The sequence below is a fragment of the Dromiciops gliroides genome, chromosome 5 (assembly GCF_019393635.1).
Source record: "Dromiciops gliroides isolate mDroGli1 chromosome 5, mDroGli1.pri, whole genome shotgun sequence".
Taxonomy (NCBI): domain Eukaryota; kingdom Metazoa; phylum Chordata; class Mammalia; order Microbiotheria; family Microbiotheriidae; genus Dromiciops; species Dromiciops gliroides.
Window position 1 is genome coordinate 209,850,246 of NC_057865.1, and position 243,793 is coordinate 210,094,038.

The following is a 243,793-nucleotide window of genomic DNA, read 5'->3' on the forward strand; positions in this document are numbered from 1 at the left end:
CAGAGAAGTGAGGATCCAGGGAGAAGACATATATATGCAAACACAACAAATCAGAAAGCAGGATGTGTGCTGCTCTTTAGATAAACTAGAAACCAAGAAGAATCAGGTGTATTATTTTTAGATACATTAAGAAGAAAGATATCTGCCAATCTCTCTGAGCTGGTCAAGACTAATTTTAGCAGTTGCAGGCATCTCTGAGTTCAACTAATGTTCACTTCCAAAGGATCATTGGTATGTTAAGCTGCTCTAGGTTTCAGAAGTCCTCCTGAGCGGTTAATTGTTGTGCTACTACATTGTCTGGTTCACCTCTGAGAAAGTGAAGCATATTTAAGAGTAGTACAGGCTTTACAGAGCTCATAGCCACACAAATTAATAAACATTTATTAAGCACCTACTAAATACCAGGGGCTGTGCAACAGGCAAAAAACAGCCCTTCTCCTAAAGGAGTTTACAGTCTAATGGGGGAGACAACATGCAAACAAATATATACAAAGCAAACTATATACAGGTGACAAAGTATAATGTAGACTCCATGTTTCCAGAGCTGAAACCCAGCAAGCAAACTGCACCCTGAGCTTGGCAGGACAGTAATCCTTTTTAGTCACCCTCTGGATGATCTCACCCTCTGGGCTAGTCACACAATTCACCAGGTGTTCTCTGATCAAAGACAAACACTAGACAAAGCCAGAATGTCCTGAAGTGAATAAAACATCACATGCTTACTGCTCCCTCATTGTCAGGACTACAGCTCACTGGCCAACCACTAAGGGTGGGGCCCCAGCACATATGTCTTTAGCTTCACCTTGCTTGCAAGCCTTTTTCCTCACATAGAAATAAAACTTTCTAATTCCTGACTCACTTGTCTCTGGCCTATTCTGTGCCGCTCTGGCCATACACAGATTAGAGACAGGTTCTGAAAAAAGTCCAGTTGACAGGATAAAGTAGGAAATAATTAACAAGATGAAGGCATTAGTATTAAAAGGAGTTGGGAAGGGGCAGCTAGATGGCTTGAAGTGGATAGAGCACCGGCCCTGGAGTCAGGAGTACCTGAGTTCAAATCTGGCCTCAGACATTTTACATCACCAACAGAGATAATATAAATATTTTTGTGCATATGGCTCCTTTTCCTCCTTTAATCTCTGGGGTATAGACTTAGGAACTCTTTGGGTGCATACTTCTGTTGAAGTACATTTTTGGGAAATCATAACTAACTCCATTTTGTGCTATATTTGCTATTATATTTCTTCTTTTTCTGTGTGATACTGAATATCTCCCTTCCTCCAATCACATTATAATAACAAAAGAAAACTCCAAGGACCTTGAATAGTTCTTGGAACTCTCTTCATGTAGTAGTGTGAGAGATGAAGGAGAGCAGTGTACTTTTCTCAGAAAAAACACATCCTGTTATTGCTTCAATATCCTGTTATTGTTATTGCTTTTGTACTTAACTTTCATCCTGTTATAGCTTAACCTCAGAAACACCTGACTCATGATGAGTTCATGATAAGAGTACCCTTCATGCCATTTTCTGATTGGATTAGATGTTGATCGTAGATGTACATTGCACCTACCATATTCAGGTATGAGCTGTCTCTCAAGAAAGAAAATAAACTGTTGGGGGCAGCTAGGTGGCGAAGTAGATAAAACACAGGCCCTTGGATTCAGGAGGACCTGAGTTCAAATTTGACCTCAGACAATTGACACTCCTAAGAATCCCAAGCTTTCTTTTCCAGTTCACCTTAGGAATTTATAAGATACTTAGCCCTCACAAAGGTAATCTCACTCTCAGAATTTTTATTAATTTTGAGGTTGACACTATCTTTGTGTGTGTATATAATACATGTATGTGTGTAATGTTATGGCCCTGGGTACCGCATTTGAATGACCCTGGGTACCCCAGAAGTTTTGTGGGGTAAATCAAAAGAACCTTCTCCTTGAGAAACTAAACCAAAGGACAGTCACACCTAACCAGTCTCCCCCACCCCTTGGGGAGATAAGATTGGGTGTGGCTGTTGCCTTTATGGCATGAGAAGAAGAGAGATGGCTTGAGAGATCCAGAGCACCCCTCACCCAACTTTCCCCAGCCACCACCAGTAGGGGATGGTCATCCTCCAATAGGAGAAATTTCCACAGTCAGACCATCACCTCATTGAACCACCATCAGATACAGTAGGAAATAATTAACAAAATGAAGGTATTAGTATTAAAAGGAATTGGGAAAAACATGTCAAAGATGATATTTTAATTGGTTCTTAAAGGAAGTCAGAAGTCAGAGTTGTGGAGGGAAAATATTCCAGTCTTGGAGGACAGCCAGAGAATTTGTTATGCACATAACTTATTCATCTATTCCCTATTGCTTAGTGGGAGGGATATGGAGAAAACGAATGATGCTGTGAGGAAGAGGTGAATTGCTAGAGAGTTGTAGTCCTTGAGAGATAACCTGTGGGGGCAGCTAGATGGCACAGTGGATAGAGCACTGGCCCTGGATTCAGGAGGACCTGAGTTCAAATCCAACCTCAGACACTTAACACTTACTAGCTGTGTGACCCTGGGCAAGTCACTTAATCCCAATTGCCTCACTAAAAAAAAAAAAAAGAAAGAAAAGAAAAGAGAGATAACGTGTGGTGAAAGAGCACTGTGTGTGGAGAAATAGAGAGATTTAGGGATGAGTGAATGGAGAATCCTGAGAGAGTCATTGGAGAAGAAATTTCCAGGAAAAGAGAGGTAGAATGTAAGAGAAATCTCGAGCAACCTTTTCAGGAAAGGACAGAGAGAGACAGGCAGTGTGAAAGGCCTGAATGTAGGAAGATTAACTGCTGGAAAGGAAAGCAAGAGAAGAAAAGGGAGTAAGAGTTCAGCCAAGCTCTGCTGTGAGGAAAGAAGAAGGCCAGCACATTTTAACTTCAAGCTTGTTATCTGATAGCTTTCCAGTATAGTTGTAGAGGTCCTTAGATAAAGGAGGAGACAGATTTGGTTTTGCATGGGTTTGTGGTGATGATTATAAATCTATGGTTGATTTGATCTGCCCTAAAAATCTACTAGCCAGTTTACTTTTCTGTAATAAAGCTTACCTCCCAGGGCTGTGAGGATCACATGATTGTGAATATAAATGATTGTCTGTGTAAAGTATAGAGCAAAATGTTATGGGAAATAATAGTTTATTTGGGTGATGGGCAGCTCAACATTTCTAACCCTGGAGGCCATTTCTCCCCCTGGCACCACCGGGGTGTGGCCACACCTGGTCTTCTTTCCCCAAGGGGGCAGCTCAGAATTGAGGGGTATTCAAGTCTTTCTGACTATCCCTACAACAGTCAAGGTTGTATGGAAAGAATCATGGATTCATTATTCACACAGCAAACCTGTTCATTTTACTTCTGAATCAAGCTGAAACAGCAGTGTCCTCTGGAACTAAGCTCACAGTCTGGTGAGTGGGCTGAGCCCTGGGCAGGGGAGAGACTACAGGGGTCTATGCTGGTGCTAAGGCAGAACTTGGATTTTATACCCCTACCAGGTGGTAGGCTCTATTATAAGTGGCCCAGGTGGGGGAAGGGCTCATCAGAGCTAACAACTACAACACACAAAGCTGGTTGATTAACAAGTTGGTCTGGGGTCATCTAGGATCAGGAAACAGGCCAGGTGAGTGAAGAACCTGATTCTCCTTAAATCATACCACATGTGACTTCTTAAGCTTGGGATACTGCAGCCTGGAAACAGTGCCCCACTTGAAGGAGCTAAAAGTCTAGTAAAAGAAAGGCAAGATGAGCCGACAGAGAAAGGTGAGGACCATAGAAAGTTTCTTCAGTAACAAGGAAGACCAAGGGGCACCCTCAGAGGAAGATGTCAACATCAGGGCCCCTATATCTAAAGCTTCCAAGAAAAATATTAATTGGTCTCAGGCCATAGAGGTACTCAAAAAGGACTTTGAAGATAAAATTAGAGAGGTAGAGGAAAAAATGGAAAGAGAAATGAGGGTGATACAGGAAAGACATGAGAAAAAAGTCAACAGCTTGAAAAGTCAAATGGAAAAGGAAGTACAAAAGCTCTCTGATGAAAATAATTGCCTAAGAATTAGGATTGAACAAATGGAAACTAGTGACTTTATGAGAAACCAAGACACAATAAAGAAAATCCAAATGAATAAAAAAACAGAGGGCAATGTGAAATATCTTCTGGGAAAAACTGCTGACCTGGAAAATAGGTCCAGGAGAGATAATTTGAAAATTATTGGTCTACCTGAAAACCATGATCAAGGAAAGAGCTTAGACACCATCTTCCAAGATATTCTCAGGGAAAATTGCCCTGAAATTCTAGAAGTAGAAGCTAAAATAGAAATTGAAAGAATCCACTGATAACCTCCAGAAAGAGATCCCCAAAAGAAAACTCATAGGAATATGATAGCCAAATTCCAGAGCTCTCAGGTCAAGGAGAAAATATTGCAAGCTGCCAAAAAGAAAGAATTCAAGTACTGTGGAGCCCCAGTCAGGATATCACAAGCAGCTTCTATGTTAAATGACCAGAGGGTATGGAATATGATATATTCCAAAGGGCAAAGGAAATGGGATTACAACCAAGAATCACCTACCCAGCAAAACTGAGTTTAATCTTTCAGAGGAAAAAATGGAACTTTAATGAAAAAGAAGACTTTCAGATATTTGTGATGAAAAGACCTGTACTGAATGGCAAATTTGACTTTCAAATACAAGACCCTAGAGAACCATAAAAAAAATTGGAGCTGGGGGACACACCTGGGGTCATACAGTGGGCGACTCTCTTGTGTCTGAGGCCAGGTTTTGGCTGGTATCCCCCTGGGTCCAGGGGTGATGATTTGTCCACTGTCAATTAGCTAGATGATAACATCTTTAGGGTTAAATTGAGGGGTTAAGGGAATTCATTGGGGGAGGGGGAAGGGCAGAGGTGAAAGAAATCCTACATGAAAGAAACAGGAAAAGGCTTATGGAGTAGGGGAAGAAATGGGAGAGGAGCAGGGCAGTAAATGAATTTTATACTCATCAGAAAAGGCTCAAAGACCTTAAACTCATCAGAGTTGCCTCAAGGAGGGACTAACAGACACCCAACTGGATGGAGTAATCTATTTAATCTGGACAGTAAATGAGCCTAACACATCAAATTGGCTCAAAGACCTCAATCTCATTAGAATTGGCTCAAGGAGGGAATAATGTACACACTCAATTGGGTGGAGTCATCTCTCTAACCCTGCAGGAAAATAGGAGGGGAAAGGGATAAAGAGAGAGGGGCAAAAGAAGGAAGGGCAGAGTTGGGGAGGGGACAGACAGAAGCAAATCCCTTTTGAAGAGTGATAGGATGAAAGAAGATGGATAATAGAATAAGTATCATGGGGAAGAGAATAGGATGGAAGGGAAACAGTTAACAATAGTAATCATGAAAAAGAGAAAAGGGGGGAAATTGTATAAAAAATATGTATAGCAACTCTTGGTGGAGGCTAAGAATTGAGAATCAAGGGAATGTCCATCAATTGAGGAATGATGGAAAAAGCTGTGTTATATGATTGTAGTGGAATGGACTTGTGCTACAGGAAATGACAAACGGGATGATCCCCGAAAAAAAACCTTGAAAGACTAATGAACATCAATGTATAGTAAAGTGAGCAGAGCTGAGAGGACATTGTGCATAGTGACAGCAGTATTGTTCAATGAGTAATTGTGAATGACTTAACAGCATTGCAATGATCGAAGACAATCCCAAGGAACTAATGAGGAAGCTTACTGTGCACCCCTATAGAAAGAACTGATAAAAATAAAGTCTTTCAGGTCTTTCAGGTACTGGTAATCAGCTAGGAAATTTTCCTACAAAATTAGCTTAACACAACTTTAAATAGCTTTGCCAATAATCAAATCAAACAAAAATGAGAGTTCTCAAAACATGCCTAAGGAAATTCAGAATCTTTTAGAGATTTTACAATTATTTTATAGATGGCTGTATGATATTGTGGGGAAATGGAGTCAAAAGTAGCCAACCTCAGCTCTTGCCAATGACCATTCCCTCAGTCTTTCCCAAGGCAGTGCACAACCTGGACTTCTGTCTATCTCCCCTTTGGTGAAAGTCCAGTGCCTGCTTTTGTGTGTATTCCTCTCATGGATGAAGGCAATTAATATCTCAAATGGTACATTCCCATAATCCAAGTCCCATGTGGATTTAACAACTGAGGATAATTATAACAGAAAAAAAAATGTGAATTTGCTTTGAGTCTAACATACACTATGCAATAATTCCAAATAACTTTTTTAAGCTTAGTAAAAATAATACTTCTAGAATTAATTTACACTTGTCATGGCAATCAATTTACCAAGGAAATACTTTATATAATTTGATCAAATAATCAGTTGGAAAAAACAATTTAGAATATGGGAGAATAATACTTCTAGACTTAATATTGTATTATAAAATCAAGGCCATCTTGCATTGATTCAAAAATAGAAAGCAGGTAAAGATGAACAGAATTAAAAATCAAAATAGAAAATCCACAAAAATGAAGTGTTAACATGATCTTTCTTATCCCACTTTGATTAACCAGACTAAAGTTAGAGAAAAGCAGGCACTTAGGTACTTAGCAAGTAGAAGAAATCCAATTGAAAATTTAAAGGGACAGGCACATAAAATCAATGAAAATAGAAACTTACAAACATAAAATTTCTTATCCAAAGTGAAGATCAGAAGGGGGTTCAGCAATCCCTTTGTGGTCACAAACTGTGTAAATGCATTATCGCCTTAAATTAGAAGCTTTAGCACCATTCTTTGGGCATTAAGCATTTATTAAAGCATACTAGGCATTAATAAAAGGAGAACAGGTGGAGTTCAGAAAGTTAAGAAAAGGCCTATCTAGCCTAGAGTTCCAGCCTGGTCTGGCTCTTCCTCAAGTCCTTCACCAGGAGCCTGCTTCAACCACGAACTGCCCCAACAAACTGAGTGTGGAAGCTTTTTATAAGTCTGGAGCAGAGGTGGTCCTTACATACTGCTTCAAGCTGATTGGTTAGCATCATCCAAATCCATTGGTTCGAAGTCCTTAGCTTCTGAGAACAATACCTTCTTAAGGGCTGGCCAGGTGTGGTTACAATCTAATTAACTTTAAGTAGGCTAATCAGAAAAGTCAATCACTCTCACTTAATTCAATCACTTTAGATTACTCTCCAGGTGGGGCCTTTGAGTATCTGCCAAATCCCATTATTTTCTCACAAAGGTTTATATGATTGTTCTGATGAGAACATATTCAGTATATGACACATGAGAGAAAGGTAATAGAATTACTTTCAAGTATTCCCATAGTCAAGAAATATTTTGTAAAATATATCCATTCACCACAGTTCTATGTTTTAATTGATAAATTGTTGATGGATAGAGATTATGTGTTAATTAATGTTACTAATTATTATTATGTAACTTATTGGCTAATTATAATTATTTTATGCTAGCATTTAGAAATCATTTCATTTTATATTCTGAGTCTACAAACTTAATCCACATTTTTTGCTGTCATCATTATCCTCAGTTGTTAAATACATATGAGACTTGCATTAAGGGAATTTACAATTTGAGACATTACCTTTATTCTGAGTTATCAGATCTGAACAGCCAAGATGCCAGACATCCATGAGAGGAATACAAACAAGAGCAGGCACTGAACTGTCACAGAAGGGGAGACACTCAGGAAGTCCAGGTATTGCACTGCTTTGGGAAAGGCTGAGAGAACAGCCATTGGCAAGAGCTGAGGTTGGATTCTCTTGGTTTAATACACACACACACACACACACACACACACACACACACACACACACACACACACACACACACACACATACACACACACACACACACACACACACACACACACCACCAGACGGCCAGGCTATGCCATTTCATTCTATGTCTGACTTCCATTCCCCCTCCTATATGCCTGATGACATAGACATCTCAATTCCATGCATCTGATTAAGCCTAACTCAGTCTCCCCTCCACATATTGCACTGGTTGCAATGAGCCTTGTTGGAAACTTTTACTCTTTTATGGTAACCCCCATAATTATCCCAGGTGTCAGGATAAACATGATGTTAAATTTGGCCATGGCATCTGGTACCAATAGTATTAGATTCTTTTTTTTTTGGTGGGGCATTGAGGGTTAAGTGATTTGCCCAGGATCACACAGGTAGTGCCAAGTATCTGAGGCCAGATTTGAACTCAGGTCCTTCTGAATCTGGGACCGGTGCTTTATCCACTATGCCACCTAGCTGCCCAAATGGTATTAGATTCTTTAATTTCTCATAATGTCCTGAGGATAAGTAGGCAGATGATGCAAAAAGTAATGAAACAAAGATGAAAATTCTATTCTTAATTGTCTTGTATTAAAGAAGGGTATAGGAGTATAACTTATGGACTCCTTTGTGGGTGTCTTGGGAAAGTTTTTAACATCTCAAGTTTGTTTCAAGAGAAGTAGAGGAGGGTAACTTATAGAATGTTTTTTTATACCTGGAGAAAAATTAAGGTCAAGTGGATATACATGTAATTTGGAAAGGTTTATGTGTATCCCTTCAGTATGATGTTACAGTGTTAGATAAAGCTTTGAACAGCATGGGGCATTTGTGACATCTCTCACTAGAATAGCTTTTCACTTCTGATGCAGGATCCTGGGGTTCCTGGTGTTAAGGGCTAAAATTCTAGCTAGTCTGTCTAAAATATCCAATGAGTGGTTGCCAATAAATTATAAGCTTTAGCAAGAGTTAGACTTTTAAGCATTTATTAAGGAAAACAAGAATTTGGTAAAGAGAGAGAAAGGCCTAGATTCCTATCTATTAAAGGGAGAGCACATTTCTAGCTCCACTCTCCACCAGAGTCCAAAGGAAAAAGAGAGCGCGAGACAGAGCGCTAGTCCCTTCCTTCTTCCTCTCACTAGCCAACGTCACTTCCTGACGCCAAAGAAAAGACTCCTGGTCTTGCCCTCAAAGACCTTCGCTTCATGGGTGGAATTCTTCTACAGTAAGTCTGCAGCAGGTGGCATCATTCCAATCGTTACACTGGATTCTCTCTCTTGGTTTGCCCCCTTTCTCCCTATAGTAATACTGGTTCTTGTCTTTTTAATTTTTGGAACCTCTCAGTAGTTTGTTTCATCTAGGCTCAAGGCTTTCAACCTTATGGTAATATACCCCTTCACTCTCTGGACCAGGCCTGCCAGGATTTCTACTCCTTCCACTAGGACCTAGGGCCAGCTCCGCAACCATATTCAGCTTGAAGCAGTTACAGAAGAAGAGATCTTCGCCCTGTTTTTCCTTCGCTAAATGCAGTAGCATTTAGTAGGGATGCTCTGGCTCTGAGGGGGTTGGTTGGGGATTGTTTTTTCCCTGGAGGAGCAGGATAGTTGATTAATTTATAGCATGAGCTTAGTTGGGAAACAGTAGTATTTGCTATTAAGATCTGTTTAATAAGAGATGTTAACAGGACAAATAATTTGAAACCAGAGAAGTGAATCCACTGGAGAAGTGCCCTGGAGATAAGACATCTTCTAGACTGCCCCAAGGAAAGTGGTTCCAGAGACCTGACAGCTACATCTGAGATCCATGGCGAAGTGAATGGACATTGGGGGGTGGTGTGTGTTACTAAAACCACAAGTATGACAGCAGAAGACTGAGGGGAACCCAATGGTCAAAAACAAAGAGGAGGGATTGTAGGAAAATATGGGGCCCCCCTCAAAAGCTGATTGAAATCGTCTGGGGAATGTCTGGGAGGTGAATTTCAGCTGGGAGAAAGGTGCTTACTAATGGCTCCTTTCCTCCCCCTTCCCAGCAATCAGGAGGATCACATGATGAAAGAGAGCCAGGGCTGGTCACATGGGGAGGAGTTCAGAGGGCTGCCCCTTTGACTATATTGTATTCCAATTGTCTAGCATTTGTCACCAGTGTCTTGGTGAGAAGATTGTAACTGAGGAAGAAAGGAGGAGTTTAGAGGGCTGCCCCCTTTGACTAAGAAGGGAGGATTTTGGAGGACTGCCCCTTTGACTATACTGCATTCCAAATGGCCAGTGTTTGGCACCAGTGTCTTGGCAAGAAGATTGTAATTGATGAAGAAGGGCAGAGCCAGCCCAATAAGAGATAAAAGAGCTTCCCAGTCCCACGATCACCAACATTTCCATTAGGGAACTGGCCCATTCTCATTTGAATGTATAAATAAAGGCCTTTGATACTTGTCCAACACTAAATCCCAGCAATTTTTAAATGGGGTTTCTCACAATTTATTTCTCACATGCTTATAACTGAATTTTGTCTTATTTTAAATGAAATATGTCTTCTAATAAGATGTGTGGGTTTTTAAAGTTTGTTTATTTTGAGATATTTCATTAAGACAATGTTTAAAAATTTGGATCTGAATATTTGTTAATTGCATGATCTTAAAGCAAGTTATTTTAGTTTATCAATCTGTAATGTGGATATTTGATAATTATACAGTATTCTTTGGGGCTTATAAATTGTTATTAGATGCAACTGTTAAAAATATGTCAAATACTTGAAACTGTTTAGAAATGCAGTATTTCAGTAAATTCACAAAGAAGTGATCTCAAAGTCTGGGTTCAAGTCCCCCCTCCCCCATACTCCCTATCTAAGTATAATGAGTGTTTGACTCTAAGAAAAATAATTTGTCTTGTAGGTGTTAATAGCAAGAACAAATATTAAAATTCTGAAAACTGGAGGTTTCCCTAATATGCCAGAGACACTTGTTCCATTTAGCAGTGGTGCTGTTTCATAGTTTTTCTCAATAGCTCTGTTAAGCAGTTGCTATTGAAATAATTACACACATTAATAATGGTGTGGTAGTTAAAAAATAACTGTTTTAACTTTGTTAAACTTTTACTGTTTTCTTCAAGCTTCATAGGTATTTCAAGTTTTCATACCCCTAGAAATTCAAATATTATAATGGCTTTGTATGTTTAATAACTTTTAATTGATAGATGCTTAAGTTTTATTTCAAAATAGGATATTCAACTGGAATTTGTTTTACTATCTGGTTTTTGTTAAAACATTTATGCTGTTTTCATCTTTTCCTTTTCCTTAATATTCTGTTTCATTGCCAGGATTGCAAACTTCCATAGCATTAATCTAATTTTTAAATGTTGTCCTCACTATATTAATGGTATTTTTAGGCAAAAAAAATTGTGAATTATCAGGGCCAACCTTAATGAGGTATTGTCTATTTTTTGCTGAAAGATATGATTACTGTTACAGTTAATTTTTTTATTTCATTTTTCTTTATTCTGTTAACTATTTCCCAATTGCATTTGGGGGGGGAGGGGGCGCAATGAGGGTTAAGTTACTTGCCCAGGGTCACACAGCTAGTAAGTGTCAAGTATCTGAGGCTGGATTTGAACTGAGGTACTCCTGAATCCGGGGCTGGTGCTTTATCCACTGCACCACCTAGCTGCCCCCTACAATTAAGATGCACCTCCCCACCTTCTAGGCTGTGACTTTTACCACATATACAGAACTCTATTTAATTCTCTCCCCATGATTATATCCAGCTCTCCCTCTTTCTGAAAAGCTCTCTACTTTCCCCCATATCCTGACAGCCCCTGTCTTAATCTGCTCTTCTCCACCCCTGGAAATCCCATCCTGTTAACTCTTCTGACATTGGACAGGTTCTTAGTGCCTCTCAAATCCAGATTCCCTTGTACCCTCTAAACCTCTTCCTTGAGTCTCACAGTATTTCTTTCCAGAGGCAGTTGAGGACATTAAGCTTCTTGTTAAGGACTACCTATCTGGTCTTTTAGTTCCCTGCACTAGGTTCTGACCCTTCCTCTTTGTGAGCTCATGTAACTGCTTGTCCAAGACCTGAGCAGTGAATGTTCCTGTGATTCCTAGAACACCTATGGTCCCTAATCCCTATATTCTCCGGAATATAATTCCCATGATTCTACTATTTTCACCTTTGATTTCTCTAGTGCCTTTTTCAGTGGGTCTTTTGGTGTGAATTGCTAGTTTTTACTTTTTACTTTACCTTTACCTGGTGTAATGATTGGAATGACGCCACCTGCTGGAGACTTGCTGGAGAAGAGCTCCACCCATGAGGTGAAGGTCTTTGAGGGCAAGACCATGCATCTTTTCTTTGGTGTCAGGAAGTGACGTTTGCTTGTGGGAGGAAGAGGGGGGAGCCTGGTGCTCTGGCGCTCTTTCCTGTGGACTCTGGTGGAGAGTGGAGCTAGAAATGCACTCTCCCTTTAATAGATAGATGAATGTAGGCCTTTCTCTCTCTCTTTACCAAATTCTTATTCTCCTTAATAAATGCTTAAAAGCCTAACTCTTGCTAAAGCTTATAATTTATTGGATGGGGTTTGCATCCACCCGAGTGCATGGGGCCCTTCCAATCCCATCCTATGTCTCTGTGTCTTTTTTCCTTAACATCTTACCTGTAGCAGCACCGAATCTGTTCTAGCAGCGCCCCGGATCTGAAGCTGTCAACTGGAGCCGGAACAAGGACCTGTGCTGACCTTCATCATTGTCAGAGGAATTGCCAGCAGGTAAGACTTTGCCCCCTATTCCTAGGGCATTTAATTGAGTGGCAGGGAAAGCACATTGGAAGTCAAATATTATGGGATAGTTAGTATATAGAGATGTTGAGTTATATACCTCTATTCTCCTTCACATGTTGAAGCAGAGAGGAGCAAAGATTTCTCGAGCCCAGCTTTATAAATTCCTGGAACATGTACTCAGAGTTTGTCCATGGTTCCCTCAGGAAGGGATGGTGGATGTGGAATGCTGGGAACAAGTTGGTAAGAATCTTAGGAGATACTATCAGAAAGAGCGGGATCTGTGCACACCCCTGCAGATACCTTTTCCTTGGGAATTAGTTAGGGATTCCCTGAATTCCATTCATTCTATAGAACTAAAAGAAAGTGATCAGCCAGAGAAAAAGGAAAACAAAGAACTGAATAACATTTTGTTGAGTTCCCCCATCTGCCCCTCCCCTGAATACCCCAAGGCTGTATCCTTTTCTACCTCGGGAACTACTGCCAGTGCCAAATTACACTCCTTTTAAAATTCAGGAGGAAGAAAAACTACCTCCAAATTATCAAACAGAATTAGACTATGAGGAGGGCAAATGTGAGGGAAAAAAAACCTTAATGCCTAACAAAGGAGTCCAGCACGGAACCCTCCACCTCCCATAGACCCTATGCAAATTGCTCTAGCCTTCATGTCATTATTCCAGAATTTCTCAGGCACCCCTCAGAATGAAAAGCGAAGCCTAACACCTCTCCAACAGGCAAAAATGGACCCAAATTATGAAGGAGAATTTGGCACTCTCACTTTTCCAATTGTTACTACCTTGAGGGTGTCACAAAGGCACCCCTCCCTCTGGACGATTGGCAGCATATCGCCCATTCTTGTCTCTTGGGGGGGTAACTATTTAATTTGGAAAACAGAACATCTAGAACTCACCTGAACCAAAGTAAGGAAACACCTAAATGCACCTTTTCCTATTACTCTTAATATGCTGGTAGGAGAAGGCAAATATGTTGATGTTAATATGCAACTATGATATGAGGATTTTGTATATATGCTTATTAGTAACCTTGGTCTCGTGGTCTGGAGAAGACTCCTAGCCTCAAAAGGATCTGAAGAATTTAGTAAAGTAACACAGAAGCCAGAGGAACCGTATCTGGATTTTGTAGCCCGTTTACAACAGGCTATTGACTGAACTATTCAAAATCAAGAGGTAGCTGACATTCTCATCAAGCAGCTCGCCTTTAGTAATGCTAACTAGGTCTGCAAAAATGCACTCAGACCATATAAACACAATCCTGATTTGGAGACTTATATTAGAATCTTCAGGGACATAGGCCCCTTCCATATCCAAGGAGCTGCAATAGCAGCTGCCATTCAAGTACAAAAAAATCAAGAAGGGTGCTTTAAATGTGGGGAGTCAGGACATTTCGCTAGGAACTGTCCCACAAAAAAGGACATTCAACCCAAATCCCAATCACCATCTAGACCTAAAACTGTGTGTCCCAGCTGTAAAAGAGGGAGACACTGGGCAAATGAATGCAGATCCAAGACTGATACTGAGGGGAATCCGATTTTGGAGAACTTGAAAAGGGGCCCCTCCCAGGCCCTGTAAAAGATAATGGGGGGGGGGGCTAGGTGGCACAGTGGATAAAGCACCAGCCCTGGATTCAGGAGTATCTGAGTTCAAATCCGGCCTCAGACACTTGACACTTACTAGCTGTGTGACCCTGGGCAAGTCACTTAACCCCCATTGCCCCGCAAAAAAAAAGATAATGGGAAAGGTTCCTCTTTTGACTCTCGTACTCTCCCTACACAAAGTGACACCACAAAGTGCAGGGATTGATCTGTCCTCAACAAAATTGATATGCCTCTCCCCAGGAGAAAATCCTATTAAGATTCCAACAGGTACTAGTGGCCCCCTTCCGGTTGGTCATTTTGGCCTTCTTAGAGGCAGAAGCTCCAGCAGCCTTCAAGGCCTTATGATCGTTCCTGGTGTCATTGATGCTGATTTTACTGGAGAGATTATGGTCATTGCCTATGCTTTCACTCACCAAGTAACCCTGATGCCTGGGGCTCATTTTGCTCAAATTTTAATAATTCCTTACCTGCCCCTAGGGAAATCCATACAATCATGTTCGTGATACACAGGGATTTGGATCCACTGGAATATATTGGACCTCCAAGATTACACCACAAAGGCCAATGCTTACCCTATCAGTTCAGGGAAAATCTATGGAAGGGCTGATTGATACCGGAGCAGATATTTCAGTGATTTCACAAGGTTCATGGCCTTTACAATGGCCTACAAAGCCAACGCATACCTTACTAGAGGGGGTGGGTTCTGTTGCCACGCCTAGACAAAGCTCTGCATTCTTGCTTTGGCAACGCTCCAATCACACTGTGACTTTCTAGCCCTATGTACTGGAGCATATCCCTTTAAATCTTTGGGGAAGGGATGTGTTGTCACAAATACCTTTAACTATGCACTCCAGGGAATCCCCAGACCTGCCTTTTTAGGTGGGCCACTGATAACAAAGGCCTCTCATGTAAAAACAGCAGATAAGATAACCTGGCTTGTACAACAGTTAGTTTTGGAGCACTTGTCTCTTGATCATATTGTTCCCTCTAATTCTCCTTGGAATGCTCCCATATTTGCTATAAAAAAGAAATCAAGGAAATGGAGACTTCTTCAGGATCTAAGGGCAGTTAATGCAGTTATGGAACCCATGGGCCCCATACAACCTGGTATGCCCAACCCTTCAGCAATTCCTGCTAATTTCCATATTGCCATTCTAGATCTAAAAGATTATTTTTTTAACCATCCCACTCCATCCTGTTGACCAAAAATACTTTGCATTCAGTGTTCCCTCTCTGAATCAACAAGCGCCTTTAAAATGTTATCAATGGAAATTCCTACCCCAAGGGATGGCAAACAGTCCCACCTTGTGTCAGAAATATGTTGCAGAAGCCTTACAACAAGTTAGGTTTAAATTCTCCTGTGCTTATATTCTACACTATATGGATGACATTCTCTTAGCCCATTCTTCTATGGAGATTCTGTCTGAGCTCCTTTCATATGCCATCTCCTACCTATAAAACTGGGGATTAATGACAGCCCCGGAAAAAATACAAAGAGCAAATCCCTACCTTTATTTAGGGGCAAAGATTGAAGGATCGAAAAGAATTCCTCAAAAACTTTCCTTCCGCAAAGATCATTTGAAAACACAATGATTTTCAGAAATTATTGGGGGACATAAATTGGATTCAACCCTATCTGAAACTACCAACAGCAAACTTAAGGCCTCTGGGGGAGCCCAGACCCCACTTCCGCCCGCTCTATGACGGCAGAGACTGAAAAAGCTCTTAAAATAGTAGAAAATGCTATCTCACAAGCACAGCTTACACGCATTCAAAATCTGGACAAGCTAAATCTTATTATCCTACCCACTCCTTCCATCCCAAATGCCGTTTTATATGATGAGGGGCCAATTGAATGGATCCACCTCACCTCCTCCCCTCCAAAATCTATTATCCCATACCCTGACCTTATTACTACACTCATTTCTAAAGGGAGAAAAAGAGCCAGACAGTTAATTGGCCAAGACCCTCTGTTCATTACCGTACCACTCACTAAAGAGCAGATAGACATTCTGTTCCAATTCTTAAACTGGCAAATCGCACTCGCAGACTCTACTGCGCAATTTTGCTACTCCCCACCTCAAGACAAACTGCTGATATTAGCCACTCATTATCCCTTGGTTTTTCCTAAAACATTGCAGAATGAACCTATAGAGGGAGCCCTCACTGTATTTTTAGATGGCTTGAAGTCAGGAAAAGCAGCTATTGTTTCACTTGACAATACTGCCACAGTTCTGACCTCTTTCTCTTCCCCACAAAAGGTAGAACTTTTCGCACTTATACAAGCACTAAAGCTTTACCCAGACAATACCCTTAACATCTACGTTGATAGTAAATATGTGTATTATGTGGCAAACCATATTGAAACTGCCTTAATTAAATCTAACCTTCCCCCCAAACTATATCATCTTTTTTTAGAGCTCCAACTTTTAATCAGGGACCATCCTTCTATTTTTCTGGGACACATAAGAGCACATTCAGGACTGCCTGGTCCTTTAACTGAAGGAAATGACAGAGCAGAGCAGCTTACTCAAAATACTTCCAAACTTGAGGCATTTTTATCTGTAAAAAGAAACTGCTCAGACAAATACAAACAGGCATTACAGTCTCATTTGATGATCTATATCATCAAAACTCAAATGCCCTGCGAAAGCAGTTTGGCTTATCCAGGGAGCATGCATGTCATATAGTTAATTAAGTCCTGTCCCACCTGTCCTGCTACATTACTGTCCCCACCTTCCTTTGCCATTAATCCTAAGGGCCTGAAACCAAACCATTTATGGCACATGGATGTTACTCACGTCCCCTCATTTGGACGTGCATCCTTCATTTATGTCTCTGTGGATGAATTCTCCACCTTACTGTTTGCCTGTGCCCATACAGGAGAGGCTGTAAAGGATGTGATTTCATACCTGTTCCAGGCCTTTGCTTATACGGGTATGCCCAAAGTAATAAAGACAGATAATAGCCCTGCTTACACATCCAAAGCCTTTGAACAGTTCTGTTCCACCTTTAAAATTTGTCACAAGAGGGGTATACCATATAATCCACAGGGACAAGGGATAGTTGAAAGAGCTCACCTTTCTTTAAAGAATCAAATTAAAAGACTTAAGGATTTATCTTTTGGGACATATCTTACACCCAATAGGAAAATTTCTTTCTCCCTGTTTGTTTTGAACTTTTTGAATTTAGATTCCTCAGGGATGTCTCCATATGAGAAACATGCCCAAGCCACTATTATTCCATCTCAATATGTAATTTGGAAAGATGTGATGACTAATAAGTGGCAGCCAGAAGCTCCTGTTCTCTTTTAGGGGCACGGATCTGTTTGTGTTTTCCCTACAGACTCTGTATCCCCTATCTGGGTCCCTGATAGTCTGTTGTTACGAAATCCATCACAATTATATGTGTGTGTGTGTGTGTGTGTGTATATCTCATAAGGAGATATGTGGAGTTCACCTCTTGATCTACGGCACAGATAGAATAATGCCAAGGGTAGAACATCAGGCCCTTTCAAATGGGTTTCAGTACATAATTTGCCAATCATGCTCTTAAGCTCTTTATTCATGCATTCAACTTGGCCTGAGCTTTGAGGGTGGTAAGGAGTATGAAATCTAGGAGTTACTCCCAAGAAAGAATAAATCTGGGAGAGAATAGAATCTGTAAAATGTGTACCTCTATCAGAGTCAGTGCATGCTTGTGGCCCAAAGCGGGGAACAATCTCTTTAAGGAGAGCTCTAGCCACAAAGCCAGTAGTTGCTCATGGGGCATGAAAAGCCTCCACCCATCGAGTGAGCTGATCAGCAATAACAAGGCAAAATTTATATTGTCCTGCTTTGGGCATAGAAATAAAGTCAATTTGTAGATGTTCAAAAGGTGTATATGCCCTCCATATGCTTTAGCATGGAAGGTATGTTGATTGTAAGATTGACACGTGGAGCAGCCCGATCAGATTCAAGATGCTGTGTTAGTTATACCTGGTGCTAACCAAGTCCTTCTAACTGAGTCCACAATGCCTTGTGTGCCAAAATGGCCTTTCTTGTGAATAGAGAGGCATACCTGGTGATAGAATTTCTGGGGGAGAAGTGGTTTTCCCTCTGAAGACATCCAGACTCCATTGATCTGTTTAGCCTTGAATCTCTTTTCCCACCTTTCTACTTCAGAATCATCATAAGTTAAGTGGAGAAAAACATCCTCAGAAGGTGAGATGTTAAATACATGTTCGGGGCTTCTAAAGCAGCAAGCTCAGCTGCTGAATCAGCTTGTGTATAAGTAAAAATGAATGTTCTACAGTTAAAGGCTCCATAGACACCGTGCAAGGGGTTAATTCTGCCACTCTTTTGGGCCTTACCTGAGACTCCTACCACATTTAAAGATCCAATAGCATTGCATCCAGGGTCTGGTTTACACACTAAGACAGACTTAGAGGCTCCTGTATCTAACAGACAATCATAATATGTGTCCCCAACTTTGAGGGTCACATGGGGTTCGTTACTCTGGGGAGGTGAATGGATTGGTACAAGAGGGTTCAAAAATTCAGGATCTGGAAAAGTAAAGCTTTCTGTATTTTCCACTCCTCCCCTGGACACCATCAGTCCTGTGTTTCCCTCTGAGGGATTTTAGAGTTACCCCAATTCTGATTCTGTCTTTCTGTACCTCCCTGATCGGGTCTATGATTATACTGATACTGGTTGTAATAAGGCCTGTAATTATCTTGGTTGTTTCCTGTCTGGTAAAAATTTCCATAATTATTCTGGTTTCTCCTGAAAAAAAATTCCAGACCCTCAGTTACTGCCCATCTGAGTTCTTGCTTTCTAATTCTACATTCTCTCAATGAGTGTCCTTGTTTTTCACAGTACTGACACACCTTAGGGGTATTGTACTGACCTTTAAATGCCTGACCTGAAAGTGCTGGTGCCAGAATGCTTTGCTTAACCGTATTGTCTTCATTCTCCTCAAAGATATAGGTGGCAATTTCTTTAGGCCTTTCAACAGCCATATCTTTCCAGCCTGGACACTGTGTCATAAAAAATTTACAGATTTCTGGCAAGGATTGATAGACAAATGTATTATGCACAATAGAGGAGTCTTTTGAGTCTAGTAGGTCTAGTCTTGTAATTGCCTATGTGAGGGCCAAAATTTGATATATGGAGCGTTATTTGGGTGACTCGCCTTAATATTGGGGTCCCAGAAATATGAGGGACCCTTTTAGGTTTAACCTCCCCTCTGAACTGCCTTTTTTAGATATTTCTCCCAGGCCAATAAGAAAGGAGCTTCTAAGCTTTAGTTCACAAAAGGATCAGATTTTATTACTTGTGAATTAATTAAACAACAAAAGTGAAACTAATAAAAATCAAAGATAAGGAAATAGGAAAATAGAAATATAGAGAAATGCTCTTAACTCTAAACTTAGCCTATTAGGTTTTTCCATAATTAAACTCACCAAACACCTGAACAGCCCGCCAGTCTAAGGTTGCTCGTGCACCACCCGGACTGCAGTCGCCACACCAAGAGCATGAACATGCACCACCAGCACAAGGGCCCAGCAGGAAAAAGACTGAGTTCTGGAAAACACCTAGCATTCTGGAAGCAGCCTGCTTCCCTTCAGCGAGCATTCAATCTCTCCTCCCCCAAAAGGGGAGGTCCTTCAAAAGCTGCCTTTCTGAGCTCAGTAGCATATGTAACCTCAGGGTGGGCCAGGTGTGCTCCCTCCCAAATGAGTTGGCTAAAAACGGGAATATTAACCTTTACCACAAATAATTTTTACCACATCCCCCCCCCTTTGTTTCTTTGGAAAACCCATATGTAGAAGTATGTGTATTGGAGATATTTAGATATCCAAATCAAAAGTGTTCTAAATTCACTCAGAGAAATGTCAGTTTAGAGGTTACATAGGATTTCTATGCTATTACATCTACATTTTGAAATTAATGGTATGGGTTTATTTTCATAGAGATTTTCATGCTTTTGAGATTGTGTTTTATACTTAGCTTTTTTAAAAAAGAGAATATTTGTAAAAGCTTTTTATAGTCATGTGATCAAGCTTATATTTTGTAATACTCTTATTAATATTAAGTTCATATTCATTTAGATTTCTCTATTTTGAATTTCATTGTCTTTTATTCTTCCATGTGTATTTTCTTCTATTCATTCATCTATCTCTATTTTGAAACAATGCAAGATGGTTTTGATTTCATAATACAATGTTAATTCTGGGAGTATTGTGTGCTCCCATATTCTGAGTTGTTTGTCTTTGTTATTTTTTTTCTCTCAACTGATTATTTGATTGAACTCTATAAAGCATTTCCCTGGCAAATTGGTTGCCATGGCAAGTGGAAATTGATTCTAAAAGTATTATTTTTGATAAGCATATTCCAAGAAAAAGAGGGGAACATTTGTAAAAGTTTTCTTTTAAAAAAAAGTTTTCTTTAAGATTGTGTTGTTTTAACTTGTATTTAAATATGGTCTGATTTTTTTTACAAAGTAATTGTAAACAAAAAGAGGTATTATTTGAAGTTATTGCATAATTGTATATTATATTCTGAGTCAAGATACATTCACACTTTTGCGATCATTACTATCCTCAATTTTTAAATCCATATGAGACTTGGGTTATGGCAATATATCATTTAAGACATTAATTGCCTTCATTCTGAGTTATCAGATGCCAGTTGGCCAAGCTGTCATCCAATCACAAGAGAAATACATGCAAGAGCAGACATTCAACTGTCACACGAGGGGAGATATGCATGAAGTCAAGGTACAGCCGAGGGAATGGCTTTTGACAAGTGTTGAGGTTGGTTTCTCTTGGTTTAATTTTTTCCCCACAATATTGTACAGATGGCTAGAAGTTTTCATCCCACCCATTTCATTCTACACCTGGCTTCTATGCCCCCTTCTATATGCCTGATGCCATGGACATCTCAATCCCATGCATCTGATTAAGTCTGACTCAGTTTCCTCCAATATATTCGGTGGCATGGACATATATGACTCCAGTCATATCCCATCATTTCTCTCTTCTTTTATGGTAACTCCCTTAATAATCTCAGGTGTCATGATAAATACAGTTTTATAATTTAAATTTCTAAATGTAGGTTCTAATCTGTCCCCCCAATTTTGGTTTTGGGGGAAACTGACTAAAATCACTGATAAATGAGTTTAAGTTTTTAAGGGTTTATTGAAAGATAGTAAAAGAAAGAGAAAGATTGAGAACAGAATTCCTAGAACCTGGCAGTCCTATCTTTCCTCAACTCCTCTGTGAAGTCCTCTGCCGCCACCGTGATGTCAGGAACCAAAAAGGGCAAGCTCCCTGCTTCCCTTCCTCTCCTCCTTCCTGTCTACTCCCAGAAATGGGAGGTTCTTCATGCTGATTGGTTGACTGGGCTGGAAGGTGGTCCAAGTTCAAAGTTCTTAGCTTCTGAGAACCATGCTTTCTTAAGTACTCTTAAGTACCAGCCAGATGTGCTTACAATCTAGTTAACTAGGAGTCAATAAACCAGTCAGCCACCTTATCCAATTCAATGAGTTTAAATCTCCAGGTGGGTCCCTGAGTATCTGCTAAATCCATTATTTTAACACACAGTGTTGGATTTGGCCTTGACAATCTGTTACCAATTATATTAGATTCTTTAATTTCTCATAATGGCATGAGGATAATTAGGCAGATGATGCAAAAAGTGATGAAACAAAGATAAAAATTATTTTTTAATTAATATCACAGCAATTGTCTTATCAATTTACCCTCCACAAGGTGGGGAATATAGTAATATTAAGTTTTAGAGAATGTTTCAATTTTTGTTTTATGATATGTTTCATGTATAACAACTAAGATTCTGAATTCCCTTAGACATGTTTTTGAGAACTCTCATTGTTTGATCTGATTATTGACAAAGCTATTTTAAAGTTGTGTTAAGCTCAATTTTGTAGGAAATTTTCCTGACTGGTTACTAGCATCCACACATCAACCCCTGAAAAGACTTCCATTCCACGACTACACCCAGAGGATCCCAAGAATCATCTGAGAAAAGACTTTCAAAGGCTTTAAATGAACAGCTTTGTTTTGTTGATTTTTATTCCTTTCTGTTGTTATGTACACCATTTGTAATATCTATTCTCTGCAGAGGACCTCCCTCTGCAGGCTAGTGTCAAAGGGTCAGTTCATGAGGGACTGCCCCTCTGGACAAAACTTTTCTCTCTCCTTTTTCTATATTATTAACACATTGTTTGCTAGCTTAGGGTATTATATTCTGTTATTTTTGACTGTTTCATCAAGGAAACACCCCATGCCTTTTGAAGGAACAAAGGGGGGGACTGTAACAATTGGAATGACTTACAGTTACCCAACCAGAAGATCAGAAGATGGAGTGTCAGCTTTCCTCTTCGCGGTCAGCCAAACTGTAAGGGGCTAAAATTCTAGCTATACTATCTAAAATCTAATGAGTGAGGGGGCAGCTAGGTGGCAAAGTGGATAGAGCACCAGCCCTGGATTCAGGAGAACCTAAGTTCAGTGTGACCCTGGGCAAGTCACTTAACCCTCATTGCCCTGCAAAAAGAAAAAAGAAAAAAAATCTAATGAGTGGTCGCCAATAAATTCTAAGCTTTAGCAAGAGTATTTAAGTGTTTAAGTATTTATTACAGAGCATTAGGATCAGAGAGAAAAGTAAAAATCTAAGTATTTCTAATGATGATGATGACTCCATCATCCGACCCACCATGGCAAGGTCAGGAACCAAAAGAGCCAGAATACCTCCTCCAGCATCCGCTTCCTACTTCGTGTCCTCCCAGAAATGGGAGGCTCCTCAAGTTGATTGACTGGTAGCCTTGATAGACAGTACCCACGAGCAAACGTCACTTCCTGACGCTAAGGACCTTGACTGCATGGCTTGCCCTCAGAGGCCTTCTCCTCATGCCAGAGCTTTTCTACAGTAAGTCTTCAGTAGGTGGCATCATTCCAATCATTCCATATTACTCCTCCCAATTGGGTGTGAATGTTATTCCCTCCTTGAGCCCACTCTGATGAGATTAAGGTCTTTGAGCTAATTCTGTGTTCTAAATTTTTTTCCTCCCTCCTCAACCCTCCCTAGGAAATCAAGTAATTCAATATGTCATACTTGTGCAGTAATGCAGAACATCTTCACCTTCCTTGAAAGTGTTTTGCTTTTTACTGCTCTCTCCCCCAATCTGCCCTTCTTTCCTTCCCGTCTTCTAACCCCTGCCCCCCTTATCTCCCTCCCCTCCCTCAGGGCAAAAACATATTACTATACCTACTTGAGTATGTATGTTAGTGCCTCTTTGAGCCAATTCTGATGATATTAAGGTTCACTCCCCAACTCCTTCCCCCTCTTTCTCTCGCCTTCATAAGCTTTTTTCTTATTTCCTTCATGTGAACTACCTCTACCCAGACCATCTCTCTCCTTTCCCCTCCCCCAATCTATTCCTTCTACACCTCAACCCTATTTTAAAGATGTCATCATGGGTTAGTTAGGTGGCACAGTGGACAAAGCACCAGCCCTGGACCCAGGAGACCCCAAGCCCAAATCCGGCCCCAGACATAAGACAGCCCATCCTGTTTGCCTCACAAAGAACAAAACATAAATGCTTTACAGATATCATCCCTTCATATTCAGTTCAGACCTGTGTCTTCTGTGAATTCCTTACTGAGATAATTCTTATGAGTTCGAAGAATTATCTTCCCATGTAGGAATGTAAATAGTTTGATCTTTTAATATCCCTCATGAAATCTTTTTTCCTGTTTACCTTTTTTTTAAAACAATTGTTTGTTTGTTTTTTAAGTCAGGCAATTGGGGTTAAGTGACTTTTCCAAGGTCACACAGCTAGTAAGTGTTAAGTGTCTGAGGCCGGATTTGAACTCAGGTACTACTGACTCCAGGGCCAGTGCTCTATCCACTGAGCCACCTAGCTTCCCTCTGTTTATCTTTTAATGCTTCTCCAGCGTCTTATTTGAAAGTCAAATTTTCTATTCAGTTGTAATGATTGGAATGATACCACCTACTGGAGACTTGCTGTGGGAAAGCTCCACCATGAGGAAAATGCCTCAGAGACATTGTGGCTTTTCCTTGGCGTCAGGAAATAATGTTTGCTTATGGGTGCTATCTATCAAGGCTACCAGCCAATCAACTTGAGGAGCCTCCTATTTTCTGGGAGGAGACAGGAAGGAGGAAAGGGAGCCTGCACGGAGAGCTCTTGGGCTTTTTGGGTTCCTGACTTGATGGTGGTGGCGGCAGAGGACTTCTCAGGAAATTTGAGGAAAGATAGGAATGCCAGGCTGTTGGAATTCTGTTCTCAATCTTTTTCTTTCTATTTTCCAATAAACCCTTAAAAACCTAAACTCGTTTTATCAGTGATTTTAGTCAGTTTCCCCCAAAACTGGGGGAACAGATTAGAATCCACATTTAGAATATTAAATTACACAGTTTGGCTGACCATGAAGAGCAAAACCGAACGTTCATCTTCTGATCTTCTGATTGGGTAAGATTTCCCCTCCCCTGTCCCTTTCAATTGGAAAGTACTATCAAGTATAGGCTGTTTTAAATTTCAAATGGATCTTTCAAACATCCTAAGTACCCCTTTTCTAGCTTTACCTTCACTAATCAGAGATGTTGGCCAGTTTGAATTTGAATATATTTTTATTACTTTTTTTGGTTTTGTGGGGCTTTGTGGTGTGGTATGGAGAATTTGACATGCCCTAGATAATATTAGAATAAAGATGATTCCCCGGGATTCCCCTTTAGGAAAGCTACTTATGGATTGGAATGAAGGAAAACTTAGACTAAATAGAACCATGACCAGAGGAGGGCTTATCAGACTGTGTTTTATGTGGCATGAGGAATTACAGGAAGAATGGCCCAAATATGGGTCATTTGATCCCAAAATATTGAAGCATTTGCAAAGAACCCTAAGTAGATGTCTACCTGAACATTTGCGTTATTGGAAAATCTGGGCCAGAGCAAGCGAAAATTATCATACTAAAAATATAAGACGAAGAAAATCCAGACCCCAAACTGACAAGCCTAAGCTTGTAGACATGGCCTCCCAAACCGCCAAACCCGAGATTGAATGCAAGGCCGTTCAAACTGAAATTCCAAATGACCCAACTCTTATTCCCTCGCCCTCTACTTCCTCCATGCCAAAGAAAGAAAGAAAGAAAGAAAGAAATGATTCCCCTGTAGAGGAGACAGAGAAAGTAAGAATTTTTCCCCTTCAAGAGATCCTCACCCATGGTCAAAAAGGTACTATATGTAAGCTCAGACAATACACACCTTTTACACCCAAGGATTTGGCTTTATGGGGACAAAGCACTCCTAAATTTGATGAAGATCCCACAGCAGTTATCAGGCAGTTTAGAGCAATTTTTAGAGCATATCAGCCCACTTGGAATGATGTTACTGACCTTATGGAAATAATATTGTCCCCAGGAGAAAGAGCAGATATAGTAGCTGCATCAAACAGCCTGGAAGCCACGGGAAAGGTTGATATTGGGTGGCCTATTCAAGACCCTGACTGGGACCCCAATAACCCTAAGCATTTTGATATGTTGAAAGATGCAAGGGAAACATTGCTGAAGGCAATGGAATCCTGTATTAGAAAGACTGATAACTGGCAAAATTTATAGATACAGTTCAGGGACCTGATGAGAGACCTAATAAATTTTATGACAGGCTGTGTAAGTATGCCAGGCAATATGCTAGACTAGACCCATTAGACAGTAGAGATGCTCATATTATCTGCTCTCATTTTGTAAACCAGTCCTTACCAGAAATTCAGAAATATTTTAAAAAGCAATGTCCTGGGTGGAATAGTTTGAGTCCTAACAGACTTAAAGAAATAGCAACATATATTTACGAAGGAAATGAGAGAGAAGAAAGGAACAGACAGGACATTTTAGCTCCAGTACAGGAAACAACAGGGCAGAGAAACTGGAAAATTGAAAATCGTTATCAACCCCCTAAATTTTGCGAGTACTGCAAAAAACAAGGACACTTCTTGAGGGAATGTAGAACTAGAAAACAAGACCTTAAGAGGACAATGACCGAGAGCCTTGAGGAATTCTTTGGGGGAAATCAAAATAATTTTGGAAACTTTTATCAGAAAGGAAACAACCGGAGTAATTATAACCCTTATTACAGGCAGAATCAAAATGGATATAAATCTTTTCAGGGGGATACAAAGAGACAGTATCAGAATAACCGTAGACCCTATCAGGGAGGAACAGAAGGACAGAACCAGAATCAGGGTAACCGTGGACTCCCTCAAAGGGGGGCACAGGATTGACAAGAGGAAGGGGAGGAATGGAACATAGATAATGAAAGCAACATATTCCCAGATCCGGATTTTTTGAATGCACTTGTGCCAGTCCATTCACCTCCCCAGAGTAATGAACCTCATGTGACCCTCAAAGTAGTGGACACGTATTATGACTGTTTGCTAGACACAGGAGCTTCTAAATCAGTTTTAGTAAGCAAACCAGATTCTGGGTGTAGACCTGTAGAATTTTTGAATGTAGTAGGAGTCGCAGGAAAGAGCCAGAGAGTGGCAAAATTGAATCCTCGCATGGTATCTATGGGGCCCTTAACAGTGGAACATTCGTTCTTACTCATGCCTGATGCCCCTGTAAATTTATTAGGTCGTGATCTCCTTTGCAAGCTTAGAGCAACCATATCTTGTGCTCCAGATGGGGCTGTCTCCCTACAATTGCCAGAGGATACTGTTCATTTATTACCAATTTTACTTACAGAAGCTCAAGGAACAGTAGGGGAAGTATCCAAAATTCCCTCCGACATTCCTGAGTCTTTATGGGCCTCATCCCCTAATGAGGTGGGGCTCCTTAAGTCTGCCATGCCTGTTACCTTTAAAGTTAAGGGGGGACCACCCCCCTCCATTCCACAGTATCCATTGTCTAGGGAAGCAATAGAAGGGATCACCCCTATAATTGAGGCTTTGAAAAGCCAGGGTATTATTATTCCATGTCATCACTCTCCATGCAATACTCCCATTTTGCCAGTTAAAAAAGCCAAGCCTGGGCCAGATGGTAAACCTGTTTATCGTTTTGTGCAAGATCTTAGAGCAATTAATAATTATGTTATCCCTAGACATGCTATAGTGGCTTCCCCTTCTACCATAATTTCTTCCATTCCCTGTGAATCTACATGCTTCACAGTGGTAGACCTCTGCTCTGCCTTTTTCTCCATACCAGTACATGAGGACTTTGAATATTTATTTGCTTTTACCTGGAAAAATAGACAGTGGACCTGGACTAGACTCCCACAGGGATTTGTAGACAGTCCCACATTATTTTCCCAAATTTTACAGCAGGATCTGGCCTCCATTACCTTTAAAGGCTCCACACTAGTACAATATGTTGATGACTTACTTTTAGCCTCCCCTAATGCTGAAATTTGTCAAGAAGATAGCTGTCACTTACTACTAGAGCTGCACAAGAGAGGCCACAAAGTGTCCAAGTCAAAGGTACAATGGTTTTTGCCCCAGGTGGAATATTTAGGATTTATTCTGGCTGCTGGAACTCGCTCTGTCTCTTCTAAGCGAGTCCAGGCCATTCAACAACTTTCTGCCCCCTCTACTAAGAAGCAATTAAGAGCCATTCTGGGAGCAGCTGGGTACTGTAGACAATGGATACCCTCTTTTGGTGAAATTACTAAACCTCTCATAGATCTAACAAAAAGTTCTGTCCCAGACATTTTACAGTTGGATCCCCAGCATCTCTCAGCCATAAAAGAATTAAAACAGGCCTTGTTATCAGCACCTGCCCTAGAACTACCAGATTATAGTAAGCCTTTCACTCTCTTTGTGCATGAACAAAGGGGGGTGACTTCTGGAGTTCTGACTCAATCACTGGGGCCTAACCAATGCCCTATACCCTACTATTCAACTCAGCTGGACCCTGTAGCGGCTGGAGCGCCACCTTGCCTTAGAGCAGTGGTGGCCACAGCCCTTTTGGTAGAAAAAGCCTCTGATTTGGTCCTAGGTAACCCTCTAACTGTGCAATGCCCTCACGAAGTGGAGGCTCTCTTACTACGTCACAGGACACAAGCCTTTTCAGATCAAAGGCTGGCTAAGTATGAAATAATCTTGTTAGGTAATGAAAATATCACTTTAAAACGCTGCACAGTTCTTAATCCAGCAACACTACTCCCTAACTTACCATTCTCGTGGAACCGTTGCATGACTGTGCTTCTTTAGTTGATATGGCTGAAAAACCCCGTGATGATCTTTTTGATACACCTTTAGAAAATCCTGATCTTGTCCTCTATACAGATGGTTCCTCATTTATGAGAGAGGGAACCTGTTTTACTGGAGCTGCTGTAGTTTCTGATTATGACACCCTCTGGGCAGCTTCTCTGCCTTCCCATTTTAGTGCACAGGCTGCTGAACTTGTGGCTCTTACACAGGCCTGTAATATAGCCAAAGATAAGAGTGCCACCATTTTTACTGACTCGAAATATGGCTTTGGCATATGCCACTTTATTGGTATGATTTGGCGTCAACGAGGCTTCCTAACATCCTCGGGCAAGGCTATTGCCAATGGGGACCTTATCAAGGACCTCTTAGATGCCCTGAAACTGCCTTCTTCCCTAGCCGTTGTACATTGCCCTGCCCACACAGGGAATAGTGATCCTGTTTCAAAGGGAAATGCACGAGCCGATTCTGCAGCCAAGCTTGCTGCATTAGAAGCTCCTGAACATGTATTTAACCTTTCACCTTCTGAGGATATTCCTTCCAACCTAACCTATGACGATTCTGAAGTAGAAAAGTGGAAAAAGAAATTTAAGGCAAAACAGATCAACGGCATCTGGGTGTCTCCGGAAGGTAAGCTATTTCTTCCCCGGAAATTCTACCACCAGGTATGCCTCTCTGTTCACAGAAAAGGCCATTTTGGTACACAAGGCATTGTAGACTCTATTAAGAGAACCTGGATAGCACCAGGTGTGACTAATACAGCATCTCGAATCTGCTCGGGTTGCTCCACATGTCAGTCTTATAATCAGTATGCTTTTAAGGCCAAAGTTTATGGAGGGCATCCTCTAGCATATACACCTTTTGAGCTCTTACAAATTGATTATATTACGATGCCAAAAGCAGGACATTATAAATTTTGCCTTGTTATAGTTGATCAGCTCACTTGGTTGGTGGAGGCATTTCCCAGCCCCCGAGCCACAGCTGCCTTTGTTGCCAAAATTCTTCTTAAAGAGATAGTACCTCGTTTTGGCCCACCAGCCCACATCGATTCTGACAAAGGCACACATTTCACTGATTCGATTTTATCCCAAATCTACTCTTTTTTGGGAGCGACTCCAAAATTCCACACGCCCTACCATTCACAAAGTTCAGGCCAAGTTGAATAAAGAACTTAAGAGTATGATTGGCAAATTATGTATTGAAACCCATTTGAAATGGCCTGATGTTCTACCATTGGCATTATTCTATCTACGAAGTAGACCAAGAGGAGAACTTCATATATCTCCTTATGAAATGCTTTTTGGTCACCCTCCTATCCAAGCTAAAACTTTTTCCCCAGTTTATACATCACTGGTGGGAGTTGATACTTCTGTTGCCTCCTATATACAGGAATTACAAACCAGGCTACGTGAACTCCATGAGGCAGGAGCTGTGGTCCAGGCAGGCCCATTAGACTTTTCATTGCATAACTTCAACCCAGGAGATAAAATATATGTAAAGAATTTTCAGAGAACCAGTGGAACCCAACCTGCCTGGGAAGGACCTTTTCAGGTATTATTGACAACTCCTACTGCCATTAAAATTGGTGAAAAAGACTCATGGATTCATTGCTCTCATGTAAAGCCTGCACCATTCATAGGTGAAGAGATTTCAGATAGACCTGAGGTAGACCTAAAGAGCTAAAAACCCTAACGATAGCAACTGTTAAAGAGCAAAGAGAGTTCAGAGGAAATAGGCAGTTCCCATTTAATAATCCCACTGATCAGTTAAATGCTTTGGGACTCAGTCTTCGTAAAGTATCAGGAGACGGAAATTGCCTTTTTAGGGCTTTAGCAGACCAGATAGAAGGTCACTGTAGAAATCATCTCAGACATAGACAAGAAGCTGCTTCTTACATGATTAACCATAGACAAGAGTTTGAGTCTTTTAGAGTAAATGACTCCCCTTTTGAAGAATATGTTGATGAATTAAAGAAATTTGGAAAGTGGGGAGGAAATGATACAATTGTAGCATTTGCTAAGCAGCATCAGCTGAATGTGGTAGTTCATCAGTTATATCAGCCTTTATTGAAAATCAGTGGCACAGACAAAACTGATGCTAGAGAACTCCACATTTTCTACCATAAAGAACATTATGATAGCATTAGAAAGATCAATGATAATTCAGAAACCCCTGCCACTTTGGCATGCAGAGAATTGGGGAACCAGTTAAAACAATGTGGCATACCCCAAATTCTAGCAGCTTAAATACCTTAAAATTTAACAAGCATTTCCTTCTACAGGCAAAGCACTGAAGCACATGGCCTGGTTTTCTGGCCCACCTCAATTTCCCCCACCCTTTCCCTACCCTATACCTATTTTTTTTAATCCTTTTTGTTTTTTGTTTTGACTTTTGAAAGTCACTGAAAAGACCTGGAATTCACCACACCTTTAAGTTCTTTAAGAGCACAAAAGGGTGCTTAGTGAATCTTTTGCTTTTTATTTTTGGTTTTTGGTTTTGCTTTGTTTTTTGACTTTTGTTTCTTTTGCTTTTCTTTAAAACTAAATTTTGTAAACTAATTGACTTTTCAAAGACATTTTAAGTATATGCTGTGGGTGAGGCCATCGGGCCTCAGAAACTACCAGAATTCTTTTTTTTACTCTCTCTTTTTGAGAGAACCATGAGTTCTAATGAGTTTTTTTTTCTTTTTCTCCTTTCTCTTTTATGTTGTTCTGTTTAACTAAAAAAGACCAGGAAGGGTTATTGAACCCTATTGCTTGATACCTCACTGAAAACATTGAATATTGAATCTTGCCAATTGAAGTCTTATTTCTTTTTGATAAATTAATCACCACTTTAAGTATCTGTTACTGTTATGCTAGAGAATTCATGTATAAGATGATGTGGTTTACTTGCTAAAAGAAGATTATGTAATAATGTCTAATATAATCAGCTATTTACATTCATTTATTATTTATATGTCATTATACTCTGGGTATGGTTTGGAATTATTGTATATATCACTAATATATTCTTAGTTATGCAGCATAGCATGCATTTTTACCATCATACTGTCTTTGGTGAAATTAATGAGATTTCGGAAGTATGGAAATTTATCATTTCAGAGACTAACTTGCTGTGAACTCTGATGCAGGCCCTGGAGAGAATATATGTGCAACAAAAGGAGAGACAGGTATACGTAAGTCCATGGTTTGCTTATGATGGTGACTATGTAGAGCACAATTACTAGGCACAGTCCAGTATTCATCCTCTCTCCCTCCTAATTTAACCTAATTTAACTGAATCTTTTTTATCTCACTCAGTTGAACTCACCTGTGGCCTAGCACAATCACTGGCTGTCTCGGAACCATGAGATATGGTATGATAACTTTTCCATAACATTTTCAGGTATCATGAACACATACTAAATTTGACTTTGATCCAGACACATGGTGGTAAAAAGTGTTACCGATTGCATAACTACCTCAACTCTTTATTAAAAGTCTAAGGATATAAAGGAGGGAATGTAATGGAATTTATTAATTTGATCATTGACAATGCTATGCTAAGGTTTAGTAAAAATACAGCAATTCAAACAGTTAAAGAAGATAATCCAGCTTTCCAGACCAGAGTCCAGAATCCAGTTTTCCAGACCAGAATCCAGTTTCCTCCTGATGACATCTTACCACTTCAAGAAGACAACTCAGAGACTTTATATGAACTGTTTTGCTTTATTAGTTTTTACTATCTCCTTTCTGTTATTATATGCCATCTGTAACATGTACTCTATGCAGAGGCTCTCCCTTTGCAAGACTAATGTCAAAGTGTCGGTTCATGAGGACAAAAAAAAAAAATCGCCACTCTGGACAAAACTTTCCTCTCTTCCTTTTCTATATTGTTGTTCACATATTATTAGTTAGCAATAGTTATTATATTCTTTTTACTGTTCCGTCAAGGAAACATTTTGTTTCTTGAGGAACAAAAGGGGGGACTGTAATGATTGGAATGATGCCACCTACTGGAGACTTGCTGTGGGAAAGTTCCACCATGAGGAAAATGCCTCAGAGACATTGTGGCTTTTCCTTGGCGTCAGGAAATGACGTTTGCTCATGGGTGCTGTCTATCAAGGCTACCAGCCAATCAACTTGAGGAGTCTCCTATTTTCTGGGAGGAGAGAGGAAGGAGGAAAGGGAGCCTGCACGGAGAGCTCTTGGGCTTTTTGGGTTCCTGACTTGATGGTGGTGGCGGCAGAGGACTTCTCAGGAAATTTGAGGAAAGATAGGAATGCCAGGCTGTTGGAATTCTGTTCTCAATCTTTTTCTTTCTATTTTCCAATAAACCCTTAAAAACCTAAACTCGTTTTATCAGTGATTTTAGTCAGTTTCCCCCAAAACTGGGGGAACAGATTAGAATCCACATTTAGAATCTTAAATTACACATAGTTCAGGTCTTTTCATCACAAATGCCTGGAGTCCTCTTTTTCATTGAAGTCCCACTTTTTCCTCTGAACATGGTATACCCCAACCCCCTCCTCCTTGCTGTCTCCTGTTAGTACAACCCCACACTGATACCACCCCTCCCTCTTCAGTGGTTTCACAACTACCTGCCCCCTCCTTCCATGGGTGGGGTGGAGTGGTTTCACAACCACCTGCACCCTTTCCCCCTCCCCTTCCCCCAGCCCTGGGACCTAGATGAGCATGCTTCCATACCCTCATCAGGAGCTCAACACGAGTACCAGGATGGAACAGGATTGGATGTTAGATTGTGAGCCCACCTGGTGCATGAGGGGACTGCCCCCTCAAACTTCTAAAAAATCCCAACTCCTGAGCTCATTGGCACACTCCTCATTCCTTGCCCATTCTCATGAGAATGAAATAAATCTGTCTCTGCTTGATTTGTTGGTCTCCTCGAATTATTTAGGTAAACTGAGGAAATTGTCCCATACATGGGCAACAGAACTTCCAGATGGTGCCTTTTTCCATATCTAGTGCTAGTTCATGGGCCCTTTGTGATCTCTTTCTGTCCTGTTATTTACTGCCCTGATGCTTTGTTTCAGCTCCTTTCCCATAATCAGGTGCTAGGATACTCCCCATCCCTGCCATCACTACTACACTTTACTCCTGGCAAGTTTCCACCCAAGTGTTTCCTGACCTTTCTGGGAAGACAAATGTCTTCCTAGCTGCCCTGTGCTAGAAAAGTGACTCACTGTGACTTTTTCTTGTTCCCATTCAGAATTTGATCTGACATATTTTCTAAGTTTTTGTGGAGGAGGTGTGCTGGGAAGCTTAGGTAAAAATGCTTCCTCTCACTGTGCCTTCTTGACTCTGCCCTATCCTGATAGCCTTTTCTCAGTTTTCATACATCCTGACTGACCCTATTACATTTGACACTGTTAACCACCCTCCCCTCCTAGATACCCTCTTCTCTAATTTTTTATTACTCTCTACTAGTTCTCCCCTCACTTCTTTCTCAGTTTCCTTTGCTAGCTCATCATCTGTCAGAAAAGCAGTTCTATTATCAGCACCCTCTTTGTTCAGGATAGATTCTGGGAAGAAATGAACACTCATTAGTCAGTCCACATTTAACAAACCAAAGTTTACTTTTCCCTAACACAGAAAGGATATACAAAAAATATACAGTAAAACGTCAGCTTTGGTAGGTGTGACCTCTGTCAGTGTCTCTTAGAAACACATCCTATTAGCAGGCCATTAACTATGATGGCTTGTGTAGTTTTACTCACCAAATCTAAAAAGTCTAAATTCTATATGAATGGTACATTTTTTTCTTTTCTTTTACATATAAGGTATTTTATTTTTTCCATTACATGTAAAGATAGTTCTCAACTTTTGTTTATACAAGCTTTACAATTTCAGATTTTTCTCCCTCCCCCCTCCCCGAGACAGCAGGTAATCTGATATAGGTTATATCTATATATCTATATACATATACATATAGATATCTATACACACACACATATATATATACACATAATAACATTAATCCTATTTCTGCATTAGTCCTGTTATAAGAGAAAAAAATCAGAGCAATGATGAAAAACCTCAAAATAGAAAAAAAAAACAACAGCACCAAAAACAAAAGAAATAGTATAGTTCATTCAGCATCTATACTCTGCAGTTCTTCTTTTTTTTTTCCTTGGATTTGGAGATCTTCTATCATGAGTTCCCTGGAACTCTTCTGTACTATTGCATTGGTGAGAAGAATCTAGTCCATCACAGTAGATCAACACTCAATGTTGATGATACTGTGTACAATGTTCTTCTGGTTCTGCTCATCTCACTCATCATCAGCTCACGCAAGACCCTCCAGGTTTCTCTGAACTCCTCCTGCTCATCATTTCTTACAGCACAATAGTATTCCATTGTATTCATATACCACAACTTGTCCAGCCATTCCCCAATTGATGGGCACCCTCTCAACTTCCAATTCCTTTCCACCACATAAAGAGCAGCTATAAATATTTTTGTATATGTGGGTCCCTTTCCCCTTTCCATGATTTCTTTGGGGAAAAGACCTAAAAGTGGTATTGCTGGGTCAAAGGGTATGCACAGCTTTATAGCCCTTTGGGCATAATTCCAAATTGCTCTCCAGAATGGTTGGATCAGTTCACAGCTCCACCAACAATGGATTAGTGTTCCAATTTTCCCACAGCTTCTCCAACATTTATTATTTTCCTTTTTTGTCATTTTAACCAATCTGATAGGTGTCAGGTGGTACCTCAGAGTTGTTTTAATTTGCATCGCTCTAATCATTAGAGATTTAGAGCATTTTTTCATATGGGAATAGATAGCTTTGGTTTCTTCATCAGAAAACTGCCTGTTCATATCCTTTGACCATTTCTCAATTGGGGAATGACTTGGATTCTTATAAATTTAATTTAGTTACCTATATATTTTAGAGATGAGGCCTTTATTAGAAGTACTGGCCTCAAAAATTGTTTCCCAGCTTTTTGCCTCCCTTCTAATTTTGGATGCATTGCTTCTGTTTGTACAAAAATTTTTTAATTTAATATAATCAAAATCATCCATTTTGCATTTTATAATATACTCTATCTCTTGTTTGGTCATAAACTGTTTTCCTTTCCAAAGATCTGATAGGTAGACTATTCCTTTCTCTCCTAATTTACCTATGGTATCATGAATGGTACATTTTATGACCCCAAGATAACCAGGAAGCTGCTTCAGGGAAACCAGGGCCAATCAGATCCAGAGGGAAGCTGTGTCTTATTTTACCAAAAGCCTCCCCATGTGAGAGGAAAAAAGCTGATTCCAGGAACCAGTGGTCCTATCACATACCATCCCTTGGCAGCAAGGTCCTAAGGATCTTCTAGAAACAAGACATCATTTCTACCTATAACACACTATGCATGTGTAAAATTGATTTAACATTATATATGTTGGGATTGATGGTACACTAATAAAACAGAGTCATAAATTTAAGTTCTGATTAAGTGACATAATCAACAAAACTAACATCATTAACAAGTGTTTTATTAGTTGTTTATTTGATTTGGGACACATATATCATTAGTATCCCACTGGATACTCCAACTGGTCTTTGTGTTTCTTTTCTTTCTTTTTTTTTTTAGTGAGTCAATTGGGGTTAAGTGACTTGCCCAAGGTCACACAGCTAGTAAGTGTCAAGCGTCTAAGGCCAGATTTGAACTCAGGTATTCCTGAGTCCAGGGCTGGTGCTCTATCCACTGTGCCACCTAGCTGCCCCTGTGTTTCCTTTTTATTCTTCAGGGGTTTCAAAACTAAGATCTTTTCTACTACTCTTTGGAGAATAGATGCTCCTTCTAAGATCCAAATCATATATAGAAACTGATGATTGCCCATTCTGTATCATTTGTAAGGCAAACTTTCATCTTTAGTTAGTCCTTCAACAATTCTATCTATAATTTTCTCTACTATTTGTTTTCATATACCTCGCAATTATAATATTATTTTGGTAATATGTTATAAGGTAAGTACTCATGTCAATTTTATCTAGAGTTTGTCTACACAAATTATGTCATAAAACTGGACTATTATCTTCTTGTGGCAATGTACAAAAATGTATATACTCTACTCCATGCTACACGAAGGAAAATTGCTTCTGACTTTCAAGCCATTTGTACTGCAAAGAACCTATTCCTTAAATCAATAATTAAAAAAAAAATCAAGGTTAAACATTTCTTTAAAGTTTGCCAATCATTTCTGAAATATTAGGAAGGGCTTCCTTAATAGGTTCAGTCTTGTCATTAAGTTTCCATCAGCCATTCTTCACTGGCTTTTATTCACTGTCCAAACCAGATAGTTATGTGTTAGTTTATCTGGCTAATTATACTTTGTTGTTCCAAATCTTTCAGGATTGCAGCAATTTCCTTGTTTCTTCCTTTGAATCTCTACTAAGAAGTATTCATAATTCATTTTCTGTCAGTCAAGATTACTAGATCTCATAAGGCTATTCCTACCCATAATCTGACATTAATTTTTGGTTTCTGCCAAAAATTAATTTGCTCTTAAAAAATTAAGAGCAAAGTTTTTATTCAATACATTGATGTCAATTATTGCTTTTCCCGAGTTTGGAAAAGCAACTAACTACTCTATAGATTTCCCCAGGCCAATCCACAATTTTTAATTTTCTATGTACAAACTCCAAAATCATTTATTTAATATGACTTTGGGTTATTTTTTCCTTAGTGTATCTGGTATTATGGTTAGTTGTGAGCCGGTATCTAATAGAACCAATATATCTTGTTATTGACCCTTGTGCTAAATTAATAGTTCTAGTTAAGGGATGATTATCCTCCTGTCAGAACTTAACAAGGGACTCTTAAATCCCTAAAGCAAATTTAGGTCTTGGTCTGTCAGGTACTAGTTATAGCTTGGTTGATCCACACTCAAGGTTGTAGATGTCTAAAATTTTCTGAAACTTTCTACAATACTTTTGTAAATCCTGAGATTTTTGGCCAATAGTGGAGATTCTGATAGCTGGCAAAGATATCAAATGTCTTCTATTTGAGTGAAAAATCACTAGCTCTATATATCTGCTGTTGAGGAATCAAAATTGAATTGTATTTTAATTTTTTCTTTTAAGAACACTTTTATATACTTTTCATTGCTTTTAAATCAAGTTTCAAGTCTATAGTTTGTCAGAGTAAACTATCTTTAATTATTTTAAAATGTTCTCTTTTCTGACTGATCAACTCATGCTGAGCTTTGCAAATTACAATTGCACTTTTCAATAAATATTAATTTTCTTTCATTCACTTTCACATTGATTCTACTTTTTCCCTCCAACATTGCTACTCTCTCAATACTGCACTGCTCTTGCTTCCAAATCATATACCATCCATCTTCCAAACTAGTTTCATTTTTATTCCATTTCATCTTTCTTGCAACTTAGCACACTGTTCTTATGTATTTTAAATTCATTGAAGAACTATACTTTTCCCTGATCAGAGTTGAAACAGCAAGATTTACAGATAATTTCTCATTGTGTCAAATAAAAAGCTTCTAATTTTGGCTTATTAAGATATTATAAATGCATGGTTATTTTAGTTCTTTTTTAGGTGACAGCTTCTAATTTACCTAGGCAATTAAATTCTGCTCAGTAATTCACTAAAGACTACAGTGGTTATGTAAACCACTGGGGTCAAATTCAAATAGAAATGGTTGCTAAATTTTAAGTAAGGATCCCTGCCTCTGCATATTAACTTAGGAAACCACAAAATAACATTATCTATGTTCTATTGTATTTTCACTTATGTTGTTCAATATTTGTTTTGTTAACTTTCCCAATTGCATTTTAGTCTTGTTGCTTCACTCAGAAGTGATGCCTGCAGTGTATTTGGCACATCTGCTGTAAACTACAGTGGGGAAAACTTTACTGCATTTACAAAAAAAAGAAACAAACAAATGAGTGGGATGGGAAATACACCCACCGACTGGATAATGAGACTCGAGGAGAAAGGAGGTCAAAGCACTGATTTTATTTCTTTCAAAAGAAAGGTGCACCACACTCACTGGGGCAACCAGGTGGTGTGACACATAGAGATAAAGGACCAAGCAGTTTTTATACCCTTTACAGACATCTATTTTAAACAGGATGTGGTAATTAGGTTGAAACTATATGTTCAGCAATAAATCTTTCTCCTAGGTCAGAGTGTTCCGACCTTAGGGGTCCAGCCATAGGTTATTTTGCAACTTATCCTACATTTCCTGTTTCAGCAAACATTCTGTCATGTCTGCATAATGTCTTTGTGCAGACCCTAGTATGAGGCAACTTTCAAGCTGATATGCCTATATTTAGCAGGGAGATAGTAACTTCCTGTTCTTTTTGAGCTCTAGAAAGAGAGAAGGGGCTTCTAAAACCTTGAGATCTGATCACTAGGCTGAGAGGGGCATTTCCCTCTCAGTAGAGGGGCATTTCTCTCTCACAAACAAAAAAAAACCAAGTCTTTTGTGGCTTGAGAGACCAGATTTGCTGCTTAGAGGCCAGATTTGTTTAATGCTTAACTCAGGATGTCGAGGTTATACTGACCCCAGAAACCTTCCAGAGGAGGAGGAAATTGCTACATGGAATGTAATTTCTCTTGTTATATATCTCAAGTAAAACTGTATGTTTTATCTGGAAACTGCCAAACAGCAGCTGTTTCCTCATGCCTTTGTTTGAACAAAAATATTATGTAAAACATACAGAGGTTCAAGTTTTTCAGATCTGATTTTGTCCACAACCAACACTGCTCTTCTAAAATGAAATTTTACATTTTCCCAAATTATTTTATTTATTTATTTACTTAAACTTGTCTTCCTTTCCAAGATGGAGAGTAGTTAACACTAGGTGGTCCTTAAGCACCAGATAAAGGTCCAGAAATTTATACTGCAAAACTTTTTTTTCTACTCTCAATTTTTGGAGTAGTTGGAGACAAAACTTATAAAGTAGTTCTATTTAAGATTGAGCATCCTCTAGGCCCCCTAATAAAGTAATAAAATCACTCTCCCGGAGAGTGACAGAGGGACCTAGCTAGGTGCTTTGTATGCAAATTTCACAAAGCTGTTTTTAACAATTGTAAGGAGACCCCTAAACCCCACTAGAATATTTCAGCAGATAGGAAAACATTCAAACCATACCCCATCATAATTTGGAAATATACATTGAACAGATTACACTTTAGTCAATCATTTTGATGTCTTTTTAGTTCCTAATAGCATAAATTTCTACAAATGGAGACAGGATCTCCTTCCCTCTCATTTGTTTCTCTGAATTCCCAACTTGGCCAGAATTAGGAAGAGAGTCAGTCAGTTAATAAACATTTATTAAGCTGCTACTATGTGCCAGACACTGTGCTAAGCACTGGGGATACAAAGAAAAACAAAAGGGGGTGGGGGGGACAGTACCCCTGGGGCATTATAAAGCCCTGCAGCTGGTAGAAGATTATGAAATAGTTGCCTTGGGCCCCATCAAGGAGAGGATTTGGGAGGATGTCCCTGATGCTGCCCAACCCCCAACTACCTCCACCTTCTCCAATCTGAGAGAGGGGCCCTGAGAGATGAGAGAATGGGGTACTTAGAAGGTGTGATTTTCAAAGTTGATGTGATCATGCAGAAAGATCAGTTTCTAGACCCAATGATGAAGTTCAGGACAGCAACCAAGTAGGAAATGAAGTAGCTGCCTGGGCCTCTTCTATGATTAGAAGGTCAAGGGCAGCTAGGTGGCATGGGCAGCTAGGTGGCACAGTAGATAGAGCACCAGCCCTGGATCCAGGAGGACCTGAGTTCAAATCTGGCCTCAGACACTTGATACTTACTAGCTGTGTGACCTTGGGCAAGTCACTTAACCCTCATTGCCCTGCAAAAAAATAAATAAAAACAACAACAACAAAAAACCCCAAAACAAAAACAGAAGGTCAAAGAAGATCCTCTCAGGATCTCAGAGCTTTCATTATGGCTCCAAATTCCATTTTCAGGAAACATTACAAGTATATTCCATCATTATTACCAAATATATGGTGTGCTTAATAGGGTCAACAGTATATTAATAAGACTTAACATTCATATCAATATATTCCATTGAGAGGAATGCCTAATGTTCAGATCTCATGATTTCCACTGACCGCCCCCTCTCCCAGGGGCCCCTATCTCTAAAGATGTTCGGCTCCTCTTGGCCAGAATAACAGGAAGAGTCACTCAAGCATTTCAACCTTGTTTTATAGTTGTAAAATTTACCTCCAGCTATGTTGAGAAATCAGAGGTTTGACTGGTTAAAGAATAAAGGAATGACCTATTGTTGAGACCCTAGGTTTCAAGGGGGTCCTGCTCTGAAAGAGAAGTGTGTCGCTGACCATCTGGTTTCAATCTAACTGCCACATCTTAACCACTGTAATTGTTGGAAAGAAGGTATAAAAACTGCTTGACTTTCTGCCGGCTTGACTGGCTGTGCCAATGAATGTGCACCTTCTTTTGAAAGAATAAACGAGTTCTATGCTTTGGCCTCCTTTCTTCTTGAGTCCCCATTATTGAGTCAGTGGGTGCATTCCCTGGACCACTCACTATCAAACTTTGACAAATCAATAATAAAAACACCAAACACTCTAGAAAAAAGCCACCAACCTAATTCATAAAGGTGCTGTTAAATATATCTCTTAAGATTTCCTCTCTGTGTGGAATTATCCAAGCTGGAATTTTGATAAGTCTCCATCAATCAGCACTATTCTCATGTAAATACAGGATGCTTGAATTTCCAAATGAAAAGAATACACAAGTCTATCCTAATCACAAGCCAGGAGCAAACTGGGACAGCTGATGGCTTTTTTTATGGTTCTGTCTATGGGAATTTATAAATTACATCTAAACTTTGATTGGTGATAGATTAAGTTTATGATAAAAAGAAACTATCAACTAAAGCTAAGGACATTAGCAGGTGATTGTTCATCAGACTCAGGAAAAACACATCATTAGTAGTTCTTTACCAAATCTAAGGCACACACACTCAAGTGCTTATGTTGTAACAGAAGGACAACTTCCATAACAATGCAATCACAAAATGGAGGCCTAAAACAGACAGTTACTTATCTTAAATTAACATAGTTAACCCCACTTTATACACACATCACTCCCTTTGAAAGTCTTAGAATCTGGGCCACTTGATGGGTGATGACATATTTTTGCAGTTCTTAGCAAAGTAGTGATAATGCAGCAAGGACACTTCTGGTGAAGTCAACAATTGTTCCTGCATCAGGGTCATCTGGAGTCAAGTGGCTGAAAGGTCATAAACCTCTTGTATGCAAACTAAGTTGAGAGAGGTTTTTCTTTCACTCAGTATTTTCTGGTCCTCTTACCAAAACCTTCCTCTCCTTGGGGGCCTCATCATAGGGAGGATATAAAATATCTGTCCCTTTAGAATCCTCTTAGAAGCTCTACCCCCTTCTTTCTCAGGGGCTATGAAATACTACCTCTCCCCTTTTTCTAGTGATTCAGATTTGCCACCAAATAGGTAGGCTAAGGCAGTGGTGTCAAACTCAAATAGGAAGGAGGAAAGCACTGAATAAGAATCTCTGTAGGTATATATTCATTTAGAAAACCGCATATCAACACTATCTAGATTTTATTATATTTCTTTTATTGGATATTTTAATCTCATTCAGGCCAAATATAACTCTGTGTTTTATATAATCCCTATGATGGGGATTCCCATTTCAAGAGTTCCTCAAGCAAAGGCTGCAAGACCAGTATATAACTGAGGGGGTTCTTTCAGAGGGGAAACAAGACATTCCATGTGAATGGCTCAGGTGATGGCTGGAGAAGCTGCCAATCAGAAAAGTCAGGCTAATAATCAGTAAGGGATTAAGAAAGCAAAATTCAGGAGTACTAGGGAGCTACTGTCTTTGCCTCCTCCAGACTCAACCTATAATTAGTCTGCCTTACTAGGTAAAAAAGTATGCTTTTTAAAAAGTATCATACCTGTAGCAGCTACAAAGTTTCCAAGGTCATTTCCTTCTTTCTTTATGGAAAAGGGGTTGATCAAGGGCTCAACCCCCTCCTTACACTATGACATTCTTCTATTCTTCAACCTCCTGACAGTCATTAAGATTCCCTTCTGTTTCTTTAGATTCTTCTTGCTTTTTAAAATATTTCTAACAGCATTTTCAAGAACACTTCATTTTTCTTTATAAATTGAAGAGACACTCTGGTGTGCCAGAGCTGCCCCAAACCACTGGTGAGAGACAGTTGTTAAATTTTCAGTGTGTGAATTTATGCCTTGGAATTAGTAAACTACTGTAACCCAGAGCCCATTTGTATGGGACTCTTCATTGATGGAGATCAGTGAGGGGCAGGATGTGTTGGGGGGGATTGAGACTTGGATGGGGTGGGGGAGCTAGCTCACCCAAAGAACTGGAGGCTCATCATGAATCTTGTGAAATAAAAAGATTTATTAGGAAAGAGGAATATATGCCCTGGACAGAATCACCATGGAGCCTGTCCCCCTAGGCAAAAGAAGACCTGGTCTTTTTGTATGTTTACAAGACAAAGAAACGGGAGGGAATTACAAAGCAACTGGATTCCAAATGCAAAACTGAAAAGGGTCAAACAACTGGAAGGGGATTTTTGAATAATGGGGCAACAGTAAGATATGCAGCACTCATCCATATCTTGCATGTGATCTTGAAGACCTTGGTATTGCTTATAAATGCCCCAAGGTCATGCTTGGCCACACCTTATTCTTGAGATGGGAGGCAGAGCTGCTTTTCCCTTGGGAGTGTTTAAGGATTTCTTGGAGGTTGGGGTCCCTTATCCCACAACAGATGGAGTTGACAAGAGCAGCAGACTGGAGAGCTCCTCTCTCTTGAGTCTCTGGTTACTACATTCATTTTAGGCACTTCTGGTTTCCATCTTCAAGAGAACATAGGTGATGCCAGCCCAACTTTAGGCTGTTGAAGGGAAAACTAGATTTTGGGAAGAAGCCAACAGTCTGTTATACTAGAGACATTCTTGAACTTTTCCTTTGTGTGAGATCTAGGATTCTCTCTCTTGATAGAGTTGAATTACCTCAATCCCAGTGGGAGAGCTCCTTCACTCTGTATTGTCTGGCATATATTCTCCTATGTATACTTTTTCTGATTTGTTTTGCTGTCACCCTGGATTTTTTTTTTTTACTACTTCCTATATGTGTTCACTGTGGAACTAGTATTTGGTGGAAAGAGAGTCAAGCCTTGGATGTAAAGCTTGGGTCCTCCTTTCTCTATTGGGAAGCAGTGATCAGAAGTTTAGCTTGAACCTGAAAATGATATCCTCTAGACTAATAATATTTAAGGAAGCAGATAGAAAAAATTCTAGCCCCATGTAATGATTGGAATGACGCCACCTACTAGAGACTTGCTGTGGGAAAGCTCCACCATGAGGAAAATGCCTCAGAGGCATTGTGGCTTTTCCTTGGCGTCAGGAAATGATGTTTGCTCATGGGTGCTGTCTATCAAGGCTACCAGCCAATCAACTTGAGGAGCCTCCTATGGTCTGGGAGGAGACAGGAAGGAGGAAAGGGAGCCTGGGCAGAGAGCGCGGGCCCTTTTGGTTTCCTGACTTGATGGTGGTGGCGGCAGAGGACTTCACAGGAAATTTGAGGAAAGATAGGAATGCCAGGCTGTTAGAATTCTGTTCTCAATCTTTTTCTTTCTATTTTCCAATAAACCCTTAAAAACCTAAACTCATTTTATCAGTGATTTTTAGTCAGTTTCCCCCAAACTGGGGGAACAGATTAGAATCCACATTTAGAATCACCCATAACCCATCTCTGAGGAGAACAGAGTGGCTAAGCTTCTGACTCTGATGGAGGAGGCTAAAAGGGTTAACAGATAACCTATCAACTGTAGCTAAAAGGGGCTAGCAGATTACCAAAGATTTGTGTTCTTATCAACAGTACTGTAACCTAGAGGGGTCGTTCCTATCAACCCTCACCATCAACAGAGACTGTAACTAGGGGCCATTAACCATTAATAGCCATTAATACTCCTAGATGACAGGACACTTAGAAACCAGGTCTTAAGTAAAGAGATATCACAAACACAGAGACCCTCTGGCTTTGACAAGTTTAAAGATGTCTTTAGGAACATGTGCAGAGAAGGCCAAATGTGTCCTTAGGTTCACCTTATGACATGTAACCCCCAAAAACACACCTCCAAGAAAAAAGGTACCCGCCTCAGGTTGTCTTAGGACCCCAGGAAGTTCAAATTAGGATAAGAGCTCCCATGTACCTCCTTAAGAAGGAGATTAAGATAATGAGGAGATAACCTACTTTTTCTTACTATAAATATAACCATTTTTCCTCTCCCTATTCAAGACACCTCCATGGTCCTCTCCCTGTGGTCATCACAGTATTTCAATAAAACTTGGGAAACTGAGTCACTGAGTCTAGAAATTCTTTGGGACATCTCATGATCAATTTGATCAATTAAACCCATCCCTATTACTACATCAACCCTAACTTCCTGCTTCTGCTACTGGTAGAAAATAAAGTCTTCCTTGGAGAAGGTGGGGGAAGAAGAGGCTAGAGATGTCTTTTCTATCATCCTTCAAGCCATACAATGGGACAGAGCTTCACTACTCTATAAGAAACAGCGTGTGGTTTATTGTTTTGCTGATTATCTGACTCTAGATTTAAGAAAGTGATGAAAAAAATATGAAAGATATAGATTAAACTTAAAAGTATGTCTGTTGTTATCTCCAGAGAGCTGAATATTGGGCATTTATTAGCTCATCTCTGGTTAGCCTTGCTACCTCAGTTTGAAAAGTATTCCTTTCTACCACCTGACACCTATCAGATTGGGTAAAATGACAAAAAAGGAAAATAATAAATGTTGGAGAAGCTGTGGGAAAATTGGAACACTAATCCATTGTTGGTGGAGCTGTGAACTGATCCAACCATTCTGGAGAGCAATTTGGAATTATGCCCAAAGGGCGATAAAGCTGTGCATACCCTTTGACCCAGCAATACCACTTTTGGGTCTTTTTCCCAAAGAAATCATGGGAAGGGGAAAGGGACCCACATGCACAAAAATATTTATAGCTGCTCTTTATGTGGTGGCAAGGAATTGGAAGTTGAGAGGGTGCCCATCAATTGGGGAATGGCTGGACAAGTTGTGGTATATGAATACAATGGAATACTATTGTGCTGTAAGAAATGATGAGCAGGAGGAGTTCAGAGAAACCTGGAGGGTCTTGCGTGAGCTGATGATGAGTGAGATGAGCAGAACCAGAAGAACATTGTACACAGTATCATCAACATTGAGTGTTGATCTACTGTGATGGACTAGATTCTTCTCACCAATGCAATGGCACAGAAGAGTTCCAGGGAACTTGTGATGGAAGAGGATCTCCAAATCCAAGGAAAAAAAAAAAGAACTGCAGAGTATAGATGCTGAATGAACCATACTATTTCTTTTGTTTTTGATGCTGTTGTTTTTTTCTATTTTGAGGTTTTTCATCATTGCTCTGATTTTTTCTCTTATAACATGACTAATGCAGAAATATGTTTAATGTTATTATGTGTATATATATGTATATCTATATGTATATGTATATAGATATATAGATATAACCTATATCAGATTACCTGCTGTCTCGGGGAGGGGGGAGGGAGGGGAGGGAGGGAGAAAAATCTGAAATTGTAAAGCTTGTGTAAACAAAAGTTGAGAACTATCTTTACATGTAACGGAAAAAAATAAAATACTTTATTAATTAAAAAAAAAGAAAAGTACTCCTTTTAATTATTTCCTTTTTTAGTGTCTTCATGTAGTTTTTAGTTTGCTTAGTGTCCGGCACTATTTTGGTGGTAGTCATTTCTATGTTTCTTTGATTCTGCTCCCTTGTCTCTAAGTTCATAACTCTTAACTGTGGCTCCAAGAAACTGTAGCATACACAAGTGGTAGCCTCGTAAAACTGTCTCAGATGGGCTAAACTACATCAAAGGTAACCAACAGCCCTCAAACCCATTAGTGAGTTAAGGGGATCTCTACCCCAAGCATGTGAAGAGCTCCCTTGTCAGAATGGATGAATGAGAACAATTTGTTCCACAGCCCTCAAACACCTTCTCCTCGTGGTGGAGCTTTCCTACAGTAGCTCTCCAACAGGTGGCGCCATTCCATTCATTACACTATGCATATTTTTATTTGCTTAATCATTCTTTTATTGTTGGACATTTAAGCTATAGATGCTGCTTAGGTAGTAGAGAACATCTTCCCTTTCAAGAACATTGAACAACATGGGAAAAAAAACCAAAGGTAAACCAACTCTAAACCCATATCATCCTCTGATAAATGTATCCAGAATTACCAGTTTTGCTGTCACCAGTTTAGTTGTAGTCTAGGACTTTCCTTGAGCTGTAGCTCCTCCCACCTGGTCAAATCCTGGCTCTGTTGCTCACCACTTGTGTGAGTAATTTCACTTCTCTGGGACTTACTTTTATCATCTGTAAAATGAATGGGTTGAACTACTGACTTCTCAGATCTCTTCCTACTCTAAATCTATTATCTCATGATAAAGTTTCCTACATTCTTCTCTTATCCTGGGCCCTGATCTCCAATGGCTTTCCTCATCTGCTTCTCATCTGTGTTCTCAGAAATTCATTTTTCCTCTCTCAACTCTCTGAACTCCTTTGAACTCTGAGTTTTTTCACCTTCAGGAATCTGGTTCCCTATCTTTCCTCTTTTTAATATTGTGATTGACAGATGGCAAAGAGATGAAGGGGCTGCAGAAGATCTGATGCTAACACTGTTGGGATCACAGCAAGAAATATATTTATATAAACATAGGTTTGGGGGTCCTACTGCTCTCAGTTGGACAGCTGATTATGTCAAGGTATTAGGTTTATAAAAGGAATCCAATGGTGCTTTGCACTAAGCTTTACACACCTCTGGGCTCCCAGGACCAAAAAAAACCCAAACAAACCTGAATGACTCGAATATAGGGTCAATCTGAGGTGTGATATCCCAGTTTACACAGAGACTAACTTTTGTGGACTTGTTAGCTCTCTCTTCATGAGTGCCATGCCAGCACCAAATTGATAATTCATACTATAATATTCTATGAATGTTGAACACCTGCCATGTTGAAGTTCACATACAATTTAATGAGTTGCATACATTTTTTATTCTTATGATCATTGTGCATTATATATTCTAACTTACAACATCCTATGAAATCACAACATGTTAATTTTCTCTGCCTTGTGAATTTATTATCCAGAATGACAAGAAACATAACTTCTCAGGCAAATAAACCCCTCATCCATGACTAAATGTGTTAAGGGCTAAAATTCTAGCTAAACTGTCTAAAATATTTAATGAGTGGTCGCCAATAAATTATAAGCTTTAGCAAGAGTTAGATTTTTAAGCGTTTATTAAGGAGAATAAGAATTCGGTAAAGAGAGAGGGAAAGGCCTAGATTCCTATCTATTAAAGGGAGAGTGCATTTCTGGCTCTGCTCTCCACCAGAGTCCAGAGGAAAAAAAAAAGAGACCGAGCGCCAGTCTCTTCCTTCCTCCTCCCACAAGCAAACATCACTTCCTGACGCCAAAGAAAAGACTCCTGGTCTTGCCCTCAAAGACCTTCGCTTCATGGGCGGAACTCTTCTACAGTAAGTCTCCAGCAGGTGGCGTCATTCCAATCGTTACAAATGTGTCCCTTTTTTGTTCGAGGATGTACCAACAGTTCAAGGAGATTGCATTGAAACTAATGTGTGTGTGTGTGTGTGTGTGTGTGTGTGTGTGTGTGTATCCTGTAGGGCATTTCTCTTGCCTCTCCCTGATCCTGATTTCACTTCTTGATTAAAATAAGCAGAAGAGCAATAAATAAAGGAACATGGAAACATATGGTTATTTCACAATGTGATATAGAGTCAACCAAAATGATTTTGAACTTAACTTTTAAAAATATCTAAAATATTACCTTCATAAGAGAGATAGTACTTTCAATACTTCATTATTATTAAATCTAAAAGAAACTGTAATAGAGGACTGGTTAGTAAGGGTGGTGCTTGGCTAATGAAATCTCCCAGGGCTAGAGGCTGGGGAATGTGCTTATAGAAAAGCATATACTAGCTACTTAATGAAAGGGCCCTGAGACATGCACCCTAAAGGGAAGATATCTGGGGGGGTACAAAGGCCAGCCTTAGGAGACCTAGATTTCTCCTTTCCCCAGAGGAAGACAATGTCTGTTAAATCAAAAGTGATCTTTATTAGATAGGGAAGATTCTCATGGACATAGGAGCAGACAGCCTAATGCTGAAACAACTGAATTGGAAAAGCAAGAACATGGTTTTATGCTATTTTCAGACAAAGAAGGGTGGGGGGATGGGCTGGTCCAAGGAGGAAAGGGAGCATATTATAGATGGAGAGCTCTAAGCATGAGGGGAGGACGGCGGCCAGAAAGCTGTGGGATAAAGAATTCCAGGAATGGAGGCACTGACATAATCCAAGGCTTCAATATAAACAACAAGATAAACAGAATGTCAGATGTGTCAGGATGGCTCCAAGAATCCAAGGCTAGCTGATAGCTTATCTCCAGAGACTGCTCAAGGCTAGCTTGAGCTAAGCCAGCTGCAGGGTCACTGACTGCAGTTCCAGCTGGGTTTCACTCTTGGTCACTGCAAAAGATCATTGGTTTGTCAAGCCATTCTGTATATTTATTGGTCAAATCAGTCCCATAAAACTCCCTTCACTTACCTTGATAATTGGGAGTGCAAGCAAATCAAGGTAGGTAGCATATCCATTTTCTCTGCCCTGTTCCCTGGTTTGGAGCATATAAAGATATGCTGAAACTGGTTCTAGTCTGCTTATTGCATGGTGAAGAGGAATCTTTTTTGATTGGTTGTGGATTTGGAACTGAGTAGTCTTTTAAAGGCACTAGTCAGCCAAACCAAGTCTTTTGGTTCTTGTTCATCCTTGCCTGGCTGGTATTTGAGAAGGTGAATAAAGTTGCTGTGGGCCTCCAAGTAGGGTAGGAATCTTAGGCTCTCCCTAATCTGGAGCTTGTTTGAAAACTGAGAAAGCATCTGTTTCTGTTGTATCTTGAAAACTACAAAATTTACTGAGAACTGATTCCCCACCCAGTCCCCTTTTCCCAGACAAATGAATTGCCTGGGGCTGACCAATCTTTGTCATCTCCAGACTCTTGATTGCTTATGGATCTCCTCCAAACAGAATCAGAAAGAGACATGCACAGAAAAGGCCAAATTTGTCCCCAGATTCACCTTATGACGTGTAAACCCCCAAAACACACCTCCACTGAAAAAGGTACCCACCTCGGGGGTTGGCTTAGGACCCCAGGAACTCCAAATTAGGATAAGCCCTCCCTTGTAACATCCCTAGGTGGAGAATATTATAATGAGAAGGACAGGCCCTCCCCTGTACCTCCCCAAGGTGGACATTATTATAATGAGACTGTTAATCCATTTATCCATACTATAAATATAACTGTCTTTCCTTTCACTATTCGAGAGATACCCTTCCAATATTCTGGTTCTCTCCCTGTGGTCACTCACAGTATTGCAATAAAACTTGGGAAACTGAGTCATTGAGTCTTGTAATTCTTTTGGGACGACTCACAATCAATTGGACCCCCAAATTCCAGCCCACATCAAGTCCTTTATCTTGCACTGGGTTAGCAATCCTCTTTGCCACTCAAAGTAGAATTGTCATAAAGGTAATTTACACAGAGAGGCAGTTAGAGTGATTATAGCTTGATTTTATTTTTGTCAATTTTTAAGAAATGTGTTCAAACTTTAGTTGAGAATTGATCTCCAATATTAGATAGTTTAAATCCAGGTTTTACGAACCCCAAAATCAAGGTTAATCAAGTTCTTTTTAAATTTGGGGAACTATCTGGCTTCTCAGCCTTCAGTGTTTATCGCCATGGAAAAATGAGTTTATTGATAAATCTAGTTTATTGATAATAATTGATAACATTAGGCTTCAGATAAATTGAGAATTTTACCATTTGGGAATAGTTCCAGTTGTAATTGAATGTATTTATTTTATTTTAAGTGAAATAAGTCTTCTAATAAGATGTGTGGGGTCTAAAGTCATGGTTTATTTTTCATTAAGACAAAGTATTTTTGGATATGGAAATTTGTTAATTGCATGATCTTAAAGCAAGTTACTTTAGTTTATCAATCTGTAATGTGGATATGTGATCATTATAGAGTATTCTTTTGGGTGTAACAATTGGAATGACGGCACCTGCTGGATACTTACTGTAGAAGAGTTCTGCCCATGAAGTGAAGGTCTTTGAGGGCAAGACCAGGAGTCTTTTCTTTGGGAGGAAGTGACGCGGACTAGTGGGAGGAGGAAGGAAGAGACTGGCGCTGACTCTGGGGCTTTTTTTCCTGAGGACGCTGGCGGAGAAGGGAGCTAGAAATGTGCTCTCCCTTTAATAGATAGGAATCTAGGCCTTTTTCTCTCTCTTTACCAAACTCTTATTCTCCTTAATAAATGCTTAAAAGTCTAACTCTTGCTAAAGCTTATAATTTATTGGCGACCACTCATTAGATATTTTAGACAGACTAGCTAGAATTTTAACCCTTAACATGGGCTTATAAATTGTTATAAGTGCAACTGTTAAAAGAATGTCAAATACTTGAAACTTTGTTTAGAAATGCAGTATTACTGTGAATTCACAAAAAAGGTGACCTCAAAGTCTGGGTTCAAGTTTTCTCTCTCTGGGATATGCCCTGGGAAAAATAACTTGGCTTCTAGGTGTTAATAGCAAGAACATATTTTAAAATTCTGAAAACTGGAGGTTTTCCTAATATACCAAAAAAACTTGTTCCATTTAGCACTGGTGCTGTTTCATAGCTTTTCTCAACAACTCTGTTATTGTTATTAACACCAGACTTTGAAATAATTACACACATTAATAGGGTGTGGTACTTAGAACTTTGTTTTAACTTTGCTAAACTTTTACTGTTTTCTTCCTTCAAGCTTCACAGGTATTTCAAGTTTTCATACCCCTAGCAATTCAAATATTATGATGGCCTTGCATGTTTAATAACTTTTAATTGATAGATCTTAAGTTTTATTTCAAAATAGAATATTCAAGTGGAATTTGTTTTACTATCTGTTTTTTGTTAAAACATTTATGCTGTTTTAACCTTTTCCTTTCCCTTAATATTCTATTTCATTGCCAGGATTGTGAATTTCCATAGCATTCATCTACTTTTTAAATGTTGTCCTTACTATATTAATGGCATTTTTAGACAAAAAAAAAGTGTGAATTATCAGAGCCAACCTTAATGAGGTATTGTCTATTTTTTGCTGAAAGATATGATTACTGTTACAATTTCTAATGAAAATGTAAAAAGATGTGCCTCCCCACCTTCTAGGCCATGACTTTTACCAGATATATAGAACTCTATTTAATTCTCTCCCCATAATGATATACAGCTCTCTCCCTCTTTCTGAAAAGCTCTCTACTTTCTCCCATACCCTGACAGCTCTTGTCTTCCTGGAAGAAGTCCCATCCTCCTATCCTCCTCATGGGTGTTTAACTCTTCTGAAATTGGAAAGGTTTTTAGTGTCTCTCCAATTCAGATTCAGTTGGATCCCTCTAAACCTCTTCCTTGAATCTCACTCTATCCCCTTTCCAAAGGCAATTAGGAGCATTAGGCTTCTTAGTGAGTGGGATGGGAAGTACACCCACTGACCCCTGTAATCGAGACTCGAGGAGAAAGGAGGCCAAAGCACTGATTTTATTTCTTTGCAAAGAAAGGTGTACCACACTCACTGGGACAACCAGGAGGTGTGACACACTGAGATTAGGAAACCAAGCAGTTTTTATACTCTTTATAGACATCTATTTTAAGCAAAATGCGGTAATTAGGTTAAAACTATATGTTTCATCATAACACACAATGTAATCGATCTCTTTCCAGACTAGCCTTTTTAAGAGACCTAGTTTTGATTCAATAATAATTTCATAATAATATTATCTTCCTATCCAAAACACTCTTCCCCAAAAAAATCCTTAGCCCACATCACAAGGAGTATATTGTGAGTAGGGGAAATATGTCTTTTGTATTCTTTTTAAATAAACTCTCTTGAGGTTAATCGGTTGTATCACATGTTTAATTATATCTGGGCACGCTGAAACATGCTTTGAGAACATTTGGACTAATTCTGTCAATTCTGTTTATTTATATTATCTATATTTGTAGAATTTAATACCATTAAAAAATAACTAAGCACTGGTCATTTGTTATTAAAGAGATAAATAATTGCATGAAACACTATGACAATAAATAAGCAAATGTATAGAAAGATGGTGTCTTGAAATGTTTTTAATATTTATAATCTTTACAACATAGCATAGTTTGAATATACATGTAATCTAGGTTTTTAATTTTAGAATTATATACATTTTAATGTTTTTTTAAAGGAATACTTTTCTAATAATGTTAATAAAAATGAATCATATTGTGGAAGCTAGGTGGTTCAGTGGACAAAGCATCAGCCCTGGATTCAGGAGGATCTGAGTTCAAATGGGGACTCAGACACTTGACACTTACTAGCTGTGTGACCCTGGACAAATCACTTAACCCTCATTGCCCCGCAAAAAAAAAATATTCATATTTTCTTACACTTTAAGGTAAGCAAAGAACTCTAGAAATTAAAAAGAAAAATTTATTGGCAGTAAAGTCATATTTTTCCTAGATAAGGCACAAAGGAGTTTCAGTCACTAAGCCACTGACTCTCTGGGGCTCTTAGAAGCTCTGCTTCTGAGACAATATGACATAGTTAATAAAGAACTACACTTGGATTCAGAAAGACTTGGATTTATAACCTATCTTAGACACTTAATAGCTGTGTGACTATGAAAGATATCCTTTTGAAAACATGGGTATCTCATTTGTAAAATATGGGGGTTGGACTTGATGGTTTCTAGGGACCGAAGATTCTGTGAGCATAGGAAGATATGCTTGTCCTTGGCGTATGGAAGTGGCAATAAAAATGGGCATCATGGTCATCAGCTACACAGACATTTTCTCTAATAAGAACAGAGTAGATATGATGAAATATTGGAAAGCCAAATGTCCTCATGACAAACAACAGAAGAATGACTAAAAAAAGCTTTGGAATATTTACACTGTGAAAAACTCATAACTAGGAAAAATGACAAATAATTAGCAAATATGTGAAATGATACACAACATACAGTGTTGAGCGAAAATAGCAGAACATCAAATATTGAGCATATATCAGTCTCAACTTATGTAAAACATATATTTATGTTAACAAAGATTGGAAAATAAATCAGTAATAGAAATAGTTCAATACTAAGTTCTTTTTTGGGATGTTATATATAATTTAAAAATCACATCTATATGTGTACACATATATGCATGTTGAGAATGAGGCCATAGAATCATCAGGGTGGTATAATATATTGAGCACCTCTTTTAGAGCCAGGAAGATCTGGGTTCAAGTCCTGTCTTTGATACATACTAATTATTTAATCACAGGTGGGTCACTTCACCTTAGTGCTCCACACACTTCTTCAACATTCTAAGATACAGAGAAATGTATCTTTGGTGGGGGGGAAGGAAGAGGGAATATACACACTAGAAATTCCTTATGCTGTTGAAATCACAAGTCTTAGTTTTCCATTATTAACTATAAGAATGCTCTGTAAATTTCCCAGATGGCTAACTCTGACATAAATGTGCTGTATACTTTTGGCCATATGCTTTGACCCTCCACTAAAGTCCTGCTCCATTTCTTAATTGTGTTGTGGCCATAATCCTGGGTTCTGCTATACCAGCATAATACAAGCTCAAAAAACTTTGAGTTTGGGCCTGGTATAGAAGCAGTATGATGGTAATCCTAGGACCAGCCTAGCCAAGTTCAGAGAAGTTCCTTAACCAAAAGTTAACAGCAGTGAGATTCATGTTTCAACAAAAAATTTGTTTTAAGACTGCACATCTACAGAGTACCTTGACCCTAATGTAGCACTTGTCATTTATTCACCAGTGAGGGGAGTGAAGACACCCAACCTCCAAGTACAATTTGGGGGAAATAACCCTGGAGGCAGTGTTACTTATATATGCACAGAGGCAAACCTAGATGAGGTAATTGACAAAGGCATATTGAGGATCTCACTCTAATTTGTGCAGAATAAGTGACTCAAATTAATGATTGAGGTGAGGTTGAAGGTGAATGGTACAAGATGTTCTAGTAGGAAAATTCTTCATGCTTAACCAATAAAACCTGTTCTTTTGTGTATTTCTTTGCTGTCTGTGCAGCTTTTTTCAAAGGATACAGGTTAAAGGATGCAAATATCCACAACTGTTAATCATATTTTTCTTAATGTCTATAACTTCCTGGTAGTATGAGGCATAAGATTAATTAATCAATTAACTCCACTTTATATCATGATTATTGTCAAATTTTGTGAGCTGGGCCTGCCTGTGCTGTAAAATAATATAATTTAAGGGAAATGTTTTGCTGCAAATAATTGAGAAACAGAGGAAGGGGTGTGAGAGGCAGTTCCCCATCTGGAGTTCCTCTGTTTTTCCTTGCCACTCCTGATTCCTATTAGACACAGCCATTACTTGCTGATGTAAAATATTCCATTAATCAATACTATGAAATTTATATTGATTATCCATTGTTTGTATCTAACTTTAACTTATTAGAAATAAGATTTGTGAATCAAGTTCAGCCTTGATTGTATAGCCCTAGTCAGATTAATGCAAACTAGCTCCTATTAGCAAAATTTCTAAGAGTTTAACTTCCCTTTTCTTATGAGCCAAATCCACAAAACCTCTAATCTGTGAGCTTTTGCAGACCATAGGGAGAGATGAGTCAATCTGGTGATAAGATATTTGTCTAACATGGGACTTTCCAGGGGATGTTAGTCAACTCTGATATTTTGTTTTTTCTGTGCCCTGAATTATGGAAATTCCCTCCCTAAGTCAGGCCAAGCATAGCCCAGCTTCTATCTCTGGGCCAGGCCAATCACAGTCTCAGATGTAATTTGCATCACTGGACTATTTTTGTGCCCTATATAACCTCTGCATTATCAACCATATAAAAGAGCTCCTCTGATTGCCAGGCACCATCCTAGCTACTGAGGAGCCTTGGGTTTCATTTATTGGTACCTGCTAGCCATGTTGATGAATCAGTTGGACCTCTGTGACTCAGTTTCTCATTATCACAGATTTTTATTGCAACAATACCTATATATTAACCAATCAGAAAGAAGGAATGTTTTCTCTTTGGTAACTGCACTAGTTTTCCAATTCCTAATTCTCTCCCTATTTTGGAAACAACCTAAAATTTGTAAACTTCTCTCTTATCAGAAAACTTCAAAAACAATTGATTTGTTCCTCATTATTGACTATAAGAATGCTTTGAAAACTGAGGGAAAGATTTTTCAGCAAGTATCTCTAATAAAAGTCTCATTTCTCAACTATATATAATCAAGTCAAATTTATAAGAATACAAGTCATTCCCCAACCGATAAAAGGTCAAAGGATATAAACAGATAGTTGTCAGGCAAAGAAATCAAGGCTATCTATAGTCATATGAAAAAATATTCTAAATCACTACTAATTAGAGAAATGTACCTATCAGAGTGGCTAATATGACAGAAAAGAAAAATGTTGGATGTTGAAGGGGATGTGGGAAAACTGGGACACTAATGCACTGTTAGTAGAGTTGTAAACTTATCCAACCATTCTGGATAACAATTTGGAACTATCCCCAAAGGGATATAAAACTGTGCATAACCTTTGATCCAGCAAAAACATCCAAAAAAAGGAAAAAGGACCTATCTGTACACAAATACTTATGGTAGCTCTTTTTGTGGTGGTTAAGAATTAGAAATCAAAGGAATGCCCATCATCAATTGGGGAATGGCTAAATAAGCTGTGGTATATAATTGCAATGGACTATTATTATGCTACAAGAAATGACAAGCCGAATGATTTCAGAAAAACCTAGAAAGACTTACATGAACTGATGTATAGTGAAGTGAACAGAACCAGGAAAACTTTGTGCACAGTAACCGCAATATTGTTTGATAAAGAACTGTGGAATGTCTTAGCTATTCTCTGGAGTACAATGATCTAAGACAATCACAAAGGACTAATGATGAAGCATACTATACTCCAGAGAAAGAATTAATATTTTGTCATGAAAACTTCTAAATTGCAGGGTTAGACAAAGAAAAACCAAAGTCTCCAAGCTGCAGAAAGTAGGTTTATTAAGAAAGGGCCTATCTCACAAGAAAGTCGGTCTCAGGTCTAGAACCCAAAGGCCCCAAGCCTCAGGATCCACAGGTATTTATATGCAATAAGCTCCTTGTGACTAATAAAATCTAATGTGTGTGTCCTTAACTGCAGCCCCCACCCCCCCCAAGTGTGTGTGGGGGAAACTATATAGGATTTACTTATATATTAGAAACTTCAGCGACAGTGTTTGGGCCTTAAGCACTTATTAAAGTATATTAGAAGTTAGTAAAGATAGAACACATGGAGTTCAGAAAGATAGCCAAAGCTTATCTACCCTAGGGTTCAGAATTGACTTCTTCTTCTTCTTCCCTCAGCCACCAACCCGAGGTTCTGGAAGGAAAGAGGCCAGAACCAGAAAGCCAGCCTCCCTTCCTACTTCCTGTCTCCCTCCCCAGGAAGGGGAGGTCCTTCTAGCTGATTGGTTGAGGGTGTCATAGTCCACAGACTCTGAGAACAACACCCCACGGCAGGGCCAGCCAGGTGTAGTCTCAATTTAATCAACCTTAAGTAGGTTCTCAGTCAGTCTCACCCAATTTAATCAATTCCACATCAGTCCTCAGGTGGGGCCCCTGAACGTCTGCCAAATCCCATTATTTTCTCACATTCACTCACAGTATAATTCACACAACACAATCCAAATGGGGCATGTACAATAAGTTTTTTCATGCAATGAGTCATCCAACTTGCTAACCCCTTGGATTTGGGTTTGTCCATCTTGTGGCATAAGCAAATGCCACTAGTTGGATATCTAATGGCAGCTGGAGGACTCAATCCATTTCTGTCAGATGACTTCTCTTCTAAGCTTTGATTGGTCTATTCTAGCTACAGAGTTACTATTTTTTGTATTTGACCTTTAAGCTGATTGGTGGATGCCTAACTACAATTAGAATTGAGTTGATGATGAGCTGATGGACTCTGAGTTACCCAAAACCAGATTACTATACAGCATGTATGTTCTATGAATATCTTACTTCCTTATTATAACCTTAAACCACTAAAGAATACCTAAACATGTTAAATCACAGTTCTTACCTGTTCTTAGTGATTATTACCATAGCTAAATCACTTAAATCTAAAGGGTAGGGAAAATCTCACTCACAATTCACTGAACACAGACTGAAGCATGCTACTTTTCACTTTCTTTCATTTTTTTTCTTTTGAGTCTTGTACAAAATTACTAATATGGAAATGTTTTACATAATTGCATATGTATAATCTATATGTGCTTGTTTACCATCTCAGGAAGAGAGGGATAGAATTTGGAACTCAAAACTGGCCCTGGAGTCAGGAGTACCTGAGTTCAAATCCAACCTCAGACACTTAACACTTAATAGCTGTGTGACCCTGGGCAAGTCACTTAACCCTAATTGCCTCACTTTAAAAAAAAAAAAGAATAAACTCACAGATGACATTCTTGGTTTCTGAGAAGCTTTGGATCTCATTTATTGGCAATTAATAGCTCTGCTAATAAATTGATCATGCTCAGAACTTTTTGCTTCCATTTATTTATTTATTTATTTTTTAGTGAGGCAATTGGGGTTAAGTGACTTGCCCAGGGTCACACAGCTAATACGTGTTAAGTGTCTGAGGCCGGATTTGAACTCAGGTACTCCTGACTCCAGGGTCGGTGCTCTATCCACTGTGCCACCTAGCTGCCCCCGCTTCCATTTATTTTTATTGCAGAATTCAATTGCAGCAATGGTACTTAAAGAGATATAATATATAATCACTTCAAATCACACACACACACAAATTAATTCTTAACACACAAATTCTTAACCTTTAGAACCTGAGGAATGGCAAAGCACAAGATTTGTCTTAGCCATCTTGTTTTAGTCTTGTTTTAGCCATCACCATTCCTATGATGTACTACATCAACTTTGTTGAGTTATGAATTTTATCCCCACCCTGCTTGAAGATGTGCACTGACTCAGGGAAGCATTAGGTTAGGAAGGCAGAGTGATATCACCATGCCATAGTGGAAGAAAGTAGTAGAATTGGAGTCATAAAACCTGGGTTCTATTCCCAGATCTAGTGTTTACTCCTTTTATCTTGTAGGGGGCTAAAATTCTAGCTAGTCTGTCTAAAATATCTCATGAATGGTCGCCAATTAATTAAAAGCTTTAGCAAGACTTTAGACTTTGTGGTAAAAAAATGAAAGTTTTTAACTGTTGGTTAGCAAAAACTGAAGGACCACCCTTGTGGGGAGGAGACCGAGATGAATGGCCGTGCATCTGCTAAGCACTCCACTTCTGGGGTGCGAGCTTAAAAGGCAAGGAGAGAATGGAAGTGAGGTCTTTTTTCCCTGCTCTCCTCGTCCGCTGGTTGTGCTGTACACAGACGCCGATTCAGGTTCAACTCGGCCTGGTTCTCCATAACAGCACGTGCTTGACACAGTTCTCAACCTCAGAGGTGGCCTTGGGTTTTTGGTGAGTCCTATGCGAGTTTGAATATAGACTAAGCTTAGATCTAAGACTGTTTGTATTTCTACTTTCCTATCTCTCTAATCAACATCATCTTGTAATTTCCAAACAATAAAAGCTCTAACTAGAGATCAGAGGCTTCTTCCACTTACTGGTCTGGGAGATAAATAAGGGAAAGGTTAAAAGGGAGTTTAATGCTCTTGTATCCAATTTTAAATCTCACAACTTTTAAGCATTTATTAAGGAGAATAAGAATTTGGTGAAGAGAGAGAGAAAGGCCTAGATTCAGTTGTCTATCTCAGGGAGCCAATGTATCCAGCTCCTCTCCCCACTGAGGTCCTCCAGAAAGAGACCAAGAGAGCAAGCCTCGCTTCTTTTATAGACAGTACCTGTGAGCAAACATTACTTCCTGACACCAAGGAAAACCACATGGCTTGCCCTCAGACGCCTTCTCCTCATGGCAGAGCTTTCCTACAGTAGTTCTCTAGCAGGTGGTGTCATTCCAACCACTACAATCTAGGTTTCAATTTCTCTTTGTAAAATTAAGGAATTGCTCTGTAAAATTTATCTGGACATTTTTAATAGACTAAATTCTAAGACATTTGGTGTCTAGTTCTGACTCTGCCATAAATGTGCTGTAAAGCTTTTGGCCATATACTTTTACCCTCCACTAAAGTCCTACTCCAAATCCTAATTGTTGTGTGACCATAACCCTAGGTTTTGCTACAGCAGCAGAACAAAAGCTTGAAAGTCTTTGAGTTTTGGCCTGGTATAGAAACAGTATGATGGCAATTCTATGACCAGCTAGCCAAGTTCAAAGAAGTTCCTCAAGAGAAAGTTGGTAGGGGGTGGCTAAATAGCACAGTGGATAGAGCACTGGCCCTGGATTCAGGAGTACCTGAGTTCAAATCCGACCTCGGACACTTGACACTTACTAGCTGTGTGACCCTGGGCAAGTCACTTAACCCCCATTGCCCTGCAAAAAAAAAAAAAAAGAGAAAGTTGGTAAGCTGAATTTTTCAATGATAGCTATGCTAATCTGTACAGGAGTTGTGACCTGTTTCAGTGCTACTTAAACTTTTACCACTTGTGACCCCTTTTCACTCAAAAAATTTTTTATATGACCCCAGGTTTATAAAATAGGTGTACATAACCTTTTACTGTTGCCAAATTTTTTGTAACCCCTACAATCAGTTATGTGACCCCATATGTGGTTGTGACCCACAGATTAAGAAACATTGACCTATACCAATTAAGTCATGAATCCTTAAAATGTTGAAGTACTTAGTATGGTCTTTGGTAAGTTACATAGCCTCTCTGGATCTCAGGTCCTTCATTTATAAAAGAAGAGGATTGCAGCAGAGCCAGGACAGTGGAGTGAAACCAGTAAGCTGCCTGAGCTCTCCCAAATTTCCCTCAGAAATAATGTTAAATTAAGTCTCTCAACAGATTCTGAAGCTCCAAAACTTGCAAGAAAATAAAAACAACAACAACAACAACAAAACAGAGTGAAACAATCTTCCAAATTAAGATAACCTAGAAGATCTTCAGGAAAGGTCTGTTTCATCTGGGTAAAAAAGTGTCTGAGCAAGCCAGCAAAATGCTCTTAGTCACAGCACAGATCAGCAGCTGATGATCCATGGTTCTAGTTCAACAAGCTGGTGGCACAGAAGGCCAGTTGTGAGGCCTCCAGCCCCAATACAGAAGACAATCTACCAGTTAGGGCATAGGTTTCCCAACAAGCCCAACTAGTCTGGGCCACTCCAGTGCAGTAATCAAGCTGCAAGCTGCTGATGCCTCAGAGGAGAAAGCTGGTGACTCAGCCCCTGGCCCCCAGCAAAAGAACCTTGGGACAGTGTACACTGTACATCCAGAGCAGGTCTCAACCTTTAATGGCACAAAAGAAGCTAAAATAAAATAAAAATATGAAGAAGAAACAAAAAAGAACAATCACCATTGACAATTATTATGGTGACAGGAAGAATCAAAACATAAACTCAGAGGAGGACAACAATTATAAAATGCCTACATGTGAAGCCTTAAAGGGGAAGAAGAATTGGTCTTGAGACCAAAAAGCCCTCTTGGAAGAGTTCAAAAAGGATTTTATAAACCAAATAAGAGAGGTAGAAGAAAAACTGGGAAAAGAAATGAGAGTTATGAAAGAGAAAGTCAATGCCTTAAAAAAAGAAAATAATGCCTTAAAAATACAATTGGAGGGGCAGCGAGGTGGCACAGTGGATAAAGCACTGGCCCTGGATTCAGTAAGACCTGAATTCAAATCTGGCCTCAGACACTTGACACTTACTAGCTGTGTGACTGATCCTGGGCAAGTCACTTTACCCCCATTGCCCAGCAAAAAGAGAGAGAGAGAAATAATAAGCAGATGGATTTCAGAAAAACCTGGAAAGACTTACATGAATTGATACTGAATGAAATGAGCAGAGCCAAGAGAACATTGTACACAGTATCAACAAACTTTTGTGATGATCAAATGTGACAGCTTTAACTCTTCTCAACAATAAAATGATCCAAGACAATGCCAAAAGACTTATGGTGGAAAATGCTCTCCACATTCAGAAAAAGAACTATGGAGTCTGATTGCAGATTGAAGCATACTATTTTCACTTTTGTTGTTGTTTTTTTGTTATTGTTCTTGTTCATTCTTTCTTGTGTTTTTTTTAACTTTTGTTCTGATTCTTCTCTTACAACATGACTAATGTGAAATGTTTAAATATGTTGTAATGTATAACCTATACCAGATTGCTTGCTGACTTTGGGAAGGGGGAGGTAAGGGAGTGTGAGAGAAAATTTTGGAGCTCAAAAAATACCTTTACATGTAATTGGGAAAAAATAAAAATAAAATTTTAAAAAAGAAGAGGATTGTGTTGTGATATCTCTAAAATTTCTTGTCATTTCTACAGCTGCAATCCATAATCTAGTATTTTTCCACATGGTGCTAAAGGAGAAACTGGTCAAAAACCAGAACAAGGAAAAGACAACCTATATAAAAATGTGAAAAAGGTATTCCTTCAATGAAAGGTTCATTGTCCCCACTAGTTACGTGTTATAAATATGTTATTTTAAAACATACTTTGTTTAGGATATTTGGGGAAATAAGAGGGAAAAGAAAAATAGGGTTCTTTATCTTAAAATCTGATACATGAACACCTGCCAGGAGAATGCTCATCAAGAAAGAGCCTCAAGGAGGCATACAAGAAAGAGGAAATAGTAAAATCCAAGCTAAAGCCAGAAAAGGAACACAGGATAAACTAAGAATGACTTGAGTCAAAGAAAAAAGATTAATATTAATACTATACTTTGTGATTTAGGCTCACGTCTGCCAGCAAGTATTCATTAGTTTATCTGATCAATATCCATTCCAAGACATTTCTAGCTTGGAGAGATGTTAAAACTTGCACAATCCCTTATACCCTCTCACATTACTCTATGCTTGAAGAATATTTCAGGTAACATTTATATGAATGTTGAACAAAGTGTCATAGGAGAAATACCTCCTTTTTTATTTTATGTGGTTGGTAATTGTTGCTAAATTAGAGATGCTAAAAAACCTAGGTTTTATTATGCTTAAGCATAGGTGCATGTTGAGAGCTCCTGACACAATTACCTCCAAAACAGCAATAAAACAAGCCCTGGAGCTGCAAAACCCACAAAAAGATGGGCTGGCATTATTTTCCAGATTAAAGGGAGCTGTGCTGGGCTGCAAATAGAGTCCAACCCCACTATCTTGCTGACACATGCCCCAGACATGCTGCACAACAGGAACTTACCCCTGAGCCTCTGAATCAGCTATAGCACCAGTGTCTTCTGGAACTAAGCTTACAGTCAGGTGAGAAGGCTGAACAGCTGGCCTTGGGGGTGGGGGGGAGGAATACCAGGGTGTCTGTGGGACCTAAGGAGGGATTCAACTATCCCACCCCAGCAGGGAACCAGGAAGAAATCCTGAGTGGCAGGAGGCCCACGTAGGGGAGGAGAACAGGCTTGTTGGAGCTAAAAACCACAGCACACATAGTTCTGCTGGCTGGTTAATTAGCAAGTTGGTTTGAGGTTATCTTCCGACCAGAGAACAGGCCAGGTGAGAGAAAAACCTGCCCTCCCTCAAACCAAAACACCTGGGACCCTCTGAAGATTGGGATAGTGTAGCTTGGAAGTAGGGCACAATGTAAGAGGGAATTAAAAGTCAAATAAAAGACGGCAAGATGAGCAAGCAAAGAAAGTTGAAAATTATAGAATGTCTCTTTAGCAACAAAGATCAAGGTGCACCCTCAGAAGAGGATAGCAACCTCAGGGCCCCTATATCCAAAGCTTCCAAGAAAAATATGAATTGGTCTCAGGTCATGGAAGTACTCAAAAGAGATTTTGAAGAGAAAGTAGGAGAGATAGAAGGAAGATTTAAAGAGGTGGAGGAAAGAATGGAAAGAGAAATGAGAGCCATGCAGGAGAGCCATGGGAAAAAAGTCAACAGCTTGAAAAGCCAAATGGAAAAGGAGATACAAAAGCTCTCTGAAGAAAATTGTTGCCTAAGAACTAGGATTGAACAATTGGAAGCTAGTGATTTTATGAGAAACCAAGACACAGTAAAGCAAATCCAAATGAATAAAAAAAAATAGAGGGCAATATGAAATATCTCCTTGGAAAAACAGCTGACCTGGAAAATAGATCAAGGAGAGATAATTTGGAAATCACTGGACTACCTGAAAACCATGACCAAAATAAGAATTTAGACAGCATCTTCCAAGAGATTGCCAGGGAAAATTGCCCTAATATTCTGGAAGCAGAAGGCAAAATAGAAATTGAAATACTCCACTGATCACCTCCTGAAAGAAATCCCAAAAGGAAAACTTCCAGGAATATTATAGTCAAATTCCAGAGCTCCCAGGTCAAGGGGAAAATATTGCAAGCAGCTAGGAAAAAGGAATTCAAATGCTGTGGAGCTCCAATAAGGCTAAAACAAGATCTAGAAGCATGTATATTAAAGGTCTGGAGGGCATGGCATATGATATTCCAGAGGGCAAAGAAACTGGGACTACAGACAAGAATCATGTACCCAGAAGAACTGATTATAATCTTTCAGAGGAAAAAATGGGACTTCAATAAAAAAGAGGACTTTCAGGCATGTGTGCTGAAAAGGCCTGAACTGAATAGAAAATTTGTCTTTCAAATACAAGACCCTGGAGAAACATAAAAAGGTAAACAAAAAAGAAATCATAAGGGGTATTAAACAATTAAACTGTTTACATTCCTACATGGGAAGATAATACTTCTAACTTATAAGAACTCTCTCAGTATTAGGATAGGTGAAAGGAATACACTTAGATGGAGGACACAGGTCCGAAATGAATATGAATGGATGTTATTTGTAAAGCATTTATTTTTCATTTATCCTTGTTCTTTGTGGGGCAGACAGGGTGGGGTGTCTTATGTCTGGGGCTGGATTTGGGCTTGGGGCCTCCTGGGTGCAGGGCTGGTGCTTTGTCCACTGTGCCACCTAGCTAACCCATGATGACATCTTTAAAATAGGGTTGAGGGGTAGGAGGAATGTACTGGGGGAGGGGGAAGGGGAGAGGTAGACTGGGGAGAGATGGCTCACATGAAGGAAACAAGAAAAAAGCTCATAGAGGGGAGGGGAAGAGGGAGAAGGAGTGTGGGAGTGAATAAACCTTAATATCATCAGAATAGGCTCAAAGAGGGACTAACATACATACTCAAGTGGGTATAGTAATATATCTTTGCCCTGAGGGAAAGGGGGAAGGGGGAAGGAGGTAAGGAGTGCAGGGGGAGAGAAGAGGAGAAGGAGGGAAGGGCAGATTAGAGGAGGGAGAAGTAAAAAGCAAAACACTGGAGGAAGGTGAAGGTGTTCTGCATAACTGCACATGTATGACTTATATTGAATTGCTTGATTTCATAGGGAGGGTTGAGGAGGGAAGGAAGAAAAATTTAGAATATAGAATTAACTCAAAGACCTTCATCTCACTAAAGTGGGCTCAAGGAAGGAATAACATTTACACCCAACTGGGAGGAATAATCTGTTTAACCCTACAAGAAAGAAGGAGGGGAAGAGAATAAGGAGAGAAGGGTGAAAAAAGGGAGGGCAGAGCAAGGGAGGGGGCAGTCAGAAGTAAAACACTCTTAAGGAGGAATAGGGTAAAAGAAGATAGAAAATTGTGTAAATATCATAGGAAGGGAATATGATGGAGGGAAATAGTTATGATGATTGACTATAATGGAAAAATGTATGGTACCTACTTTGCTGGGCTATTGGGAAGAAAATTCTTTGTCAAGTTTAAGGTACTATATAAAAGTTATGATGAACAGGATGCTATCAGAAAAACCTGGAAAAACCTACACAAACTGAAGCAGAGTGAAATGTACTGTATACAAAATAACAGCAATAGTGTAAAATGATCTGCTGGGAAGCATGTGGTTATTTTCAGCAAGGCAATGATCTAATCTCACTCTGAAGGACTTATAAAAATTGCAGTCCATCTACAGAGAAAGAACTGATGGTATCTGAAAACAGATTGAAACGCATTTTTTTTTTTTTACAATTTCTTAATCTGAAGTTTTGTTTTTATCTGTTTTCTCTCACAACCTAGCTAATGTGGGGATGTTTTCTGTGACTACTTATGTATAATTTATATTGAATTGCTTGAGTTCTTGAAGGTGGGGATGGGAAAGAAGGGAGGAATAGAAGTTGGAATACAAAAGTTTTTTTTTTTAATTGATGTAAAAATTTGGTTTTACATGTATTTTGGAAAATAAAATTCTAAACAGAGGAGGGGGAAGCATAAATTCATGTCTCAGACAAGAAAAAAAAGAAATAAATCTGAACCCAGATTAAGAACCTAACGTCTCCTTATAGAGAAAATTATATCAGAGACAGAGAAATAATTATTTTACATATTGCAATCTTGTACATTCTTTTTAAGACATAAAAGTTAAAGACAGATTCATAATCCCATTTTCATTTCAGTGTCATAAAAGTTGAACAAACTTATTTATGCAGAATCATAAAATCTCTACATTCTTTAAGGAAACAAACCTAAACATACTCTATAGGTAAAGTGAGTCAGGTTATAGCTTAAACTATAGAAGGTTCACAAATAAGTTGATTAAGGGAGAAGGGTTTTACATATTGTCAAGGAGGGCAGGACAGTTGAAATTCTTCTTCTGGCATCTTATCTAAGGAATATTCAAGGATTTTTTTCTTTTTTAGCAGCGCAATTAGGGTTAAGTGACTTGCCCAGGGTCACACGGTTAGTGTCAAGTATCTGAGACCGGATTTGAACTCAGGTCCTCCTGACACAGGGCTGGTGCTTTATCCACTGTGCCACCTAGCTTCCCCATATTCAAGGCTTTAAGTAAATTTCCACATGTCATGGGACAGGTTTGCCCGCTCAATAACTAGGAGAAATGGCCTTGACTTTCCTGAATAATAAAAATTAATGAAAGGAAATCAAGAATCAAAAATTCTCATAACCAAAAGAAAGATATCTTAAAATACAGTCTGGGTTAACATTTCAGAATTGAGTAAGCAGACAGAGCTAAGATGGCAGAGAAAAAGCAGGTTATTGCCTGAGCTTTCCCCAAAACTTCTCTGAACACCTTTAAATAATGCCATAAAACAATTTCTAGAGCATTAGAACCCATAAAAGGATGGGGCGAAATAATTTTTCAACCAAAAACAATTTAGAAGATCAGCAGGAAAGGTCTGTCCCGCCCAGGTGAGAGTAGAGCCACAGGTCTTGCCAGCACAGACTGAGCCCCTGCCAGCAAGGTTTGGGAGCCACTGACAGATCTCCACTTTAACTAAGAATTAAAAGTAAAGAAATAGGCTGGGGGAAATGAGCAGACAACAGAAAGAATTTTGGCCATAGAAAGTTACTATGATGACAAGGAAGATCAAAACACACCCTTGGAAGAAGTTAGAAAAGTCAAAGTTCCTACACCCAAAGGCTGCAAGAAAAATATGAATTGGTTTCAGGCCATATAAGGGCTCAAAAAGGACTTTGAAAATCAAGTGAGAGAGGCAGAGTAAAAACTGGAAGAGAAATGAGAGTGATGCAAGAAAATAATGAAAAAAGAAACAACACAATTCCAAAGGACTTATGATGGAAAATGCTCTCCACATCCAGAAAAAGTAACTGTGGGATCTGAATGCAGATTGAACCATACTATTTTTACTTTTGTTATTGTTGTTTTTTCTTTTCTGAAATTTTTCTTCTTTCACAGCATGACTAATGCAGAAATATGTTTAATGTGATTGTACATATATAGCCTATATAAGATTGCCTTCTGTCTTGGGAAGGGGGAGGGAAAAGAGGAAGGGAGAAAAGTTTGGAACTCAAAATGTTATAAAAATAAATGTTGAAAACTATCTTTACATGTAACTGGAAAAAATATTATTAAAATTGGGTGAGGGGCAGCCAGGTGGTGCAATAGATAAAGCACCAGCCCTGGATTCAGGAGTACCTGAGTTCAAATTCGGCCTCAGACACTTGACACTTACTAGCTGTGTGACCCTGGGCAAGTCACTTAACCCCTATTGCCTGCAAAAAAAAAAAGATTGGGTGAGGGGGGGAGAGTCAACAGCTTGTTAAAGGACATAGACACACATACACAAAACAATACTGAACAAAATAACACCTTTAAAAACAGACTAGGCCAAATGGTAAAAGAGCTTCCCTCCAATGAGGGGAAGAATGCCTTGAAAAGCAAAATTGGCCAAATGGAAATAAAGGCATAAAAATTCACTGAAGAAGAAAACTCATTAAAAAGTAGAATTGGCCAAATTAGAAAGGAGGTACAAAAGCTCACTGAAGAAAATAATTCCTTAAAAAGTAGAATTGAGCAAATGGGAGTTAGTGACTTTATGAAAAATCAAAAAAACAATAAAACAAAATGAAAAGAATGAAAAAATAGAAGGCAATGTGAAATATCTCGTTGGAAAAATAACTTACCTAGAAAATATATTGATGAGAAATAATTTTAAAATTATTGGATTACTTGAAAGCCATGATCAAAAAAGAGCCTAGATATGTCGTTCAAGAAATTATCAAGTAAAACTGCCCTTATATCTTAGAACCAGAAGGTAAAATAGAAATCGAAAGAATCCACTGATCACCTCCTGAAAGAGATCCCAAAATGAAAATTCCCAGGAAGATTATAGCCAAATTCCAGAACTCCCAGGTTAAGGAGAAAATATTGGCAGTAGCCAAAAAGAAACAATTCGAATACTATGGGGCCACAGTCAGGATAACACCAGACTGAGCAGCTTCTATATTTAAGAATCAGAGGGCTTGGAACATGATATTCTGGAGAGCAAAAGATCTAGAATTATAATAAAGAATCACCTACCCAGGAAAACTGAGTATAATCCTTTAAGGAAGAAAGGATATTCAATTAAATAGAAGACTTTCAAGCATTTTTTACCACCACCACCCCCTTTTTTTTTTAACTTTGTAACAAACATTTATTTTATTTTCCAGTTACATGTAAGAGAAGCTTTCAACATTCATTTTCATAAGATTTGGAATTCCAAATTTTCCCTTCCTATTTTCTTGCAGGGTTAGATAGATTACTCCACCCAATTGAGTGTGTATGTTATTCCCTCTTTGAGGCAATTCTGATGAGACTGAGGTCTTTGAACCAATTCTGATGAGTGTTAGGCTCATTTACCGCCCAGATTAAATAGATTACTCTACCCAATTGGGTCAGTTGCTTTTCCAATGAGATATTTTATATTTTCATCTATTCTTTCATTCATTTGATTTTGTTTTATAGTTTCTTGGTATCTCATGGAGTCATTAGTTTCTACTTGCCCAATTCTAATTTTTAAGGAATTACTTTCTTCAGTGAGATTTTGTACTTCCTTTTCCATCTGGCCAATTCAGCTTTTTAAGGAGTTCTTCAGTGAATTTTTGTACCTCTTTTTCCATTTCCATTTTCTATTTCCAACTCTGCTTTTTCAGGTGGCCTTCTTTTCTTTTTCTTTTTTTTTTTTCTGGTGGGGCAATGAGGGTTAAGTAACTTGCCCAGGGTCACACAGCTAGTAAGTGTCAAGTGTCTAAAGTCAAATTTGAACTCAGGTCCTTCTGAATTCAGGGCCAGTTCTTGATCCACTGTGCCACCTAGCTGCCCCCAGGTGGCCTTCTTTTCAATAGATTTTGTGCTTTTACTATTTGGCTTATCTTGTTTTCAAGGGTTTTGTTTTTTTTTCTTTCGGTATTTTTGGTACCTCTTTTACTGAGCTGTTGACTTTTTTCATGATTTTCTTGTATCACTCTCACTTCTCCTCCTAATTTTCTTCTGTCTTAGTTGATTTTTTAAATTTTTTTTGAGTTTCTTCCAGGAATTCTTTTGGTACCTGAGGCCAATTAACATTTTTCTTTGAGGCTTTGCATGTAGCTGTTTTGACATAGTTGTTTTCTTCTGAGCTTGTGTTTTGATCTTTCCTGTCACTATAGTAATTGTCTATGATTGGGTTCTTTTTTTCTGGTTGTTTGTTTATTTTCCCAGCCTATTCCTTGACATTTAACTTCATTTTAAAAGTAGGTTTTGCTCCCATGGTTGAAAGGGCACTGTCCCAAGCTTAAGGTTTTTCATGCTGCTCTTTCCAGAGCCTATTCTAGAGTCTGTAAGTTTTCAATTCTTTCAAGGTAGTATGATGCATGGAGAGGTGTGGTCATTGCTCTCTTGGCCTGTGCTCTTGTCTGTGAGCATTCTTTTCTCCCTTGGAACTATGACACGAGTTCTTGTTCCTGCTAGAGCTCCTACTTGTGTCCATGGGCTGAGAGGTCCATAAAGCACTGTTTCCAATTCATTCACCCCCAAGACTTGATGCTGACTTGGCAGGGTAGGGTATATACCAGAACAGGCTCCACTTTCACCCTAGTGAGATAGACCTTTTCTGACAATCTTCTAAGTTGTCTAAGCTGGAAAGCTGTTTCACCCCATCCTCATGTTGGTTCTTCCACTCCAGAATTCATTTTGAGGAATTATTTTTAAATTGTTTGGATGGAAATTTGGGATAACTCATGCAGAGCTCCTTCTTTTATTTCATAATTTTGACTCCCCCTCTTCTCAATGTTTATTCTTGATGATTTTTAAAAACATTTGATTCAGGGGATAGCTAGGTGGCACAATAGATAAAGCACTGGCCCTGAATTCAGGAGGATCTGAGTTCAAATCCAGCCTCAGACACTTGACATTTACTAGCTGTGTGACCCTGGGCAAGTCACTTAACCCTCATTGCCCCTCAGGAAAAAAAAACACCACCATCAAAAACAAACAAACAAAAAATTTTTGATTCAGTGTCCCATTGATATGTTAAAAATCATACATCTTGAAAGATTCAAAATAGAGATAATATTGTGACATTCTAAAACTGGTTTCCATAGGATTCCATAAAGAATTTCACCTACCTGCTGGATCTGGTCACTTGAGGCCAATAACTTTGGACATTGACTGGAAAGGAAATAGTAAATAATTTTTTCTATTTTCAAACAACATACTGATTATGGCAAGTCTAGGAGCCTCCTAATTGAGATACATATTATTTAAAAGTATTCAACTGTGAGATTTAAAATTGTATACAAGAGCATTAAACTCCCCTTTAACCTTTCCCTTATTTATCTCCCAGACCAGTAAGTGAAAGAAGCCTCTGATCTTTAGTTAGAGCTTTTATTGTTTGGGAATTACAAGGTGATGTTGATTAGAGAGATAGGAAAGTAGAAATACAAACAACTAGTCTTAGATCTAAGTTTAGTCTATATTCGTATAGAACTCACCAAAAACCCAAGGCCACCTCTGAGGTTGAGAACCGCGTCAAGCATGTATTGTTACGGAGAACCGGGCCGATCACCAAGGACCACACTAATGAACTTGAGTCAGTGTGTGTGTGTACCGAGCGAGCCAGCGAGCGAGAGCAAGAGCAAAAGACCGAAAGCGCCAAAAAAGACCTCACTTCGTTCTCTCCTTGCCTTTTAAGCCAACACCCCGGAAGTGGAGTGCTTAGCAGATGCACAGGCAGCTTATCACAGTCTCCTCCCTAAAAGGGTGGTCCTTCAAAAACTGGCATCCTAACCGACTGTTAAAAGCTTTCACTTTTTACCACACACCATAACTATCCACATAGGAAAAACTAAGTTGTTATGGCATGTCCAGACTATGTTGTTCATTTGGATAGACAAACTTTAGATTTGGACCATCATCAGAATACATACATATATACATACATACATACATACATACATACACACACACACACACACACACATACACACATACATACATATCTTAGACAGACATTGTAAAAAGACAATGGAGTGGGCCAAGAATTGAATAGGAGTGAGAATAGATTATATGACTTCTGGGAAATGGAACAGTGCTTTAATGACATCAACTTTTTTTTTTTTTCTGAAACAAAAGCCCCCAGAGAACTTTAATATTTTTCTGGTAATGTAGTAAGCATATGAATGACAGAATACCCATAGTCTTTGAAGAATTAAAGTTGAAGGTCATAACAAGTACAAAGGAGAGGTATGGATAAATATATTGTGGCATATTATCAACAAAGAATTATACATGAAAAGGAGTAGAAAAGATAACAACAAAGAGATATATTACTGGAAAAAGAAGATAGACTATTCTTGTAACAAGAGAAAGAGATAAAAGGAGACTCTGTTTACTCTGTTGATACTCATTAAATGTCAACAGATGCAGAGGAAGGCCTCTGAATACTGAGTGGACTCTCTTTCAAGCATATTCAAAAGGACAAGAAATAGAGTTTGCACAGGATGAGGAAGTTATGAATAGTTGTGAATTTCACATGAAATTACAGATTCGTCAAGATATTGAGGTATTGAAGATTCCCCTATATAAAAAGACAGGATAATAGGGAAGGGACATTAGTATGTGATTTGCTCTGCATATTAGTCATAACATAACTGCTTTTGGCTTTTCACTAAGTTCAGGGGATAGTCACTTATATGACTCTCTCTACTAAGTTCCCAAGCCTCCTTATCCCACTGGGGATTTAAAGAAGGTTCAGGTGGTGGCTATGCCTTTAAATAGCCAGAGTTTTCCCAGAAGCATACCCAGTTTGCTAACAACCTCTGAAGGGATTAAAAGCTTTGGCAGTCTACCAAAAAGATTCAGTCTTTGATTTGGTTCATTGTAATTTATAAATGGATATGATATACAAATTAAGTATCATGGACATGTTGACACATATATATAACTGACTTATTCAACAATAGTCAAAATGCAATGAAGAGGAGATGTGGAAGAGGTTTAAAATGTTCTCAGGGAGCTTAGCTTCTCTTTCACACAGGCATACACACACGTACAAGCACACACATGCACAAAAAGTCATTAAATTACTATGCTTAACCTCTGTTGGCCTCAGTTTCCTCATCTAAAAACAAGGAGTTTTTAGTGATAGCTCTACTAGGTATATACATGCTGCCCCTCTCCAAAGAGATCAGACAGGGAAAATAGCCATATATACAAAAACATCTATAGCAGCTTTTTTTTTTCGGTAGTAGTAGTAGTATGGAACTGGAAACAAAAGAGGTGCCTATCAATTGAGGAATGAGTGTAACACTCTATTACATTCTTATTATGACATGACTATAATGGAATATTATTAGAAGAAATGACAAAAGAACAGATCAAAGAAGCATTCGGATACTTGTTTGAATTAATGAAGAGTACAGTGAGCAGACTCTAGAGAACTACTCATACAATGGTCACAAAATTGTATAGAAAAACAACTTTGAGGGGGAAGCTAGATGGCACAGTGGATAAAGCACTGGCCCTGGATTCAGGAGGACCTGAATTCAAATCCAGCCTCAGACACTTGACACATACTAGCTGTGTGACCTTGGGCAAGCCACTTGACCCTCATTGCCCCACAAAACAACAACAACAACAACAACAACAAAAGAGAAAAACAACTTTGAAAAATTTAAGAACTTAGATGCACACAATAACCAATCACAACAGAAAACTGATGATGTTGGGGCAGCTAGGTGGCACAGTGGATAGAGCACCGGCCCTGGAGTCGGGAGTACCAGAGTTCAAATCCGGTCTCAGACACTTGACAACTTGCTAGCTGTGTGACCCTGGGCAAGTCACTTAACCCCAATTGCCTCACTTAAAAAAATTAAAAAAAAAAAACTGATGATGAGACATGTCTCATTGGACTATGGGTACAGAACGAGACATCTATCTTCAAAAATGACCATTACAGGAGGTGACTAGGTGGCACAGTGGCTAAAGCACCGGCCCTGGATTCAGGAGTACCTGAGTTCAAATCCAGCCTCAGACACTTGACATTTACCAGCCATGTGACCCTGGGCAAGTCACTTAACCCCCATTGTCCCACCAAAAAAAAAATGACCGTTACAACACACATTTATTTTGCTTGACTATTTTTTATTGGTTGCAAGGAAGGGCATTTATTTTTGGTAGACATGTTAGTATGGAGATACAAGATAGTAATGGTAATATAATAAAAGGAAAAAAGAACATAAAAGATTTTTCAAAATACACAGAAGAAGGGGCAGCTAGGTGGCTCAGTGGATAAAGCACTGGCCCTGGATTCAGGAGTACCTGAGTTCAAATGTGGCCTCAGACACTTGACACTTACTAGCTGTGTGACCCTGGGCAAGTCGCTTAACCCCCATTGTCCTGCAAAAACAAAAAACAAAACAAAATACACAGAAGAAAGCAGAAGGAATATAGAAGAAGACATAGATAAGCAGGGCAATGTTAGTATTTCCATATTAAATTATGTATACCTATATAATATAAAGCTATGTTGATTTTTGATAATTTATATACAATACTCTTTTTCTGACCTTTTTACATGGTAATGTTTGCATTTGTTGATGATTTTCTCATGCATAATATTTATTTTAGATGAAGGGCTGATAACTTAGATGACTTCCAAGATTCCTTTCAACTTTAGATATATCATCCTATTAGCAAAACCTATGATTACCTTCTCAAGTGAGTGGAGACAGGCTTAAGTGCTACAGGAGAAAGGAAAGATTAGCGTAAACTGCAGTGCTTGGACAAGGCAAGACTCCAGTTTGCTTAACAAAGAAATACAGATGAGTCTGGGAAGTGGATTTGAGCATGGCATACAGAGATAATGAGATAAATTTTAGCTAGAAGTAGGTTGTTTAGTGTCATGTAATAGAGAGGAATATATTTGGATTAGTAAATTGAGGTCAGCTTATGAAAGGATTTGAATTCTATGGTGAGGAATTTAGACTTTATTTATAGTTAGTGAGTTTATGAAAGGTTTCTGAACACCAGAGTGATTATTTTTTTAAAAAAGGAAGGTCTGTTTTAGAATCTAGTAGCAATGTGAAGAAACATTTGGAGTTAAGAATCCCAAGAGAACAAAAGACCAGGTTGGAGGCCATTACAATAACTCAGATTTGAGTTGATTAAGGATTGAACTAGGGTCATGACAATGGGAATTTAAAAGAAGGGATAGGTGTATGAAATATTTCCTTTTCTTTTCTTTTCTTTTGTGGGACAATGAAAGTTAAGCGGCTTGCCCAGGGTCATAGAGCTAGTAAGCATCAAGTGTCTAAGGCCTGATTTGAACTCAGGTCCTCCTGAATCCAGGGCCAGTGCTCTATCTGCTGTGTCACCTAGCTGCCCCCAGTGTATGAGATATTTCAAAGGAAAAATTGACAAGAGCTGGTTGATAATAAGAGATCTCTAATTCTTTTTTTTTTTTTTTTGCAGGGCGATGAGGATTGAGTGACTTGACAAGGGTCACACAACTAGTAAGTGTCAAGTGTCTGAGGCTGGATTTGAACTCAGGTCCTCCCAAATCCAGGGCCGGCCCTTAATCCACAGCACCATTTAGCTACCCCCCAGAGATCTCTAATTCTTGTTGAGGAGTATATACTGTCTTGTTTGTTGTGAAGTTTAAGGAAGTCACATCCAGCTAATATTTATGCTTGTTGTCCTGAGGTAACAATAAATGTGGTTATGTGTAATTGTTACTGTAAGTCTAAGCAGAGGTGAGGCTTGCTTAAAGGAGCTGTAGGATTTAGCAATGGAGCATATAAGTGGCACAGTGCTCAGCCTGAAATCAAAAAGACTCATCTTCCTGAGTTCAAATCTGTCCTCAGACACTTACTAGCTGTATGACCCTGGGCAAGTCACTTAACCCTGTTTGCCTCAGTTCCTCATCTATAAAAAGAGCTGCTGAAAGAAATGACAAACCTCTACACTATCTTTGCCAAGAAAACCCCAAATGGCATCATGAACAATTGGATACAACTGAATAATAACTACAAAGCATTTGTCAAGCTAATTCTCGAGTTGTATGTTGTATCAAACTAATGGAATATATTGATATATGTTAGCTAATGCATGTGTTTAATGAGAAATAATTGTGGAAACAGCTAGGTCAAAAGGACATGTGGAGGGGCAGCTAGGTGGCACAGTAGATAGAGTACCAGCCCTGGAGTCAGGAGGACCTGAGTTCAAATCCAGCCTCAGACACTTAACACTTACTAGCTGTGTGACCCTGGGCAAGTCACTTAACCCCAATTGCCCTACCAAAAAAAAAAAAAAAAGGACATGTGGAAGTTACTAGCACCAATAAAAAAGATGGGAGTTAAATTCCAATATTCCTATATCTGTGATCTCATTGATGTGAGAAGTTCCAAGCCATATATACTTCACCAACCTCTATGACTATTGTTGATGTTTTCCCATAAATCCACCATAGATGATTTACCCAACACTCTTTTCTTAATAGTGTGATTATACCAATGGAGCATGAATGTTATCCATTAATTCAAATTTACAAATTGCATAAAAGGTTCTTAATGTAGACTGTGTTCTAGAAACTGTCTACCAAATAAGTTACGAGCTAGCCCACATATGCAGGAAATGCTATTATTTTGGGCTGCTTATGGAGGGGGTGATGCAAGGGGAAAGGATTTTGAAGGACTGCTTCATACTGAAAAGTATTGAAAATTATAAAAGACCTTATTCAGAAACACAGATGGCATAGTGTTCTGAATTCTGCTTCCCCTGCCTTGCTGATATGGGCAATAAAATTTTTTGAGATTTGTAATTAAGAACAACAAAAAGGTACATAACTGGTCAAAGGCTAAAAGAAATAGAAGAGTGGAACCAAATCCTCTGAAATTCATTCCTCCTCAGAGCATTTCCCACTCCACTGCACAGGACTTCATACCTAACCTGGTACTCTTTCCAACCCTTTTCAGCTTGTATTTGTGTTATTTTCACCCATTAGATTGTGAGCTCTTTGAGGGTAGAGATTGTCTTATACTTTTCTGTGTTTCTCCAGCGCTTAGAACAGTTCCTGGCTCATAGAAGATTCTTACTAAATATTTATTGTGTGAGGGCCAAAATTTGATATATGGAGCATTATTAGGGTGACTCGCCTTAATATTGGGGTCCCGGAAATACAAGGGACTCTTTTAGGTTTAATCTCCTCTTTGAACTTTCCTTTTTATATATTCCTCCCAGGCCAATAAGAAAAGGGGCCTCTGAGCTTTAGTTCATAAAGGATCAGGTTTTATTACTTGGGAACTAATTAAACCACAAAGGTGAAACCAATTAAGGAAATAAGGAAGTAGAAATACAGATAGATACTCTTAACTCTAAGCTTAGCCTATGCAATCCCAGAGCATTCCCAATTAAGCTAGTTCAAAGGAATTTAGGATTTTCCTTAATAAAACTCACCAAACCCTGGTCAGTTTACAGTTACTCAGCAGTCGCCTGAAACAGAGCAAAACATGTGCCTCCAAAAGGTCCCTGAATGCCACCAGACTGATTGCCAGACTGAAAGAGCACGAACTTTGGAAAACGCCCCTCCTACCGGAAGTTCCCTCCCTTCCAGTTGAGTTTTCCTCCCCCAAAAGGGGAGGTACTTCAAAAGCTGCTCAGTAGCATGTGCAATCTCAGGGTGGGCCAGGTGTGGACCCTCCCAAATGATTCAGCTAAAACTTTCGATATTAATCTTTACCACAAATAATTTTTACCACATTCCCCGCTTTGTTTCATTGAAAAGCTCGAATGGGTTTGCTCAATGAAACAGCCAAAAATAACAATATAATATCCTATGCTAACTAACAATATATTAATATCAATATAGAAAGGGGAGAGAGGAAAGTTTTGTCCAGAGAGGTGGTCCCTCATGAACGTGACGTTTTGACATTGGTCTTGCAAAGGGAGGGCCTCTGCAGAGAGTACATGTTACAGATGGTGTATATAATAACAGAAGGAGAAAACAAAACCAACAAAACAAAACTGTTCATATAAAGTCTCTGAGTTCTCTTGTCTTCTTGGAGTGGTAAGATGTCATCAGGAGAAAACTGGACTCTGGTCTGGAAAGCTGGATTCTCTTCTTTAACTGTTTGAACTGCTGGATTTTTACTAAACCTTAGCATAGCATTGTCAATGATCAAATTAGTACATTCCATTACATTCCCCTCCTTTATATAATAGAGGGTTGAGGTAGTTATGCAATCTATATAACACTTCTTACCACCATGTGTCTGAATCAAAGCCAAATTTAGTAATGTGTTCATGACACCTGAAAATGTTATGGAAAGGTTATCATACCATATCTCATGGCCTTGAGACATCCAGTAATTGTGCTAGGCCACAGGTGGATGGATTCTGACTGCCATCAGACTGAGTGAAAGAAAAAGAAAACAAGTTAAGTTAAACTTGGTTATTTTAGGAGGGAGAGAGGACAAAACTGGATTGTGTCTAGCAATTGTGCTCTACATAGTCGCCATCATAAGCAAACCATGGACTTACGTGTACCTGTCTCTCCTCTTTATATTCTCTCCAGGGCCTGCATTAAATCTCACAGTAAGAGCAGTTAGTCTCTGAAATGATAAGTTTCCATAATTCATAAATCTTATATTAATTTTACCAAAGACAGTATGATGGTAAAAATGCGTGTTATGCTGTATAACCGAGGATATACTAGTAATATATATATAACAATTCTAAACCATACACAGAGTATAATGACATATAAATTATAAATGAATGTAAATAGCTGATAATATCAGGCATTATTACAATTGTCCAATATCTGTTTTACATATATTTAAAATTGATCCCTCAATGTCCTCAAAATTGTTTTACCTTTGCACTAAACTTTTTTTTAAAGGCTCTTGAGCTGGTCCATCTGCTCTTTCCTTTTAAATTTATTTATAGTACTCCTCCCCATGACCAGCTACAATGTCCTTTTTTTTTTTTGTCTTTTGTTTTTTTTTGTGGGGCAATGAGGGTTAAGTGACTTGCCCAAGGTCACACAGATAGTAAGTGTCAAGTGTCTGAGGCCAGATTTGAACTCAGGTCCTCCTGAACCCAGGGCCATTACTTGGTCCACTTTGCCACCTAGCTGCCCCCTTACAATGTCCTTTTTTTTTTTCAGGGCAATAGGGGTTAAGTGATTTGCCCAGGGTCACACAGCTAGTAACTGTTAAGTGTCTGAGGCTGGATTTGAACTCAGGTACTCCTGAATCCAGGGCCAGTGCTTTATCCACTGTGCCACCTAGCTGCCCCCTTAGGATGTTCTTTTAAGTCTTGAAGTAATTTAGGGGGAAATCTGGATTTATCTATCTACTAGATGAAGTCTATGAAACTTCAAATAAGAGAATTGTGCATTTTGTAGATACATAGTAAAAAAGTGAATTGATCCTGTAAAATTTTCCTATTGATCCTTTTTACAATTATTTGCTTTTGTCGTTTAATTGCTTGAGTCCTGGTTCTCTGCCTCTGAACATGGCTCATGAGTTCTGTAATGGGTTAAGTTGAAAAATCCAGCTTTCCTGCTAATCACTGATCTATTCTTTCCTCAAAGAATGTAACTGACTTTGGGAATGTGTATGAACACCAGGGAGTCAATTCTGATATCTTTATACCACCAAGGTACCCTTCAAGGATGGCTTGTTTGCTGTCCAAATATCTAGCCTGCTATCTCACACCTGGACTCAGACAAAGAGCACTTTTTAGTCCCATGCAAAAAGGCGGGGGGGGGGGGGGAGGGGGAAGGGATCATTGTTAACTTCTATTACTAAACTTCCAACAAATCATATGTCCCTCAGTTTTATAAGCATTCAAGTTGCCCTCAGTCCCATAATGTCATCCATCCTGTTCTATACTCTCCAAAACCAATTAAAGAAAGGGGAACTGTCTTCAGAGTTGTCTTGGATCATTATATTGCAAAGAGTCGTTGAGATAATCATCTTACAGTATTATTGTTACTTTGTATACAATACACTTCACTTTGCATCAGCTTAAGTAAGTCTTTCCAGGTTTTTCTGAGAGCATCTGGTTCATCATTTCTTATAGCACAATAGTATTCCATCATAATCACATACCACAACTTGTTCAACCATTCTCCAATTGATGGGCATCTCTTCAATTTCCTGTTCTTTGCCACCAAAAAAAGAACTGCTATAAATATTTTTATACATACTGGTTATTTTCCTTTTTGTTTTTTTAATCTCTTTTTGAATATAGTATTATTATTGCTAGGTCAAAGGGTATGCATGGGTTTATAGCCCTTTGGGCATAGTTCCAAATTACTTTTCAGAATGGTTGAGTCTGTTCACAACTACACCTACAGCATCTCATTCTTCCCACATCTCCTCCAATATTGGTCATTTTCCTTTTCTGTCTTATTAGCCAATCTAATAGGTATGAGGTAATACCTCAGAATTGTTTTAGTTTGCATTTCTCCAATAATGATTAGAGCATTTTTTTCATTTGGCTATAGATAGCTTTGATTATTCATCTGAAAACTGTTCATAACTTTTCATTACTTATCAAGTGGGTCATGGCTCCTATTTCTATAAATTTGATTCAGTTCTCTATGTGTTTGAGAAATGAGGCCTTTTAAGAGAAACTTGCTACAAATTTTTTTTTCACAGTTTTGATTAACTGTGTTTCCCTCCATCCTTGTTCAACCATTTATTCTATTCTCTTTCTCCTTACACCCTGTCCCTCTTCAAAAATGTTTTGTTTCTGACTCCCACCTACCTCAATCTGCCCTCCTTTCTACCCCACCTCCTTCTCTTGTCCTCTTGCCCTCCTACTTTCCTGTAGGGTAAGATAGATTTCTATACCCAATTGAGTATGTATGTTATTCCCTTTTTGAGACAATTCTGATGAGAATAAGGTTCACTCACCACCCTACCCCCCAAGTGAAGGGGTAGCCCTTCACTGTACAAGATTTTTCTTGCCTCTTTTATGTGAGATAATTTGCCCCATCCTACTTTTTTTCCCTTTCCGTTTCTCCCAGTGCATTCCTTTCACCCCTTAATTTTTTTTTGTGGGGCAATGAGGATTAAGTATATTGCCCAGGGTCACACAGCTAGCTAGTGTCAAGCGTCTGAGGCCAGATTTGAACTCAGGTCCTCCTGAATCCAGGGCTGGCCCTTAATCCACTGTGCCACCTAGCTGCCCCCTCTCACCCCTTAATTTAAATATATATATATATATATATATATAAAATCCCCTCATATTCAATTCATGCCTGTGCCCTCTGTCTATATATACTCCTTCTAACTGGCCTAATAATGAGAAAGTTCTTAGGAGTTAACAAGTATCACCTTCCCCTGTAGGAATGTAAAGAGTTTAACCTTATTAAATCCCTTATGATTTCTCTTTTCTGTTTATCTTTTTGTGCTTCTTTTGAGTCTTGTATTTGAAAGTCAAATTTTCTATTCAGCAATGATCTTTTCATTAAAAATACTTGAAAGTCAGTATAAGGTTACTTAGAAGTAATTGCTCCGGGGCAGCTAGGTGGCGCAGTGGATAAAGCACTAGCCTTGCATTGAGGAGGACCTGAGTTCAAATCTGGCCTCAGACACTTGACAATTACTAGCTATGTGACCCTGGGCAAGTCACTTAACCCTCATTGCCTTGCAAAAACAAAACAAACAACAACAACAAGAAGTAATTGCTCCATGACACTTCTGAGGTGGAGCTAAGATGGCAGAAGAAAGGCAGTGAGCTCTCAAACGCATGACACAAATGCTCCAAAAAACATTCAAATAATGCCATAGGACAATGCCTGGAGCAGCAAAACCCACAGAAGAATGTGCTGAAATCATCTTCCAACCAAGGACAGCTTGGAAGGTTAGAAGGAGGGAGCTGCTGTGCTGAGACAGGAGTGGAACCCAACTCCACAGTCACCCTGACACAGATCCAGTCCCAAGAAGGCCTGTCCAGAGAAGGAGAACCCCCAGGGCCTCTAAATCAGCTACAACACCAGTGTCATGTGGAACTAAGCTCACAGTCTGGTGAGAGGGCTGAGCCCTTGGCAGGGGGGAGATAACAGGGCTCTCTGCTGGTGCTGAGGCAGAACTTGGGGTTTTCACCCCTGCTGGGAACCAGGAGGTTGGCTTGAGTAGCAGTGGTCCAGGTGGGGGAGGGGCACAGGCTCCTCAGAGCTGACAACCACAACACACAAAGCTGGTTGATTAGCAAGTTGTTCTGGGGTCATCTACAGACCAGGGAATAGGCTGGGTGAATGAAGAACCTGACCCTCCTTAAATCATACCACCTGGGACTTCTTAAGCTTGGGATACTGCAGCCTGGAAACAGTGCCCCACTTTAAGGAGCTAAAAGTCAAGTAAAAGAAAGGCAAGATGAGCAGACAGAGAAAGGTGAGGACCATAGAAAGTTTCTTCAGTAACAAGGAAGACCAAGGGGTACCCTCAGAGGAAGATGTCAACATCAGGGCCCCTATATCTAAAGCTTCCAAGAAAAACATGAATTGGTCTCAGGCCATAGAGGTGCTCAAAAAGAACTTTGAAGATAAAGTTAGAGAGGTAGAGGAAAAAATGGAAAGAGAAATGAGGGTGATGCAGGAAAGACATGAGAAAAAAGTCAACAGCCTGAAAAGTCAAATTGGCCAAATGGAAAAGGAGGTACAAAAGCTCTCTGATGAAAATAATTGCCTAAGAATTAGGATTGAACAAATGGAAGCCAGTGACTTTATGAGAAACCAAGACACAATAAAGCAAATCCAAATGAATAAAAAAATAGAGGGCAATGTGAAATATTTTCTTGGAAAAACTGCTGACCTGGAAAATAGGTCCAGGAGAGATAATTTGAAAATTATTGGTCTACCTGAAAACCATGATCAAGGAAAGAGCTTAGACATCATCTTCCAAGAAATTGTCAGGGAAAATTGCCCTGATCGTCTAGAAGAAGAAGCCAAAATAGAAATTAAAAGAATCCACTGATCAATTCCAGAAAGAAATCCCAAAAGGAAAACTCCTAGGAGTATTATAGCCAAATTCCAGAACTCTTAGGTCAAGGAGAAAATATTGCAAGCTGTCAAAAAGAAAGAATTCAAGTACTGTGGAGCCCCAGTCAGGATAGCACAAGATCTAGCAGCTTCTCCATTAAAGGACTGGAGGGCATGGAATATAATATTCCAGAGGGCAAAGGAATTGGGATTACAACCAAGGATCACATATCCAGCAAAACTGAGCACAATATTTCAGAGGAAAAATGGGACTTCAATGAAAAAGAGGACTTTCAGGTATTCATGATGAAAAGACCTGAACTGAATGGCAAATTTGACTTTCAAATACAAAATCCTAGAGAACCATAAAAAACTGAAGTTGGGGGATACACCTGGGGTTGTGCAGTGGGTGAATGTCTTGTGTCTGAGGCCAGGTTTTGGCTGGAATCCCCTGGGTCCAGGGTGGATGCTTTATCCACTGTGTCACCTAGCTGCCCCATGATGACATCTTTAGGGTTAAATTGAGGGGTGAGGGGAATGCACTGGGGGAGGGGGAAGGGCAGAGGTAGCATGGGATGAAATCCCACATGAAAGAAACAGGAAAGGGCTTATGGAGTGGGGGGAGAGATGGGGGAGGAGCAGGGTAGTAAATGAATTTTACATTCATCAGAAAAGGCTCAAAGACTTTAAACTCAACAGAGTTGCCTAAAGGAGGAATTCACACACACACCCAATGTGGTGGGGTAATCTATTTAATCTAGGCAGTAAATAAACCTAACACTCATCAGAACTGGCTCAAGGAGGAAATAACATACACACTCAATTGGGTGGAGTAATCTCTCTAATCCTGCAGGAAAATAGGAGGGGAAGGAACAGACAGAAGCAAATCCCTTTTGAAGAGGGATAGGGTAAAAGAAGAAACCTTTTGACATCCTGTCCTGTATTAGAATGTAAATGATTTATTCTCAGGAAGTCCCTTTTGATTGTTTACTTGTTTTAAACTTTTTATTTTGCTCTTGATTTCCTTTCAGCTCCATTTTTTCCCATCAAGAATGTGTGAAAGTTCTCTATTTCATTGAAAATTCAGTTTCTTCCTTTTAAGATTTATATTGGGGGGGCAGCTAGATGGCGCAGTGGACAAAGCACTGGTCCTGGATTCAGGAGAACCTGAGTTCAAATCCGACTTCAGACACTTGACACTTACTAGCTGTGTGACCCTGGGCAAGTCACTTAACCCTCATTGCCCGCCCCCCCCCCAAATAAAAAATGATTTATATTAGGTTTTGCTGGATAAAGTTATTTTTGGTTGTATACTTTTATCTTTTTCCTTTTGAAAGATCTCATTCCATGTTCTCCACTTTTTTATAATTATAGCTACAAAATCTTGTGCAATCCTGACTGGCTTTTCCATATTTGAATTCTATTTTTATTTCTGCTTGTAAAGTCTGGGAGCTCCAGAGTTTGTCAGTAACATTCTTGAAAGCTTTAATTTTGGGATTTTCTCCAGGAAAGCAATGTATTCTTCATGTTTTTGTATTGCTTTATTGTTGTAATATCTTTGCAATTTTCTTTTTATGATTTCTTTAAATATGATCTCCAAATAACAAGTTCTCAGAGTAGAAGAAAACAGTACAGCTCAGCTCTATCTTACCATTAAACAACCCAATTACCAAACAACTAATCCCTTAAACAAGTAGTAAATGTGAATGTATCCCCAAAGGGATGAAAATGAAAAATTTCCATCTGAGAAAAAAACATCAATGGTAAGAAATTCCCTCAGGGACAAAAATGAAAGATTTAGTGGCTTAAAAGTTTCAGCAGTTGGAAAAAAGCTTCAGGGCTAAGATTTTTTAAAAATGAAACAAAACAAAACCACTTCACTGTGAAGAAGAAGAAGAAAACTCCTGTACTAATTGCCCATTGCTTTTAGAAAAAAAAATTAAAAGGTAGGGGATGAGGTGGACTTTTTCAATTTAGCAAGTTGTAGAAGAAAAATAATCTTAATGAGTGAAATATAGATATACACATATATCAACATATTTAATTATATATTCATATAATTCCTAGTCCTTCTTCCCCTCAAGGAGAAGGCCTCAACTAACACTAGAAGAGGGCAACATCGTATGTTAACTAAGGAAAAGATTTCCTCTTCCTTTTCTTCTCTTCCAAAAGAAGGGGCCAATCACAGGAAAAGAGTACTTTGTTGTAAGTCTGGATAAAGGAAAAGGCAAGGGACAAAACCTCAACCTGCAGAAATGAAGAGTCTGACTTAAAGAAAGATACTGAGGTCAAAGGAAAGATTTTGGACAGGATTTGACTTCCCAGAGTAGGGAAGACCTGGAGCTCAACTTTTAAGGCCTCAGAAAAAAAAAAAAGTGAGCCAACAAAAAATAAATACACAAATCAAGTACTTTTCGTGATGCCAGGGATAACCAAGGCAAAAAAATCTTATACACAAAAACCATTAGAATTCTTCAAATTAATTATACAAGAGTTAATTTTTAAATTATATATATATATATATATATATATACATTTTTTTTCTGTTACTGAGACTAATGAAGAGAAATTGACTATCACCTGGGAAAGTGTCCAGAATAATTTCACTATCCTTCCTTTAGGCTATCTGAATTCTCCCTTATACTACCTCAGTCTGGTGGCAAGGAATCTGAAAGAGAAGATCCTTCCTGAGGACATTAATGTAGTGGTGTACATTGATGACATAATATTGATCAGACCAGATAATACCAGAGTGCTAGAGGCCCTACATCAGATGCTGCCCCACATGAGGGACAAAGAGTGAGAAATCAACCTTAAGAAATTCCAGGGTAGGGACAGCTAGGGGGTGCAGTGGATAGAGCACTGGCCCTGAATTCAGCAGTACCTGAGTTCAAATCCAGCCTCAGACACTTGACACTTACTAGCTGTGTGACCTTGGGCAAGTCACTTAACCCTCATTGCCCAACCAAAAAAAAAAAAGAAAGAAAGAAATTCCAGGGTCTAGTCCACTCAATCAGATTTTTGGGAATCTAGCAAATGGGAAAAGCCAGACAATAACCAACTGATGCTCATTTGTGCAAAGAATTAAAATGAAGTTCAGAGGCTTAGAACCCACAATCATCACCTTAGTATCATAATGGCCCCTATATACCAAATCAACTTCTTTTAAATGGGGACCAGAAGAAGATACAGCCCTGTAAGACATAAAGTAAGTCATCAAACCACCCTGGGCCCTTGAGACTCTATAGGGCTCATGTTTTTGGAGGACTATCCATAAAGACCAGCCCAAGTGGAGCTTTTGGCAGGTCTCTGATCCCAGTCTCAACACCTTGCCTCTTCTGATAGCCCAGTGGGCCCCCAACCATGAGGACATGCTTTCTGTGGGATGTCTTTTTCCTAGTTCACCAATGGCTCTTCTCACTACAAGAAAGGCATGTGCAACTGAAATTTGCATGCCATTTATTCAGTAGTAGGATATAACCCTCTAGGACCCTGGACATTTTTCCCATTGGACTGGGTTTTCAATTCCATGACTAGTGCATGAAAGCCTTGAGAAAAGTCTTGTTATTCTGGTTTCAGGATTATATAATTTCCTTCTAACTAAGGATAAGGAAGCTACTTCTGCCCAATAGGGCTTCTCATGCCAATCAAAGTTCTCATTTATCTTTCATGGTGTTCAACTTGTTCCCAGTTGGCAAATTTGTCCTCTTCACCCATTTCAAGACAAAGGGAATTGCACCTACTATACAATAAATATAAATAATTATACCCCTGACTATCAGAGTTGGCTGTCTCACCTCCAAGACACCTCCATGTCTACAAACAGTTGTCCCCCAGGAAGGAGAAAGGTTCACTAGTCCAGTGGTTCTTGTCTAGGTTTTTTGGTGTTGGTTTTTTTTAGTGAGGCAATTAGGATTAAGTGACTTGCCCAGGGTCACACAGCTAGTAAGTGTTAAGTGTCTGAGGTTGGATTTGAACTCAGGTACTCCTGAATCCAGGGCTGGTGCTCTATTCACTGCACCACCTAGCTGCCCCTATTTTTTATTTTAATAAACATTTTTCTTTAAAGTTTTGAGTTCCAAATTCTTTCTCTCCTTCCCTCCTTCCCTTCCCCCTTCCCTGAGGTGATAAGCAATCACATATGGGTTATACATGTGTAGCTATATAAAACATTACCATATTAGTCATTTTGTATAAGAAAACTTGCTTAAAAGAAAAAGATGAAAGTGAAAAATATCATGCTTCAGTCTGTGTTCAATCAATATCAGTTCTCTCTTTGGAGGGAGATGGTATGCTTCATCATTAGTCCTTTGTGATTGTCTTAGATCATTGTATTTCTGAGAATAGTTAAGTAATTCACAGCTCTTCATCAAACAATATTGCCATCACTGTGCACATTGTTCTCCAGGTTTCACTCTGTCCCAACAATTTCAAAGTCCGATGAAGAAAAAGAAATAGCAAAGTCTCCCAGCCATAGAAAATAGGTTTATTGAGAGAGGGATCCTGTCTCACAATAAAGCCGGTCTCAGGTCTAGGACCCGAAGATGCCAAGCTTCAAGCTAAGCAGGGTTTTATACCCCTTCAGGGCTGTAAAGTATTTATACATTTTTAGGTCAACTCCTCACATTGCAGCCTAATAGGATAATACACTCGGTAAAGAAATGAAATATTTAGACATGGTCACTGGGCCCAAGTCCTGGACATGGTCTTTAGTGACAGGAAAATGGTCAAAGTCTTGCCTGGAAGTCTGCCAACTTGGGGTTCTTCTAATTGCAGAAGTCTAATGCATATCATATTAAATGCTGATAGGGTCTTTCAACTTAGAAGATAATATTCTTAGTACTTTGGTTGGACATTTAACTACAATGAAAGGAGATAGTCAAGAAAAAAGTTCACAATAGACACAATTTCGGCCACTAAAGAATACTCAGAGCACACTGAATCACAATCTCTAAGGGTTGGGGAAAATCTCACTAACAATTCACTTCATCAGTTCATATAAGTCTTTCCAGGCCTTTCTGAAATCTTCCTTTACAACCACATACCACACCTTGTTTAGCCATTCCCCAACTGATTGGCATTCCATTGATTTTCGATTTTTAGCCATCCCAAAAAGAGCTGCTATAAATATTTTTATACAAATAGGTCTTTTTATCTATTTTTGGATGTCTTTGGGATATAGACCTAGCAGTTGTATTGTTGGATCAAAGGGTATGCACCATTTTATAGCCCTTTGGGGATAGTTCCAAATTGCTCTCCAGAATGGTTGGATCTGATCTAGTCTTCAGGAGGACTTAGCTAATAAGAATGGACTGCTTTTGGACATAGTTATATTGGACACTCTCTGGCCCTTCCTTGTTCTGTCTTCAGTGTAGTCTTGGTCTTGGCTTTTCCCCAGATGGTTCAAATTCATGGAAAGGGATTGAAGGATGAAGGGGTGGTATAACTGTAATATCCTTGCTTCCTAATAATATTGTGAAAGAAAAAATGGTTCTGAATAATTATGGGAAGTTAATTCCTAGCTGATACAGCAATTTTGAGTCCCCTCAGAAAAAAGGGATTAGCACCTTAACAAAAGTCTCTAGAAGGGAAGAGATTTGACATTGTCATTGCTCCTGTGAAGCTACCAGGGAGAGAATTCCTCTCTAGTGAGCTGGGGAACATTGAGGGGATGGTGATAGGTTGCATGTATGAAGATAATAACTTGTTAGCTATCTTGCTACACAGCTGATGACCAGTGAGGAGGATTGGATGCTAGATGTTTAATTGCTTATACTGTAGCCTTAATATTCCGTTCTTTCTCCTACTCATTGTCATCATTTTATGTCAAGGGATCCATTATGAACTGCCTCCAGTGTCACCCACCTCATAAAACAGGTCTGGGGTTCAGTCTTTCCAAAGTGGAGAGGCAAATCATAGAATTTCTGGTCTTTATTCTTCTCCAAATCCAATTGCCCTGGTACAGTACCATTTCAAGTGATGTGGTTCTGTTTCTATTTTTCTTAAGCTAAGCTCCTCTTCTAGGCTTCTCATTCCCCACAGATCCTTTATTTAATAATGACCCAAAATCCATTAAAGTGGGGGAAGATCTTCTAGAAAATGTATACTTAAGACTTTGCCATCAAGGGTATGGGTCATGGTAAGATAAATATCTTCCCAGTTGCCAAGTGCATAAAAGATCAGACAACAATGGATCAGTGCCCTTCAGACTAGATAAACATCCCACTGTGGCACAATAAAGATACCCAGCAGACCCTGGTGACCAGAAATGTTTCCACATAGAAATGAGGGGGGGTTGTGGCTGCCTGAACTTGTGCTATATCCTTGCTGAGTATACTTCCTATGCTATATCTAAGTCTCTTTTTTTTTTTTAGCTGTTAGATGACTTATGGATATGTTATGTTGCTCCAATTCTGTACCTAAAGTCCAGATTGGCCTCAACCTACAATATCTCATTCCTAGCATCTGGAATAGATTCTAATAAATGACCGACTGAAGTCAGATCCAGGGAGTGTCTAGTGTATATGAGGAGAATGGAGGCTGTGACAAAAAGAGATGGCCAGATGCCCAAGTACACCTGAGTATCCTGTGGTTGGATTGGGATATGAAAAATGAATTAGATATAATGCAGGGACAGCTAGGTGGCCCACCGTATAGAGTGCTGGGGTTGGAGTCAGGAAGACTCATCTTCCTGAGATCAAATCTGGCCTCAGACATTTACTAGCTATATGACCCTGAGCAAGTTACTTAAACACTAGTTTCCTCATCTTTAAAATGAGCTGGAGAAGGAAATGGAAAACCACTCAAGAATCTTTACCAAAAAATTTCTAAATGAGGGTGGTGGGGAGGAGAGGAAAACCAAGATGGCAGAGTAAAGGCAGGGAATTGCTAAGCTCTCCCAAATTCTCCTCAAAATGACATTAAAATAACAACCACAAAATGAATTCTGTAGCAGCAGAACCAACAAAATGACAGGGTTAAACAATTTTCCAGTCCAAGATAACTTAGAAGGTTGACAGAAAAGATCTGTCTCACTGTGATGAGAGTGTAACACAGTCCAGAGTAGGCTGTTCCCAGCAAGCCATCTGTGAGGCTCTGGGTTCCTGCACTGGGCAGCCAATGGTGGCTCTGAATAAGCCAGCAGCAGACATTGGGGGTGACTGAATCATTAGCACTGGCTTCCAGAGCTCCCAGCTCAGAGAAAGTAACGGAGTCAGACAACTGGTCAGAAGGAAATTACAAAAAACTCTTTTCTGGCACTGGGTGAAGGATTCTGTTACATGGTCCATACACAGTTCTGGGTGGCAATCCCAGAGTAAGTAGAAGTACTAGCAGGAGCAGGGACCCTAATCATAGTTTAAGGGTACAAAAGAATGCTAGTATTAGCTCATAAATCAGAGCACAGGCCAGGAAAGTATTAAACACATATCTCCTTAGATCATACCACCTTGGAAGAACTGAAACTTACAGACATCCAAAACTAGCTCTGAATACATCAACATGAAAAGCCTGAAACTTGGGACAGTATCCTCCACCCCACCTCCATTTAAGGAGCAGAACCCAACTTTAACATAAAGGTAAAAGTCAAGAAAAAGGATGGGAAAATGAGCAAATATCAAAAAAGAACCTAGCAATAGAAAGTTACTATGCTGACAGGGAAGATCAAAACACAAACTCAGAAGAAGACAATGAAATCAAAGCAACTACATGCTGCTTTGATGTGAACTGGCCTCAGGCCCTGGAAAAGCCTGGAAGGATTTTAAAAAACAAGTAAGAGAGGTAGAGGGAAAATTGGGAAGAAATGAGAGTGATGCAAGAAAATCATGAAAAAATGGTCAACAACTTGGTAAAGGAGGCACAAAAAAATTTTAAAGAAAATAACACCTTACAAAACAGAACAGGCCAAATGGTAAATAGAGATGCACCATGGATACAAACATATTTATAGCAGCTCTCTTTGTGGTGGCAAAGAATTGGAAATTGAGGGGATGTCCATCAATTGGGGAATGGCCGAACAAATTGTAGAATATGAATTTAATGGAATACTATTTTGCTATAAGAAATGATGATCAGGCAGATTTCAGAAAAACCTGGAAAGAAGTAAGTGGATTGATGATGAGTGAGATGAGCAGAAGCAGGAGAACATTGTATATAGTAACAGCAATGTTGTGTGATGATTAGCTGTGATAGACTTTACTTTTCTCAGCAATACAATAATCCAAGACAATTCCAAAGGATTCATGATGGAAAATGCTCTGCACAAGCAGAAATAATTGTGGAATCTGAATGTAGATTGAACCATGCTATTTTTACTTTTTTTTTCTTTCTTGAGGTTTTTCTCTTTTGTTCTGATTCTTCTTTCACAACATGGCTAGTGTGGAAATATGTTTAATGCAAATGTTCATATATAACCTATATCAGATTGCTTGCCATCTTGGAGAGGGGGAAGTGAAGGAAGAGAGGGAGAAAATTTTGGAACTCAAAGTCTTATAAAAACAAATGTTGAAGGAGAAGCTAGGTGGTGCGGTGGATAGAGCACCAGCCCTGGAGTCAAGAGGACCTGAGTTCAAATCCGACCTCAGACACTTGAAACTTACTAGCTGTGTGACCCTGGGCAAGTCACTTAACCCCAATTGCCTCACAAAACAAACAAACCAAAAGAAAAACAAATGTTGAAAACTATCTTTAATGTAACTGGAAAAAATAAAACACTATTAAGATAAAAATAAATAAACAAGGCAATAAACAAACAAACGAATGAATGAATGAATGAATGAATTTTAGGCCAAAAAAAAAGGTGCAAAAATCTACTAAAAAAAAGAACATCTTAAAAGGCAGAGTTTGACCAAATGGAAAAAGAGGTACAAAAACTCATTGAATAAAAGAACTCCTTAAAAAGTAGAATTGGCCAAATGGAAAAGGAAAGGATTGTGGACTACCTAAAGAATTATTGGATTACCTAAAAGAGGGTAGTCATCACCTTTCAAGAAATTATCAAGAAAAACTGCCCTGATATCCTAGAACCAGAGGGCAAAATAGAAATTGAAAGAATAATAAAATAGAGAAAAAAGGAAATCAATTAATTGGTCATACAATTAAAAAGAACTAGAAAAAGAACAAATTTTAAATTCCCAGTTAAACACCAAATTGGGAAATCTAAAAATCAAAAGAGAGAAGAACAAAACTGAAAGTAAGAAAACCATTGAACTAATAAAAGTAGGAGCTGGTTTTATTTTTTAAAAAACAATAAAATAGATAAATCATTGGTTAATTTAATTTTTTTTTTGCAGGGCAATGGGGGTTAAGTGACTTGCCCAGGGTCACACAGCTAGTAAGTGTCAAGTGTCTGAGGCCGGATTTGAACTCAGGGTACTCCTGAATCCAGGGCCGGTGCTTTATCCACTGTGCCACCTAGCCACCCCAGTTAATTTAATTTTTAAAAAAAAGAAACAAAATTGCCAGTATAAAAAATGGAAACAGTGAATTCAGCACCAATGAAGATGAAATTAAAGCTACTATTTATTAGGAGCTACTTAGCTCAATTGTATGCCAATAAACATAACAATCTAAGTGAAATAGATGAATATTTACAAAAATATAAATTGTCCAGATTAATAGAAGAGGAAATAGAATACTTAAATAAAGCTATCACAGAAAAAAGATATTGAACAAGTCATAAATGATTTCCCTAAGAAAATATACCCAAGACCAGATTGATTCACAAGTGAATTCTACCAAATGTAGAAAGAACAATAAATTTGAATACTATAAAAACTATATGGGGAAATAAGCAAAGAAAGAATCCTACCAAACTCCTTTTATGAAACAAATATGGTGCTGATACCTAAACCAGGAAGAGCAAAAATGCCGGAGTCAAAAATGAGAAGAGCAGGGGTCTCAAGTCATCCACAAGAGACAAAGTTTAATCACAGAGTGCTCAATATATATACACAGAGAGATAAAATGGAGCTGGTCAGTGTATCCATGCCAGTGGAACACACTTAAACAATGTTAGCAAAATTTCAGCATATAAAATAAACCCATATAAATTGTCAACATTTCTATATATTACTAACAAAGCCCAGCAGCAAGAGATAGAAAGAAAAATTCCATTTAAAATCACTGCAGGGAAAGAGAGTCAGACAGACAGACAGACCTCCATGGGCCACTGAGCTTTAGTATGTTTCTTCAAAGCACAACCCAATCCTTGACTAGATTGGGGAGCATGGGAATAGAGATAAGTCAAGGCTAGTTCTTGGAAAAGGCAAATACTGACATCCCCACAATGCCCAGCTATACAGTAAACACTATTTCCTTCTGTATTACTGAATGGAATGGAATCTAGGCCCTAGAAATTTGTTCTGTATTTTTTCAGAACTGATAAAAATAATTCAAGAAAACTAGACAGGTCTGGTGGGGGAGGGGGAAAGGAAAGAAGACAACAACTGTTCAATATAGTTTTAAAGCTAGGAAGAAAATAAATCCTATGAAATTCTTGTATATAAAATATAATAACTCTAGACAATATAAAATACTTGGGAGTGACAAACTCATGAACTATATGAACATAATTACAAAACACTTTTCACAGAAATAAAACCAGAGCTCAGCAACTGAAAAATATCAATTGCTCATGTGTAGGCTGAATCAATATAATAAAAATGACAATCCAGGAGCCAAGATGGTAGAGGAAAGGCAGTGAATTCCTGTAGTTCTCCCCACGATCCCTCCAAATACCTTCAAATAATGCCATGAAACAATTCCTGAAGCAGCAGAACCCACAAAAGGAAGGGGTGAGATCATTTTCCAGCCCAAAATGGCTTAGATGGTCGGCAGGAAAGATCTGTCATTCCCAGGTGAGAGTGGGATCTGTACCACACCACACAGCCCCAGCCCCAGAGGAGCTTTGGAATTGGCTGCAGCAGCAGCTACTTCTGGAACTCAGCCCATAGACAGTGAGGGAGTCAAGCGGTTGGCCAGGGGAAGATTACAGAGATCTCTTTGCTGACACTAAGGCAGGACTCTTGTTTTGCCTGAGGTAGGACCCAGGTCGCAGTCTTGAGTGGCAGCCCAGGTAGGGGAAGGGCACAGGAATGCCAGAACCTGCAGCCACGGTGGAATAGGATTCGCTTCCAGGTCAGAGGGCAAGCAGGCCTGTGGTTGCTTGCAGACCAGAGCATAGACCAGGAGAGTGGTAAAAGTGCCTCTCCTTAAATTGTACCACTTAGGATCTCCTGAAGCTTGGGACAGTGTGCCCTGGAAGCAGTGCCCCACTTTATTTATTTAGAATTTTTCCAAGTTACATGTATAAACAAATTACTGGAATATTATTTTCTAGAACTAGAAAAAATAAGAACGAAATTCATGTAGAAAAAAAGTTGAGAATATCATGGGAATCAATAAAAAAATGGGAAGAAAGGTGGCTTAGCAATACCATATCTCCAATTATATTGCAAAGTGATAATCATCAAGCTTTTGGGTCAAGAACTCAGTATCTGACAAAAAAAACACTGGGAAAACTGTAAAACTGTTTGTCATAAAGTAGGTATATACCCACATCTTACACCATATACCAAGATAAGTTCAAAATGGGTATGCAATTTGTAGAGCATGGAATTATTCATCCATCAAGATCTATGGATAGGGAAAGAATTGATCACCAAACAAGAGATAGAGACTATTATAAGATGTAAAATGGATGATTTTGATCATATTAAATTACAATTTTTTTTGCACAAGCAAAACCAATGCTGCCAAGATTAGAAGGAAAGCAGAAAGTTGGGGAATTTTTTTTTACAAGAAATGTCTTTGATAAAGGCCTCATTTCCCAAATTTATAAAGAACTGAATCAAATTTACAAATACAAATACAAGTCATTCCCAAATTGATAAATGGGCAAAGATATGAACAAGGAGTTTTCAGATGAAGAAATCAAAACTATTTATAGTCATATAAAAATGGTTTAAATTACTATTTTTTTTGTTTTTGTTTTTTTTTTAGTGAGGCAATTGGGGTTAAGTGACTTGCCCAGGGTCACAGAGCTAGTAAGTATTAAGTTTCTGAGGCCGGATTTGAACTCAGGTACTCCTGAATCCAGGGCCGGTACTCTATCCACTGCGCCATCTAACTGCCCCCTTAAATTACTATTGATTAGAGAAATGCAAATTAAAACAACTTTGAGGTACCACCTTATACCTATCAGATTGGCTAATATGACAGAAAAGGAAAATGATAAATGGTAGAGGGAAAATTGGGACACTAATGCATTGCTGGTGGAGTTGTGAACTGAACCAACCATTTTAGAGAGCAATTTGGTACTATTCCTAAAGGGTCATAAAACTCTGTGTGTGTGTGTGTGTGTGTGTGTGTATAGCATGATTACACATATACAACCTATATCAGAGTGCTTGCCATTTCAGGGAGGGACAAAAGGCAGGAGAGAGAGAATTTGGAACTCAAAAAAAGTTTTAAAAATTAATGTTAAAAATTGTCTTTGCCAAAATTACAGTATCCTGGAAACTAGGGGATGAGCAGAGTTTCAAGAAAGAAGATATTTTGATCAGTATCAAATACTTTAGAGTGGTCAAAGAAGACAAACACTGTGGGGGAAAAAAGATGGACAGTATTTTCAGTAGAGTGGTGGGAAAGGAAGCTAGAATGAAGGGTATTTAGGAAGAAAATAATGATGAGAAATGGAAGCAGTGGAGTTTAGAAGACTGTTTTTAAGAAGCTTAATGGTAAAGAAGAGAGAGGTAACAGAGAAAATGGCAAGAGTTAAATCTTTTTTTTCTTTTGTTTTAGGATAGTGGAGAAATTGATAGGCTCATATATTTAGAGCTGAAAATTACCTTAGATGTCTCCTAGTTAAAACTTTACAAGTGGAACAGATTCTAGAGGTCATTTAATCCAATTCCCTTATGTTAAAAATTAGCAAATTGGGGCAGGTAGGTGGCACAGTGGATAGAGCACCGGCCCTGGAGTCAGGAGTACCTGGGTTCAAATCCGGCCTCAGACACTTAACACTTACTAGCTGTGTGACCCTGGGCAAGTCACTTAACCCTAATTGCCTCACAAAAAACAAAAACAAAAAATTAGCAAATTGAAGTCCAAAAGTGTTAAATGCCGGGGATGGCTAGGTGGCACAGTGGATAAAGCACCGGCCCTGGAGTCAGGAGTACCTGAGTTCAAATCCAGCCTCAGACACTTGACACTTACTAGCTGTGTGACCCTGGGCAAGTCACTTAACCCCCATTGCCCCGCGCAAAAAAAAAAAAGTGTTAAATGATTTGTCCTACTGATAGTAATTCTGAGACAGGATTTGAACCCAGGTGTACCCTAACACTGGGACCAGCACTTTATCCAGATATGTCAGTCAAATGGTCAGTCTATAATGCTCTTGAGTGTTGCCTAAACCAGATAAAAATGTAATTGGGAATTATTTAGCAAAAATGAATAAAAATACAATAAGACATTAAAAATGTAATTGTAAAAAAATTATATGTAATTGGATTTTTTTTTAAAGAACCTTCCCCTCCCCTACAATGAGGTGATAAAGAATCAGACACAACTAAAAATGAATGAACAACAAACTGGGATTCTTAAACTTCTTTTGTGACATGGACCTCTAATTAAGCCTTCTCAGAATAATTTTTACAATGCAATCCTCTCCCCATTATATCTATCTGAACGACACTATAATATTGGGCAGTAACAATGTCTGAGCCCTTTACTTCTTCAAGTCAAGGATCTTTTTTATTGCTTCTCCTGCCTCAAGGTGGAGGACTCTGTGGGTGAGGAAACAATGCTACTTAGTAAATTTCCTTATTTCTCTATTAAGTCTAGTCTAAAATATCAAATTTGGGAACTCTCTTATTTGAGTTTATCCTCAAGGTAAATAGCAAGACTGATGCTACCCAGGAAATCTCCCTTCTCTGACTAGAAGGCTAGATTCTTGGATCGTACTACTGTTATGGGAGAAATAATTTCCCAACTGGGTATTTACCACAATGCAAAACTTATGGAGGAAAAACCCTGTTTTATTAGTTTGCACAAGCATAGGTTTAAGTCTCAGAGAAAACCTGAACAATGATGAGGATTCCAAGGCTTCCTATAGGAAAAATTATGCCAGAGAACAGAGAAAGAATTCATTTACACTTGTACATTCCTCTTAGGCCATAAAAGTTAAAGAGAAAATAGATCCATAATCCCATACTTCCTTCAATGTCATAAAGGTTGAATAAATGTAGAGTCATAATGTCATACATCCCCTAAGGAAACAAACTTTGTCAAAATTTTTTTTTTAGTGAGGTAATTGGGGTTAAGTGACTTGCCCAGGGTCACACAACTAGTAAGTGTTAAGTGTCTGAGAGGCCAAATTTGAACTCAGGTACTCCTGACTCCATGGCCGGTGCTCTATCCACTGGGCCACCTAGCTGCCCCTAAACTTTATCAAAATTTGCCAGTGGTAAACTAAATCAGATTACAGATCAAATTACATTCAGGTGATCCACTGATTGATGAGGAGAATTTACATGGCAAGGAGTCAGGGATGGTTGAGATTCTTCCTCAGGCTTCTTATCTAAGGAATATTTAAAGGTTCTTAAGTAAATTTTCATATCCCCTTGGACAGATTTTGGTCAGATGAGGTTAATATTAACAAAAAAGATGATGGAGGAATGACCCTGAGTCCCCATGATAAAAGGAAAATAATAAATTCCCTTACCATTACTTATGAAGTCACAATCTTTCCTCTATACAGGAGGTTGGAGTTAAGAAACATTGTCCACAGGGGCAGCTAGGTGGAGCAGTGGATAGAGCACCGGCCCTGGAGTCAGGGAGTACCTGAGTTCAAATCTGGCCCCAGACACTTAACACTTACTAGCTGTGTGACCCTGGGCAAGTCACTTAACCCCCCAACTGCCTCACTTAAAAAAAAAAACAAAAAAGAAAGAAACATTGTCCACAAACTTCCACTTTAGGCAAACATGTCTGCTTCTGCAGAAAGTTTATCAATGCCTAGCTAGGCATTGCCATTCCTAGTTAGTGTAAATCAAGGCAAATGTTTTCTTTTTTTTCCATAAAAGTATTTTATTATTTTCCAGTTACATGTAGAGATAGTTTGCAACATTTGTTTTTACAAGATTTCTAGTTTCAATTTTTTCTCCCTCCCTCCCCTCCCTTTACCCTCCCCAAGACAGCAAGCAATCTGATATAGGTACAATCACAATCACAATATGTACAATCACAGCAAATGCTTTCTTTTTTTTTTTTTTTTTGGTGAGGCAATTGGGGTTAAGTGACTTGCCCAGGGTCACACAGCTAGTAAGTGTGTAAAGTGTCTGAGGCTGGATTTGAACTCAGGTCCTCCTGAATCCAGGGCCGGTGCTCTATCCACTGTGCCACCTAGCTGCCCCAGCAAATGCTTTCTTAATGGAATTTAGATTTCTCTTTCCCCAAAGGGGAAGACCAGAGAATGCAAAGGCCAGTTCTTGAAATTTAAATCTCCTTCTTCCTAAAAGGGAAAGAAACAAGAGAAAAACAATGCCAATAAAATTAAAAGAAAGGTTTTATTAAGCAGGGAAGAAAATCTAACATGATCATGGGTACTATCAGTTGATTGTGAGGGGTTTTATACAGTTTAAACAAAGGCAGGTAAGTAATTTGGAGGAAAAGGTAGGCTTAGAAAGGCCCACTCCCAAAGGGAGGGGTGTGTGTGTATGTGTATGCATGTGTATAATTACATAAGTGGAGGATGTGGCCTTTGATACACAAATCAGAAGGCATTCTTGGTGATTGGCAGTTCAGTTCAAGGCTTGATTTTGAGACACCTTCATAAGGAGACCTCTATTTTAAAATTTTAATTTAATTTAAAATAATAAACATTTTTATTTGTAGTTTTGAGTTCCAATTTTTGTCCCTCCTTCCCTCCCTTCCTCACTCTCTGAGGCAGTAAGCAATCAGATATGGGTTATGTAAAACATTACCATATTAGTCATTTTGTACAAAAAAAAAACTTGAATAAAAGGAAAAAAATGAAAGTGAAAAATATCAGTTCTTTCTTTGGAATTGGATAGTATGTTTCATCAATAGTCCTTTGGGATTGTCTTGGATCATTGTATTGCTGAGAATAGTTAAGTTATTCACAATTCTTCATCAAACAATATTGCTGTCTCTGTGCACAATGTTCTCTTGGTTCTGCTCACTTCACTATACATCAGTTCATTCAAGTCTTTCCAGGCTTTTGGAAATCACCCTGCTTGTCATTTCTTATATAGCACAATAATATTCCATCACCATCATATTCCACATTTTGTTTAGCCATTCCCCATTTGATGGGTATTTCTTTGATTTCTAATTCTTGGCCACCACAAAAAGAGTTGCTATAAATATTTTTGTACAAATAGGCCTTTTTCTCTTTTGGGGGATGTGATAAGGAGATCTCTTTTTAAAAAAAAGGATTATTCCAAAGTTAGGGAATCACTGAAGATAAGGTCAGATAAGGCTTTGGTTGGCTTCAGAATTACTGATTCCCTGTATGTCCAGCTAGGTTTACTCTCAGTCACTTAAAGTATTGTTGGTGTGTTAGCCCATTATGCCAGTCCTCATACAGTTGTTCTGGTTACTTGGACAATTGGGGGACTCAAGCAAATCAAGTTATCCTTTTTCATAGCAAGAAAGTCCATTTTAAGTTGCACAGGTAAATAGAAATGTCTCTGCCATGTGCTTATTACCACATATCTCCATCAACTACTCCAGGGAAGACACCCTGTATATATAACATTTGGCAATGATGATCCCCTACCTCCCTACTGAAAGGTTTGGCCTTACAAGGTGTCAAATCCTTACACTGCTCCCTTAAAGCACAGCATATGGGTCCCAGAGTGACAGAAGCAAAATCACCTTTCAATTTTCCCCATTATATATGTAAATAGTCAACTCTAATATAGGTTGTTTTGGCTTATCAGCTTTCCTAACCTCTTTTAAAAATCTACATGTCAAAATGGGGATTGATTTAGTTGATTACTCCAAGCCAAGTGCTAAATACATCCCTTAATACCTAAACCAGATAAGAACACATCTCATTTGATTACTAAGCTTATGTAACATTTACTATGGCAGTAAGCAACTTAAGCAAACCCTAAAAATCTCCATGCAGTCAATTATAGACTCTAGACTAAGTGCAAAAAGTTCTTAATCAATTAGCCCTAGACATCTCCATGGAGTCAATCTATGTGCAAAAAGTCTTTTTGAAAGCTTTTGGATGAACTGGAGTAATATTACAAAGGAAGTCTGTTCAGATTGGTTGGATGATTTAGTCATATTCTATGGTGTTGTTCAGTCCTTTCAGTTATGTCTGACTCTTCATGATCCTATCTGGAGTTTTCTTAGCAAAGATAGTAAAGTGGTTTGCTGCTTTCTACTCCAGTTCATTATATTGATGAGGAAACTGAGGAAAATGTGGTGAAGTGACATGCCTAGGGTCTGTGAGTGAGATTTTCCCCACCCCTTAGATATAAGAGATTTCATATAGTTAAAAGTTATTTAATTATGATAATAATCAGCATATTAACTTATAAATTGTGATTTATTACATTTAGATATTTTAATTAGTAGATTAAGTTTCTTTTCTTACTACTTAATAATGTCAAATGATACTTTCCAATCTCAAGCATTAAGTAATATCAGAAAGTATTTTAGAAACCACTGGGTATTATGCTTGACAAAAGAGGATCATGCAGCTCACTTGTGATATACTTGATTAGAAGTGATCATGCAGCTTATGACCTTGTTGCCACAAGAATGATGATACTAGTAATTGGAAAATGTTGACATTTGTCATGTAGGCAGTTTTCAATATTTCCTAAGAAGATGCTTTAATTTTAGATACTGTTTAATTACAACTGTACAGAAGCATGGTGAAAGCTTCCAGCTAAAGCTGTGTTGAAACATAGTAAATGTTACATAAATGTTAGCTATTGTTTGTTTTTGTTTTCATAAGATTTTTAGTTCTCAATTTTTCTCCCTTCAATCTCCCCTCCCCAAGACGGAAAGCAATCTGATATAGGTTATATATGTACAATCACATTAAACATATTTCTGCATTAGTTGTATTGTGAAAGAAGAATCAGAACAAAAGGAAAAAAACCTCAAAAAAAAAAAGTAGAAACAGTATGGTCAATCTGTATTCAGATTCCACAGTTCTTTTTTTCTGGTTGTGGAGAACATTTTCCATCATGAGTCCTTTGGAATTGTCTTGGATCATTGTATTGCTGAGAAGTGCTAAGTCTATTGCAATGTTCTCCTGGTTTTGCTCATCTCACTCAGCATCAGTATACTTAAGTTTTTCCAGGTTTTTTTGAAATCTGCCTGCTCATCATTTCTTATAGCTGTGATGAAATAATGGGATTTAGCAGATACTCAAGGACCCACCTGGAGATTAATTGAGACTGATTGAATCAAGTGAGAGTGATTGACTGCTGATTAAGCCTACTTCAAGTTAATTGGATTGTAATCACACCTGGCTAGCCCTTAAGAAGGTATTGTTCTCAGAAACTAGACTGTGAACTCAACTTGAGAACAACTTCAAAGCCTATGTATCTGGCTTGGAATGGAATGGAAAACCAATCACCTTGAAGCAGTGTGTAAGGACTGCATCTGTTCCAGAACTATAAAAAAGCTTCCACAGTAAGCTTAGAAAGAGTTCCTGATTAAAGCAGGCTCCTGGTGGAGGACTTCAGGAAGAACCCATCCAGGCTGGAACTCTAGGCTAGGTAGGACTTCTTTTTCATAACCTTCTGAACTCTTTGTAAATATCTGTATGCTTTAATACATGTTTAATGCCCAAAGACTGGTACTGACGCTTTTTAATTTTTGGCGACCACAATTAAGATTTTAAACATCACATAGCACAATAGTATTCCATTACATTCATATACCACAACTTGTTTAGCCATTCCCCAATTGATGGGCATTCCCTCGATTTCCAATTCTCTGCCACCCCAAAGAGACCTGCTAGAAATATTTTTGTACATGTGGGTCCTTTTCCCTTTCTTATGATCTCTTTGGGATACACACCTAATAGTGGTGTTGCTGGATCAAAGGGTATGCACAGTCCCATAGCCCTTTGGGCATAGTTCCAAATTGCTCTCCAGAATGGTTGCATCAGTTCACAACTCCACCAACAATGAATTAGTGTTCCAATTTTCCCACAGCTTCTCCAATATTTATTATTTTCCTTGTTTGTCATATTAGCCAATCTGATATGTGTCAGGTGGTACCTCAGAGTTGTTTTAATTCACATTTCTCTAATCAGTGGTGATTTAGAGCATCTTTTCATATAGCAATAGATAGTTTTGATTTCTTCATCAGAAAACTGCCTGTTCATATCCTTTGACCATTTCACAATTGGGGAATGACTTACATTCTTATAAATTTGATTTAGTTCCCTATATATTTTAGAAATGAGGCCTTTATCAGAAACTATGTCTGTAAAAATAGTCTCCCAGCTTTCTACTTCCCTTCTAATTTTGGCTGCATTGCTTCTGTTTGTACAAAATCTTTCTAATTTAATATAACCAAAATCATCCATTTTGCATTTCATAATATTCTCTCTCTCTTGTTTGGTCATAAATTCTTCTCCTCTCCATACATCTGAAAGGTAACTATTCCTTCCTCTCCTAATTTACCTATGGTATCATCTTTTATGTGTGACTCGTGCCCATTTTGACCTGGGATTAGCCATATTTTTTTTTTAAAGCAAAAAAAATAATAAAGTAAGAAAAATATACTTCAATTTTCACTCAGAGTTCATCGGTTCTCTTTCTGGAGGTTGGTAGCATTTTTTCATCACCAATCCTTTGGAATTTTCTTGGATCATTGTATTGATCAAAGTAGCTAATTCTTTCACAGTTAATCATCATTAATCATTATTGCTGTTATTGTGAACAATAATCTAGCTCTTCTCACTTCACTTTGCATTGGTTCATATTGTTATTGCCTTGTTTTTCTGAAACCATCTCCTTCATCATTTCTTATAGTACAATAGTATTGTAACACATTCATATATCATAACTTGTGCAACCATTCCCCAACTGATGGGCATCTCCTTGATTTCTAATTCTTTAACACCACAAAAAAAAAAAGGCTGCTATAAATTGCAACACTGTGCAATGATCAAATGTGATAGACTTAACTCTTCTCAGCAATACAATGATGAAATATTTTACATATAAGTACTTTTCCTTTTTCTTTGATTTCTTTAGTATATAGACTTTGTAGCAATATTCCTCAGATAAAGGTTAAGTATAGTTTAATAACTTTGGGGGCATAGTTCCAAATTGTTCTCCAGAATGTTGGACTACTTCATAATTCCACCAAAAGTACATTAGTGGGGGACAGCTAGGTGGCACAGTGGATAAAGTACTGTCCCTGGATACAGGAGGACTTGAGTTCAAATTCGACCTCAGATACTTGACACTTACTAGGTGTGTAACCTTGGGCAAGTCACTTAACCCTCATTGCCCTGCAAAAAAAAAAAAAAAAGTACATTAGTATACCTATTTTACCACAACTCCTTCGATATTTGTCATTTCATTTTTGCCACTCTGATGGGTAACTGAGCTATTTTAATTTGTATTTCTCTAATTATTAGTGATTTAGAAGGGTTGTTGTTTTTTTTTGCCCAGGGTCACACAACTAGTTAAGTGTCAAGTGTCTGAGGCTGGATTTGAACTCAGGTCCTCCTGAATCCAAGGCCAGTGCTTTATCCACTGTACCACCTAGCTGCCCCTAGAACTTTTTTTTTTTTAGGGGGCAATGGGGGTTAAGTGACTTGCCCAGAGTCACACAGCTAGTAAGTGTCAAGTGTCTGAGGCCGGCACCACCTAGCCGGCCTCCCCCCCCCAACTTTTTAATGTAACTATTGATACCTCTGATTTCTTCTCCTGAAAACTACCTAATTATATCTTTTGATCATTTATCAAGTGGAGAATGATTTGTTCTTATAAATTTGGCTCAGATCCCTATATATTTGAGAAATAAGACTTTTATCTGAGAAACTCACTGCAATGATTTCCCTGTTTCCTGGTGTTTTTTTCTAATTTTTACTGCTTTAGTTTTGTTTATGCAAAACCTTTTTAACTTTATGTACTCAAAATGATCCATTTGACTTCCTGTGAACCTCTCTGTCTTTTGTTTGATTATGAACTCTTCCCTTAACAATAGGTCTGACAGGTAATTTCTTCCATGCTCCACTAATTTGCTTATGATATCACCCTCTGTATCTAAATCATGTACTCATTCAATTTCTTTTTCCAAGATAGGGTTATGTAAGCCCTTTATTTCCTGGTTGTTAATTTGGGGCATTTTATATTTTTTGTATACATTTATCAATTGCATTTAGATTTTCAACTTTATTGGCATGTAATTTGACAAAATAGTTCCTAATTCTTTTTATTTCTTCTTTGTTTGTTGTGTATTCACTTTTGTTAGTTTTGATATTAGAAGTTTGTTTTTCTTTTTTCATTCAAGTTAGCTAATGGTGTATGAGTTTTGTTATGTATTTTTTTTTAAACCTCCTAATTTTATTTATTAATTCAATGGTCTTTGGCTTTTAACTTTGTTAATTACTTCATTAATTTTTACTATTTCTATTTTGGTATGTATATTAATTGGGAGGTTTTAATTAATTGGTTTCCTAAATTTTTAGTTGCAAACATAATTTGTTGATCTGTTCTTTTATTGAGGCATTTTAAAGATATAAATTTTACCCTAGGTACTGCTTTGGCTACAATCCCAAAATTTTAGTCTGTAGCCTCTTCATTGTCATTAAATTTAATAAAATTATTGATTATTTCTAGAATTCAGGTGTAAGCAATACCCCCTTGGGCTTGTTCCTAGTTGGAGATTCCAGCAGGCTGCTGCTGCAATCTCTACAGTATCCTCTTCGGTCTAGAATTCAGGCTGAGCTGGAGAAATGCAACTAAATTCCTGCTCTTTTCCTGCTTGCTTTTAAATTTTTTCCTAGTTCAGCACAGAACTTTGGGTCTATAACCACTGTTCACCTTTGAATATTGCCCTTAAGTTCAGATCTCCTCCTCAGTCTGTCCCAGATCTATCACTTGGAACTCATTAGCAAGAGAAAGAGATGCCATTTGCCACCTGTTCCTACATCCTTGTGAAGTCCAGAATCCCCTTGTGATCTCTTGCCCTTGGTTGCAGCCCCAGTTTTATTTTAGTTCCTGTGTTTCTGAATGTTCTTCTAGTATGCCCCAGATCATCTCTCCATGGCCAATGTCCACAGACATCTTTGTCTTTTTCCTTTTGCTAACTTAGCCTGGAAAAATGACTCCCTGTGACTTTTTCCTTGAGTTTCCCTCAGAACTCTGGTACAGTTTTTAGATCTTTGTGAAGGAATTGTACCGGAGAAGCTAAGCTATACTTCTTGTTACTTTGGAATTTTGCCCCTACCTCCAAATACCATACTTTAAAGTAACATAGTACTTTAAATGTTCTTTGACTAGGACTTATCACCTCCCTAGAAATCTAACTTTTCTCTTTCCCTCCCTACATAGTATGCTATAAAGGAGACTGTTTAACCAATCTATCTTGAAAAAAGAGTTAAGAAAATGTATAAACTTTTAACAAGGTCGCCACTTTCTCCACCTTATTTAATCATTCTGAACTTTTGATTGATATTCATTTATTTGTTCAACAAGAGATCATTGAGTACATTTTTTTCCAGAGCAGTTTGATAAGTGGGGGAAGAGACAGAGTTTATATTTAAAAACATCCTGCTCTCATGAAGCTTACAATCTAGAAGAGAAGCAAGATAAACACATCAATCCACTATTGTATGGAGATATTCATCAATATTTCTCCCAAGATTGATATTCCTATGGATATACAACTTACATGGACAGCAAACACCTTACATTTGAATATATGTTATGTACAGAGGAGCATGCTAGACTCCTTTAAGTGTAGATGAATCCTCACCCCTTTCCCCTGCACTCCTAGTTTTATAGAAATATGTCAATAGCTTCATAATTTTTGTAGCCAAGATTTATGATAGGGAAAGTTAAGTGCATTTTGGGGATCTTTTCACTTTCTTAGCTTGTAATCTTTACTCAGAAAAACTAGGAAAATATACATATGCTACTATCCAATATACTGTATTAGACAGAAGCAAGTACACATTTCACAGTATTGAAGGAGAAATGGTTTATTAAATAATAAAGGAAAACAGAAAAATGACCCCAAATAGAAGTGGGGGAAAAACACAGAAATATTCTTTGAAGCTGTCCTAACAATAGTCCAAACATCTATATAAATTTCCAGCCCAAATGTGAGTTGTTCACCCTCTGTTGTTCCCATTTGCTCCCAATAGCTATAATCAGGTACTGTTCTCAGTCTTGGAATTTCCTGCAATTCGTCATAGGTACTGTCTACTTCTGGCTCCTCCTGTAGTAGTACCTCATTGTTTTGAGCTGGTCTGACTGTATTTCCTCTCATCAAGAGCTGCAGGTATAGGATACAATCTTAACACATAAAGAAAGAAAATGCCAATGCCGGTGGTGTTTTGATGGGGAGTAGGGGGTGAAACTACACTGTTATCTTTTGATTGGGCAAGTTCAAAAAATTCTGGAGAGAAAACTTTGTTATTGAGCATAATCCCTACTACTGTGATGGAAAACCTCGGGTTAGTTCTTCTTTTGTCAAATCTGCTATGACACAAGACTAGTTCCTCTTTTTAGCTCCAATCTTCCTCCCAAGCAGGTTTATTCAGCACTTGGCTCAACGTGGTCTAGAGAAGAGCAGGGAACTGTAAATCCCAACAAACATCTCAAATCAATATAGCTGCCCATTATTAGTTAAACCTTACCCCAGTTTCTTGCCCCAAATTCATCATTGTCATTTTGAAAGACAATGCAAATTTTGCACTCTCTTCACTCTCCAAGTTTCCATACCATTTAACTGGTTTATGTAACAATAATTTTCCTGGAAATGCAAGGAGTCTGAGCAGGACAGCTTTTTGGTGAGGGTCACCATTCCTCTGCTTCAGCAAAACAAATCATTCAGGACTTTTTCTTTAAACAACCAAGTCTGTCAGGAGTTGCCATTCTCCCATATCATCTTTTCCTGACTAGAAGCATTCTTCTCCATAAACCCTACCTACCTTTCCAAGAGCTATTACTTCCTACAATATTTTGATTATTTTCCTCCCTCCCCTCACTGATTTCTTTTTAAATTATTCTTACTGATATCTGATCACACAAAAGTTTGCTCAAGAAGCAGAACTATATTTTACAACTTCATAAGGGTTCTCATTATCAACTTAAGGGTCAAATATTTTGGGTAACTTGCTCCTAAGGGAATACACTTCCTACTGGTTCAATTTATCTCTAGTTAGCTTTGTTAAGTAATAAAGTGGTTGAAAAGATTATCCAAATCACCTAAGAAAGCCAATAATTTCTGTTACCAGCCTAACCTAAAGTAGGCTTGAAGCATTCATTTTGAGAGGGAGAATGGAAGAAAATAACATTCATTTGGGAGGGGGAGAAGGAAGAATGGGGAAAGAAGATATTAGAGAAATGGAAATAGAAGAGCAGAGGTCAGTTAAAGACATGAAAAAGGTTTGGAGGGGGTTGGGGGTTCTTGGGGGGGTTGATTAAGATTTTTTCAGAAAGGCAACCAAGATAGGGGCAAGACAGGAAGCACTGGGGCAGAAAGAGAACCCAGGGAACACCTGAACTAATGTTGGGAGCATGAACAGGTGCTATCTGAGCTGTCACCTATTCCCCAGTACCAAGTTACAGACCCAGGATGGAGAAGAGTGGCCCAACTAAGCCCTGTGTGACTTTGAGTTGAGGAGCAGAGCCACAACTCAGGACTCAGGACCAGGAACATTACAGCATCCTGGGACAGAAACAGAATCAAGAAAGAGCACCAGGACAGGAAACACCAGGAAAGAAAGATATCCCTGTGGAGCCCTAACTAGCACTGGGAACAGAAATATGTGCCATCTGGCAGCTTTGTCACTCATTACCCCATTCTGGGTCACAGATCTAGGGTGGAGAAGAGTGACTGCAACTAAGCAGGAAGGGGTGGGGAGTCCTAGCTGATTACTGGAGCACAAAACAAATTCTGAAATTTAGCTGTGTGGTTCTGATCCAGTAGCAGAGCTTCAAATCAGTTGTAATCTTTAGGCCAGCACATAAGCATAAAGTGGAATAACCAGGGCAGGAGACCATTACCAAAGGGGAGCTAGCAGTTCAAATATTCTGAACCTGCAGAACTTCCCAGTAGGCTAACAGTGACTGAGTACAGCAATAGTCTACTAAAGCACAACCACACACAAGCCAACAGAGTTTGGCTCAGAAACAAACCCAACATATTTGACCCTTAAGTTAATAATGAGAACCCTTATGAAGTTGTAAAATATAGGTTCTGCTTCTTGAGCAATCTGGCTCAGAAACAAAAGAATTCAGACCAGAAGGGCAGTGAATAGATCTCTCACTGGATCTCTGGAAGAACTGAAAACTTGAAGGACCTCAGACTAAGCTGTGAAAGCAACAAAAGTTTAGGTCAGATATCCTTTCCAGAATTGAGCAGAGCTCAACACTCACATGAAGTCCAAGGTCTAGAAGTAAACTGAAAGAATGTGCAAACAAACAAATAACCCTAAACCATAAAGAGCTACTATGATGATAGGAAAACTCCAGACACAAACACAGTAGACAATGACTTGAAAATATCTAAGCAAAGCCTCAAAAATAAAAATACAAATTTGGCACAAGACCAACAAGAAGAGTTACAACAATAGTTAAAGAAAAAGATTTTTTAAAAGAGCAAAAACAGAATTTAAAAGTCAAATAAGAACTGTAGAAGAAAAAATGGAGAAAGAAATCAAAGCTATTACAGAGAGTTGTGAAAAGAGAATTAGAAAGGGAATTTTGGGAAGATGGTGGAATAAAGCAGAAAACTACCTGGCTCTCCCCAGCTTTTCCAACAAATAACTTAAAATAATGCCTCGAAGTAAATTTTAAGAGTTGTTGAAATAATTAAAAGTTGGGACAAAGCAGTTTTCCAGGTTAAGACAACTTAAGAAGTTAGGGAGGGCAGCTAGGTGGCACAGTGGACAAAGCACTGGCCTTGGATTCAGGAGGACCTGAGTTCAAATCCAGCCTCAGACACTTGACACTCAACTAGCTGTGTGATCTTGGGCAAGTCACTTAACCCTCATTGCCCTGCAAAAAAAAAAAAAAAAGAAGTTAGGAATGATCTGACCTTCAAGGATGGTGGTCTGGCCTGATCGACATGAAGATACTTCTGAATAAACAAACAGCAAGCCTTAACTTTCCTCCTACCCTGGACAGTGTGGGAATTGGGCAGCTGATCAGTGGAAGATTATGGAGGCCAGATGAGGTCCCACACTGTGACTGCAGGTGAGGAGGAGCAAGCACACACTGTGGAAGGTAGTAGGAGAGGGGTTTCTGTTGTGGTCAACAGCTACTTGCTGGTTGTGATCACTCACAGTGATGTAGGAGGTAAAGAAGGGGTTAACAGACAAACCTAAGACCCAAGGTCTAATTTAGATCTGAGCTCCAAGAGGTATTCAGACCCCAGTTCTGAAAGGGATTAACGGATAACTTAAGACTTGGACCCTTATCAAAGTCAGGGCCTAGGTTCTTGTTAACTGGTACCTGGAGGTCTGGCTCCTATTAATTACCCTCATTAATCACCACTCATAACAAAAACATAAAGAGGCAGGCCATAGAGACCTTAACTACAACAAAAACATAGAGATAGGTTATTGAAATCCTAATTGAGAAATGTTAATACCCAGAAATTAGGCCTGAGGATGAAAAACACAGGGACACTCTGACCTTGACAAGTTGAGGTAACACGCAAAAGACCAAATTTGTCCCCAGTTCACCTTATGACAAGTAAACCCCCAAAACACACCTCCATGGAAAAAGGTACCTGCCTCAGGGGTTGGTTTAATGCCCCAGGAACTCCAAATTAGGGTAGGCCCTCCCCTGTACCTCTCTAAGGTAGAGATTATTATGATGAGACTGATAATTAATTTATCCATACTATAAATATAACTGTCTTCTCTTTCCCTATTGGAGAGACACCTCCATGGTGCTCTCCCTGTGGTCACTCACAGTACTGCAATAAAACTTGGGGAAACTGAGTCACTGAGTCTTATAATTCTTTAGGACGCCTCACAATCAATCTAATCAATTAAACCCACCTCCCACATTAGCAGGAGAGCAGAGTCCCCAATTTTGGTTCTAGGGCAGAGGGGTAAACTGACTCTTGCAGCTTCCTAAGGGATCTCAGGGAGCAAGAACATTTGTAGCGTCCATGGTGCAAGGGGCCTGGAGGCTCAGGGGTGGAGAGGAGTACCTGAAGTCACTTATAAACCAAGGCATGAATCTGAGGAGCCATGCGGACACCTAGCCTTGGATTATTGGACATTGGAAGAATCAAGAGTTCAAGGGCCCTCAAATAGAGCTCAGAAAACAACAGTAACTGAAACCTGAAACATTACCAAACATTTCAAGATCAACTCATTTTAATATTAAGTAAATTATTTCAAATAATAGGCAAGAAGGAATCCTGCCAAACTCCTTTGATGAGATAAATAGGGTGCTGTTACCTAAACTAGGAACAAAAACAGAGAAAGAAAATTATAGATCAATTCTACTAATGAATATTTATTAAAAAAATCCTAAATAGAATACTAGCTAGGAGGCTATATCAATTTATCACAAAGATGATACATTATGACCAAGCAGGATTTATATCAAGAATTCAGGGCTGCTTCAAGATAAGGAAAGCTATTAACATAAATTATTATGCCAATGATAAAAGTAATAAAAATCAAATGATTATGTCAATAGTTGCAGAAAAAGCTTTTCACAAAATAAAACACTCATTCCTTTAAAAACACTTGAAAGCAGAGGCATAAATGGATTTTTTCTAAAAATTTTAAGAAGTTTCTACCTAAAACCATCAGCAAGCATTATCTGTAACAGGAATAAGGTAGAAGCCTTCCCAAAAAGATCAGGAGTGAAACAAGGATACTCATTATCATCAATATTATTCAATATTGTACTAGAAATGCTAACAATAGCAATGAGAAAAGAAAAAGTAATTGAAGGAATCAGAATGGACAATGAAGTTATAAAACTATTTCTTTTTCAGACATTATGATAGTATACTTGAAAAATTCTAGAGATTCAACTAAAAAGTTATTTGAAGTGGCGCAGTGGATAGAGCACCGGCCCTGGAGTCAGGAGTACCTGAGTTCAAATCTGGCCTCAGACACTTAACACTTACTAGCTGTGTGACCCTGGGCAAGTCACTTAACCCCAATTGCCTCACTAAAAAAAAACCCCAAAAAACCACAAAAAAACCAAAAAGTTATTTGAAATAATTTTAGCAAAGTATCAAGATAGAAAATAAACCTACATAAATCATCAGCATTTCTATATATCACCAACAAAGCCCTGCAAGAAGAGATAGTAAGAGATAGCTCATTTAAAACAACCATAGAAAATAGAAAATAAGTGGGAGTTTACCTGCCAAGACAAACCTAGGAACTATATGAACATAATAATAGGAAACTTTTTATACAAATAAGGTCAGATTTAAATAATAGGAGAAATATTAATTGTTCGTGGGTGGACTGACAGTTTTACCTAAGTTAATCTACTTATTCAGTGCCATCCCAATTAAATTACCTAAAAATGATTTTATTGTATTAGAAAAAATAATAAAATTCATTTGAAAGAACAAATGGTCATAAATATAAAAGAAATTAATGAAAAAAAATATAAAGGAAGGAGGTCTAGCAGTTCCAGAGTTTAAACTGTATTATAAGTGGTAAGTATCAAAACCATCTGGTACTAAGAAATAGAATGATGGGTCTGTTGATTAGAGTAAATATACAATACACAGTATTAAATGATTATAGTAATCTTGCGTAGATAAATGTAAAGATTTAAGCTTTCAGGATAAGAAATCACTGGTAAAAATTGTTAGGAAAACTGGAAATCAGTCTGGCAGAAATTGAGCATAGACTAATATCTTATAAGATTTACCAAAATGGAGACATGATGTAGACATAAAGGGAGATATCATAAGTGAAGTAGAAGAACATGGAATGTATAACCTATTCAATTTATATGTGTAAAAAAAATTTATTATTAGCTAGCTTGTCTAGTCTGAAAAAATTTATAATTGTACTTATATGAAAAATTATAATATATGAAAAATGATAAGTTTAGGAAAATTATAATTGGGCTATAAATCCCACCAGAGTGGTCGCTATTCAAATGAAGAAATATTTTGACTGACTAGGGCTAATTTGGAGGGCCTAATCTGACTGGAGTGCTTAATCTGGGACTTCTGATTAACTGGCTATCTGACTGCTATTAATTTAATATGGGCCATTTATAAAGTTTCTCCACACTGCTCCACTCCCAAAATTGATAAGCAAAGGATTAAGAAATCAAAGCAGAGTTTATTTATGAGATACAATTTAAAATTAAGAATACAGGGAAATAAAACATACAACCTGACTGCGTTCTGGTAGGAACTAAAAGTCTAGTAAAAGAAAGGCAAGATGAGCCGACAGAGAAAGGTGAGGACCATAGAAAGTTTCTTCAGTAACAAGGAAGACCAAGGGGCACTCTCAGAGGAAGATGTCAACATCAGGGCCCCTATATTTAAAGCTTCCAAGAAAAAGACGAATTGGTCTCAGGCCATAGAGGTGCTCAAAAAGGACTTTGAAGATAAAATTAGAGAGGTAGAGGAAAAAATGGAAAGAGAAATGAGGGTGATGCTGGAAAGACATGAGAAAAAAGTTAACAGCTTGAAAAGTCAAATGGAAAAGGAGGTACAAAAGCTCTCTGATGAAAATAATTGCCTAAGAAAGGGTACAACAATGAATTAACACCAATACTGAACATATATACACCAAATGTCATCAAATTTAAATTCTTTTTGTTTTTTTTTAGTGAGGCAATTGGGGTTAAGTGACTTGCCCAGGGCCAGTGTTAAGTGTCTGAGGCCGGATTTGAACTCAGGTACTCCTGACTCCAGGGCCGGTGCTCTATTCACTGAGCCACCTAGCTGCCCCAAAATTTAAATTCTTAAAGTAAGTTAAATGAGTTATAAGAGAAAAAAAAGTAAAATTACAGTAGTGGGGGTCCTCAACCTACCCCCTGTGGTAAAAATTATTTGTGGTAAAGATTAATATTGGAAGTTTTAGCTGAATCATTTGAGAGATTGCACATGCTACTGAAGCAGCTTTTGAAGGACCTCCCCTTTTGGGGAGGAACACACAAGGAACTTCCGGGAAGCCAACTTAAAAGTGAGGGCGGGAGGGAAGTTCGCTCTCTCTGGCTGTTAACTTAGCAGTGGCGGCGCTCAGGTGAGGGGAGTTTGGAAGCACATGGTTGGTGTTTGGCCTTGGGTGTGCTGGCAGGTTCACGGCCTGGCAGGCAGTTTGGGATTCGGTGAGTTTTATAAAGGAAAATCCTAAATTCCTTTAAACCAGCTTAATCTCTGGGATCTAAGCTTAGATCTAAGACTATTCATCTGTATTTCTACTTCCTTATTTCCCTAATTGGTTTCACCTTTGTTGTCTAATTAATTCCCAAGCAATAAAAACTAATCCCTCACAGATTAAAGCTCAGAGGCTCCTTTTTTTATTGGCCTGGGAGATATATATATATATATATATATATGCAAAAGGGAAAGTTCAAAGGGGGGAGATTAATGCTCCATATATCCAATTTTGAATCTCACACCCCTTTCAGACTTAGATAAACATAGCCATAAAATAAACACAAATTAAGGTGAAAAGAATTTTACAAAAGTTATATATGATAGACTTATGAAAAATATTGTATGGGAATAAAGAGTTTATTCATTTTTAGCAGTTCATGGCACTTTTACAAAAATTAAACATGCATAAGAGCCTAAAAATCTCCCAAATAAATGTAGTAAAGCAGAAATATTAAATGCATCTTTCTTTGACCATAATGCAAAAAAAATTTTGTTTTACTTTCTTGGCAACAAAAGAGCCTTTGAATCAAGCATCAATTGAAATAAATAATTATTTGGAAACTAAATAACAACCCTAAGGAATGTGTGGGTGAAAACAAATAATTTTATTAGAGATAATAACAATAATGGGGGAATACACTAAAATTTGCAGGATATAGGCAAAACAATACTTAGGGGAAAATATATATCTCTAGACATGTTAAAAAATGAGAAAGAATAGGCCAATGAAGTAGACACACAACTATACATGTTAGAAAAAGAACAAATTAAATATCACCGAATAAACACCAAAATAGAAATGCTGAAAATCAAAGGAAAGATAAACAAAATTGAAAGTTTAAAAAAAATCTATTGAAATAATAGTAATAAAGTAGTAATAAATAAAACTCCAACCTTTTGTGGAAAAAATTTAATTAAAATAAAGAATGAAATAAAATTATCAGTATCGAAATGAAAAAGGTGAATGCACAACCAATGAAGATAAAATAAAAGCAATTATTAAGAGTTATTTTGCCTATCTACCAATAAAACTGACAATCTTAATGAAGTAGATGAATATTTTTAACAAACATAAATTGCTAAATTAGCAGGAAATATAATATTTAAATAACCCCATCTTAGAAAAAGAAATTAAAGAATTGATCATTCTACTCCCTAAGGGGGAAAAAAAAGAACACCCATGGAACAAATGTATTTACAATTGAATTCGGCTAAGTATTTCTTTTTTTTTATTAAATCATAGAGGTATCTTATTACTTTTCAGTTACATGTAAAAATAGTTTTCATAAGATTTTTAGTTCCAAATTTTCCTCTCTCCCTCCCTTCCCTTCCCTCTCCCCAAGACAGAAAGCAATCTGATATAAGTTATATATGTACAATTACATTAAGCATATTTCTGCATTAGTCATGTTGTGAAAGAAGAATCAGAACAAAAGGGAAAAACCTCAAAAAAACAAAAACGGAAGTAGAAACAGTATGGTTAAATCTGCATTCAGAATCCATAGTTCTTTTCTAGATCTGGAGAACATTTTCCATCATGAGTTCTTTGGAATTGTCTTTCTGCCAAGTATTTCAAGAACAATTAATTCCAAAATTACATAAACTGTTTGAAAAAGTAGGTAAAGGAGGAGTCCTAACAAATTCCTTCTATGACAAAAAATATGATACCTAACACCAGGAAGATCCAAAACAGATAAGGAAATCTATAGATGGATTTCCCTAATGAATATTGATGCAACATTTTAAAATAAAATACTAGTGGGGCAGCTAGGTGGCACAGTGGATAAAGCATTGGCCCTGGATTCAGGAGGACCTGAGTTCAAATCCAGCCTCAGACACTTGACACTTACTAGCTGTGTGACCCTGAGCAAGTCATTTAACCCTCATTGCCCCACAACAATAATAATAATAATAATAATTCTGAGGTATCACATCATACCCATCAGATTGGCTAAGATGACAAAAAGGAAGGAAGGAAGAAAGGAAGGAAATGATATGGGGGAGAAAGCACATGGGTCCTTAGGATTCCTCTGTAAAGAATTACACTCTCATGCAAGTCCTATTTAGGAATAAAAGAACAGGTTTATTGGGGTACAAGAGAAAATGGCTAGGAGGAAGGTTTAAAAAACACTTTCCTCCCCAACTAGCTTGGGGAGTGCCCTTTTATAGGGCTAAGATGGTGTGGGTAAAATGTCCCTTATTGGGTGATGGGTTGGAAGTAGTCTGGTGGTGGGTTGGGGTAGTTTGACAATGGGTTGTGGGCATTCTGGTGATGGGCATTAACTCCATCCTGGTAGGTCCAAGCAGTCTGCTGGTAGGCCTTTTCTTTGTCCTCTACTGGTGCAGCCACACCTAACAGGATTACCACATTGAGGTGGTGAAGAAGACTGGAATGCAGGGTGGTGGTCCTGGAATTTGCTCAGTTAGATCTGGTACTGCTTATCTCTTTTGGGTGTGTCTGTCCTTTGGTTGAGCTCAAGGAGAAGCTTCCTTGATCTCAGGGGAAAAACTCCTGGGGTTTCAAGGAAAAAGTTACTTCTGGGGTAACTGGGGCCCATAATACTCCCATAACAGAAGGGAGGAAGGAAGGAAGGAAAGAAGGAAAGAAAGAAGGAAAAGAGTGAGAACTGCAAAATTTACTGAGAACTGATCCCCCCCCCCCCCCCCCAGTCCCCTCTTTCCCAGGCAAATTAATTGTCTGGGGCTGACTGTCTTTGTCATTTCCAGACTCTAGATGGACTTCCTCCAAGCAACTTATCCCCTCCCAATGTTCCCTACCTTACTTCCTGGACTTTATGTTATGTAAAAAGGGTCCACCTATATTAAGTAGCTTCTATTCAGAGTCAGTAACGCCTATACTTAAATTAGGAGCTGTTCTGTTATTTCTTTTGTCAAAGGTTCATTTACATTAATTAGCTATATGTCTCTCTGGAGCAATCTTTTGGTTCCCTTTTGTTCTGTTACCCCATTAAAAACCCTGTCCTCTGTCCCCATCTTTGGGTATTCCTAGCTTCCGAGCTTTGCAATACCAGGAGCTATAGTTCCCCTGCCGCGATTAAAGACCTTATTTCTCCTATATTGATTGTTTCCTTAATTTCCAGGTTAGCAGGAGGAAGGGAGGGAGAGAGAGAGAGAAACAAAGAAAGAAAAGAAAGAAAAGTGAAAAATGTCGGTGGGGATGGGGGGAAATGCATTGTTGGTAGAGCTATGAACTAATTCAAATATTCTAGAAAGCAATTTGGAACCATGCCTTAAAAAGTTTTTAAACTATATATATCCTTTGACCCAGAAATATTGGTATTAGGTTTATGTCTCAAAGAGATCAAGAAAGAAGAAAGGGCCTATTCTTTTAAAAATATTTATTTTAAATGTTTTTCTTTTTAAATTGAGTTCCAAATTCTCTTCCTCCTCTCAAACCTTCCTTATGATATGGGGGAGAAACCGATAGGAGAAAGCATGTGGGTCCTTAGGATTCCTCTATAAAGAATTACACTCTCTCATAAGACCTAATTAGGAATAAAAGAACAGGTTTATTGGGGTACAAGAGAAACCGGCCGGGAGAAAGGTTTTGCCAGAACAAAACGCTTTCCTCCCCGGTTAACTTGTGGGGTGCCATTTTATAGGGTTTAGATGGGGTGGGTAACAGTCTCTTATTGTGTGAGAGGCTGGTGGTCTTCCCGAGTTGCGCTGGGGTAGGAAGAATCCCTCGTGAGCGATCTGGTGGTGGGTGTCAACTTTGTCCTGATGGGTCTAAGCAGTCTACTGATGGGCGGTTCCAGGTGGTCTTCTCCTGGATTACCTCATCCAGATGCTTAGGATGACTGGAATGTAGGGTGATGGTGTGTGTGTGTGTGTGTGTGTGTGTGTGTGTGTGTCCTTGATTGAGTTCAAGGAGAGGCCTACTTTATTTCAAGGGAAAACCCCTGAGGTTTCAAGGAAAAAGTTCCTTGAACACCCCCAGAGAATTGTTGGGGTAACCGGGGCCCATAATCATCCCATGACACTTACACACTGAGAAAGCAAGCAACATAATATCAATTATACATGTGAAATTATGCAAAATATATTTTCATATTGTATGAGATGATTATGGATTTGAGTCAGATTAAACTCTGATAATGGGGTCTGGAAGGTACCCAGCCCTGCCCCAGTATAGTTCGTTTAGAAGTTTATTGCTTGTCAAATTCTCACTGTGTCCTTTAAGTTTTATTGCCAATTAACAGTATTTTTACTTCTGCTCAGTCTCCCCACTTGTCAGCTACATATTAGCTTTGTCTGCAATCCATCATGTGTCAGAACCCCAGTCCCTGTTGAGTGGGTCAGGGAGTTTGCCCACCAATTCAATACTCGGGACTCAAGAAGAAAGGACAGGGCTTGACACAGGATGCAGCAATTAAGTTGAGACCAGATGTTAAGTGACATGTCTCTTTTTCTCAGAGTGGAATCCCCTTGGCCCTGGGGTCCCAACAATGGATTATTCTTTTCTTCCCAACATAGCCGAAGATAAATTTTAACCCTGTCGTCCTTCTAGAATTACTACAGAACAATGCTGACTCTTCCTGTTATTCAGGTTGAATATCTTTAGAGACAGGGGTCGGGAGAGGGGAGTCAGTGGGAACTGTGAGATCTGAAACATCTGACTGTCACTCCCCTGTTTCCTCTTCCTTCGGTTTGATCTTGTTCCCCCTCCCCTTTTCCCCCTTGTTCCTGGAACACGTATGCATGTCTCCATACATTGATCACGAAGCTAAACACGCAACTTGGGTGAGACAGGCTTGGATGTTAGATTGTGAGCTCGCCCTAGTGTGCGTGGGGACTTCCCCTCTGACCAACATTCCTATAAAAGGTCAAGGCATGTATTAGCTATCATGGCTCAGGCATTGAGTTTGTCCATTCCCATGGGAATGTAATAAATTTGTCTCTGCTTGACTTGGTGGTCTCCTCGAGTTATTTGGGTAAACTGAGGCAGTTTGCCCCATACAATATTATCCATATGTCAAAAAAAGCAAAAAAAATTAAGTGAGAAAATTGATTTAATTTAATTTGCACTGAGTTCATTGGTTCTCTCTGTGGTGGTGGATAGCATTTTGTTATGGGGGAAATGGGATACAGGTTGTGTGTTAGGGGTTCTTAGGAATTCCTCTTTAAAGAATTACACCCTCTTGCACACAAAAGCAGTTAGAATATGATGGTAGTTTATTTAGGGGTAAGGGAAGGCAAGGCAAGGCAAGGCAAGGCGTATCTGTCCCCTGGTTTAGTTTCTCAAGGAGAAGATTCCTCAAGGTGCCCCAGAGAATTTCTGGAGAACTTTGGGCCCACAACAATTTTTTCATCATGAGTCCTTTAGAGTTGTCTTGGATCATTGTAGTGATCAAAATAGCCAAGTCTTTCACAGTTGATCATCGTTACAAAATTGTTGTTACTGTGCACAATGATCTTCTAGTTCTTCTAACTTCACTTTGTATCAGCTCATAAAGGTTATGCCATATTTTTTTCCCTGAAAACATTATACCTTGTCATTTCTTATTGCACAACAGTACTCTATCATAATCATATGATACAACTTGTTCAGGCATTCTTCAAATGATGACCATCTCTCCACCGCCTCCTAAAAGTGGCTTCTTTATATCCTATGTGTCTATCTTATCATTTTGTGTTTGTTTGTGCCTTTATAAAATGTAGGAATGGATTCTGTTACCTTGAAAGATTTCTAGAAAAATTGCTAAAGGCCTGCATGCAGCCAAAGAGCTTAGAATGCTGGGAAAGATTAATGAAGTTTCATACTTGAAGCAATTGTTCCAGTAAGCAGGACTAACTCCCACTTCAGGCTTTCCACAGGAGGAATATTCAAATGAGATGACATCTTCATTTTTTCTTTTTTTGGTGGGGCAATGAGGGTTAAGTGACTGGCCCAGAGTCACACAGCTTGTAAGTGTTAAGTGTCTGAGGCTGGATTTGAACTCAGGTCCTCCTGAATCCAGGGCTGGTGTTTTGTCCACTGCACCACCTAGCTGCCCCAGAATCACATAGTCTTATCATAGTGTTTCTTTTAAGTCAAACTATCAAACTGATTGGCATTTCATCCATTCTTGTCATGGTTGAAATTGTTAAACTGATTTGTATTTCATACATTCTTGTCATAGTGTTTGCTTTACAAAGTTAAAAATACAAGTTGATTTGTATCATGTTGATGAAATTGAGAACACCTTGTTTATATGTCATCACAAAAACAGTGTCTTTGAGCTCCTTCTTTGGAAGGGGGTCTCTGCATGATTCATGCCTGCTTATTTTTTCCTTTCTTTTCTTTTTTTCATATAAATATTTTATTATTTCCAGTTAAATTTAGAGATAGTTTTCAATATTTGTTTTTATAAGATTTTTCATTTCAAATTTTTCTCCTTCCCTCCCCTCCCTACGCCCTCTCCAAGACAGCTAGTGTGTAATTTAAAACTCTAAATGTGGGTTCTAATCTGTCCCTCCAGTTTTGGAGGGGAACTGACTAAAATAACTGATAAACGAGTTTAGGTTTTTTAAGGGTTTATTGAAAGATAGTAAAAGAAAGAGAAAGATTGAGAACAGATTTCCTATAACCTAGCAATCCTAATCTTCCTAAGCTCCCACTTCTAAAGTCCTCTGCCACCACACCAATCTCTTTCAGCCAAAGAGGCAGGAGCCAATCCCCAGTGTCTGCTTCCTGCTTCATCTTCCCCTCCCAGAAATGGGAGGTTCTTCAAGCTGATTGGCTAGTGTCATTCAAATTCATTAAGTACCCTTAAGTACCAGCCAGATGTGCTTACAATCTAGTTAACTAGAAGTCAGTCAGTAATCTAGTCAGCAGTCAGGCGCTTTATCCAATTCAATCAGTTTAAATTAATCTCCAGGTGGAGGCCAGAGTATCTGCTAAATCTCATCTATCACATTTCATTATCTTGACACACTAGCAATCTGATATAGGCTATATATGTACAATCACATTAAACATATTTCTGCATTAGACATGCTGTGCAAGAAGAATCAGAGAAAAAATGAAAAACAAAAAAAAAAAACCCCAAAATAGAGATAGTATGGTTCAATCTGCATCTAGATTCCATAGTTCTTTTTTTTGTTGTTTTATTTTTTTCTGGATTTGGAGAGCATTTTCCATCATGAGTCCTTTGGAACTATCTTGGACCATTTTATTGCTGAGAAGAATCAAGTCTATCACAGTTGATTAACACATAATGTTGTTGATACTGTGTACAATGTTCTCCTGCTCATCTCACTCATCATCAGTTCATGCAAGTCCCTCCAGGTTTCTCTGAAATCTGCCTGCTCATCATTTCTTACAGCACAATAGTATTCCATTACATTTATATACCACAACTTGTTCAGCCATTTCCCAATCGATGGACAACCCCATAATTTCCAATTCCTTGCCACCACAAAAAAGAGCAGCTATAAATATTTTTGTACATGTGGGTCCTTTTCCCTTTTTTATGATCTCTTTGGGAAAAAGACCTAATAGTGGTATTGCTGAGTCAAAGGATATGCACAGCTTTATAGCCCTTTGGGCATAGTTCCAAACTGCTCTCCAGAATGGTTGGATCAGTTCACAGCTCTACCAACAATGCATTAGTTTTCCAATTTTTCCACTACTTCTCCAACATTTATTATTTTCCTTTTTTGTCATATTAGTCAATCTGATAGGTGTCAGGTGGTACCTCAGAGTTGTTTTAATTCACATTTCTCTAATCAGTGGTGATTTAGAGTATCTTTTCATATAGCAATAGATAGTTTTGATTTCTACATCAGAAAACTGCCTGTTCATATCCTTTTGACCATTTCTCAATTGGGGAATGATTTTGGTTCATATAAATTTGATTTAGTTCCCTATATATTTTAGAAATGAGGCCTTTATCAGAAGTACTGGCTATAAAAATTGTTTCCCAGCTTTCTGTTTCCCTTCTAATTTTGGATTATTCCTGTTTATTCTTGTTTGTTTGTTTGTGTTGTTGTTTTTTGGTGAGGCAATTGGGGTTAAGTGACTTGCCCAGGGTCACACAGCCAGTAAGTGTTAAGTATCTGAGGCTGACTCTAGGATCGGTGCTCTATCCACTGCACCACCTAGCTGCCCTATGCCTGTTTATTCTTGACAAATAAACTGGCACTTTGTTTTTCCTGCCTGTCTCTTATATGGTTTTTCCTGTAGAAGATGTTATAAAAATAATAATTTCTGTGATTTTTTTGTAGAAGACAGGCAAAAAGCCCCCAAATTTTGAACAATGTATAATCCAAATAGATCGCAAAAGAGGAAAATGACTCATATCTAACAAAAAATATTTATAGCACCTCTTTTTTGTAATGGCAATGAATTGAAAACTGAGAGGCTTAATTGGGGAATGGCTGAACAATTTATGGTTTATGTGATATAACACTATTGTGCTGCAAAAAAATATAAAGGGGATGGTTTCAGAAAAACCTGGCAAGACTTGTATGAACTGATGCAGCATATAGTAAACAGAATCAGGAGAACAATTTAAACAATGATAAAAATACAAGGTTAATAATTTTGACTTAGAAACTCTGATCAGTGTAATGATCAACCATGATTTCAGAGAATTCATGATGAAATATGTTCCCTCATATCACTTTCTATCACTTTCCTGATAGAGAGATGTGAAGTGCAGATTGAGACATATTTGGAGAGGGACCTGGCCCATGCAGAAATTTGTTTTACTTAACTCTACATTTATGTGACAGGGATTTTTTTTCCATAGATTTCTTTTCTGGGGGGGTGGGGGAGAGCAGGTAGTGGGAGAGAAAGAAGGTAGATGTTTTGTTTGAGAAAAAATTTAATTTAAAAAATAAAACAAATCATACATGTATAACCCATATCTGATTGCTTGCCACATCAGGGAGGGGGGAGGGGAGGGAGGGAAGGAGGGATAAAAATTGGAACCCCAAAGTATAATTAAAAATGTTTATTACCTTTTTAAAAGAAGACATAAGTAAAGAGCCTATAAATGCCATGATGTTCATTATATAATTTTCCCGTGGTAATAAAGAACTGAAAAAATAAAATAAAACAAAAAATATAAGTGGGGAAAAGAGGTCTTATAATCCAAAATCCTACAGAATTTTATAGAAGAAACTGAGGATCGAAAGAGGCTAAGTGACTTGCCAAAGGGATCAGTAATTTATATGGGCTAGATTCAAAACCAAGTATTCTGTAAACAAATCCAAAGTTCTTTCCCAAGCTTGGACTTCAATTACCATGAGGCTTCACGAGGACAGGGCAGTCAACTCTCCGGGCACTTTTCCTGGCTCTTTCCCCCTCTGCTCCCGCCCTCTACAAAGAATGTCGCTGACGTCAGCTCTCGCCCAGGCCCCGCGATGGGAGGGGCGGAGTTTCAGGGCTGTGGCCCGGCTACCTTGGGAGTTGAGGGAATTGGATCGGAGGTTCGGGGCCAGGCGCGGCCTTCTTAGGCCGCCATGCCTCATTCCCGGCGGGTCAGTCACCTTCTGGACCTGTGAGTGCCCCGCCCCTGCCCCGTCGCAGCGTCTACCCTCCCCTCCCCATCTGCCAGAGCCTTTCCGTTCCGGGTAGGCCTTGTCCCCTCTCCGGAACTCCAGCCGCCAGTCGCCTCCCAGGCCTCCAACCGCTTCGCCCCTCATTCCCTGTGGCTCTCCTCGAGAGCTGAGCCCCAATTGCCGCGAGCACCGGGCGTCTCTGCGTTCTCTTTCTGTTTTGTTTTGTAGCGGTTGGGCCCCGATGTTTTTGTCCCCAGACCTGCGATAGGGGCAAGGGTAGATAGGGGCCCAAGCTTTTCTGAGCAGGCGCAGCGGGCAAACTAGGGTTGGTTCCTTGCCCAGGGGCCTGTGCCCCAGGATTTCGGTCATTCATTCACTCACTCAGTGAATATTTTTAAGGTGCTTGTTACGTGCCAGGCGCTGTGTTCTCAGGATATCGAAATTAGCCCTTCCAAGCGAGTATTCCCTGCCCTAAAACCATCAGTTCCGGGCCCCATTCCGTTCGGGGGGCTAAAAAAGAATGGATGTATGGATGAAGCATTTACTACTAATAATAGCTAGCATTTTATAGCATTTTAAGGTTTGCAGAAACAATTTACAAATATTGTCTCATCTGATAAAACTATCCTTGGAAGTAGGTTCCATGCCATTATTATTATCATTCCCATTTTACATAGAAGGAAAGAAACATGACTTGTTCAATGGCATACAGCTAATAAAGTGAAACTGGTTTTGAAATCAGGGTTTTCCTGATCAACTGCTCTCTTTCCACTGGCCACTTAGCTGATCTTAAGCTATTAATTGCTCACTATGTACAAAAACACCATCCTATTCATTTTGCAAATAGAAAACTCAGACACCTCCTGCTCTCAAAGAACTTATATCCTGATACAACAGGAAGACTAACACAGTAGGTTCAGCGGTAGGTCAAATGGAAACTCCATGATCCTTAGGGTTCTGCAGCAAAGCAGATGCTAATAAATATAAATTGTTAAGTCATTTTAGTATGCTGACTCCTCCGGATCCCTTTTGGAGTTTTCTTGGCAAAGGTACTGGAGTGGTTTGCCATTCCTTCTCCAGCTCATTTTACAGGTGAGGAAACTGAGGCAAACAGACTTGTCCAGTCATGTAGCTAGTAAATTGTCTAAGGTTGAATATGAACTCATGTCTTTCTGACTCCAGTCCCTGTATCACTTCTCGTCTCCATGCGAGCACTTGCCTTGTGTGAGTTTTCTGTAAAATAGTCTTTTAGGCAAACATATGTTTGACATGAGAACAGTGTGGCTAGCTTTGAAGTTGTGCTGTCTGCCGTAGAGTTTGAATACTTGGAAGTTCAAGAAAAGACCTCAGGGTTGGGTATCTTATCTTGCCAAGTGATCTTTAGAAATTACCTAAGACAGTTCAAATAGAAGCAATTCATTTTCCTAGCATGGCTCTGGTATGCTGTCCAGTTTTCACAGACATACAACAATGAGGTCAGCACAAAGGCTCTGTAGACTTTCAGTTTGGTAGGCAGTCTAATACCTTTTCTCTCCCACACTTTCTTTCGGAGCCTTCCAAACACTGAGCTAGCATCAACCTCATCATCTTTGTGTACATCCCTGGAAAGTATAGTACCAAGATAAGTGAATTTATCCACAGCATTCAATCTATGGATGGTGTGGTGCTAGCTGGTGGAGAACCTGTGTTTTCTTGGTGTTACTTGTTAGGTCAAAATTAACACAAGCAGCAGAGAGTTAATTCATACTTTGTTGCATCTCAGCTTCAGAGGCTGCATGGAATGCACAATCATCTGTGTATAAAAATATCATGCACCAACACTCCCTCCACTTTAGTCTTGGCTTATAGCCCTTTCAATATTTTACTATCAGTGTGGTAGCTGACTTTGGTGCTGTTTTTATCTTTCTTGAAGATGTCTCATAACATTGCTAAAAACATCATACTAAAAAACATGGGAGCAAGCATACAGCCTTGCTTCATTCCATTGCTGACTGGGAAAGTGGGAGACCATCATCCATTATCAAAGAACCCATGCAAGCATGATGTCATGAAGTTGATATATAATACTGATGAACTCTGGGCAACCAAAATTTGACAGAATTTTCCAGAAGGGCTTATGACTTGACAGTGTCAAAGGCCTTGGTCACATCAATAAATGTTGTGTACAGACTTCTGTTCTACTCCTGGCATTTCTCCTGGAGTTGTCAGGCAGCAAATGCCATATCAACTATTTCTCAACCCTTTCTGAAGTCATATGGGCTCTCAGGTAGTTGACTATCTTCTAGGCAAAGGATCAGCCTATTAAAGAGGACTCTGGCAAGAATTTTTGCCAGCAGTGATAATCTATTTCCTTTACCTTTATAGGGATGGACAATGGAGGCATCCTTGAACTCTTAGGGAATAACCTCTTCTTGTCACATAACCCAGGAAATTTCAGTCAGCTTTTGTATGAACAAGTGGACCCCCTGCCTTGTCAATCTCAGCTGGAAAAAAATCAGCACTAGGCGCTTTGCCACATGAGAGGAGCCTAATGGCATTCAAAACCTCTTCTTCAGTTGGAAATTCAGCTAGAGAAGGATTGATTTCAACATGAAATATACAGTCAGTGGCTTTAGGATTGATTGGTGATGGTCTGTTGAGAACACTATGGAAGTGTTCAATCCATTTCTTATTTCTAATTAATGTGGCTCCTTCCGCACTGCACCATAGGGCTTTGGCCCATAAGTAGCCTTCAGGGCATCATAAAAGCACTTTGGATTGTTGTTTTGTTTTGTTGTTTTGTTTTTGTTTTTCTTAGTGAGGCAATTGGGGTTAAGTGACTTGCCCAGGGTCACACAGCTAGTAAGTGTTAAGTGTCTGAGGCTGGATTTGAACTCAGGTACTCCTGACTCCAGGGCTGGTGCTCTATCCATTGTGCCACCTAGCTGCCCCTATGGATTGTTGTTATAGCATAAAATTGAATTTCAGGCCAAGAATCCTGTATCTCTTCTAAGTTTTGCTTTGTACTTTACTTTTTTTGTTTTTGTTTTTTTGTGGGGCATTAAGGGTTGCCCAGGGTCACACAGCTAGGAGGTGTCAAGTGTTTGAGTCTGAATTTGAACTCAGGTCCTCCTGAATCCAGGGCTAGTGCTTTATCCACTGCTCCACCTAGCTTCCCCCTTGTACTTTACTTTTTTTTTTTTTTGCAGGGCAATGGGGGTTACGTGACTTGCCCAGGGTCACACAGCTAGTAAGTGTCAAGTGTCTGAGGCCGGATTTGAACTCAGGTACTCCTGAATCCAGGGCCGGTGCTTTATCCACTTCACCACCTAGCCGCCCTGTACTTTTACTTTTGATGGAGTTAAACACTGCCTTCTCAGAGACAGATAAACTGTTAGTAAACCCTGTGGAGTTCTCATCTTTCAGTAGTAGCTTTTGAATTTCCCCATCATTCTCATCAAACCAATCTTGCTGTTTGTGAATGTTTTGGCCCAGAAGAGGAAATACAGTGCTGTATACCAAATCTCTGAAAGCTCTTTAATCTTTTCTGTTCCAGTGTTGCCAACCATGTGTTGCACAGCTTTCCCTCCAAGTTAGCAGTGGATTGTTCCTGCTTGAGGAGTGCTACAATCTGTTGATATTAAGTCTTCTTACAGTCATCTCGCCTTGGGGCCACCATTTGTGTTGAATGTGAATATTTAGCTATTGTCTAAACCTATGTCTAAGTCTGCACCACATATCACCTTTGTCACTCTCATCTGTCTCTTCTTACGATGTCTCTTAAATGCCAATGTTTATTTCAAGACTGCGTCTATGAGGTTTTATTTCATCTATATAAGCAGAAGACAGTGTTAGTGATGAGAATAGTCATGATATGCCAAGGTCTTCCATAGTAAGTGACCGTTTCTGTTGTGGTTTCCAACTCCATTCCTCCCAAGGGTCCCTGCCATGTCCAGTAGTCTGTGCCTACTCTTGCATTAAAATCATCCAAAATTATAAGCTTATCCTCTTTGGGGACATTTATGATGAGGGTCTCTAGATCTTCATAAAATTTTTCTTTGACCTCATCAGGGTTAGTGGTGGTGGGACATACACACTGATGATGGTGGTGTGGTGCTTTCCTGCAACTGGCAATTGGATTATGATAAATCTGCTATTGACTCCTTTGGTAGATATATAAGCTTGTTGATTAGATTAGTTTTGATTGCAAAAACTTCACCAGCTTCATGGTACTCCCCTTCACTGTGGCCACTCCAGAAAAATATATATCCAACTTTGACTTTGGTAAACTTTGCCATCCTTATTTCAGCTAGGGCTGCTATTTGGATGTGATAACTTTTGAGTACTTTCACAAGAGCTGTTAGTCTTTCAGGTCTACTGGATTTCATATCATCCAAAGCTATGTGTACATTCCATGTGCTGATGGGGAGTGGACTCACCTTTGCAAAAGTTTTTGTACATTATGTGTGTGTGTGTGTGTTTCAACTGCAGGGTGGGACCCCACCTGCAGGCCAGGGTTGGTTGAAGCAAACATTTTAGGAAAAATTTTAGGACATCTTTTCTAGCTCCTTCCTCACACCAGGATAAGCAGCATGGTCTTTTAAAAAGGCTGCTCAGACACCCAGGAGGCTGACAAATTCCACTGCTGCTTCCAGTGAGAAGACAGTCCTATGGCCTGGACCATCTATGTGCACGGTTATGACTACAGCTTCCAATGTATCTACACCTCTTGCTTAGTCACCTTGTTGCCATAGGACTTTGAGATAGGTAAAAATGGTAAAATGGTATGAGTGCTATCTTTTGATTCATGCATAAATTGGATTTAAGTGAGGTAGAGTTGCATGAAATTGTCAGCCTCTCTTCCAGAGACTCTTTCTTGCAGAGTCATCAGAGTCAAGATGATTGGTGATAGCTTGAGATGCAGTGGATGGAGTTGGTGTCTTCGATGTCTAACCAAGCTCTAAGTGCTCCATAGCACCTGCTTCAGCCACCTTCATGGCCATTGGAACAAATTGTTCTCATGTATTCTGCTGGGGGGATGTGTTCACATGCTTGGAGTAGACACCTGCCTTAAAGGGTTTGAGACCCCTTGGTTGCCCTCAACCTGATTTTAGCCCATTTGTAGAAATGGTTTACCGGGATGTACCCACAGAGCATGCTACAGTTTCTTGGAACCACAAGTGAGAGTTGGGTGAATCATGTGGACACCAGTGATGGAAAGCAGCCCTGCAATGGGCTGAGCAACCCTCATACTGATGGTACTAGTCTTCCCTTGAACACAGCCTACACCTCTCCAAGATTTTATGTCAAAACAAAGAGTAGAACCCAACCTCTTTCCACTAGGAATCCAGTGCTTAGAGTTTTTTAAGCACAGGGTTGTTTGTGGAAACCTTTAAGAAGAAACACTAGTCTTAGTTTGCTGCATACAGCTGAATAGCCCAGACAAATAAACCTTTATAGCCAGCATTTACTGAATACCTGTATCTGAAATGAAAACATCCTGTTTTACCTCACAGTCACTATCTTTCTTTGAGTAGAGACTCAAATGCTACCTCTTATAAGAGGTAAATTCTGCTTCTTTATTCCCACCCCTATTTGAACAGTTAACGTCTTTCTCTCTTGACTACTTTTAATTTACTTTGTATATATTTTGTGTGTACTTATCTGTGTATGTGTTGTTTCTCCCCAACAGACTGTAAGTTTTTTGAGGGTAGAAATTATATTCTTTTATTTTTCTGTGTATACCCAATGCCTAGCACACAATAGGTATTTAATAAATGCTCATTGAATGAACATACTCATACCCACTATATTGTATATAAAGTATACCTCAACCCAAGATCTCTTCTGTCTTCAAGACTTAGTTCAAGTTCAGTCTCATAGTCTGATCTCTGTCTTTCCTGAGGGTCCTGGCATCAGTGAATCTTTCCCTTCTCTGAATTTCTGTAATAAGAACTTTTTATGTCAGTCACCTAACATTTATTAATTTACTATGTACTGAGCTCTATGCTAAGCCCTGAGAATACAAATAAAGGCAAAGATTAGTCCCTGTTCTCAAGGAATTTACAATTTAATTAAAGAGACATCATGTAAACAAGTATGTACAAATAAGATACATACAGCATAAATTGGAAATATTCAATAGAGGGAAAGGGAGAGGAGGAGAATCAGGAACGACCTCTTATAAAAGGTAGGACTTTCTCCCAGATTTGAAGAAATCTAGAGAAACTAGGAAGTTGAGATGAAGGAGTCCTAGGCATGAGAAACAGCAAGTGAAAATGGAACTGGGAGATGGTATATCTTGTTCAAGCAATAGGAAGGAGACCAGTGTCACTGGATCAAAGAGTAAGATTGGGGGAGGAAATATAAAGTATAAGAATACTAGAATTGACTCCATTTTGTGCTATATTTGCTGTTATTATATAAATGTAGTAAATGTCTGTTCCAGTACCTCAGTTCCTCCAGTCTCTTTAAGGCTACAAAAGAAAACTCATAGGACTTTGAATAGTTCCAGGAACGCATCCTCTTCTCTTTATCCTGTCTAATAAGGTAACCTTTAGGAGTTTAACAATGTTAATTAACCTAGTGATAAAGAAGATACTGCTTTCTCTGCTCTGGTGTGAAAATCTAGGTTAAAGGTTTTTGTAACAGTTTAAGCATTCTTTTTTCTTTTGCTACAAATGTATCCTTTTTTTTTTTTTTTGCGAGGCAATGGGGGTTAAGTGACTTGCCCTGGGTCACACAGCTAGTAAGTGTCAAGTGTCTGAGGCCAGATTTGAACTCAGGTACTCCTGAATCCAGGGCCGGTGCTTTATCCACTGCGCCACCTAGCCGCCCCACAAATGTATCCTTTACTGTCTATGTGTCCTACATGAGTTTACCCCAAACTGCTTTATAATCTGCCTATGTGACCTACCTATGAGAAGAGACTGTCTGTATATCTATGTATCTATCTATCATCTTTGGAATTGTGAGAAATACATATCCATTACTTACTGATGGTGTGTGTCACATTTTTGAATGGATAAATAAACTCCTGTCTGTTTTGTAACCTATGTTGGCTTAGCAAGCACTAGTTAGTAAGGACTTTAAAATTCTTACAACAATTCTGATGACCAACAAAGAGACTGTTGGCTTGAATTCTCTCAGATTCTTATCCTCAAGAACTTCCAGCATGCACATAAAAGGTGATTTTACCAATTCCAAACTTCTAGAGAAGAGGAACTGAGAGAGCTGATACGGTTGCAGTTCAGCACTTTTGTGCTCTAAATTGAGAAAACTACAAAGACAGGTAATCTTTTATATTGTCTTACAGTTATTTTAAATGGAATTTCTCTTTCTTTCTCTTGCTGCTGGATTTTGTTGGTAATATATAGAAATATTGATGATTTATGTGGGTTCATTCTGTCACTTTGCTAAAGTTGTTAATTGTTTCAATTAGTTTTTTGATTGGTTCTCTAGGATTCTCTAAGTCTCATTTGCAAAGAGTGATAGTTTTATTTCTTTATTGCTTATTCTAAATCCTTCAATTTCTTTTTCTGCTTTTATTGCTATTGCTAGCATTTCTAGTACAATATTGAATAGTAGTGGTGATAGTGGGCATCCTTGCTTCACCCCTGATCTTATTGGGAAGACTTTAGCTTATCTCCATTACAGATAATACTTGTTGATTGTTTTAGATAGATACTACTTAACATTTTAAAGAAAGTTCCATTTATTCCTATGTTCTCTAGCAGTTTTAATAGGAATGGATATTGTATTTTGTCAAAAGATTTTTCTGCATCTATTAGACCATATGGTCTCCAGTAGTTTTGACAGGTTAGTCTTTTATGGTTTATATTGACTATCTCTTATCTTTTATCTCTTGTGTTTGAGAAAACTTTGTGTTTCCAAGGGAAAGTCTCTTCTATTTTCTGGGTGAATATTTGGGTAGGACTAGGAATTTTCCAATTCCAGTAGCCCTTCATCTTATTTTTCACAGACAACTAAGCAAGAGACTGAATGGCCTGTTTGTCAGTGTGTTTGTGCTTATTGTCTTGTCCTGTCTATTTACATTTTTTGTTTTGTTTTTAAACTAATGTAAAACTAGAGTAGTTAGCAGAATTCCTATCAATAATGATATAAAGCTGATATGAGCCTCAATTCTTTTTTTTTAAGTAATAAACATTTTTTATGTATAGTTTTGGGTCCATTTTTATCTCTCCTTCTTACCTTCCTCTCCCCCTTCCTGAGTCAGTAAGCAATCAGATATGGGTTATACATGTATGATTATGTAAAACATTGCCATATTAGTCATTTTGTATAAGAAAACTTGAATAAAATTAAAAATGAAAGTGGAAAAATAGCATGCTTCAGTCTGTGTTCCATCAATATCAGTTTTTTCTTTGGAGGTGCATAGTACGTTTCATCATTAGTCCTTTGGGATTGTCTTGGATCATTGTATTATTGAGACTAGTTAAGTCATTCACAATTCTTCATCAAACAATATTGCTATCTCTGTGCACAATGTTCTCTTGGTTCTGTTCACTTCACTGTACATCAGTTCATACAAATCTTTCCAGGCCTTTCTGAAATCATCCTGCTTGTCATTTCTTATAGAACAATAATATTCCATTGCAATCATATACCAAAGCTTGTTTAGACATTCCCCAATTGCTGGGCATTCCTTTGATTTCCAATTCTTATTCACCACAAAAAGAGCTGCTATAAATATTTTTGTACAAATGGATCTTTTTCTCTTTTTGGGGGGGATATCTTTGGGATATAAACCTAGCAGTGGTACTGCTGGATCAAAGGGTATATACAGTTCTCAATTCTGACTTGAGTAGCAGTCTTCATTATGAAATTCTCTATTTCCTTTATAATGACAGAAGTAGAGTGGATAGAGTGGTCATTGATCAATAGTGCAGTGGTTAGGGGGCAGCTAGGTGGTGTGGTGGATAAACCACTGGCCCTGGATTCAGGAGTACCTGAGTTCAAATCCGGCCTCAGACACTTGACACTTACTAGCTGTATGACCCTGGGCAAGTCACTTAACCCCCATTGCCCTGCAAAAAACAAAACAAAACAAAAAAGTGCAGTGCTCAGTAGCTATTATAGGATCTAATCTGTTTCAGCCCAGTGGGACTTCTGTTGGCAAACTGGAAAAAAATCTCAGGAATGTCTGGTCTAAATATACTTGTTGAGTTCTGTTGATCTAAATGGCCATTAAATGGTACCTTTTACAAATTCTAAATAGTAAAAGTCAATTCTGATGCTAAACTCTCATTACCAATGTGAACTTTCAAGTTTGATACACTTTATTTTACATTATTTTAATAATGCTTAGTCAATTTATTATGTATTAATTATCAGTCCACTATCTATTGGTTGGCCCCCTCATTGAGTTTGAGCTCCCTTGAGACTATAACTCATATCAGTGAATTTGAATAACCATGAGACATAAAATGAGTCAGCTTGGTCATAGGATGTTTTTTGTATGCCCAGTACTTAATACAGTGCCTGGCACATGGTATTGTGCTAAACAGTAATTTTATTGATTGATTTTCTTTGTATTCCCAATCCTGCCCAAGTTGGTGAAGTAGAGAGCACGACAAATAAAAGGAAATATTTTTGTAAATGATGAAATGTCTTCATGGGTTTTTTGTTTTTCACTTTTTAAAATTTTATAAAGTAGGGCAGCTAGGTGGTGCAGTGGATAAAGCACTGGCCCTGGATTCAGGAGGACTTGAGTTCAAATCCGTCCTCAGACACTTGACACTTACTAGCTGTGTGACCCTGCGCAAGTCACTTAACTCTCATTGCCCCACAAAACAAAACAAAAAAATTTTTTTATAAAGTGAAAGAAAATTCTTTAATCTACTCTCACAATTTATTAGTTCTCTCTCCAGAGATGGATAGCATTTTTCATCATGAGTACTTTGGAAATATTGTGAATCATTGTATTGATCAGAGTGGCTAAATATTCCAAGGTTGATTATTGTGAGAAAAAGCACTCCAATAACTTCTGGAACTCAGCGTTGGTAATGTGTCAGAGGCTCATTTATTGTCATTCTCGAGAGAGTGGGCCACCCCTTGTCCAGCTGGTGGGTGACCAAAAATGGAGACTCGCAGGCCGGTTTTTACCTCCTCTCATCCCTAATGTGAAATGGCCCCTTCCCTTTTTCACCATTATTTTGATTACTCAAGGGTTACAATCTATGTGCCAATGCTAATCGGAAGGCAGTATTTCTTAGCTAGTGGGGGAGGTGATACAGGGACAATTCTTCCATTCCTCCCTTATATGGACACAGCTCAGGAGCAGAACTAATTGTGACCAGCCCAGGATTTCCCTGAATCATGTGATTTGGGGTGGGGGGATGGAGAGAAGGAAGAGGAGTGTAATTTGAATGGTGACTATTATATTCTTGAGAGGAGACCAATCCCCATTTCCTCACAATTATCATTACAATATTGCTGTTACTGTATACAGTGTTCTCCTAGTTCTTTTCATTTCATTTGCACCAGCTCATATAAGTATTCCCAGGTTTTTCTGAAATTATGCCCTTTGGCATTTCTTACAGCTCAATAGTATTCCATCACAAGCATATATACTTGTTTAGCCATTCCCTAGTTGACAGGCTCCCTTCAGTTTCTAGTTCTTTGCCATCACAAAAAGAACTGTTATTTTTGTATGTAGGTATCCTTTTCCTATGATCTCTTTGGGGGTATAGACCTAATAGTGGTATTGCTGGGTCAAAGGGTCCCAGAGTAGTAGGACCAGTTTACAGCTCTACCTCTGTTTGCTTTTGCTTTGTCTGAGGTCATGATTATTACTTCTGCCTTTTTTACTTCCACTGAAGCATAATAGACTCTGCTCTAGCCCTTTATTTTAACTTTGTGTCTGTCTTTCAGTTTTAAGTGTGTCTCTTGTAAACAACATTTTATTGGATTCTGGTTTCTTTTCCCTTCTGTTGTCTGCTTCCATTTTATGAATGAGTTCATCACATTTGAATTCACAGTTATGATTGCTAACTGTGTATTTCTCTCCATCCTATTGTTTTTATTTATCACTTCCTTTTTTAAAAATACTCTGTCTTAATCCTCAAAATCTGTTTAACTTTTGGTCACTGCCTTTCTTAATCTTCTCTTCCCTCTTACTAGCACTCCACCTTTCTCTTCCCTTCCTACTTTGTTGGATAAGATGAATTTCTATACTCAACTGTGTATATATATATTCCTACCTCTTTGAACCAGTTTAGATAAGAATGAGGTTCAAGCATTGACCACTCTCTATTCCCCATTCTCAGTTTCCCCTCCATTTTAATGACTCTTCTTCATGTGCTTCTTTTAGGGGAGATTATTTTCCCCATTCTTCATCACCTTTCTCCCACTCTATCAATGCGTATCTCCTTCCCATCCTTATATTCTTTTTTTGTGATCATTCTAACATAACTGATTTATACCCATGCTCTTGTCTATGTAGATTCCTTCTAACCACCCTAAGGTTCTTTTCTCATGTAGGAGTGTAACCAATTTAACCTTATTAAGCCCTGCATAAATGCTTCTCTTGAATACTGTTTTTGAATGTCACATTTTTTATTCAACTCTAATCTTTTCTTCAGAAATGCTTAAAAGTACTCTATTTTTTTTAAAAAGTACTCTATTTTGAGGCAGCTAGGTAGCGCAGTAGATAAAGCACTGGCCCTGGATTCAGGAGGATCTGAGTTCAAATGCGGCCTCACACACTTGACACTTACTAGCTGTGAGACCCTGGGCAAATCACTTAACCCTCATTGTCCCGTCCCCCAAAAGAGATGATTTTTTTTAAAGTACTCTATTTCATTTGTTACCCATTCTTCCCTCTGTAGGATCATACTCAGTTTTTCTGAATAAATGATTCTTGTTTGTAATCTTAGCTCCTTTGCTACTCTCTAATGGGAGTATTCAGGAGAATCAGCACTTCTGGTGTAAAGGCTTGCTGAACCCTTTTCAGGGCTGCTCCTCCACCTTTTGTGTCATTTGATTCATCCAACTCTCACCTATGGCTCCAAGAAGCCATAGTATACACAGTGGCAACAGCAGCATCTTGGCAGATGGACTAAACCAGGTAGAGGTTAATTGGCAGGCTTCAGATCTATTGATGAGTTTGAGCAATGTCTAACCCAAGCATGTGAAGACTTTCCTTAGCAGAATGGGCACATGAGAACAGTTTGTTCCAACAGCCATGAAATTGGCTGAAACAGGCACTGTGGAGCACATAGAATTTGATCAGACATTGAAGATGCCAAGGTTATCCACTGCATACCGAGCCATTGCCAGTCATCCTGACATTTGTCTTGCCACTGAACTTTGATGACTCAGGAAGAGAGAGTGAGGCCAATGATTTTGTGTAACTCTTCCTCACTTAAATCCAATGCACAAGGGAGTCAAGACATCATCCCATGAAATCATTGGTTCTCTTTGAAAACAGACAAAAATGAAAACAATATTGTCATAATATTGTGTATTATACCTATGTCAGTTTGTGGCTTGTCCCCCTGCCTCCAACACTGTAAGATCCATAAAAATAGGGACTATTCCTTATCTAAACTTTCTGTCTTCCTCAGTCCTAAAAACTGCTCTTCACATGGTAGATGCCTTAGTAAATATTTGTTGCTTGATTCTTAATTTTATACATTATTATTACTTTTGTCTTTAGAAGATATAATTCTAGGTTAAGTGGAGGCAGTCTCTGCTGGAGTTGGGGTGAAGCACCCCGGTTCTGAACCAGTGGGCTGAATCAAGTGGTGGTGGCCCAGAGGGGAAGGGGCACAGGCATGCCAAGCTTCCAACTATAGAGAATCAGAGTTCAATCAGACTTCTGTTTCCATGTCAAAAAGAAAGCAGCCTTGGTTACTCACAGACCAGGCAGGCTGAGAAGAAGCCCAATCACTCCCTGGGCCATGGTGTACCTTGAACAGTGTGTCCTGGAAGCAGTGGTACACTTTAAGAAGGAGTTAAAAGCCAAGAAATAATCAGCCAAGAAGAGTAGGCAGAGAAAGCAGCAGATCATCGAAAACTTCTTTGAGGGAAAGGTAGACCAGAATACACTCTCAGAAGAAGAACATAATAACAAAAGTCAAAGCTCCAACATTCAAAGCTTCCAAGAAAAATATGAATTGGTCTCAGGCCCTGGAAGCACTTAAAAGGGACTTTGAAGAGAAAATAGGAGAGATAGAAGGAAGATTTAGAGAGATGGAGGATAGAAAGAGAAATGAGAGCAATGCAGGAAAGTCATGAGAAAAAAGTCAACAGTTTGAAAAGCCAAATGGGAAAAGAAATAGAAAAGCTCTCTCAAGAAAATAATTGCCTAAGAATTATGATTGAACAAATGGAACTAGTGACCTTATGAGAAATCAGGAGAAAGTAAAGCAAATCCAACTGAATAAAAAAATAGAGGGCGATATGAAATATCTCCTTGGGAAAACAGCTGACCCGGAAAACAGATCCAGGAGAGATAATTTGAAAATAATTGGACTACATGAAAACTATGACCAAAATAAGAGCTTAGAAACCATCCTCCAAGAGATTGTCAGGAAAAATTACCCTGATATTCTAGAAGCAGAAGGCAAAATAGAAATTGAAAGAAGTCACCGATCACCTCCTGAAAGAGATCCCAAAAGGAAAACCTCCAGGAATATTATAGCCAAATTCCAGAGCTCCCAGGTCAAGGAGAAAATATTGCAAGCAGCTAGAAAAAAGGAATTCAAATACTGTGGAGCTCCAGTAAGGCTAAAACAAGATCTAGCAGCATCTACATTAAAGGACCAGAGGGCATGGAATATGATATTCCAGAGGGCAAAGGAACTGGGACTATAGCCAAGAAACATGTACCCAGAAAAATTGTGTATACTCTTTCAGAGGAAAAAAATGGGACTTCAATGAAAAAGAGGACTTTCAGGCATTTGTGATGAAAAGACCTGAACTGAATAGAAAATTTGATTTTCAAATACAAGACCCTGGAGAAGCATAAAAAGGTAAACAGGAAAAAGACTTCATGAGGGACATTAAAAGATCAAACTGTTTACACTTCTACATGGGAAGATAATACTTCTAACTCATAAGAACTTTCTCAGTAAGGAATTCACAGAAGACACAGGTCTGAACTGAATATGAAGGGATGATATCTGTAAAGCATTTATGTTTTGTTCTTTGTGAGGCAAACAGGATGGGGTGTCTTATGTCTGGGACCAGATTTGGGCTTGGGGCCTCCTGGGTCCAGGGCTGGTGCTTTGTCCACTGTGCCACCTAACTAACCCATGATGACATCTTTAAAATAGGGTTGAAGTGTAGGAGTAATAGACTGGGGGAGGGGGAAGGGAAGAGATGGTCTGGGGAGAGGTAGTTCACATGAAGGAAACAAGAAAAAAGCTTATGGGGAAGGGAAGAGGGGGAAGGAGTTGGAGAGTGAGTGAACATTAGTATCATCAGAATTGGCTCAAAGAGGGATTAACATACATACTCAAGTAAGTATAGTAATATATTTTTGCCCTGAGGGAGGGGAGGGAGATAAGAGGAGGGGTGTAGAAGAGGGGAAGGAGGGAAGGGCAGATTGGGGAAGAGAGCAGTAAAAAGCAAAACACTTTCAAGGAAGGTGAAGATGTTCTGCATTACTGCACAAGCATGACATATTGAATTGCTTGATTTCAAAGGGAGGGTTGAGGAGGAAGGGAGGAAAAAAATTTAGAACACAGAATTAGCTCAAAGACCTTAATCTCATCAGAGTGGGCTCAAGGAGGGAATAACATTCACACCCAATTGAGAGGAGTAATCTATTTAACCCTACAGGAAAGTAGGAGGGGAAGAGGGTAAAGGATAAAGAGGGAAGGGTGAAAAAAGGGAGTACAGAGCAGGGGAGGGGAAAGTCAGAAGTAAGACACTTTTGAGGAGGAATGGGTTAAAAGAACATAGAAAATAGAGTAAATATCATGGGAAGGGAATAGGATGGAGGGAAATAGTTATGGTGACTGATTATAATGGCAAAACGTATGGCACCTACTTTTCTGGGCTATTATGAAGAAAATTCCTTGTCAAGTTTAAAGTACTATATACAGGTTATGATGAACAGGATACTATCAGAAAAACCTGGAAAGACATACATGAATGGAAGCAGAGTGAAATGTACTGTATACAAAATAACAGCAAAAGTGTAAGATGATCTGCCGGGAAGCATGTGGTTATTTTCAGCAAGGCAGTGATCCAATATAACCCTGAAGGACTTATGAAAATTGCAACCCATCTACAGAGAAAGAAATGTAAACAGATGGAAACACATTAAAAAAAATTTATTTTCTTTGACAATTCCTTAATCTGAAGTTTTGTTTTTTAACTGTTTTCTCTCACAACCTAGCTAATGTGGGAATGTTTTCCATGACTACTCAAGTATAACTTATTTTGAAATGCTTGAGTTCTAGTGGGTGGGGGGTGGGAATGGAGGAGGAAGAGAAGTTGGAACACAAAGTTTTAAAAAACTGATGTTAAAATTTGTTTTTACATATATTTTGGAAAATAAAATTCTATTCAATATAAAAAAGTTATGAATCTAATAGTGAGATTTAAATTTCAGTATTTATCCAATCAAAATTAGAAAATGTTATTCATTATGTTGACTCACAAAATCAGATGGTTAGGCAAACTCATTAATCTCCTTTCTTTTTTATCTTTCCCTTTCCCCTCCCCCCCCCCAATCTCCTTGCTGCCCAGATTCCATGGGGCAGAAGAGTGGGAAGAATGACATGGCTTCTTATACCACTTGGATGAGCTAGTACTCACAAACCCTAATCTTTCTGGGGAAATGAAGGACCATCAGAAAGTACAATCTTCATTATATCCACACTTTCTGGAACTCACAATACTGTATTTGGCCTGCTGATGCACCCTAAGGACCCATACACCTCACCATTCATTCCTATGGGATCTTCTTTATGAGTTCTCTCTCACAAATAGAGAGTGAGGTCCTTGGGGCCAATTCTAGATTTTTCAATTAGCGTCCCAAGCAATTAACATACTGTTTGATACACAGCTACTTAATAAAGGCTTTTAAAATCCAGTTATTGTCTTAATGAATAAAAACGAGGGGTATCTAGTCCAGAATTGTCCAGCACAGAGGCCAGCAGGTCACATGCAGCCCTTAGTACTCCTGAATGTGTCCTGAACCAGATTAAAATGTAATTTAGAAATATTTAGCAAAATAAATACAAATGGGGGCAGCTAGGTGGCACAGTGGATAGAGCACTGGCCCTGGAGTCAGGAGTACCTGAGTTCTAATCGGGCCTCAGACACTTAACACTTACTAGCTGTGTGACCCTGGGCAAGTCACTTAACCCCAATTGCCTCACTAAATAAATAAATAGATACAAATGAAATAAAAATAGATAATATCATGCTTTAAAATTAAGTTAATATGCCCCTGCGAGGATCTTCATATATGGATTAATAGCCCCCTTTTCTATTTGAGTTGGACACCACTGATCTAGTCTAATCCCCTCATTTTATAGATGAAAAAATTGAGACTCAAGGTAGAGCCTTGACCAGGGTCCTATATGTCAGGTGGCTGAAGCTCTGTTCTAACCTGAGTTCTGTGGTTCCAAATCTAACATTCTTTTCCTACACCACTTTTTTTGGTTAACAGCTCACTGTCCAGGATAGACTAAAAGAGGAAAATTCAGTGGTAACACCTGAGTTTGTGAAAGTATAGAATTACTCTTAATGAATGGTGAAGAGTAGGACAATTAGTTGCCAAAGTAGGGAGCATGAAGTGTCGAGAAAATATGAGATTGAAGATGGAGATTTCTCTGGGGACCAGAAATGATAAAAACATAAGGAAAGGAAGGAGATCTATTTTTCACAACTCTGGCTAAGGGAAATTTTTTTTTCAGGACACTTAAATTTAATCTGCATTATTAATTTGTTTCCATCACTTTCTTAAATCTAGACAGTCAACAAAACAATAAATCAAGCCCTGTCCTAATTTACTTACTATGTTTGCCAGTTCCTGAGGTGTAAATACTTACAATGAAAGTAAAACAGTTGGTTTTAAAAAATTAATATTTTATTATTTCTTCTATCACATGTAAAAACAATTTTTAATATTAAAATTTTTTTTGTTGCAAATTCTTTCCCTGCCTCTTTTTTCTGCCCCACCCCCCCATTAAAAAGGCAAGCAATTTTATATAGGCTGTACATGTGCACTCATGCAAAATATATTTCTTTGTTGGTCATGTGAAAGAAAACACAGGAAAAAAAAACAAGAAAAAGAATAGAAAAAGTGCACTTTGATCTGCATTCAGACTTAATCGTTTCTTTCTCTTATATGGATAGCATTTTTTATCATAAGTCTGTCAGAATTGTTTTGGATTGCTTGGATTCACACTTAATCATTATACTATATTGCTGTTACTATATCCAATACCAGCTGGCTCTTGCAAGAGCTGTACTGACAGCCTCCAACACACCTCTGTTTACAATACTTAAAATTCTATAATTCTTTAATAAGTTATCTTACTTTAAGACTTTTGTCGCATTTGCTCAAAATTGATATATAATGTTGTGATTTGTTATGAGAATTTGATTACATTTAAATTAGAATCCTGTCTTGGTAAGATTTGTTTAACACCGATTCTACAATAAAAGTGTATCAAGTTTTTGAGGCTGTTAGGTTACCAGTAAAAATATTATTTAAAAAATTATAAGAGTAAAATATATGTGTATATATTATATATAATGTACATTATATATAAAAGTAAAAATATTCTAAAAGTAAAAAAAATAAGGAAATGGTATATTAGTTGATATAACACCTCTAAATGTACTTTATATATTCCTTGGGAACAATTTACACACTGAGAAGGTGATTAAGTAAAATTATGGCATGCTACTTAAGGTCTTACCTCACTTCTGTTCAGTGAGATATGAACATTTTTTGCCTCTGATTTAGAAATTACTTTGAACAAAGTGGTTATCACTGTTACTACACATGTTCTATCTGGAATCTAAACATATTGAAAATTGCCTAATTTTCTGCCCTACTAATGTATGTGTGTGTATTTATATATATATATATATATATGTATATATATATATATATGTATATATGTGTCTATGTGTGTGTGTGTGTGTGTGTGTGTGTGTGTGTGTATGTTTTACTCTGAACTCTCTTAAGCTTTATTGGCCAAAATTCAAGACAGTTATAATGTAATAATTCTAAATTCTCCCAGAAAAGCAATGATAACAAGAAAGTTCACTTCCTTAAAATAACTTCCTTTGGTACTAAAGAGTGATAATTATTACTAATGGAAAATGTGAGGAATAAAAGGATAACTCCTCTAAAGTGCTAAAAATAACATCTATGAATTAATGCCATTCATTTCAAAGAACAGTTTTTTCACTTCAATAACCCTCTGGGGGAAGTCCTTAACTAAAATGGACATGACTTTCTCTTTCTAGAAATGATAGTGTGGCTGCTAGGTGGCGTAGTGGATAGAGCACTGGCCCTGGAGTCAGGAGTACCTGAGTTCAAATCCGGCCTCAGACACTTAACACTTACTAGCTATGTGACCCTGGGCAAGTCACTTAACCCCAATTGCCTCACTGAAAAAAAAATGATCAGCAAATTGGAAGCAGGGTAGAGGAAAGGAATAGGGTGTGTGTGTGTGTGTGTGTGTGTGTGTGTAGGTTGGGAGGGGGCAGTAATAATCTAAGATTGGAGATTAACATAGTGGGCACTATGGCATGGCAAGGAGATGAAAAATGGAAAGTGCTAAACTTCCTGACTTTGGAAATAAAGATGAAAAATGAATTTGAGATAAAAATATTTTCGGGGGCAGCTAGGTGGCTCAGTGGATAGAGCACTGGCCCTGGAATCAGGAGGACCTGAGTTCAAATCCGGCCTCAGACACTTAACACTTACTAGCTGTGTGACCCTGGGCAACTCACTTAACCCCATTTGCCTCACAACCCCCTCACCCCCAAAACAACAAAAAAATATTTTCAGGTCATTTGATTGATGTAGCAGGCAAAGAAGATGATGGTAGGGAATGGAGTAAAGAAAACCATTAGGGGCCGCTAGATGGCACAGTGGATAAAGCACTGGCTCTGGATTCAGGAGGACCTGAGTTCAAATCCAGCCTCAGACACTTGACACTTACTAGCTGTGTGACCCTGGGCAAGTCACTTAACCCTCATTGCCCTGGAAAAATAAAAGAAGAAGAAGAAAAGAAAAGAAAGGGGAAAAAAAGAGAACCATTAGCTTATAAAGATGTAAACTAGAGGTTGATACAAAACAAGAACTGAGCCCAACTTCCAGGAGCCAAGTTGACTGAATAAGGCAGAAAATTGCCCAAACCCTCCCAAATTCACCTCCAAACAACTATAAAATAACACCTCAAAATGAATTCTGTAATGACAGAACCAACAAAAAGATGGGGTAAAACAATTTTTCAGCCCCAGACAACTTAGAAGTGCAGTAGGAAAGGTCTAACTCAAAACAATAATTGTAGAAGACCTAGTATATAGTCTAATATATAGTATATTAGACCTAGTATATATTCTAATTCTAGAAATTAGAGTTATTGATTTAGATATACACAGTTTACATAGACCACATGCAGCTCAGGTCCAAGGATTATTGTGTTATAATTAGACCAGAACAATTTAAAAAGCAGAATATCAGTAAAGAAGGCGTTTTCATACTTCTTCACCCCTCTTTGCTCTTATTTCTGCTTTTGTTCAAGACTGGCCCTTAATAATGTAAAGTAGATAAAGTATCTCTTTTATACCACCTATTATTTCTTTACATATATATATATATATATATATATACACACACACACACACGTATTTAAATATACATATATAAATATATTTTAATTTTCAATCCTAAATTCTTTAACTTCTTCCATCCACTTTCCCTACCCATCTATAAGGAAATATGATACCCATTATACATACAAAGTCATGCAAAGCATTTTCACATGAGTCATGTTGCAAAAAAAAGCAAGAAAGAAGTAAAGAAAATAAAAAGTATGCTTCAATTTTTACTCAGAATTCATCACTTCTCTGGAGATGGATAGTACTCCCCCCTTCTATTTCTTTTTAACAATTCCCAGTAGAGCCAGAACTGTGCCCCAAATTCAACCCAACCTCAAAAATTCTCACATTCTCTTGTCTAAAATTGCCTATCGTATTTTCTCAAGTCTTTGTTGTCTTTTAGGTGTCAGTTGTGTTGTATACATTAATAACTAGTACATATCCAAAACTGAGTTATTCTGTTACCTTCCCTTGTAGCATTGAATTTCAGGGTTACAAAGAATTGTATGGGTATATGGGAGGTGCTGGATGTGTAATTTCATTGCTAGGGGAACTCCTAGCAAGGAAACTACTTTCATCCACTGATTGATACTTCTACAATTTATAGTTCCAGATACATTGAGAAACTGAATGAATGAAGCATTTATTTTCTTTCTTTCTTTCTTTTTTTTTAAAGGGCAGTGAGGGTTAAGTGACTTGCCCAGGGTCACACAGCTAGTAAGTGTCAAGTGTCTGAGGCCCATTTTGAACTCAGGTCCTCCTGGATCCAGGGCCAGTGCTTTATCCACTGCACCACCTAGCTGCTCCCGAATGAAGCATTTATTAAACACTTATCATATTGCAAAACACTTTGCTGGGCATACAAATAGAAAAGCAAGATAATTCCTGCTCTCAAAGAGCTCTTATTCTTTTTTTCTTAATTTTAATTTTTTTATCAATTACATATAAACAAAATTTTTTAACTTTTTAAAAAATTTTGCATTCTGGATTCTGTCTTCCCTCCCTTCTCTCCCCACTCCTTGAGAAGACAAGCAGTTCATTGATGTAGATTATACATGTGTAGTCATGTGAAACATTTCCATATTAGCCATGTTGCAAAAACTCAGCTGATTGCTTACTGCTTCAGGGAGAGGGGAAGGGAGGAAGAGAAGGAGGGATAAAACTTGGAACCAAAGCTATAAATAAACAGTTTATTATTTTTAAAAAAATAAATAAAATTTGTGTTAGGAAGGAAAAAAATAAAGAATAGTTGGTAGAAATACTATTGTGCTGTAAGAAACGATGAAGAGGCAGATGTCAGAGAAACCTGAAAGGACTTGCATGAACTGATGCTGAGTGAGATGAGCAGAACCAGGAGAACATTGTACACAATATCAACAACATTGTGTTTTGATCAACTGTGATAGACTTGACTCTTCTCAGCAATACAATGGTCCAAGATAATTCCAAAGGACTCATGATGGAAAATGCTCTCCACATCCAGAAAAAAGAACAGTGGAATCTAGATACAGGTTGAACCATACTGTTTCTACTTTTTTTGTTTTTTGAGGTTTTTTCCTTGTGTTCTGATTCTTCTTTCACAACATGACTAATACAGAAGTATGTTTAATGTGATTGTTCATATATAACCTATATCAGATTGCTTGCTGTCTTGGGGAGGGAGGGGGGGAGAGAGAAAAATTTGAAACTACAAATCTTATAAAAACAAATGTTGAAAACCATCTCTACATGTAACTAGAAAATAATAAAATATGATTAAAAAAAAGAATAGTTGGTAGAAATCTTTTCCTAAATAGTATGACCTACTCTCTCACAAATATGTGCAAAGTCTATGGGGAAGTGGGCTCTCACACATCAAAAACAAATAAATAAATAAATAGATTATGCGCCCCCCCCTCCCCGAGAAAATCCAGACCAAAAAGAAAAACAATAATAATCATAAAGTTGGTGTGGTTTTTTTTAAAGTATGTTAGGTGGCACAGTGGATAGAGTACCAGCCCTGGATTCAGGAGGACCTGAGTTCAAATCCGGCCTCAGACACTTTACACTTACTAGCTATGGTCACCCTAGGCAAGTCACTTAACCCCAATTGCCTCAGCAAAAAAAAAAAAAAAGTATGCGTCTATCTTTATTCAGACTCCATATGCTCTTTCTCTGGAGATGGATAGCATTTTTCATCATAATAAGTCTTTGGAATTGTTTTGTATCATTATATTGTTGAGAATAGCTAAGTCATTCACAACTGATCATCACTGTTGCTATTAATATGTTCATTGCCAGAACTAGCTCAGTGTTTGGGAGGCTCTGAAGAAAAAGTGTGGAAGAGAAGAGGTTATTAGACTGCCTACCAAACCAAAGGTCTACAGAGTTGTTTTGCTGACCTCATAGTTGTATGCCTGTGAAACCTGGACAGTATACCAGAGCTATACCATAAAACCAAATTGCTTCAATTTGAATTGTTTTGGAAAGATTCTGAAGATCACCTGGCAAGACTGAGGTCCTTTCTCAAGATGAACTGCCAAGCATTCAAATCTACTCTAGAGAGTACAACTCTGATGGGCTGGCCACATTGTTTGAATGCCAAAATTTCATTTGCCTAAAAATCCATTTTACAGAAAACTCATACAAAGCAAGCACTCACATGAAAAAAATACAAAGACACTATCAAAGTCTCTCTGAAGCTTGGGGAGTCATTCCATTTTAGAAGTATTCAGTCCCATTTTGGAACAATCCCCCTGTCTGTATATGTATGAAATGTCCTTTACGGTATACCCCTCATTACTACAATGGTCAGATTTGCCATCTGAAAAAAAAGATCTTTACTTTTTTTTTTCTTTTGTATTTTGCTAAACACTGAAGAAGGGTAATACAGTTAACAATAGTAACCATGAAAGAAATGATGAGCAGGATGCTATCAGAAGGACACATGAAAAATGCAAACCATCAAACAAACCATCAACAGAGATAGAACTGATGGTATCTGAATACATACATACATACATAAATACATATATATATATATACATATAAATAATTTTATTTGTTAACTCCTCTTTTTTCTTTCTTTTTTTTTTTTTTAGTGAGGCAATTGGGGTTAAGTGACTTGCCCAGAGTCACACAGCTAGTAAGTGTTAAGTGTCTGAGGCCAGATTTGAACTCAGGTACTCCTGACTCCAGGGCCGGTGCTCTATCCACTGCGCCACCTAGCTATCCCAGTTAACTCCTCTTTCTAAAGGTATTTTGTCTATTTTCTTTCACAACCTGACTAATGAGAATATGTTTTGCATAACTGCCTATGTATGACTTATATTGAATTGCTGGATTTCATAGGGAGGGATGAAGATGGAGGGAAGAAGAAAATTTAAAACACAAAGTTTTAAAAAATCAATGTGAAAAGTAATGATGAACAAGGGGAGTTCAGAAAGACCTGGAAGGACTTACATGAACTGATGTTGACTGAGAGGAGCAGAACCAGGAGAACATTGTATACAGTAACAGCAGCATTATATGATGAACAATGGTGACAAACTTGGCTCTTTTTAGCAATGCAATGGTCCAAAACAATTTCAAAGAATTTCATAATAGAAAATGTTCTCAACATCCAGAAAAAAAGAACTGTGGTTTAGGAATGCAGCTGTTTTGAGCTGTTTTGTGTGTGTGGTTTTTAAAAATTCTTTTTGTGTGTTATTTCCTTTGTGCTCTGACTCTTCTGTCCCAATATGACTGACTAATACAGAAATATGTTTAATGTGATTATATATATATATATATATATAACCTATATTAGATTGCTTTCTTTCCTGGGGAGGAGGGAGGGAGAAAAATTTGGAACTGAAAATCCTATGAAAACAAATGTTGAAAACTATCTTTATATATAACTGGAAAATAATAAAATATTGAACAAAAAATTTTTTTTAATTAAAAAAATATATAAACACTGAAGAAGCTGGAGCTATTAAACTTTATCTCAGGAAAATCTCAGAACTGGTTTGTTTGGTGTTCTGGAAACTTTTACTGCTTTCAATACACAATTAGTAATCCACTGTTTTGTATACTTGTTTTCAGTTTTCATTTGACGAACAAACACTGTAATTAAAGCTAATAGAATAAAATCTCTGAACAATTTTTTTTTAAATTTTATTTATTATTATTATTATTTTTTTTTGGTGAGGCAATTGGGGTTAAGTGACTTGCCCAGGGTCACACAGCTAGTAAGTGTTAAGTGTCTGAGGCCGGATTTGAACTCAGGTACTCCTGATTCCAGGGCCAGTGCTCTATCTACTGTGCCACCTGGCTGCCCCCTGAACAATTTTTTTAAAAAAAAAGTCTCTCTGAAGAACTTTGGAATCGATTGTGAGACATAGGAGCATGGCATGGCATGGCTACATTGAAGAAAGCACTGTACTGAGCAAAGCAGAATTGTAGTAGTTCAAATGAATTATGAGATGCATAAATTTAGAGACATCTCCACTCCAGATGTTTAATTGGACTACTTGTACCTGACCTGTGGTAGATCCTTCTGAGCTTGTATTGATCTGATCAGCCACAGTCAGACACGCTATATCTTGACCCTGATGTCATTTTGGTCCTCTTCCAGAACAAAGGACAATGACCAACTAGTGTGTACAATGTTCTCCTGGTTCTTCTCATTTCGCTTTGTATCATTCCATTTAAATCTTCCCAGGTTTTTCTGAAAGCGTCTTGCTCATCATTTCTCATAGCATAATAGTATTCCATCACAATCACAATCACAATCACAGCTTGTTCAACCTTTCTCCAACTGATACACGTCCCTTTAATTTCTTCTTCAATTTCTTTGGGGTACAGGCCTAGTAGTGGTATTGCTAGATCAATGTTTTATAGCCCTTTGAGCATAGTTCAAATTCTCTCTAGAATGGTTGGGTCAGTTAAGAGTTCACATTATAATGGGAGAGATTATATATGGAAGGTTTCAGCTTCAGGTCAGATGAAAAGTCTCATTATTTGCAGGGCAGAACAGCAAATGTTAACACTTTTTCTTTAAAGCAATTCCCACTGATAAAATCATATCTGTTTCTGATGTTAAACTCTTGTTCTACAATATTGTTTAACTGAATTAGTGCCAAGGATTTTGTTGGCAAGAACTTTCCTTTCTAGGTCTCCAGTAGCTATAGCTATAGCACCTGAGGGAACAAATGCTGGTTTGCATCTCCACAGGGGTTTTGACCCAGGATAATGACAGGATAGCTAGTTAGACAAGGACAATAGGTTTCAGGAGCATAGAAATAGAAAAACAAAGACACAGTAACAATTCCAATCACAACTACAATAATAAAGACATACATCACCAAATCGGGGAAGCACCAACATCTGGATTTCTAGCTGGGGAATCCTGGTTCCCTGGTTCACAGCTTCCAGAGTCCTGACTGGGAAAGGTCCTGGGTAGAGTGTCCTCTCCACGAGTGAGATTCCAAAGACCGTTTCCCAGTGAAGACTTACATAAAGTTTTAAACAAAGAAGACATTATTAAGTCAACTCCTTGTTTGACCAGCACCGATGTTTACTTCCTTCCTCAAGGGCCAGCCATGCCCATGAGATAGGAAGAACAATCCTGCTTTTGACCGGAACACATTAATCTGTTTCTGGAACTTCTGCAAAAGTTCAGTTTTGTTCCATGGAAGTGGACCAGGCTTTTGAGAAAGAAAACAAACCTATCAATCTTCATGATTGATTCCAAAAAGTAAAGGGTCGTTGCAAGTTTATATCCTCATGAATAGGAAAGATCTTCCTGTTTTTATACATTAACCCTTCAAGGATTTAAAGCTAAGGAGGGACCTTAGAGATCCCAACCCCCCATTATCCAATTTTACCCTTGTAAAATCTTTCAAATATAATCCCTTCCTTCCTCTGATACTGCCATACTTTAGTGTAGATCCTCATCATCTCATTTCTGAAATATTGCAATATCCTGCTAGATGGGTCTGCCAGCCAGTCTCAAGTCTCTCCACTCCAACCCATCCATTTAGTCACTAAGATGATTTTCCTAAAGCGCAGGACTGATCTTGTTACCCCCATCTACACTCAAAAAACTCCAATGCTCCCTGTTACCTCCAGGATCAAATATGAAATGCCCTCTTTGGCATTTAAAATCCTTTATAACCCAGCCCCCTCCTACCTTCCTAGTTATCATATACCTTACTTCTAGACATGTACTCTTTGATCTAGTGACACAGGCCTCCTGGATATTCTTAGAACAAAACACCCCATCTCTTGGCACTGGCTGTTTTCTCTGGCTGTCCCTCATGCCTGGAACACTTTTTCCTTTGTCCACCTACTGGCCTCCCTGGCTTCCTTTAAGCCCTGACTAAAATCCTATCTTTTACTAGAAGCCTCCCCTCAACCTTTCTTAATTTTGGTGCCTTCCTTCTCTTAGTTATTTCCTATTTACTCTGTGTATATAACTTACTGTGTATATATTTGTTTGCATGTTGTCTCTTCCACTGTAAGCTTGTTGAGGGTAAGGACTGTTCCCCATCACTTAGCACAGTGCCTGACATAAATGTTCTTTGATTGATTGGTTAAGTAGATTATTAAATCCATGTGAGCTGATAAAATCACCAAGATATTGAGTATAAAGAGTATAGTGTCAGTATATTCACAGTTAAGGAGTATGATATGGATGATGAGCCAGCAAAGAAGACTGAGAATAAGACAGAAGAACAAAGAGAAAGCAGGGTCACAAAAAGCATAGGGAAGAGAATCCAGGAGGAAATTAGTCATAGGTATCAAATTCTGTAGAGAGGTCAAGGATGAGCATTGGGAAGAGGGTATTAGATTTGGCATTTAAAGGATTATTAGCAACTTTGGAGAGAGTAATTTCAGATGAATAATAACATCAGAAGCCAGGCTGCAGATGGTTTAGAGGAGAGTAAAAGGAATAAATAGTAGAGGTTGTAAGTAGTAGAGAGAAGATTTGAAACCAGGTTCTATGATTACAAATTTAGTACTCTTTCTACTACATTACTTTTTGGTGTCATCAAAATCCCACTATGGAGACCATTTCACACATTATCTACATAATAAAGCTAACTCCAAACTTAATCACCATATTGTTGTTGTTCATTTGTGTCCTACTCTATGATCCCATTTGCAGTTTTCTTGGCAAAGATAATGGAGTAGTTCTAATTTTTCTTCTCCAGCTCATTTTACAGATGAGGAAACTGAGGCAAACAGGGTGAAGTGACTTGCCCAGGGTCACACATCTAGTACGTATCTGAGGCCAGATTTAAATTCAGAAAGATGAATCTTCCTGACTCCAGGCCCAGTACTTAATCTACTGTACCACCTGGCTGCCCTATTCACCATTTAGATTATACTATTTGAATAATTTTGGGGCCAAAGGTTCTTTCTTTATAATTTTTGGTAGATAGATAAATGAAAGGAAATAATGAAAAGGAAATATATCTTAAAAACTTATAGAAGGGATGACTAAATGGGGCCTTTAAGAGAATAATCATTTTATGACTAAAATCTTTAGGCAGCTGAAGAGTCGAAGGAAAGTTGACTGAAGAAATATATTGTAGTAGTCAGTAAACCAATCAATAAGCATTCATTAAGCACTTACTGTGTAGTAAATGTGAATAATGGAAAATATGGATTTAGAGAAAGTATGCATGGGCAGCTAGGTGGCACAATGGATAGAGCGCTGGGCTTGAAATCAGGAAAAATCCCTCTTCATGAGTTTAAATTCCAGCCTCAGACACTTACTAGTAGTATGACCCTGGGCAAGTCACTTAACCCTGTTTGCCTCAGTTTTTCATTTATAAAATGAACTGGAGAAGGAAATGGCAAACCACTCCAGTATTTTTGACAAGAAAATGATGTCACAAAGAGTCAGACATGACTGAAATGACTGAACAACAATGTAGTATGAGGATGAATAATTGATACGTATTTAATAAAATAGAAATGTGTTCAGATGAAAAAATAAATATCAATATAAAATATATGTGCTGTTTGGAAGGAGCATGTGCAGCATTGGAATAGAAGTGGAAACCATGATGCAATTTATTCTGTCTTATTATTTATATTTCAGATGCCTTTGGTGCTTGATGAAGAATATTTCCAGATATGTCACAGACATTAAACTTTTGCCTCCTAATATAAAAGATAAGATGATTAAAATAATGAGTTTTCAAGGGCGAATAACAGATTCCAATATTAGTGAGGTAAGAGTATACAAACTACTCAAAATTAAATTAATTCTATATTAGGTTTAATTAGTTTATACTAGGAATAATATTTTTTTTAAATGTACCAGAACAGGTTTTTCTTTAGCTCAGCAAAATGTTTATATTTGCCAGCTACTCCTATATTTCTCCCAGTTGTTTCCTTGACTTCTTAGTCATCTCTACCTAATCAAGTTCATCAGACTCCAGTGCTTCTGAACCAATGCCAAGCTTTTCTATCCCATTCTCCTTTCCTCGTAACAATAATAACCTGCTTTAAGACTTCATATCCTTACAAACCTTTAACTTTTCCTACTTAGAGGTTCTATACCTTTCATCTACCTAGCCTGTCCACTCTGTCTAAGTAAATATGCTACTTGAGAATTAGGGGCTTTGAGAAACTGAAAATGTTAGTGAATAGCTATACCAGTAGACAGAATTTGATTTCTGGAAAGTAAGTAGAGAATTAATATGAAGAAAGGGAGCTGCTACTGATTGGAGGAACCAAATTGGTGGATATACTGTAGTGTTACATTGGCAGTACTACATTTTCTATGATGGTACTGTTAACAATGTTTTTTCCTGTGTTCATTTGAATGAATATACAGTTTTTGTATATATTTAATAATCTATTTTACTCAATCCTGCTGAATTCAGATTCTGTAATTACTGTTCTTCTTGTTTTAATAGTTCTTGAAAGTGTCAGTGCCTAAATATTTAATATAGACATATTTTTGCCTTATTTTATTCTTGACTTCAGAAATTACTCCCTTTTTTCTACTTTTAAATCTATATAAAACTGACTTATCTCCCTAGAAGGAGACATAGAAGACATGGGAAATTAATTATTGATCTTGATGGAATGGAAACAGTGATTTCCTCTTTTCAACTTCATGTTGATCTTTGAGAATTATGCCTCCAAAAGTCAAAAGCCTGTGAAAGTAAAAATATCACAAAAAGGTCAAGAATATACAAATTTCTTCTGAGAAATAAAGAAGCAAGATAACCTTCCTCTAGTAGGTGGGGTAAGAGAGTATGCTCTTTAAAATATCAAAGGTTATAAATATTTCCTCTTATAAAAATTATACTGAAATACCCCATGAAAGATTATTTAATTAATGCTTTATTAATCTTTCTATCATTTTTCTTTATATTTGAGAAAGTGAAAAAAGTAGTTTCCTGCATAGAAATATCCTTTGTATTTATTCAGTTTTCTGATACTCATTCTTTCACTGCCTATCTTATAGGGTTATTGTGAGGAAAGTACTTGAAAATCTTAAAATGTTTTATACGTGAGTTATAAGAAAATTATATATTTATGCTTTTTGAGTTTTGCCTGTTACCTGTTTTACCTGTTATTCAGTGTTTCCCTAATTTTAAATAAAACCAAGCATTATATGGAGAAACAAACATGCAGCTCCCTTTGGTTTCAAGTTTTTGCTGTGGGAGAATTATAGTAAGAATATAAGCTGTTTGAGGATGGGAACTTTCACTTTTTAAATTTCTACTGTCTAGCACAGTGCCCAGCACATAAGTACCTGATAAATACTTGTTGAGTGTCTAAATCACAACACTGGGTCAACTTTAGAGAATGTGTTGATCCATTAAATTTAGATGAACGTTTTTGTTATCAACAGCTGTCACTAAGTAAGAGTAAATTTGTTGGTTTTTAAAATGACTTCCTTCCTGTTACTCTAAATCTTATCCATTCTCTATATATTACCATCTTGGTGATTATGTTGTAGTCTGCATTGCTTTGATGGTGGTAGACTCATTGCTTTCTAGAATCCAATCATTGGTTTTCCTACCTTGTGGTTAGTAGATATATAAAGTATTTATTAATTGCTTAGTATGTGCCAAGCACTGTGTATGTGTACAAAAATCAAGACCATCCTTGCCTCTAAGGAACTTATATTCTAATGGGGGAAAGTACCCCTACAGTGCTACAGTATAGGCAATCCAGGAATTGGTGTGAAGGCCTGGGAAACAGAAAGGTAAGGCAAAAGCTCACCTATTAGATCTGAATAACCCAGGAACAGAGTCCAGTTTAACAGTGGGGAGGAATTGGAGGTGATGGAAAAGGTATTAAATAGGCTTGGAAGTTAATATTAAATATGATTTCTGTACAACTGCTAGAATTTGGGGTGATTATCCTGGGTCACTTGATTTCTTTCCCTGTAATACCATTATTTGTGTCTAGTCAATAATTGGGAAGATAGCCTGAGTAGGGGGAGGTGGAAAAAGATATGACTCTGGCCACTTGGTCAATTAAAAAAAAAATATCAAAGCTTTTATATCTACAACAATAATAGCAAAACTGCTTAGCAATTCTGCAATACTCCATGTATCATTCCTATTTTACTGATGAGGGAATAGGGTCAGAAAGTTTAAGGGACTGTGCTCCTATCTAGTGTCAGATGGGAGTCAAGCCAAATACTCTTTCTGCTATGAAATGCCAGCTTTCATTTAGTCCCTATACCATAAAGCAAAAGCTGTCAAAACTTCCCTCTTCTAAACTTCCATGCATCCTGTCAGTTTTTCTTTTGTGACTTTTCACCTTCAAATTTGAACCTATATGAAGATATGGGTTGAGGAATTATTCAGTATAATTTTTTATGGTCCCTATACTCATTTTGAGGGATCCTATCAATAGATGTTACAAATGATATTGTACAAGAAACCAGATGTAACATTTATTAGCAAGGTTAGAGAGCAAAGAAATAACAAGATTTGGTGGGGTTTTTTGGTAATTCTTTTTAAATTATATGTCTACATATAATTGTCAAATGAAACCAAGGATCTTCAAACTTGAATTTATAAATTTATAAACAATACTTGGTTTAATGAAAAATTACATTTTTTAAATAGATTCTGCACCCTGAAGTGGAGTCTCTGGACCTCCGAAGCTGTGATATTTCAGATATTGCATTATTACAGCTTTGTAACTGCAGGAAACTGAAGAAATTAAATTTAAATTCCTCAAAAGAAAACAGGATTTCTGTAACTTCAGAAGGTATGGGGTTTTTTTGGGTTTTTTTTGTTTTGGGGGTTTTTTTTGGTAAGGCAATTGGGGTTAAGTGACTTGCCCAGGGTCACACAGCTACTAAGTGTCAAGGGTCTGAGGCCAGATTTGAACTCAGGTACTCCTGAATCCAGGGCTGGTGCTCTATCCACTGCGCCACCTAGCTGCCCCAGAAGGTATGTTTTCAAACACTGGTTAAATTGATTATGACTTTTGACTTATTTTTCCCCTTTGTTAAAAGTCGATTTTTTTTTAAGATTTAAGAATAGTCTGTTAATATAGACATAACTTTTCCATTTTGTTCTGTATTCAGCACTTGTATGACCTCTGCATGAATTTTGTGACCAGCTTACAATAACTGGTTTCCTTAAGTGTCTTCTTTTCCTCCTACTGAAGACAGTTGTTAAAAAAGGACTTCAACAGCCCAAGGACATCTTTTACCTTTTCTCACAAGTGATATATGGTCCTCTTTGATTTACTACAATTAATAATACTAACAAAGATACATTCCTTTTTTTTTTTTTTTTGTATTTGTGTGTGTGTGTGAGGCAGTTGGAGTTAAGTGACTTGCCCAGGGTCACACAGCTAGTAAGTGTCAAGTGACTGAGGCTGAATTTGAACTCAGATCCTCCTGAATCCAGGACTGGTGCTTTATCCACTGTGCCACTTAGCTGCCTCCAGAATTATTTAAAAGGAGGACCTGAGGAAGAGGACTTGCGAAGATGAAATAGTTATCTCCAAAATTGTTAGACTTTTTCTACATGGATCCAGAATTAGAAGCAACGGGTAGCAATTGCAGAGAGGAAGATTTAGGTTTTGTGTAAGGAAAAATTTACTAATAACTAATGCTATGGAAAAATGGGCTGTCTTAGGAGGGAGTAGATGCATCCACATAATCATTAAGCAAAGTCTCTATGATCATTGATTGGTTATGCTATAGAATAAATTCTTGTATAGCTACAGGTAGGATAAATGGCCCCAGAAGTACCTTCTAATTCTGAGATTCTGTGATTTTGTCCTACTACTGTACCTTTTTTTTTTCAATTAAAAAAAAATTTATTTGAAGCTTTGAATTCCAAATTCTATCCCTCCCTTCCTCCCTTCTCCCTTCTCTGAGGTGACAAGCAGTCAGATATAGGTTATACATATGCAGTGATGTAAAACATTACCATATTATTCATTTTGTATAAGAAAATTTGAAAAACAGAAAAAATGAAAGAAAGTGAAAAATAGCATGCTTCAGTCTGTTCAATCAATATTAGTTCTTTCTCTGGAGGTGGATAGTATGCTTTGTCATTAGCTAGCTCCAGGACCCCCACCCTTCATTCCAGTCTCCCTCACCCCCTCAATTAGGTAATCCTGTTAGGTATGACTGCACCAGGAGGGAACAGAGCAACTGCCCACTACCAGACTACTCCCAACCCACCACCAGACTACTTCCAACCCACCACCCAATAAGGGACATTTCACCCACACCATCTTGGCCCTATAAAAGGGAGCTCCCCAGTCTAGTCATAGAGGAAAGAGTTTTAAACCTTCCTCCTGGCCAGTTTCTCTTGTATCCAATAAACCTGTTCTTTTATTCCTAACTAGGACATGCAGGAGACTGTAATTCTTTACAGAGGAATCCTAAGGACCTACGTGCTTTCCCCATAACAGTTTTATTTGTGCAAAAGCTTTTTAATTTTATCTAATCACGATTATTTGTTTTACATTTTGTAATGCTCTCTCTATATTCTTTAAGTCCTAAATTCCAAGGTGATGAGGGGGAGGTGTGTTTTAGCAACAGGATGAAATATGGACAGAATGGTCTAGCAATAACAGGGGCTGGGGGCTGGGTACTTTCTAGACCTCAGCCTCTGAGTCTGAGCTGACTCAAGTCCACTATATCCCACTTAATTGTCAACTTGAAAATGAATGAAAACTTTCAGTGTAACAAAATTAATTGGCGAAGAGGAGTTGCAACTCATGGTACCACATAGCAAGTGCTAAGAGTATCTGAGAAAGGGAACTGGGGACAGGTTTTATATGAGGTACCCAAAAAGAGAGAGTGATGAGATTTGGGAAAGTTAATTATCTCAGTTTCACGGGATAAATTCTTTTGCATAACAAACTATAGTCCAAGAAGAAACCATGGGAATTTCTGGAAGGCAAAGAGTTTGGGGCTTTACAAAATAATCAGAAGCCATAATGATAGTGGCAGGTCAGCCCCAGGCAATTCATTGGCCTAGGAATGAAACTAGATGGAGTTCAGTCAGTTTTCAGTCTCTTGTGTTTGTCAAGAGAAATTGGTAGGATTGTAGGATAATACATCTCTGACTGGAAAATACCTCAGAAGCCATCTAATCACATCTTCCATCCATATTTCACAGATGAGAAAACTGAAGCCCAAAGAGGGTAAGTGGTTTGTTCAAAGCTGTTATGGGGAAATAGGTGGGGGATTGGGATAGGGGTTCTTAGGAATTCCTCTTTAAAGAATTACATCCTCTGGCACACAAATCCAATTGGGGCTAGGGAAAGGAAACCAAGAGAGAAATCCTTGGACTTCTTCTTATGGTGAGAAGGCATGGCACAGAGGCACAGCTCTGAGATACCTATCTCCTCAAGCAGGCAGATACTTTTATAGAGGTCTGATTGATGTGGACTGGAATTAGGGTCAAATTGATTGTGAGTCGTCCCAAAAGAATTACAAGACTTGGTGACTCAATTTCCCAAGTTTTATTGCAATACTGTGAGTGACCACAGGGAGAGAACTAGAATAGTGGAAAGATATCTCTTGAATAGTGAAAGAAAAGACAGTTATTTATAGTATGGATAAATTGATTATCAGTCTCATTATAATAATCTCCACCTTGAGGAAGTACAAGGGAGGGTTTATCCTAATTTGGAGTTCCTGGGGTCCTAAGCCAACCCCCAAGGCGGGTACCTTTTTCAGTGGAGGTGTGTTTTGGGGGTTTACATGTTGTAAGTGTAAGTGAATCTGGGGACAAATTTGGCTTTTTCTGCGCATGTCTCTTTCTGTTTCCCATGGCTAGTTTCAAAACATCTTCATTTTTCATTTATTTCTAGTCTAAGTTTCTATAGCCTGTCATTTCCTTTATTGTTATAGTTTCAGGTCTTCATGGCCTCTCTCCCTCTGGTCCGTTATTGGCACTGATTTCTGTGGGTAAGAGAACCTAGCATCCTGACTTGTGAGTTATCCATTAACTGGGGGTCTGACTCCCTTTTGGAGCTCTAATATCTGAATTAAAGCTTGGGTCTTAGGTTTTTCTGTTAACCCTTTTTTCACCTTTTTTCACCTCCTACATCACGATGTCTGACTGTGGAAAATTCTCTTATTGGGGGAGGACCATACCCTGCTGGTGGTGACTGGGGGAAGTTGGGTGAGGGGAAGCTCTGGATCTCTCAAGCCATCTCTCTCTGCTCGAAGGCCACAAAGGCAGCAGCCACACCTAATCTTATCTCTCCAAGGGGTGGGAGAATTAGGTGTGTCTGTCCTTTGGTTTAGTTTCTCTCTTTTGCAGGGCAATGGGGGTTAAGTGACTTGCCCAGGGTCACACAACTAGTAAGTGTCAAGTGTCTGAGGCCGGATTTGAACTCAGGTACTCCTGAATCCAGGGCTGGTGCTTTATCCACTGTGCCATCTAGCTGCCCCATGGTTTAGTTTCTTAAGGAGAAGGTTAAGGTTCTTTTGATTTACCTCAGAAAATTTCTGGGGTACATTAGGCCCATAACAAAGTCATATATAGGTGGTAAATGTCAGCAACAGACTCAGGGGTTTTTTTTACTCTAGAGCCAGTACTCTTTCCACTGTGAAAAGTAGAGCAATGTTGGAACTAACATATTAACTTTGAAATATACTTTATTTTGAAAAAGTTTTATTGTTACATTTTGTTTTATATTACTATAAGAGGTCTCTTGTAGCAAAGTAAAATAGGAAAGGAAATCTAATAATATTGTGGGTCAATGTTTAACAACAGCTATCTGGATCCCCCCAAAATTTTGTCTTGACACTCTTTTAAGTTCAACCTACAGTATTAATATTTTCTCCATCACTTAAGTCTGAACAGTCAATAAAATAAATCAAATTCTGATTTGTATCATTTAATGATTTCCCAAGGGTAAATACTCACACTAAAAATTTAACAATCAGCTCTCAGTTTGAGCTGTCTCCAGCACACCTCTGCAGCACAACTGCTGAAACACATAGCACAACAGCAAACCATCTGAAAATACATGGAATATTTCACATCTGTAGCTCTTCCCTCAATCTCTGTTTAAAAGAAAAATCTATTCTCTCATTCTCACTCCCCACTCCACTGGGAAAAAAGAAAAACAAAGTTCTTATAACAAATATGCATAGTCAAGGAAAACAAATTCAGTGACTATATACAAAAATATATGTCCCATTCTTCACCTAAAATCTGTCTCTTCTCTGTAATGGATAACATGTGTCATCACTGACCCTCTGAAATCATAAATGGTCGTTGTATTGATTATAGTTTCCAAAGTTGGTTGTTTTTTCAGTATTGTTATAGTCCAAATAAATCTCCTTCTAAAAGTCCTCAAAATTGTTTTTATTGATATTTTAGTATGAATTGTTCTTCTGGTTCTGCTTATTTCACTCTGCATCAGTTTACATGTCTTTCTTGACTTTATGAAATCATATATTTGCACCTTTTTTTTTTTTTGGCGGGACAATTGGGGTTAAGTGACTTGCCCAGGGTCACATAGCTAGTGTCAAGGGTCTGAGGCCTGATTTGAACGCAGGTACTCCTGAATCCAGGGCCAGTGCTTTATCCACTGCGCCACCTAGCCGCCCCCTGCACCTTTCTTAATAACACAATACAATATTGCTAGGACCTGGTATAGTTCCTCACACACAATAGGCCCTTGATAAATGCTTGAATTGAACTGAATTGTTTTATGTTATAAGAAATGTTTGTTTTTGGTTTTTGGTTTGTTTTGTTTTTAGTGAGGCAATTGGGGTTAAGTGACTTGCCCAGGGTCACACAGCTAGTAAGTGTTAAGTGTCTGAGGCCGGATTTGAACTCAGGTACTCCTGACTCCAGGGCTGGTGTTCTATCCACTGTGCCACCTAGCTGCCCAGAAATGTTTGTTTTTTAAAAAGAAACCTATCAGAACTTGAACATCTAATTTACTACTGTCCCGTTCATAGTTGTCACCTTGGAAGGCTGTATATTTATTCCAGTGTTAAAAAAAATTGGTGTGGATAAAGCATTGGCCCTGGATTCAGGAGTACCTGAGTTCAAATCTGACCTCAGACACTTGACACTTACTAGCTGTGTGACCCTGGGCAAGTCATTTAACCCCCATTGCCCTACAAAAACAAAACAATAAAAAAAATTGGTAAAACAAACTTTAAAAATAACCTTTAAAGAAAATCAATCCAGGGACTTTATTATATTACTCTTAATTTTTCTTTTAAACCAGAAAATGTTACCTATTATGATCAACCCCCTTATTCACCAAACTTAACTCTGAAAAAGTTTTGGCTATTCAAAAAATCATATTGACTCTTTAAAAAATGAAGATTTGGGGGCAGCTAGATGGTGCAGTGGATAAAACACTGGCCCTGGATTCAGGAGGACCTGAGTTCAAATCCAGCTTCAGACACTTGACACGTAATAGCTGTGTGACCCTGGGCCAGTCACTTAACCCTCATTGCCCCACCAAAAAAAGAAAAAATGAAGATGTCATCTCATTTGAATATTGAAAATATTCAAAAGTATGCATCAGTCTCTGCAAATAATGCTCAAAGATAGGTTTGTTTGTTTTTTTAATTTCATTAGTTATGGCATCATCTGGAATAAATATAACCTCTCAAGTTAACTTCATTGAAAGGGACATTTATTTGGATATCTAAATTCTAGTGTTTGGGCTTTAAAAAAATCATACATATCATTTTATAGTCACACCTTATATACTTTTTCCCATTAGGAATAAAGGCTGTTGCCTCATCTTGCTCATTCCTTTCTGAAGCCTCTTTGAAAAGATGCTGTAATCTCACAGATGAAGGGGTCCTTGCTCTTGCCCTCAATTGTCGGTTACTGAAGATAGTTGATTTAGGTGGCTGCTCAGGTATTACTGATGTGTCCCTACAAGCCCTTGGAGAGAACTGTCCATTTTTACAGAGTGTTGACTTTTCTGCTACTCAGGTAAATTATAATATTAGCTTAATATAATTACATTGTATATTTTATATGGATATATTTTATAGCTAGCATTTGTTCCAGTTTATAAGATTTATAAATTATTCTTTCATTTCCAATTTTTCTCCACTTTTAAGCTTTAAAAGAAAATGTGTTAATAGTTTAACTTCTAAAATAAATTTAAACAGAGGATATATGCAAATGATAAATTTTCTCAGCAAAATGAAATAAAATTTAACTAAATGATTTCTGGACAGCTAAGTGAGACAATAGATAAAGCACTGGGCTTGGAGACCATTAATTTAAGTTCAAAAATGACCTCAGACACTTATTAGCTCTGTTCTGTCCAAGTCACTTCACCTCTGTTTGCCTCAGTTTCTTCAACTGTAAAATGGGGATAATAACAGCAGCCACCTGTCAGGGTTGTTGTAAGATCAAATAAGATATTTATAAAGTACTTAATGGGGTTCTTGGCACAAAGTAGGTGCTATATAAATGTTTGTTCCCTTTTCCCCTCTTTCCTTTTTTTTTTGGCAGGGCAATGGGGGTTAAGTGACTTGCCCAGGGTCACACAGCTAATAAGTGTCAAGTGTCTAAAGCTGGATGTGAGCTCCGGTACTCCTGAATCCAGGGCTGGTGCTTTATCCACTACGCCACCTAGCCCCGCCCCCTCCTTTCCTTTTTAAAGAAAACATATCACTCGTTATATTCCATCTTCTCTATTTCTAACATAATTCTCTTTCAATCTGTCTAGGTAACTGACAGTGGTGTGGTTTCACTTGTTAATGGACTATGTGCTAAGAAATTAGAGGTAATTTAAAATCTATTTATGATGATTTTATTTATGATTGTTTTAATTTTTAATTTTTCAAAGTGGATTATTAGCTAAATGTCTTCCAGCAATTCATCCATATATCAACTATGGATACTTCCTGAGTTAAACAACCTCTGTCCTCCATGAGCAGAATGAATTTATATCATTTCCAGTTGTTGTGGGAAAGAACTATGAAAAATAGGTCCACTTTACTGCCAGAGGAAGTTATGATCAGTGAAACTTAGTATTCAAGTTTGAGGGAATCTGACTATAGAGAGGATGGAGTGTATGGGTAAATATCAAGTGTTATTCTTGAGAACTTGTCCCAGTTTAATGGTGTCATATTTTCTACCACAAGAATTTGTTTTCTTAACTTTCTCTCTTTGGATAACCACTTAGCAGAAGTCGTTTAGGAAGGTATTGAAAATAATTAGAATTTAGGTTTTACCTTTACTAGTTGATGTGGTAACTATTTCTTAAAATGAAAAAAAATTACTCTTAATCAGATTTTTTTTAGTAAAAAAAAAAAAAGAACCCTGAATTTACACATCAGTAAATACATACTAAATGGTTAGATCTGGAAAAGTGCCTCAGTAACTAAAAAAAAGAATCAGGAGTCCTATTCTCCCAAATCATAGAGTTTAGAAATACATTTTGTTGTTTCATTAATTTGATTTCCTTTTGACAAGAACCTGCTTAAAATACAGTAGATAGTTAAGGAACTACCTGGCTTTTTGATGACACTATTCCAGCTCACAGATGTGGACCATATAACTTCATATGATCGATTAGTCAAGTAATAAGCATTTATTAGCATCTACTATATGCCAGGTACTCTACTAAGCTCTAAGTATACAAGGACAAAAGTAAAACAGTCCCTTCTCTCCAAGAGCTTATATTTTAATAAGGGAGACACCATGTACAGGGTGGGCCTAAAGTCATGAATATTTAATAACTCCTTAATTTTTTGTTTTTAGATTACAATACCATAGCATTATATACAGTATATATAGGAAATGAATTTACATTATGTGTGAAAAAATCAAATCTTGTAAATGGCAAAAAATAAAGAAAAGATAATTTTCAAAAAGTTATTGGAACATCTGACCCCTTTGTGACTTTTGGCCCATCCTATACATACATACATACATACATATATATACATATACACACACACATACATAATAGGTACAAAACGAATGCCAAGTTATTTTTGGAGGGAGAACACTAGCAGCCGGGGATAATGAAAAGATCAGGAAGAGCTTTATTCAGGTGATAGTTGAGCTGAATTATAAAAGATAGTGACTTAGGTTAGTCTACTGCAACTTCAAATGGGACAATCCCATAAGCATGTTGCTCAGAATCAAACACAGATCAGAAACTTGCAGAACTCAAAACAGCAGAGCAGTAATCTCACTTTGCCTTGTATCAGACCACTGAAAGCTTCTAGGTCCCAAGTCTGAAGTGTCCCTGAGATATTGGTATAACACAACACTCAATATCCCAAGAAAACAGTAGGAACAGCCCAGGCATTTTCTCTAGAAGTGTGTGGAGCCAGGCCCTAACATAAAGTTTAAAGTCAAGAAGTAGACTGGGAAGAATGAGCAAATGAAATAAAAATGCTTCCACAAACAGCTATTATAATGACAGAGGACACTCAAGACATAAACTCAGAAGAAGAAAATGACTTCAAATCATCTGCAAGAAAAATCTCAAAGAAAAGTACAACTTGGACACAACATTCAATTAGAAATTTTGGGAGAGATGAAACAAGAGTTGTTTTTTTTAAAGTTTAAAAATTTTTTTATAAATGAATTAAGTGCTAGATAAAAAAAATTGGAAAAGAAATGAAAACTATGGGATAAAGAATTAGAAATTATTCTTAAGTTATCTCTCATTCATCTGTTTTCCAGGTCAGTTGCTTTTGTTGATATGCCTTACATTTTTCTTCTTCTTCTTCTTCTTCTTCTTCTTCTTCTTCTTCTTCTTCTTCTTCTTCTTCTTCTTCTTCTTCTTCAGTCTTTTGGCTTTGTTTTAATATTTCTTGTTGTATCACTGATTTACTTGCTTCAATTTGACCCATTCTAATTTTCAAGGAATTTGTTTTTTAGGCAAGGCTTTGTATGTTATTTCTAATTCTTTATCCCATAGTTTAAATTCAAGAATCAAGGAGCCACAATGAGGATTACACAAGATTTAGCAACCACCATTTTAATTAAGCAGGGAGTTTTAAGCCTTTAATTAAATAGAAGACTTCTAAACATTCTGGATGAAAAAACCAGAGCTGCATAGAAACTGAAATGTTAACATATGAGTCAAGAGAAACATAGAAAGGTAAACATGAATGAACAATGATAAGGAACTAAACTAGGATGAATTTTTTATATTCTAATATGAGGAGATGATATGTGTTTCTTCTCAGAACCCTATCATCATCAGGGATCATAGGAGTCTAATTAGACAGAAGACTTGAGAGGGGTTCTGCTATATTTTGATAATCTTAAAAGAAAAATGGAGAGATGAAGAACAATATATGGGAGCACAGGGGATGGTAGAAGAAGGATACATCATTTTATATACTTGGCGTGGGCAAGTAGAGGCCTATACAGACAAGGGGTAGGGAGAGTGGGTAACAATTGAACCCATTCTCATCTGAACTGGTCAAAGAATACACACAAGCACTCACAAGCAAGCACACACACACATACACACACAGGTACAGAAATGCATTTCAGTAAATAGGGAAACAGAAGGGAAAGGAGAGAAAGGAAAGAGGGAGAGTAGTTTAAGGGAGAAAATAGTCCTAAGCAAAACAAACTCTAAGGTACTTAAAAATTATTTAGAACAATTCCCTTTGTAATAGCAAAGAATTAGAAACTGAGGAGGTGCCCATTAATTGAGGAGTTGTTGGCTAAGTTATGTTATGTAAATGTGGTATAATACTATTGTGCTATAAGAAATTATGTAGAGGAAGGGAACATTTCAGAGAAACCTAAGAAGACTTTTATAAACTGATGCAGAATGAAATGAGTAGAACCAAGAGGCCATTTTATACATTAACAAAAATATTGTAACACAAACAACTTTGAAAGACTTACAGATTCTAATCAGCATCATGACCAACCACAGTCCCAGAAGACTCATGATGAAACATGCTTTGTGTTTACTGTTAGAGAAGTGAATGATTCAGAATATGAATTGAGATAATTTTTTTACATATAATTAATTTTTTTTTTTTTAGTGAGGCAATTGGGGTTAAGTGACTTGCCCAGGGTCACACAGCTAGTAAGTGTTAAGTGTCTGAGGCCGGATTTGAACTCAGGTACTCCTGAGTCCAGGGCCAGTGCTCTATCCACTGCGCCACCTAGCTGCCCCTACATATACCATATAGAAATTAGTGTGCTTGACTACTCATGTTTTTACCTTGTTTCATTGCACTTTCTTTTTCAGTTAGGGAAGGAAAAAAAGTGAATTGGAAAAAAATCTTAATTTATAAATTAATTTAACTTATACAATTTTTAAAAATTAAAATTTTAAAAATTAAAATTTTAAAAATTAATTTGATTGTAAAGAACATACAGAAGATGGAAACAAAGCCAGGCAACAAAGATAAAATATGAGTGTGGTACAGTTCTAGACAAAAAATATAAGGAATGCTAAAAGATCAGAATGAGCTGAACTGTCAGGGGAAGCTAAGCAGAACAAAAAGGTCTGTTAAAGGTTGTTTTGGGAGAAAAAGAAGGAACAAAGAAGGGCTATATCCTTTGCTTGGGATAGAAAGAATATAGTACCAGTATTAAACCTGGGAAATGACAAAGCAAATACAAACATTATTAATAAATACACATTTTTAAACAATTTTAAACTATGGCAAATAAACTAGTTATAGATCCCAAATTATTCACTATGATCAAGTTGCATCTATATCATAGGTGCAAGGGTGGTTTAACATTAGGAAAATAACACAATCATTAAAAGCAAAAGCCTTCCAAACCATGTGGTTTTTTAAAAGTTTTTTATTATTTCCCAGTTAGATATAAGGATAGTTTTCAACATTTGTTTTCATAGGATTTTCAGTTCCAAATTTTTCTCCTAACCTCCCTTCCCTCCCTCCTCCCCAAGATGGAAAGCAGTCTGATTATAGGTTATATATGTACATTCACATTAAACATATTTCTACATCAGTCATCTTGTGAAAGAAGAATCAGAGCACAAGGGAAAAGCATCAAAAAAGAAGGAAAAATAAACCAGTCCAAAAGTAGAAACAGAATGGTTCAATCTGCATTCATAATCCACAGTTCCTTTTTCTGGATGTTCAGGACATTTTCTATCATGAGTTCTTTGAAATTGTTTTGGATCTTTGCACTGCTGAGAAGAGCCAAGTCTATCACCATTGTTCATCACACAATGTTGCTGTTACTATGTACAATGTTCTCCTGGTTCTGCTCCTCTCAGTCAGCATCAGTTCATATAAGTCCTTCCAAGTTTCTCTAAACTCCTTCTGCTCATTGTTTCTTACAGCACAATAGTATTCCATTACATTCATATACCATAACTTATTCAGCCATTCCCCAATTGATGGGCATCCCCTCAATTTCCAATTCTTTGCCACCACAAAGAGAGCTGCTATGAATATTTTTGTACATGTGGGTCCTTTTCCCTTTTCCGTGGTCTCTTTGGGAAAAAGACCCAAAAGTGGTATTGCTGGGTCAAAGGACACGGCTTTATAGCCCTTTGGGCATACTTCCAAATTGCTCTCCAGAATGGTTGGATCAGTTCACAGCTCCACCAACAATGCATTAGTGTTCCAATTTTTCCACTACTTCTCCAACATTTATTATTTTCCTTTTTTGTCATATTAGCCAATCTGATAGGTGTCCGGTGGTACCTCAGAGTTGTTTTAATTTGCATTTCTCTAATCAGTAATGATTTAGAGCATTTTTTTTCATATGGCAATAGATAGCTTTGATTTCTTCATTAGAAAACTGCCTGTTCATATCCTTTGACCATTTCTCAATTGGGGAATGACTTGGATTCTTATAAATTTGATTTAGTTCCTGATATAGTTTAGAAATGAGGCCTTTATGAGAAGTACTGGCTATAAAAAGTGTTTCCTAGCTTTCTGCATCCCTTCTAATTTTGGCTGCATTGCTTCTGTTTGCACAAACCCTTTTCAATTTAATGTAATCAAAACCATCCATTTTGCATTTCATAATATTCTCTATCTCTTGTTTGGTCATAAAATGTTCTCCTTTCCAAAGATCTTATAGGTATACTATTCCTTTCTCTCCTAATTTACCTATGGTATCACCTCTTATGTCTAAATCATGTATCCATTTTGACCTTATTTTAGTATAAGGTGTCAAATGTTGGTCTATGCCTAATTTCTGCCATACTATCTTCTAGTTTTCCTAGCAGTTTTTGTCAAATACTGAATTCCTATCCCAGAAGCTGGAGTCTTTGGGTTTATCAAACACTACATTACTAGTGTCATTTACTACCGCATTTCCTGTGCCTAGCCTATTCCATTGATCCTTCACTCTATTTCTTAGCCAGTACTAGATAGTTTTGATGACTGCCGCTTTATAGTAAAGCTCCAGGTTTGGTACCGCTAACCCACCTTCCTGTGAATTTTTTTTCATTATTTCCCTGGATATTCTTGATTTTTTGTTTTTCCAGATGAATTTTGTTATTATTTTTTCTATCTCTATAAAATAATTTTTAGTTAGTCTGATTGGTATGGCACTGAATAAGTAAATTAATTTGGGTAGTATTGTCATTTTTACTATATTAGCTCTGCCTATCCATGAGCAATTGATATCTTTCCAATTATTTAGATCTGATTTGATTTGTGTGAAGAGTATTTGGTAGTTGTGTTCATAGAGTTCCTGGGTTTGTCTTGGCAAGTAGACTCCCAAGTATTTTATATTATCTACCATTACTTGAAATGGAATTTCTCTTTCTATCTCTTGCTGCTGGACTTTGTTGGTCATGTATAGAAATGCTGATGATTTATGTGGATTTATTTTATATCCTGCTACTTTGCTAAAGTTGTTTATTGTTTCAAGTAATTTTTGAGTTGATTCTCTAGGATTCTTTAAGTATACCATCATATCATCTGCAAAGAGTGATAGTTTTGTTTCCTCCTTGCCTATTCTAATTCCTTTAATTCCTTTTTCTTCTCTGATTGCTAAAGCTAACATTTCTAGTACAATATTAAATAAGAGACATCTTATTTATTTCTATTTTATATTATATCTTTATTATTATTATTATTATTATTTATAATGGACATCCCTGTTTCACCCCTGATCTTATTGGGAAGGCCTCTAACTTATCTCCATTACGTATAATTCTTGCTGATGGTTTTAGGTAGATACTGCTTATTATTTTAAGGAAAGCTCCACCTATTCCTAAGCTCTCTAGTGTTTTTATTAGGAATGGGTGCTGTATTTTGTCAAAAGCTTTCTCTGCATCTATTAAGATAATCATATGATTTTGGTTAGTTTCTTATTGATGTGGTTGATTATGTTAATAGTTTTCCTAATGTTGAACCAACCAACCCTGCATTCCTGGTATAAATCCCACCTGGCCACAGTGTATTATCCTGATGATCACTTGCTGTAATCTCCTTGCTAATATCTTATTTAAGATTTTTGCATCAATATTCATTAGGGAAATTGGTCTATAATTTTCTTTCTCTGTTTTGGCTCTGCCTGGTTTTGGTATCAACACCATATTTGTGTCATAAAAGGAATTTGGTAGAACTCCTTCACCTATTTTTCCAAATAATTTGTATAATATTGGAAATTGTTCTTTAACAATATAATATTGTTCTTTAAATGTTTGGTAGAATTCACTTGCTTTTTTGGGTTTTTTGGTTTTTGGTTTTCGGGCAAGTGCCCAGGGTCACACAGCTAGTAAGTGTCAAGTGTCTGAGGCCGAGTTTGAACTCAAGTCCTCCTGAGTCCAGAGCCGGTGCTTTATCCACTGCACCACCTAGCTGCACCCCCCCCCCTTTTTTTTGTTTTTTGGGTAGAATTCACTTGTAAAGCCATCTGGCCCTGGAGATTTTTTCTTAGGGAGTTCATTAATGGCTTATTCAATTTCTTTTTCTAATATGGGATTATTTAAGGATTTTATTTCCTCTTGAGTTAACCTGGGCAGTTTGTGTTTTTGTAAATATTTATCCATTTCATTTAGATTGTCAAATTTATTGGCATACAGTTGGGCAAAACAGTTCCTAATGATTGCTTTAATTTCTACTTCATTGGTGGTAAAATCACCCCTTTCATTTTTGATACTGGTAGTTTGGTTTTCTTCTTTCTTTTTTTAAATCAAATTAACCAATGGTTTATCTGTTTTATTTTTTTTTCATAAAACCAGATCTTAGTTTTATTGATTAATTCTATAGTTTTCTTGCTTTCAATTTTATTAATTTCTCCTTTAATTTTCAGTATTTATAACTTAGTATTTAATTGGGGATTTTTAATTTGTTCTTTTTCTAGCTTTTTAAGTTGCATGCCCAATTCATTGATCTCTTTCTCTTTTTTATTGATGTAAGCAGTTAGAGATATAAAATTTCCCCTAAGTACTCCTTTGGCTGCGTCCCATAGATTTTGGTATGTTGTCTCATTATTGTCATTCTCTTGGATGAAGTTATTGCTGATTTCTATGATTTGTTGTTTGACCCACTCATTCTTTAGAATGAAATTATTTCATTTCCAATTAATTTTCAGTCTACCTTTCCATGGCTCTTTATTACATGTAATTTTTATTGCATCATGATCTGAGAAGGATCCATTTACTATTTCTGCCTTTCTACATTTGACTATGAGGTTTTTGTGCCCTAATACATGGTCAATTTTTGAAAATGTGCCATGTACTGCTGAGAAAAAGGTATATTCCTTTCTATCCCCATTTAATTTTCTCCAGACATCTATCATGTCTAACTTTTCTAACATTCTGTTTACCTCTTTAACTTCTTATTTATTTTTTGGCTAGATTTATCTAATTCTGAGAGGGGAAGATTCAGATCTGCCACTGGTATAGTTTTGTTGTCTATTTCCTTTTGTAACTCATTTAACTTCTCCTCTAAGAATTTGGATGCTATACCACTTGGTGCATACATGTTTATTATTGATATTACTTCATTATCTATACAGTAGTATATTATTTTGATAATTACCACTTTATAATACAGCTTGAGATCTGGTTTGGCTAGACCACCTTCTTTTACAGTTTTTTAAATTGACTTTCTTGATGTCCTTGACCTTTTGTTTTTCCAGATGAATTGTTATTATTTTTCCTACAACTATAAAATAATTTTTTGATAGTTTGATCAGTGTGGCACTGAATATCTAATCTAATTTTAATTGCTTTAATTTTATTTGTATAAAAGCTTTTAAATTTTATGCAAACAAAATTGTTTGCTTTATCTTCTGCATTTCTATCTCTTGTTTGATCATAAACTCTTCCCTTATCCCTAAGTCCAAATCATAATTTCTTCCATTATCCTCAATCTATTTATGTCACATTCTATTTCTGTCACATATCTATGTATCTATCCATATATCTCTGTATGTGGTATGAGACATTGATTTATTATTAATTTCTGCCAGACTTTCTCAGAATGTTTTCCCCCAATAGTAAGTCCTTACTCAGTAGCTAGAGTCTTTCAGTTTATTGGGAACTATAATACTGTATTCATTTGCTTATTTTTTTGTTTGGTTGGTTGGGTTTTTTTTAAGGCAATGGGGGTTAAGTGACTTGTCCAGGGTCACACAGCTAGTAAGTGTCAAGTGTCTGAGGCCGGATTTGAACTCAGGTACTCCTGAATCCAGGGCCAGTGCTTTAACCACTGCGCCATCTAGCTGCCCCTCATTTGCTTATTAATGTTGAGTACATCATAAGTTCTACTAATTAACCTCTGTTTTTAATGGGTATCTAATTGTTTTGATGATTTTTATTTTATAATATAGTTTGAGGGCCAGCTACCCTGGAGTCAGAAAGACTTGAGTTCAAATCCAACCTCAGACACTTACTAACTGTGCAACCCTGGGCAAATCACTTCACCATTTGCCTCAATTTTCTCATCTGTAAAATGAGCTGGAGAAGAAAATGGCAAACCACTTCAGCATCTTTTCCAAAGGGGTCATGAAGAGTCAAACATAACTGAAACAACCGAACAACAACAAATATAATTTGAAATCTAGTACCACTAGGTTCCCTTCTTTCCCATTTTTTTTTCACTTTTGCATTGAGATTCTTTTTGCTCCTTAGAATAAATTTCATGATTTTTTTTCCTAGTTCAATAAAATAATTCTTTGGTAGTTTAATTTTTATGATCTTGAAGATGTACAAATATGTCCTTTTTGGCACAACTAGTTTTCTATCAATAATTGAATATGTTAATCATTATGTCTGCTTTTTTCATTTAGAAAGGTTATATATACATATATGTATAATATCTTATTTGTGCCCCATATCTATTTATGTATGAATTACCATTAATGCAAGAGTATATAATTAGATTATAAGTTTGTATGGTTTTAAAAACAGTTTTGAATGAAGTCAATAATGGCTGTAAACACTTATTGCTGACTGAATATTTCATTGGGATTAAGTTCATTAGTCTGTATGTACACACATAGGAAGAACTGCATAAAGTAATTGTGCCATATTTATATTTACTTATAGTCTTAACTTTTATTAAATAAAAAATAGAAGTAAAACCAAGAAAGTACTACTATACCTTAGCTTTTATTGAGGAATTCATATACACACACACACACACACACAAATTACCATATTTGATTCTACTTCATTTTTCCAATTTTGTCATTGTTCTTATTTTTGTTCCTTATAGGAAATTCACATGGGGCATTGTGTAAATCTGACTGATGGTGCTGTGGAAGCTGTTCTTACTTGCTGCCCTCAGATACACATTTTACTCTTTCATGAATGCCCTCTGATAACAGGTTAGTTTGTTATTGTATGAATGCTTATTTATGTTGACTTTCAGGAATAATTAATTTGCGTTTTTCAAGTTTTGTAATAAATTTTTGTCAAGTTTACATGTAGTATTAGAATTGGGACCCAACATTTGTGTCCTATAAAATAGTTAAATAAGTTGGAATAAATGGTTTTTGAAAGCTTAGTCATGGAAAGAAGCTCAATTACTGTATTTTACTCTTTAATTAACTATGTTTTGACCATTTTAGCTACAGTTATATCATATATGTTCTATAGATTGTCTGAATTAACTCTGTTTTGTCCTATTCAGTAAGACTTTCTTGTGCCTAAATATATAGAAAATCAAAATCAAAAACAAAAACTTGAGTAGCTGGGGTCACAATGAATATTAGTTGGCTACATGATACATGTGTAACGATTGGAATGACGCCACCTGCTGGAGACTTACTGTAGAAAAACTCCACCATGAGGTGAAGGTCTCTGAGGGCAAGACCATGCGTCTTTTCTTTGGTGTCAGGAAGTGATGTTTGCTTGTGGGAGGAAGAAGGGGGAGCCTGGCGCTCTGACTCACTTTCTTTCCTGAGGACTCTGGTGGAGAAGGGAGCTACAAATGTGGTCTCCCTTTAATAGATAGAGGAATCTAGGCCTTTCTCTCTCTCTTTTCTGAATTCTTATTCTCCTTAATAAACATTTAAAAGTCTAACTCTTGCTAAAGCTTATAATTTATTGGTGACCACTGTGGTAAAAAAAAAATGAAAGTTTTTTAACAGTCAGTTAGGATAACTGAAAGACACCAGTTTTTGAAGGACCACCCTTTCGGGGAGGAGACCAACGGCATGAGCTACACATGCCAGTCCGCCTGCTACGCACGCCAGACTGCCTGCTAAGCACTCGACTTCCGGGGTGCGAGCTTAAAAGGCAAGGAGAGAATGGAAGTGGGATCTTTTTCCTGCTCTGCTGGTCTCCTAACTGCGCTGCACAGACAGACGCTGACTGGAGTTCCACTTGGCCCAGCTCGCGGTTAGCAGCAGCACGCGCTTGACTCGGTCTCTCTCTCTCCCCAAAGGTGGCCTTGGGCTTTTGGTGAGTTTTATACGGAATATAGACTAAGCTTAGACTTAAGACGATTTGTATTGTATTTCTACTTTCCTATCCCTCTAATCAACATCACCTGGTAACTACCATACAATAAAAGCTCTAACTAGAAAACCACAAGCTTCTTCCATTTACTAGTCTGGGAGATAAATTAAGGGAAAGGTTAAAGAGGGGAGATTTATGATCTAATATCCAATTTTAAATCTCACACCACTCATTCGATTTTAGACAGACTAGCTAGAATTTTAGCCCTTCACATATGATATATTAAAATTAAGTTGATTCATGCCTACAGTGCTTTTATTTTGACAACTAAACTTTATAATGTCAAAGTCTCATTATTATCACAATTTAGTATGATGGGCAATCTGTCCAGGTCAGTGTCATGTCAAAGTCATGTTAGCTTTGGACTATTTGGAACAAAAAAGTGTCAGTCATTAAATATTTTTTAAGCACCTGCTAGGTGTTAGATACCATGCTAAGTGCTGGGATTACAAAGAAAAGCAAAAGACAGTTTCTGTCCTCAAGGAGCTCATGATCTAATGGAGGAGACAACTTGTAAACAACTATGTTCAAAATATATAAAAGATAAATAGGAAATAATCAACAGAGGGAAGGCACTGGAATTAAGGGGGAATTGGGAGAGGCTTCCTATATAAGGTGGGGTTTTAGCTGGAATTTGAAGCTAGGCAATCTAGGAGTTGAAGATGAGGGAGAACATGATAGCCAGTGAAAATGCCCAAAGTTGGGAGATGGGATGTCTTGTTCCTTAGAACAGTAAGGAGACCATCATCACTAGATTGCTGAGTATATGTTTGGTGGTGGGGTGGTGGTATTAATAAGTTGTAAGAAGATTGGAAAAGGTGTGGAGGAGGGAGGATAGGTTATGAAGAGTTTTGAATACCAGAGGATTTTATTTAATTCTGGAGGTGATAGGAAGCTCATAGAGTTTATTGAGTTGAGGGGGTTGACATGATTTCAGAAAATCGCTTTGCTTTAGGAAAATCACTTTGTGACTGAATGGAGGATGGGTCTTGAATGGGGAGAGACTTGTGGCAGGCAGACTAACCAGAAGGTTATTAAAGTAGTTGAGTCATGAAGAGATAAGGACCTATATCAGAGTGGTGGCAATATCAGAGAAAAAAAAGGAACATATTAAAGAGATATTACAAAGCTAAAATGAACAGGCCTTGACAATAGATTGGATGTAAGAGTGGTGAGAGAGTTAAGAGTCAAGGATGACACCTACATAGTGGAAAATATTTACTTTTGCTCTTATAAATCCTATTAAATTAAAGAAGTATGTATAAGATCCTATGTAGGCTGATAGGGTGGCTCCAGTTAGCTTCCCTGATTAGCTAAGTTCCTATTTTTGTTCTTGCAGAGCTCAGCTGACAAGCTAAGTTGCTCATTTCTATTAAAAGTCTTGCTGTTTATTATAAATTTTTAACAGTTTAAATTATGGTAAACTGAGACACAAAATTCCAAGCTTGATCAATTTATTAGTAAAGTATAAATTTACCAGTAAGCAAAGCTAAGACCCCATCTGAGGGGACTCCCTTTTATAATTTTGGGGAGTGTAGATCAAAGAACAGGACTTTGTACGTGGGGAACAAGTTATGAGCCTTGACATCATGAATTATGAAATCAATAAAATTGGTTATAGTGCTAAGGCATGGGGGACAATATCATTGTTTGGAAATGGGAATGAGGAGCTAGCAACAACCCCCTCCTTCCCTCCTATAACTAAGAAATGTTCATCGTTTGAGTCCACCTGCAAGGTTAGAGATAGTAGAACAGACTTCTTTGGATAAAAAACAAACATCTTTGACACAAGAATAGAACAATGGTTGACAAGAGAACTGGACTTCTATCCTTATCACATTAAAGGCCAGTTGAATTCTGAACTAAGTTCAGAGACAAAGAACAATGACTTAGGCAGTTACAAGACAAAAATCAGTTAACTGTAAGTAGGACCAATTTAAAAAAGACAGATAAATCTGATCATTTCAAAATCATAGTTGCTCTACTATCAATAATAGTAATGCCCACAATTTAAGTGTTGCTCACCTGTTAAAGTCTCCTATTCGCAAATCTCAGTTCCCTATTTTTGGCAGGGATGCTTATACAAGACAGATTTCCATGATGACATAATGAAATCTCTTGTAATACTCCAATTAGCAAAAATTTCCATATTAATAAATATAATTTCCTCAACTTGTGATGTTTCTCATTTATTGTTTTTTTTCCCTTAATAATCCTCATTTGTCTTGGACCCACTTTATTGGCAAAATTGCTAGCCATTGCTAATAAATTGATTGTGCTTAAAACTCTTTAACTCAGTTTCTCTTACTTGCAGATTTCAATCATGACAACAGGGAGTGTGGGTGAGTAGGAAGAGAGCAGTGCTATTGACAGTAATAGGGAAATTTTACGTGGGGAGGATTTGGGGGGAAAGAATGAGTTCCATTTTGGACATATTGATTTTAAGATGCCTACACAACATCAGATTTGGGATGTCTAATAGGCAGTTGGAGAGATGAGACTGAAGGTCAACTGAGAGAAAGTGCTTCTATAGCTGTATAGATGAAGAGTCTGATCTATGAAAAAAATCGAGAAAAACAGTCATCTTAATTGTCTACAATTAAGATAAAAGAGTAAAAATAACTATAGAAACTATCTGCAGTTTTATTAGGTCTGGCTTTAGGGTGATAGACACCTTTATCAAAAAGTCCAGAGCCAAGGCAGTTCATGAGACAGAACCTTTTTGTACAAATGGACTATTCATTCATTCAGTAAGCATTAATTAAGCACCTACCCATATAGATAGCACTTTTGAGAAACCTAAGGAAAAAGGGTCATTATCTCTGGTCAACCAGAGATAATAAATCTATAATTCTGCATATATAATAGAATGCAGAGCATAGTCTGTAAAATGTAATAATTGTAACTAGTACAGTAACTAGAAAGGTCTATAAATCTACTCTGTAAGAATGTGTTTCAGGATAGTTTGACTATACTCAGGCTAAACCTTAGTTTTTGTTTCTTATAAAAGATGTCAGTCTTTGCTAATTTATTGGTATGCCTAATTTGGAAAAAAAATTGAAATTTTAAAAAATTGAAAATGACATTGGTTTTGCTTGATTGAATAAGACACTGAACTCTATTTTGTTGTTCTCAAATGATAGCCAAAAATGTAAAAAGGACAATTTATGCCTACATCAGCATATTCAACACAGAATTTATTGTTAGTCCACCAAATCTTTTCCTTCGGGGGCAGCTAGGTGGCACAGTGGACAAAGCACTGGCCCTGGATTCAGGAGGACCTGAGTTCAAATCCAGCCTTAGACACTTGACACTTACTAGCTGTGTAACCCTGGGCAAGTCACTTAACCCTCATTTCCTCACAAAAAAAAAAAAAAAGAATTATACCCTCTCTTGCACACAAATCCAATTAGAATAAAATAATCTAAAAAAAAAAATCTTTTCCTTCTACAAGCTTCTCTATTTCTATCAAGGGCACCATATTCCTACTCATAACTCAGGTTTGTATCCGTGGAGTTATCTTTGATTTCACAATTTGGCCCAACCTCCATTTATAACCTTATTTCACATTACTGCCCTTCACATATTCTTTACTTTAGCCTAGCCAAATGGAATACTATCCATTTTTTTGATTTGATACTCAATTTCCTACCCATGTATTTCCATAAGCTCAATGACATTTTCCCTGATCACACAAACACACATACACACACACATGTTGTTAGTGTGCTCTTCCTTCCTCAATATATTTTGTACTATGCCTATTGATATACATATTGTAGCCCCCCAATAGATGATATTGAATTGTAATAGAAACCCTGAGAGCAGGGATTGTTTTGGTCTTTATATTTGTAGTGCTGAGTATTGTGGGCTTGAAATTAGCCTCAGGCTCCACAAGTGGAGCTTCCCCTCACCCTCTGCTTCAGAGGCGCATGAAAAGCCTCTGCCCTGGGAGCCCTGGCTCAGGCCAGCCCTGGGAGTGGCCAGCCCCGGATTTCACCTGAGAGCAGGTTAATAAAAAGGGGGGCTGACAAGAGACAAGGTGGGGAGATGGTACAAGGAAGTTGGAGGAGACAGACAGAGGAAGGAGCCGTACGGAGTAAGGGGCTTTTCAGGGGTTCATCTCTACGGTAGTGAGAGAGAAGTTAAAGGGTGAAGCAGGGGGCTATTTAGTGGGGTGGTCAGCACAGGGGAGTTGGAGAAAGGGCTTTCCAGTTAGAAGGTAGAGAGAAGAGAACAGACAGAAAAAGGAGAAAAAGCTGAGAAAGCAGGAGCATACCCTAAGGCAAGAGGAAGCCCTTATCATATTAAAAGCAGACAGGTTGTATAATTTGCATTTCTTTACCCTTATTGTTTACATTGATTTTTATAAATGAATTCTGCTTCTATTTAATTAATAGGCTTCTTAATTGTTTGCTTATCAATTTGGGAGCAGTGTGGAGAAATTTTATAAATGGCCCATATTAAATTAATAGCAGTCAGATAGCCAGTCAGTCAAAAGTCCAGTTAGATTAGGCCCCCAGTCAGATTAGTTCCCCCAAGTTAGTTAAACATATTTTTACATTTGAATGGCGACCATGGCAGGACTTATGGCCCAATTATAATTTTTCTAAACTTGTAATTTTTCATATAATTATAATTTTCCATATAGTCCACAGCTATTCATTTTCAGATTAGATATAATTAATAATTTTTTACAGTATATAGTAGTCACTTAATGTTTGTTGAAATGAAATTGAAAGTTTCCTAAATATTTATTGTATTTCCAAAATAGTTATTTGTAAATAAAAAAACTTTGAACACTTTCTAAAAAACTTTAGTGTATGTGATCTCATTGATGCAGGTATTTCCCTCAGTAATACAAATTGTAACTTATCCATGTCTTCCCATTCTGTGAGTTTCTCATCTCTTTCCTTCCATAAGCCTAACATAAGCAGTCCACTTTACTAGATATTATAGGCCTTTCTGCTGTTCACCCGACAAAGTGTAGCTACCATAGTGCTGAAGCTTCTAGATTGTCCATCAGTTATCCCTTTTCTTGCTATATGATTGACTCCTCTTCTTTTTGGCTCAAACATTTTTTTGGTGACATCTTTTACATAATTATTTTAACATTTCCCATGTAATTTCTTGTTATGTAGTACATTTACTGTGCTCTTGCCCAACATGTGCCTTTTGCATCACCCTTAGCATAGTCTTCAACTTACATTCTTCAGAAAAGGTTATGTTTCAAAATTCACAGTCATACATCATTGCCAGAAAGTTAGTGGTGTTAAAATGATGAACTTTTATTTCAGGGAGAATATTTGGTTAATTAAAATAACCTTAGAATTTCCCAAAAGGGGGCAACTAAGTGGCACAGTGGATAAAGCACCAGTCCTGGTTTTAGGAGGACTTGAGTTGAAGTCTGGCCTCAGACACTTGACGCTTACTAGCTGTGTGACCCTGGGCAAGTCACTTAACCCTCATTGCCCCACCCACCCCCAAAAAAAGAATTTCCCAAAGATAATAAAGTCTGATCTCTTCCTTTTTTTTCAATTCTAGGCCTCATTAATTACCCATTTTCAGTGGTCAGTGTGTCTTTCAAAGATAGAAAAACTCAGAGTGGTTAAAAAAATCCATTACTTAAAAATCCCATTAATTTATTATGTATGTATCTAGATAGGAAGTAAGAATGTAGAGCCAATAGTGAATTTTCAAACACTGAAACTATTTCAGAGTTGCTAACCCAATAATCAAACTCGGTTCCAACTGCCATACATTTATGACTTATTTCATTTGGTAATACAAGGGGAAGAAGAATAGGGGGGAGACTGAGTTTATAAACTTCATACTTGCTTAGGACTTGGGGAATATTAACTTCATATTTGTTTAGAACTGGTCCTGGCCAAAGTCTAACATGCTGCCAATAAATATGATGTTTCTACTGGAAATGTAAGTTATTACCAACTTGGGTCAATTATCACCACCAACATAATTCTATTGAAGTAATCTCTCTGATACACCTGAGATAATAATATATATATTATATATTAGACTTTTGGAAATTATAATAAAACTCTGTAAATCAGAACCTTTGAGTACCTGAGATTATTTCATAAATCAAAGTACCAGAGAAAAAGCCACATACCAGATCTAATTCTTGAAAGTTCAATAAAGTTCAAGGAAGTTCTAGGTGGAAGGAATACTGGATTGAAAATTAGAAGATTTAGATTCTAGTTCCATTTCTGCCATTATCTACTATGATCAAAAGGAAGTCATTTAACCACTTAGGTCTCATTTCCTTCATCAGTAAAATGATGGGGTTGGATTAGATTATATTTTGGGGATCCTCAATTTCCTCATCTCTAAAATGAGAAGATTGAACTAAAGGTCCTTCAAATTCTCTTGTAGCTCAAAAATGCATAATGCTCTATTTTTTCCCTAGACATTTCTCTCCAATATTAAAGTAATCAATTAAGTTAATGCTTCTTTACATGAATATTATTAACCATACAATTCCTAACTATTTGATGACTCTCTCTTATCAAGACTTCAGCATCTTTTTTTAGGTTGTACTACTAAGTGTCATTAAATTTTTTTCTTTCTCTTAAGGCGCTTATTCAACTTAGTGACTTTGGTTCTGTGATGTTTAAAAATTTGAGAGACGGGGCAGCTAGGTGGCGCAGTGGATAGAGCACCAGCCCTGGAGTCAGGAGTACCTGAGTTCAAATCCGGCCTCAGACACTTGACACTTACTAGCTGTGTGACCCTGGGCAAGTCACTTAACCCCAATTGCCTATCTAAAAAAAAAAAAATTGAGAGACAGTATCTGGGTAATTTAATCATTTTATTAATATGTCCAGCAAGGTATTAATAAAATGAGGTCTGTGGTCATCTCTCTCAGACCAAAGACCCCTTTGGTCATGTCTTATTCAAATACCTTTCCCACTATAGGAGGTCCATCACACAACAATCAAATATTAGTTAACATCATTCAAATCTAATTGGTTGATATGATTTTTAGGTGGGTTATATTAAAATAAAGTTAAGTTGTGATTCAAGTAAAGATGACATCAGGGAAAAATGTAGAGACCTCCACCCAGGCTGATGGTAGCACAATGATTCCCACTCTAGAATGTGTTCACTAAGGCTAAATCTCATCAGTAAAGTCCTTCAGCTTATCTAGACAAAAGAATCTGTCTCAACTTAGGCAACTTTTGTGAACTTGTTTTTGGCTTGGCCCAGATGGAGACATTTGATAAAATCTCTCAAGGAAAACTCAAGTTTTTGGAGTGGAGGGGGAGAAAAGACTAAGAATTAAGGGGAGTACCCCAAGATAAAGATTATTAATAATTATTTCTCATAATCCCCCATCTGATTCTAATTGAGAAATGAAATTTCTTCAGAGCATCACCAAATGATATTTCTTAAACTAAATCAAAAGGTCTTAGCTATGGGGTTTATGATGGATAACAATGTGAAGGGAAAAAGGAGAGCAACTGAGCGACACATTGACAAAACTAAAGGGGGAAGAACCCTTTAGTAAGTAGACCTTACAGATAATGTACACAAAGGGCAAAAGTAAAAATGGGAAAAAATGTCCATGTAAGTCTCCTGAAGTCTCATCTCATACAGGTGCCTGATTTATCAGTACATCATCTTGATGCAACTCTTTATTCCAGGTGTGATCTCCAAGCAGTTCCTCCAAGCTGACTATCTTCTTTAGATCCTCCTCCTCAGTTGAATATTCCTACAAAATGATCTTAACACAAATTGAAATTACTTTGCCAATAACCAGGTTAGATAATGAAAGTTAGCTCAAAACTTTATGTCTAATAAAATTTGGAACCTTTTAGGTTAGAGATTTTTATGATTTTAGATTATCCAATTGTTACATATGAAACTCAGATACAAACAGAAAATTAAAACCCAATTTTTATACTTGGCATTATTCAATCCCCCATCTGGAGGCTGAGATTCCACTAAGGAATCTCAGACTCCTTTGTATAAGAAGATGGTTCCTAATACAAAAATTAATTCATATAAAAGCTGCCAAATTAACTTCAGTTGTAACAAAAGGTTTAGGAATGATACACAAAAATGCAGTTTATATCAAGTAGGTTATAGAAACATTGTCAGCTTTTACCCATATTCAAATAAATAACCTCTAATAAAAATGGATGTCTCTTTAAGGCATTCACAAAATAGACCACACAAAGCTATGCTGATATTCCTTTTCCTTAACACAGAACTGAGACAATTGTGATATTAAATAAATAACAAATCATATCCTGGTTTCAAAAATCTCTGCATCAATTGCCTAATTATCCCAATACTATTATGAGAAATTAAAAGACTATCTTATGTAGATTGTATAGCTAGTAACAAAGAGACATCAAGCCTAAATACTTAATTGTTTGGAATACAGAAAGGATTAAAATTTCAGGACAAATTGCTCAAATTGTATACCTGCTTCTCACCATATTAACACAGATGTAGTTCAGTATTTACCTAAGAGATAAGGATCCAATATTGTGTTCTTCATATAACATCTGACATAATTATAGGAAGTTACCATAAAAGAATAGGAAAATAATTATACAGTAAGGGAATAAATTTTTTCCTAACTCCATGACAGTTCCAGGCAAAAGTTGTGCAGATAGCCCATTGCACTGAGCCAGGCTTAAAGTCAGTCAGGTGGGATATGTTTCTGCTCCAACTGTCAAAATGGGGGAAATTAAGTCAGGAGAATCCTACCTCAGCCCTTGCCAAAAGTCATTCTCCCTGCCTTTCCCATGACAACTCCACCTGTAGTTTATGCATGTGAAACCCCATAAGATTTCTGGCATCATGGCTCCTTAGTTCAATAGCATTACTCAATGATCATATCTGGAGTCAGACTCAGAACATTATCAGTTAACAGTCCCATAATGTTTTGTTTGTTTTGCAGGGCAATGAGGGTTAAGTGACTTGCCCAGGGTCACACAGCTAGTTAAGTGTCAAGTGTCTGAGGCTAGATTTGAACTCAGGTCTTCCTGAATCCAAGGCCAGTGTTTTATCCACTGCACCACCTAGTTGCCGCCCCCCCCCCAAAGTCTTAAATAGTAAATTCCAATAATCAGTGAAATAACCTCTCAAGAATCACAAATCTTAGATAAATATTACCTATGATTCCACATTGGTAACAGAAACAAATTCATTTCAGAAAAATCACATCAAATGATTTTGCTTAAAAATGCTTAATAACAGACAACAAAAAGAGTCAGGATGGGATCTATAAATCTAATAATGCCAAATTGTATACAGGGAACAGATTAGGCAATTTTTTGTATAATAGCATGTTCAGTTATTTTTTTTTAGGAAGTCATCTTTTTAAAATATTAATTTATTTGCATACATTTATTATGTCTCACTCTCCCCAACTGAACAATTAAAAAAACAATAACCCAATAATAAGTATGTAAGTCCAGCAAAACAATTTCCCATATTGGTCATGTTCAAAAATGTATATCTCAGTCTACATTGTAGTAAATTCATCACCTCTCTGGCAGGAGGTGGCTAGCATGTTTTTATCTTCAGTCCTCTGTCATCATGATTTATCATTGAATTTATCAAAATTCTAAAAGATTTAAAAGATTTTTTATAAAGTTATCATATAAGTTGTTATAGTTCTCACTTCACTTTGCATCAGTTCATAGAAGTCTTTCTAGTTTCCTTTTAAACTTTCCATTTGATTATTTCTTAGAGTGCAGTCATACTCCCTTATTTTCACATGTTATCATCTGTTTAGTCATTCCCTAATTGGGGTGGGAGTATCTCTCTTAGTTTTCAGTTGGAACTACTACTAAAAGAGCTGCTCTAAGAGATTTTGTACATATGGGTCCTTTTCCTCTTTCTTTGATCTTTTTATGTTATAGCCCTAATAATGATATTACAGGTTCAAGGGGGCTTGAACAGTTACGGAGAAATCCTCCTTGCTAAGACTTAGAAAAAAATCCATTCTGTTAATGGTATTGATATGGGGAGATATTTCTGAAAATACAGACATCTACTTTTTGTTTGTTTGTTTTTGGGTTTTTGGTGAGGCAATTGGGGTTAAGTGACTTGCCTAGGATCACACAGTTAGTAAGTGTCAAGTGTCTGAGGCTGGATTTGAACTCAGGTCCTCCTGAATCCAGGGCCGGTGCTCTATCCACTGTGCCACCTAGCTGCCCCAACAGTCATTTACTTTTTAAAAATTTTTTATTTTTTTAATAAAATATTTTATTTTTTCCTGTTACATGTAAAGATAGTTCTCAACTTTCGTTTATACAAGCTTTCCAATTTCAGATTTTTCTCCCTCTCTCCCCTCCCTCCCCCCTCCCCTAGACAGCAGGTAATCTGATATAGGTTATATATATATACACATAATAACATTAAACATATTTCTGCATTAGTCAATCATGTTCAGTTATTAACCACATAAACATAGGCTACTGCTACCCACAGAATTTATTTAAACAAAGGGAATATCTTTAGGATGACTCTTAATTTAGTTTGCATTTATTTCCATACATGTTCTAATTCCACATTAAATCACAAACATGGGGTAAAAATCAGATTTCCCATTAAGGTGACATAAGATAGCTTGTTTACTTTTGCCTAATTATATTTATATCATTTTGAAAAGAACAAGATACTCCAGGAATTGTATTTTACACATTTGACAGATTTCAAGCACCAATTTAACTATTGTTTAGGCCAACAAATCCAAATCAAAACAGCAAGATCTTTCCTACTTATAGATTACAGTAATTTGCATGCTTTAGTATTAATTCAACAACTAGTATAATTACTTACTTTACAAATTAGGAAGACTAAGTTAAAGTAAACATTGTGGTCTTATTTCTTAATATTTCATTATCCTACCCTTTTACAACTAAACTTTTTAAATTACCAGCCTATACATATGTTTGGGGCAAACTGCCTCAGTTTACCCAAATAACTCGAGGAGACCACCAAGTCAAGCAGAGACAGATTTATTACATTCCCATGGGAATGGGCAAACTCAATGCCTGAGCCATGATAGCTAATACATGCCTTGACCTTTTATAGGAATGTTGGTCAGAGGGGAAGTCCCCACGCACACTAGGGCGAGCTCACAATCTAACATCCAATCCTGTCTCACCCAGGGTGCATGTTTAGCTTCGTGATCAATGTATGGAGACATGCATACGTGTTCCAGGAACAAGGGGGAAAAGGGGAGGGGGAACAAGGTCAAACCAAAGGAAGAGGAAACAGGGGAGTGACAGTCAGATGTTTCAGATCTCATAGTTCCCACTGACTCCCCTCTCCAGGCCCCCATCTCTAAAGATATTCAGCTTGAATAACAGGAAGAGTCACTCAGGTGTTTTAGCATTGTTTTGTAGTCATGTTAATTTTAGAAGGATGACAGGGTTAAAATTTATCTTCAGCTATGTTGGGAAATCAAAGAAATAGAATAAAGAATAAAAGAATAACCCATTGTTGGGACCCTAGGGTCAAGGGGATTCTGCTCTGAGAAAAAGAGACATGTCACTTAACATCTGGTCTCAACTTAATTGCTGCATCATGTGCTGAGCCCCGTCCTTTCTTCTTGAGTCCCGAGTATTGAATTGGTGGGCAAACTCCCCAACCCACTCAACAGGGACTGGGGTTCTGACACATGATGGATTGCAGACAAAACTAATATGTAGCTGACAAGTGGGGAGACTGAGCAGAAGTAAAAATACTGTTAATTGGCAATAAAACTTAAAGCAGACAGTGAGAATTTGACAAGCAATAAACTTTTAAACTAACTATACTGGGGCAGAGCTGGGTATCTTCTAGACCCCATCCTCAGAGTTTAATCTGACTCAAATCCATAATCATCTCATATACATATAACTTATAATTTTTCACCACCCATTCTCTATAAATCTCTGTCATCTTGTTTCTACTCCAGTCCCTCTACTGAAACAGTACACTCAAAAATTATCAATAATTTTCTAATTAGCAGTAGTAACATTACCATTAGAAAACATTTATGAAACACGTTATGTGAGAAATTCAAATTGTTTCTTTTTCCATTTGTAACTGATTCTATTCTGTATTACCACCAATATTTCATATAACTACCTAAAGTCACATTCCTTTGTCTTTAAGTTCAGTTTAGAAATTCACCAGTTCAAAAGTTCAGTTTCCCTATTAAAAGAAGGCTGCTATCTTAAGTTTGAGTTCAGTTTCCTTATAAATCACTTTTTTTTTAAATAAAGCACTTTTAATTGAAGGAAACCTGTTATCTCTATACCATTGGCTGTCCTTAGACTATTAGTGGAAATGTGTTATCTCTTAGGTTCAAAAGTTTACTTTTCCTGTGAATCACTCTTTGTCAGGGGAGTCTGTTATCTCTGTTAAACTATGAAAAATAAAATAAAACCAAAGAGCTCATAGAGGTAATAAGCAGAAAGCTTTCTTTATTCCTTTGGAGGAGGAGAAACAAGACACACATGCCAGGGTCTCATCTAGGAGGCAGCTAGGCTTAGCTTTGATACATATATTGGTGACTAGACAAAGAACTGCACGGTAAGGTGTAACCATGGCAATGAAGGGTAACAGCAACAATGATTCATAGCAGGGCTTCATGACTGGAACATGGTTCCTGTAGGTGCTTGTCCAAGTTTAGGGATGACCTGGGGTTGGTGTGAAGCAATTATGGGATTCAGATGCAGCAGAGTTCAACTAGAGAGTGAGTACAAAGGATTGTTCTTTTGTCAAGCTCAGGGCACAACTGGTTTTCTGAGCCTTAGCTCTGGAAAACAAGGTGTCTCCTAATAGTAAAAAGAGAGGAGTGAAAAGAGAGTGATAGTCTTTGGCAAGGGGATCCTGACATCTCCATTCCACTAGCAAGCAGATAGATTCTATCAATCTATCTTTCCAGGATGGAAGGAAAGGTTGTTACTAGTCCCAAATATCCAGCCAGTCATACTGTTTTTGCTGCCTGTGATGCTTTAGGTTTTGTAACCAATCATTGTTGTCCACATCTATGATGTTTCTGACTTTGCCAAGCTGTTGACTTTTTTTCATGATTTTCTTGCATCACTCTCACTTCTCCTTCCATTTTCCCCTCTACCTCTCTTGCTTTATTTTCAAAGTCCTTTTTGAGCCCTGAGACCAATTCATATTTTTCTTGGAAGCTTTGGATATAGGAGCTTTAACTTTGTTATCTTCTTCTGAGGGTGTATTTTGATCTTGTTACCATAGAAACTTTCTAGGGTCAGTATCTTCATTTTTCCAGCCTATTTCTTGACTTTTAAGTTTTTGTTAAAGTGGGGTACTGCTTCCAGGGTGGAAGACACACTGTCCCAAGGTTCAGGGAGTTTGAGCAGATGTTTTCAGAGATACTTTTAGGAATTTGTAAGTCCTTTAGTTCTTCCAAGGTGGTATAATTTAAAGAGAGGTATGTTTACTACTCTCCTGGCCTGTGCTCTGGTCTGCCAGCAACCACAAGCCTGCTTTTCTGCTTCTCCACCCAAGACTGTTACCTGGATCTGGCTTTGGGCAAAACAACAGAGTCCTGCCTCAGTGCTAGCAAAGAGATCCCCTGTAATCTCCTGGAGTTGTTTGACCCCCTTACCATCTATGGACTGCACTCTGCTACTGATTCAGAGGCTCCCAAGGCCTGCTCCTGGTTTGCTGTGGCTGTGGCTGGGTCTGTGCTAGGGTTGGATCTGTGCTGGTGTGGCCTGCGCTAGGCTGCACTCTACTCTCACCCTGGTACAACAGACCTTTTCTGCCAACCTTCTAAGTTGTCTTTGGATGGAAAATGATTTTACCCTGTCCTTTTGTGGGTTCTGCTGCTCTAGGAATTGTCTTATGGCATTATTTGAAGGTATTTACAGGGGTTTTGGGGAGAGCTCAGGCAAGTCACTGCCTTTCCTCCACCATCTTGGCTCTGCCCTCTAGAATTATTATTCTAAAAATTGACTGTTAGACTCAATATCTATGTTTTTTATTGCAAATATTATGTGAATGTGTTCAACATTGTGTTATTTCTACTTTTATAATTGATGCAAAATTATAAGCTATTGGGTAGCATTCAGAAATCTAGCATCAAATTACTTCATAAAGATTCATTTAAACCAATGGCCTTGTAAATTTTTTAAAAAGACAGTTAAATTATATTAACCTATATCTGACTTCTTGCCTTCAAAGTATAAAGACATGTAGAAATATAGTCAATGACTTTCAGGTGTGTCCTTGAGTGAACAAGTAAGTGATCCATGATTACAGTGAGTACTAGGAAGGTAATTATTGCTTAGCAGTTCACCTAATTCTTTTTGGTTGGGTTTTGGTTTTTTGTTTTGTTTTGTTTTGTTTTTTGCAGGGCCATGGGGGTTAAATGACTTGCCCAGGGTCACACAGCTAGTAAGTGTCAAGTGTCTGAGGCCGGATTTGAACTCAGGTACTCCTAAATCCAGGACTGGTGCTTTATGCACTGCGCCACCTAGCTGCCCCCAGTTCATCTAATTCTATATCCACTAAGTGGATGTAGACAATCATACAACATGGGAGTCTACTGGGACTAATCCATTTAACTTAAAAGAATAATCCAGGCTCTAAACATATTCAAATTAACCACCTTCAGTTTTTTGATTGGTCCTCTTGGTTGGTAATGAAAAGTAACAAAAGTTTATGAATATTATACGGTATAATATTTATTAATTCATGTTTATAAATGGTACATTGGTAAAGCACTAGACCTGGAGTTAAGCAGACTGAGTTTGAATCCAGCCTCAGATGCTTACTAGCTTTGTGACCACCCTGAGCAAGTCACTTAATTTCTATCTACCTCAGTTTCCTAATCTATAAAAAATGGAATAATAATAGCATCTATTTCCCAGGGGTTTTGTGAGGATAAAATGGAATAATATTTATAAAGCACTTTGGAAACCTTAAAGAACTATTATAAATGCTAGGTATTATTATTATCATCATGACAGCATCTGATTTTTTAAGTAAAAGAGTTCATCTCAAAGTTTATAGAAATATACCTCTCTATTATTGTTCGTAGTTTCAGTCATGTCTGATTCTTTGTGACCCTATTTGGGGTTTTCTTGCAAAGATACTGGAAGGATTGTCAGTTCCTTCTCCAACTCATGTTACAGATCAAGAAAATGAGACAAACATGGTGAATTGATTTGCCCAGGGTCACACACCTATTAAGTGTTTGAGTCTTCAGGCCTGGCATTTTATCCACCATGCCACTTAACTGCCCCAACTCTCTAAACTCATATACCTTTAACATAGGAGGTTATTTTTTCTACAACTCATATTTTTAAAGTAACTCTTCTAGTCTTAGAAGACAATTTCCTTTCCTATTCAATTCCAAAGAAAGGCAACACAGAAGGATTTTGTGATTTCATAGTTTGGTGAGGAAGCCAATAATCATATATGCATGCCATGCTCTGTCTATGATCATATTTTTAAAGCATTAATTATATTTTTGTTTTGTTTTGTTTTGGTTGGGTTTTTTTTTTTTGCTTTTTTGCAGGGCAATGAGGGTGTTTCATTGAGCAAACTCATTCATTTTTCCAATGAAACAAAGGGGGGAATGTGGTAAAAATTATTTGTGGTAAAGATTAATATCGAAAGTTTTAGCTGAATCATTTGGGAGGGGCCACACCTGGCCCACCCTGCAATTACATATGCTACTGGGAAGGACCTCCCCTTTTGTGGGAGGAAAAAAACGGAACGTGACCGGAAGGGAGGGAACTTCTGGGAGGTGGGGTGTGTTCAAGGAGTTCACGCTTTTCAGCCTGGCAGTCAGTCTCTGGCAGCACTCAGCTCATGGTAGCGTGTTTTGTGCTCTATGTTGGGAGTGCTGGTTCTCAGTCTGGTGGCAGTTCAGGGTTGCTGAGTTTAAGACTAAGTTCCATAGGCTAAGCTTAGAGCTAAGACTATCCATCTGTATTTCTACTTCCTTATTTCCCTAATTGGTTTCACCTTTATGGTCCAATTAATTCCCAAGTAATAAAACCTGATCCTTTATGAACTAAAGCTCAGAGGCTCCTTTTCTTATTGGCCTGGGAGGTATATATAAAAGGGAAAGTTAAAGGGGGAGATTAATGCTCTGTATATCCAATTTTGGCCCTCACAAGGGTTAAGTGACTAGCCCAGGGTCACACAACTAGTAAGTGTCAAGTGTCTGAGGCCAGATTTGAACTCAGGTCCTCCTGAGTCCAGGGCCGGTACTTTATCCACTGAGATATCTAGCTGCCCCTATTGATTATATATATACATACATACATATATATATATATATATATATATATATTTTTTTTTTTTTTTAGTAAGGCAACTGGGGGTTAAGTGACTTGCCCAGGGTCACACAGCTAGTAAGTGTTAAGTGTCTGAGGCCGGATTTGAACTCAGGTACTCCTGAATCCAGGGCTGGTACTCTATCCACTGTGCCATCTAGCTGCCCCCTTGATTATATTTTTAAAACAGAAATCATATATAATCATTCATTCCTTAAAAGAAGATAGTTACTTTGACATTTTCAAGTAATCCTCTCTGTCACATCACTCTGCAATTCTTTCATGTTTATTTCATTTGGATTTTAATGCTTTTTCTTATTTGACAGACAACATTGGGGTTCATGAAAATTAATAGAAATATTGATTGCTCTTTACTCTGAAAGTCTTTCATACTGTGAACTCCCAGAGCTTTCCAGACTATAAAACTGATTACAGAAATTCTACTATATGCATCAAATGAAGAACAAACTGGTGCTTACAAAGCAAGTGAGAACCGCTTTCTAGTAAAGTAAATTTCAGTAATTCCCATATTAACCCATTCAGGCTTTTCTCATCTCATCACTGCAGTAGCATCCATTATAACCTGGCTCCTTGTGCTGCATGTTACATTTGGAGGGAGATATGACTTCTAATTGACAGAGAGAATATACTAAGCACTAAATATAGCTGCAAAAAGAATGAATGGGGGGCGGCTAGGTGGCGCAGTGGATAAAGCACCGGCCCTGAAGTCAGGAGTACCTGAGTTCAAATCCGGCCTCAGACTTACTTAACGCTTACTAGCTGTGTGACCTTGGGCAAGTCACTTAACCCCAATTGCCTCACTAAAAAAAAAAAAAAAAGAATGGGAATTAGCATTAGGGATTCTTTGGAGAGAGAGATAATTGATAGAGGACACTCCAGGAAGGTAGAGAAGAAAATCTTAGAAATAGACATGCATGCAAAGTCAGCCCCATCATGTCTCTGGACCTGCTTGAATGGAGGGACTCCGGGTGAGAATATTCTTTCCTTCCTGCTTTGAATTCAGATCTCCTCCTCTTGTTTTCAGCTAAAAAGCTCATTTACTCTTGTGTATCTTTTGGTCTAGTCTGACCTGTATACCTTTCCCTACTCCTGTTTACTGTTTTGCTTAGGCAAATGGGTTTACTTTATCTTTACTATTTGTGATACTAATGTAATAGTCTTTGGTGTAACTAACATTTGGTAGTAAGCTTGTGCATGTTGGCTAAGGGCTACCCTCTCCATTGACAGGGAACAGGAACTTTCCTCCTGAACCAGACTTTTTTATACTTATACTATCAATATTTACGGAAGAGATATAATTCTAGCCTGATACCTCTTGAAGATAGGCAAGGGAAAGAATAAGCGCTTAGCCATAGATCTTCTCTTGCTCCCATCAGATTGGAAATTGTGGTCTCCCCTGGAGAAAGCCTATTTACTAGGGGCACATATGGCCCTCAGATGAAAGTAATCTCTCCCTCTTCAAATTGTCTTAGAGTGTTTTTTCTATATATCTCCTTAGCCCTATCACATTATACTTTGTGTTATATTTTCTTTCATATAGATTATATCCTCCCATTAGACTATAAACTAGAAAGCAGGGATTGCATTGTATGCGTACATTTTTGTTTGCTTGAGTATCTAACACAGAGTCAAATACATAGTGTGTGTTTAAAAAATTTTGTTGAATTTGTTGAATATATTATGATTCATTTACAGACATAGTACCTGAAACACAACATTATGGCAGAAGGCAGTTGATAAAGCAAAACTCAAGATCAGTGTTAGCTCTTCCAACCATTCCCTCCTCCTGTTTTATTGAATGCTTACTCACTTGGGTAATGCAACCTTCACTTTAAAGGTAATCAGACTTTCAGGAAATGTCACAAAACGGAAGTTCAGTGATCCCATTACTGGGCACATACCCCTCGTGAAGTCAAAGATGGGGGAAAAAGGCTCTGTATATTCCAAATTTTTCATAACAGCATTTTTTTGTGGTAGCAAAAACGTGGGAACCAAGTGAGTGTCTATCAGTTAGGGAAGGGAAGAACAAGCTGTAAAACAAGAAGGTAATTAAATTTTTCTGTGCCGTGAGAAATGCTGAGTGTGGGGAATTCAGAGAACCAAGGGAGGTCACGTGAATCGATACAGAATAATTAACCAAAAACAGGGGAAAATCATAAGAATTTATCATGAACCTGCTACATGCTAGAATTGTGCTAGATATACTGGTTACACAAATAAAGTGAAATGGTCCAAACTTTGAAGGGGGTATCGATTGTAAGGAGCCTACATATTCTCTGATAAACTTATCCCTGGAGCTCCAATCTGTAGGTTTGGAGTTGTCCTCTGGAACAGCTGGGTAGGGATGTCTGAAGAGCAGCTCAAAGGGTGATAGTCCAATGTCCCGCCGGGGCTTGGTGCAGATTCTCAGCAAAGCTAGAGGCAAACACTTGGTCCAAGGGAGCCCAGTCTCTATTCCCAATTTAGTGAGTTGTTTCTTGATCTCTAGATTCATCCATTCCACTTTTCCCAAGGATTGTGGATGCCAGGGGGTATGAAAATCCCATTGCATGGCTAAAACTCTAGTCAACTCCTGTAAAACATGGGCTGTGAAATAGGTTCCGTTATCAGAGTCAATTCTTTCTACTAGTCCATATCTGGGAATTATATTTTCCAGTAAGATTTTAACCACCCCAGCAGCTGTAGCCTTTCTGAGTGGGTATGCCTCCACCCAGGATGTGAGGTGGTCAACTATGACCAAAAGATATTTCAGCCCAGCTATGGGGGGCAACTCAGTGAAATCAACCTGGATGCTCTGAAAGGGTCTGTAGCCTGGTGCCCTCCCTTCTACTGGAGAACTCCTGAGGGCCTACTTATTTACCTTTTTGCATACCAAACACCCTTCCACCATTTGCAGGGCCAAAGTATACAGTCCAGGGCAAACGTACTTGCAGAGAATCAAGTCACATAAATTCTGTACCCCCCAGTGACTTCCTTGGTGGAAACTTTATAATTTCCCTGGCCATTCCCTTTGATATTACCTCCCAGCCATCTGGTAACATCCACCTTCCTTCTTGATTTGGAGTGGCACCTAATTGTTTTGCGGCTTCTTCCTCTTTCCGGGTCAATTTAGGCTGTACCAGGGGCATAGTGGGAATCAGGGGAAGCAGTCTTTCAAATTCATTCAGAATTTGTTCTTCCAACCTGGCTTCCTTTGCTACCTCATCAGCGAGCCAATTTCCCTGTGCTTCAAATGAACTCCCTCTCTGGTGCCCTGGAACATGTACTATTGCTAGTTCCTCAGGTAGCAACAAAGTCTGCAAGATCTGTTCCAACAACTCAGGATGAGTCACAGTTCCTCCTCTGCTGGTTATCATTCCCCTTTCTTCCCAGATCTTCCCAAAAATGTGGGCTACACCCCAAGCATGCTTAGAGTCAGTATATATAGTCCCTGTTCCTTTTCCCACCAAAGAAAGGGCTTGTTTTAGAGCGAAAAGTTTGCAGGTCTGAGCTGACCAGTTTCCTGGGAGTCGACCTTTTTTCCAGGATTGCCCGTTTGTCTCCATCTATGATGGCATATGAGTTCCTTCGAGTACCTTGAACCACTCGAGAAGAGCCATCAATAAAAAGGTGTTTTTTGGTTTTTGGTTTTGGTTTTTGGTTTTTTTAGTGAGGCAATTGGGGTTGAGTGACTTGCCCAGGGTCACACAGCTAGTAAGTGTTAAGTGTCCAAAGCCGGATTTGACTTCAGGTACTCCTGACTCCAGGGCCGGTGCTCTATGCACTGCGCCACCTAGCTGCCCCCAATAAAAAGTTTGAATCCAGTGTTAAGGGGATTCTCATGCAAATCCTCTCTTGCCTTAGTTTGATAATCTATGAGTTCTAGACACATGTGAGAGAGTTCTTGAGTTTGGGTAGAGGCGGGAGTAGTGAGGAACAGGGCAGGGTTAATGTTATGGTCTAAGGACAGGACAAGATCATCCTTCTCTAATAAGATGGTCTCATATTTTAAAATGCAGGAATCAATCACCCATCGGCCTGCCTTCTGTTGTAGGATGGTTCGAACCTGGTGTGGGGTGCTCACTATTCCCCTAAAGTCAGTTTCTGGGCCTCCCCCACCAACAGTGCAGTTGTTGCCATGCCTTGTACACAATTTGGCCAGCCTCTAGCAACTGGATCCAATAGTTTAGATAAGAAGGCTACCAGTCTCCTTTGTCCTCCCCACACTTGTGCCAACACACCTAAGACTGTCCCTGACTCCACATTAACAAACAGATGAAATGGCTTTTCTAATGATGGGAGGGCCAGAGCTGGTGGGGAATAAAGGCTTTTTCTTAGAGTTTCCCAGGCCTCCTGGCCCTCCGCAGTCCACTCGAGGCTGGGTGCCTCGTCCAAAGGGTTTAGTTAACTGAGAATAGTTCAAAATCCATAGTCTACAATACCCGATCAGTCCTAGGAATTTTCTCAATTCTGTCTTAGTCAAGGGAGGGCTAAGCTGTAATATTCCCTGAATTCTGGACGGGTCTAGCTCTTTCTTCCCTTGGCTGAGAAGGTGACCTAAGTACTTGACAGTTGGCTCAGCAAACTGTAACTTCTTTTTGGACACTCTCAATCCTTGGGAGCCCAAAAAGTTCAGTAGCTGGATGGAGGCATTTGCCAGGTCCTTTCTATTCGGTCCACTCAGTAACAAGTCATCTACATACTGGAGGAGAGTGACTCCCCTGGGCTTGGGATAGTTTTCCAACAACTGTACCAGAACTTGTCCAAAAAGATTGGGGGCTTCCGTATATCCCTGTGGGAGGACACACCACCGAAATTGTTGCTTCCTTCCAGTTTCAGGGTCCTCCCACTCAAAAGCAAAACTGTCTCTGCTGTCAGGGTGGAGAGGAACTGCCCAAAAAGCATCTTTTAAGTCGATTACTGAAAAAAACTTGTCACCCGAGGGGATCTTACTCATGATGGTATAAGGGTCTGGCACCACGGGATGAGAGGGTAGAACAATCTTATTTACTTCTCTTAAGTCCTATACCAGTCTGTATAGGAGTGTTATAAGGGGATCGGCAAGGCTCTAGGAGCCCATCCTCAACCAGTCCTTGAACTGGGCTTCAGACCTTTTCTACCTTCTAAACTTATAGAGTTGGACCCGAGCCACCTGTCGGGGCTCTCTGAGTTGTATTTTTACTGGTTCTATAAGCATTCTTTCCCAGTTCCATGGCCCCACCCAAACATCCCCCCTAATTTTCTCCTCCTCTTTTCTTAGAAGAAAAATCCTTTCTTCCAGAAGGATTGTCAGTATTTGATCTCCCTGAATCCTGATATTCACCCCTAATTTAGTTATCAAATCCCCACCCAAGAGGTTAACACCAGCCTCAGGAACCATTAGGAAAGAATGCTCAAACTGTCCAATTTTCAAAGGTTCAGAGAAAGGGACCACAAATCTTTCCCCTTTTACTCCTGAGATTGTTCATTTTTGTCTTGAAAGTTTCCCTCCCCTCAGCAGGTTTGTGAGAAAGGAATGACCAGCCCCATAGTCAACCAAAAAGGTATATTGGTCCCTGGGATCCCCCACCACCATAGATAACAAGGGCTCTGGGTGGGGATTCGTGAGCCCCTGTCCCCCCTAGTCTTCTAGCTTGATTAAGGAGTAGACCTTTGCCTCCTCCCTCAGGCGGGAGCAGTCCCTTTTCATATGCCCTTCCTGCTGACACTCATAGCATACTAAGGGGGGTCGGGATTCCTCTCTTTTCTTCTTCATTTTTAGTGTTCTTTCTGTCCTAGATCCTAGCTTTCCCCCTTTCCATTGTCTTTCCCTTTGCACCAGGACCCTTGAGATCTTGTTCTGTTCTTCCTGGGCCCTGACCATTTTCTCCTGCATCTCAGTCATCTGGGCCATCAATTTGATCTGATTCCTGGAGGCCTTTTCGACCTCATCTTCCCTGCGCACAAACACCTGTTGTGCAGTCTGGAGTAACTCGGGAAGTCCCTTTTCAGCCCAAGTCCCATCTTTTTGTAATTTCTTAGAGATATCTGGCCATGAATTTGCCACAAACCAACTCTTAAGTAAGTGCTCATAGGTGGGGGAATTGTCATCTATGCCTCCATATTTTCTCATCAGTTCCTTCAGTCTTTCAAGGAAATCTGATGGAGATTCCCCTTTCTTCTGTTTAGTAGCACTAACTTTACTCAAATTCTGATTCCTGGGAACTGCTACCTTGATTCCCTGAACAACCATATCTCTCAGATCTCTCATACGTTGTAAATGATCTTCATTATTATGGTCCCACCCTGGATCCTGGAGGGGGAATTTTTGGTCTCCAGGTATTCCTCCCCTGGGCTCTGGGGGATGAGCATTCTCCCAAATTCACATTGCTGACCTCCTAATCTGGCCTCTCTCTTCTGGGGAAAAGAGGTGTGTAAGAACGGACATTAACTCAGACCAAGTATATATATTGGGGCCCAGAAACTGGTCTAGCTGTTCTGCCAGACCCGTGGGATCTTCTAACAGGTTTTTCATATCCTTTTTAAAAGCTCTGATCTTAGAGCTGCTCAATGGGGCATTTACATAACCGATCTGCCCCTCCCCCAGAGGAACCTCCCAAAGGGGATAGACCCTGGAATGGTTTGACTTAAAGGGAAGATTTAACTGGTCTTGTATCAATTGCTTAACCTCCTTGCTGCCCTTCCCTGGAATTTCGGGATATATTTCCCCTGGAACCTCCTCAGGGTGCTTCTCAGGGGTATCTTTTCTTGTCGGGGCAGAGGGAGGGAGCACATAAGGGGGAGGGAGGAAAGAAAGAGGGTCCCATTCTTCTGACGGAACACCCTCCCCTTCCTTGTCAGTTTCTCTATGGACTTTTATTTCGGTTTCTCCCCCTAAGCCCCCCTCTTTAACTATCATAACCTTAATCCCTCTGGGCAGCCATAAAGCTGCATAAAGACTTTCTTCCCGGCTACAATCCTTTTTCCCATTTACATAGATATTTAATGCCTGACACACCCATAATTCCTCAGATCCGAACTTTGGCCAGGTGACAGTGGGTCCCTGAATAGCTTGTCCTGCCCAGACCTGACAACAGTACCTTATCATCTTTATCAAATTCTGGTCCCTCTAGGTCATCCCAGTTATTCAGTTTGTTACCAAGAGGGGTATCCTGGGGTACCACCAGTAATTGGGTCTTAGATTTGGATTTAGCCTGTCCTATCTCTCTTGCCAGTATCTTGGGGTAGCAGCCTTTGTTCTGAGCTCCACACATTGGGTCAGAAGCTGCCCCCTCACCTGATCCAGACCTGACACTTTTCCTGGAGGTTCTTCCCTTACGTGTCAGGGAAGGGGCTTTGGTCGGGAGCACCGAACAGACCTCAGTTGCTTCCCAGAGTTTCAGGTCCAAGTCATTGCTTACGCAATCAACATTGAGAACTGCTTACTCCTCTGGTACCACTCTCAGCTCACTTCTCCCTCATCAGAGGGGAATGACTGATTCACTCTGGAAGGCAGAGTCCTTAGTGGGGTCCCACTCTTAGCAATAGGTCTTCCGGGTATAGCACCCCCGGCAGGATTCCAACCAGAAGCCGTATGAGTTTGGACCCTAGACTCAACTTCCTTCCCTCACATACACACACATTCACTCAAGAATCTCTTCATCCGGTCCCGCCGCCCAAAGTCAATTTCCCCTTCTGGGACATTTTCGGCCAACCAGGATCACCTCCAACCTGGCTCCGTGCATGAGACTTACGTGTCCCTCATACCAATTCCCAAAATCAATTCTTACCTGACCTGTTGCTGCTTTGGCGTTCTTGTTCCCCAGTCTCTGTACCTCGGATCTCAGCCGCCAACTCCACAGGCCACCGGAGGGTCAGGAACGAAAAGGCTGCCTTAAAAGGAAGGCAGGGGCCCCCCTTTTCTCCCGAGCTCCCCGACCACCGGAGGGGGTGAGGGATCTGTGTCACGGCACCAGTTGAGTGGGATGGGAAGTACACCCACCGACCCCTGTAATCGAGACTCGAGGAGAAAGGAGGCCAAAGAACTGATTTTATTTCTTTCCAAAGAAAGGTGTACCACACTCACTGGGACAACCAGGAGGTGTGACACACCCCGAGATTAGGAAACCAAGCAGTTTTTATACTCTTTACAGACATCTATTTTAAGCAAAATGTGGTAATTAGGTTAATACTATATGTTCAGCAATAAATCTCTCTCCTGGGTCAGAGTGCCCCAACCTCAGGGGTTCAGCCATAGGTTGTTTTGCAAAATTTCCTGTTTCAGCAACAATTTATCATGTCTACATAATGTCTCAGTGCAGACCCTATGAAGCAATTTTTAAGTTGATATGCCTATATTTAGAAAGGGGGATAGTAGCTTCCCGTTATTGCCTCTCTCTAGAGAAAAAACAGAGAGAGAGAGAAATAGGGGGCTTTAAGGGGCTTTAAGACCTTGAGATCAGATCACTAGGCTGAAGTGGGGGGCACTTTCCATCTCAGTGGAGGGTCATATCCCTATATCCCTCTCAAAAGCTAGCCTCAGACACTTAACAAGCTGTGAGACCCTGGGCAAGTCACTTCACCACGTTTGCCTCAGTTTTCTCATCTATAAAATGAGCTGGAGAAGAAAATGGCAAACTACTTTATCTTTGCCAACAAAAGCCCAAATGGAGTCACAAAGAGTTGTACATAATTAAAAATGACTGAACAACAATATACCCTCCTCTGTTTGGTATTTAAAACCCTTTACAATCTAGCTTGTCTTTTTTTTTTTTTTTAGGCAAACTAAATGTGATTTTCCTCTATATTCTAGCGAAACTGTCCTATTTGTCCTCTGTTATATGGCATTCTATCTTTTGCCTCCATACCAAAAATACTTTCTTGCCTTCCCTCTATTTCTCAAAACCCCCAATCCCCTTTATACCTCAGCTTAAATATCTCTTCCTTCAAAAAGCCTCTCCTGATCAGCCAGTTCTTAACACCCCTCAGAATTACTACATATTTATTTTGTATATTATTCTATATTTACTTATCTGAGAATGTTATATTCCTAGTAGAACATAAGCTCCTTTTGGTCAGAGGCTATCTGAGTTTTGTATTTGTATCCCCAGCACCTAATCAGATAGCACAGTTGGCTTAATAAATGCTTCATCATTGATTGAAGCTTACATTCTATAACTGTATAAATAAAAACAACAGAAAATCAGCATATGGTGATGACTAATATTGATCACAGGATAGATGATGAAACACACTTTCCTTTTTGTGAGGGATTCTGGATATAGAATGTTGCATATGCTGTCAAGGTTACTGTATAGGTTGTTTTGTTTATTTGTTTTTATCTTTGTTATGAGGTGATGGAGTCATAATCTAAAAATTTTTTTAAATCAATACAACTTTAATATGTGTGTTAATCTACCAATCTACTAAGCATATAGGTGTGTATATGTGTTTCTTCTCTTTCTCTCTTTCATCTAGCTATCTAGACTGTGAGATAAAAGAATAAAGAGTTATCCTTATAACCAAGGGGACCTGGGTTCAAGTCCCTCTGATGCATACTGTTTATGTGACCCTGGGCAAATCAATTAACCTCTTGGTGCTCTAGATCAGTGGTGTCAAAATCAAATAGAAATGGGAGTCACTAAACCATAAATAAGGATCCCCACAGGCAGAATATCAACCATTTTAAAATATATTATCTGTTTTATTATATTTTATTTATTTTGTTAAATATTTCCCAATTACATTGAAATCTTTTTGGACTTCACTCTGGGAATGTTATGAGCCATGTGTTTGACATCTCTGTTCTATATAATTCTCTTTAAATAGTAAAAAAAAAAAAGTGCTGAACTGCATTTGGTAAAAGGATTTTCTTCATGTAGGAGTTCCTTATACCAATGAAATCACAGTTTTAGTCTCTGGGCTTCAGACCTTTTCTACCTTCTAAATAGATATGTATCTTGTATTTTGGGGAAAAAAACCAACCTGTTTTTCTGCAGGAATTGATATAATCTTAGCACAGTGCCACTTAATAAATGTTTGGTGATTGATTGTTAATTTTGTTATTAAAGTATTTCCCCAAAATGAAGTGATTGAAAGGATAAATAACAAATATAAACACTGAAGAAACAGATTCAACATTAGGAGCAGAAAAAAATTAGTACTTTGTTGCCTAAGCCTTAATGTGGAGAAGTATTAACAATATAAATGTTCATCAGAAATAATCCCTAGCAAGGAAAACAAAGAAGGGATACAACCCCCATACTGAAAAATACTGTCACATATGTGTGTGTATATGTCACATATATTCATATATCTAATATACATAGCTATACCATAAACAATAAAACTGTTCAATATAACCTCTATGAAGGAGAGCTAAGAATATTATATTTTTATTATGTAAATACATATATATATGTTCAATATAGTCTCTAGCATGTAGAGCAATATATGTATATGTTTATATATGTGTCCATGTATATATGTGTGCAGATATGTATATCTTTAGCTAAGACCATGTTCTTGATCCTTTATTCTCCCGGATAGAGGTTACATTGAACAAATAAATATATCATCTTTTCTCTGTCCTCATCCTTGATTTTTCTTTTGAGTTTGATACTGTTGACAACCCTCCCCTCTGGGTTTTTTAATACTGTTTTTTATCCATTTTCCCTCTACCTCCTTAAACTTTGCTATATATCCATTTCATATTCCCTACCTGTGCGTGTTCACCAGAGTTCTATCTTGGGCCCTTTCTTTTTTCTCCCAGTCTTTAAATTTAATCTTTATTGAGATGACTCAAAATTTTATATATATACAGCCCCAGCTTCTCCCCTGAATTTCAGTCCCATACCACCGACTGCATATTGGACAATTCAGAATAGATTTCAAAGAGATAACTTAAACTCACCACATTCAAAACAGAACTTAATATGCCCTCCCACAAACATCTCTTCAAATTTCCCTATTTCTGTCAAAGGCATCTGACAAATTGTTAACCTCAGTGATACATATCCACTCATTTGCCAAATGTTATAATTTATAATAATAATAGCTAGCATCTAAGTACTTTAGAAATGTTATCTTATTAGGTCCTCACAAGAACCCTGGGAGATAGATACTATTATCTCCATTTTACATTTTAGAAAATGTGAAATGAGCCAAGTAGAAGTTGTGACTTGCCCAGGGTCACAGATAAGAGTGCCTAGATTTAAAGTAAGGTCTTCTGACTTCAGGCCCAGCATTCTATCAACTGTGCCACCTCACTGCCCTACAGCATCTTTTACTTCTTACCCTTTGTCTCTATTCACATAGCCACCACCTTAGTTAAGGCTTTTATCATCTTTTACCAAGATTACTGCAATGGCCTCTTAATGGTCTCTTTCTCTGAACTTCTCCACTCTAATTCATCTTCTACACAGCTACCAAAATGCTTTTCTTTAAGCATAGATTTTAGCATTTCACTCAATAAACTCTGTATTCAAATATAAACTCTTCTGTTTAGTTTTTAAAACATACCCTGAACCTATATTTTTAGCCTAATTATACATTAACATTCTACAGTTTAGGCAAACTGGCATTTCTTCTGTTCCATAGATGACTCTTCATTTCCCATCACCATGCCTTTGCACTGGCAATACCTCATGCATATCTTCAAAATGCAATTCAAGCACCACCTTCCAAAGAAGTCTTCCTTTCCTAGTGCCCTCCCTTCCTTATTTATTTTGTATTTATTCTAAGTCTTTTTAGACACATTCTCTTAGAATGTAAGGTCCTTAATAGGAGAGATTGTTTCCTTTTTTTGTATTTGTATCCCCAGAGACTAGCACAGTGCTTGGAACATATCAGGTTGATTGATTGATATTATTGCTTTTCCTTGGGTTCCACTATAAGTATTCATTGTCATTTCATTTTGTATAATGGAAATGGATGGCATTATAATTATTAAATTATCCAAGGATAGTTTTGGTACAATAAAAATGGCTGTTTTCTTGAATAATTTGCTGTTGCCAAGTACCCAGGGATTTAGGGATGATCTCTAATTCAAAAGCAGTGCCACTAGGATTCATGACCTTTTCTCTTTCACTTCTTGAGTAGTATCCCTGTCTCATAGTGTCCTCTCAAGTATAACATAAAATTAGCTGTATTCTGATGTACATATCATTTTTCCAGAGTTGGACAAAATCAGGATATAAACTATATGCAGCATCACTACAACAAAAGATACACAATACTAAATTCTCTGTACTAGACTTAAAGGATCTTCCAAGTTTTACCTGTTTTATCCTTTTAGGTAGACTATCCTTTCTCATTAATTTAGTCTGTCTAGCACAATCCAAAGCTAAGTTGTTTTTGTTTTTTTAATTCTCCTTTTGTCACACCTGAAATCTTTTTCTTTCTGGACTCCAGGTAGATATCTCATCTTGCAGTCAAAATTGCATTATTTCAGCCACCTATACACTAACAAGAACATCACTGTCATATTTTGTGATCTATTTTGTCCTATATATTAGTCAACCAATAAGTAGTTAAGTTCTTCTTTTTCCAGCCTATTTCTTAACTTTGAATTTTATGTTAAAGTTTGCCTCTGCTCATCAAAGAGTAGAGAGGCATCTCTCATCAAGAACAGTCATACCAGACTAACCATCTTTTCTTTTTTGACATGGCTACTAATTTTTTTTTCAAACAAACAAACCCATTTCTTTATTCTTTTTTTTTTTTTGGAGTTTCCATATATATATATATATATATGTATTATTATTATTATTTTCCAGTTACATTTAGAGAGTTTTCAACATTTGTTTTTATAAGATTTCTAGTTTCAAATTTTTCTCCCTCCCTCCCCTCTCCCCAAGACAGCAAGAAATCTGATATAGGTTATATGTTTACAATCACATTAAACATATTTCTACATTAGTCATGTTATGAGAGAAGAATCAGAGCAAAAAGGAAAAATCTCAAAAAAGAAAAAACACAACAAAAGCAATAGAAATAGTATGGTTCAATCTGCATCCAGATTCAACAGTTCTTTTTTTTTCTGGATTTGGAGAGCATTTTCCATCATGAGTCCTTTGGAACTATCTTGGACCATTGTATTGCTAAGAAGAATCAAGTCATGGCTACTAAATTAATAAGGGAACACTATAGTACAGTTTACCTAGATTTTAGCGGAGCCTTTGATAAAGTATTCCATAGCATCTATATGGGAAAAATGGAGAGTTATGGACCAAATGATAATATTATTAGTGGTTCCAGAACTGTTTGAATGACTGGGTACAAAGAGAAGTTATTAGTGGCTCATCATCACTTTGGAAGAAGCACTGCAGTGGAAGGTTGCAAGGATCTGTGCTTGGCCCTGTGCTGTTTAATTTTTTTTTTTTGGTGACTTGGGTAAAAACATAGGTAAAATGCTTATCATATTTTCAACATATACCAAGCTAGAGGAGATAGTTAATATGCTGGATGTCATATTTAATATCCAAAAAGGTCATGACTGTTTAGAACATTGAGCTGAGGCCAATAATGTGATATTTGATAGAGATAAATGTAAAGCTTTATATGTGGTTACAAAAAATAAACTTAAGTGAAGAGTATTGGAGGAATGATTATACAACAAACTATGTGAAAAAGATCTGGGGATGTTAGTTGACTAAAAGCTTAATATGAGTCAACAGTGAGTCGATATAAGCCAAATCAAACAACCAATAAATAGTCATTAAGTGCCTACTATGTGCCAGGTACTATTTTAGACACTGGAGTAGAAAGTACAAAGAATAAAAAAAATCCCAACTCATAAGGAAGATAAAAAGTACATAATATTCAATGTAAAGTATATAAATACAAATACATACAAAAGAGTTAAAGGCACAGTAATTTGAGAGGGAAGGTACTAAAATCTGGGAGGATCAAGAAAGGCTTCATAAAGAAGACAGTACTTCAGCTATGTCTTGAGAAAAAGGAGGAACTATATGAGTTATAGGGGAGGAGGGGAGTACATCAATATGGGAGATAATTAGTCTAGTGTTGGACCTTTCCATTTTGTCTAAGTCCTTGTTTGACACACAAATATATACCATACCCTAAACCTTTCCAGTTTGATGGAACCTGCCAGAATATACACTTTCCATTACCATGGTTTTCTAAAATCAAGGGCCACCTCCACACTATGATGAGGCCTCAGAGAAGGACATTCCTTTAATACAATAGTAATATAGAGATAATTCACGTCTGGCAAATTTCAGTGGTGACTTTTCATATCCTTGGTGTTTTGATTTAGATGTCAAAGGTTAATTAGCTGAAAGTAAATTGCTTACCTATTTTCAACCTGATGCAAAATTAAGTTCAATAGCCAAAAGATACAGATGATCTCAGACAAGGATAATGTCATCAATGGACTATATGACATATAAGAATACACTTTTCTTTTTTCTTCCTTCATGCAAAATATTTCAGTGGACAATTAAATTTAACAAGTCATGTGAACTTGTGCAGTTTCTAGCAGTACTTCATTGCTCTGAATATGAAAAAGAGACTTGGCTTTTTAATTTTAATTGAGTTTGTTACAATATTTTGCTGTTCTGTATGAATGGTTAAGTATAGGACAGTTCTGAATTTTTCCAAGTGTCACTTTTTCTTACTTGTTTCCACTTGCATCCTACAACATTTATGGGGATAGCTGGGTGGTACAGCTACATGATACAGCACTGGCCCTGAAGTTGGAAGGACCTGAGTTCAAATGTCACCTCAGATACTTTCTAGCTGTGTGACCCTGGGCAAGTCACTTAACCTTAATTACCTTAAACATCCAGGGCCATCTCAAGTCATCCTGATATATATCTTGCCACTGAACCCAGTTGGCTCTGGAGGAGAAAGTGAGGTTGGTGACTTTGCACAGCCCTCCCTCACTTATATCCAATTCACCACAAGTCATGACATCACCCTGATACCATGGCCCTCTTTGAGAACAAAGGACAAATAACAACAACATTTATGAGACAACTGGGCAGGATTAGACACATATTTTGTGGCTCTGTAACAGAGGTAAGTTACATGGACCAAAAACCACTGCTTTCATTTGTACAATGCCCTAACTAGTCAGAGTTACTTTATTTGAAAAAAAAAATAGAACTTAGACTTATGTTTCTCATTTGACTTCAGTTAAATTCTGCAGAATTCTGGTTCTGTTTATCATTATGAATAAAAAAGATAAAATTAGAAAAAATATCATTACTATTTAATGTTTAGCAGTTGTTTTGGTTTTATCTTTGATTTTTTTATTTATTTAAAAAGACTATATAAAAATGACCATGCCAAAGAAGAATATCAGATCACTGCTATGAAATAGCCTCTGTACTTTCTATATGTATCTTCATCTACTGAGTTATTTGTTGTGATTTTCTTTTATAGATCATTCCCGAGAAGTCTTGGAGCGGTTAGTGGGCCCAAACAAAATCAAACAAGTGACATGGACCGTTTATTGATGTTTATTAAAACTACTGCGACTGACATTTTCCCTGGAAATTACTGTGGAGATTGACTTTCCATTTTTATTTAAGCATGCCATATTGATTTATTGTCTTTTTTTAACTGTCAGTCTCAAAATGACTAGTTATACCTACAGATATGCTAAAATTTGGTTTTGATGGTAAAACTAAACTCCTCCAAAATGCAAACAATGCTGTTGCCATTTGTTTTTCTTTAGGAAATCATTATTTTAAAAATATTACTGTTGTGACTATGACTTTTCTCATTCTTTAGGATTTTGTATTTTTTTTACACAATAAAACCCCATGTGAAATATGTATAGATTTAAGATGACAAATTTTCCCTGTTTCTTCTCTTTCTTACCTAAGTAATTGATGAATGACCACTAGGATAATAAATTAAACTAATTTAATTAATCTTTCCTAATTCCCAGCTTTCTAATGGTAAGGATCCACTTGCCAAATAGCAAATCTGATCATAAGCCCTAAAAATGTACTTTTGAATTGGTTCTTCAGCCAAACAGGAAACAAACATTTTAGTAATAACTATCTCATTCATGACATCAAATGGTAATTCAGCAGTGAAGTATGATATAATTTTTGGTTCTATCCCTATTCTATGACTTGATTTATTCAATCTTTCTTGTCTTTCTTCCTCAAATATTTGTTCATTTTATTAGAACTGATGAAGATGTTTAAAAAATGGGGATTCTTGAAATAAGATAGACAATGAAGTAATGCCTCAAAGATTTCTGATCTGCTTCATGTTTACTCTTCTGGAAAGAAGAGAATACCTTAATTGTTTTATCTCCTACTTTGGGGAAGATATTTTAGGCCTGTATTTGGGAAAGATTAAGCTAGAGAAGATCTGTAAGCGTAACTCAGAAAATAAACTGATGTCGCTATTTGTTGCAGTGGAAACAACCACCAGAATACAGGAAGGTAGTCCTTCAACAAAACTAATCTCAGAGGAAAAGAAGCAGGGACAATGGAGATTGACGTTCCATTTCTGGCCTACTTAATCCTACAGGAGCACTACTCAACAAATGAACTGCTATTTTGACTCCTAAACCTAGTTTACCAAAAACAGCCACCTAGGAAGGAAAAGAAAAACTAAAAGACGCCATGATTTAGGAGGAAATTTGAATTTTAGATTAGACTTGTTTTTCAGTATTATCAATGCCACAATTCAAGTTTCTAGAATTATGGCTCTTGATGACAAGTTATCTTTTACCTATTTTGTTTTTTAACTTCATTAATATAGATCAGAAGTAAAGTCACTAAAAGCTAAGCTACTGAGAAAGGTGAACTGAATTCACTGTTTGAACTACAGAACTAAAACTTAAAAGTTTGAGGGGTCATTTCCTGTTACTTAGGAATTTGGTTTTGGCCACCTCACATTCAGAAATGGACCTTTTTTTTCCAGAAAAAAAGGAGTCTTACCACTAACAAATAACATTCAGCTATAAATAAGAAATGTCATTATATGGTTATATACTGAAAATCTGTTGTTTCCAATTAATAAAACATAAACCTTATGTCTCTTTAAATTGAAGTATCTAGATAAAATGTGATCACAGACCTTTTCTTCAGTTATTCACATACTGAAAGGACATCATGAACTACTAATTTATCCTAATGACCTGAAAGTGGGACTCTTTATGAGTGTATGTTTAAATAAACATTTTTCATTAAGAAGGAGGCATTATGGAATTCTTTAAACATCAAATTTCTGTAATATATCGAGATCTTTCCTGTTTCACTTAAGCATAAAATATGTTCTAAAAGATTGTGTGTCAGGAGGGAGGGGGAGCTTGAGTGGAGAGAGTGGCAGTATATAGTACAAAGTTGTTATACATGTTTGGGTGGAAGGAATTTATATTCAGCATTATTTCTGGTTACTTTATATATTCACTATTGGTTACTTTATAAATCCTATTAGTTGACATTGTGCATATGTGATCATTATAAAAACAATGTCTTTGTACAAATGTTTAAAATGGGTAGGGTTTTGTTTTCCCTGAGTTTGACATTGTTCTGAAAGCTAAATACAATAAAATTTAATGTCAAATATACAGCAAAGCCTGCATTTTATTGTTAGGTAATTTGCATAACCACTTCTAAGCATTTAAAATCATTCATACACAGGACATTTGGGGTTTATTTTATAATTTTTTCCCCTGAAGTTGTCTGAGTTCTACTGCTTTGTAATCTAGTTTTCCAGGACAGTTAATGATCATTTCATTCATTAAAAATGTTTTGTACTTTATTGACAGAATTATATAGTTAGGGTGGAAGCTATGTGGAAGAGGTATTTTTAGCTGAGTCTTTAACAAAGTCAGGAGACAGATGAGGAGGGAAAGCATTCTAGGTATGGAGGACAACCAGAAAAAATACCCAGAGTCGAGAGGTAGAGTGTTAGAACAGGAAGAGTAAAAGAAGGGCTTCAAAAACTAAACAAAGAGTTTTATATTTTATCCTAGAGGGGATAAGGAAATAACAGATTTTGAAGCGGGGTTGATATATGGTCTAGCTTTCCCTTTAGGAAGATCAATTTGATAGCTGAGTGGAGAATGAACTAGAATAGAGTCTTGAAGAAGAAAGACTGATGAGAAGGCTACTGCAGTGGTCCAGGCATGAAATGATAAAGGTCTGCACCAAGGTGGAGGATGTGTCAGGTGAAAAGGGGGACATATGTTATAAAGATAAAATCAACAAGACTTGGTAACAGATTAAGTGGTGGGGAGGAGATGAAAGAGAGTGAAGAGGTAAGGACACTCCAGTCTGGATAACTGAGGATGGTAGTTTCCTCAACAGTAATAGGGAAATTAAGAAGAGGAAAGGGTTCAGGGTGGGGGGAATATAAGGAATAGGTAAGGGTTAAATTGTAACAACACTATCTTAGGGAGTTTAAATCGTAACATAACATGGTTTTAGTTTTCTATAATTACTCTTGCCAAGAACAGGTGCACATACTGGAACCAAACCTAAACAGATTGCTCTGCCAAAGTTATGCCAACATTATCAATGCACCTAGGTCATAATAAACTTACTAATAAAATATAATGGGACTAAAGTGCTGAAAAATAGTTGTACTGAAATAAGTTCGGAGAAATAGTTGGATTATATTTGAATTATTTTTAGATAACTATAGAAATTACTACTGTGGTTTTTCTCTCATCTTTCTTTTTTTCGAAATTCATTTTTCATTTGATTTTCCATCCCAGAGTTCCCTCCTCCCCCCAACCTTTCCCCACCCCATAAAGCAAGAAATATAAAATCCATTACAAATATGAAATCCTGGAAAACAAAGTTCCACATTAGCCATATTCTGAAAGATAAAAAAAGAAATTGAAATAGAAAAAAATATGCTTCAAACTGCACTCTGAATCCATGAATTCTCTATCTGGAGGTGGACAGCATGAGTCCTTTGGAATTTTGATGGGTCATTGAATTGATCAGTTACTAAATCTTTCACATTTGATAATCTTTATAATATTGCTGTTTAATGTTTAAATTGTTCTGGTTCTCACTTCATTTTGTATCAGTTCATACAAAAGTCTCCCCGGATCATTTTATTTTTTTAAAATAAAAGTATTTTATTATTTTCCAGTTACAGGTAGAGATAGTTTTCAACATTTGTTTACATAAGATTTCCAATTTAAAATGTTTCCCCCTCCCTCCCCCCGCCCCTAGACAGCAGGTAATCTGATATAGGTTTTATATGTGTGTGTGTGTGTGTGTGTATAACATTAAACATATTTCTGCATTAGTCATGTTATAAGAGAAGAATCAGAGCAAAAAGGAAAAACCTCAAAAAAGAAAAACAACAGCACCAAAAACAAAAGAAATAGTATGGTCCAATCAGCATCCATATTCCACAGTTCCTTTTTCTTTTTTCTGGATTTGGAGAGCCTTTTCCATCATGAGTCCTTTGGAACTTTCTTGTACCGTTGTATTGGTGAGAAGAATCTAGTCTATCACAGTTGATCAACACATAATGTTGATGATACTGTGTATAATGTTCTTCTGGTTCTGCTCATCTCACTCATCATCAGTTCATGCAAGTTCTTCCAGGTTTCCCTGAACTCCTGCTCATCGTTTCTTATAGCACAATAGAATTCCATTACATTCATATACCACAACTTGTTCAGCCATTCCCCAATTGATAAGCAACCCCTCAATTTCCCAGATCATTTTAAAACCATTCCCCTTCCTCATTTCTCAGTAATATATCATGACTTCTTTAACCACTCCTCAATTGATGGGCATCACCTCAATTTTCAATTCTTTGCCACCACAAAAAGAGCTGCTATAAATGTTGTGGGGGTTGTTTGTTTTTTAAAGCATATAGATGCTTTTCATCTTATCTCTTTGAGGTACAGACAATATTGGTGGTTAATAACTTTTGGGGGCATAGTTCCAAATTGCTCCTCCAACAGTGTATTAGTATGCTTATATTTCTACATCCCTTCTAGCTTTTGTCATTTCCTTTTTCTGTCTTCTTAGCCAATCTGATGGGTGTGAAGTAGTACCTCAGAATTGTTTTAACTTGCAGTTCTCCTTTTATTAGTGATTTAAAGCACTTTTTAATATGACTATTGATAGCTTTAATTTCTTCCTCTGAAAACTGCCTGTTCATATCCCTTGACCATTTATCAATTGAGGAATGGCTCTTATTCTTAGAAATTTGACTCAGTTCCATATATATTTGAGAAGCAAGACCTTTACTAGAGAAACTTGCTGCAATGATTTTTTTTGTTTCCTGCTTTTCTTTTAATTTTAGCTACAATGGTTTTATTTGTGCAAAAAGTTTTCAGGTTTTATAATCAAAATTATCCATTTTCCCACCATGAACTTCTATTTCTTGTTTGGTCATAAACTGTTCTCCTTTCCATAGATGTTTTTTTTCATGTTCTACTAATTTATTTATTATAATATGTCTAAATCATGTACCCATATTTTTGTATATGGTATGAGAAGTCTATATCCTTTTGTAGTCTCAATAGCAGACTACCTATATGCATATGCTCTGGAAGCTATTTTTCTCTTTTCAATAAACTCTATTACTTTAAGGATTGTCTTACATGGGTTCATTTCTTTTGCAACATTTATTTTATTTTTTCCAGTTACATGTAAGGGTAGTTTTCAACATTCATTTTCATAAGATTTAGAGTTCCAAATTTTTCACCCTCCCTTTCCTCCCCACTCCATAAGACAGCAACCAGGTTATATATGTACAATCCACAAGTGCTCTTTTTATCAGTTCTTTCTATGGGGGTGGATAGTAAGCTTCATCATTAGTCCCTTGGGATTGTCTTGGATCATTGTATTGCTGAGAGTAGTTAAGTCAATCACAATTGCTCATTGAACAATACTGCTGTCACTATGCACAATGTCCTCCCAGCTCTGCTCACTTCACTGTACATCAGTTCATGAATCTTTCCAGGTTTTTCTGGGATCATCCTGTTTGTCATTTCCTGTAGCACAATACCATTCCACTACAATCATGTACCACAGTTTCTTCTGTCATTCCTCAATTGATGGACATTCCCTTGATTCTCAATTCTTAGCCACCATAAAGAGTTGCTATCAATATTTTTTTGTACAATTTCCCCCCTTTTCTCTTTTTCATGATTACTATTGTTAACTGTTTCCCTTCCATCCTATTCCCTTCCCCATGATATTTATTCTATTATCCATCTTCTTTCATCCTATCCGTCTTCAAAAGGGATTTGCTTACATGGGTTCATTTCAACCTAACAGGAAAGATAATGAGTTCAGTTTTGGACACATTGAATTTAAGATGTCCATAGCCCAACTTTTTTTTATAATAAACATTTTTATTTATAGTTTTAAGTTCCAAATTTTATCCCTCCTCCCCTCCCCTCTCCTTGGGGAGGTGAGCAATCAGATATTACAGCCTAACTTCTTTTTTTTTTTTTTTTGCAGGGCAACGGGGTGTTAAGTGACTCTCCCAGGGTCACACAGCTAGTAAATGTCAAATGTCTGAGGCCAGATTTGAACTCAGGTCCTCCTGAATCCAGAGCCAGTGCTTTACCCACTGCACCACCTAGCTGCCCCCCACAGCCTAACTTCTTAAAACTGTGGCTTGTGACCCCCATAGGAGGTCGCATAACTGAATGTGGGAGGTAGCAAAAAATTTGGCAACAAAGGTTATGTATACCTATTTTATATACCTACATACCTGGGGTCATATAAAAATTTCTCAGGCTAAAAGGGGTCCCAAGTGGAAAAAGTTTAAGAAGCCTTGGTCTACAAGACATCCAGTTCATTTTTAGCATGCAGTTGGAAATATGAGACTGGAGGCCACAGAGAGGTTGGGACTGGATAAAAAGATTTAAGAGTCATCAGCATAGAGATGAAATCACCAAATAAACTTCCTGCAGTCTTTGACACTATTAATCACCCTCTTCTTGTGTCAAAGGCTGCAGGAAGCAGACTTCTTGTTAGAAAGGATGAAGATTGAGAAAAAGCCATTAGAAGCTTCAGTTGAATGATAAGGTCAGAAACCAGACTCTAGAGAGTTATGAAAAGAGAGGAAAGAATTCTACAAGGGTATGGAGCTAAAGGAGAGCTAGTTGTGTGGTTTTTTCCCCTGGGAGGGGATAAGAGGAAACATACTGGAAAATGTAGATAATATAAAAATGAAAAATACAAATAAAATTATTTTTAAAAGCTCTGAAAACTCAAATATATGAGTATAATTTTTAATTTCAAAATATTATCATTAAACATAACAATTATATAACTGCCATGAATGGAAATCCAAGTATATCAAAAAAGAAAAACAATGCTCACAGACCTTTAAAGTTGCCTTTTTTCAAAATATAATTCATAAATTGCTCACTGACAGAGAAGTAGTGTATATGAAGGCAACATTCAATGCATATGAGTGTGTGTGTATCCCTTTAGAAAGTAAATGGGGAACTCAGAGTTGTAAATTCCAGACAGTGCTTGTTGTCAGACCATTGTTTTCCTCCTTAGTGAGCTCTGGAAGTGAATATGTTACTACCTTCTGTAAGTGATTCTGAATGCTGTGTCCACAGAATTGTGTTCTCCCAGGATCACCAATCAGCACTTTTGTTCCATGACTCCGAATGCTTTTCCTCAACCAGTGAAGAAGTCTATCTGAAAGGTCTTCATCATAAAACATATCTCCTAGAACAATGAGTTCCCACTTATCCAGTTTTGAGTCCAAGATGTTTTTAGTTAAAATGGGAAGAGGATCCAGTTTATTTAATTTGCAGTTCAACAAAATAGCCACTCCTGCAACTAAGAAAAAATAGCCAATGAATTGATAAGTACTATACAATTTAAATTCTTTATCACATTATTCTACTTAGTAGTACCTGAGTCATTTGAACATTCAGACAACCTACTTAAATTGTGAAACATAATTTAATTTTGGAACCTTTTGGTTCCAAATAGTGTTTATAGGTAAAAAAAGGTCCAGAGGTTGCTAACAGATCCTTCTTCTGGCATATTTATAATGGTGAAGAAAATAAATACTCATTGCTTAAATGAAAATATTTCATACTTTGCTCAGTAATAATGCTAATATATATTAAAAAAAATCATATCCTTAGGGGCAGCTAGGTGGCGCAGTGGATAAAGCACTGGCCCTGGATTCAGGAGGACCTTAGTTCAAATCCAACCTCAGACATGTGACACTTACTAGCTGTGTGACCCTGGGCAAGTCACTTAACCCTCACTGCCCCACCAAAAAAAAAATTAGAATAATGCCAATATATATGGTTAACTTCCCTCTTCAGGGGTATTTCTATATTTAACAAAGCTAAATCTCTATGTAATTAGTAAGCCATATACCCTTGTAGACTTTCCTATGATTTTATTAAATTGTTAGCAAAAACCCTTCTGTGTGAACAACAAACTATGATCACTGTGATGTATGAGACATATGTCTCAGTGTATGTGAAATGAGAAGAGGGGTGGTAAGAGATGACATGGGGAATAGAAGAAGAGTCAATGTGGATTCTGAATTTCCAGGTTCTAGACATTTCTGTAGCACAGAGGAGGCCTGAGCTTATACATGAGGAAAAGGAAAAAAAGTAAAACCAGAGACTGGGGTCACCCAAGAAAAATTTCAACAGTTTCATATTTTTTTTTGTACCTACTAGTGTACAGATATTAAAAGTTACCTATTTTGGGGGCAGCTAGGTGGTACAGTGGATAAGGCACCAGCCCTGGATTCAGGAGGACCTGAGTTCAAATCCAGCCTCAGACACTTGACACTTACTAGCTGTGTGACCTTGGGCAAATAAGTCACTTAAGACTCTTGTTGCTCCTCCAAAAAAAAAAAGTTACCTATTTTCAAAACATGATTCATAAATTGCTGACAGAGAAGTAGAATATATGAAGGTAACATTTCAGTGCATGCGTGCATGTGTGTGTGTGTGTGCATCCCTTTGAAAAGTAAATTGAGGGACAGCTAGGTGGTGCAGTGGATAGAGCACTGGCCCTGGATTCAGGAGGACCTGAGTTCAAATCCGACCTCAGACACTTAACACTTACTAGTTGTGTGACCCTGGGCAAGTTACTTAACCCCAATTGCCTCACCAAAAAAACAACAACAACAAAACAAAACAAAAAAATAAATTGAAAACTCAAGGTTGGAAATTCCAGGCAGTACTTGTCAGACTATTGTTTCCCCCTCTTCGTGGGTTCTGGAAGTACCTGGAGGTTTCTATTCCTTTATTTTGCATATTTTGCCATTTTTACTAGAAGTGTTTTTGATTATTAATAAGAAACCAAAGCTGAAAGAGAATGCAGAAATGTGGATAATTCAACTCAAACTAAGCAGATTTTTAATATTTAATGGGATGCTTGGGCATTATAGGGGCTATTTAATCACATTTATTTGATTTCCTAAAAAATTTCAATTAAAGAGAGTAAAGCCTTCCTGACAAGGAAAAGAAGACTGTAAGAGATACCTTTTTTTTTTAAAAAGTATTTTACTTTTTTATTTATTTTTAAGTAATAAACATTTTTATTTCTAGTTTTGGGTTCCATTTTTTTAACTCTCCTTCCCTCCCTGCCTCTCTGAGGCAGAAAGCAATTAGATATGGGTTATATATGTACAATTATGTAAAACATTACATATCAGTCATTTTGTATAAGAAAACTTGAATAAAAGAAAAAAATGAAAGAAAATGAAAAATAACATTCTTCAGGAGACACCTCTGGATGCTCTCCCTGTGGTCATCACAGGATTTTAATAAAACTTGGGAAACTGAAAAGAAAAATAGCATGCTTCAGTCTGTGTTCCTTCAATATCAGTTCTTTCTTTGGAGATGGATAGTATGTTTCATCAATAGTCCTTTGGGATTGTCTTGGATCATTGTATTGTTGAGAGTAGTTATATTGCTGTTTCTATGCACAATGTTCTCTTGGTTCTGCTCACTTCACTATACCTCAGTTCATACAAGTCTTTCTAGGCCTTTCTGAAATCATCCTGCTTGTAATCATCATATACCACAGCTTGTTTAGCCATTCCCTAATTGATGGGGCATTCCCTTCATTTCCAATCGAGAGAGAGCTTTTAGAGAAGAAAATCAATTATTCTCTAGCCACTTCCACCCACCTCTATCCCTTTGCCCTAATCTTCAGAAGAAAGAAAATAGAGTAAGGAATATGGAAAAAGAGGAAAAAGAGGAAGAAGTGATTTCCTGACTTCTGGCAAAGATGGTATAGTTTGAGCTAAGCTTTGATTCCCTCAGAAATGCCATAAGAAAGATTTAAAAGGGTACTAAATGAAGCAATGATTTTTAAAAGAATAATAAGAAACACCAGTAAGTTCTTATCCTATCCAGGATTGCACAGGAAGATAGCCTGAAGCCTGTGGGCACTCTGGTTGGGCAAATGCCAAACACTCCCAGACAAGATAGCTCCATTTACAGTTCCCATATACCTACTTCAGCAAAAAACTAAAAATGGCATAAAACTGAAAAATGATCAAGAAAGCAAATGAAAAATACAAGTAACTTTTCCCACTCCAGAACTACACAAAAGTCTACCCAGAAGCCTCTGGGCAATAATAATAATGGAGAACAAGAGCAAATCCAGTACTAGCTCAATGAAACAATATGGCAGCCTCTCAGCATGACCAGATATGGATTAGAGGCACTTGTTACCTACAAGGCTCTATGAATTGAATCATCAAGAGTAAAGGGATCCCCTAAGAAAATCCCACAGTAGCTAGAAACCCACAGTAGAACCTTCAAAGTGACTGATGGGTAAGGATGGGTAGCTGCCATACCGGGATCCCCCGAACCCAGAGGCTCCAACATACCCACAACTTTAGTCTGAAATGCCATACATCCATGAAGATCTAGCACTCTAAAACACAAAGATTCAAGGGGGTATAACCCCTGGAGTTAGATGTTAGCAAAGGAACCCAAGTGACTCAGTTCAAAACCAAGTAGGGTCAACCATCCAACTCACAATTACAGCAGGGGAATAGAGTTTGGCTGGGGCAAAAAGCTTCAATTCAGCAACTGAGGCTGGAGAGCTGATTAAAAAGGAGACACTGACTATCATAATTATTATAGATCCTAATATCTGAAAATTTCAACCCCACAGAAGAGAATAACTTCACGGCAACTTCAGAGATTTAAAAAAATTGATTTTCCACAAAGACTACATGAAATTTACAAGAAAAGAAGCAAGAGATAGAATAAGTAACAAACAGAAAGTGGCAAACCTTTTTAACAATTAGCTTTTGACTGATATCTTTATTTTTACATTCCCCCCCCCTTTATCCTTCTCCCATAAAGCAATATCTAATGACAAAGAAAATCTTTTTGGGGGGGGCAGGGCAATGAGGGTTAAGTGACTTGCCCAAGGTCACACAACTAGTAAGTGTCAAGTATCTGAGGTTGGATTTGAACTCAGGTTCTCCTGAATCCAGGGACAGTGCTCTATCCACTGCACCACCTAGCTGCCCTCAAAAAAATCTTTTAAGGAAAAAAGAGGAAAAGGGGGAAAAATTAATTAAAAACTGATACATTGAAAAAAAAAACCTGATATTAGTACAATGTTGCAATGTCATAGATCCCAAATTCTACAAAGTAGCAAGGGTATGTCATCTCATTTCTCATCTTTGGGACTATATTTGTACTTTATATTTTCACAACATTGTTTCATTCCAGTTTATTCCATTTACAAGGCTGAAGTTATTGGATATATTATTTTTTCTGGCCTTGCTTAGAAAGTGGCAAGCCTTACTCAAGTAATGAACTCCCTGAAAACTAGAATACAAGAAACAGAAATCAATGATTCCATGAGACAGCAAGAAATATAAGAACAAAATCAAAAGATTCTTTTTAAATCAAAGAAAATATAAGGTATTTGATATCAAAACCAACTGACCTTGAAATCAGCTAAAGGAGAGATAATTTAAGAATTATGAGACTCCCTAAAAAAAAGCAATTTTAAAAGATTTGGATACTATATTTCAAAATGAAAATTACCAAATCTATTAGAGAGCAAAATATAGAATCTCTTGATCACCTGCTGAAAAGAACTCCCAAAGAAAAAGTCCCAGAAATGTCACAGCCAAAATCCAGAGTTTGTATGTAAAAAAAACTACTATAAGTATCCTAAAAGGAATTAAAATGCCAAGGAACTACAGTCAGGATCACACAAAACCTGATGGCTTATACCATAAGCTAGAGGAAATCTTGGAACGGATATTTCAAAAGGCAAAAGATAACAGGGTTACAAGAGCAGGAGAAAAAACCAGTTCCTAGTAAGTCTCTGCCTATGAGAGACATATCTATGTCTCTATCTAGTAAGCCAGAAGTGTGATCTCCAATATTCTATTGGGGCCTGACTGAAAGGAAAAGGAAACAAGACCATGCCTGCACTGAACCCATAAGGTGATAGAGGCAGACACCAGAGAGTGAGGCAAAGAGTAGACCCTAGTTCCAGCTCTGGATCCTGTTCATTACCCCATTTTTCAGACATACCATCCTGAACTATGGCAAGGCAGTGGAAATGGAATCCAGACTTCAACCAATCCAAGAGTGAGAGAGACTGAAGCCTGGCCCTAGCACAAAGTCCCAATCCAGAAGAGATGGAAACATGAGTATATGGAGGACAATTCACAGAATTTGTGTTTGAAGGAGCTTAGTGGCCCTTCATTCCAACTAGAACACAAAAGGAATCTCCAGTATAATACACCTGACAAATGCTCACCCAGCCTCTACTTAAAGACCTCCACAACAGGGGAACTGATCACCTTTTTATGCAGTCCATTCAACTTTCATACAGTTCTAATTGATAGTTTTTCCTGATATATAGGCTAAATTTACCTCTTTGCAATTTCATACCCATTGTTTCTGTTCCTGCCCTCTGGGAATAAACAGAAAAAAGCCTAATCCTTGCTTTTCATGGTAGCCCTTCATATCCTTAAAGACAATTATCTTGTACTCCCTGAATATTATCTTCTTCAGGCTAAATATGCCCAGTTCATTCAATCACTCTATGACTCAAGGCCATTTAGCATCCTGGTTGCCCTCCCCTGGTTACTCTCCATCTTATCACTGTCCTTATTAAACTGTGTCACCTAGATCTGAACACAATATTGCAGATGAGGTATGGAAAGGGCAGAGTAAAAGTAAGGCTATAATTTCCCTCTCTTAATACAGCTCAAGGTTGTATTCGCTCTTTTGACTGAGTTATTACCAAAACCCCCAGATCTTTTTCAAAACAATTGCAGTCTACATAACTATGCTTCCTCCACCTCGTACTTGTCAAATTTCTGTACCCAAGTATAAGACTTTATGTTTACTCCTACTGAATTCCTTCTTATTAGATTGCTTTAGAGTGTGGAGAAGCATTCTTTGAGCCTTTTGACTTTCTCCTCCAGGAGAGAGATCAGCCTATACTTGAAACACAGCTAACAGTTACCCTGAGAGTTAGGTGTTACGCAGCTGTTCATGGACAAATACCATTTTTTAATAACTTGACAACCCTACTCAACCTCCTTCTCTTATTCCTCACAACAACTCCATAGCCATATCCACCTTCCCTTGAGCCTTACACTCAGTTTTAGACTAATATGTTACCCACTTTAAAGGAAGATCTATTTATCTCTATGATTTATAATGTTTTTTGCTTGTTTGTTTTTTGGTTCTAATGTTTTTTAACATAATACTTATCTTAATGTACTAAGCTTTGTATATAATTGTTTGCATGCTGTCTTCCCCATTAGATGATTTTAAGTTCCTTGAGAACAGGGACTGTCTTTTGCCTTTTTTGTACCCTCAGTGCTTAACGCTTTTTAATAGTGAGAGCTTAATAAATGTTGTTGATTAATAGGCAGTTGTCAAAAGCCTTTTCTTTATTTAGTGATACAACCATGTAATTTATTTTTGTTATTAGTATATTATGGCTAAAATTTTCCTATATTGAACTAAACCCTACACTCATGGTTGAAATTCAACCTGATCTTAGAATCTTTATATGTTTCTGTAGCTTCATTGATATTTTATTAAATATTTATTTTTGCATTGATATATATTAGGAATTGATCTATACCTTTATTTCTCTGCTTTGTTTCTCCTGAGTTTAGGTATCAAAATCATAAGTATTCTATGATAAGAATATCATAGATTGAATTTGGTAGAATCCCTTCTTTTTCTATTTTTACAAACAGTTTATATAATATTAGAATTTATTGTTCTTTTAATGCTTGATAAAATTTACTTATAATATCATTTGGTACTGAGGTTTCTTCCCACCCTTTGGGAATTCCTTTATGGCTTATTCAATTTCTTTTTCCTTGATTGTATTAATTTAAATTATCTATTTCTTGTATTGTTAACCTGGGTATTTTATATTTTTGTAAAAATCCACCCATTTCATTTATCTATCAGTTTGTTAGCATATGATTGGTATGTATAAGACCTGTTTATTCCTTTATACTCTGTACTTTTGATATAGCTATCCATGAAGTTCTAAGTTGGATGGCTACAACTAGGATTCACTTGCTAGCAAATACCTGGCCCTATTTTCAATACTTACCACAGTGCCTAGCAAACAGTAGATGCTTAATAAATAAATATTTATTGACTGCCTAGCACCTAGCACAACACCTTATATACATGTGTATTAAAAAAATGTGTTGAACAAAAAATAAACTTAGATACTTTAAAACAAAGGGGGGTTTTTGTTGGGTTTTTTGTTGGTTTTGTTTTTGCAGGGCAATGAGGGTTAAGTGACTTGCCCAGGGTCACACAGCTAGTGTCAAGTGTCTGAGGCCAGATTTGAACTCAGGTCCTCCTGAATCCAGGGCTGGTGCTTTATCCACTACACCACCCAGCTGCCCCAAAACAAAGTTTTTAAAAATGTTGCTTCTTTATAACATGCTTTTAGGTATGACATCTTTCCACTTTTATTTAATGACTTCCATGAGAAAAAACTTATAGGTTTCAGAGGTTCGCATCAAAATGTGTTCTATAGTTTGCTTAGTCAAGATGACCTTCACCTTTACTTGAAAAATCAGCCCCTCTATGAAAAAATATTCTTTCCTTAAGTCTTGGAAGAGCTTTTTTTTTTGTTTTTTGGCGGGGCAATGGGGGTTAAGTGACTTGCCCAGGGTCACACAGCTAGTAAGTGTCAAGTGTCTGAGGCTGGATTTGAATTCAGGTACTCCTGAATCCAGGACCAGCACTTTAACCATTGCACCATCTAGCTACCCTCCTTAAGTCTTTATGACACATTTGTAAGTTTAATGAATAATTAACCATGTACAGACATTTAATATATACTTAACTCCATTTTTCTTAAAATACACACACATATATACACACACACTGAACAACATAAGTTATATGAGCTAAACGAATGTATATGTAAAAGGCCTTACTAGGATCAATGTCATTAGCCAATATCTTCGATGCCCCACTCATTTTAGCAGCAATGGCTGTTGCTCCACATCCACTCCCAATATCTAGTAAAGATCTTCCCCTGACAATGTTGGGATTATCCAAGAGGTACCTACATAAAAGACAAACTCAGTGGTGAGATGTGCAGGTATACTAGTCATGAGATAGAAGATCAAGGAGGTCAAGGATTTTGGCAGAAGACAGAATGATCTGGCTCTGGAAGGTTGGAGCCTGACTAGGAGCAAGCTATTAAGTCTTGCCAAGCTGGTTGGGAAAGAAAGGGAACTAAGATGGGACTGAAGAGTTCTTCAGCTAGTTTTTTGTTTTGATTTTTTTTTTTTTGGTGGGGCAATGAGGGTTAAGTGACTTGCCCAGGGTCACACAGCTAGTGTCAAGTGACTGAGGCCCGATTTGAACTCAGGTCTTCCTAAATCCAGGGTCAGTGCTTTATCCACTGCTCAACCTTGCTGCCCTGGTTCAGCTAGTTCTGCTGAAAAGTTTTTTGCTGCTGTTAAAAGTAATGAGTGAAATTTATTTATAGATTTAGTCATTTTAAAAAATTATTTATTTTTAGAATTTAAAAAAAATGGAGTTCCAAATTCTTTCCCTTCCACTAGCCCCTAACCCATCCACTGAGAGGAAAAACTACATATAAATTATATATGAGAAATCATGCAAAACATATTTCCATATTGGCTATGTTGTAAAAAGAAGTCAGAAAAAAAAAAGAAAGCGACAAAGTTCTATTTCAATTTACTTATTTTTGTGGGGGCAATGAGGGTTAAGTGACTTGCCAAGGGTCACACAGCTATTAAGTGTCAAATGTCTGAGGTTGGATTTGAACTCATGGGTCCTCCTGAATCCATGGTTGGTGCTTTATCCACTGTGCCACCTATCTGCCCTGTTATATTTCAATTTGCCTGGAGTTCAACAATTCTCTCTCTAGATGTTGATAGAATTTTTCATTGTGGGTCTTTTGGAATTGTCTTGGATCACTGTATTGATCAGAGTAGCTAAGTTTTTCAGTTGATCATTGTTATTACTTGTTATTATATTGTTATTATTGTTGTTATTATACTGCTGCTACTATGTAAAATGATCTCCTGGTTTTCGTCAATTTTGTTGTTATTGTTCAGTCACTTCAATCATGTCTGATTCGTGATGACCCCAATTTAGGGTTTTCTTGGCTACTGGAGTGGTTTGTAGCTAAAAAGCTATACTTTACATCAATCAAAAGTCTTCCCAAGTTTTTCTGAAGCCATTCCCCTTGTCATTTCTTATAGAACAATAGTATTCCATCACAATTATATACCACAACCTGTTCAGCCATTCCCCCATCAATGGGCGTCCCTCAATTTCTAATTCTTTGCCACCACAAAGAGTGACACATAGGTCTTTTTCCTTTTTCTTTGATCTCTTTGAGATATATACCTAGTAGTGGTATTGCTGGGTCGAAGAATATGCAGTTTTATAGCTCTTTGGACATAGTTCCAAATCGTTCTCCAGAATTGTTTGATGATTTCACAATTCCACCAACTGTGCATTACAGTCCCTATTTTACTAAATTCCTTCCAACATTTATCATTTTTCTTTTCTGTCATCTTAGCCAATATAATAGGTATAAGGTAGTACCTCAGAGTTGTTTTGTTTTTGTTTTTGTTTTTTTTAGTGAGGCAATTGGGGTTAAGTGAGTTGCCCAGGGTCACACAGCTAGTAAGTGTTAAGTGTCTGAGGCCGGATTTGAACTCAGGTACTCCTGACTCCAGGGCCAGTGCTCTATCCACTGCACCACCTAGCTACCCCCTCAGAGTTGTTTTAATTTGCATTTCTCTAATCAATAGTGATTTAGAGCGTTTTTATATGACTATAAACAGCTTTGATTTCTTCATCTGAAAAATGCCTGTTCATATAATTTGACAATTGATCAACTGGAGAATGGCTCTTATTTTTATAAAGTTTGACTCAGTCCTCTATATATTTGAGAAATGAAGCCTTTTCAGAGAAAACTTGATATAAAAATTTTTGTATTCATTGTTAATAATACCTTTTAGTAAAATTTCATTTCCCTTATTATCTCTTTTAATTAGGTCTATTTTTGCTTTTGTTTTGTCTGAGATCTTAATTGCTATCCCTGCCTTTTTTACCTCAGCTGAAGCACAATCAATTCTGCTCCAGCCCCTTATTTTTTTTACCATATAAATATTTTATTTTATTATTTTCCAGTTACATTTAGAAAGTTTTCAACATTTGTTTTTGGTTTGGTTTGGTTTGGTTTGGTTTTGGGTTTTTTGCAGGGCAATGAGGGTTAAGTGACTTGCCCAGGGTCACACAGCTAATAAGTGTCAAGTGTCTGAGGCTGGATTTGAACTCAGGTCCTCCTGAATCCAGGGCTGGTGCTTTATCCACTGCGCCACCTAGCTGCCCCTCCCAACATTTGTTTTTATAAGATTTCTAGTTTCAAATTTTTCTCCCTCCCTCCCTTCCCTCCCCCCCTTCCCCAAGACAGCAAGTAAATCTGATATAGGTTATATATGTACAATCACATTAAACATATTTCTGCATTAGTCATGTTATGAGAGAAGAATCGGAGCAAAAAGGAAAAACCTCAAAAAAGAAAAACTACAGCGCCAAAAACAAAAGAAATAGTATGGTTTGATCTGCATCCATATTCCACAGTTCTTTTTTTTTTTTCCTGGATTTGGAGAGCATTTTCCATCATGAGTCCTTTGGAACTATCATGGACCATTGTATTGCTGAGAAGAATCAAGTCTATGACAGTTGATCAACACACAATGTTGTTGATACTGTGTACAATGTTCTCCTGGTTTTGCTCATCTCACTCATCATCAGTTCATGCAAGTCCTTCCAGGTTTCTCTGAAATTCACCTGCTTGTTTCTTACAGCACAATAGAATTCCATTACATTCATAATGCCACAACTTGTTCAGCCAACCCCTCAATTTCTAATTCCTTGCCACCACAAAAAAGAGCAACTATAAATATTTTTGTACATGTGGGTCCTTTTCCCTTTTTTATGATCTCTTTGAGAAAAAACCCTAATAGTGGTATTGCTGGGTCAAAAGGTATGCAAAGCTTTATAGCCCTTTGGGCATAGTTCCAAACTGCTCTCCAGAATGGCTGGATCAGTTCACAGCTCCACCAACAATGCATGTGTTCCAATTTTTCCACAGCTTCTCCAACATTTATTATTTCTTTTTTTTTTGTCATATTAGCCAATCTGATAAGTGTGAGGTGGTACCTCAGAGTTGTTTTAATTTGCATCTCTCTAATCAGTAGTGATTTAGAGCATTTTTTCATATGGCAATAGATAGCTTTGATTTCTTCATCAGAAAACTGTTCATATGCTCTAGCCCTTTATTTTAACTGTTTGTCTTTGTTTTAAATGTGTCCCTTATAAACAATATATTATTAGAGTCTGATTTCTAATCCATTCTGCTATCTACTTACATTTTATGGGTGAATTCATAATTCAAAGTGATGATTACTAACTGTGTATTTCCCTCCATCCTATTTTCTTCTTTTTATCTTTCTCTTTTTACTATCTCCCTCTCCAAAAGTCTGGTTAGGTTCTGACCATTGCCTACCTTAATCTGCTCTCTCTTTTATCACTCCCTCCCATATCTTTCTCTTATCTCCCTCTCTGCCTACTTCCCTGTTGGGTCAGATAGATTTCTGTACCTAACTCTCTGTATGTGTATGTGTGTGTATTCTTTTTTTGAACCTATTCCAATTAGAGTGAGGTTCAAGTATTGCCATTCATACCCCCACTTTTTTCTCCACTGTAAATGCTCTTCCTTGCATGTCCCTTTTATGTAAGATAATTTCCCCTATTTTTCCTCTCCCTTCCTCATTCTTCCAGTGCATCTTTCTCACCCAGACATATTTTCTGAGATCATTCCAACATCTCAACATAATCAACTCCCTCTGTCTATATATACTCCTTCTAACTACCCTAATCTAATAATGATAACATTCTTAGGAGTTATGTGTATCATTTTCCCATAAAGGAATATAGTTTATCTTTTTTTAGTCCCTTATGATTTCCCACTCATGTTTACCTTTTTCTGTTTCTTTTGAATCTTGTGTTTGGATATCATACTTTCTATTCGGCTCTGGTCTTCTCACCAGGAATGTTTGAAAGCCCTCTATTAAGTATCTACCACCCCCAAAGAAATCAGTTTTGCTGGGTAGATTATTCTTGGTTGTAATTCCAGCTTCTCTGCTTTTCCAGAATATCAATTCCAAGCCCTCCAATCCTTTAACATGGAAGATGCCAAATCTTGTGTGATCCTGACTGTGGTTCCATATTTGAATTGCTTCTTCCCGTTTGCTTGCAATATTTTCTTCTTGACCTAGGAGCTCTGGAATTTGGCTATAATATTCCTGGGAGTTTTTATTTTGGAATCTCTTTCAGGAGGTAATCAGTGGATTCTTTCAATTTCCATTTCGCTCTCTGGAGCTAAGATATTAGGGCAGTTTTCTTTTATAATTTCTTTAAATGTAATGTCTAGGCTCTATTTATGATTATGGATTTCAGGCAGTCCAATAATTCTTAAATTATCTCTCTTAGATCTATTTTCCAAATCAGTTGTTTTTCTGATGAGATATTTCATATTTTCTTCTCTTTTTCCTTTTTTCCCCTTTATTATTTCTTGATGTTTCAATTCCAATTCCAATTGCCCTTTTCTAATTTTTAAAAATTTATTTTTTTCAGTGAGCTACTGTATTTTTTTCCATTTGGCCAAGTCTGCTTTTTAAGGAGTTCTTTTATTCAGTGAATTTGTGTGCCTCTTCTACCATTTGTGTAGTTCTGGCTTTTAAGGCATTATTTTCTTTAGTACTATTTGGCACCTCTTTTACCAAGCAGCTAATTCTCTTTTCATAATTTTCTTGCATCACATTTCTTTTCCCAATTTTTCCTCTACTATTCTTATCTATTTCTTTAACTCTTTCCGGAATCCTCATTGGACTTATGTCCAGTTATCATTTTTTCCTTTGAGGCTTTGCTTGTGGCTATTTTCATGTGGCTATCTTCTTCTGAGTTTGTTTCTGGGTCTTCCCTGACACCATCGTAGCTTTTTATGGTCAAGTTCTTTTTTGTTGTCGTTGTTAGCTTGTTTTTCTAACCTATTCCTGTCCCAAACTTCAAGCTTTTTCTCACTGCTGTTTTCAGAGGTAGTTCAGGGGTCTGCAAGTTTCTCATGCTTCCAAGGTGGAATTCCTGGGGAATGGTGTGCACACTTCTCTCCTAGTTTTGCACTCTGGTCTTTACCTAAGAAGGGCCCCTGTTCCCATGTAGCTACAAGTGATCGTGCTCCTCTATGCCCTTAAAATGTGACCAGGTTCCCTGTTCCTCCACTAATGCTCCTGCCCTGGAACTTCAACCAGGGCCTCTGCTCCCTTGTGATGAACCAGAAGCACTTCTCTCCACCCTGGAACTGTGACCCAGAGCTTCATATAGGCAATGGAGTTGCCAAATAGTGCTAGGTCCTGTGCCCAGTGTGAGCTCATATCCCTTGTAATCTCTTCCTGACCAGGTGTTTAATACCCTAACCTATCTAGGATGAGAGCTTCCAAGAGCTATTATTGCTGCTGCTGCTGCTGCTGCTGCTGCTGCTGCTGCTGCTGTAGCAGCTGCCTCCAAGGTCCACCACTAGTGTTGCAGCTGTGTGTGCTCCAGGCTGGGCCCCAACCTGGTGTCAAAGACTTCTTCTACAGACCTTCTAAGTTGTCTTGGGCTGGAATTTTTGTTGGTTATGCTTCTCCAGAATTCAATTTCAAATTTTATTTTAAAGTTGTTTGGAAAATTCAGTCTGATTGTTACCTCTACTCTGTTATGTTGCCTCTACCTCTGCTGATGTTTTGAAGGAAACTAGGTATTTTATTTCACAGACTGAGGTGAGTTTATTAATACATTGTGTCCATTTACATATAGAATGTGCTACATTCTTTTGGGTTTTTTTTCAAATTTTATAGGTAAGATCTATTATAATGACCAAAGAATCAGGATAGAACCATAGATAAGTTGATTACAATGGGTTATTACCTACATTGAACAAATAACTGGCTTTAATGGAAACCAATTAAAATGTTGACATTTTTATAGTCATGTCATAATAATGGCTGATATTTCTCTAGCACTTTGAAGTTTGCAAAGCACTCGGCATACTTTACCACATTTGAGCTTCACAAAAAAAACTCCAAAGAATTTACTGAGGCTCAGCAAACTGAGGTGACTTGTCCATAGGTAGGTAGAACTAGAGCAAAGGAAGATCTTGAGCCCAGTTCTTCCTCACTCCAAGTCTAGCATTCTATCCACTATAACACACTGCCTCACATGTGGAAAAAATAACAGGATTTATAGTGACAGCCTGACAATGTCAAAACTTGGGTCAATAACTTGGGTAGTTGTTCAATTCTAACAGATTAAAAAACACTGTGTTTGTATTTACTTGCTTCAATACTTTAAGAATCAATGGTGGGGAGCAGCTAGATGGCGCAGTAGATAGAGCATCGGCCCTGGATTCAGGAGTACCTGAGTTCAAATCCGGCCTCAGACACTTGACACTTACTAGCTGTGTGACCCTGGGCAAGTCACTTAACCCTCACTGCCCCGCCCCCCCCAAAATGGTACTGGATTTAGCCTAAGTAAAATTAGAATGAATTAGAGATACTAGTGTATGACAATTAATGTTATAGTAGGCTCACATTCAGGAAGAGAGATCTGGATATTTGAATGGTTTGAAAGGATGAAAGCCTAGAATGTAGAACTGGGGATTGTGAATTTCTATTCAAATCCATTACACTCAGGATCAAAACGAGTCAGCTTCTTTTTCCTCCCAATTCAACAAGCATTTGTTAAATACTAAAAGGAACTAAGTATTACAAAGTCAAAAATTAAAATGACCTAGGTTCAGACCACTCTGCCTTTCTGACCTGCAGCCTCCCTTTGGGAAAAATAGGGACAATCCATCAATTTCATCATGACCTGGAAGAACTTGGATTATTCAGCTGGCCAAGACTTATTCATGTCTCTGTTCACAAGCATAAATTCTGTACATAAGCAGGGTATTATGTGTGAATATATCCAATGAGAGATGTAACAATTAACAATTATTGTGGGTTATATTGCTATGAAACTCTGATTGATGTTAGGGGAGAAATTGCAGTCAGATATCACAGAAGTGAGGAGCTATAAGGCATATGGATTCCTGTGTGACCACAGGATGTTCACTCAGGATATACTGATGCAATTCTTGGCTTTGCCCAAGCCATATGGACAATAAAGTTTGCTAATAAAATCAGGTAGACCAATAATTTTCAAATTATCTCTCCTGCACCTATTTTCCAGGTCAGCAGTTTTCCCCAGAAGGTATTTCACATTGCCCTCTATTTTTTTATTCATTTGGATTTGCTTTATTGTGTCTTGGTTTCTCATAAAGTCACTGGCTTCCATTTGTTCAATCCTAATTCTTAGGCAATTATTTTCATCAGAAAGCTTTTGTACCTCCTTTTCCATTTGGCCAATTTGACTTTTCAAGCTGTTGACTTTTTTCTCATGTCTTTCCTGCATCACCCTCATTTCTCTTTCCATTTTTCCTCTACCTCTCTAACTTTATCTTCAAAGTCCTTTTTGAGCACCTCTATGGCCTGAGACCAATTCATATTTTTCTTGGAAGCTTTAGCTATAGGGGCCCTGATGTTGACATCTTCCTCTGAGGGTGCCCCTTGATCTTCCTTGATACTGAAGAAACTTTCTATGATCCTCACCTTTCTCTGTTGGCTCATCTTGCCTTTCTTTTACTTGACTTTTAGCTCCTTCAAGTGGGGCACTGTTTCCAGGCCGCAGTATCCCAAGCTTAAGAAGTCCCAGGTGGTACGATTTAAGGAAGATCAGGTTCTTCACTCGCCCGGCCTGTTCCCTGGTCCTTAGATTACCCCAGACCAATTTGCTAATCAACCAGTTTTATGTGTTGTGGTTGTTAGCTCCGAGGAGCCTGTGCCCCTCCCCAACTTGGGCCACTGCTACTCAAACCTACCTCCTGGTTCTCAGTGGGGATGTAAAATCCAAGTTCTGCCTTAGCACCAGCACAGACCCCTGTAGTCTCCCCCCTGCCCAGGGCTCAGCCCACTCACCAGACTGTGAGTTTAGTTCCAGAAGACACTGGTGCTTCAGCTGATTCAGAGGCTCTGGGGGTCTGCTTCTCTGGTGAGGCCTTCCTGGGACTGGATCTGTGTCAGGGTGACTGTGGGGTTGGGCTCAACTCCTGTATCAGCACAGAAGCTCCCTCCTTCTGACCTTCCAAGTTGTTCTTGGTTTAGAAGATGATTTCAGCACATTCTTCTGTGAGTTTTGCTGCTCTGCTAATAAAATCAGAAGCTCAATCCAAAGGCCACAATTACAAAGGAAGAGAATTCTGTGACTAGCAAATGGGTGTGGGTAATTTAAAAAAAAAATAACCCCATGGCCAATTCTTTGCTGATGTTGTTTTCCTTCTTTTTCATAGAGGACCAATGATATCACAGGGTATGTCTTGACTTGCATGTGAATTGAATTTAAATGAAGCAGCACTGCACAGTCATCAATCTCATTCTCTTTTCCAGAGTCATCAAAGTCTAGAGGCAAGTCAAAAGTCAAGATGACTGACTGGTGATGGCCTGGGATGAAGCAGATGACCCTGGCTTCTTTGATGTCGGACCAAGCTCTAAGCACTCCACAGTGCCTGCTTCATCTGCCTTCATAGCCACTGGAACAAACTGTTCTCATCTGCCCATTTTGCTGGGGGATGTCTTCACATGCTTGGGGGGCCCTCCCCCTAACTCATTGATGGATGTGAGGCCTATCAGTTTATCTGTCAGAACAGTTTTACTGGGCTGTGGCCATGGTGTATGCTACAGCTTCTTGGAATCACAGGTGAGAGTTGGGTGACAGGTGGATGAGTAGCCCTGAAATGACCTGCTTAAGGTAACAAGGTTGGTTAAGAAATGTGAACTTAAATTTAATGGGAGGGAGCAGCTAGGTGGTACAGTGGATAAAGCACCAACCCTGGATTCAGTAGGACCTGAGTTCAAATCCAGCCTCAGACACTTGACACTTGCTACCTGTGTGACCCAGGTCAAGTCACTTAACCCTCACTGCCCCTCAAAAAAAATTAATGGGAAATCACTGACAATTATATCCCTTTGTAGCAGATTTATAGGGTCCTATGGCACCTTGTGCTAAGTTCTATGTAGTTAAGTACCTGGTTAGAGCTTGGCCTCCTGGCCAGTAGATTGCCCAGTAGGGATCACTGTAGGGCCATAAGTCAGCTCTTTCCCACCAAAACCTGCATTGAGGTGTCAAAAGTCGCAGCTGGATTTCAGGAGTGAGGTTTCCACTGTTGGTCACTTCAGTGTTCTGCTCCAGAAAAGTCTGTATTTCTGGGCCCAAAATGTTTCTGAAAGTTCTATAGAGAGAGTGTCTCCAAAAAGAGGCCCAGTTGCTACTTCTCAAAACCTTCAGAAAAACACCCTGAAAGCTGCAGGTAGGCAGTGGAAATGATGTCCATCCTCTGTACAATGCCATTAGCTCTTTATTCCTGAAAGATATTTCAAGTATTAATAAAGGGTCACTGATTTATAACACAGCATGATGGCATAGCTACATTTGGCCCTATGTTTGACTCACTAATTAGCCTCAATTGGAATTGCAATTATCTCTAAAAGTGCAAGTTAAAGAAGTTAGACAGCAGCAACTACAAGTATTACAAGTACTACAAGTATTATGATAATATTATTCAATAAGGACAGGGTTAAAGTACATGATATTACTGGGCCCTCTGTTCATTTCTATATGTGTTTTAATATAAAAGTACTCTAGCCATCATCCCCCATCCCCAAGAAAGCCAACTTCAGGTAAAGTTTACAGATGTCCCTTAACTTAAGGAAGTTTAGTATTCTAAAATAGAATTTTTTTAATGAATTCTGGAAAATTAGAGAGGAAAAGTAATTACAGTGAAAAGAGTACTGAATTTGATGCCAAAAAATAGGTTTGAGTTCCAGCACTGCCATTTCCTGGCTATAAGACTCTGCACAAGCCACTTAACATCCTGAGCCTCAGTTTTTTTCAACTGTAAAATTAGAAAATAATAATACTTAAATATATCTACCTCACTGGGTGATTGTAAGCATATCAAGTAAGATAAAGTCTATAAGGAGAATTAAGATGGCAAGCAGGATAAGTGAATGAGAGATTTTGTCTAAGCCCAGCTCCCCTTCAATTACCTAAAAACATTAAGAAATGCACAAAAAACAAAGTGAAAAAACAATAAAAGCAGAATGGTTAAGAAATCCAATGGGGGGCAGCTAGGTGGTGCAATGGATAGAGCACTGGCCCTGGATTCAGAAGGACCTGAGTTCAAATCCAACCTCAGACACTTAACACTTACTAGCTGTGTGACCCTGGGCAAGTCACTTAACCTCAATTGCCTCACCAAAAAAAAAAAAAGAAAAGAAAAGAAAAAGAAAAAGAAATCCAATAAAAAAACTACTTGGGATATAAACCTAGTAGTGGTATTGCTGAATCAAAATTTTATAGCCCTTTGGGCAGTTCCAAATTGTTCTTCAGAATGTTTGGATCAGTTCACAACTCCACCAGGAGTTTTGCACTCTATTCTAAAATGCCAGAGAGGGTCCTGGATATTCACTGCTCTGAAGCTCAAAGACACAGGAATCCTGGTGACTGAGGTCAAGATCAAGGAGGGTTGATCATCCAACTCAAAAGATCAGTGGCAGGGAGAAGCCTGAACATAGCACCAAACTCCAATTCAGGATCTAAGACTGGAGAGATGCACAGGCAGAAAGGAAGATATAAACCACCATAAAAAAATATAGGGGCAGCTAGGTGGCACAGTAGATAAAGCACTGGCCCTGTATTCAGGAGGATCTGAATTCAAATCCGGGATCAGACACTTGACATTTACTAGCTGTGTGACCCTGGGCAAGTCACAACCCCCACTGCCCTGCAGAAACAAAACAAACAAACAAAAATATATATAATAGATATGAAGATGCTAAAAAATTCAGGGTAGGAGAAAAGGACTCTATATAACTGCCAGAAGAGATTCAAAAAGAAATGTTTTTTTCTGTAAAAGTTATGAATATCTAAAAATAAAATAAGAAATTTTTTTTAAAAATTTAAGTGCTCTGAAGGAAAGAATGATGAAAAATAAACAGCTTAGAAAAGAAAGTGGTAAATTTTAACCAAGCAATGTATTCCATGAAAATAAGAATAAAATAAACAAAAATCAGTGACTCCATGAGAAGGCATGAAAACTTAAAATAAAAACAAAAAATTAAAAAATAGAAGAAAATGTAGTAAAACTGTTATATAGTAGGAGGCTTCCACTAGTCGAGGACGACCACGGATCAGTGCCTTAAAGAGCCACAGGCCACAGTGTGGCTGTGCAGTCCAATACAGGAGCCGAAGCTCCTGCCACAACGAGGACATTGGAAAACTGTGCTCTCTGTTGCCCGTCAGTTCCTGCGTCTCATTCATTTTTCTTCCTCCCCAGCTTGAAGGCCCATCTCAGCTTCGTGCAAGCTGCTCCTAAATACTAAACTCCATCGGGTGCGATCCTTGGCCATCTCCTCCCAGCTGCCGATGTCTATTCCCAGAGCCCTCAAGTCTTGCTTGTATATATCTCTGTAACAAAGCTGGGGGCATTCAGCAGGTCTTTGGCCTGAGGCTACTCACCATAGAGTAGGTATTTAGGAATGCGCCTGTCTTGCATGCCGTGCACATGACCAAGGTGGCTCAGCCGTCTTTGTTTCAGTAGTGTGTAGATGCTTGGAAGTTGCTCACATTGGAGCACTTCTGTGTTGGTGATCCTATCTGACCAAGATATGTCAAGGATGCACCCAAGGCAGCGCATGTGGAAGCTTCTTCTCTTGTCTAGTATACATAATCCATGTTTCGCTACCTTTGGCCTAACCATTAATATTAAAAAGACGAAAGTCATGTGTCGGAGTGCTATGTCACCTCCACTGATACACACCAGTAGCCAATTCTCGTATCTTGGCTCTATTGTCAGTAACAATTTGTCACTTGATTCTGAGATCAGTCAGAGGATTGGGAAAGCTACTTCAACCATGGCTAAGCTTGCCAAGCATGTCTGGGCAAACAGTAAACTGACAAGATAAACCAAATTTGCTATCTATAGAGCATGCATCCTGAGTACCTTACTGTATGGCAGCAAAACATGGACTACATATACTAGACAAGAAAACTGTTATATAAGAAAAGAAAAACTGACCTATAAAACAGGTCAAGGAAAGAGCATTTGAAAATCATTAGATTCCCTAAAAACTGTATTAAAAACAGCTGAACATTATATTTTACTAAATCATAAATGAAAGTGTCCAGATATGTTAGAAAGAGAGCAAAGCAAAGATACAAAAGATTCACTGATCATTTTCTCAAAGAAATACCAAAATGAAAACTCCTAGGAATATCCTAGCCAAAATTCCTAACTTCCATGTTAAAGAAATAATACTACAAACAGCTGAAAAGAAGGCAATGAACATGGAAATATATTTTGCATGACTGCACATGTATAATCTATATCAAACTTGCTTGCCTTCTCCAGGAAGGGGAAGCAAAGGGAGGGAGAAAGAGAAGTTGAAACTCAAAAATTTTTTAAATGAATGTTAAAAGTTATGTTTACATGTAAATAAGAAAAAATATTTTTAAAAAATAAAGTAAATTATATCCCAAAGATGTCCCCAAAAAGAGAAAAAGACCTATTGTGCAAAAATATTTATAGCAGCTCTTTTTGTGGTGGCTAAGAATTGGAAATCAAAGGAATGCCCATCAATTGGGGAGAATGGATAAAGAAGCTGTGGTATATGATGGTGATGGAATATTATTGTGCTATAAGAAACAACAAGCAGGATGATATCAGAAAGGCCTATTCCTCTCCAGAGTTATAGTAAGGTGATAGACTCAGGTATAGAAAGAGAAATTAATTTTTGTATATGGTTATTGTGTGAATTATTTATTTTGACAATGCTTATTTGATATGAGGATTTCTTTTTTTTTCTTCCTCTCTGTAATTGGGGTTGTTGTTTGTCCTTCATGCCATCAAGAGGTGATGTCATGACTTGCAGTGAAGTGGATTTAAGTGAAGGAGAGCTGTATAGTCAACAGCATCACTCCTCCAGAGCCATCTTGATCCAGTGGCAAGATTTACATTAGGATAACTGGAGGTGGCCCGGGATATTTGAGGCAATTAGGGTTAAGTGACTTGCCCAGGGTCACACAGCTAGTAATTGTCAAGTGACTGAGGCCACATTTGAACTCATGTCCTCCTGACTCCAGAGCCAGTACTCTATCCACTGCACCACCTACCTATAACCATATAATATTAGAGGAAGAGGAGTGCCACTGAAACATCTTAAAAGTATGAAGAAGATAGAAGATAGGAAGGAAGCACAGGGAAACAGGAAATTTAAATATATTATATACTTTTTAAAAAGCAAGTGAAATGGAAAAAGATTCATGGTTTCATGTGCCATCTTCTTTTTGTATTACACATTGTGTGTGGAAATGCTCTTTTTATTTCTGGTTTTAAGTTCAGAATATTATTTTTTAAATTTCAAAACAAAAAGAAGAAAAAGAAAATAACTCTTCACAGGATAATCCCTTCAGAAAAACCTGAGAAGAGATTGAAAAGATGAGTGTTGGGGAAGCTAAGTGGTACAGTGGATAGAGCACTGGCCCTGGATTCAGGAGTACCTGAGTTCAAATCCAGCTTCAGACACTTGACACTTACTAGCTTTGTGACCCTGGGCAAGTCACTTAACCCCAATTGCCTCACCAAAAAAAAAAAAAGATGAGTATTGATTTTCTCTTTCTTTAAAAAGAAAAAAAAAATATACTTTAAGGATCATAACTTTGAATGTCATTAGGATGAACTCACATATTAAGCAGAAAAAGTTGTTAAAATGGATTAGAAAGCAAAATCAACAATCTGCTGTATACGAAGACACAGTATTTATGTATAATTCATGAAGAATTATAATGAAATACTGGAAACATTAAGCGTGCAGTAGTTAAATCAAAAAAAGTAGGAGAGAGGATCACATTTCAAACAAGGCAACAGGAAAATTATATCAAATCAAGAGACATATAAAGGGAAACAAAACTGAATTTAAAGGAAAAGTAAAATCAATTGCAAAATACCAATTTCATTAGTCTTTTAGACTTAAATCTAAAATAGGGCTCTGGCTTGAGTATAGACCCTATGTAATTACAACAAACCTCCTTTCAGTGGACCTTGGTTTACACAGGCCTTTCCTTTATTCAGCTTCTGGGAAGAAAGGAGAAATGACCCTTCTCCTCGCCAACACAAACTCCTCTACATGCACAAGTGCTCCCATTTCATCCCATTTTCTACAGCAGATTGTCCCCTCTATCATTATTGTTTAGCTTATTGTCAATGTCTTCCTAAACTGCTTCCTTACTACCTACAAACATGCCCATGTTTTTTCCCATCCTTAAAAAACCCGACTTGGTCTTTCTATCCCAGTAATCAATAGCTCTACTTCCTTTTTCTACTTTCTTTTCAACTTTCTGTGGTATGGCTTCCAACCTTATCAATCAACTGAAACTCTCCAAACTGCTCTCTCCAAAGTTGCCAAGTAATCTCTTAATTGACAAATCAAATGACGACTTCTCAATCCTTATCCTTCTAGACTTCTTGGCAGCCTTTGAGACTGTCAATAAGTCTCATCTCCTCAGTACTCTTTCTTCTCTCTGGGTTTTTAGTAACACTCCTCTATCCTAGTTCTCTTCATACCTGCCTAACTGACTTCTTTTCAGTCTCCTTTGCTGAATCTTCATCAAGGTCATGCTTCCTAATGAGGAGAGTCACCTAAGGCTCTGTCCTGGGACCTCTTCTTCCTTACTCATCTTGTTTCACTTAGTGAGCTCATTAGCTCCCACGGATTAATTCTCTATGTGTATTATTCTATTTATCTAGATAAAGAAAAGACTATATTATCTATACTATCTATATATATGTAGACATATCTATAACTTTTCTCCTGACCTCTAGTCTCTCATCTCCAACTGGCTAGACATCTAAAATTGTATGTCTTGTAGATATTTTAACCTCAACAAGTCCAAACTGAACTTATCTTTTCCCCTGTACTCTCCCATCTTTTTCTCTATTGTGATTGTTGTTTGTCCTTCATTCTCAAAGAAGACCATGACATCAGGAGGTGATGTAATGAGTTGCAATGAACTGGATTTAAGTGAGGGAGGGCTGTGCAAAGTCACCAGCTTCACTCTCTCTTCCAGAGCCATCTGGGTCCAGTGGCAAGATATGCATTAGGACAACTGGAGATGGCCTCGGATGTTTGAGGTAATTGGGGTTAAGTAACTTGCCCAGAGTCACACAGCTAGTAAATATCAAGTGTCAAAGGCTAGATTAGAATTCACATCCTCCTGACTCTTATCCAGTGCTCTATCCACTGCACCACTTAGCCACCCCTAACTTCCCTGGTATTGTTACAGACACCACCATCCTCCCAGTCACTCAGAATGTCTCACAACTTAGGTGTCATCCTTGATGCCTTACTTTCTATCAAACCCATATCCAACCTGTTGACAAGTCCTGTTGAGTATATACTGCCTTAAAAAAATATATCTCTTAACAACCACCTTCTGTCCTTAGACATTGCCATGACTTTGATGCAGGGCCTCATTCCCTCACACATGGACTATTCCAAAAGTCTGCTGTTTGTTGTTTCAATCTCAAGTATCTTCCAATTAGGTGTCAAATTTATCTCCCTAAAGCAAAAGTCTGACTGTTACCCCTGCAGCCCCTATTCAATCAGCTCCAGTGGCTTCCTATTGTCTACAGGATCAAATGTAAAATCCTCTATTTAGTTTTTAAAGTCCTTCATAATCTGGCACCTTCCTACCTTTCCAGGTTTCTTACACCTTCCTTGCTTCCATTTTCCTGCTTCCTTGATGTTATTCATACAAGACATTAAATCTCCCTACACTAGACATTTTCATTGGTTGTCCTCCAAGCCAAGAATTCTCTCCCCCCCCCCCACCTCCAATCTTTGCCTCCTGGCTTCCTTTAGGTGCCAGCTAAAACCCTTCTGCAAGAAGCTGGTTTTTGGGTTTCTTTAAATCACCCTTAATGCTAGTGCTTTCATTCTAAGATTATCTCCAATTTATCCTATATACATCTTGTTTGTGCACAGTAGTCTATATGTTGCCTTATCCATTTAGACTGTGAGCTCCCTAAAAACCAGGTGTTGTCATCTTCTTCATACTCCCCAGGCTTAGCACAAAGCTTGATAAATAGTAGAACCTTAATAAATGCTGACCTAATATGACTTGACTATATAAATTGTACTTATTTATCTGTGTACACATCATTACTCAGCTTGGCCCTTCCCCTCACCTCCATCACCTTCCAGTCCAATGTAAGCTCATATGTCTTCTGTTTTATCTTTGTATTTGCATTACCTAAGCATAGTGCCTAGAACACAATAATTACTCAAAAAATACTCATTTAGTTGAACTGAACTGACACTGTAATTTAAGGTTACTTCTAACAAAAAGAAAGAAAAAAGACCTAGATAAGTGTGTGGGACAATTATGGATTTGAGTCAGATTAAACTCTGAGGATGGAGTCTGAAAGATACCTAGCCCCCCCAGAATAGCTAGCCTCTCGATTTGCCTAAAAGTTAATTGCTTGTCAAATTCTCACTGTCTCCTTTAAGTTTTATTGTTGAGATAATGGACTTGGGACAGTTCTGTAAACTTTGGGGATGGGGTCTGGGAGATATCCAGTCCCCCATTAAGTTTTATTACTTGTCACAGTTCTACCAATTAGCACTATTTACTTTACTTCTGCTTAGTTCCCACATGCCAGCTACACCTTAGTTTATGGCCTGTAATAAAAAACTCCTCTCTCACATGTCAGAATCCCAGTCCCTGTCATGATTAATTGCAGTCAGATAAGGGAGTGATTTCTGCCTCCCTCTTTCTTTGACATTCCTCAGACTTGTACCCCTTCCCCTTCTCCCCTTTGTTCTTGGACATGTCTCCATACATGGATCACGAGCTGGGTACACACTTTGGGTGAGACAGGATTGGATGTTAGATTGTGAGCTCATCTACCCTAGGTGTATGTGGGGACAGTCCTTTTCAAGATTACTATAAAAACCTAGAGGATTGGGCATATCTTTGCAAGACTTCAATGTGTAATTGAGTTTTGCCCATCCTAATGAGGGTGTAATAAATCTGTCTCTGCTTGACCTGGTGGTCTCCTCGAGTTATTTGGGTAAACTGAGGCAGTTTGTCCCAAACAATAAGCAAAAATAGTCATAGCTGCATTATTTGTGAGAGGGGGAGAGAAATCTGGGAACAAAATCATTGTGCCCAATGATTAGGGAATGACTGAAAAAAATTATGTAATATGAATGCAACATATAACTATAGAACTATAGAAAGACATAGAAAATTATTTTGGTGAAGAAAAAAAGATGCAAAAGAATAATATAAACCATAAAAAAGTGTTTCTTACATAAAAATAATACACAATGTACAATATACAACAATGTAAATAAAGTCCCCATTGAAAGTCAACAAAAATATGGTCAAGATATGCTACCGAAGACAATCAAGCTGGCAATAAGTGCTTATTAGGTCCTGTGCCAAGTGCTAGGAATAAGAATACATTCAGGGGCAGCTAGGTGGTGCAGTGGATAGAGCACCAGCTCTGGATTCAGGAGGACCTGAGTTCAAATCCGGCCTCAGACACTTAACACTTACTAGCTGTGTGGCCCTGGGCAAGTCACTTAACCCCAATTGCCTCACCAAAAAAAGAATACATTCAAAAGGAAAAATTGTCCCTGCCCTCAAGAAGCTTATATTCTCGTGGAGAAAGACAACATATAAAAGGCAACTCTCTAATGGGAGATGAGGGCTGGCAATGAGAAGGATATTCCAAGGTGAGAAGGTCTCAGACACTGAAAGAAGTAATATGGTGAGAAGGCAGCTAAGTCATGGTAATAAAGTCCATAGATGCAGAAGCACAGGTTGGAGGGAATAAAGCATGGCTGGCCAGGGTCCATCCTCAAAATGGAGACCCTAAAAGGAATTCAATGGGAGAAGAGGACCAAGGATATTCCAGGTGAAAAAGGAGCTGAATCATGGTGACTAAACCCATAGAGTCAGAAGCATAATCAGGAAACAAATTAAGTTAAAGGATACATTTTTCCTTTCTGTTAACAATAGAGAGTGTTGTGGGGGAGGGCAAGAGAAGCATATTTTATAAAAGGGGGAAATTTCGGTGCTTTTTTTTGGCAAGAATCTGTGTCAAAACAAAATGTGTCAATACATTTTTTTAGAAGTTGTATTTGAAAGCTAGTTGTTGGGGGCAGGTAGGTGGCACAGTGGATAAAGCACAGGCCCTGGATTCAAGAGGACCTTAGTTCAAATTAGGCCTCATAAACTTGACAGTTACTAGCTGTGTGACCCTGGGCAAGTCACTGTAACGATTGGAATGATGCCACCTGCTGGAGACTTACTGTAGAAGAGTTCCACCCATGAAGCGAAGGTCTTTGAGGGCAAGACCAGGAGTCTTTTCTTTGGCGTCAGGAAGTGACGCGGGCTAGTGGGAGGAGGGAAGAAGAGACTGGCACTCGCTCTGGGGCTCTCTTTCCTCTGGACTCTGGTGGAGAGTGGAGCTAGAAATGTGCTCTCCCTTTAATAGATAGGAATCTAGGCCTTTTCTCTCTCTTTACCAAATTCTTATTCTCCTTAATAAATGCTTAAAAGTCTAACTCTTGCTAAAGCTTATAATTTATTGGCGACCACTCATTAGATATTTTAGACAGTTTAGCTAGAATTTTAGCCCTAAACATCACTTAACCCTCACTGCCCTGCAAAAAAATAAAAAAGAAATAAAAGAAAGCTGGTTGTTGTTGAGTCTTTTCAGTCATGTCTCACTCTCAATGACCCCATTTTGGGGTTTTCTTGGCAAAGATATGTGGTTTGTCATATCCTTCTACAGCTCATTTTACAGATGAGGAAACTGAGGCAAAAAGGTTAAGTGACTTGCTCAGTTACACAGCCTAGTGTCGGAGACTAGATTTGAACTCAGGTACTCTTGACTCTAGAGCCAGTGCTCTATCCACTGTACCACCTAGTTGCCTAGAAAACTGGAGAAGAGTATTTTAAAAATATTTTTGAACCACATAGTACTGCATAAATGTTGTGATAAATGATTATTAATAACCAATATCCTGGGGAGATTCAGAGGCTCTCCCCTTCTTCTAAATTCCTCATTTTAACAAGTGCCTTTTTCCTGAAGGACATTACTGAATGAGATTGCATCTTCTCATTTTGGTTAGACCTCACCCAACAATGCAAGGAATTTAATTTAGGGTGGGGAAGCTCACTATGTTCTACTCAAGCTGGGTTGGAGACAGATTCTTTTGTCTAGCTAGTCAGAGTCACACAGCTAGTAAATATCAAGTGTCAAAAGCCTGGATTAGAACTCACATCCTCCTGACTCCTATCCAGTGCTCTATCCACAGCACCACTTAGCCACTCCTAACTTCCCTGTTATTGTTGCATCCTCCCAGTCACTCAGAATGTCTCACAACTTAGGTGTCATCTTTCTCTCATACCCAAATCCAACCTGTTGACAAGTCCTGTTGAGTATATACTGCCTTAAAAAATCTCTCTTAACGACCATTTTATAATTATAAATCTGGGAGACTAGGAGGTTGGTGGTACCTTCAATAGAAATAAGGAAAGTGTGGGAAAACAGAGTTTTGAGGAAAAGGAATTTTAGTTTTATACATGTTAAATTTGAGATGTCTCTGGGACATCTGGGCTGAAATATCCAAGAGGCAATTGGTGATATGGGACTGAAATTTAAGGCAGAGATAGTGGCTGGACATCTGCATAGAGATAAGATTGTGAGGTTCTCAAGGACCCTTAGCCTAGTGTCTCATTTATGGTAATTCTAGACATTATCTTAATAATCATTTAATACTTATTGTTGATTGATTGGCCTCCCCATAATCATCCTGTGGGGTGATCAGTATAAATAGGATTACTCCTGTTTTGCAGCTGAAGAAACTAAAACGCACGAAGGTGAAAGTAACCGTCACCCCTCCCCCCTCCTCCGCACCACGCAATTACATAAGGCATTGTCCGCTGCTCTGCTGAAACTTGACTTTTCTCAAATGACCTGGGTTTAAATTTAAAACGAGGTGGAACCAATTCGCGGGGTCCTGTGGCAATAAAAAGAACCGCCTCCTCCTCTTCCCTTTCCTGGAAGGGAAGGGGAAGAGGGGGCCGGAGGGAGAAGGCCCGCCTGGCCGGTGGCTCGGTCGCCACATTCTCCCTTCTCTCAGAGTAGAGCGGTCCGTTGTGCGGTTTTTCTTCTCGCCTTACCTTGCTCACAAATCGTGACCTCATGCTAAGCTGGACTCTTCCTTCCCCCCCCTCCCCCCCCACCCCCGGCCGGGACAACCGCTAGGCCGGGACCACTTCCGCTTACGGACTGCGAGCTCATGCTTCCTCATTCTTAAAGGGACAATGTCATCGAGCTCATGGCTTCTTAAACTTTTTCCACTCGTGACCCCTTTTCCCCGAGAAATTTTTAGGCGACGCCAGGGATATAGTATATAAAATAGGCATACATAATCTTTGACTGTTGCCAAATTTTTTCGCGACCTCCACATTCAGTTGCACAACCCCATAGGTTTAAGAAGCTTTGGTCTAACTCGAGCTCGGGCTCCAGTGACTTCCAAGAACTGTAATAGCTCGTGTGAATCAGGGCTCCAGGACTGGGAGAGTATGTCCCTCAAAGCGAGTTTATGATATAGATGTAGAATGTCATACATCTAACAGAAAAGTACATTGAGATAGGTAATTCAGAGCGACGAAAGGATTAGGACCCTGTCATTCAAACGTCTATTTTCACTATACCACTGTGCCTCTCAAACTGAAGGAACAATCAGTGAAAAAAACTTTTTTTTTCCCTTTAGGTTTCATTGCAACATCAATCGCAATAAATGCATTGGTATTGGGACTTCTCTAAAATTGCCTCTAGCTCAAAATTTGTGACATAATATTAAGACCCTGTAAAAGGAGAAAGGAAGGGGCAGGTTACGATAGTTGTGCCGCTGAAATATTTTTTTAATGTATAGGAGGGAACCAAAGGAAGTTCAAAAGGAAGAACAGACAAATAGATAAGATTTGTAAATTGGAACCCCGGGCTCAAAGGCAATTTGCTTAAGATTTTCCTTGGCGTTCCATCAGGCAGAGTTGAGGGGAAGCTTGACTGAGGAGAGATTTTGGTCTTAAGGATGCAGCTTTAGGAAAGAAGACACAAAGTTCCAGATACTCTTCTGGGAGAGCTTCCTGAAGGGATGATTCTCCAATCTAGTTATCCAACCCTAATTTCTCTACTGACCACTAGTTTTATATCTCTAACTGCCTATTTTACATCTTGAACCTTAGTCTTCATAGACATCTTAAATTCAACATTTCCAAAACTGAATTCATTATCTTTGCCCCTAAATACTTTCCCCTTCCAAACTTCCCTGTTATTGTCGACTATCTCAGAGCACACTCTGTCACTCAGGTTGCAAACCATATCAGCTCCATACTTAAACTCCAGGATCAAATAAAAAGAATACTCTATTTTGTATTCAAAGCTCTTCATAACCTAGCCCTATCTTTCCAGTCTTCTTACATGCCCTTCCCCCCATCCCCAGTACTTTTAAATTCAATGACACTGGACTCCTTACTGATGTGGGCTGGAATCTTAGGGTCAAATTTGACAAAATTTGTCAGAATTTTGGGACGATCGAGAGTTGTCCCAAAAGAATTACAAGACTCAGTGACTCAGTTTCCCAAGTTTTAATGCAATACTGTGGGTGACCACAGGGAGAGAACCAGAATATTGGAAAGGTATCTCTCAAATAAGGAAAGGAAAGACAGTTATATTTATAGTATAAATAAGTTGATTATCAGTCTCATTATAATAGTCTCCACCTTGGGGAGGTACAGGGAAGGGCCTGTCCTTCTCATTATAATATTCTCCACCTAGGGGTGTTACAAGGGAGGGCTTATCCTAATTTGGAATTCCTGGGGTCCTAAGCCAACCCCCAGGTGGGTACCTTTTTCAGTGGAGGTGTGTTTTGGGGGTTTACACGTCATAAGGTGAATCTGGGGACAAATTTGGCCTTTTCTGCGCATGTCTCTGTCTGATTCCCATGGCTAGTTTCAAAATATAATCATTTTTCATTAGAATTTCTATAGGTTGTCTTTTTCCTTTATTATTATTTTGACCTGACCCGTTCTGGTCCGTTATGGATGTTGATCACTATGGGTATGAGAACCTAACATGTTATCCATTAACTGGGATCTGACTCCCTTTTAGAGCTAATATCTGTATTAGAGCTTGGGTCTTAGGTTTTTCTATTAACCCTTTTTTGCTTCCTACATCACTTACTGTTCCATGAACAAAACATACCATTTTTCTGCTGAGGGCATTTTTTCTGGCTCTCTTCCATACCTGAAATATTCTCCCTCCTCATCTTCACCTCCTGGCTTCCTTGGCATCCTTTCTAATCTCAGCTAAAATTAACACCTTCTATAGAAGCCATTCCCAATTCTAATGTCTTTCTTCTGTTAATTATTTCCTACTTATCCTGTATATAGTCTGTTTTTACTGTAAAAAAACAGAAACTTGTCCCCCACAGAAAACAGTAACAGAGTGAAGCACAGTTATCTAGACAAGTACCATTTTATTTCTGCTAAGCAAGAAGGACATGCATGCATGGGGCCTCTCAAGAGAGATCCAGCATTAATTAAGGGAAAGGGATTTTTAAACAGCAAGGTCACAGTTTTAAGGGTTACAGTTAAGATTTATGGCCTTGTTTTTTTCCTGGTAAAGATGTTTGTACAATCAAGAATCTGCCCCTTGTGCTGATAATGACAAATACTTGGGTTCCTCATTCCATTCACAATCTAACAATTCAAGCCTCAAACATAAACAGTAAGACAAAGGCATGAGAAAGTCTATAGATAAGCTGATATGAACTCCAAAGGCTTCAGAGGGTCTGCTCTTAGTTACAGCAATGAATTGGCTTCATACAGTCCTCTGGTTACCTGGATAACTGGGGACTAAAGTAAATTAAAGTATCCTTTCCCCCCTATAGTATATATTTGGTGTCTCCCTCATTAGATTGTGAATTTCTCAAGGGCAAAGTTTATCTTTTGCTTTTCTCTGTGTTCCCTGAGAGGGGACACAGTGCCAGGTACATAGTAGTATTTTGGGGAGACTTGCAATGTGGATTGGGGGGTTAGCTCACCCAAAGAATTGGAGGCTCATCACAAATCTTGTAAAATAAAAAGAGATTTATTAGGAGAGAGAAATATGGCTGGGGAACAGATCACCTTGGTGACTGTCCCACTGGAGTAAGAGAAAACTGGTCTTTTGTAACTTTACAAAACAAAGAAAGGGGAGGGAATTACAAAGTAAGGGGAATGCAAATACTGAGGCTGGATAACTAAGAAGGGGGGGATCTTTGATAACCAGGTATCAGTAGGATATGCAGCATCCAACCATATCCTGCATATCCTCTGGCAGACCTTAGTACTGCTTATCAGTATACTGGAGTCATGTCCTGCCACACCTCGTACCTGAGGTAGGAGAGAGTTGCTTTCCCCTTTGTGTTAGGGGGTTGGGATCTTTAGGTTTCTTGGGGTCCCACTTTATTCCCATAACAGTAGGTGTTTAATAAATGCCTATTGACTGATCCACAGACTTGCCAGAATGCCATTTCAGAGGGAGAAACATACCCTCTGAGTGGGATGGGAAGTACACCCACCGACCCCTGTAATCGAGGAGAAAGGAGGCCAAAGCACTTATTTTATTTCTTTACAAAGAAAGGTGTACCACACTCACTGGGATAACCAGGAGGTGTGACACACCCCGAGATTAGGAAACCAAGCAGTTTTTATACTCTTTACAAACATCTATTTTAAGCAAAATGTGGTAATTAGGTTAATACTATATGTTCAGCAATAAATCTCTCTCCTGGGATGTTCAGCGATAAGTCTCTCTCCTGGGTCAGAGTGCCCCAACCTCAGGGGTTCAGTCATAGGTTATTTTGCAAAATTTCCTGTTTCAGCAACAATTTATCATGTCTATATAATGTCTCAGTGCAGACATTATATAGTGCAATTTTTAAGTTGATATGCCTATATTTAGAAAGGGGGATAGTAGCTTCCCGTTATTGCCTCTCTCTAGAGAAAAAATACACACAGAGAGAAATAGGGGGCTTTAAGGGGCTTTAAGACCTTAAGATCAGATCATTAGGCTGAAGGGGGGGGCACTTTCCATCTCAGTGGAGGGTCATATCCCTATATCTCTCTCACCTCTAACTAGGCAAAGAGGGATGGTCTGTTCTGAACATCAGTATGAGACACACTTACACGGACCTTAAGGAATCACATTGATGGTTTCTTTGTAGATGATTTGGTGTTGCATTATTGAATAGTCAATTAAGTTTGATTCCATACATTTGATGTAGTAGGGGGATGGATTTAATTGATCAAATTGATTGTGAGGCATCCCAGAGAATTACAAGACTCAGTGACTCAGTTTCCCAAATTTTATTAGAATACTTGGTGGCCACAGGGAGAACACTAAAATGTGTCTTAAATGGGGAAAGGAAAAATAATTATATTTATAGTGAGAAAAGTAGGTTATCTCCTCATTATCTTAGCCTCTTCCTTAAGGAAGTTCATGGGAAGTTCATTTCCTAATTTGGACTTCCTGAGGTCCTAAAATGTCATCCAAGGCAGGTACTTTTTTCCCTAGGGGTGTGTTTTGGGGTTTTAAACGTCATAAGGTGAACCTAAGGACCCATTTGGTTTTTTCTGCACATGTTCATAAAGACATGCTTAAACTTGTCAAACCCCAAGGGTCTCTCTGTTTATGATATTTATTTTAGGATCTGGTTTCTAGGTGTCCTGTCATCTAAGAATAGGCTTTTAATGGTTAATAGTCCTTGGTTTCCTTCCCTAAGCTTCTGTTGGTATTGTTGGTTGATACAGTTGATAAAAACTCAAACCTTAGTTTCTCTGTTAACCCTTTTAGCTTCTATTGATAACTCAAAAATGAGATTATCTATTAACCCCTTTTTAGCCTCCTCCATCACTCCCCCCTTTTCATATACCCCTGGAAAATGGATAATGGTCATTTCTTCTGTATCTGCTTCCTGTTGAGAGGAGGCAATGTAGGGGCTCATGGGGGTGGGGGGGGTCTATGAGCTGAGGGAGATCTAGGAGCAAGAGTAAAAGGCCTTCCTGGCATCCCCTAAACATTGTATGGAAGCTATAGGGAATGTCACAAATGAAGAAATGAAATTACAGATACAAGGCCCA

At 38.1% G+C, this 243,793-nt stretch overlaps 2 protein-coding genes across 4 annotated transcripts; one reads left to right on the forward strand and one right to left on the reverse strand.

Moving 5' to 3' along the window:
* Window positions 1–122,307: 122,307 nt before the first annotated feature.
* On the forward strand, window positions 122,308–205,432 carry AMN1 (antagonist of mitotic exit network 1 homolog). 2 transcript variants are annotated; one of them, XM_043968880.1, is made up of 7 exons: window positions 122,308–122,457; window positions 150,339–150,471; window positions 153,340–153,484; window positions 159,455–159,672; window positions 160,421–160,477; window positions 170,349–170,460; window positions 203,281–205,432. In XM_043968880.1, exons 1-7 carry the CDS (start codon window positions 122,420–122,422, stop codon window positions 203,352–203,354), a joined length of 777 nt encoding a protein of 258 aa, XP_043824815.1. In that variant the 5' UTR covers window positions 122,308–122,419; the 3' UTR covers window positions 203,355–205,432. The 2 variants fall into 2 exon arrangements, with proteins under 2 accessions (XP_043824815.1, XP_043824816.1); XM_043968881.1 differs by lacking the exon at window positions 122,308–122,457 and adding an exon at window positions 145,439–145,499.
* Window positions 205,433–209,325: 3,893 nt separating this feature from the next.
* On the reverse strand, window positions 209,326–238,839 carry ETFBKMT (electron transfer flavoprotein subunit beta lysine methyltransferase). Of its 2 annotated transcripts, XM_043967292.1 has the most exons (4): window positions 238,784–238,839; window positions 227,553–227,888; window positions 218,272–218,402; window positions 209,326–210,653 (listed from the first exon to the last, which is right to left on the reverse strand). In XM_043967292.1, exons 2-4 carry the CDS (start codon window positions 227,873–227,875, stop codon window positions 210,310–210,312), a joined length of 798 nt encoding a protein of 265 aa, XP_043823227.1. In that variant the 5' UTR covers window positions 227,876–227,888; window positions 238,784–238,839; the 3' UTR covers window positions 209,326–210,309. The 2 variants fall into 2 exon arrangements, with proteins under 2 accessions (XP_043823227.1, XP_043823228.1); XM_043967293.1 differs by lacking the exons at window positions 227,553–227,888; window positions 238,784–238,839 and adding an exon at window positions 226,447–226,501.
* Between the last annotated feature and the right edge of the window lie 4,954 nt (window positions 238,840–243,793).

Excerpts from the sequence above, each read along its gene's own strand:
- AMN1 (XM_043968880.1), top strand. The coding sequence starts at position 122,420 with ATGCCTCATTCCCGGCGGGTCAGTCACCTTCTGGACCT. Across the intron at positions 150,472-153,339 it reads CAGATTCCAATATTAGTGAG|ATTCTGCACCCTGAAGTGGA; the intron begins GTAAGAGTATAC and ends TTTTTTAAATAG. Across the intron at positions 170,461-203,280 it reads TGAATGCCCTCTGATAACAG|ATCATTCCCGAGAAGTCTTG; the intron begins GTTAGTTTGTTA and ends TTTCTTTTATAG.
- ETFBKMT (XM_043967292.1), bottom strand. The coding sequence starts at position 227,875 with ATGGCATTGTACAGAGGATGGACATCATTTCCACTGCCTACCTGCAGC. Across the intron at positions 218,403-227,552 it reads GGAGGCCAAGCTCTAACCAG|GTACCTCTTGGATAATCCCA; the intron begins GTACTTAACTAC and ends TCTTTTATGTAG. Across the intron at positions 210,654-218,271 it reads GGCTAATGACATTGATCCTA|TTGCAGGAGTGGCTATTTTG; the intron begins GTAAGGCCTTTT and ends ATTTTTTCTTAG.